At 46.4% G+C, this 288,358-nt stretch overlaps 1 protein-coding gene across 1 annotated transcript; it reads left to right on the top strand.

Annotated features, from left to right (window-relative positions):
* The first annotated feature begins 213,972 nt into the window (after positions 1-213,972).
* LOC125534105 (desmethyl-deoxy-podophyllotoxin synthase-like) lies at positions 213,973-215,790 on the top strand. The gene is made up of 2 exons (XM_048697401.1): positions 213,973-214,892; positions 215,009-215,790. Exons 1-2 carry the CDS (start codon positions 214,002-214,004, stop codon positions 215,627-215,629), a joined length of 1,512 nt encoding a protein of 503 aa, XP_048553358.1. The 5' UTR covers positions 213,973-214,001; the 3' UTR covers positions 215,630-215,790.
* The last annotated feature ends 72,568 nt before the right edge of the window (positions 215,791-288,358 follow it).

Below are 288,358 nucleotides of genomic sequence, written 5' to 3'. Positions count from 1 at the left end.
TGTGATCGATGCCCCCTCCGACGGAGCTCCAGAACAGGCCCCAAGATGGGATCTCGTGGACACAGAAAGTTGCGGCGGTGGAATTAGGTTTTTGGCTCTGTATCTGATCATTTGGGGGTACGTAGGTATATATAGGAGGAAGGAGTACGTCGGTGGAGCAACAGGGGGCCCACGAGGGTGGAGGGCGCGCCTGGGGGGGGGGGGCGGTAGGCGTGCCCCTACCTTGTGGCCTCCTCTTTTCTTTCTTGACGTAGGGTCCAAGTCTCCCTGGTCTTGTTCGTTGAGAAAATCACGTTCCCGAAGGTTTCATTCCGTTTGGACTCCGTTTGATATTCCTTTTCTTCGAAACCCTAAAACAGGCAAAAAACAGCAATTCTGGGGCCTCCGGTTAATAGGTTAGTCCCCCAAATAATATAAAAGTGGATAATAAAGCCCAATAATGTCCAAAACAGTAGATAATATAGCATGGAGCAATCAAAAATTATAGATACGTTGGAGACGTATCACCGTGCAGCGCGGTCTCGTAAATATCGTTGCTACCTCTTGAGCACTGCGTTGGTTTTCCCTTGAAGAGGAAAGCGTAATGTAGCAAAGTAGCGTAAGTATTTCCCTCAGTTTTTGAGAAACAAGGTATCAATCCAGTAGGAGGCCACACGCAAGTCACTTGTACCTACACAAACAAATAAGAACCTCGCAACCAACGCGATAAAGAGGTCGTCAATCCCTTCACGGTCACTTACGAGAGTGAGATCTGATAGAGATGATAAAATAATATTTTTGGTATTTTTATGATAAAGATTTAAAGTAAAGATTGCAAAATAAAAGGTAATAGAAATAGCTTGTTGACGGAAGATTAATATGATGGAGAATAGACCCGGGGGACATAGGTTTCACTAGTGGCTTCTCTCAAGATAGCATAAGTATTACGGTGGGTGAACAAATTATTGTCGAGCAATTGATAGAAAAGCGAATAATTATGAGAATATCTAGGCATGATCATGTATTTAGGCATCACGTCCGTGACAAGTAGACCGACTCCTGCCTGCATCTACTACTATTACTCCACACATCGACCGCTATCCAACATGCATCTAGAGTATTAAGTTCATAAGAACAGAGTAACACATTAGGTAAGATGACATGATGTAGAGGGATAAACTCAAGCAATATGATATAAACCCCATCTTTTTATCCTCGATGGCAACAATACGATACATGTCATTTTCCTTTCTGTCACTGGGATCGAGCACCGCAAGATTGAACCCAAAGCTAAGCATTTCTCCCATTGCAAGAAAGATTAATCTAGTAGGCCAAACCAAACTGATATTCAAAGAGACTTGCAAAGATAAACCAATCAGACATAAAAGATTTCAGAGAAGAATCAAATATTGTTCATAGATAGACTTGATCATAAACCCACAATTCATCGGATCTCGACAAACACACCGCAAAAAGAGTTACATCAAATAGATATCCAAGAAGATCGAGGAGAACTTTGTATTGAGATCCAAAGAGAGAGAAGAAGCCATCTAGCTAATAACTATGGACCCGAAGGTCTGAAGTAAACTACTCACACATCATCGGAGGGGCCATGGAGTTGATGTAGAGGCCCTCCGTGATCGATGCCCCCTCCGGCGGAGCTCCGAAAAAGGCCCCAAGATGGGATCTCTTCGGTACAGAAGGTTGCGGCGGTGGAAATAGGGTTTTGTGGTGCTCCTGGATGTTTTGAGGGTATATGAGTATATATAGGAGGAAGAAGTAGGTCGGTTGAGCCACGAGGGGCCCAGGAGGGGGGAGGGCGCGCCCAGGGGGGGTAGGCGCGCCCCTTGCCTCGTGGAATCCTCGTTTTTTCTTGACGTCCACTCCAAGTCCTCTGGATCACGTTTGTTCCAAAAATCACGTTCCCGAAGGTTTTATTCCGTTTGGATTCCGTTTGATATTCCTTTTCTGCGAAACACTGAAATAGGCAAAACAACAACAATTTGCACTGGGCCTTGGGTTAATAGGTTAGTCCCAAAAATAATATAAAAGTGTAAAATAAAGCCCATTAACATCCAAAATAGATAATATAATAGCATGGAACAATAAAAAATTATAGATACGTTGGAGACGTATCTGTTGGGGAACGTAGTAATTTCAAAAAATTTCCTACACACGCAAGATCATGGTGATGCATATCAACGAGAGAGGAGAGTGTTGTCCACGTACCCTCGTAGACCGAAAGCGGAAGCGTTAGCACAACACGGTTGATGTAGTCGTACGTCTCCACGATCTGACCGATCAAGTACCGAACGTACGACACCTCCGAGTTCAGCACACGTTCAGCCCGATGACGTCCATCGAACTCCGATCCAGCCGAGTGCTGAGGGAGAGTTTTGTCAGCACGACGGTGTGGTGACGATGATGATGTTCTACCGAAGCAGGGCTTCGCCTAAGCACCGCTACATTATTATCGAGGTGGACTATGGTGGAGGGGGGCACCGCACACGGCTAAAAGATCAAAAGATCAATTATTGTATCTAGGGTGCCCCCTGCCCCCGTATATAAAGGTGCAAGGGGGGAGGTGCGGCCGGCCAGGAGGGGCGCGCCAGGAGGAGTCCTATTCCCACCGTGAGTAGGACTCCCTCCCTTTTCCTTGTTGGATTAGGAGTGGAGGGGGAAAGATGAGGGAGAGAGGAAGGAAAGGGGGGGGGGGCGCCGCCCCCCTCTCCTTGTCCTATTCGGACTAGGGGGGAGGGGCGCGCGGCCCTGCCCTGGCCGCCTCTCCTCTTCTCCACAAAGGCCCACTATGGCCCATTAAGCCCCCGGGGGGTTCGGGTAACCCCTCGATACTCCGGTAAAATCCCGATTTCACTCGGAACACTTCCGATATCCAAATATAGGCTTCCAATATATCAATATTCATGTCTCGACCATTTCAAGACTCCTCGTCATTTCCGTGATCACATCCGGGACTCCAAACAACCTTTGGTACATCAAAAACCATAAACTCATAATATAACCGTCATTGAAACTTTAAGCGTGCGGACCCTATGGGTTCGAGAACTATGTAGACATGACCGAGACACGTCTCATGTCAATAACCAATAGCGGAACCTGGATGCTCATATTGGCTCCCACATATTCTACGAAGATCTTTATCGGTCAGACCGCATAACAACATACGTTGTTCCCTTTGTCATCGGTATGTTACTTGCCCGAGATTCGATCGTCGGTATCTCAATACCTAGTTCAATCTCGTTACCGGCAAGTATCTTTACTCGTTCTGTAATGCATCATCCCGCAACTAACTCATTAGTTGCAATGCTTGCAAGGCTTAGGTGATGTGCATTACCGAGAGGGCCCAGAGATACCTCCCCGACAATCGGAGTGACAAATCCTAATCTCGAAATACGCCAACCCAACAAGTACCTTCGGAGACACCTATAGAGCACCTTTATAATCACCCAGTTACGTTGTGACGTTTGGTAGCACACAAAGCGTTCCTCCGGTAAACGGGAGTTGCATAATCTCATAGTCATAGGAACATGTATAAGTCATGAAGAAAGCAATGTCAACATACTAAACGATCGAGTGCTAAGCTCACGGAATGGGTCAAGTCAATCACATCATTCTCCTAATGATGTGATCCCGTTAATCAAATGACAACTCATGTCAATGGCTAGGAAACATAACCATCTTTGATCAACGAGCTAGTCAAGTAGAGGCATACTAGTGACACTCTGTTTGTCTATGTATTCACACAAGTATTATGTTTCCGGTTAATACAATTCTAGCATGAATAATAAACATTTATCATGATATAAGGAAATAAATAATAACTTTATTATTGCCTCTAGGGCATATTTCCTTCAGTCTCCCACTTGCACTAGAGTCAATAATCTAGATTACACAGTAATGATTCTAACACCCATGGAGCCTTGGTGCTGATCATGTTTTGCTCGTGGAAGAGGCTTAGTCAATGGGTCTGCAACATTCAGATCCGTATGTATCTTGCAAATTTCTATGTCCCCCACCTAGACTAGATCCCGGATGGAATTGAAGCGTCTCTTGATGTGCTTTGTTCTCTTGTGAAATCTAGATTCCTTCGCCAAGGCAATTGCACCAGTATTGTCCCAAAAGATTTTCATTGGACCCGATGCACTAGGTATGACACCTAGATCGGATATGAACTCCTTGATCCAGACTCCTTCATTTGCTGCTTCCGAAGCAGCTATGTACTCCGCTTCACACGTAGATCCCGCCACGAAGCTTTGTTTAGAACTGCACCAACTGACAGCTCCACCGTTCAATGTAAACACGTATCCGGTTTGCGATTTAGAATCGTCCGGATCAGTGTCAAAGCTTGCATCGACGTAACCATTTACGACTAGCTCTTTGTCACCTCCATAAATGAGAAACATATCCTTAGTCCTTTTCAGGTATTTCAGGATGTTCTTGACCGCTGTCCAGTGATCCACTCTTGGATTACTTTGGTACCTCCCTGCTAAACTTATAGCAAGGCACACATCAGGTCTGGTACACAGCATTGCATACATGATAGAGCCTATGGCTGAAGCATAGGGAACATCTTTCATCTTCTCTCTATCTTCTGCAGTGGTCGGGCATTGAGTCTTACTCAACTTCACACCTTGTAACACAGGCAAGAACCCTTTCTTTGCTTGATCCGTTTTGAACTTCTTCAAAACTTTGTCAAGGTATGTGCTTTGTGAAAGTCCAATTAAGCGTCTTGATCTATCTCTATAGATCTTGATGCCCAATATATAAGCAACTTCACCAAGGTCTTTCATTGAAAAACTCTTATTCAAGTACCCTTTATGCTATCCAGAAATTCTACATCATTTCCAATCAACAATATGTCATCCACATATAATATCAGAAATTCTACAGAGCTCCCACTCACTTTTTTTTTGTAAATACAGGCTTCTCCAAAAGTCTGTATAAAACCAAATGCTTTGATCACACTATCAAAGCATTTATTCCAACTCCGAGAGGCTTGCACCAGTCCATAAATGGATCACTGGAGCTTGCACACTTTGTTAGCTCCCTTTGGATCGACAAAACCTTCTGGTTGCATCATATACAACTCTTCTTCCAGAAATCCATTCAGGAATGCAGTTTTGACATCCATTTGCCAAATTTCATAATCATAAAATGCGGCAATTGCTAACATGATTCGGACAGACTTAAGCATCGCTACGGGTGAGAAGGTCTCATCGTAGTCAATCCCTTGAACTTGTTGAAAACCTTTCGCAACAAGTCGAGCTTTATAGACAGTAACATTACCGTCAGCGTCAGTCTTCTTCCATAAGATCCATTTATTCTCAATGGCTTGCCAATCATCGGGCAAGTCAACCAAAGTCCACACTTTGTTCTCATACATGGATCCCATCTCAGATTTCATGGCTTCAAGCCATTTTGCGGAATCTGGGCTCACCATCGCTTCTTCATAGTTCGTAGGTTCATGATGGTCTAGTAACGTGACTTCCAGAACAGGACTACCGTACCACTCTGGTGCGGATCTTACTCTGGTTGATCGACGAGGTTTAGTAATAACTTGATCTGAAGTTTCATGATCATCATCATTAACTTCCTCACTAATTGGTGTAGGCGTCACAGGAACCGGTTTCTGTGATGAACTACTTTCCAATAAGGGAGCAGGTACAGTTACCTCATCAAGTTCTACTTTCCTCCCACTCACTTCTTTCGAGAGAAACTCCTTCTCTAGAAAGGATCCATTCTTAGCAATGAATGTCTTGCCTTCGGATCTGTGATAGAAGGTGTACCCAACAGTCTCCTTTGGGTATCCTATGAAGACACATTTCTCCGATTTGGGTTCGAGCTTATCAGGTTGAAGCTTTTTCACATAAGCATCGCAGCCCCAAACTTTAAGAAACGACAACTTTGATTTCTTGCCAAACCACAGTTCATAAGGCGTCGTCTCAACGGATTTCGATGGTGCCCTATTTAACGTGAATGCAGCCGTCTCTAAAGCATAACCCCAAAATGATAGCGGTAAATCAGTAAGAGATATCATAGATCGCACCATATCTAGTAAAGTACGATTACGACGTTCGGAGACACAATTACGCTGTGGTGTTCCGGGTGGCGTGAGTTGCGAAACTATTCCGCATTGTTTCAAATGTAGACCAAACTCGTAACTCAAATATTCTCCTGCACGATCAGATCGTAGAAACTTTATTTTTTTGTTACGATGATTTTCAACTTCACTCTGAAATTCTTTGAACTTTTCAAATGTTTCAGACTTATGTTTCATTAAGTAGATATACCCATATCTGCTTAAGTCATCTGTGAAGGTGAGAAAATAACGATACCCGCCGCGAGCCTCAACATTCATCGGACCACATACATCTGTATGTATGATTTCTAACAAATCTGTTGCTCTCTCCATAGTACCGGAGAACGACGTTTTAGTCATCTTGCCCATGAGGCATGGTTTGCAAGTACCAAGTGATTCATAATCAAGTGGTTCCAAAAGTCCATCAGTATGGAGTTTCTTCATGCGCTTTACACCGATATGACCTAAACGGCAGTGCCACAAATAAGTTGCACTATCATTATCAACTCTGCATCTTTTGGCTTCAACATTATGAATATGTGCATCACTACTATCGAGATTCATCAAAAATAGACCACTCTTCAAGGGTGCATGACCATAAAAGATATTACTCATATAAATAGAACAACCATTATCCTCTGATTTAAATGAATAACCGTCTCGCATCAAACAAGATCCAGATATAATGTTCATGCTCAACGCTGGCACCCAATAACAATTATTTAGGTCTAATACTAATCCCGAAGGTAGATGTAGAGGTAGCGTGCCGACGGCGATCACAACGACTTTGGAACCGTTTCCCACGCGCATCGTCACCTCGTCCTTGGCCAGTGTTCGCTTAATCCATAGTCCCTATTCGAGTTGCAAATATTAGCATCAGAACCAGTATCAAATACCCAGGTGCTACTGCGAGCTCTGGTAAGGTACACATCAATAACATGTATATCACACATACCTTTGTTCACCTCGCCATCCTTCTTATCCGCCAAATACTTGGGGCAGTTCCGCTTCCAGTGACCAGTCTGCTTGTAGTAGAAGCACTCAGTCTTAGGCTTAGGTCCAGACTTGGGTTTCTTCTCTTGAGCAGCAACTTGTTTGCTGTTCTTCTTGAAGTTCCCCTTCTTCTTCCCTTTGCCCTTTTTCTTGAAACTGGTGGTCTTATTGACCATCAACACTTGATGCTCCTTCTTGATTTCTACCTCCACAGCCTTTAGCATTGCGAAGAGCTTGGGAATCGTCTTTATGCATCCCTTGCATGTTATAGTTCATCATGAAGCTCTTGTATCTTGGTGGCAGTGATTCAAGAATTCTGTCAATGACGCTATCATTCGGAAGATTAACTCCCAGTTGAATCAAGTGATTGTTATACCCAGACATTCTGAGTATATGCTCACTGACAGAACTATTCTCCTCCATCTTGCAGCTGTAGAACTTATTGGTGTTGGAAATATGCCCTAGAGGCAATAATAAAATGGTTACTATTATATTTCCTTGTTCATGATAATTGTCTATTGTTCATGCTATAATTGTGTTATCCGGAAATCGTAATACATGTGTGAATATATAGACCACAAAATGTCCCTAGTAAGCCTCTAGTTGACTAGCTCGTTAATCAACAGATAGTCATGGTTTCCTGACTATGGACATTAGATGTCATTGATAACGGGATCACATCATTAGAAGAATGATGTGATGGACAAGACCCAATCTTAAGCATAGCACAAGATTGTGTAGTTCGTCTGCTAGAGCTTTTCTAATGTCAAGTATCTTTTCCTTAGACCATGAGATTGTGCAACTCCTGGATACTGTAGGAATACTTTGGGTGTGCCAAACATCACAACGTAACTGGGTGACTATAAAGGTGCACTACGGGTATCCCCGAAAGTGTTTGTTGGGTTGGCATGAATCGAGACTGGGATTTGTCACTCCGCATGACGGAGAGGTATCTCTGGGCCCACTCGGTAAAACATCATCGTAATGAGCTCAATGTGACTAAGGGTTGGTCACGGGATGATGTGTTACGGAACGAGTAAAGTGACTTGCCGGTAACGAGATTGAACAAGGTATTGGGATACCGACGATCGAATCTCGGGCAAGTAACGTACCAATTGACAAAGGGAATTGAATACGGGATTGATTGAATCCTCGATATCGTGGTTCATCCGATGAGATCATCGTGGAATATGTGGGAGCCAACATGGGTATCCAGATCCCGCTGTTGGCTATTGGCCGGAGAGTTGTCTCGGTCATGTCTGCATGGTTGCCGAACCCGTAGGGTCTACACACTTAAGGTTCGGTGACGCTAGGGTTGTAGAGATATTAGTATGCAGTAATCCGAAAGTTGTTCGTACTCCCGGATGAGATCCTGGACGTCACGAGGAGTTCCGGAATGGTCCGGAGGTAAAGATTTGTATGTAGGAAGTCCAGTTTCGGCCACCGGGAAGGTTTCGGGGTCATTGGTATTGTACCGGGACCACCGGAAGGATCCCGGGGGTCCACCGGGTAGGGCCACCTATCCCGGAGGTCCCCATGGGCTGAAGTGGGAAGGGAACCAGCCCCTGGTGGGCTGGTGCACCCCCCATGGGCCTCCTCCTGCGCCTAGGGTTAAAAACCCTAGGGGTGGGGGGCGCCTCCACCTGGCTTGGGGGCCAAGCCACACCCTTGGCCGCCGCCCCCCCATCTAGATGGGATCTAGAGGGGCCGGCGCCCCCTGGCCCCTATATATAGTGGTGGGGAGGGAGGGCAGCCGCACCCAAGTCCTTGGCGCCTCCCTCTCCCCCCGTGACACCTCTCCCTCTCGTTGGTGCTTGGCGAAGCTCTGCCGAGATCCCGCAGCTTCCACCACCACGCCGTCGTGCTGCTGGATCTCCATCAACCTCTCCTCTCCCCTTGCTGGATCAAGAAGGAGGAGACGTCTCTCCCAACCATACGTGTGTTGAACGCGGAGGTGCCGTCCGTTCGGCGCTTGGTCATCGGTGATTTGGATCACGACGAGTACGACTCCATCAACCCCGTTCTCTTGAACGCTTCCGCTCGTGATCTACAAGGGTATGTAGATGCACTCGCCTCTCCCTCGTTGCTAGATGACTCTATAGATTGATCTTGGTGATGCGTAGAAAATTTTAAAATTCTGCTACGTTCCCCAACAGTGGTATCAGAGCTAGGTCTATGCGTAGTTTCTATGCACGAGTAGAACACAAGTTGTTGTGGGCATTGATTTTGTCAATTTACTTGCCGTTACTAGTCTTATCTTGATTCGGCGGCATCGTGGGATGAAGCGGCCCGGACCGACCTTACACGTACCCTTACGTGAGACTGGTTCCACCGACTGACATGCACTAGTTGCATAAGGTGGCTAGCGGGTGTCTGTCTCTCCCACTTTAGTCCGATCGGATTCGATGAAAAGGGTCCTTATGAAGGGTAAATAGAAATTAGCATATCACGTTGTGGTTTTGGTGTAATTAAGAAACGTTCTTGCTAGAAGCCTATAGCAACCACGTAAAAACTTGCAACAACAATTAGAGGACGTCTAACTTGTTTTTGCAGCATATGCCGTGTGATGTGATATGGCCAAAAGGATGTGATGAATGATATATGTGATGTATGAGATTGATCATGTTCTTGTAATAGGAATCACGACTTGCATGTCGATGAGTATGACAACCGGCAGGAGCCATAGGAGTTGTCTTAATTTATTTATGACCTGCGTGTCAACATAAACGTCATGTAATTACTTTACTTTATCGCTAACCGTTAGCCATAGTAGTAGAAGTAATAGTTGACGAGACAATTTCATGAAGATACGATGATGGAGATCATGATGATGGAGATCATGGTGTCATGCCGGTGACGACGATGATCATGGCGCCCCGAAGATGGAGATCAAAAGGAGCAAAATGATATTGGCCATATCATGTCACTATTTGATTGCATGTGATGTTTATCATGTTTTACATCTTATTTGCTTAGAACGACGGTAGCATAAATAAGATGATCCCTCGCAATAATTTCAAGAAAGTGTTCCCCCTAACTGTGCACCGTTGCTAAGGTCCGTTGTTCCGAAGCACCACGTGATGATCGGGTGTGATAGGTTCTAACGTTCACATACAACGGGTGTAAGCCAGATTTACACACGCAATACACTTAGGTTGACTTGACGAGCCTAGCATGTACAGACATGGCCTTGGAACACGGGAGACCGAAAGGTCGAACATGAGTCGTATAGAAGATATGATCAACATGAAAATGTTCACCGATGATGACTAGTCCCTCTCACGTGATGATCGGACACGGCCTAGTTGACTCGGATCATGTATCACTTAGATGACTAGAGGGATGTCTATCTGAGTGGGAGTTCATTAATAATTTAATTAGATGAACTTAATTATCATGAACATAGTCTAAAATCTTTGCAATATGTCTTGTAGATCAAATGGCCCACGCTAATGTTGCCCTCAACTTCAACGCGTTCCTAGAGAAAACCAAGCCGAATGACGATGGCAGCAACTACACGGACTGAGTCCGTAACCTGAGGATTATCCTCATAGCTGCCAGGAAAGCATATGTCCTTGATGTACCGCTAGGTGAAGCACCTATTTTCCCTGCAGAACAAGACGTTATGAACACTTGGCAGACATGTAGTGATGATTACTCCCTGGTTCAGTGCGGCATGCTTTACAGCTTAGAACCGGGGCTCCAAAAGCGTTTTGAGTAACACGGAGCATATGAGATGTTCCAAGAGCTGAAAATGGTTTTCCAAGCTCACACCCGGGTCAAGAGATATAAAGTCTCCGACAAGTTCTACAATTGTAAGATGGAGGGGAACAGTTCTGTCAGCGAGCACATACTCAAAATGTCTGGGCTGCATAACCGCTTGTCTCAGCTAGGAGTTAATTTCCCGGATGATGCGGTCGTTGACAGAATCCTTCAGTCGCTCCCACCTAGCTACAAGAGCTTTGTGATGAACTTCAATATGCAGGGGATGGAAAAGACCATTCCCAAGGTATATTCAATGCTGAAATCAGCGGAGGTGGACATCAAAAAGGAACATCAAGTGTTGAGGGTGAATAAAACCACTAAGTTCAAGAAAGGCAAGGGTAAAAAGAACTTCAAGAAGGACGGCAAGGGAGTTGCCGCGCCCGGTAAGCAAGCTGCCGGGAAGAAGTCAAAGAATGGATCCAATCCTGAGACTAAGTGCTTTTATTGCAAGGGAAACAGTCACTGGAAGCGGAACTGCCCCAAGTACTTAGCGTAAAAGAAGGCCGACAATACCAAAGGTATATGTGATATACATGTTATTGATGTGTACCTTACAAGCGCTCGTAGTAGCTCCTGGGTATTTGATACCGGTGCAGTTGCTCATATTTGTAACTCAAAACAGGAACTGCGGAATAAACGGAGAGTGGCGAAGGACGAGGTGACGATGCGCGTCGGGAATGGTTCCAAGGTCGATGTGATCGCCGTCGGCATGCTACCTCTGCATTTACCTACGGGATTAGTTTTAAACCTCAATAATTGTTATTTAGTACTAGCTTTGAGCATGAACATTGTATCTGGATCTCGTTTAATGCGAGATGGCTACTCATTTAAATCTGAGAATAATGGTTGTTCTATTTATATGAGAGACATGTTTTATGGTCATGCCCCGCTGGTCAATGGTTTATTCTTATTTAATCTCGAACGTGATGTTACACACATTCATAGTGTGAATACCAAAAGATGTAAGGTTGATAATGATAGTCCCACATACTTGTGGCACTGCCGCCTTGGTCACATTGGTGTCAAACGCATGAAGAAACTCCATGCAGATGGACTTTTGGAGTCTCTTGATTATGAATCATTTGACACGTGCGAACCATGCCTCATGTGTAAAATGACCAAGACTCCGTTCTCCGGAACAATTGAGCGAGCAACCAACTTATTGGAAATCATACATACTGATGTGTGCGGTCCAATGAGCGTTGAGGCTCGCGGTGGCTATCCTTATGTCCTCACCCTCACTGATGACTTAAGTAGATATGGGTATGTCTACTTAATGAAACACAAGTCTGAGACCTTTGAAAAGTTCAAGGAATTTTGGAGTGAGGTTGAGAATCAATGTGGCAGGAAAATCAAGTTCTTACGATCAGATCATGGGGGAGAATATTTGAGTCACGAATTTGGCACACACTTAAGGAAATGTGGAATAGTTTCACAACTCACGCCGCCTGGAACACCACAGCGTAATGGTGTGTCCGAACGTTGTAATCGCACCCTATTGGATATGGTACGATCTATGATGTCTCTTACCGATCTACCGCTGTCATTTTGGGGTTATGCTATAGAGACTGCCGCATTCACTTTAAATAGGGCTCCGTCGAAATCCGTTGAGACGACACCGTATGAATTGTGGTTTGGCAAGAAACCTAAGCTGTCGTTTCTGAAAGTTTGGGGATGCGATGCTTATGTCAAGAAACTTCAACCTGAAAAGCTCGAACCCAAATCAGAAAAATGCGTCTTCATAGGATACCCTAAAGAAACTATTGGGTATACCTTCTATCTTAGATCCGAAGGCAAGACCTTTATTGCCAAGAATGGATCCTTTCTAGAGAAAGAGTTTCTCTCGAAAGAAGTAAGTGGGAGGAAAGTAGAACTTGATGAAGTATTGCCTCTTGAACCGGAGAGTGGCGCAGCTCAAGAAATTGTTCATGAGGTGTCTGCACCGACTAGGGAGGAAGTTAATGATGATGGTCATGAAACTTCAGATCAAGTTGCTACTGAACTTCGAAGGTCCACAAGGACGCGTTCCGCACCAGAGTGGTACAGCAACCCTGTCCTGGAAATTATGTTGGTAGACAATGGTGAACCTTCGAACTATGAAGAAGCGATGGCGGGCCCAGATTCCGACAAATGGCTGGAAGCCATGAAATCCAAGATAGGATCCATGTATGAAAACGAAGTATGGACAATGACTGACTTGCCCGATGATCAGCGAGCCATAGAAAATAAATGGATCTTTAAGAAGAAGACAGACGCGGATGGTAATGTGACCATCTATAAGGCTTGGCTTGTCGCTAAGGGTTATCGACAAGTTCAAGGGGTTGACTACGATGAGACTTTCTCACCTGTGGCGAAGCTGAAGTCCGTCCGAATCATGTTAGCAATTGCCGCATTCTATGATTATGAGATATGGCAAATGGACGTCAAAACGGCATTCCTTAATGGTTTCCTTAAGGAAGAATTGTATATGATGCAGCCAGAAGGTTTTGTCATTCCTAAGAATGCTGACAAGGTGTACAAGCTCCAACGCTCAATCTATGGGCTGGTGCAAGCATCTCGGAGTTGGAACATTCGTTTTGATGAGATGATCAAAGCGTTTGGGTTTACGCAGACTTGTGGAGAAGCCTGCGTTTACAAGAAAGTGAGTGGGAGCTCTGTAGCATTTCTCATATTGTATGTGGATGACATACTATTGATGGGAAATGATATAGAATTCTTGGAAAGCATAAAGGCCTACTTGAACAAGTGTTTTTAAATGAAGGACCTTGGAGAAGCTGCTTATATATTAGGCATCAAGATCTATAGAGATAGATCGAGATGCCTCATTGGTCTTTCACAAAGTACGTACCTTGACAAGATATTGAAGAACTTCAATATGGATCAGTCCAAGAAGGGGTTCTTGCCTGTACTGCAAGGTATGAGATTGAGCACGGCTCAATGCCCGACCATGGCAGAAGATAGAGAAAAGATGAGTGTCGTCCCCTATGCCTCGGCCATAGGGTCTATCATGTATACCATGCTGTGTACCAGAACTGATGTAAACCTTGCCGTGAGTTTGGTAGGAAGGTACCAAAGTAATCCCGACATGGAACACTGGACAGCTGTAACATCCCAAATTTTCAATTTGGAATGTTATACACTAGATCATCATTGCATATCATATTTATTGCATTTTGGTTGATCCTAGAAATTTCACGCAACTCAAGGACCCTCGGAGAGAGTTGGGGATTTCGTTATTTTCATATTTGAGTTGTCTCGAATTTTGAAAATAGGATCATTTGATTTGATTTATTTTATCTTCAATTATTTCTATTACAAAAATAAGAGAGAGGGAATAAAATGACTTTCCCAAAATAAAGAAATATTGAGGATTTAATAAAAAATCATTTAAGATTTTATTTGGTTTTATTTGCTATTTTATTTGAATTTAGGAAAAATGCGCGTTTTTCAAAATCGCATTTAGGCCCCAAATAAATGTTCATCCAGTGCGGTTTGATTTTAGAAGCCGGGGAAAATTTATTTCGGGATTTTTGGAGTCTGTTTAGTATTTCTTTTGTTTTTTTCCGAGCATAATTATTAAAAAAAAACGTCCGAACCGACCTTGGGCCGTAACCGGCCAGGACTCTCCCGGCCGGGCCTCTTATAAACCGCGCCCAGCCCCGGCCGAAGCCCAAGTCGCCGCCCCGCCCAAAACCCTAACCCTAGCCGCCGCCCCGCCGCCGCCGCCTCGCCGCGCCGCCAACTCGCCGCCGACTCGCCGCCCCGCCGCCGCCGCCTAGCCACCCCGCCACCGCCTCGCCGCCCTGCCGCCGCCGGACCCGCCGGACCGCCGCCGCCGCCGGAGTTGCCGGAGGTAGTTTTTTTTTCGCCTCCGGCTTTTCTCGAAAAAACATTCGGTTTCCGACGGTTTTGCTCGTTTTTTAGTTTCGGTTTTTTTAAATAAATCAGTTTTCCGGTTTATTTAAATAGAGAGCGTTCGTCCCTTCGTTCGTTTTAACGAACGTTTGTCATTTTTCTTTTTCTCGGATTAAATCCGCGATTTTTTTAGATCGCGATCTCTGATCCGATTTTCGTTTTAGTCTAACTTTTTGCTCGTTTATCGGAATCAGGCGATTCAAGCGCCTGGAGTTTCATCTCGAAACCCTCTTTCCGATTTACCAACTTAAACAAGTTTTTGCCACTATAAAAATTGCCTTAGATCCAGAATAGTAAATGAAGCCTGTTTCTTTTGCCGTTTGTCTTTCGTTGCTTCGTTCAATTTGATTCTTTTTGCCAACCGGAGTTCTTAATTTGAACTTTCTGGTTAGATCTCTTATTTGAGTTTTATGTGTGAATTAGATGAGTACTTATTGTATGCTTGTTTGTTTGTGATAGAGTACCCGGAGTGCGCCTCTTGCTACTTCGAATCGCTAGGTTTTTCGGACCATCAGCAAGGCAAGTAACACTTTGATCATGTTTTCCCTCTACCCAGTTTTATTGCATTAGATCAATCCTCACACATTGCATGATTAGGATCTAATTAAATTGTGGGTTTGGGAAGTAGTTGAGGTAGTACCTATTACCTGTTATTATCAAATCTTTGGGAGTTACTTTTACGTTATGCTTATGCCATGCTATGCTCGTAGACGTGGTTGGGTTTGAGAGTATTTCATGACAGATGTGAGATTGTTAATTAATGGGTTACTTAAGGTGGCAACTTAAATACACATTTGGGTGGATTGAGGTACCTGGGTATTCCAGGATTGCCTGTTTTTTTATGGACCGCCACCCAGGCTCAAAGGGATCATGAGATTATTCATACTAGAAACTTCCGTGTGCAGCCACAAGCTATTATGGGCTCTAGCATAGTTGACTAAGTTGTGCGAACTCTTACAGTGGTAGACTAGCAGATGTAGGGGAAAGTAGGTGTAACGGTCTACCCGATCGTAAGGTGCTAGCGCTTCTGAAAGACTATGTCTCGGTCATCCGTTTCTCAAACACCATGTAGTGCGAGAATCCAAACGGAGGCGATCGAGTCTTGTGGGGAAAAGTGTGCAAACCTCTGCAGAGTGTATAAACTAATCATGGTTAGCCGTGTCCCCGGTTATGGACATTTTGAGTATCTAGTACCTGGATTATCATGTGAATCTCAACATGTTACTCTAAAATTAATTTTGCTGGGTTTCTTTAATGATGATGCTTAATTGGGATTGAGAATGCTGTCAAACATTCTCAATGTTTAACAACTACCATGATAGTTAAATAAATTTATTCCTTTGCAGTAGGGAACAATTGGCTTTACGCAAAACCGTAACCATAGAGCTTTCCACCAACCAAATATGCATATAGAATAGCTGTTTCATTCCATTACTCTCTATGTGTTACTTTGCCAACATATTCCATGTGCTGACCCGTTTCGGGCTGCAACGTTAATGTTGCAGACTTTTCAGACGATGATTAAGGAGTTTTAGGTCGTGGTTCTATACTCAGTGATGCCGTTGGAGTTGATGGACTCACTTATCTTCCAAGCCTTCCGCCGTTATCGTTATTAGATGGCCTTAAGCCATATTTATTGTAATAAGTTCTCTTTTGAGACATTCAATGTAATAAGTGTGTGATTGCTACTCTGTTATAAATCCTTCAAGTACTGTGTGGTGTCAGCATTACTGATCCAGGGATGACACCTGAGCACAGATATTGGACCGTTTGAGGTCTGGTCGCTACAAGATGGTATCAGAGGACACGCTGACTGTAGGACACGACCACTAAGCTAAAGACCTAGATCACTACTCACTCTCTTCTCTTTCTGACTTCTCGTATTTTCTACTCTTTTAGGATGGCGGATGCAAGGAACAAGTTCACGCAACCGAATGAAGATACACCCTTTGGATGTCACTTGAAGGAAGTCACTAGATACCTAAACATAGGAGTACCAAGCTTCACCGGAACCTACAACGCCACTTTACCTGAAGAAGAGCGCTGGATGATTCAAGTTCAAGTTCCAGGAAGAACGTTCATGCCAGTCACTGAGCCCATAGAGTTTTCATTTGATGCACCAACTTGGAGTCTAGGAAAGAGCATGGCAGCTCACATCGCCATGGGATGCATTGGAGAAATCTACCGCAATGATCTCAAGGATACGATTTACCATATTTGTGGGCGCCGAGATGAGCACTGGGAGATGATCAACACCAGAAAGGATTGATCAGTCGCAGTGTTTATCCAGGAGTTAAACCAGCACATTCGACGTCAGGAGAACCAGATGTGCGCCGACATGATAGACCCGAAGAAGGCAAAGACAAGAATCAAGGAACTGGAGGAAGAGCTCAAGGCTACGTGTGAAGATTATGAAGAGGAAATTGAAGTACTAGTGGAGAAAAATGACGATCTGATCAAGAAGATTGGAATACTCATGGGAGGCCCTACACCAGTAGAAGAAGACAAAGAACCCAAGGAGATTCGCCCGGAAGACTACATCATCATCGACGACACCGACTCGGATCCAGATGATAGCGATGATGACTATGTTGATGAAGCAGGAGCAGATATCATGGAGTCTGCAACCGAAGAATATTTCTAGTAGACCACCTCATTAGTAGTAGTAGTCCATCATGTAAATATAGTAGTCCTATCACTTTTGCGATAGTTAGATCGTTTGTATGCCCTTGTTTGATTGATTGAATGAAGTGAATTGTTTGCTTTTGCCTCATGTGCATATGGGTAGTGTTTTCTCTCTAGACCCCTCTCTATTCTTAAATCTCATCTTTTCTAAACCCTCAGATGCCTCCGAGACGTGACCCCGGATTTACCTTCCCACCGGAGCTCACCCAGTTGATCCAGCAGCAGAACACGTTGATGCAGTTGCTAGTCTAGAATCAGAATCAGGGGAACAACAACAACAACCCACCACCACATGTTGATCACTTAGCCCATTTTCTTAGGCTGAATCCGCCGGTGTTTTCCAGTAGCACCGAGCCGATAGTAGCAGATGATTGGCTCCGCAAGACAGCTAGAGAGTTGACCACACCAGGATGCACAGATGCGGAAAAGGTGAAGTTTGCCGCACATCAGCTTGAAGGACCCGCAGCATCATGGTGGGAGAACTTCACAGCCACTTTCCCTGTCGACACTGTCACGTGGGACCAGTTTCAGCAGGCTTTTCGAACTGCCCATGTTTCAGCAGGAGCTATGGCCATAAAGAAGCGAGCGTTTCGCAACTTGCGCCAAGGAGGACGGACTGTTGGCCAGTATGTGGAGGACTTTAGTAAATTAGCACATTATGCCCCAGACAACGTTGCTACGGATGTAGCTAAGCAGGAGAAGTTTTTGGAAGGACTGAATGATGAGTTGAGCATGCAGTTGATGGTAGCCACCTTCAACAACTACCAGGAGTTGGTTGATCGTGCTCTCATGATTGAAGGGAAGCAGCAGCAGATTGAGAACCGCAAGAGGAAGTATGGACAAGGAAAGCACAATTCAGGAGCCCAGCAGAAGCCACGTTTTACCCCTAGACCGGGAGGACATTTTCAGCATACCCATGGAGGAGGTAGTTCGCACAATCACAACGGCACCAAGAATGGTAATGGGAATGGAGGAAGCAACGACCAGAACCGCACCAACCCATCGACCCCAGCCAAGAGAGACCTGAGCCAAGTCAATTGTTTTAAGTGCCAGAAGACCGGACATTTTGCCAATGAATGTCCTGAATCCCAGAATGGTAATGACAATGGAAGCTCTGGGAATAAGCCGAACCCTTTCAACAGGGGACAAGTGAACCACGTTAACATGGAGGAGGTTGAAGAGCAGCCGGATGTAGTAATCGGTAAGTTTTTGGTTAAGTCATTTACTGCACTCGTTCTTTTCGATACTGGTGCATCACATTCATACATATCAAGGGGATTTGTGGATAAGTATAACCTGCCCATCAAAGTTCTTAGAACACCTATGTTAGTAAGCTCACCAGGAGCGGAGTATATGGCTAGCCAAGGATGTTTTCAAGTGCCATTAAGTATAGGTAGGCATGTGTTTCCCTCAGATTTGATAATATTGGAATCACAAGGTTTGGATGTAATTCTGGGTATGGATTGGTTGTCGATGTATGGAAGAAACATCGATTGCGCCAGTAAGTCAATCTTGCTTACCACCCCAGAAGGGAGAAGGATCAAGTATGTATCCCGGCATGTGCCGAAGAGGACTCAAGTAAATTGTTTAACAGGAGTTGTGCAGGAGGAAGTACCAGTAGTGAAGGATTTCCCCGATGTATTTCCAGAAGAATTGCTAGGCATGCCACCGGATAGAGATATTGAGTTTCTGATTGAGCTTTTGCCAGGCACAGGGCCAATATCAAAGAGACCATATAGGATGCCTGCAAAGGATTTGGTGGAGATTAAGAAGCAAATTAAGGAGTTACTGGATAAAGGGTACATTCACCCAAGTTCATCGCCTTGGGGATCGCCAGTACTTCTAGTGGAGAAGAAGGATGGATCGTTAAGGATGGTTGTTGATTATCAAGGATTGAATGAAGTAACCATCAAGAACAAGTACCCACTACCTATGATCAATGATCTGTTTGATCGATTGCAAGGAGCTAAGGTGTTTTCCAAGATTGATCTACGATCAGGATACCACCAGTTGAAGATTCGAGAACAGGATATACCCAAGACGGCTTTTACCACCAGGTATGGGCTGTACGAGTATACCGTTATGTCATTTGGTCTGACTAACGCACCTGCATATTTTATGAACATGATGAACACAGTGTTTATGGAGTTCTTGGATAAGTTCGTCGTAGTGTTCATTGATGATATCCTGGTTTACTCGAAGAATGAAGAGGAGCATAAGGAGCATTTGCGTTTGGTCCTTGGAAAGCTCAGAGAACATCAATTATATGCCAAATTTAGCAAATGTGAGTTTTGGTTGAAAGAAGTTGGATTTCTCGGACACGTTATATCCGGAGAAGGTATAGCAGTAGATCCCACTAAAGTTGATACCGTGACCAAGTGGGAAGCACCAACCACAGTCGGAGAGATCCGGAGTTTTCTTGGACTCGCAGGATACTACCGGAGGTTTATTGAGAATTTCTCAAAGATTGCGAAGCCTATAACGGAGTTGTTGAAGAAGGATACCAAATTCATATGGACTGAGGAATGTGAGGCTAGTTTTTAGGAGTTGAAGAAACGTTTGGTTACCTCACCAGTGTTGATTTTACCGGATCAGACCAAGGATTATGAGGTGTATTGTGACGCTTCACGTCGAGGACTTGGAGCAGTGCTTATGCAGGAAGGAAGAGTTGTTTCATATGCCTCACGACAACTTAAGCCTCATGAGTTGAATTATGCTACACATGATTTGGAGTTAGCAGCCGTAGTGCATGCATTGAAGACTTGGAGACATTTTCTGATTGGAAACCATTGTGAGGTGTACACGGATCACAAGAGTTTGAAGTATATTTTCACACAGAAGGAGTTGAACCTCAGACAAAGGAGATGGTTGGAGCTCATCAAGGATTATGATATGAAATTGCATTATCACCCCGGAAAGGCTAACGTAGTAGCTAATGCGTTGAGCCGCAAGAGTCATGTCAACACCCTACTGACGGGAGATTTACCAAGGGAGTTAGCCGAAAATCTTCGAGAGCTATGTTTGGAAATAGTCCCCAAAGGTTATGTAGCAGCATTGGAGAATCAGTCTACGTTGATGGATAAGATCAGAGAAGCTCAAAGGACTGACAAGGAGATTGCCTCTATTAAGGAGAAACTAAGCAAAGGAAAAGCCAAGGGATTTCGTGAGGATGAGAACGATACCTTATGGTTTGAAGACCATGTTTATGTGCCAAATGATCCGGAGATCAGGAAGTTAATTTTACAAGAGGCCCATGATTCACCGTATTCGATTCACCCCGGAAATACCAAGATGTATTTGGATTTGAAGGATATTTTCTGGTGGACTGGAATGAAGAAGGATATTGCGGAATATGTAGCAGTCTATGATGTATGTCAGAGAGTAAAGGCAGAGCATCAGAAGCCAGCCGGATTGCTACAGCCATTGCCGATACCCGAATGGAAGTGGGATAATCTAGGCATGGATTTTATTATAGGATTGCCCAGAACATGTTCAGGCTATGACTCGATATGGGTTGTAGTCGATCGTTTGACAAAGGTAGCTCGTTTCATTCCAGTGAAGACTACCTATACCAGTGCAAAGTTGGCAAAGATATACATGACTAGAGTCGTTTGTCTGCATGGAGTTCCAAGGAGCATAATATCAGACAGAGGAACCCAGTTTACCTCAAAGTTCTGGAATCAATTGCATGAGACTTTGGGAACCAGACTGGACTTTAGCACAACTTTCCACCAGCAGACAGATGGACAGACTGAGAGAGTCAATCAGATTTTGGAGGATATGCTAAGAGCTTGTGCGCTAGATTATGGATCTAGTTGGGATGAGAATTTTCCATATGCAGAGTTCTCTTACAACAACAGCTATCAATCCAGTTTGAAGATGGCCCCTTTCGAAGCCTTGTACGGAAGGAGGTGCAGGACCGCATTATCCTGGGATGAAGTTGGAGACCGCCAGTTGTTTGGACCGGATCTGATAAAGGAGTCTGAACAGAAAGTGAAATTGATTCGCGACAGGCTGAAGGTAGCCCAATCCAGGAAGAAGAGCTACGCAGATTCTAAACGCAAGGAGATAGTTTACGAAGTCGGAGACTGAGTTTATCTTCGAGTATCACCACTTCGAGGAGTTAAGCGCTTTGGAGTTAAGGGAAAGTTAGCGCCATGTTTTGTAGGCCCATACAAAGTTTTAGAGCGTATGGGAGAAGTAGCCTACAAGTTGGAATTACCTGAAGGGTTGTCAGGAGTTCACGACGTGTTCCACGTATCCCAGTTGAAGAAGTGCCACGCAGAGATGGCTGACATACTGCTGAGAGATACAGTACCACTGGAAGCAATTCAGTTGGACAGTGATTTGACCTATGAGGAGAAACCAGTTAAGATTCTAGAGTATGCCAGTCGAGTCACCCGCAGCAAGGTTATCAAGTTTTGCAAGGTTCAGTGGAGCCACCACACGGAGGATGAAGCCACCTGGGAACGAGAGGAAGATTTGCTGAAGGACCACCCTCACCTATTTTCTAGCCAACCCGAATCTCGAGGGCGAGATTCATCTTAAGGGGGGTAGGTTTGTAACATCCCAAATTTTCAATTTGGAATGTTATACACTAGATCATCATTGCATATCATATTTATTGCATTTTGGTTGATCCTAGAAATTTCACGCAACTCAAGGACCCTCGGAGAGAGTTGGGGATTTCGTTATTTTCATATTTGAGTTGTCTCGAATTTTGAAAATAGGATCATTTGATTTTATTTATTTTACCTTCAATTATTTCTATTACAAAAATAAGAGAGAGGGAATAAAATGACTTTCCCAAAATAAAGAAATATTGAGGATTTAATAAAAAATCATTTAAGATTTTATTTGGTTTATTTGCTATTTTATTTGAATTTAGGAAAAATGCGCGTTTTTCAAAATCGCATTTAGGCCCCAAATAAATGTTCATCCCGTGCGGCTTGATTTTAGAAGCCTGGGAAAATTTATTTCGGGATTTTTGAAGTTTGTTTAGTATTTCTTTTGTTTTTTCCGAGCGTAATTATTTAAAAAAAAACGTCTGAACCGACCTTGGGCCATAACCGGCCAGGACTCTCCCGGCCGGGCCTCTTATAAACCGCGCCCCGCCCCGGTCGAAGCCCAAGTCGCCGCCCCACCCAAAACCCTAACCCTAGCCGCCGCCGCGCCGCCGCCTCGCCGCGCCGCCGCCCCGCCGCCGCGCCGCCGCTGCGCCGCCGCCCCGCCGCCTCGCCGCGCCGCCCCCGCCGCGCCGCCGCCACGCCGTCGCCGCCGCCGCGCCGCCGCCGCCTCGCCGCCCCACCGCTGCCCCGCCGCCGCTGCCGCCGCGTCGCCACCCCGCCGCCGTCGCCGGAGTTGCCGGAGGTAGTTTTTTTTCGCCTCCGGTTTTTCTCGAAAAACCGTTCGGTTTCCGACGGTTTTGCTCGTTTTTTTAGTTCCGGTTTTTTTAAATAAATCGGTTTTCTGGTTTATTTGAATAGCGAGCGTTCGTCCATTCGTTCGTTTTAACGAACGTTCATCGTTTTTCTTTTTCTCGGATTAAATCCATGATTTTTTCAGATCGCGATCTCTGATCCGATTTTTGTTTTAGTCTAACTTTTCGCTTGTTTATCGGAATCAGGAGATTCAAGCGCCTGGAGTTTCGTCTCGAAACCCTCTTTCCGATTTACCAACTTAAACAAGTTTTGGCCACTATAAAAATTGCCTTAGATCCAGAATAGTAAACAAAGCCTGTTTCTTTTGCCGTTTGTCTTTCGTTGCTTCGTTCAATTTGATTCTTTTTGCCAACCGGAGTTCTTAAGTTGAAATTTCGGTTAGATCTCTTATTTGAGTTTTACCTGTGCATTAGATGAGTACTTATTGTATGCTTGTTTGTTTGCGATAGAGTACCCGGAGTGCGCCGCTTGCTACTTCGAATCGCTAGGTTTCCCGGACCATCAGCAAGGCAAGTAACACTTTGATCATGTTTTCCCTCTACCCAGTTTTATTGCATTAGATCAATCCTCACACATTGCATGATTAGGATCTAATTAAATTGTGGGTTTGGGAAGTAGTTGAGGTAGTACCTATTACCTGTTACTATCAACCCTTTGGGAGTTAATTTTACGTTATGCTTATGCCATGCTATGCTTGTAGACGTGGTTGGGTTTGAGAGTATTTCATGACAGATGTGAGATTGTTAATTAATGGGTTACTTAAGGTGGCAACTTAAATACACATTTGGGTGGATTGAGGTACCTGGGTATTCCAGGATTGCCTGTTTTTTATGGACCGCCACCCAGGCTCAAAGGGATCATGAGATTATTCATACTAGAAACTTCCGTGTGCAGCCACAAGCTATTATGGGCTCTAGCATAGTTGACTAAGTTGTGCGAACTCTTAAAGTGGTAGACTAGAAGATGTAGGGGAAAGTAGGTGTAACGGTCTACCCGATCGTAAGGTGCTAGCGCTTATGAAAGACTATGTCTCGGTCATCCGTTTCTCAAACACCATGTAGTGCGAGAATCCAAACGGAGGCGATCGAGTCTTGTGGGGAAAAGTGCACAAACCTCTGCAGAGTGTATAAACTAATCATGGTTAGCCGTGTCCCCGGTTATGGACATTTTGAGTATCTAGTACCTGGATTATCATGTGAATCTCAATATGTTACTCTAAAATTAATTTTGCCGGGTTTGTTTAATGATGATGCTTAATTGGGATTGAGAATGTTGTCAACCATTCTCAATGTTTAACAACTACCATGATAGTTAAATAAATTTATTTCTTTGCAGTAGGGAAAAATTGGCTTTACGCAAAACTGTAACCATAGAGCTTTCCACCAGCCAAATATGCATATAGAATAGCTATTTCATTTCATTACTCTCTATGTGTTACTTTGCCAGCATATTCCATGTGCTGACCCATTTCAGGCTGCAATGTTAATGTTACAGACTTTACAGACGATGATTAAGGAGTTTTAGGTCGTGGTTCTATACTCAGTGATGCCGTTGGAGTTGATGGACTCACTTATCTTCCAGGCCTTCTGCTGTTATCGTTATTAGATGGCCTTAAGCCATATTTATTGTAATAAGTTCTCTTTTTAGACATTCGATGTAATAAGTGTGTGATTGCTACTCTGTTATAAATCCTTCAAGTACTGTGTGGTGTGAGCATTACTGATCCAGGGATGACACCTGAGCACAGAGATTGGACCGTTTGAGGTCTGGTCGCTACAACAGCGGTCAAGAATATCCTGAAGTACCTGAAAAGGACTAAGGATATGTTTCTTGTCTATGGAGGTGACGAAGAGCTCGTCGTAAAGGGTTACGTCGATGCTAGCTTCGACACAGATCTGGATGACTCTAAGTCACAAACCGGATATGTGTATATTTTGAATGGTGGGGCAGTCAGCTGGTGCAGTTGCAAGCAAAGCGTTATGGCGGGATCTACATGTGAAGCGGAGTACATGGCAGCCTCGGAGGCAGCATAAGAAGCAATCTGGGTGAAGGAGTTCATTACCGACCTAGGAGTTATTCCCAATGCGTCGGGCCCGATGACTCTCTTCTGTGACAACACTGGAGCTATTGCCCTTGCCAAGGAGCCCAGGTTTCACAGGAAGACCAGGCATATCAAGCGTCGCTTTAACTCCATTCGTGAAAATGTTCAAGATGGAGACATGGATATTTGTAAAGTGCATACGGACCTGAATGTCGCAGATCCATTGACTAAGCTTCTTCCTCGAGCAAAACATGATCAACACCAGAACTCTATGGGTGTTCGATTCATCACAATGTAACTAGATTATTGACTCTAGTGCAAGTGGGAGACTGTTGGAAATATGCCCTAGAGGCAACAATAAAATGGTTATTATTATATTTCCTTGTTCATGCTATAATTGTGTTATCCGGAAATCATAATACATGTGTGAATATATAGACCACAAAATGTCCCTAGTAAGCCTCTAGTTGACTAGCTCGTTAATCAACAGATAGTCATGGTTTCCTGACTATGGACATTAGATGTCATTGATAACGGGATCACATCATTAGAAGAATGATGTGATCGACAAGACCCAATCTTAAGCATAACACAAGATCGTGTAGTTCGTCTGCTAGAGCTTTTCTAATGTCAAGTATCTTTTCCTTAGACCATGAGATTGTGTAACTCCCGGATACTGTAGGAATACTTTGGGTGTGCCAAACGTCACAACGTAAGTGGGTGACTATAAAGGTGCACTACGGGTATCTCCGAAAGTGTTTGTTGGGTTGGCACGAATCGAGACTGGGATTTGTCACTCCGCATGACGGAGAGGTATCTCTGGGCCCACTCGATAAAACATCATCGTAATGAGCTCAATGTGACTAAGGGTTGGTCACGGGATGATGTGTTACGGAACGAGTAAAGTGACTTGCCGGTAACGAGATTGAACGAGGTATTGGGATACCGACGATCGAATCTCGGGCAAGTAACGTACCGATTGACAAAGGGAATTGAATACGGGATTGATTGAATCCTCGATATCGTGGTTCATCCGATGAGATCATCGTGGAATATGTGGGAGCCAACATGGGTATCCAGATGCCGCTGTTGGCTATTGGCCGAAGAGTTGTCTCGGTCATGTCTGCATGGTTCCCGAACCCGTAGGGTCTACACACTTAAGGTTCGGTGACGCTAGGGTTGTAGAGATATTAGTATGCGGTAACCCGAAAGTTGTTCGAAGTCCCGGATGAGATCCTGGACATCACAAGGAGTTCCGGACTGGTCCGGAGGTAAAGATTTGTATATAGGAAGTCCATTTTCGGCCACCGGGAAGGTTTCGGGGTCATCGGTATTATACCGGGACCACCGGAAGGATCCCGGGGGTCCACCGGGTAGGGCCACCTATCCCGGAGGGCCCCATGGGCTGAAGTGGGAAGGGAACCAGCCCCTGGTGGGCTGGTGCGCCCCCCATGGGCCTCCTCCTGTGCCTAGGGTTAGAAACCCTAGGGGTGGGGGGCGCCTCCACCTGGCTTGGGGTCCAAGCCACCCCCTTGGCCGCCCCCCTATCTAGATGGGATGTAGAGGGGCCGGCGCCCCCTAGCCCCTATATATAGTGGAGGGGAGGGAGGGCAGCCGCACCCAAGTCCCTGGCGCCTCCCTCTCCCCCCGTGACACCTCTCCCTCTCGTTGGTGCTTGGCGAAGCCCTGCCGAGATCCCGCAGCTTCCACCACCATGCCGTCGTGCTGCTGGATCTCCATCAACCTCTCCTATCCCCTTGCTGGATCAAGAAGGAGGAAACGTCTCTCCAGCCGTACGTGTGTTGAACGCGGAGGTGTCGCCCGTTCGGCGCTCGGTCATCGGTGATTTGGATCACGACGAGTACGACTCCATCAACCCCGTTCTCTTGAACGCTTCCGCTCGCGATCTACAAGGGTATGTACATGCACTCCCCTCTCCCTCGTTGCTAGATGACTCCATAGATTGATCTTGGTGATGCGTAGAAAATTTTAAAATTCTGCTACGTTCCCCAACAATTGGAGACTTCATATCTCTCAATCCGGGCATTTGCTTGAAATATTAACTTCAACTCCTGGAACATCTCATATGCTCCATGACGTTTAAAACGTCGTTGAAGTCCCGGCTCTAAGCCGTAAAGCATGGCACACTGAACTATCAAGTAGTCATCAGCTTTGCTCTGCCAGACGTTCATAACATCTGGTGTAGCTCCTGCAGCAGGTTTGGCACCTAGCGGTGCTTCCAGGACATAATTCTTCTGTGCAACAATGAGGATAATCCTCAAGTTACGGACCCAGTCCGTGTAATTGCTACCATCATCTTTCAACTTTGCTTTCTCAAGGAACACATTAAAATTCAACGGAACAACAGCACGGGCCATCTATCTACAATAAACATAGACAAGCAAGATAATATCAGGTACTAAGTTCATGAAAAATTTAAGATCAATTAATCATATCACTTAAGAACTCCCACTTAGATAGACATCCCTCTAATCCTCTAAGTGATCACGTGATCCAAATCAACTAAACCATAACCGATCATCACGTGAAATGGAGTAGCTTTCAATGGTGAACATCACTATGTTGATCATATCTACTATATGATTCACGCTCGACCTTTCGGTCTTAGTGTTCCGAGGCCATATCTGCATATGCTAGGCTCGTGAAGTTTAACCTGAGTATTTTGCGTGTGCAAAACTGGCTTGCACCCGTTGTAGATGGACGTAGAGCTTATCACACCCGATCATCACGTGGTGTCTGGGCACACCGAACTTTGGCAACGGTGCATACTCAGGGAGAACACTTTTATCTTGAAATTTAGTGAGAGATCATCTTATAATGCTACCATCAATCAAAGCAAGATAAGATGCATAAAAGATAAACATCACATGCAATCAATATAAGTGATATGATATGGCCATCATCATCTTGTGCTTGTGATCTCCATCTCCGAAGCACCGTCATGATCACCATCGTCACCGGCGCGACACCTTGATCTCCACCGTAGCATCGTTGCCGTCTCGCCAATCTTATGGTTCTACGACTGTCGCTACCGCTTAGTGATAAAGTAAAGCATTACAGGGCGATTGCATTTCATACAATAAAGCGACAACCATATGGCTCCTGCCAGTTGCCGATAACTCAGTTACAAAACATGATCATCTCATACAATAAAATTTAGCATCATGCTTTGACCATATCACATCACAACATGCCCTGCAAAAACTAGTTAGACGTCCTCTACTTTGTTGTTGCAAGTTTTACGTGGCTGCTACGAGCCGAGCAAGAACCATTCTTACCTACGCATCAAAACCGCAACGATAGTTTGTCAAGTTGGTGCTGTTTTAACCTTCACAAGGACCGGGCGTAGCCACACTCGGTTCAACTAAAGTTGGAGAAACTGACACCCGCCAGCCACCTATGTGCAAAGCACGTCGGTAGAACCAGTCTCGCGTAAGCATACGCGTAATGTCGGTCCGGGCCACTTCATCCAACAATACCGCTGAGGGAGTCCTGGATTAGGGGGTCTCCGGATAGCCGGACTATCTCCATTGGCCGGACTGTTAGACTATGAAGATACAAGATTGAAGACTTCGTCTCGTGTCTGGATGGGACTCTACTTGGCGTGGAAGGCAAGCTAGGCAATACGGATATGGATATCTCCTCCATTGTAACCGACCTTGTGTAACCCTAACCCTCTCCGGTGTCTATATAAACCGAAGGGTTTTAGTCCGACGACAATCACAACATACAATCATACCATAGGCTAGCTTCTAGGGTTTAGCCTCTCTGATCTTGTGGTAGATCTACTCTTGTACTACCCATATCACCAATATTAATCAAGCAGGACGTAGGGTTTTACCTCCATCAAGAGGGCCCGAACCTGGGTAAAACATCGTGTCCCCTGCCTCCTGTTACCATCCGGCCTAGACGCACAGTTCGGGACCCCCTACCCGAGATCCGCCGGTTTTGACACCGACATTGGTGCTTTCATTGAGAGTTCCTCTGTGTCGTCGCCGTTATGCTTGATGGCGCCTACTATCATCGATAGCGATGCGGTCCAGGGTGAGACTTTTCTCCCCGGACAGATCTTCGTATTCGACGGCTTTGCTCTGCGGGCTAATTCGCTTGGCCATCTGGAGCAGATTGAAAGCTACGCCCCTGGCCATCAGGTCAAATTTGGAAGTTTGAACTACACGGCCGACATCCACGGAGACTTGATCTTCGACGGATTCGAGCCACAGCCGGGCGCGCCGCACTGTCGCGATGGGTATGACCTAGCTCTGCCGCCGAATAGTACCCCAGAGGCTGCGCCCACATCAGCTCCGACCCTTAGCTTGGAGCCAATTGCGCCAGTCGAGGACGGGTGGTTAGACACCGCCTCAGGGTCTGCAGTCTCAACGGCGATCGAGCCGAACACCAGCCTAACCCTCTGCGCAGCCCGTGACTCCAAGGTGCCGGACTCTTTTCTGGACTCCGAACCATCCGCACCCCTGCCAAACGAATCCGATTGGGCGCCGATCATGGAATTCACCGCCGCGGATATCTTTCAGCACTCGCCCTTCGGCGACATTCTGAATTCACTAAGGTCTCTCTCTTTGTCAGGAGAGCCCTGGCCGGACTATGGCCAACAAGATTGGGATGTGGACGATGAAGAAATTTGACGCCCACCCACCACCCACTTTGTAGCCACTGTCGATGATTTAACCGACATGCTCGACTTCGACTCCGGAGACATCGACGGTATGGACGACGATGTAGGAGACGAACATGAACCAGCACCTATAGGGCACTGGAAAGCCACCTCGTCATATGACATATACATGGTGGATACACCCAACGAAGGCAATGGCGACGAGATAGCGGAGGATGACCCCTCCAGGAAGCAACCCAAGCGCCGATGTTAGCGGCGCCGCTCTAAGTCCCGCCAAAGAAAAAGTGGTGATACCGGCACAGGAGATAATAACACTCCAGATAGCGCCGAAGACAACAACAATCCCCTCCAGCAAGATTTAGAGCAGGAGGATGAAGGAGCCAGCTCTCCTGAGAGAGCGGCAGACGGAGAGGAGGAGGATGAAAACTACATCCCCCCTCCGAAGACGAGGCAAGCCTCGGCGACGATGAATTCGCCGTACCAGAGGATCCCGTCGAACAAGAGCGCTTCAAGCGCCGGCTTATGGCCACGGCAAATAGCCTGAAGAAAAAGCAGCAGCAGCTTCAAGCTGATCAAGATCTGCTAGCTAACAAATGGACTGAAGTCCTCGTGGCCGAGGAATATAAACTCGAGCGCCCCTCCAAGAATTACCCAAAGTACAGGTTACTACCCCGACTGGAGGAAGAAGCGTATGATACGGCTGATCGGCGACCTCGCGGCCGCGATAGAGAGGCATTCCAGTCAAAAGCTCAGCCTGCACCCCGACGCCATTCAAATAAAAAGGCATGGGGAGATACGCCAGACCTGCAAGACATATTGGAGGACAAAGCAAAGCATGCAAGATTGATCTACGGATCACGATGGCGCACCACTCTGCGAGACGATAAACGTCACGCCGGATACAGTAAAAGCAAATCCGACCGGGCCGAACACAGCGGGTAAGACCCATTCGAGCTGCGTCGCGATATAGCCTAATACAGAGGCACCGCACACCCCTTATGCTTCACAGACGAAGTAATGGAACATCAATTCCCAGAAGGTTTCAAACCTGTAAATATTGAATCATACGACGGCACAACAGATCCCGCAGTATGGATTGAGGATTTCCTCCTCCACACCCACATGGCCCGCGGTGATGACTTACACGCCATCAAATACCTCCCACTAAAGCTCAAAGGACCAGCGTGGCATTGGCTTAACAGCTTGCCAGCGGACTCCATTAGCTGTTTGGAAGATCTGGAAGCCACATTCCTCGACAACTTTCAGGGCACTTATGTGCGACCAGCAGAAGCCGATGACTTGAGCCACATAATTCAGCAGCCAGAAGAGTCGGCTAGGCAATTCTAGACTCGGTTCCTTACAAAGAAAAATCAAATCGTCGACTGTCCGGATGCGGAGGCCTTAGCGGCTTTCAAACACAACATCCGAGACGACTGGCTAGCCCGGCACCTTGGTCAGGAAAAGCCGAAATCTATGGCAGCTCTCACGACGCTCATGACCCGCTTTTGTGTGGGAGAAGACAGTTGGCTGGCTCGCAGTAATAACATATCAAAGAACCATGGTACCTCAGATACCAAGGACGGCAATAGCAGGTCACGTCGCAACAAGCATAAGCGCCGCATTAACAGCGAAAATACTGAGGATGCGGCAGTCAATGCCGGATTCAAAGGCTGTAAACCCGGTCAGCGGAAAAAGCCATTCAAACAAAGTACGCCGGGTCCGTCCAGCTTGGACCGTATACTCGATCGCTCGTGTCAAATACACGGCACCCCAGGCAAGCCAACCAATCACACCAACAGGGATTGTTGGGTGTTCAAGCAGGCTGGCAAGTTAATTGCCGAAAACAAGGACAAGGGGCCGCATAGCGATGACGAGGAGGAGCCCCGACAGCCGCACACCGGAGGGCAGAAGAGGTTTCCCCCGCAAGTGCGGACGGCGAACATGATATACGCGACCCACATCCCCAAGAGGGAGCGGAAGCATGCGCTCAAGGACGTATATGCGTTGGAGCCAGTCGCCCCAAACTTCAACCCTTGGTCCTTCTGCCCGATCACCTTCGATCGCAGGGACCACCCCACTAGTATCCGTCATGGCGGATTCGCCGCATTGGTCCTAGACCCAATCATTGACGGATTTCACCTCACTCGAGTCCTTATGGATGGCGGCAGCAGCCTGAATCTGCTTTATCAGGACACGGTGCGCAAAATGGGTATAGACCCCTCAAGGATCAAACCCACAAAACAACCTTTAAGGGCGTCATTCCAGGTGTGGAGGCCCATTGCACAGGCTCAGTTACACTGGAAGTGGTCTTCAGATCCTCGGATAATTTCCGAAGCGAAGAGTTAATCTTCGATATAGTCCCGTTCCGCAGTGGTTATCACGCGCTGCTCGGGCGAACCGCATTCGCTTGATTCAATGCGGTACCGCATTATGCATACCTCAAGCTCAAGATGCCAGGACCTCGCCGAGTTATTACAGTCAAAGGAAACACAGAGTGCTCTCTCCGAACAGAGGAGCACACCGCGTCCCTCGTAGTAGAAGCGCAAAGCAGCCTCTTAAGGCAATCAACTAGTTCGGCACTTCAAAGCCCGGACACCTTCAAGCGCGCTCGGGGCAATCGGCAAATAGACCGCCTGGCGCGATCTGAGCTCGCGTAGCAATACGGCGGCCACCCCAATCCCAGCTCAACGACGAAATTCGTGCCGCGTGTATATAATTACGCATTAAAAATACCTTGGGCACAGGTGGGGAGGGGGGCACAACTGCGGCACGCCCCAAAACGCGGCCTAAACCGCACTAGGGGCTTCCCGTTTGGTTATTTTTCTTTTTTCTTTCAGGACCTTAATCTCTGGAAACACGGTCTGGCAGCACTATTGCCAAACACATGATGCAGCAACCAAGGAGGCAGACAGTTATGTCATACCACGGAATTCCCAGGTTGATTACAGTAACGAGTGAAATATTCAATTTAATATCATTCCTCAGCTTGCCCTTGGAAGGGACATACTCCTACTCTTTGCTTATTGCACTATCTGTATCACTCTGCTTTAACGCAATTTTTTAATAAACAATGCATGGCATTATGACTATTATTGCATTCTTGTTATATATATATATATATATATATATATATATATATGTGTGTGTGTGTGTGTGTTCATTAATGACGCCTTGCAACCATACACTCTGGTACGGCCAATACACCAGGGGCTTACGTACCCCACAATACGGTGTGAAAAGTCCGAACACTTTCACAAGTGCGGCACCCCGAACTTATAGCATTATATACATCAGCTCCGAATCATGTCTTTGGTCAAATGTTGGGTTTGCCCGGCTCCTATGTTTTGGTACCTTACGTTCCGCTCTATCGGCTAAGGTAGCGCTAGGAGAACTACTGCGATCGTGCCCCGGTTCTGCCGGGCTTAGCACCTCAGTAGAGAAAGCTAAAACTGACTGTCATGATAAGGCGAGAGACTGGTCGCTGTTCGGCGAGGTTTTTCGAGTCCCTAAAGACTTATGCCTCTTAGGGCGAGGGGCCGGCCCTGTCCGGCTTACAGGCATGTATCGCGCCCCGAATTCGGCCTTCCAATACCAGGGGCTTCGCCGAAATTTAAAATTATAGAATTCTATGGCTAAGTGAGAGTGATAAAGCATTATTAGTCCGGTTGCCTTGTTTGTTGTGCTGAGCACCTCCCTCGAAGGACCCAAATATGGGAACAAGAGTGCTCAGGTTTATCCCGAACACCCCAGCACTCGTGGCATGGGGGCAGAAGCCGAGGACTAGCCATCTCTCAGATTGGATAAACGGCCAAACAGAAGGTAATATTTTAAATTCACACAAGCGTTGCATAGCGCATATGAAACAAGTTTTCATCATACATGATCACACGAGCAAGTTTACTCAAATATTACATCCTTTGAACATTCGTCCACTACAAGACAGGCACCCTTCAGGACACCCTCATAATAATTTTCGGGGGTGCGATGCTCCTTGCCCTGCGGCGGCCTTTCCTTGATCAGCTTCACAACGTCTAGCTTGGCCCACTGCACCTTCACACGGGCGAAAGCCCGGCGTGCACCTTCGATGCAGACGGACCGCTTGATGACCTCCAGCCGTGGGCAGGCATCCACAAGCCGCCTCACCAGGCCGAAGTAGCTGTTCGGAAGGACGTCGCCAGGCCACGGCCGGACTATAAGGCCCTTCATGGCCTGTTCGGCCGCCTTGTGCAGCTCGACCAGCTACTTTAGCTGGTCGCTCAGAGGCATTGGGTGTTCGGTCCCAGTATACTGAGACCAGAACAGCTTCTCTGTTGAGCTTCCCTCCTCGGCCTGCTAAAACTGCGCGACATCCGACACGCTGCGGGGCAAATCTGTGAATGCTCCTGGAGAGCTCCGAATTCGGGTAAGTAATCGGTAATTTACTTTTACACGCTTGCTCTGCATATAGAATGCCTTACCCGCCGCTATCTTCTTCATTGCGTCGATCTCCTTGAGGGCCTTTTGGGCTTCGGCCTTGGCACTTTTTACACTCTCGAGGGCCGCGGCAAGCTCAGACTCCCGCGTCTTGGAGTCAAGCTCCAACGCCTCGTGCTTCGCCACAAGAGCCTGGAGCTCTTGCTGCACCTCGCCCACCCGAGCCTCGTGCTTCTCTCGCTCGATGCGCTCCTTGGCTGCTTTATCTTCGGCCTTGGTTAGCGCTTGCTTCAGGGTCGCCACCTCGGTCGTGGCCCCTGGCAAACATACAATGATCATGTCATTTTGCAATCGCGCCCTTTTTTATATATACATATCTATAGACAGGGTATTACTTACCCTTGTTCTCCTCGAGCTGCCTCTTGGCAAGGCCAAGCTCTTTCCTGGACCCCTCGAGGTCCTGCTTCAATACAGCGACCTCCGCAGTCAGTGCGGCAGACGCCAGCAGCGAAGCCTGCATATGCATATTGACACACTTATATTAGACTCCTGCGATATTATTTGATCCTCTGTTCGGCTTTTCTTTGTGAACACCGAACAAAGCATCAGGGGCTATTGTCTATGCAGTAATATTTCTACTACATTTTAAAACACTTACCTCAAAGCCTGTTAGAAGGCTGGCACAGGCTTTAGTCAATCTGCTCTTGGCGGACTGAACGTTCTGGATCACCGCACTCATGATAGTGCGGTGCTCCTCATCGATGGAAGCGCTGCTAAGCGCTTCCAGCAGATTGTCCAGTGCCTCTGGATGGACAGAGGTCACCGGCACAGGCGTCTTGCCCCTCTTAGAAGGAGGCCGCCTGCCCGAGCCTGGAACCGCTGGAGGGTCCGGCGCGGTGTTCGGCTGTGGGCCGAACTCGGAGCTCTCGAGGGCCTCGTCCCCTCGGCTCACAGAGTCCAGAAGGTCGCCTTGAGGCGCCTCCGGGACTGTCTCCCCTCGATCCGGTGCCTCTTGAGACAACACCTCGGCGTCGTCGGCAGGATGAGGGGAGGTGGCGGTCGGGACTGGATCGCTATCCATGTCCGACAAGCCCAAGGACCCGTCCAATGATACATCGATACTGGCTCGCGGTGGCCTGCATAATTGCGTTCGACGTTAGGGAAAGCAGTGCGACAAAGGAATCCTATGAGTTACTCTGGTATCCGAATACTTACGATCTCCCCGGGGGCTTGACCCTGGGCAACCACTCGTCTTCGCCTTTGTCGGCGGCGGTGGAACCGTCCGGAAGGAGAGTCCTTCCCTTCTTGGACCCTCCGGCCTCCCCGGTTGGGGCGGACTTCCTTTTCTTGTCTCCCCCAGTCGGTGGGGGATCATCTTCTTCTTCTTCCTCCTCGTCTTCGGGGGAAGAGTGCGCCGCAGAGTCATCGGACGATGAGTCCGACGACGCCTGGCGTCGGGAACTCTTTTGGGTTCCCTTGGCCTTCTTGGTCTTCTCCGGCACCGTATATGGGGCCGGAGAACATCTTCGCTAGAAGAGCGTCTGCGGGGCCTTCGGGCAAAGGAGCCGGACAGTCGATCTGTCCGGCCATCTTCTGCCAGTCCTGTCAAAGGTACGGGAGTTTAGATCCCGCATAGAGTCAATCTATATAAAAAATAAGTATCCTGTGAAAGGTAAAGCAGCTTACCGCACTGGCTTGGCGCTTCGCGCTGAATCCGCGATCCTCAGTAATAGGGGGGGAGGGGACCTCGGCACTTTTGAACAGCACCCTCCAGGCGTCTTCATGAGTCGTGTCGAAGAGCCTGTTCAGAGTTCGGTGTTGCGCCGGATTGAACTCCCACAAGTTGAACTCCCGTTGTTGGCACGGGAGTATCCGGCGGATGAGGATAACTTGGACTATGTTGAAAAGCTTGAGCTTCTTTTCCACCATGTTTTGAATACATGTTTGGAGTCCGGTCAGCTCTTTCGAACTACCCCAGGACAGGCCCTTCCCTTTCCAGGAGGTGAGCTGCGTGGGGATGCCAGATTGGAACTTGGGGGCCGCTGCCCATGCAGGGTCGCGCGGCTCGGTGATATAGAACCACCCCGATTGCCACCCCTTTATGGTTTCCACAAAGGAGCCCTCGAGCCATGTTACGTTGGTCATCTTGCCCACCATGGCGCCTCCGCACTCCGCCTGGCGGCGGCCCACCACCTTTGGCTTGACATTGAAGGTCTTCAGCCATAAGCCGAAGTGGGGCTTGATGCGGAGGAAGGCCTCGCACACGACGATAAACGCCGAGATGTTGAGGATGAAGTTCGGGGCCATATCGTGGAAATCCAGGCCGTAATAAAACATGAGCCCCCGACCAAAGGGATGGAGAGGGAATCCCAGTCCGTGGAGGAATTGGGTGAGGAATACTACCCTCTCATGGGGCCTGAGGGTGGGGATGAGCTGCCCCTCATCTGGGAGTCGGTGCGTGATGTCGTCGGGCAGGTATCCAGCTCTCCTCAGTTTCTTGATGTCTCCCTCCGTGACGGAGGAGACCATCCACCTGCCTCCCGCTCCGGACATGATTGGAGAAGGTCGAGGTGGGAAGTGCGGACTTGGGCGCTAGAGCTCGAGTGTGCGAAAACGGATGGGTAAGGGAGGAAGAAGGCATGGATATAAAGGTGAATCCTTATCCCTTTATATGGGCAGATGAAACTAAGCGTCCCCACTTGCTTGGTAAAACTCGCTTATCCCCCAAGCGCCACAATTGATGGCGCGGTTGGGTTACCCACGCCCGTATTGATGAGAATCCCGTAATAAGGGGACATGATCACTACTTTGACAAGACGTGTCGAAAAACTGCCTCGCGTTATGTGCGGGGCTGGTTAAAAGAAACGGTTCGAATAATCACCGGGCCATGATGTAACGTCATGCTGCCAAAACAAGCCAACAAATTAGATCTGCGAAAATATTATTCTCTCTACGGTGGAATGTGGAACTTATTTTGCAGGGTCGGACACTATCCTCGTATTCAAATTCTTCTGTGATGTATTCGGAGAAGGAACCTGCCTTGCAATGCCGAAGACAATACTGCGCGCCGGACTCATCGTCATTGAAGCCTGGTTCAGGGGCTACTTAGGGAGTCCTGGATTAGGGGGTCTCCGGATAGCCGGACTATCTCCATTGGCCGGACTGTTAGACTATGAAGATACAAGATTGAAGACTTCGTCTCGTGTCCGGATGGGACTCTACTTGGCGTGGAAGGCAAGCTAGGCAACACGGCTATGGATATCTCCTCCATTGTAACCGACCTTGTGTAACCCTAACCCTCTCCAGTGTCTATATAAACCGAAGGGTTTTAGTCCATAGGACGACAATCACAACATACAATCATACCACAGGCTAGCTTCTAGGGTTTAGCCTCTCTGATCTCGTGGTAGATCTACTCTTGTACTACCCATATCATCAATATTAATCAAGTAGGACGTAGGGTTTTACCTCCATCAAGAGGGCCCGAACCTGGGTAAAACATCGTGTCCCCTGCCTCATATTACCATCCGACCTAGACGCACAGTTTGGGACCCCCTACCCGAGATCCGCCGGTTTTGACACCGACAACCGCCGAACCAAAGTATGACATGCTGGTAAGCAGTATGACTTATATCGCCCACTACTCACTTGTGTTCTACTCGTGCATATAACATCAATGCATAAAACCAGGCTCGAATGCCACTGTTGGGGAACATAGTAATTTCAAAAAATTTCCTACGCACACACAAGATCATGGTGATGCATAGCAACGAGAGGGGAGAGTGTTGTCCACGTACCCTCGTAGACCGAAAGCGGAAGCGTTAGCACAACGCGGTTGATGTAGTCGTATGTCTTCACGATCCGACCGATCAAGTACCAAACGTACGGCACCTCCGAGTTCAGCACACGTTGAGCCCGATGATGTCCCTCGAACTCCGATCCAGCCGAGTGTTGAGGGAGAGTTTCGTCAGCACGACGGCATGGTGACGATGATGATGTTCTACCGATGCAGGGCTTCTCCTAAGCACCGCTACAGTATTATCGAGGTGGACTATGGTGGAGGGGGCACCGCACACGGCTAAAAGATCAAACGATCAATTGTTGTATCTAGGGTGCCCCTGCCCCCGTATATAAAGGTGCAAGGGGGGAGGTGCGGCCGACCAGGAGGGGCGCGCCAGGAGGAGTCCTACTCCCACCGTGAGTAGGACTCCCTCCCTTTTCCTTGTTGGATTAGGAGTGGAGGGGGAAAGAGGAGGGAGAGAGGAAGGAAATGGGGGGCGCCGCCCCCTCTCCTTGTCCTATTCGGACTAGTTGGGAGGGGCGCGCGGCCCTGCCCTGGCCGCCTCTCCTCTTCTCCACAAAGGCCCACTATGGCCCATTAAGCCCCCCCCGGGGGGGGGGGGTTCTGGTAACCCCTTGGTACTCCGGTAAAATCCCGATTTCACCCGGAACATTTCCGATATCCAAATATAGGCTTCCAATATATCAATCTTCATGTCTCGACCATTTCGAGACTCCTTGTCATGTACGTGATCACATTCGAGACTCCGAACAACCTTCGGTACATCAAAAACCGTAAACTCATAATATAACCGTCATCGAAACTTTAAGCGAGCGGACCCTACGGGTTCGAGAACTATGTAGACATGACCGAGACACATATCCGGTCAATAACCAATAGCGGAACCTGGATGCTCATATTGGCTCCCACATATTCTACGAAGATCTTTATCGGTCAGACCGCATAACAACATACGTTGTTCCCTTTGTCATCGGTATGTTACTTGCCCGAGATTCGATTGTTGGTATCTCAATACCTAGTTCAATCTCGTTACCGGCAAGTCTCTTTACTCGTTCTGTAATACATCATCCCGCAACTAACTCATTAGTTCCAATGCTTGCAAGGATTAAGTGATGTGCATTACCGAGAGGGCCCAGGGATACCTCTCCGACAATCGGAGTGACAAATCCTAATCTCGAAATACGCCAAACCAACAAGTACCTTCGGAGACACCTTTAGAGCACCTTTATAATCACCCAGTTACGTTGTGACGTTTGGTAGCACACAAAGCGTTCCTCCGATAAAAGGGAGTTGCATAATCTCATAGTCATAGGAACATGTATAAGTCATGAAGAAAGAAATAGCAACATACTAAACGATCGAGTGCTAAGCTCACAGAATGGGTCAAGTCAATCACATCATTCTCCTAATGATGTGATCCCGTTAATCAAATGACAACTCATGTCAATGGCTAGGAAACATAACCATGTTCGATCAACGAGCTAGTCAAGTAGAGGCATACTAGTGACACTCTGTTTGTCTATGTATTCACACAAGTATTATGTTTCCGGTTAATACAATTCTAGCATGAATAATAAACATTTACCATGATATAAGGAAATAAATAATAACTTTATTATTGCCTCTAGGGCATATTTCCTTCAGTATCAAGCATCCTCAAGCTTAATTCCTTCTCGTTCTCGAGTAGGTAAATGATAAAAACAGAATTTTTGATGTGGGATGCTACCTAGCATAATTCTCAATGTAATTCTCTTTATTGTGGCATGAATATTCAGATCCGAAAGATTCAAGACAAAAGTTGAAATTCTTTTATGAAATCATAAATTATTTAACACTAGTCTCAAAATCAGAGGGGATATTATTAAAATTTCCATAAGAGTTGTTGTAGGAATTACCATAATTATTAGAGGAATTACTAGGGAACGACCTAGAATTAAAGTTTCCTCTATATGCGTTGTTACCAAAATTATTTCTACCAACAAAATTCACATCCATAGATTTATTATTATTCTCAATCAAAGTAGACAAACACTTTTATTAGCAAACAATTTCATAAGTTCATCCATCTTTCCACTCAAAACATTAATCTCTTCTATCGCATGAACCTTTTTACTAGTAGATCTTTCGGTGTGCCATTGAGAATAATTAACCATAATATTATCTAGGAGTTTAGTAGCTTATCCTAAAGTGATTTCCATAAAAGCGCCTCCCGCGGCCGAATCTAAAAGATTTCTAGAAGCAAAATTCAATCCGGCTTAATTTTTTTGTATAATCATCCATAAATTCAAACCATGTGTAGGGCAATTACGTATCATTAATTTCATCCTCTCCCAAGATTATGCAACATGCTCATGATCAAGTTGCTTAAAATTCATAATATCGTTTCTAAGAGAGATGATCTTAGCGGGAGGAAAATACTTAGAGATAAAAGCATCTTTGCACTTATTCCAAGAATCAATACTATTTTTAGGCAAAGAGGAAAACCAATTTTTAGCACGATCTCTAAGCTAAAACGGAAATAGCTTCAATTTAATAATATCATTGTCCACATCTTTCTTCTTTTGCATATCACACAAATCAACAAAGTTGTTTAGATGGGTAGTGGCATCTTCACTAGGAAGGCTAGAAAATTGATCTTTCATGACAAGATTCAACAAAGCAGCATTAATTTTGTTGGGGAACGTAGCAGAAATTCAAAATTTTCCTACGTATCACCAAGATCTATCTATGGAGAAATCAGCAACGAGGGGAAGGAGAGTGCATCTACATACCCTTGTAGATCGTTAAGCGGAAGCGTTCAAGTGAACGGGGTTGATGGAGTCGTACTCGTCGTGATTCAAATCACCGATGATCAAGTGCAGAACGGACGGCACCTCCGCGTTCAACACACGTACAGCCCGGTGACGTCTCCCACGCCTTGATCCAGCAAGGAGAGAGGGAGAGGTTGAGGAAGACTCCATCCAACAGAAGCACAACGGCGTGGTGGTGATGGAGGAGCGTGGCAATCCTGCAGGGCTTCGCCAAGCACCACAGAAGAGGAGGGAGAGAGAGATGCAGGGCTGCACCAACGAGAGATCAAATCACGTGTGTTTTGGGGCAGCCCTAGGCCTCTATTTATATGGGGAAGGGGAGGGGCTGCGCCCCCTCTAGGGTTCCCACCCCTTGGGGGGGCGGCAGCCCTAGATGGGGAGCAAAGGGGGCGGCCAAGAGGGGATGGGAGAGGGAGGCGCACCAATATGGGCCCTAAGGCCCATATCCCATTAGGGTTTGCCCCCTCTCTCTCTCTCTTAGGCGCATGGGCCTTAGTGGGGCTGGTGCCCTTGGCCCATGTAGGCCAAGGAACACTCCCTACAGCCCATGTGGCCCCCCGTGGTTGGTGGCCCCACTTGGTGGACCCCCGGGACCCTCCCGGTGGTCCCGGTACGTTACCGATAAACCCCGAAACTCTTCCGGTGACCAAAACAGGACTTCCCATATATAAATCTTCACCTCCGGACCATTCCGGAACTCCTCGTGACGTCCGGGATCTCATCCGGGACTCCGAAAAACATTCGGTAACCACATACTAACTTCCTTTATAACCCTAGCGTCATCGAACCTTAAGTGTGTAGACCCTACGGGTTCGGGAGACATGCAGACATGACCGAGACGTTCTCCGGTCAATAACCAACAGCGGGATCTGGATACCCATGTTGGCTCCCACATGTTCCACGATGATCTCATCGGATGAACCACGATGTCAAGGACTTAATCAATCCCGTATACAATTCCCTTTGTCTAGCGGTATTGTACTTGCCCGAGATTCGATCGTCGGTATCCCTATACCTTGTTCAATCTCGTTACCGGCAAGTCTCTTTACTCGTTCCGTAACACATCATCCCGTGATCAACTCCTTGGTCACTTTGCGCATATGATGATGTCCTACCGAGTGGGCCCAGAGATACCTCTCCGCTTACACGAAGTGACAAATCCCAGTCTCGATTCGTGCCAACCCAACAGACACTTTCGGAGATACCTGTAGTGCACCTTTATAGTCACCCAGTTACGTTGTGACGTTTGATACACCCAAAGCATTCCTACGGTATCCGGGAGTTGCACAATCTCATGGTCTAAGGAAATGATACTTGACATTAGAAAAGCTTTAGCATACGAACTACACGATCTTTGTGCTAGGCTTAGGATTGGGTCTTGTCCATCACATCATTCTCCTAATGATGTGATCCCGTTATCAACGACATCCAATGTCCATGGTTAGGAAACCGTAACCATCTATTGATCAATGAGCTAGTCAACTAGAGGCTTACTAGGGACATATTATGGTCTATGTATTCACACGTGTATTACGATTTCCGGATAATACAGTTATAGCATGAATAAAGACAATTATCATGAACAAGGAAATATAATAATAAATAATTTATTATTGCCTCTAGGGCATATTTCCAACAAATTTCACAAGATTCAGCATCGGTAATAGGAGCAATCGGAGTGCTAATAAAATCATTGTTGTTGGTATTGGAAAAGTCACACAATTTAGTACTTTCTTGAGCCATCGTGACAAACAATCCAACACACAAGCACACAAGAAGCAAGCAAAAAGAGACGAACGGAGAAGAAGGGCGAATAAAATGGCAAGGATGAAGTGGGGGAGAGGAGAACAAGAGGCAAATGGCAAATAATGTAATGCGAGGGATACGAGTTTGTGATGGGTACTTGGTATGTCTTGACTTGTGCGTAGATCTCCTTGGAAACGGCGCCATAAATCCTTCTTGCTACCTCTTGAGCATGCGTTGGTTTTCCCTTGAAGAGGAAAGGGTGATGCAGCAAAGTAGCGTAATTATTTCCGTCAGTTGTTGAGAACCATGGTATTAATCCAGTAGGATACTACACGCAAGTCCCTCGTACCTGCACAAACAATCAAGAAGTTTGCAACCAACGCGATAAAGGGGTTGTCAATCCCTTCACGGCCACTTGCAAAAGTGAGATCTGATAAAGATAATAAGATAAATATTTTTGGTATTTTTATGATAAATATTTAAAGTAAAGATTGCAAAATAAACGACAACAGAAATGTCTAGTTGTCGGGAAATTAATATGGTGAAGAATAGACCCGGGGGCCATAGGTTTCACTAGTGGGTTCTCTCAAGATAGCATAATCTACGATGGGTGAATAAATTACTATCGAGCAATTGATATAAAAGTGCATAGTTATGAGACTATCTAGGCATGATCATGTATATAGGCATCACATCCGTGACAAGTAGACCGAAACGATTCTGCATCTACTACTATTACTCCACACATCGACCGCAATCCAGCATGCATCTAGAGTATTAAGTTCATAAGAACATAGTAACGCGTTAGGCAAGATGACATGATGTAGAGGGATAAACTCAAGCAATATGATATAAACCCCATATTTTTATCCTTGATGGCAACAATACAATACGTGCCTTGCTGCCCCTGCTTTCACTGGGAAAGGACACCACAAGATTGAACCCAAAGCTAAGCACTTCTCCCATTGCAAGAATGATCAATCTTGTAGGACAAACCAAATTGATAATTCGAAGAGACTTGCAAAGATATTTAAATAATGCATAAAAGAATTCAGAGAAGAATCAAATATTGTTCATAGATAATCTTGATCATAAACCCACAATTCATCGGACGTCGACAAACACACCGCAAAAAGAATTACATCAAATAGATCTCCAAGAGAATCGAGGAGAACTTTGTATTGAGATCCAAAGAGAGAGAAGAAGCCATCTAGCCAGCCCCGTTGATGGAGGGGGCCAAGGTGGGCAACCGCACAGGGCCCCCCAAAAATTGGGGCCCAAATTACCAGGTATTAGGTTTAGATGATTTATTTAATCCACCAGCAAAGGCCTAGGAAAAGCGTACAAAGAGCCTACTTAGCAGCAAAGCCAGCCCACGAGTCCTCCTTGTACATCTATCGACTAGGCATGTTTTCATCGTCGATCGCTAACCCAAAACACAACACGCTGATCGGTTTTCTTCCGCCAATCGCCCATGACGCCGTCGTCTGCTGACTGCCTACCACCGATTAGTGATCTTAGATCGTCGGCTCACCCTCCATGGCTGCCCCCAGTCCTCCACTACTAGTAGGTATAAATGTCTCATCTGCTTAAGCCCATCCCTTTCTTTGGTTACTAGGTACTTGATTAAGATTGATCTTCCTGATGCTAAGTTAGGAGTAGATGAGTAGGTTAATATTATTTGTCCATGTGGCTAGATATTGCTACTCCAGGCTGGCACTAAGTTAGGTTGACAGGGACCGAATTAGGATGAAATTGAGTTTGTCCATGGAATTTTCGTCATGAATTTATTTTTCAACAAAGCCAAGTTAGGAGTAGTATGGAATTAAGTTTGTTCCTAATCAGTGGTGATAAAGTGAGAATATGTTTTAGTTATATTAGTTCTTCTATATCATATGAAAATTTTGAAATAATTTTAGGCCCTATTTTGATTTTCGCCCCGGGGCCTTGAATTTCTGGAGACGGCCCTGCATCTAGCTAATAACTATGGACCTGAAGGTCAGTGATAAACTACTCACACACCACCGGAGAAGCTATGGTGTTGATGTAGAAGCCCTCCGTGATCGATTCCCCCTCCGACGGAGCACCGGAAAAGGCCCCAAGATGGGATCTCACGGGTACAGAGGGTTGCGGCGGTGGAAATAGGGTTTCGTGGTGCTCCTGGATGTTTTCAGGGTATGTGAGTATATATAGCCGAAAGAAGTAGGTTGGTGGAGCCACGAGGGGCCCACGAGGGTGGGGGGGCACGCCCACCCCCCTGGGGTGTGCCCTCCTGCCTCGTGGCTTCCTCGCTGCTTCCTTGACGTCCACTCCAAGTCTCCTGGATTGCGTTTGTTCCAAAAACAATCCTCTTGAAGGTTTCATTCCGTTTGGATTCCGTTTGATATTCCTTTTTTGTGAAACACTGAAATAGGCAAAAAAAACAGCAATTTGCACTGGACCTTCTGTTAATAGGTCAGTCCCAAAAATAATATAAAAGTGCATAATAAAGCCCATCAAACATCCAAAACAGATAATATAATAGCATGGAACAATCAAAAATTATAGATACGTTGGAGACGTATCAGCGGTCCATGCCATCGCCACGCTTGTTCGCGGTTGTACCAACCCGTGCGCTGTTGTTGTGTTTCCCCTTCGGGTCATAGCGTCGCAACCCATGGTTCACGCAGCCGCCTCGAGGCCATCCCAGCGGCTGCACCAACCTGCCGCTTCCCGTTGCATCGCTCCTTCGGGCCATAGCGCCGCGGCACACAGTCCACACCGTCGTCCCGAGGTCGTTCCCGCGGTTACACTGACCGTCTCACTACCGCCGCGTCACCCCTTCGAGCCATAGCACCACGGCACTCGGTCCATGCTGGCGCCCTAAGGTCTTCCTCCCATTGCCCCGACCCACCTGCTGCCACTATGTCGCCCTTCGGGCTGTAGTGCCATGGCGCGCGGTTAACTTCACTGTTCTCGCGTCTCGACTTCCATGTGGTATGCGACACGCCGCCGCCTCAGCACGGGAATGCCACCGTGCGTGCCTGGTCTTTGTCAGACTGTCGTGTTCTTCCTCACCTACTTCGAGCACCACTGTCGCGCTCCTAGCCTAGCTGCTGCTAGCGCCGTCTCCGCAAGCCGCTGTCGATCTTCTTCCTCCGTGCCTCTGCCGCTCGCCTACCCGAGCTGCATTGCCCTAGCACTGCTGCCGCTCACTCACCCGAGCGGCGCCGCTCCTCCACCCATTCATCTTCGTACAACACCAGCTCATCGCAGTGTCATCATCATCTTCCCCGACCACTTCATCTACTCCGACAACCGCGGGCGACATCGACCCCATGTCGATTGGCGCTGCAACCATCGTCGATTGCTTCTCTGCTAGCCCCCTCGACATGGCGTATAGCTCGTACTGGTCCCCGTTGATACGTCTCCAGCGTATCTATAATTTTTTATTGCTCCATGCTATATTATCTACTGTTTTTGAACATTGTTGGGCTTTATTATCCACTTCTATATTATTTTTGGGACTAACCTATTAACCGGAGGCCCAGCCCAGAATTGCCGTTTTTTGCCTGTTTTAGGGTTTCAAAGAAAAGGAATATCAAAAGGAGTCCAAACGAAATGAAACCTTCGGGAACGTGATTTTTCACCGAATACAACTCAGGAGACTTGGACCCTACGTCAAGCCAGCTAACAGGAGCCCACGAGGTAGGGGGGCGCGCCTACCCCCCTAGGCGCGCCCTCCACCCTCGTGGGGCCCCTGTTGCTCCACCGACGTATTTCTTCCTCCTATATATACCCACGTACCCCCCAAACGATCAGATACGGAGCCAAAACCCTAATTCCACCGCCGTAACTTTCTGTATCCACGATATCCCATCTTGGGGCCTGTTCCGGAGCTCCGCCGGAGGGGGCATCGATCACGGAGGGCTTCTACATCAACACCATAGCCTCTCCGATGAAGTGTGAGTAGTTTACTTCAGACCTACGGGTCCATAGTTAGTAGCTAGATGGCTTCTTCTCTCTTTTTGGATCTCAATACAATGTTCTCCCCCTCTCTTATGGAGATCTATTCGATGTAATCTCCTTTTTGCAGTGTGTTTGTTGAGACCGATGAATTGTGGGTTTATGATCAAGTCTATCTATGAATAGTATTTGAATCTTCTCCGAATTCTTTTATGTATGATTGGTTATCTTTGCAAGTCTCTTCGAATTATCAGTTTGGTTTGGCCTACTAGATTGATCTTTCTTGCAATGGGAGAAGTGCTTAGCTTTGGGTTCAATCTTGCGGTGTCCTTTCTCGGTGACAGTAAGGGCAGCAAGGCACGTATTGTATTTTTGCCATCAAGGATAACAAGATGGGGTTTTCTTCATATTGCATGAGTCTATCCCTCTACATCATGTCATCTTGCTTAAGGCGTTACTCTGTTTTTTAACTTAATACTCTAGATGCATGCTGGATAGCGGTCGATGAGTGGAGTAATAGTAGTAGATGCAGGCAGAAGTCGGTCTACTTGTCTCGGACGTGATGCCTATATACATGATCATGCCTAGATATTCTCATAACTATGCTCAATTCTATTAATTGCTCAACAGTAATTTGTTCACCCACCATAGAATACTTATGCTCTCGAGAGAAGCCACTAGTGAAACCTATGGCCCCGGGTCTATCTTTATCATATCAGTCTTCTACTACTTATTTATTTACTTTGCTATTTACTTTGCTTTTATTTTACTTTGCATCTTTATCATAAAAATACCAAAAATATTATCTTATCATATCTATCAGATCTCACTCTCGTAAGTGGCCCTATAGGGATTGACAACCCCTATTTGCGTTGGTTGCGAGGATTTATTTGTTTTGTGCAGGTACGAGGGACTCGCGCGTAGCCTCCTACTGGATTGATACCTTGGTTCTCAAAAACTGAGGGAAATACTTACGCTATTTTGCTGCATCATCCCTTCCTCTTCGGGGAAAACCAACGCAATGCTAAAAGAGGTAGCAAGAAGGATTTTTGGCGCCCTTGCCGGGGAGGTTCGCGCAAGTCAAGATTTGGCTCCCGACAACGAGCCATTTCTTGCGCCATTGCCGGGGGAGGGGGGTCTACGCAAAAGTCAACATACCAAGTATCCATCACATACCCTTATCTCCCGCATTACATTATTTGCCATTTGCCTCTCGTTTTCCTCTCCCCCCAATTCACCCTTACCGTTTTATTCGCCCTCTCTCTCTCTCTATCCTCCCTCTCTTTCTCTATTTGCCCTTTTTTTGTCCGCTTGCTTTTTGTTTGCTTGTGTGTTAGTTTGCTTGTTTGTCGCGATGGCTCAAGATAATACTAAATTGTGTGACTTCACCAATACCAACAACAATGCTTTTATTAGCACTCCGATTGCTCCTCTTACCGATGCTGAATCTTGTGAAATTAATACTGCTTTGCTGAATCATGTCATGAAAGATCCGTTCTCCGGCCTTCCTAGTGAAGATGCCGCTACCCATCTTAATAGCTTCGTTGATTTGTGTGACAGGCAAAAGAATAAAGATGAGGATAATGATATTGTTAAATTGAAGCTATTTCCTTTTTCGCTTAGAGATCGTGCTAAAGCTTGGTTTTTGTCTTTGCCTAAAAATAGTATTGATTCATGGAACAAGTGCAAAGATGCTTTTATCTCGAAGTATTTTCCTCCCGCTAAGATCATCTCTCTTAGAAATGATATTATGAACTTTAAGCAACTTGATCATGAACATGTTGCACAAGCTTGGGAGAGAATGGAATTAATGATACGTAATTGCCCTACTCATGGTTTAAACTTGTGGATGATTATACAAAAAATTTATGCCGGATTGAATTTTGCTTCTAGAAATCTTTTAGATTCGGCCGTGGGAGGCACTTTTATGGAAATCACCCTAGGAGAAGCTACTAAACTCCTAGATAATATTATGGTTAATTATTCTCAATGGCATACTGAAAGATCTACTAATAAAAAGGTGCATGCGATAGAAGAAATTAATGTTTTGAGTGGAAAGATGGATGAACTTATGAACTTATTTGCTAATAAGAGTGTTTCTTCTGATCCTAATGATATGCCCTTGTCTACTTTGATTGAGAATAATAATGAATCTATGGATGTGAATTTCGTTGGTAGGAACAATTTTGGTAATAATGCGTATAGAGGAAATTTCAATCCTAGGCCTTATCCTAGTAATCCCTCTAATAATTATGGTAATTCCTACAACAATTCTTATGGAAATTATAATAATATGCCATCTGATTTTGATTCTAATATTAAAGAATTTATTACTTCGCAAAAGAATTTTAATGCTATGATTGAAGAAAAATTGCTTAAGATTGATGATTTGGCTAGGAACGTTGATATAATTGCTCTTGATGTTGATTCTTTGAAACTTAGATTTATTCCACCTAAGCATGATATCAATGAGTCTCTCAAAGCCATGAGAATTTCCATTGATGAGTGCAAAGAAAGAACCGCTAGGATGCGTGCTAAGGAAGATGCCTTTATAAAAGCGTGTTCTTCTAGTTCCTATGAAAATAATGATGAAGATCTAAAAGTTATTGATGTGTCCCCTATTAAATCTTAGTTTTGCAATATGAATCTTGATAATGATGGGACTGAATATGATCCACCTTTACCTAGAAGGCGTTCCAAGAATTCTGAATCTTTTGACCTTGATGCTAAATTTGATAAAAGTGTGATTGAAGAAATTAAAACCCTAGATGTTGCTAAACCCACTATTATGGATTTCAAGGAATTTAACTATGAAAATTTCTCTTTGATTGATTGTATTTCCTTGTTGCAATCCGTGCTAAATTCTCCTCATGCTTATAGTCAAAATAAAGCGTTTACTAAACATATCGTTGATGCCTTGATGCAATCTTATGAAGAAAAACTTGAATTAGAAGTTTCTATCCCTAGAAAACTTTGTGATGAGTGGGAACCAACTATTAAAATTAAAATTAAAGATCATGAATGCTATGCTTTATGTGATTTGGGTGCTAGTGTTTCCACGATTCCAAAGACTTTGTGTGATTTGTTAGGTTTCCGTGATTTTGATGATTGCTCTCTAAACTTGCACCTTGCGGATTCCACTATTAAGAAACCTATGGGAAGAATTAATGATGTTCTTATTGTTGCAAATAGGAATTATGTGCCCGTAGATTTTATTGTTCTTGACATAGATTGCAATCCTTCATGTCCTATTATTCTTGGTAGACATTTCCTTAGAACGATTGGTGCAATTATTGATATGAAGGAAGGAAATATTAGATTCCAATTTCTGTTAAGGAAAGGCATGGAACACTTTCCTAGAAAGAAAATTAAATTACTTTATGAATCTATTATGAGAGCCACTTATGGATTGCCTACCAAAGATGGCAATACCTAGATCTATTCTTGCTTGTTATGCCTAGCTAGGGGCGTTAAACGATAGCGCTTGTTGGGAGGCAACCCAATTTTATTTTTATTCCTTGCTTTTTTGCTCCTTCTTATTAATAAATAAATTATTTAGCCTCTGTTTTGGTTGTGGTTTTTGTGTTTAATTAGTGTTTGTGCCAAGTAGAACCGTTGGGAAGACTTGGGGAAAGTCTTGTTGAACTTGCTGTAAAAAACAGAAACTTTAGCGCTCACGAGAACTGCTACCATTTTTATTTGGAAAGTGCTATTTAGTTAATTATTTTTGAATATGATTAATATATAAATTCCTCAAGTCCAGCAATTTATTATATAATTTTTGGGGTTCCAGATCTTGCGCTAGCTACAGATTACTACAGACTGTTCTGTTTTTGACAGATTCTGTTTTGCGTGTGTTGTTTGCTTATTTTGATGAATCTATGGCTAGTAAAATAGTTTATGAACCATAGAGAAGTTGTAATACAGTAGGTATAACACCCATATAAATAAATAATGTGTTCATTACAGCACCTTGAAGTGGTCTTTTGTTTTCTTTCGCTAACGGAGCTCACGAGTTTTCTACTTTAAGTTTTGTGTTGTGAAGTTTTCAAGTTTTGGGTAAAGATTTGATGGATTATGGAACAAGGAGTGGAAAGAGCCTAAGCTTGGGGATGCCCATGGCACCCCCAATATAATCTAAGGACACCTAAAAGCCAAAGCTTGGGGATGCCCCGGAAGGCATCCCCTCTTTCGTCTACTTCTATCGGTAACTTTACTTGGAGCTATATTTTTATTTACCACATGATATGTGTTTTAATTGGAGCATCTTGTATGATTTGAGTCTTTGCTTATTAGTTTACCACAATCATCCTTGCTGTACACACCTTTTTAGAGAGCCATACACGATTTGGAATTTGTTAGAATACTCTATGTGCTTCGCTTATATCTTTTGAGTTATATAATTTTGCTCTAGTGCTTCACTTATATCTTTTAGAGCACGGTGGTGGATTTGTTTTATAGAAACTATTGATCTCTCATGCTTCACTTAGATTATTTTGAGAGTCTTAATAGCATGGTAATTTGCTTAAAATCCTAATATGCCTGGTATGCAAGATTAATAATAAAACTTTCTTATGAGTGTGTTGAATACTAAGAGAAGTTTGATGCTTGATGATTGTTTTGAGACATGGAGGTAATAATATCAAAGTCGTGCTAGTTGAGTTGTTGTGAAATTGAGAAATACTTGTGTTGAAACTTGCAAGTCCTGTAGCATGCACGTATGGTAAACGTTATGCAACAAATTTGAAACATGAGGTGTTATTTGATTGTCTTCCTTATGAGTGGCGGTCGGGGACGAGCGATGGTATTTTCCTACGAATCTATCTCCCTAGGAGCATGCGCGTAGTACCGAGGTTTTTGATGACTTGTAGATTTTTGCAATAATTATGTGAGTTCTTTATGACTAATGTTGAGTCCATGGATTATATGCACTCTCACCCTTCCATCCTTGCTAGCCTCTTCGGTACCGTGCATTGCCTTTTCTCACATTGAGAGTTGGCGCAAACTTCACCGGTGCATCCAAACCCCGTGATATGATACGCTCTTTCACACATAAACCTCCTTATATCTTCCTCAAAACAGCCACCATACCTACCTATTATGGCATTTCCATAGCCATTCCGAGATATATTGCCATGCAACTTTCCATCATTCCGTTCATCATGACACATTCATCATTGTCATATTGCTTAGCATGATCATGTAGTTGACATAGTATTTTTGGAAAAGCTACCGTTCATAATTCTTTCATACATGTCACTCTTGGTTCATTACATATCCCTGTACACCGCCAGAGGCATTCATATAGAGTCATCTTTGTTCTACTATCGAGTTGTAATCATTGAGTTGTAAATAAATAGAAGTGTGATGATCATCATTTTCTAGAGCATTGTCCGAAGTGAGGAATATAAAAAAGGGGAAAGGCCATAAAAAAAGAAAAGGCCCAAAAAAAGAGAGAAAAAGAGAGAAGGGACAATGTTACTATCCTTTGCCACACTTGTGCTTCAAAGTACCACCATGATCTTCATAGTAGAGAGTCTCTCATGTTATCACTTTCATATACTAGTGGGAATTTTTCATTATAGAACTTGGCTTGTATATTCCAACAATGGGCCTCCTCAAGTGCCCTAGATCTTCGTGAGCAAGCAAGTTGGATGCACACCCACTAGTTTCTTTTGTTGAGCTTTCATACATTTATAGCTCTAGTGCATCCGTTGCATGGCAATCCCTACTACTTGCATTAACATCAATCGGTGGGCATCTCCATAGCCTATTGATTAGCCTCGTTGATGTGAGACTTTCTCCTTTTTTGTCTTCTCCACATAACCCCCCCTCATTATATTCTATTCCACCTATAGTGCTATGTCCATGGCTCGCACTCATATATTGCGTGAAAGTTTATAGGTTTGAGATTACTAAAGTATGAAACAATTGCTTGGCTTGTCATCGGGGTTGTGCATGATGATAGCATTCTTGTGTGACGAAAATGAAACATGACTAAACCATATGATTTTGTAGGGATGAACTTTCTTTGGCCATGTTATTTTGAGAAGACACAATTGCTTAGTTAGTATGCTTGAAGTATTATCATTTTTATGTCAATATGAACTTTTGTCTTGAATCTTTCGGATCTGAATATTCATACCACAATTAAGAAGAATTACATTAAAATTATGCCAAGTAGCACACCGCATAAAAAATTCTGTTTTTATCATTTACCTACTCGAGGACGAGCAGGAATTAAGATTGGGGATGCTTGATACGTCTCCAACGTATCTATAATTTTTGATTGCTCCATGCTATATTATCTACTGTTTTGGACATTATTGGGCTTTATTATCCACTTCTATATTATTTTTGGGACTAACCTATTAACCGGAGGCCTAGCCCAGAATTGCTGTTTTTTGCCTGTTTTAGGGTTTCGAAGAAAAGGAATATCAAACGGAGTCCAAACGGAATGAAACCTTCGGGAACGTGATTTTCTCACCGAATACAACTCATGAGACTTGGACCCTACGTCAAGCCAGCTAACAGGAGCCCACGAGGTAGGGGGGCGCGCCTACCCCACCCCCCAAGCACGCCCTCCACCCTCGTGGGGCCCTTGTTGCTCCACCGACGTACTTCTTCCTCCTATATATACCCACGTACCCCCAAACGATCAGATACGGAGCCAAAACCCTAATTCCATCGCCGTAACTTTCTGTATCCACGAGATACCATCTTGGGGCCTGTTCCGGAGCTCCGCCAGAGGGGGCATCGATCACGGAGGGCTTCTACATCAACACCATAGCCTCTCCGATGAAGTGTGAGTAGTTTACTTCAGACCTACGGGTCCATAGTTAGTAGCTAGATGGCTTCTTCTCTCTTTTTGGATCTCAATACAATGTTCTCCCCCTCTCTTGTGGAGATCTATTCGATGTAATCTTCTTTTTGCGGTGTGTTTGTTGATACCGATGAATTGTCGGTTTATGATCAAGTCTATCTATGAATAATATTTGAATCTTCTCCGAATTCTTTTATGTATGATTGGTTATCTTTGCAAGTCTCTTCGAATTATCAGTTTGGTTTGGACTACTAGATTGATCTTTCTTGCAATGGGAGGTTCAATCTTGCGGTGTCCTTTCCCGATGACAGTAAGGGCAGCAAGGCACGTATTGTATTATTGCCATCGACGATAACAAGATGGGGTTTTCTTCATATTGCATGAGTCTATCCCTCTACATCATGTCATCTTGCTTAAGGCGTTACTCTGTTTTTTAACTTAATACTCTAGATGCATGCTAAATAGCGGTCGATGAGTGGAGTAATAGTAGTAGATGCAGGCAGGAGTCGGTCTACTTGTCTCGGACGTGATGCCTATATACATGATCATGCCTAGATATTCTCATAACTATGCTCAATTCTGTCAATTGCTCAACAGTAATTTGTTCACCCACCGTAGAATACTTATGCTCTCGAGAGAAGCCACTAGTGAAACCTATGGCCCCGGGTCTATCTTTATCATATCAATATCCTACTACTTAGTTATTTACTTTGCTTTTATTTTACTTTGCATCTTTATCATAAAAATACCAAAAATATTATCTTATCATATCTATCAGATCTCACTCTCGTAAGTGGCCCTATAGGGATTGACAACCCCTATTTGCGTTGGTCGTGAGGATTTATTTGTTTTGTGCAGGTACGAGGGACTCGCGCGTAGCCTCCTACTGGATTGATACCTTGGTTCTGAAAAACTGACGGAAATACTTACGCTACTTTGCTGCATCATCTCTTCCTCTTCGGGGAAAACCAACGCAGTGCTAAAAGATGTAGCACCTGTCTACGCATTCCCGGTGCTGGCAACACTAGCGCGTGCCTTCATCCACAATGTTTCCATGGGCCAGCAAGCCTAGGGTGGCTGCTCGTCAACATCGATTCCGTCCGTCTACGCATGCCCGGTGCTGACAACACCGACACATGCTTTCGTCCATGACGTATCCCCGGGCTTGGCAAACCCGATGTGACACCTTGTCAACATTGACTGCTTCCAGGCGCCTCACTGCGCCCATGACTAACTTGGCGCCTCTTTACACCCACAGCTCCATGGCGACTACCTCGACGCCGGCCACCCCGACTCGATATTGATCACGCCGTCTTTTGCACTGCTACCTCGACCACAGATATACCACCCTACGCTAACCTTATCAGTCTCCACTCCAGCCACGACTTCTAGGATGCATCGACCGTTACGATTGTGGGAAGATGTATGTCGGCTTACCTTCGGATTCTTCTTCAATCTCACCGTTTGCATCGCTACCGTTGTGACTGCGGGGGTATGTTGAGTATCGTGATTAGTTAGAAAACATAGGATAACATCGGATTTATTTCTACCTTGTCTTGTACTCCAAGTTGATCATGTACTTCTATATATACGTCCATGAGGCTCAAACAATACAACATCGATTCCACCAATCACCCTCTATTTCTCTTACAGCTACAGAAAACTTCACTCACATTCATCTTCACCGAAGAAGCATGTGTGGAAAATATCGAACATGTCATCAACGCAATGGAAGGAGAGAGTATCCGGTCTTGGCAAACATGTGATACTTTCGGACATGGAGTATGTGAGCTCGAGCTCACAGGCACCCTTTGCTACAGTAAAATTGAATTTTTTTATTATTTTTAGAAAAATCTGAAATTATTTGGCAACAAACATTGATATGTATTTCACATGCATGCCAATTTTCGTGATGAAATAGCATTTTTGGAGGCCTCGGCAAAAAAGACAAAATCATGCTTAAAAAACTGTTTTTGAAAGTATTTTGTAGCATTGATTTTGTTTTTTTACCGAGACCTGCATAAATGTTATTTTTTCATGAAATTTTGCACGCATGTGAAAAAGACATCAATGTTTGTTGTTAAAAAATTCAGTTTTTTTAAACTTTTTTTACTGTAGCAGAGGGTGCATGTGAGCTCGAGCTCACAAGAGTACTTTCGGATACTTTCTGTCTATTTAACTCAGAAACCCTCACGTACGCCACTCGGGTCATCACAGAGATAGTTCACCCAAACCCAGTCGAACTAAGCACAGACGGCCAAACTAAAACCTGCCCAGGAAAGTAATGTTATGGATCTGGTCTACCTGGATTAGGCTTAATTGCGTGGCGTGCTTTGCGTTTGCTAGTACCATACCAGACAATGAGATTTGCCTATGGCACAATTCTACGTATACAGTGTTGGCCTAACTACGAGGCACGTGTTACGTTTGTGAGTATGGTACTCGATAATTAGATTTGCGGCATTAGAAAAAAAATCACAAACATGTTTTTAAAATACAAGTTTTTTAGATACCACAAGCATTTTGTTAAATACCCAATCACTTTTTGAATTACCTAGTATTTTTAAATGCATACAGTCAAACGTTTCTTACAAAAATATTAAGATAAAATTAGAATTTAAATATATTTTTCAGAATACCTCTAACAATAATGCAAAACAAAAAAACTTAAATGCGAAGAAAAAAAGTGTGTGGGTTCACTCCCGCGCGTGGCTGACTGAGGGCATGTACAATGGTTGATAAGACAATCTTATCTTAAGTCTTGCTTGTAATTTAAAGATGACAAAAAAATATGTTTACAATGGGTTATATCTTAGCCTTATCTTCAATAACTAGCAATTCCTTAAAACATGGTGAGATAAATTGTGCTAAGAGATCATCTCTTGTTTTATCTTAAATAAGAGAAGACAAGCCTTTTCTTATGAGTTCTCTCTCTTTCACCTCATCATTTATCCTACGTGACACTCCTAAGATAGCATCATTGTACATGCCCTGATTAAGTGATTAGGAGAGAGCGCACGCCTCCTCCCGTGTCCCGTCACCCTCGTGCGAGCTTAGCCCAGTATGGGGCACTGTAGCAATTTCAATGCCATAGGTCACTATAGGTGCGCTGTAGCAACGGCCCATGATTTGTTCTCCATAGTATTTGCTCTCAATTAGTATGGGCTATAAGAACAACTCCATCCATAAATAGCATGCAAATATTCTAGTATGATAGTTTAAATATTAATATTACATCTGATGTAGCCGGATGTTCAACAGGTTCTTCAAATTCAGCAATCCAAAATCCAACCATACTCGAGTCGGTATCAGCATACACCATTCTTCCATATGCTATGTTTCCTTGAACTTCACCCAACAATGCAAGAACGAAGGGCCTGCCCCCCGTCGTTGGTATAGCGCGGCTACGTGTGTGGCTATACAATGATGTGATCGTCAAGTTGCAATATTGAAGGAATCAATGAATTGACCAACACATAGAGTAATAAGAAGAGTCAAATACACCGCGAGTGTCTTAACTTGTCCAACACGGTCACATTGATACCTAAACTTGTAAAATACACTAAACTGGTGCCGTAACTTGTCCAAACGTTCAAATATGGTGCCTCCTTCCGTATCCGGGCATATGCACTGCCCACATAGCATGCCAACTCAGCGTCGGCCCACATGTCAATGGTCGTGAGAGGAGTGTGCTGGTTGTTTTACAGAAAACTTGTACTTTAAATAATTTTCACAGAAACTTCTGACATTTTATGTGTCAGATCTAAGTCTTGCATGTCAACACGTGGGATAAAACATTAATAACAAGAAAGAGCACCTGACAGGATTCGAACTCAGTACCAAGGCGCACAGCCTACACACATGTGCTAATCACTACGCCAAGAATAGTTGACTGGCAGCATCCTGATATGCTTCTATTTATCAAGAATACCGGGCGAAATAATAAAGTGAAATAAAAGAGAAAGTTGATTTGTGGGAAATTGAATTTTTTAAAGAAATTCTCACAATTGAAAAAAGGAGAACTATTCAACATATTACCTTCCATCAACTTAAAAAAGTGTTAGTGCATTTAGAAAAATTCAACATAATTTTTGGAAAGTTCTCACGTGCATTAAGAAATTGTAAATGTGTTTTTCAAAAATGTCTGTCAGGCATTCAAAAAATTTACAGCATCTATTTGAAAAATGTTCAATATGTATTAAAAAATTAGTGTAAAATTATTCTTACATTTATACAAACACGTTTAACATGTTTTAACACATGTATAGAATGTAATCTTTCTACACAATGATTTTTAATACATGTTGAACAATTTTAAAAATACAATGTTGTTGATTTTTAATAACTATGTATTCTAAAAATACAATTATAAAATAATTATGTGTTTGTGGTCCTGAGTGAAGATACAAAAAATTAGCAATATTTTATAATATATGTTGAACTGTTTAAATCCACATAATTTTAAAAAAGGTTCATGGTAAAATCTTTGAACTCCAAATACAAAATTAAATACACAATAATTGTATATTTATAGTTATTGTATTTTTATATTAGAATATTGGGTATCATAAAAATCAAACAGTAACTTAGAGAAAAAACAGAATAGAAATTGCAGAGCGCCAGAGCGATAGATAGACTTTCCAGCTAACAGTTGTACACAAAGTACTACTCCCTCCATCCTAAATTAAGTGTCTCAATCTTAAAACAACTTTACACTAAATCTAGTCCAAAGTTAAGATACTTATTTTAGGACAGTATTAGTCTGGTGTCAACCGTGCATACTAGCTAGTATTTAAGATGGATGTCCCAGGTTCGAGGCCAATTCAAAGACGTAATTTATTTGTTTCATGTTATTAGCATATACAGAGCAAGGGCTTATTTGCGATTTTAATTAAATCTTAGGGGTTTTCTAAAGAAAAAAATGTGCACGCATTTCACCCGGCGCAGGCATAGCTCACCCCCCCCCCCTACATGTGGGTCAGCCACTAACTGTCAGTCCACGCGGATATCACATACGGTGGCATACGGGCGGAGGCACCGTATATGCACCGTGTGACAAGTTATAGCACTATTTTTATGTATTTTACGAGTTTAGACACTAAACTGACCGCAACGGACAAGTTAAGGCATCCGTGATGTATTTAACTCTAATACAAAGTAGGGTGTGAAGTACTGAAATACTTCATGGCAAATTTTGAGATGGTGTACCACTGATGAGCTTTTCACGAAAACGGGGTGAAACGAGGGAATAGTCCAAGGCGGGAAGAAGCATCGATGGGATGACAGACGTTCAACAAGGCCTGGCGGCAGCCGGGATGGTAGAGCGGTAGCGCCACACAAAGGGTGTAGATACAGAGCAAGGGGAAGGGACAGTGGGAGAAAAGGGGTCCGAGATAGGTTATTTGGTGGGGTAGTTGGTGTCGAAGGCCTACATAGCGGAGGTTCGCACTCCCGCAAACCTCCCACGAGTTTGTGTCCGGTTTGCGGGATTTCCGACGCCCGGATGTGGCCACTAATGTTTGTGTCGGGGAACGCAGTAATTTCAAAAAAATTTCTACGCACCCGAAAGATAATGGTGAAGCATAGCAACGAGAGGGGAGAGTATCGTCTACATACCCTCGTAGACCGTAAGCGGAAGCGTTATGACAACGCGGTTGATGTAGTCGTACATCTTCACGATCGACCAATCTAGTACCGAAGAGACGGCACCTCCGAGATCTGCATACGTTCGGCTTGGTGATGTCTCGCGAACTCACGATCCAGTAGAGCTTCAAGGGAGAGCTTCTCAGCACGATGGCGTGATGACGGTGATGATGTTGCTAGCGGAACAGGGCTTCGCCTAAGCACCGCTACGATATTACCGAGGTGGATTATGGTGGAGGGGGGCACCGCACACGGCTAAAGATCAATGATCAACTTGTGTGTCTATGGGGTGCCCCCTCTCCCGTATATAAAGGAGTGGAGGAGGGGGAGGGGGCCGGCTTCTCTAGGCGCGCCCCAAGGGAGTCCTACTCCCAGCGGGAGTAGGATTCCCCCTTCCGTTTATTGGTTTTAGGAGAGAAGGAAGGAGGAGGAAGAAGGAAGGAAAGGGGGGGGGCTTCCCAATTTGGATTGGGCTTGGGGGGGGCTCCTTTGCTTCTTTCTCCTCTCTTCCACTAAGGCCCAATAAGCCCCATATACCTCCTGGGGGGTTCCGATAACCTCCCGGTACTCCGGTATACTCCCGATTTCACCCGGAATCATTCCGATGTCCAAACGTAAGCTTCCAATATATCGATCTTTACGTCTCGACCATTTCGAGACTGCTCGTCATGTCCGTGATCAAATCTGGGACTCGAACTACCTTCGGTACATCAAAACACATAAACTCGTAATACCGATCGTCACCGAACGTTAAGCGTGCGGACCCTACGGATCCGAGAACTATGTAGACATGACCGAGACATGTCTCCGGTCAATAACCAATAGCGGAACCTGGATGCTCATATTGGTTCCTACATATTCTACGCAGATCTTTATCGGTCAAACCGCACAACGATATACGTTGTTCCCTTTGTCATCGGTATGTTACTTGTGCGAGATTCGATCGCCGGTACTCAATACCTAGTTCAATCTCATTACCGGCAAGTCTCTTTACTCGTTCCGTAATGCTACATCTCGTAACTAACTCATTAGCTACATTTCTTGCAAGGCTTATAGTGATGTACATTACCGAGAGGGCCCAGAGATACCTCTCCCACAATCGGAGTGACAAATCCTAATCTTGATCCATGCCAACTCAACAAACACCATTGGAGACACCTGTAGAGCACCTTTATAATAACCCAGTTACGTTGTGACGTTTGGTAGCACACAAAGTGTTCAAGATATCTTAGCCTTTGTCGCTTACCTTTGTTTGACCGATAAGATAAATCGCCGATAAATTAGCCGATATGGTGATAAATCATCCGATATGCCGATAAACTGGCCGATTTACCCCTTATCTTGGGTCGACCGATAAGTTCCCAATAAGCGATATCCCCAACATTGCCCATATCTGCTCAAATCATCTGTGAAGGTGAGAAAATAATGATATCCGCCGTGAGCTTCAATGTTCATTGGACCACATACATCATTATGTATGATTTCCAATAACTCTGTTGCTCGCTCCATTGTTCCGGAGAACGAAGTTTTACTCATCTTGCCCATGAGGCATGGTTCGCAAGTACCAAGTGATTCATAATCAAGTGATTCCAAAAGTCCATCAGAATGGAGTTCCTTCATGCGCTTTACACCAATATGACCTAAACGGCAGTGCCACAAATAAGTTGCACTATCATTATCAACTCTGCATCTTTTGGCTTCAATACTATGAACATGTGTATCACTACTATCAAGATTTAGTAAAGATAGACCACTCATCAAGGGTGCATGACCATAAAAGATATTACTCATATAAATAGAACAACCATTATTCTCTGATTTAAATGAATAACCGTCTTGCATTAAACAAGATCCAGATATAATGTTCATGCTCAATGCTGGCACCAAATAACAATTATTCAGGTCTAAAACTAATCCCGAAGGTAGATGTAGAGGTAGCGTGCCGACGGCGATCACATCGACTTTGGAACCATTTCCCACGCGCATCGTCACCTCGTCCTTAGCCAATCTTCACTTAATCCGTAGCCCCTGTTTCGAGTTGCAAATGTTAGCAACTGAACCAGTATCAAATACCCAGGCACTACCGCGAGCATTAGTAAGGTACACATCAATAACATGTATATCAAATATACCTTTCACTTTGCCATCCTTCTTCTCCGCAAAATACTTGGGGCAGTTCCGCTTCCAGTGACCAGTTCCTTTGCAGTAGAAGCACTCAGTCTCAGGCTTAGGTCCAGACTTGGGTTTCTTCACTTGAGCAGCAACTGGCTTGCTGTTCTTCTTGAAGTTCCCCTTCTTCCCTTGCCCTATTTCTTGAAACTGGTGGTCTTGATGACCATCAACACTTGATGCTCCTTCTTGATTTCTACCTCCGCAGCCTTTAGCATTGCGAAGAGCTCAGGAATCGTCTTATCCATCCCTTGCATATTATAGTTCATCACGAAGCTCTTGTAGCTTGGTGGCAGTGATTGAAGAACTCTCTCAATGACACTATCATCAGGAAGATTAACTCCCAGTTGAGTCAAGTGGTTGTGGTACCCAGACATTCTGAGTATATGTTCACTGACAGAACTATTCTCCTCCATCTTGCAGCTGTAGAACTTATTGGAGACTTCATATCTCTCAATCCGGGCATTTGCTTGAAATATTATCTTCAACTCCTGGAACATCTCATATGCTCCATGATGTTCAAAACGTCCTTGAAGTCCCGGTTCGAAGCCGTAAAGCATGGCACACTGAACTATCGAGTAGTCATCAACTTTGCTCTGCCAGGTGTTCATAACATCTGGCGTTGCTCCTGCAGCGGGTTTGTCACCTAGCGGTGCTTCCAGGACGTAATTCTTCTGTGCAGCAATGAGGATAATCCTTAAGTTATGGACCCAGTCAGTGTAGTTGCTACCATCATCTTTCAACTTAGCTTTCTCTAGGAACGCATTAAAATTCAACGGAACAACAACACGTGCCATCTATCTACAACAACATAGACATGCAAAATATTATCAGGTACTAAGTTCATGATAAATTAAAGTTCAATTAATCAAATTACTTAAGAACTCCCACTTAGATAGACATCTCTCTAATCATCTAAGTGATCATGTGATCTATATCAACTAAACTATGTCCGATCATCACGTGAGATGGAGTAGTTTTCAATGGTGAACATCACTATGTTGATCATATCTACTATATGATTCACGCTCGACCTTTCGGTCTCTAGTGTTCCGAGGCCATATCTGCATATGCTAGGCTCGTCAAGTTTAACCCGATTATTCCGCGTGTGGAAAACTGGCTTGCACCCGTTGTATGTGAGCGTAGAGCTTATCACACCCGATCATCACATGGTGTCTCGGCATGATGAACTATAGCAACGGTGCATACTCAGGGAGAACACTTATACCTTGAAATTTAGTGAGAGATCATCTTATAATGCTACCGCCGAACTAAGCAAAATAAGATGCATAAAGGATAATCATCACATGCAATCAATATAAGTGATATGATATGGCCATCATCATTTTGTGCCTTTGATCTCCATCTCCAAATCACCGTCATGATCACCATTGTCACCGGCTTGACACCTTGATCTCCATCGAAGCATCGTTGTCGTCTCGCCAACTATTGCTTCTACGACTATCGCTAACGCTTAGTGATAAAGTAAAGCAATTACATGGCAATTGCATTTCATACAATAAAGCAACAACCATATGGCTCCTGCCAGTTGCCGATAACTGTGTTATAAAACATGATCATCTCATACAATAAAATTTAGCATCATGTCTTGACCATATCACATCACAACATGCCCTGCAAAAACAAGTTAGACGCCCTCTACTTTGTTGTTGCAAGTTTTACGTCGCTGCTACGGGCTGAGCAAGAGCCGTTCTTACCTACGCATCAAAAACCACAACGCGGTATAGTGATTGCTTTTTGATCTTTAGAAAGAACCCTGTTCATTGAATACAATTCAACTAAAGCTGGAGAAACAGACACCCACTAGCCACCTGTGTGCGAAGCACGTCGATAGAACCAGTCTCGCATAAGCGTACGCGTAATGTCGGTCTGGGCCGCTTCATCTAACAATGCCGCTGAATCAAGAATCAACTAGTGACGGCAAGCAATATGTATATACCACGCCCACAACTCCTTTGTGTTCTACTTGTGCATATAACATCTATGCATAAATCTGGCTCGGATGCCACTGTTGGGGAACGCACTAATTTCAATTTTTTTCCTACGCACACGCAAGATCATGGTGATGCATAGCAACAAGAGGGGAGAGTATCGTCTACGTACCCTCATAGACCGTAAGTGGAAGCATTATGGCAACGCGGTTGATGTAGTCGTACGTCTTCACGATCGACCGATCTAGTACCGAAGATACGACACCTCCAAAATCTGCACATGTTCGGCTCGGTGACGTCCCGCGAACTCAAGATCCAGTAGAGCTTCGTCAGCACGACGGTGTGATGACGGTGACGGTGATGATGTTGCTACCGGAACAGGGTTTCGCCTAAGCACCGCTGCAATATTACCGAGATGGTTTATGGTGGAGGGGGGCACCGCACACGGCTAAAGATCAATGATCAACTTGTGTGTCTATGGGATGCCCCCTCCCCCATATATAAAGGAGTGGAGGAGGGGGAGGGGGCCGGCCTCTCTATAGGCGTGCCCCAAGGGAGTCCTACTCCCACCGGGAGTAGGATTCCCCCTTCCCTTTGTTGGTTTTAGGAGAGAAGGAAGGAGGAGGAAGAAGGAAGGAAAGGGGGGGGGGCGACCCCCTTCCCAAATTCGGATTGGGCTTGGGGGGGGGGGCGCCCCCCCCTTTGCTTCTTTCCCCTCTCTTCCACTAAGGCCCAATAAGGTCCATATACCTCCCGGGGGGTTCCGGTAACCTCCCGGTACTCCGGTATACTCCCGATTTCACCCGGAACCATTCCGATGTCTAAACATAGGCTTCCAATATATCGATCTTTACGTCTCGACCATTTCGAGACTCCTCGTCATGTCCGTGATCAAATCTGAGACTCCGAACTACCTTCAGTACATCAAAACACATAAACTCGTAATACCGATCCTCACCGAACGTTAAGCGTGCGGACCTTACGGGTTCGAGAACTATGTAGACATGACCGTGACATGTCTCCGGTCAATAACCAATAGCGGAACATGGATGCTCATATTGATTCCTACATATTCTACGAAGATCTTTATCGATCAAACCGCATAATGATATACGTTGTTCCCTTTGTCATCGATATGTTACTTGTCCGAGATTCGATCATCGGTATCTCAATACCTAGTTCAATGTCGTTACCGACAAGTCTCTTTACTCATTCCGTAATGCTACATCCCGTAACTAACTGATTAGCTACATTTCTTGCAAGGCTTATAGTGATGTACATTACCGAGAGGGCCCAGAGATACTTAATCGGAGTGACAAATCCTAATCTTGATCCATGCCAACTCAACAAACACTATCAGAGACACCTGTCGAGCACCTTTATAATCACCCAGTTACATTGTGACGTTTGGTAGCACACAAAGTGTTCCTCTGGTATTCGGGAGTTGCATGATCTCATAGTCATAGGAACATGTATAGTTATGGAGAAAGCAATAGCAACAAACTAAACGATCATCATACTAAGCTAACGGATGTGTCAAGTCAATCACATCATTCTCTAATGATGTGATCCCGTTAATCAAATGACAACTCATGTCTATAGTTAACAAACATAACCATCATTGATTCAACGAGCTAGTCAAGTAGAGGCAAACTAGTGACACTCTGTTTGTCTATGTATTCACACATGTACTAAGTTTCCGGTTAATATAATTCTAGCATGAATAATAAACATTTATCATGATATAAGGAAATATAAATAACAACTTTATTATTGCCTCTAGGGCATATTTCCTTTAGTTTGAGGCACAAAGCTGGATGGCAAAAAGTTACGAACCCCATCGTCATACGTTTAGGATCGGTTTTGTGGACCGTGTTGGATTCAATCCTAAATCGGCTACTGGTGCCCAGACACATGTTTAACATCTATACTGAAAACATGACTTAGAGCATTTCTAACAACGCGTTGGATTCGCCCTAAATCGGCTACTATGCCTGGACACACGTTTAACATCGATACAAAAGCATGACTTAGAGCATTTCTACCAACATCCGCCTAATCTGATCCGCGGATCTGAGCGTGTCCATTTCAAATACTTATTTGTCCATGCATACAATTGTGTTTCTTCCGAGTGGCCGGAAATATATGTACGATTGGTAGGATGCAGAACTAAGAGAAAAGAAAAAAGAAGTGGTTGGCGTGGACCTGGTCCATGTGGCAGGCTGTCCAGATATGTCCAAACACCTCCATTTGCTGCACAAATGTGATGTATTTCGGGGTTTATGGATGTCCAAATAAAATGAAAGATTCGGAAACCTTATTTGGCTATATTTTTTTCCCCTTTATCCTGTTGGACACTGTCCGGACGAAAGACATATGAGAAAGATTTGAGTACTTGGGTCGGAGATGCTCTTAGAATGTGATGAATTAAACTCGTGGAGCGGCAAGCTAGTGCCAACTATTTTCATTTCCGTCTGGTAAAATTAAGCTTGTTTACGGGCAATCCAATTTGTGAACTTGTGCACTAGTGTCAGACTAAATTGCAGCAATCATGCGATGCATATATTAATATAAGTTGTTGCGTGCGTTTGCTCCATCTGCACTAAAGAGACATACTCTAACTAGAGCAGTTGTGCTACATGTGCGCTATAAAATAGCAGCTCAATCATATAGCACACTCGCCGTGTTGTCTATATTTTTTATATCTAAAAAAAAATACTTGGCCCCTACTATTAGATTAATTTATGTGCATATGAATGTTTTCATGTCACCTAAATTATTGATTTCCCTAAGAAAATCTCAACTATTGATAACCGCCCGATTGAAATTGTGTGATATCAAAGCATGCATCATACACTACCTTTTTTTGCATTAATCTATTCATGCAAACAAAATGTCACTCCATCAAGTCATGCATATCTTTATTTTTTTTGCAGAACTCAAGTCATCCATATTATTCACGAACGGTACATGTGTTTGGCAATTGATCAAAAGTATATACTCCATTCGTTCCAAAATAGATGATCCAACTTTTTACTAATTTTAAAGTTAGTACAAAGTTGAGTTATCTATTTTAAAACGAAGGGAGTAGTTCACATTTTTGTCAAATGACGGCGTCGCGTTAAGTGATCCTGTTGGACACGTCGTCCTGCCTAATTGCGAGGCTGTACGTTTGCTAGCACTGTACAAGACGATGGGGTTTGGCAATGGCCCAAATCAACATTTAAAGCTACGTATACAGTGTGGCCCTAACTACAAGGCACGTGGTACGTTTGCGTGTACTGCACTGAACAAATTAGATTTGCGGCATTAGAAAAAAAATCACTAACATATTTTTCAAATACAATTTATTTTTTATTTTTTTGAGTTGTTTGGATTGCTTACCACATATGCCACGTGGTAAATACAAGATTTTTTTAGATGATACAAGCACCTCCTTCTCCGACCCTCCTCGCGCCGCCCCCGTCGGCAGCCGGGGGAGCCCTGAATCTGCTAGAACCAGACCCCCCTCCTCCGTCCCTCCTCACCGTAGCCGGCGTGTGCTGACGGGCAAAGCCTACTCGGCCTGGGCAGCGGCGGGGCCATCTTTCCTCCTGCCCGAGGACGGCGACGCGGGGCGCACCTCTCAGGTGGTGGTGCGGCACGTGCTGCTAGCGGGGGCGGTAGGGCATGCGGTTGCATGGAAGACTGGGTGGGAGGCGTCCCTTCTCCGGCTGGGGGCGCTTCTCGGAGGTCGGCCGGGCTCCTTGGCTGCACATACCGCGAGGCCGGATCGGATCTTGCCCTCATGCAGGATCTGAGGCGGCCCTTGCAATCCCCTCCCTCGGATGCGGCACACGTCGTCCGGCCATTCATGACTCTGGCGTCCGTGCTCGGAGTTGTGGTGGCGGGCTGGGAGGATGTCGGATTGGGACCTCATCCGGGGGAAACCCTTGGCCGGCGGCAGCGGCCATGACGTCGATGGTGCTCCGGGCACCATTTCCTCCTTGGTTACGACGTTAAGGATAGTTCCCATCGCTCCCCCATGTCCTCTGTGCTCGGGTGAAAACACTACAAAAAACACTTCGTGATAATACACGTTTTTCACAGTAGGTCACGTTTTCAGTCACGCATGTATATCCGTGACGATTTTATGATAGCATCCCCGTGTTGTCGCAGAAGTGTTCCATGACAATAATCCATTTATAATCATGGAAGTGTTCACTTCCATGATGATAAATGACGCGTCACAAAAGTGATTTTCTCAAGAGTAACCGACACGTGACAGCTACTATAGTGGGTCGTTATTAAGCTATCGAGTGCCGATTTTGCATCAGATACCTGTTAACAGCCCAGACCAATGTGGATTTTTCACGTGTCAATTACTCATTCATCATCTGAACCACGTGTTAGCTCTACGTCGTGATAGGTGTCACACATCCAACGAACTATACATGCCAATGAAAAGGTGATACGTGGTAGGGCCCAAAAAGGACGTCCCAATCAGAGGCCCATAAGAATTAGGCAAAAGTTAGCAAGCCAGCCCACTAACGACTTATTTGCATATGGCCTATCGGTAGTTCCGGCCCATAAACGGTCCGCAATGTATATGGGCCAAACTATGACCCGGTGTGTTTTGGGCCTGTTAACGGTTCGTTCTAGAGTTGGGCCAATTCCAGCATGTTGTGTCTTTCAGCTTTTAGCGACCAACGCTACACTTGGGCCATTTGTGGCCCGATGTAAATTCAGCCTCTTAATAGCCTATGCTCACCATGGAATGATTCTGGCATGTTCTCACTTTTGGCCTGTTGAAGGCCCATGTACTACATCGGCCCATTTATGTCATGAGTTAGATTTCAGCTTGTTAACGGCCCGCCTAGTAATTGGGCCCTCTAACCTGAGATATATTTCGTCCATCTAATGGCCCATGGCCTCTTTGGCACATTTCGGGCCCAATCTTCCTTTCGACATTTTAAGGGCCCTATTATGTTGTGGCCCAACTAAGGCCGTAGTTATTTTTTGGCCTATTAACGACATGTAGTCTACATGGGCCATATAAGGCCCGCGGTTTATTTCGGCATGTTAACTGTCCGCGCCCACATTTCATTTTTTCCACCTAATGGCCCATGATTGTAATGGGCCTTCTTAAGAAGAGTGGGCCTAACTGATCCATTAAGGGCCTAGGTGGATTAGGACCCACATATTATTAGTGGTCCAACCTAAGAAGGACCCACTATGACGAGATGGGTGTTTTGGCGGGCTCAGATGAGCCCGGGAGTGAACAAAAAAATAGTTAAAAATACTAAATAAATTCAAAAAATCCAAACAATTTTATGGAGAAAGATGACTGGGTGCGTGATGTTCATGTCAAATTTTGGAGCATTTGAGTATCTGAGTAGCTCTCAGCAAAAATGACAAATTTGGGGTCTATGAAAAAGTTTACTGTTTGTGCACTATTTGGACCCAATTTTTTTGCTGAGAGCTATTCTGATGTCCAAATGCTATGAAATTTGGCACGCATCTCACTCACTAAAATATCTTCAACACGAAAAACATTTGGTACTTTTTTGAATTTTTATAGTATTTGTTTCAAATTTACTGTTCATTAGGTGAGATGAGCCCGAGTTCAAAATTGGATATTCGCCACTATGACTACCTATATTGGTTCTGTTCTGTTTGCGTCCCGGTAACATTTTGGCCCGTTGGGCCCCGTTGATGCTTTCGGCCTTTTCATCGATAGCAGATGTTACCATGTTTATTTTCTATAGTCTTGTCATATGCACTCCTGCATAGCACAGAGCTAATGACTATCATCATTAACTCGGGACTACCGCATGTCTACACTTAATCCATGATCTATTCCTTGGCTCAAGTATACATAGTTGGCCTACTTTCAGTGCAAACGTTGTTATGTATTTTGATCCTTTTTTGTGAAATATCAAACAGTCTCTTGTCACTACAAGAAATATGTCAACTTATGACCTTCTGTCAGTGACCCTCAAAGAATTGATCATAAATTTATGACCATTTTAGACCAATTGGTCAAAAGCTGTCTGGGGGGCTCTAAACCCTAAACCATAACGACCATTTTGGTCAGAAAGGTCATAATTTCATTAGAGGAAATGGTCAAAAAGCAAACAGCGCTAGTCCGCTGCCTTATTTCTAGTTGTTAACGACCAATATAGATGGTCATAGCCTTGTAAATTATGGTGGGTTGCTATGACTAGGCGCCACCTCATCAGTTTTGCCTATGTGTCATGTCCATGTGGCAGTTTTTGCCCTAGGTTGGGAAGCAACCTATATTTCTGTCATTCCCAAAATTCCCAAAAAAATCTCATAAATTCTTTGGGTCATATCTTCGTCAAATATGTAAAAACCTTCCTTGCCTAATTCAAAAATAATTCAAAAATATTCATTTTCCTATTCTGTTCAGAACAACAGTTTGTGAAGGAAGTACCACTTTGGCATGTCCAAATAGTATCCATTTTCTACAGTGCTTTCCTATGCCCAAATAACCATCCTCCACCAAATGCCAGCTCAATCCATTCATTATTTTGAGCCGAGCTTCAACATTCGTATTTATGTCTAGTGTGGTAGTTTGCAAAGCAAGTACCACCTAGGCTTCTCCTTTTGAGTTGAAAATTTGTGAAGACGGTATTCTTAGTAACTGTTCATCCTCAGCCAAAACTCACGCCCATTAGTCATGTACATTTCCCGTATCGCTAATCAAACACTAGGCTGTTAATTCATGTCTGAGCATCGATCGGTCTCCTCGTGAGAATCTTATGTTGTAATTTTCTTCCTAGCACCTACCTGGGGAGTGCCCAACCCACTAGACATGCCTAGGCTTCCCAGAACACAAGGCAACGCCTCGGTCACGCGGTGACCACGCGGCGGACATGCGAGTTTACACGCTCTAGAGTTGGGGGCCTCGGCCACCGAGCAAACCTCGACGTATCGCCACCAAACCATGTATTTATGATTAAATAGGTACTTATGTAACTATAAATGATTTTTGGAAAAAATAAATAGTAAACTATGAGGCAGCTGCAGTTCAAATTTGACCCGCTTCTTGCTGAATCGGCGGGAATTTGTCTTTTTCACCAGAGGTGGATAAAAACTTTTTACACCCAACCATTTTGTCAATTGTGCATTAAATATGGCCTAGTATTTTAGAAAAATGATTTGGTCCAATTTTGCAACAATTATTTGGGAGGTCCTTCGCAAAAAAACCTCCTTTTGGGCACTCGAAAAATGGAAAATGGTTCTTTCGTCCAAAGAAAAAAAAACTTTCTTAGGCAACATTGTCTGCCATTCCAAGATGCACCCTTGTGCACAATATGAGATCATTTGAACAAACTATGCCATGAATGTGGCCATAAGATTGATTATTTGGCTTGAAAGCCATGAATCTTCACGCATGATAGCTCGTTTCTGAGAACACTTTTTTAAAATAATTACCGTATTACAAGTTTATTATTTTTCATGGTAACTTGGTCACATATAATGACACAATGCGAAGGTTTTCCAATTTTTTGATTTTTTTTGAATTTTTTATGCCCGTTTCAAAATGCGGTCAAAACGTCGGGCTTGACCGTTCCTAGCTAGTGGTTGAATCTTGGAAAACTTTTGGTGTTTCTACGATAAAATAGATACTTATGTACCTAGAAATGATTTTTGTAAAAAATAAATAGCAAACTATGAGGCAACTGCAGTTCAAATTTGACCCGCTTCCAACTGAATCGGTGACAATTTGTCTTTTTCACCAGAGGTGGATCAAAACTTTTTACACCCAAACATTTTGTCAATTGTGCATTAAACATGGCCTAGTATTTTATAAAATTGATTTGGTCCATTTTTGCAATAATTATTTGGTAGTTCCTTCACAAAAAAACCTCATTTTGGGCACTCGGAAAATGGAAAATGAATTTTCCGTGCAAAGAAAATGGAAACTCCCTTAGGCAACATTGTTTGCCATTCCAATATGCACCCTTGTGCACAATATGAGATCATTTGAACAAACTATTCCATGAATGTGGCCATAAGATTGATCATTTGGCTTGAAAGCCATTGATCTCCACAGGTGATAGCTCGTTTCTGAGAACACTTTTTTAAAATAATTGCCGTATTACAAGTTTGTTATTTTTTCTGGGAACTTGGCTACATATAATGACACAATGTGAAGGTTTCCCAATTTTTTGATTTTTTTTGAATTTTTTATGCTTGTTTCAAAATGCGGTCAAAAAGGCGGGAAAGACCGTTCCTAGCTAGTGGTTGAATCTTGGAATTTTTTTTGTGTTTCTCTGATTAAATAGATACTTATGTACCTAGAAATGATTTTTGGAAAAAATAAATAGCAAACTATGAGGCAGCTGCAGTTCAAATTTGACCCGCTTCCAACTGAATCGGCGGGAATTTGTCTTTTTACACCCAACCATTTGGTCAATTGTGCATTAAATATGGCCTAGTATTTAATAAAAATGATTTGGTCCAATTTTGCAACAATTATTTGGGAGGTCCTTCACAGAAAAACCTCCTTTTGGGCACTCGAAAAATGGAAAATGGTTCTTTCGTCCAAAGAAAAAGAAAACTTCCTTAGGCAACATTGTTTGCCATTCCAATATGCACCCTTGTGCACAATATGAGATCATTTGAACAAACTATTCCATGAATGTGGCAATAAGATTGATCATTTGGCTTGAAAGCCATTGATCTCCACACGTGATAGCTCGTTTCTGAGAACACTTTTTTAAAAATAATTGCCGTATTACAAGTTTGTTATTTTTCCTGGGAACTTGGCCACATATAATGACACAATGCGAAGGTTTCCCAATTTTTTGTTTTTTTGAATATTTTATGCTTGTTTCAAAATGCGGTCAAAAAGGCGGGAAAGACCGTTCCTAGCTAGTGGTTGAATCTTGGAATTTTTTTTGTTTTTCTCTGATGAAATAGATACTTATGTACCTAGAAATGATTTTTGGAAAAAATAAATAGCAAACTATGAGGCAGCTGCAGTTCAAATTTGACCCGCTTCCAGCTGAATTAGTGGAAATTTATCTTTTTCACGAGAGGTGGATCAAAACTTTTTACACCCAACCATTTGGTCAATTGTGCATTAAATATGTCCTAGTATTTTAGAAAATTGATTTGGTCCAATTTTGCAACAAATATATGGTAGGTCCTTCACAAAAAAAGTCATTTTGGGCACTCGGAAAATGATTAAAAATAGCTAGAAAGATCATAAATGCATAGAAATTAGTCCTTATCCATAAAATGTGGTCTAACTCTAGTGAAAATTTGTGTGGTGCCATTTTACAAAATATTTTTGATAGCTACTTCACAAAATCCCTCTATTTTTAGTACTTAGATAATTTTTTAAATCACTGGTTTTTGAACCAATCAGGACTCTTCCCACGGATCGATGACATGGCGCCCATCCATCCATCCATCCATATCTCCATCCCACATCCATCCATCCATCTATCTACAGAAAAAAAGAAAATAAAATGAAAAAGAGATACCCTCCACCCGCAGCCCAAACCCTAGGTCAGATCCCATCGACTCCCTCCTCTCCTCGCAGCCGCCGCCACCTCCTCCCTCGATCCAGTCCTCTCCCCGGCCTCCTTTCCCCAATCCAGTCCTCCCCCGCCGCTCCCACCCATCGCCGACCTCGTAGCCCTCCTCACCACCGCCGCCGACCTCGTCCCTCCCTTCCCTCACCATCTCTCCCTACCCTATGCCCAGATCGACTCAAGCAGGTCGGCCGACGCGCTAGGGTTCCGTTTGGTCAGCTCCGCGTAGGCTCTCCGGTTAGCTGCCAGGGCGGCGCGGGCGGCTACATCCTCGACAGGGACGACTACATCCTTGACAGGGGCGACTACATCCACCAGGTCGCTCGCCAGGGCGGCGCGGCGGCGGTGTTGGCCAAGACGGGGGCGGCGCCGGTGGAGCGCGTCAAGCTGCTACTGCAGAACCAGGCCGAGATGCTGTGCTGGGGTGCCCTCACGCGGCCCTACCGCGGGATCACCGACGCCTTCGCCCGCGTCCTCCCGCTCGCTCGTCGTGGGTACTGGCGGAGGAGAAGAAGGCCCACCGGGAGGCCCTCACCGACTCCCTCACGCGCGCCATGGTCAAGTGGGCTTAGCTGATGTCCGGCTCCACGAGCATGCGTCAGGAGATGAGGTGCTCCTCCTCCTCAACCACACCGAGGCAACATGGGCGTGCTTCTCCTCCCCCATGGACTTGGTGAAGGCACGCATCATCCTTCCCCTCTCTGCCCTCATCTGCTCGCTCTTATCTCCTCTGACCCTTATCTCATCTCTGTCCTAGGTGAGGGTACGCCGGACTTCTTCTCCAACCGCAAGGATCTTCTCCTCCATCGGAAAAAGGACGACCCTGGCGGCCTTCCCCCGACGGATCTGCATCGCCTCGCCGGTGGATCAACCCGAAAGTGCCCTTCTGCGGCCTCCAGCGCATCTTGCCGCGTAGGAAACCACATCCCCTTTTTGCTTCGCTTTGCTTGCTGCTGCGGTTAAGTTGCGCGCTGCTTGTTATGTTGGGCCACACTTATTATGTTCCACTACAAGGAAGGGTCCGGCACCGTGATCTCCATCTAGGATATCTATTGGAGTCGGGCCAGATCAGGAGAATCACCTGATTGGTAGTCATAGAGTGTGTACCGAGTTAGGAGTGGCACATAGGTGGTAGCATTGGTAGCTATCACTTTTTATCAGTTTAGGTTATAATCTAGTGTCATATCCAGTTTGTGTTCAGCAAAGAATCCCTAGTACATAAAGGAATTTAAGCTATTGGTTGCAACTTATGGAATCAAGCAAGAAGAGATAGTTAGTCCACTTAGTCTTACCTACACAGTGAATTCTAGTTCACTTGTCATATGGCATAGCTTATTAGCAGCTGCTGCTCTTTATTTCAAGTAGTAATGTGGTAGCCTACTTTGTAAACTAATGATTTGTATGTGTTAAGTTTTCAACCCCGGAAACCCCACTATGGTCACTTGCTTCCTAATCCAACACATCAAATCTCTGAAAGGCTCTTATGTTTTCTGCATTACAAAAGATTGCAAGGCTAACTTCACAAATACTTCCCTTGACTGACATGTGATGTGGTTTCCTGCCATGGATGAGCAGCTACAGCCGGATGGATGTAGGACGCCCAGCCATGGACGAGCAGCAGCAACCGGATGGATGTGGTTTCCCTTGCTGCAGGACGTGGGTGTTGGAGAACCAAGTGGCCTTGCACGAGCTCAACCCTGGCGCTCTTCATAAGGTCCATCTTCCAGTTCCCCTCCCGATGTGATTTTTTTGGACAGATTGTTGTTCCTAAGGTTCATATTATTTGGACTGTTACTGTTGTCGAATGCACACATTATTATGTTACTGGGTATGTGAAAGATTATTAGCTAGGGTCAATTTCTGCTGCTGCTAATGCATATTGATCCATATGTTCTTGTTTCTGTACACATGGGCAGATTACACCTAACTGACTGACGGTTGATTTGCTTGGAGGGAAGAGTTCATTTTTGCTACCGTACTAACCTTTGGAACATTTTTGACACGCCATGTAGTTTACTGACAACCGCCTTTCCTCTAGCGCTGCTACACAACGCTAGTTAGGATGAGTACAACTACATTTTTATCTATCTAAAAAATGATGCAAAGATTTACTAGTACTTGCCTTGGTGATATGACACGTCCATGGTGCGATTTAATTAGATTCAGACTTTGATAGGCCAGGGCGTGTGCTTGTATTAGCATGGAACAATTACTACTACTAATTAATGAAGGAAGCACACTTGTTCACATAAAGGAAGATATGTCTTTGTTAATATTAGTGTTCTTGATCTTACCTGATAGAGTTAATGGCCATGCTGCTGTTTTGCCCTGCTTGATAATTCTTTCACTGTCTGGCGCTAAATTACTGTACATTACTAGTAGAAGCCTGTAACACTTGACAAGCATAATATACTAATATACTATACATTACTAGTAGAATACTTTGGCTCTCATCACAGTGCAAGAAATTCAATAGCAGGGAACGCAATTACTAAACCATCTCTGACTAATCAGCCATTTAAAAAGCATTACTTATTAGGGGAGGGGTGGGTCTATTACTGTGCAACACTTGAATTCTTAGCACTAGCTAAGCATAATATATTTGTACTAATTTGTGAGCTTTCTTCTGTCTTTGAGAATATAAAAGAGCTCAAGTGCTTCAGTTGTCATTGCTGTCTGTTGTTTGATTTGTCAAACCCCAAGTTCAATTTTCACTAGGAATACAGTTGCTCTTGTCAGCGTGCAAGCAGTCCACTAATATGAAATCTGCAAATATTTTGTTAACTATTGTTTCTTACTTTGTTAGCTACGACATATATTTCCCCCAGTTATTCTAATTCTTCTCTGATTCATGTAACAGGATGACAGTGGAAGCCATGTTGTTGTTTTGTTTGTTCCCATCCCTGAGTATGGTCGTCGAGCGAGTCCGGCATGTTGTTCATCTAGTAGAGCTTGTTAGGAGTCTGAATCCAAGAACTTGTAGAGCTTGTTAGTATTACAATTGTAGAGCTTGTTACACTTGTAGAGCTTGTAAAGCAGTATGGTCTTCTGTATTGGAATGGATAGAGCTTGTATTATTTGATCTGGTTGCTCTTATTTAAGTATCATGTGTGTTTTTGTCTCCGAAAATCTAAATAATGCTTGAAATATGAAGAATATGAGTCTGAATTCATGGGACCCACTTACCACAACATGACAAATGGGAACCTGTTACTAGAACCTGACAACTGGGACCCATCTAACTAGTGGACCCTTCTTTTGGAAAAAAAGAAAAACTAAATTCGTTTAGACAAAAAGGCCACAACCCAACAATAAAAAGGCTGCAATATTGGGCTTGGCCCATGAACCCAACCAAAAATTGACACACAGAAAAAACACAAATAGGCCGAATTGTTGGGCTAGGCCCATGTAGAAAATCGAATTGGACCGGGCTGAATCTTGTGCCACGTCAGATTGCCACGCTGGATGCCTACGTGGCCTGGGGAGGTTGCTAGTGACCAAAACGCCACAGTAGACGTATTTTGGTCACAAACGTCTTCGACCATTCCAGAAGAAAGGTCGCTATAGTCAGTTTATGACCGCCAGCTTTTGACCTTCTGTTTTTGGTCACAAAAAGGTTGCGAATGAAAAACCATGACCTTTCAGTGACCAATAGTGGTGGTCACAAGTTGACATATTTCTTGTAGTGTGTGCTTGGGAATGGTGAAGAGAGGCTGTGAAAGGAAGAAAGTAAATTGCAAGACACTCAGAGGAAATGGGGTGCGTCTAACCGATGAGTTGTTCCTGCCCAGCTTGCGCTTGCTGCTAGCCTCGCGTCATCCCACAACGACCTTCTCTCATTGGAGGTTGCTGAGGGAAACAACATCCTCATGAAAACAAAGGACGCAGTAATCACCCTGCAAAGCATCCTTGAAGGGAAGCACAACACCGAAATCGAGGAGTAACTCACCGAGTATCAGGCTCCACCTGATAGGTGGCGGTCGTCACATTACAAAGTCATCGAATGCTTGAAGGGAAGCACACCACCAAAATCGAGGAGTCACTCACTGAGTATCAGGCTCCACTTGAGAGCAAGTACAATAAGGTGACATAAGCAGGCTATAAGGACTAGAATATTATATTTTTTGCTTAGTTGGAGGAGAGAGCACTGGTGCAGCGATGTGCTACACAAACGGTTTTTAACCCCTTGCCGCGACGACATTTGAAACTATCCCCAAGTGAGTGTGGGAGATAGGGGGGTCCTTCCCACACGACCTAGAAACCGTCGCGGATAGGCCCTCCTGGCACACAGGCTGGGGCAAAATGAGCTCGTGTGTGATCTGACAAGGCATCGAAACCCAATCATTTCCGTTCGTATGTACATCCCACACGGCGAATCCCAGAAAAACATTTCCGTTCGTATGTATATCACACAAATTTTTTTGTGTGGAAACGTTTGTGCAAGGTGGCCTAACACAAACAGTGCTCTGCCGGAAGCCGTGTGTGATTGTTAGTTGATCAAACACACCTACTTTCTAGAAATCGTGTGAGTTATTTGAGTTCATCGCCCACACTGCTGTCTGAGTAACCGTCTGCAATAGAAAACCTCAATAAGAAGGGTAATTAGCCTATTATTGATAATCCATTTAGTAATCAAATTGATATTTCTTATAAAACACACCAGATATTTCATATCCGTATAACGGCAACTAGGATTTCATAATCTAATTACATCAGATAGCTTCGGCACTCAGTTACGCCATTACACAATAGCACCAAGTTTCACATGCAACATCAAAAAACTTTGGAAAGTAGCATCATACACGGTAAATAGATAGATGAATCTCATCTGGGAAACTGTAGAAGCGGAAGGCAAATATTGAGCCTTCAGTGATGTTGAATGTCCTTGCAACTTCAGGCCAGTGGCTATGGATAATTGCCCGTTTAACCTTCATCCTCTTCAGGAAGACTTCAATATTGTACCGTGGGTGTTGAATGAATACCTTCCTCACCTCTTGACCATACATGTGGTTTGTGTTGGGTAACGTAGCAGAAATTCAAAATTTTCCTACGTGTCACCAAGATCTATCTATGGAGAGACCAGCAACGAGGGGAAGGAGAGTGCATCTACATACCCTTGTAGATCTCTAAGCGGAAGCGTTCAAGAGAACGGGGTTGATGGAGTCGTACTCGTCGTGATCCAAATCACCGGAGATCCTAGTGCCGAACGGACGGCACCTCCGCGTTCAACACATGTACAGCCCGACGATGTCTCCCACGCCTTGATCCAGCAAGGAGAGAGGGAGAGGTTGAGGAAGACTCCATCCAGCAGCAGCACAACGACGTGGTGGTGGTGGAGGAGCGTGGCGATCTTGCAGGGCTTCGCCAAGCACCACGGGAGAGGAGAAGTACTTGGGAGAAGGGGAGGGCTGCACCAGAACATTGGTATGGCTGCCCTCCCACCACCCACATATATATAGGGGCAAGGGAGAGAGGGGGGGCGCAGCCTTGGCCCTTCCTCCAAGGAAGGGTGTGGCCAGGGAGGAGTCCCTCCTCCCCAAGGCACCTAGGAGGTGCCTTTCCCCTTTAGGACTCTTCCTTTCCTTATCTCTTGGCGCATGGGCCTCTTGGGGCTGGTGCCCTTGGCCCATATAGGCCAAGGCGCACACCCCTACAGCCCATGTGGCCCCCCGGGGCAGGTGGCCCCACCCGTTGGACCCCCGGGACCCTTCCGGTGGTCCCGGTACAATACCGGTGACCCCGAAACTTGTCCGGTGACCAAAACAGGACTTCCCATATATAAATCTTTACCTCCGGACCATTCCGGAACTCCTCGTGACATCCGGGATCTCATCCGGGACTCCGAACAACTTTCGGGTTACCGCATACTAATATCTCTATAACCCTAGCGTCACCGAACCTTAAGTGTGTAGACCCTACGGGTTCGGGAGACATGTAGACATGACCGAGATGACTCTCCGGTCAATAACCAACAGCAGGATCTGGATACCCATGTTGGCTCCCACATGTTCCACGATGATCTCATCGGATGAACCACGATGTCAAGGACTTAATCAATCCCGTATACAATTCCCTGTGTCTAGCGGTACGATACTTGCCCGAGATTTGATCGTCAGTATCCCGATACCTTGTTCAATCTCGTGACCGGCAAGTCTCTTTACTCGTTCTTTAACACATCATCCCGTGATCAACTCCTTGATCACATTGTGCACATGATGATGTCCTACCGAGTGGGCCCAGAGATACCTCTCCGTCACACGGAGTGACAAATCCCAGTCTCGATTCGTGCCAACCCAACAGACACTTTCGGAGATACCCGTAGTGCACCTTTATAGTCACCCAGTTACGTTGTGACGTTTGGCACACCCGAAGTATTCCTACGGTATCCGGGAGTTGCACAATCTCATGGTCTAAGGAAATGATACTTGACATTAGAAAAGCTTTAGCATACGAACTACATGATCTTGTGCTAGGCTTAGAATTGGGTCTTGTCCATCACATCATTCTCCTAATGATGTGATCCCGTTATCAACGACATCCAATGTCCATGGTCAGGAAACCGTAACCATCTATTGATCAACGAGCTAGTCAACTAGAGGCTTACTAGGGACATGGTGTTGTCTATGTATCCACACATGTATCTGAGTTTCCTATCAATACAATTCTAGCATGGATAATAAACGATTATCACGAACAAGGAAATATAATAATAATCAATTTATTATTGCCTCTAGGGCATATTTCCAATAGTCTCCCACTTGCACTAGAGTCAATAATCCAGTTCACATCGCTATGTGATTAACACTCAAGGTCACATCCCCATGTGACTAACACCCAAAGAGTTTACTAGAGTCAATAATCTAGTTCACATTACCATGTGATCAACACTCGATGAGTTCTGGGTTTGATCATGTTATGCTTGTGAGAGATGTTATAGTCAACTAGCCGAGCCTAATCCAGAGGTGGATGTATTGTACAGGAGCCATTGGCCCAAGCAGGCTCAGGATGTCGTGGATCCAAGCGCGGGAGGCAGGGAGGCGCCTGAGGTGCGGGGTGTGGGGTCGCCGTAGGAGCGCGGCGAGGGAGGGCCGGAGGAACACGGCGGGGAGGGGGTTGACAGAGGCACCGAGGTGGTGGTGGTGACGTCCCTGGACGAGGACGGGGCTACAGGAGAAGCCGGGCGCGCACCGCCGAGGCCGCTCACGCTGGAGGACACAGGGGAGGCGGACCACGGCGCGGCGGGTGGGCGAGCAGGCGCACGGCGGCGCTTGGCCGGGGGGGGGGGGGGGGGGGGGGGGGGGGGGGGGGGGGGGGGGGGGGGGGGGGGGGGGGGGGGGGGGGGGGCTCCGCGGACCTGCGCATCCAAGTGCAGTACTTGGCGACGTGTCCGTAGAAGCGGCAGCGGCGACAACAGACGTCTCGGCGGCACTCGTTGAGGGGGTGGCCTGAACGGAGGCAGCGAGGGCAGGCGTCGGCGGGGACGGGGGGGGGGGGGGGGGGGCCCGGGGGGGGGGGGGGGGGGGGGGGGGGGGGGGGGGGGGGGGGGGGGGGGGGGGGGAGGCACCGCGAGGAGCCGGCCGGAGGCCGGCGCAGGCGAGGTCTGCGAGGACGCGTGTGGCGGCGGACCGGCAACCAGGGCCCTGAGCCGTCGTCGTCACGCGCAGGCGCGGCGTCGTCGATCCGGTGGATCTCGGACCGGGGGCGGCGCGGGGAGCGGAGGCCGCCGCCGAGGGGGAGCGGGGCGAGGGCCGGCCAGCCTCGGGGGACGCGAGGAGGCCGCCGTAGAGCGCCTGCCGGTAGGAGCCGACAGGGGAGGGGCGACGGGACGAATCCGTAGAGGATGGGCTCTCGTCGAGCCAGCGCCTCTCGCGGTCGCGTCCGCCGGTGGCAGGGGGTGGAGTCCACGGGGTGGGCAGCGGGGCCGGAGTGGCCGTCGCCGGGGAGGGAAGGGGTGGGCACCGGGGCCGGAGTGGCCGTCGGCGCGGGAGCGGGAGCTAGGCGGGGGAGCCATGTAGCACAGCTGGTCTATTTAATTAGATTTAGTATATTTGATACTGCACGCAAGCGTATGTAGCAGACTTTTTTTTGAACTTGCGTATGTAGCAGACTTAGATAGGTACGTGCATCGCATCATTGAATCAAATCAGTCTAAGAGATCACACCAACCGGTCACAAATAAATGACATTTTCAATATATCATCCATCAAACTTTCAAACTTTTGATAGCATTACAAATTAAATAAGCACAATGCCAGGCGTCAGCCGACTGATCCTACGAGGACCAGCCGCCTCGGCAGCCATTGAATTGCTGTGATCCAATGGATTGCAACCAATCAAGTATTTACAGAAAGATTGCCACCACGCCAGCAAACCACGGTTCGCACAACATCGTGTCATCTACGCTCATAGCATCGACTCGCAACATCTGACGGCGGCCACGCAGCGGCACTTCGTCTTGCTCGCAGGTCGCAGCCAGCCAACCCTCGTAGCACCGCCGGTGCACCACAGTTGCCACGCTCACAGCAGCCCGTGCGGTGGTCACGGCAACACTTGCGGCTTGCTGTGTAACATGAGTGTCGCACCCCGATGGCTTGCAGCACCAGATTGTTAGATTGTATGGGCCTGAGCCTACTAAATTTTGTAGCTCAACCCGGTTAAAATTCTGAAACCTCAAAGGCTCATTTGGCTTGCATGGCAAGTATGTAAGTGTAGTATCATACTCCTACTGTAAAACCTCAAAGGCTCATTTGGCTTGCATGGCAAGTATGTAAGTGTAGTATCATACTCCTGTAGTAGAAGAATCACAGACATAAGATGCAAGTTGTTCTACTACTTCTTGTACTAGGAGAAAAGAGAGTAATAGTGCGCGCTCACTCACTCACACCACCCCATGGTACACAACAAGCGGGTATTGCGTTTCATAAACCGAGTTCGACTTCGGGCTAATGTCATGTGCCTTGCTGGAAGAACTAAATTTTCGCATGACAGTGCACTACATAATTCTAGACACAATTTTGTAATTCAGTAGAGTTGTTACACCACGTCTCAGTTGCATTTCTTTACTCTCCCATGTGTACCCTCTACGAAGAGATACAGAGAAGAGCGGCTACACAGAACAGAACGCACAACAGGACAGACATACACACGCGCTTGCCAAGTTACGTATTGAGCTGCTTCTTTGACGATCACATACCGGCGACTGCGTGCCCATCCATTAAGGAGATCTGACATCCCAAACCATGTCCCTTGAGAACCTACACCGGTGAGGAGCGATAAGGTTTTTGGAGAGCTTCTTTCTCAGCGCTGTGTGCTTTCACTACTTCCTCTACGATGGACAACCACCTTGTCTTCAGCACCATGGTTGAAGACGGTGTTGTACCAGAGTTTTCAGTGTCCTCGTATATATGTCCCAACCCTCTCTCTTTTAACAAAGCATTGGTTCATATGCATATGTGGTAGATGTTCCTAGTCTGTTCTATGTGATTTTTCATGTCAGTAATATTGAAATCATGCTAATCTGGTTCAAGCTTAAACGAAAATTGCCCCAATTTCATAACACGGATTCTACTCCCTAGTAACATCTGAGCACCCTCCACCTAGATCGAAGCGGCGCTGGCCATTGGCTTGCAAAAGCAGAAGCACGGTGCCACACTCGCAGCAGGAGCTGGCCCTGCAACAGCCTGCTCCAGCTCGCCAGTAGTTGTCGTCAGCTCACACAGCGGTGCCCCTACAACATCGTACGTGTAAGGGCATCTCCAATGTACTTCCAAACTGGACACCGCATCCGTCCGCAGACCGGTGGGGGCCAGTCCATGGACACTGATATGAGAGTCGGCCATCTAACTGTAGTCATATACATTTCAAAGCGGATTTCAACCAACCGAACAAAATTCATCAAACACGACGGATTTCATTAAAATTTGGATAGAAAATAACACAATTCATTCATAAATAGCATGTAAATATTTCTAGTACACTAATAGTTCAAATTAAACTAGATAACCACATGTCCGACGAGTTTTTTATGGATAGATCAAATTCGACGATACTAAAATAATCAGAGCCAGCACAGCCTGTCCCACATATACTGTCCCTTGACCTTCATCCAACAATATATGTGTGTGAATGGTTTGTCCTCTGACCTGTAGTATATCATGATAGCACGTGCAGGCTACACAACGTGTAGGGAAAAATTGAGTGAATGAATAAATTAATCAATATGTAGAGCAAGAGGAAGCAAAATTTACGATCTCCATGGTTGTCGTACACAATGGCCACATTGCCTCCAGCCATTCAACCATGCCACAAAACTTCACGGCGGAGTCCTGGAGGGTGTATCATCGATTCCCTAACAACTTCACATTGTGTTAATGAATGATGAGCATATCGTAGGGCACAATGTGCTTTCGTGCATGAAACGAACCATGCACGCACTGCCAAAAGACCCCACACCTTACACTCCCGCCTACAAAGACTGTAGATACGACCAACTACGCATCACACAACTCATGCTCCTATACCGAGTACCTCGCCATTTTAAGAACAACATGAAGTTCGAAAATAAGCTCAATGGCGTCTGACCGAACACTTGTTGGGCATGTGTCTGCCATGAATGACGTAGACAAACAAAGGGTACCTGGCTGCGGACAAATCCTGGGTGGACGACGACATAGTACAAGGTGAGCGGGCGCGTGGGTGGGGGCTGTGGACCAATCCTGGGTGGACAACGGTGTAGTACAAGGCAAGCGAGCGCGTGGGTGGGGGTTGCAAACCAATCTTGGGTGGACAGCGCCGTAGTACAAGGCGAGGAGGCGTGTGGGTGTGGGCTGCGGACGAATCCTAGGTGGGCGGCGGCATAGTACAAGGCGAGCAGGTGCGTGGGTGGGGGTTGCAAACGTCAGACAATGCCTAGGCTGCAACGGACGAGGAAGGTGCGGATGTAAAGCATGGGGGAGCAGGGGCACAGTGGAAGAGAATGCAGCCTGTAGGGAGATTTGAGTGGGCCGGGGTGTTGGAGTCCTACGTGGCGGCGGTCCGGACTCCCTCAAAGCCCCCCCTCCCGCAAGTTGGGAAAACGGACTTCCAGACCGTTCTGCGAACCGATAGGGTACCATGTTGGATGGGAAAATGGGCCCGAAAGATTCGGTCCAGATAGATGCGGGCGGTTTGAGGGTCTGCGTTGGAGATGCCCTAACACTTGAAGCACCGGTGCCGGTAGTGGGTTTGTAACAATGTATTGTCGCGCGTGCATTGGCGGCAGCTAGCTTTGCAACATCGGGCTCCATCGCACCCAACAGTCACCGTCTGTCTTACTTTGTGCTGCTCCCCCTTGCAACATCAGATCCACGACCTTTGAGGCACCAACAATGTTGTGGGCCAAGCGGCGTGGATGTGCACAGGGGAGCAAGCCGAGGAGGCATCGAAGGCTGTGCCACCGTTGGGAGCTTGTGTGACTATGCGCGATTGAGCAAGGCCGAGGAGGTGCGGCGGAGATGTATGGAGAGAGAGCATGTGGCACAGGGAGTTGGGATGGGAAGCGGAGTTGTGGCGTGCAAACAAGGATGAGTTGATCCATGACGATCTTTCTAGAGAGAGGTGGGACCAAACACATGTTGCGTGCAGCATATGGTCAACGGATCCGGCTTGTCTGTTCCCTCTCCATGCTCCCATCCGTGCTCCCACTTCATCCTACGGCTGTTCTTTTTTCCTTTTTCTTTTCTAATCTAATCATTTCCCCCCTGATTTTCAGAGGTTGGGGCCGGGCCTTATTTTCTTCCAATCAAATCAAGCCACGTATACGGGAGCACGGATGGGAGCATAGGAAGGGAGCAGGCAAGTCTCGTCCATGGTCAACATTTGATCTGACAGTAGCGTGCCAGTCTGATTTCTTGTGTTGATCAGCCGGCTGAACTCTATCTTTTCCCCTTAAATTATTGTATCAATTTTTGAAAAAAATAGTTGTATTAGAAGTTTAAAATCATATGCATATATTTATCGCAAAAATTGTTCATAATATTACACTTTCTTGAGTTTTATACATATATTCAAGGAAACCAATGGTTAAGGTTACATTTCCACATTGTGTTAATGTCCATAATGTCACTTATTTGTGGACCGGAGTGAGCAGCAAGTTAAGGCACATTTACACTTGAGGTTGACGAAAAATACCTTGGACACAAAGTTGCAGGAAGCATTGGAGCATAAAACAAACAAGCAACAATGTCGCATGTAAAAAAATTGTGATCAATCCTTGAGAATCACAATCAGAGGGAGTACTATGCTAGCTATTTGCGGTGGCGGCTTTGCATGAGGTGGCCAGGACCGGGGCCAGGTTTACTTGGACTAACAAGCAGACGCAGCCGGTGCGGAGCGTGTTGGACCGGGTTTTTCACACCCAAATGGGAGGTGCTCTTCCCCCTGTGCACGCTTGTCGCTGAAACGCGTATTGGTTTGGATCATGTGCCGCTGATTTTCTCCTCAGGGGAGGATTACATCAGACGTAGCCCTAGATTCTACTTCGAAATGGCGTGGTTCGAATCAGAGGGGTTTGCGCAAATGGTCGTTGACCGCTGGCTGACGATCCGCGCCCAACTTGGGCCGCAACGCGAACTGGCAGAATGCTGGAACACGGCAGCGGGCAAGCTTCGGGCATTTCTTCGCGGGTGGGGCGCTAACCACGGCGGCGAATCCAAACGGGAACGCGCTAGGCTAGTTGACGAGATCGCCTCGCTGGATACGGAGGCTGATCGCCGTCCCTTCTCATAGGGTGAATGGGCGCATAGATATTCCCTAGAAAATCAAGTCATCGCAATTTTGTGAGCAGAGGAAGAATACTGGCGATGTAGGGGCGGAGTCAAGTGGGTTACTAAAGGAGACGCAAACACTAGCTACTTCCATGCTTACGCTAACGGAAGGAAATGAAAGTGTACTATTTTACACCTCCAATCAGATAGCGGGCTGCTTTTAACCCAAGCGCAAATTGTGGCTCACATTTACGAGTTTTTCATTGGCATTTTGGGGACGGCTGAGGAAAAATCTCTTTGCATGCGGGAGGATCTGTGGGAACCAACGGAATGGGTGTCGCAGGAAGAGAACGTAGGGCTCGCTCTCTCGTTCCTGCCGGAAGAGATCGACAAAGCCCTACACAACATGAAAATAGACACGGCACCCGGGCCGGACGGGTGGCCGGTCGAGTTTTTCAAGAAGTTTTGGCCAAGCCTTAAGCATCTTTTCTATGAGATTGCGAATGGTTTCACTTTGGGTACGGTAGACTTGTCACGACTGAACTACGGGGCCGTTGAAGAAAATATGCCCTAGAGGCAATAATAAAGTTGTTATTTATATTCTCTTATATCATGATAAATGTTTATTATAAATGCTAGAATTGTATTAACCGGAAACTTAGTACATGTGTGAATACATAGACAAACAAAGTGTCACTAGTATGCCTCTACTTGACTAGCTCGTTAATCAAAGATGGTTAAGTTTCCTAGCCATAGGCATGACTTGGCATTTGATGAACGTGATCACATCATTAGAGAATGATGTGATTGACTTGACCCATCCGTTAGCTTAGCACTATGATCGTTTAGTTTATTGCTATTGCTTTCTCCATAACTTATACATGTTCCTATGACCATGAGATTATGCAACTCCCGAATACCGGAGGAACACTTAGTGTGCTATCAAACGTCACAATGTAACTGGGTGATTATAAAGATGCTCTACAGGTGTCTCCGATAGTGTTTCTTGAGTTGGCATAGATCGAGATTAGGATTTGTCACTCCGATTGTCGGAGAGGTATCTCTGGGCCCTCTCAGTAATGCACATCACTATAAGCCTTGCAAGCAATGTGACTAATGAGTCAGTTACGGGATGTTGCATTACGGGACGAGTAAAGAGACGTATGTTGTTATGCGGTTTGACTGTAGCGACCAGACCTCAAACAGTCTGATCTCTGTGCTCCGGTGTCATCCCTGGATCAGTAATGCTGACACCACACAGTACTCGGAGGATTTATAGCAGAGTAGCAATCACACACTTATTACATCCAGTGTCTCAAAAGAGAACTTATTACAATAAATATGGCTTAAGGCCATCTAATAACGATAACAGCGGAAGGCTTGGAAGATAAGTGAGTCCATCAACTCCAACGGCATCACTGAGTATAGAACCACGACCTAAAACTCCTTAATCGTTGTCTGAAAAGTCTGCAACATTAACGTTGCAGCCCGAAAACGGGTCAGCACATGGAATATGCTGGCAATGTAACACATAGAGAGTAATGGAATGAAACATCTATACTATATGCATCTTTGGCTGGTGGAAAGCTCTATGGTTACAGTTTTGCGTAAAGCCAATTTTTCCCTACTTCAAAGGAATAAATTTAATTACTATCATGGTGGTTGTTAAACATTGAGAATGGTTGACAACATTCTCAATCCCAATTAAAAATAACATCATTACCCATCAAAATTAATTTTAGAGTAACATGTTGAGATTCACATGATAATCCAGGTACTAGATACTCAAGATGTCCATAACCGGGGACACGGCTAACCATGATTAGTTTATTACACTCTGCAGAGGTTTGCGCACTTTTCCCCACAAGACTCGATCGCCTCTGTTGGATTTCTCGCACTACATGGTGTTTGAGAAACGGATGACCGAGACATAGTCTTTCAGAAGCGCTAGCACCTTACGATCGGGTAGACCGTACCACCTACAACCCCTACATCTGCTAGTCTACCACTTTAAGAGTTCGCACAGCTTAATCAACTATGCCAGAGCCCATAATGGCTTGTGGCTGCACACGGAAGTTTCTAGTATGAATAATCTCATGATCCCTTTGAGCCTGGGTGGCGGTCCAAAATAAAAACAGGCAAGTCCTGATAGAAACCAGGTGCCTCAATCCACCCAGATGTGTATTTAAGTTGCCACCTTAAGTAAACCATTAAAATTAACAAACTCACATCTGTCATGGATATCACTCACCCAATCCACGTCTACTAGCATAGCATGACATAATAAGCAAACGTAGAAGTAACTCCCAAAGGTTTCATAATAACAGGTAATAGGTACTACCTCATCTACTTCCCATCCCACAATTTAATTAGATCCTAATCATGCAATGTGTGAAGATTGATCTAATGCAATAAAACTGGGTTGTATAAAAGGTATGATCAAAGTGTTACTTGCCTTGCTAATGATCCGCGAAACCTAGAGATTCGAAGTAACAGGCGGCGCACTCCGGGTATTCTATCGCAGACAAACAAACAAGCATACAATAAGTACTCATCTAATGCATAGGTAAAACTCAAATAGAAGATCTAACCAGAAAGTTCAACTTAAGAACCCTGGTTTGCAAAAAGAATCAAATCGAACAAAGCAAAAGAAATCAAACGACGAAAGAAAACAACTTCGTTCTAGTAATCTGGATCTAGGTCAAATCTTACTGTAGCAAAAACTTGTTTAAGTTGATTATTTGGAAAGAGGGTTTCGAGACGAAACTCCAGGCGCTTGAATCGCCTGATTCCGATAAACGAGCGAAAAGTTATACTAAAACGAAAATCGGATCAGAAATCGCGATCAGAAAATAACCGCGGAAAATCCGACGAAAAAGACAAGCGACAAACAGAAAAGAAAAGAAAGAAATTTTTTTCCTCTTTTTTTTCTGCACGGAAATCGAGACGCGTCGGCAAACCTCGAAAGGCGCGCTGCTCCGGCGAGACGGCGGCGGCTGGCGGCGGCGGCGGCTGGCGGCGGCTAGGGTTTTGGGCGGCGGGGTGGGCTGGCTTCTCGGGCCCCGGGGTGGCGGCTTATAAAGGCGCCCCGGGCGGTGTCCCGCTCGGGTACGGCCCGGAGTCGGGTTCCGTTTTTTTTAAATAATTCCGCTCGGAAGAAAAATAAAAAGAAATACTAAACGGACTCCAAAAATCTCGAAATAAATTTTGCCGGGTTCCTAAAATCAAGCCCGATAAAGTGAACATTTATCTGGGCCCAATCTACAACTTTGAAAAACGCGCATTTTTCCTAAATTCAAATAAAATACGAAAAAACTCCGAAATAAAACTTATTTGATTTTTTTTATTAAATCCTCAATATTTCTATATTTTGGGAAAGTCATTTTATTCCCTCTCTCATATTTTTGTAATAGAAATAATTGATGATAAAATAAATAAAATCAAATGATCATATTTACATAATTTGAGAAAACTCAAATACGTAAATAACGAAATCCCCAACTCTCTCCGTGGGTCCTTGAGTTGCTTAGGATTTTCTAGGATCAAAACCAAAAGCAAAATAAAATATGATATGCATGATGATCTAAATTTGGAATATTGACCGATAAAGATCTTCGCAGAATATGTAGGAACCAACATGAGCATCCAGGTTCCGCTATTGGTTATTGACCGGAGATGAGTCTCGGTCATGTCTACATAGTTCACGAACCCGTAGGGTCCGCATGCTTAACGTTCGATGATGATCGGTATTATGAGTTTATGTGTTTTGATGTACCGAAGGTAGTTCGGAGTCCCGGATGTGATCATGGACATGACGAGGAATCTCGAAATGGTCGAGACATGAAGATTAATATATTGGAAGGTTATGGTTGGACACCGGAATGGTTTCAGATGAGTTCGGGCATATAACGGAGTACCGGGGGGTTACCGGAACCCCCCGGGGGCTTAATGGGCCTACATGGGCTTTAGTGGAAGAGAGAGGAGGCGGGCAAGAGGTGGGGGCGCGCCCCCCCAAGCCCAGTTCGAATTGGGAGGGGGGCCGGCCCCCTTTCCTTCTTCTCCTCTTCCCCTTCCTTCCCCCTCCTATTAGGACTAGTAAAGGGGGGAAACCTACTCCTAGTAGGAGTAGGAATCCCCCCTTGGGGGCGCACCATGAGGCCAGCCGGGCTCCTCCTCCCCTCCTTTATATACGGGGAGGGGGCACCCCATAGACACACAAGTTGACAAATTGTTTTAGCCGTGTGCGGTGCCCCCTCCACAGATACACACCTCGGTCATATCGTCGTAGTGCTTAGGCGAAGCCCTACGTCGGTAACTTCATCATCATCATCAACACACCGTCGTGCTGACGAAACTCTCCCTCGGCCTCAACTGGATCAAGAGTACGAGGGACATCACCGAGCTGAACGTGTGCAGATCGCGGAGGTGTCGTGCGTTCGGTACTTGATCGCTTGGGTCGCGAAGACGTTCGACTACATTGACCGCATTTCTTAACGCTTCCATTTTCGGTCTATGAGGGTACGTAGACATAATCTCCCCTCTCGTTGCTATGCATCCCTAGATAGATCTTGCGTGATCGTAGGAATTTTTTTGAAATACTGCGTTCCCCAACAGTGGCATCCGAGCCAGGTCTATGCGTAGATGTTATATGCATGAGTAGAACAGAAAGGAGTTGTGGGCGTGGGTATATACATATTGTTTGCTGTCACTAGTTGTTTCTTGATTCGGCGGTATTGTAGGATGAAGCAGCCCGGACCGACATTACATGACCGCGTTCATGAGACTGGTTCTACCGACGTGCTTTGCACACAGGTGGCTGGCGGGTGTCAGTTTCTCCAACTTTAATTGAATCGGATTCAATGAATAGGGTTCTTTCTGAAGATCAAAAAGCAATCACTATACCGCGTTGTGGTTTGTGACGCGTGGGTAAGAACGGTTCTTGCTAAGCCCGTAGCAGCCACGTAAAACTTGCAGCAACAAAGTAGAGGACGTCTAACTTATTTTTGCAGGACATGTTGTGATGTGATATGGTCGAGACGTGATTATATGAATTGTTGTGTGAGATGATCATGTTTTGTAACACAGTTATCGGCAACTAGCAGGATCCATATGGTTGTCGCTTTATTGTATGAAATTCAATCGCCATGTAATTGCTTTACTTTATCACTAAGCGGTAGCGATAGTCGTAGAAGCAATAGTTGGCGAGATGACAACGATGCTACGATGGAGATCAAGGTGTCAAGTTGGTGATGATGGTGATCATGACAGTGCTTTGGAGATGGAGATCAAAGGCACAAGATGATGATGGCCACATGATGACCCACAAGTATAGGGGATCGATCGTAGTCCTTTCGATAAGTAAGAGTGTCGAACCCAACGAGGAGCAGAAGAACTGAAATTATCGGCAAGGTGTTCTCTGCAAGCACTGAAATTATCGGTAAGGTGTTCTCTGCAAGCACTGAAATTATCGGTAACAGATAGTTTTGTGATAAGGTAATTTGTAAAGGGTAACAAGTAATAAAAGTAAATAAGGTGCAACAAGATGTCCCAATCCTTTTTGTAGCAAAGGACAAGCCTGGACAAACTCTTATATAAAGGAAAGCTCTCCCGAGGACACATGGGAATTATCGTCAATCTAGTTTTCATCACGCTCATATGATCCGCATTTGTTACTTTAATAATTTGATATGTGGGTGGACCGGTGCTTGGGTACTGCCCTTCCTTGGATTAGCATCCCACTTATGATTAACCCCTCTTGCAAGCATCCGCAACTACAAAAGAAGTATTAAGGTAAACCTAACCACAACATAAAACATATGGGTCCAAATCAGCCCCTTACGAAGCAACGCATAAACTAAGGTTTAAGCTTCTGTCACTCTAGCAACCCATTATCTACTTATTACTTCCCAATGCCTTCCTCTAGGCCCAAACAATGGTGAAGTGTCATGTAGTCGACATTCACATGACACCACTAGAGGAGAGACAACATACATCTCATCAAAATATCGAACGAATACCAAACTCACATGACTACTTATAGCAAGACTTCTCCCATGTCCTCAGGAACAAACGTAACTACTCACAAATCATATTCATGTTCATAATCAAAGGGGTATGAATATGCATAAAGGATCTGAACCGATGATATTCCACCAAATAAACCAACTAGCATCAATTACAAGGAGTAATCAACACTACTAGCAACCCACATGTACCAATCTAAGGTTTTGGGACAAAGATTGGATACAAGAGATGAACTAGGGTTTGAGATGAGATGGTGCTGGTGAAGATGTTGATGGGGATTCACTACAAGAAATATGTCAACTTATGACCTTCTGTCAGTGACCCTCGAAGAATTGGTCATAAATTTATGACCATTTTAGACCAATTGGTCAAAAGCTATCTGGGGGGCTCCAAACCCTAAACCATTGCGACCATTTTGGTCAGAAAGGTCATAATTTCCTTACACGAAATGGTCATAAAGCAAACAGCGCTAGTCCGCTGCCTTATTTCTTGTTGTTAACAACCAATATAGATGGTCATAGCCTTGTAAATTGTGGTGGGTTGCGATGACTAGGCGCCATCTCATCAGTTTTGCTTATGTGTCATGTCCATGTGGTAGTTTTTGCCCTAGGTTGTGAAGCAACCTATATTTCTGTCATTCCCAAAATTCCCAAAAAAATCTCATAAATTCTTTGGGTCATATCTTCGTTAAATATGTAAAAACCTTCCTTTCCTAGTTCAAAAATATTCATTTTCCTATTCTATTCAGAACAACAGTTTGTGAAGGAAGTACCACTTTGGCATGTCCAAATGGTATCCATTTTCGACAGTGCTTTCCTATGCCCAAATAACCATCCTCCACCAAATGCCAACTCAATCCATTCATTATTTTGAGCCCAACTTCAACATTCGTATTTATGTCCAATGTGGTACTTTGTAAAGCAAGTACCACCTAGGCTCCTCCTTTTGAGGTGAAAATTTGTGAAGACGATATTCTTAGTAACTGATTGTCCTCAGCCAAAACTCACGCCCATTTGCCATGTGCATTTCCCGTACCGCAAATCAAACACTTGGCTGCTTATTCATGTTTGAGCATCGATCGGTCTCCTCGTGAGAATCTTATGTTGTGATTTTCTTCCTAGCACCTACCTGGGGAGTGCCCAACCCACTAGACATGCCTAGGCTGCCCAGAACACATGGCAACGTCACGGTCACGCGGCGACCACGCGGTGACCACGCGGTGACCACACGGCGGGCATGCGAGCTTACGCGCTCTAGAGTTGGGGCCCTCGGCCACCGTCCAAACCTCGATGTCTCGCCATCAAACCATGTATTTCTGATTAAATAGATACTTATTTACCTAGAAATGATTTTTGGAAAAAATAAATAGCAAATATGAGGCAACTGTAGTTCAAATTTGACCCGCTTCCAGCTGAATCGGCGGGAATTTGTCTTTTTCACCAGAGGTGGATCAAAACTTTTGGCACCCAACCATTTTGTCAATTGTGCATTAAATATCTCCTAATATTTTATAAAAATGATTTGGTACAATTTTGCAACAAATATATGGTAGGTCCTTCACAAAAAAAACTCATTTCAGGCACTCAGAAAATGGAAAATGGTTTTTTCGTCCAAAGAAAATGAAAACTTCCTTAGGAAACATTGTTTGCCATTCCAATATGCACCCTTGTGCATAATATGAGATCATTTGAACAAACTATGCCATGAATGTGGCCATAAGATTGATCATTTGGCTTGAAAGCCATGAATCTTCACACTTGATAGCTCATTTCTGAGAACACTTTTTTAAAATAATTACCGTATTACAAGTTTATTATTTTTCCTGGAAACTTGGTCACATATAATGACACAATGTGAAGGTTTTCCAATTTTTTGATTTTTTTGAATTTTTTATGCCCGTTTCAAAATGCGGTCAAAACGGCGGGCTTGACCGTTCCTAGCTAGTGGTTGAATCTTGGAAAAATTTTGACGTTTCTCTGATTAAATGGATACTTATGTACCTAGAAATGATTTTTGGAAAAAATAAATAGCAAACTATGAGGCAGCTGCAGTTCAAATTTGACCCTCTTCCAGCTGAATCGGCGGGAAATTTGTCTTTTTCACCAGAGGTGGATCTAAACTTTTGGCACCCAACCATTTTGTCAATTGTGCATTAAATATGGTCTAGTATTTTATAAAAATGATTTGGTACAATTTTGCAACAAATATATGGTAGGTCCTTCACAAAAAAACCTCATTTCGGGCACTCGAAAAATGGAAAATGAATTTTCCGTGCAAAGAAAATGAAAACTCCCTTTGGCAACATTGTTTGGAATTTCAAGATGCACCCTTGTGCACAATATGAGATCATTTGAACAAACTATGCCATGAATGTGACCATGAGATTGAGCGTTTGGGTTGAAATCCATGAATCTTCACACATGATAGCTCATTTCTGAGAACACTTTTTTAAAATAATTACCGTATTACAAGTTTATTATTTTTCCTGGAAACTTGGTCACATATAATGACACAATGCGAAGGTTTTCCAATTTTTTGATGTTTTGAATTTTTTATGCCCGTTTCAAAATGCGGTCAAAACGGCGGGCTTGACCGTTCCTAGCTAGTGGTTGAATCTTTGAAAACTTTTGATGTTTCTCTGATTAAATAGATACTTATGTACCTAGAAATGATTTTTGGAAAAAATAAATAGCAAACTATGAGGCAACTGTAGTTCAAATTTGACCCGCTTCCAGCTGAATCGGCGGAAATTTGTCTTTTTCACGAGAGGTGGATTAAAAGTTTTGACACCCAACCATTTGGTTATTTGTACATTAAATATGGTCTAGTATTTTAGAAAAATGATTTGATACAATTTTGTAACAAATATTTGGTATGTTCTTCACAAAAAAACTCATTTTGAGCACTCGAGAAATGGAAAATGAATATTTCATGCAACGAAAATGAAAAATTTCTTAGGCAACATTGTTTTTCATTCAAGATACAAACTTGTGCATAATGTGAGACCATTTTTTGATTTTTTTTCATGTGTAAAAGTAGAAGAAAAACAAAAGGAAAAACACAATTATATGTGCTCTATTCTCATTGGTGGGTTTAGTTGTCACACGGATCGATGACATGGCGCCCATCCATCCGTCCAACTCTCCACCTCTCCATCCAGCCATCCATCCGCAGCCCAAACCCTAACCCGCACCCACACTCCTCCTTCCTCAGCTCCTCACCGCCGCCACCTCCTCCCAGACCCCCTGTCCCCGACCCAGACCTCCCTCTCTCTGCCATCCCAACCCCGCCGCCGGCCTCCCCCACCCCCCCCGCCGCTGACCTCCTCATCACCCCCAGCACCGGCCATCCTTCCTTCCACCACCCCTCCTGTCCGAGTCGCCCCCTCGCGAACAAATCTCGCGAGCCAATTCCCCTCCCCTCCCCATACCCCATGCGCGTGATCCAGGCGGAGATGGATGCCGCCGCCGCCGTCGCCCCCCATCCCCACCGTCGATGGCCACCACCTCCTCTCCTCGAGGCTCAGTTCGAGCAAGCGAGGCGGATTGGCAGCCTTGGCCACACCGATCTGGCGGACACAACCTCGATCCGGAGGGAGGGATTTGGCTGCCATGGTGATGGGGGTCCCCTCCCTCCCCCCTCCCCTCGTCGGAGCTCACCGGCGGGGCCCTGGGCTGGCGCGGCTCCCGCGAACAGAAGCCCGTCGCAGCATCGCACAACAGCAATCACATCGCCCCAGACCGACGCACGACGACCTCAGCAACTCCGGCCAGGATGGTCACGGTCAGGGTGAGCCCCTCTTACTCGTACGCACCATTATCATGGGGATTAGTTCTTGTCGTGTGATCTGAACTGACCATTTGGCGCTCGCGCTCGTGCAGTTCCACCAGTACGAGGTTGTCGGGAGGGGCCTGCCGACGCCGACCGAGGAGCATCCCAGGATCTACCGCATGAAGCTCTGGGCCACCAGCGAGATCCACGCCAAGTCCAAGTTCTGGTGAGGACATGATTCAAATTCGGAAGCCTCTTGAGAATGCGTGAAGAAGAGCTACGGCCAGATCCTCGCCTTCAACGAGGTGAGCTCTTCGTCCATGCTCATTTGAGTTTACTCCGTGGTTGAATCGTAGCATTGAACAGTCCCTCGTTACTGCAGTCGATATTAACAAATGCAGTGCTCGTGTCGTGGATAGCATAACCCACCTGTGTCACACCAGATTGATTTCGATGGTTTAACATAACAAGTACAACAAGTAGATAGTTTTGTTTTCACTGTGCTAGTCCTAAACCTGACTGCAAAGCACTGTACGTAGGCACTGAAAGGCAGCTGGAAGTCTTTTATGGGAGTATATACTTCTTTTATCTATTATGGGAGTATATACTTAATAGATGGAATAAAGAGAAGAGAGTGTACTTAAACAACACTTCTTTTATGGGAGTATATAACTGTATCATACAATAGCATCAGCTCATGCATTTTCAATTCCTCGTCTAGGCGATACCGAATTGTTCTGTTCATATTTGGGGTGATTCTCGTACAGAGTTGTATTTCTCTAGGATTTATGTCTACAGAAGCTACATGTAGAATTCTGGTCTCTTTACATTTTTCATAGAAAGTAAAAGGGAAAAGGTTTATTTTATGTATTAACATGGCCATACTAGAAGGTTAATTTTTTTTAAACAGATATCAAGGGTAATTTGAGTTATTCGTCATCTCCAAAAGCTAAACTGTTGTAGTTCTGCTGACCAACCTGCGTGTTTCACTTCAGGTGTGAGGAGGAGCCTGTGGCTGAGACTGCATCAGCATAGATGCTGCAACCCACCACAGCGAGTTCCTCGGTCTCTGTTACGGACGATGCAGCAGTAACTCAAGACACCATTCATGACTCGTGCCACTTCTACATTTTCTTTCTTTGTTCTAGTTACTTACGTGATTTATTCCTGGTACTTGTTGCTGCTGTATTCTGATTACTTGTTGTGACCGGTATTGAGAGATTTTGGTGGTTTCTTTGAGTACATTTAACTTGTAGTTCTCCAGTATTCCTGGTTATGGTTGGTGTTTGCACCCACTCGCCTGAAATTAAATACTGCACGGGGCATGCATCTGGTTCTCTTGTTTCGAAGCTAAAGCCATTTTCTACTTACTTTTGAATGTACACATATAAGTGTCGTCCGGCAGTTGCTTCTTCTGCATATGCTTGCAACCACAGGCGCAAAAAGGACCATATACATACCTGTCTCTCTAAAAAGAGTAACAAGCGTACTAATGCTTTAAAGGCCAAACAGAAATCAGTTAGCATGTATGTATCAGTATATATAGCTTTTGTACACTTGTCGTTTGCATATTTAGTTCTGTTTGATTTAGTTGTGTTCTATACTATTGATAACTATCCTGTCAATACATGCTTGTTCTGTAACTTGTTGTCTCGATTGTTCAAATGATAATTACGTTGTGTTCGATTGATGTCCTGCTAGCTGCTACTACTAATTTTTACTGCCATGATGTTGATACTTCTTAGAATATGTTCAGTGCCTTAATTCTAGTAGTGTTTGTTATCGAAAACATGATTGTATTGTGAGCCATCAAGCTCTTGGAGTCTTCTTAGAGCTTGCTGGTATTTACCTTTTTCCACCAATATAATATTTGCTACTATTTACTCCTCATGGTTGCTACTGTTATCCATGCCCTCATGCTTCAGGATCGACTCCTAGCTGCTTGTGTATCTATTTATTATTCTGTTAATTATTCTTTTCCTAGCTGTTCTCTGTTGGAAGGTATTGCTTTCATTTTGAATTGGCGGCCATGATAACGATCATTTTCATTCTTCTACAGGAGCTCTAGGTTGAAGAAGTTAAAAGAAGGGAACGCTTCATCTTTGATATGGAAGGTAAATGCCATTTCAGAATCACTGCTGTAATTTTCATTTTTCAAGAAGAATTGGTTGATCTGCATGGCAAATGCATGATGATTAGGAATATGATCATGTCTCCTATAGAATTGGATTTCTCTGGCCGTTCCATAAACTAAATTTGGTTCATTTAAAAAACTGCACTACCTGACAGTTTTGGGCAGCGAGCTTCTAACTGAAAAACGAGTTTGTTATGCTCATAATTTCAAGTTGGCCTCTACATATGAGTTGTAAAGCATGCTCTAAGGTTTCCGTAGAGTACTCGTTTGCTTCGTTTGGATGTATGGTTTGAGAGCAGCCGTCTATTTAGTTTGCTGTCCAGAAATATAGTACAGTTTAATGTCGGTGGTGGTCTTGTCTTAGATAGATTCTGTAGTGTATTAATCTCACTGGGTAGAGTGGCCTACTTGCACACTTTTATTGACTCGTTGGTTACTGATTACTTTGGAGCGAGTAGGACATGTCTCAAGCAACTGTAGTATTCCTTTCCCTGAATTGCTCCCTTATTTTGCTGTGGCTGTATGCTCCTTGGTCAATGATGCGTGCTGTATACGTATTAAAACCAAAATTGGAGTTGTTTTAGTTGTGCATATTAGAACTGAATTATGCTCTGTTTTGCTGTAGTTGTATGCTCTTATTGCTAAATTGTTTAGTGGGTTGTTCAAACTAAACTCGTCTAGTCAGCTTGCTATGATGTATTGTATATTACTGTACTTCAGACGTCTTGTAGAATTTGGTGTGGCAATACATCTGAAGTACAGTAATATACAATATATCATAGTACAGTAATATACAATATCTTGCTATGAAAGATTGTAGAATTCTTTTAGTTGCTGCTTCTCATGTATACATCAGTTGTTGTGATTACATCTTCATTACATTATAGACATCTGCATTTCTATGAAATTTTGTTAAATATATATTTTCTAGATTGTCTATACACTAAACCTGGAGGTTTGAATATCTACTCCAGGAATGAAGATGGTACTCTAATGCCTTTGTGTTCACCCTTTTACAGGAGCTCCAGGCCTAGGAAATTTCAAGTTTGAAGCGGCGTGTAGCCCTAGCAGCAAAGATTTGTTCTGTTTGACTGTAATAAACTGTAAATATTATAGTACTGTAATAGTAGGCATATCTGGGTTGTAATAGACTATGCACAGATTGTAATAGACTATGTACAGTAGCTCCAGGCCTAAGAAATTCTACATTTTTTCTGTTCTATTTAAAATATGGATTATTTATGTGATTTGAAGACGTGTGAAATGGAAACCTGATTAGTGGGCCCATTTGTGAAAATAATCTAAACAATGCTCACATTTTTGACATGTGGGACCAATATAGGAGATTATGACAAGTGGGACCCATCTGACTTGTGGGACCAGATTGAAAAATATATATTGAAAAACTAAAAAGGCCATGGCCCAAAATATAAAAAAGGCCAAATTGTTGGGCCAGGCCCATGTAGCTAGACAAAATTCATAGAAAAAATATACAGTAAAAAGGCTGAATTGTTGGGCTAAGCCCATGTAGAAAACCGAATTGGACCGTGCTGAATCTTGTGCCACATCAGCTTGCCACGCTGGATGCCTACGTGGCCTGGGGAGGTTGCTAGTGACCAAAACGCCACAGTAGACATATTTTGGTCATAAACGTCTACGACCTTCTCATAGAGAAGGTCGCTATAGTCAGTTTACGACCGCCAGCTTTTGACCTTTTGTTTTTGGTCACAAAAAGGTCGTAAATGGAAATTTGTGACCTTTCAGTGACCAATAGTCAAGGTCATAAGTTGACATATTTCTTGTAGTGATGTGAACCCCTCCCGATGAGAGGATCGATGGTGATGATTTCCCCCTCCCGGAGGGATGTTTCCTTGGCAGAACAGCTCCGCCGGAGCCCTAGATTGGTTCCGCCAAGGTTCCGCCTCATGGCGGCGGAGTTTCGTCCCGAGACCTTGCTTATGATTTTTTCCAGGGCGAAAGATTTCATATAGCCAAAGATGGGCACCGGAGGCCTGCCAGGGGGCCCACGAGATAGGGGGCGCGCCCAGGGGGTAGGGCGCGCCCCCACCCTCGTGGATGGTGGGTAGCCTCCCTCTGGTGCTTCCTTTGCCCAATATTTTTATATATTCTAAAAATGACTTCCGTGGAGTTTCAGGACTTTTGGAGTTGTGCAGAATAGGTCTCTAATATTTGCTCCTTTTCCAGCCCAGAATTCCAGCTGCTGGCATTCTCCCTCTTATGTAAACCTTGTAAAATAAGAGAGAATAAGCATAAGTATTGTGACATAATGTGTAGTAACAACCCATAATGCAATAAATATCGATATAAAATCATGATGCAAAATGGACGTATCAACTCCCCCAAGCTTAGACCTCACTTGTCATCAAGCGAAAGCCGATATCGAAAAATATGTCCACATGTTTAGAGATTGAGGTGTCGATAAAATAGAATACAGACATGAGGGCATCATGATCATTCTTATAACAACATATATATATATATATATATAAACTCTATTAATAACCCAGGGTGAAGAATATGTTATTCTTCACCCTAGTCCATCAACCGAGCCACGGTCTGGCTTAAGCAAATTTCAACCAATATAAAAAATTTCCCCTATTGTAATCTTACGTTGATGGAAGCGGTTGGCTGATTGGAGGTATCCCACCCACGTACCATTATCTCTAATCTCTCCAAAATATATATTTTTCTAATCAGTTGCGAGCGGCGGGTGGGCTCGTCACCGTTTCTCTCTCTTCGGTCCCTCCTCCCTGACGACTGCGGAGGCCGAGGCAGCGACGGCGACGGCAACGTTGCCGGTGGGACAACCTGGAGGCAAGGGACACTCCCCTCTCTCGTGCGTGGAGTACTCCCCCGTTTCTCTCTTTATGCCGTGGCGACTAGGAGGCGAATTGGGCAGTGGAACGATATGGTGTGAGCTCCGCGGTGGCAACGACCTTCTCCGACGTACCTCTCCACCTCCGATGGTCTACTCTCTGGTAAGATCTCCCACCTTGTATTCCTTTCCCTTTCCTCCTCCATGAAATTCTGAATTTTTAGGGTTAGGGTTCTTGATTTTTTGGAAACAAGGCAAAGAAAAAGGAATAAGACCAGAAAAGGAGATGAAAGAAAAGAGGGGAGCTTGCATACTGAAGGAGGTGATGGAGTAGACCTTCTCTTGGGTACAACTTATTTTTTGTTTACATTTTCTTGTGCTTTACCCTTTCTGGTTTCCTTCTGTTCCATCTTCTGCAACAGAGCAGATTCACAATGATGGGATGACCATCCTAATACAGTAGCAGCATCCCTACTCCAGTCTAAGTGAAAACGGCTGGACATAGTTCATTTTGTTTGTAGCAGTGGAGCTCCTAAGAAGAAAGAAGGAACAGTTCATCGAACAGACAAGAAAGTCAAGAAATAGAGCTCTTTATCTGGATCTAAGAAGGTACTCTAGTGTTATTCCTCTGCAGGGTCTATTGATTCAATGACTTGCTAAAGGACACAAATGTGTCTCTTTTTTAAATGTTAACTCGTTCTGAAAACTGCTAGTGAGGCTTCAGAACTCTCCAGGTGCAGGCCTGAACACTAGTAAGGCTTCAGAACTCTCTAGGTGCAGACCTGAACACTAGTGAGGTTTCAAAACTCTCTAGGTAGCAATTAGCGAAATGAAAGATGTAGAATCTAGTTTTCCTTTACCAATACATGGAAGCACTAAGCTTCTGTGAAAGCAGTGCATACACCTGGAGTACACTAACCTTTCTCAGGTTTGCTTCTTGGATTTTTAGACTGAGCTGAAGGCAAATAATGAATGGTCAAGCAACTTTTTATTTCTAGTTTTGATCTATTGATGCACGCTGACAGAAGGATATAGCTGGACGTGCTCTTATTTTACGTCCATGTAAACAAGCGATGCAATCTACATCACAAGCAAGTTTGCAATATTTATTAGTTGGATATGCTCCTATTTTTTGTTGGCTCCGTGTATATTAACTTGTCTCTAAGAATTCTTACAATAGCTGGCGAACTTGGGTTGAATCCATACGATGCGTTTGATTTACAATGTGGCTCTTTGGAAACATTACGTTGGTGCACACTGACCATCTCCCAGTTTGTCAATATTCAGGAAAGCTGAGTTAGATTTATTTTACGTACCATGAGGTGGACCCTGACCCTCATCCATCCTGTCAAACATTGCTGATTTTTTTTTGTTTAACCTACCCTCAGTCCAGAAGTAATCTTCTATAACATGAAATGTTGATTTTGCATTCAGGCTGTTGCTTGTTTGTTTTCTGTAGAATAAACCAGATAGGAATGTACTTTTTTGGCGAGTAATCATGTGATTCTAGCCAGGTTCCTTGAATTTAATTTATTGTTTAGCCATGGATACTGTAAAGAAGATCCACACAATCATTTTTGCATTAGATTCTTATATACTTTGAAATTTTGAATATATTCACATTTAACCTATTTTCCTGTCTTACAGAGCAATCCATTCATATATGGTTAATTTCTTCTTCCTCATATTTTTACCACTTACCACTAGAATAGATTTGTGTTTCTTTAGTTCCATGCTTCCATTTAATGTTGATCCATCTATATCCTTGGCGGTTTTGGCATTTTGCTCTATGATTATGTGTCTGACCAACTATTTGTTTTATTTTGATGACTATGTTGGTTACAACCCATGGATAACAATGTTTCAGTCGCTAGAGAGATTGCTGAACATATGAAGTTGATGTAAAATATCTGGTCACCTACAAATTAAGCTACTTGAAGAACAAGTTTAAGAGTAGTTAGTTTTCAAATTTGGTACTATTCTGTTTTGTAATAGTGTTTTCTGAAATTTCCATGTTGCTGGTTACTTAGTGCTATATGGCATTCAATTGTGTCCAAACAAATTTTATTTGTAATTGCTAGGATGATTTTTATTACGTGAGGTATTTCTTGGAACAACTACATGGAATCTATGTACCAGACCACTTTGTTATTTTGTTGTTACTAAAAATTCCTTGTGTATAGAGTGAATTATTCCCTGTGTTTCTTACCGTTACCACAGTGCCTCCTACAGAATTGTGATAGTGCCTATATTACTTAAATCATTTACCATATTTCATTTTTGCTAGAGACACGGTGTACTCAGTATACCATGGAAAGAGTAGTAGAACTAACGAAATATACACAAGGAAACACCTTGCGAGAAACACCATATTTCATTTAGATATAAGTCTACGTTCTTTTTTTTGCGAGAAACACCTTGCTACTGTAATATTACCTAAGTAGCCTTATATAAAAAAACAAAAACAAAAAAAAGATAAGAACGCCTTGCTACTATAAGATTACCTGAGTAGCCATAAAATTACAGCAAGATGCGCCAGATTGGTTCCGCACCTACGGGACATAATTGACTTACATGCAAACAGTAAGATTACCTTGCACTTTTTCTGTTTCACGGTGGTTTTAGTGCGGGAACTCGTTCCTTCTTCCACATTGTAATATTACCTCACAAACCTGTTTTTTCTTACAAATTGTCTTTTCAAGCGTGGGCACACAATCTGGCTGGGGTGAGGAATAAGAATTCCTCACCCAGGGTGACGAATAGCGCGACCCTATCATGTGGTACTATATATACTATTTTATTATTTCAAATATATTCATATACTATATCTAAGATATTTCAAAGCAAGTTCCATGAAAAAATTGCATATGAGTCCATACTTTTTGTTATATTTGTGAAATACGTACATATTTGTACGTAAAAAAGAGCATACTCAAAAAAGGTATATACTACCTTAAAATTAGTATATAAACTACCTAATCATTGTTATATACTATATACTACACGTACATAATCTCGGTTTCGACAGATACTCAATACAACATACACAACGCAAGTGGTGGTAACTATCACTGCTTGTAGGAAACATTTGTCCTATATATATATTGTCATATGATTTCTTATGCTAAAGTAACAATTCATTCACAATTTCAAGTATGAATCAGAAACTTCATTGAAAACTAACAAACTATAATCTCAGTCATTGAAGCAATTGCAATTTATCATAACATCAGACAGATTCAATATAAGAGCTTTTCAGCAAGTCCACATACTCAACTATCATTTAGTCTTTCACAATTGCTAACACTCACGAATACTTATTGGTATGAAGCTTTAATCGGACACAGATAAAGATAGGAGCTTATAGTTTTGCCTCCCAACCTTTTACCTCAAGGGTAATGTCAACAGTAACAGTTCATGATAACTTACATCCAATTGGCTATATATATTAGGATCTTTCCAACACACAGTGCTTGCCAAAGGATAAAATGTAAAAAGGAAAGGTGAAGATCACCATGACTCTTGTATAAGGTATAAGACAAGAATAAAAGATAGGCCCTTCGTAGAGGGAAGCAAAGGTTGTCATGTGTTTTTATGGTTGGATGCACGAAATCTTAATTCAAAAGAACGTCACTTTATATTGCCACATGTGATATGGACCTTTATTATGCAGTCCATCGCTTTTATTTCTTCCACATCACAAGATCGTATAAAGCTTATTTTCTCCACAGTAATAAATCGTAAATATTTAGAGAGCAATTTTTATTGCTTTCAACAATGACAACTTACTTGAAGGATCTTACTCAATCCATAGGTAGATATGGTGGACTCTCATGGCAAATCTGGGTTTAAGGATATTTGGAAGCACAAGTAGTATCTCTACTTGGTGCAAGGAATTTGGCTAACATGAGAGGGAAAGGCAAGCTCAACATGTTGGATGATCCATGACAATATAATTTATTTCGGATGTAAGAAAACATAACCCATTACGTTGTCTTCCTTGTCCAACATCAAATTTTTAGCATGTCATATTTTAATGAGTGCTCACAATCATAAAAGATGTCCAAGATAGTATATGTATATGTGAAAACCTCTCTTTCTTTATTACTTCCTATTAATTGCAACGATGACCAAAACTATGTTTGTCAACTCTCAACATCTTTTATTCATCATACTCTTTATATGTGAAGTCATTACTCTCCATAAGATCAATACGATCTCTTTATTTCTTTTTATTCTTTCTCTTTTTCTCAAGATCATAGCTAGATAACCAAGCCCTTGACTCAAAACTAATCTTTATTATATATAGCTCACGGACTCGATTACATAGAAAGATCATAAAGCAAACTCAAAACTAAATCATACTGAAACTTTATTCTACTAAATCAAGATATTACTAAAAGGATCGAACAAAGAAAAATGGTAAAGATAAAGGTGTGATGGTGATAGGATACCGGGGCACTCCCCCAAGCTTCGCAGTTGCCAAGGGGAGTGCCCATACGCAATACTCAATTCTCCTTTGGTGGTAGTGATGATGGAGTTGTTGATGATGTAGGCTTGTCGTCCAACATCGAGCTCAAGAGGTGCTCCAACTTACGAATAATGCCCTTGAGTGCGGTGATATGCTCTTGCAACCGAATATTTTCCTGAGTTAGATACTTGTTCTTCACCCAAACTATTTCAATCATCTTGAAAGCTTCAATTTCAGTAGGGGTAAGAAGATTGTAATGAGGTTGAAGGATGTCTTCTTCTTCCGCTGCCAGAGCATGATCCTCCATGGCCTTCTTGATACCATCATCCTTGTGGATCTCCCCGGGTTCTTCTCTCTTTAGCTCTATCTTCATTAGCCAAGCATCGTCGCCCTCATTGTTGGAAGAGGGGGACGACATGATGCCCGGCCTTGACAACTCAGGCAGGAAACAGCTTGAAACAAAAAAAGAGGATATTTGCATGGTACGGTGGTCAAAAGCTTCGGGAGATCATATAATGAATTTTTACCGACCAACAGAAGTATCGTGCAAGAAATTGGAGTCCGGAGGGCACATGAGGTGCCCACGAGGTAGGGGGGCGCGCCCAAGAGGGTAGGGCGCGCCCTCCACCCTCGTGGACGCCTCGTGTCCTTTTCGGACTGCTTCTTATTTTCCTATTTTCTTAAATATTCCAAAATAGAGAAAAAATTCTATTAGAACTGTTTTGGAGTCGGTATACTTACCGTACCACATACCTCTTACTTTCCGGAGGCGGAAACGTTCTGGAAGGTGTCCCATATATACTCCTCTGGGGTTACGGTTTCAATAACATTAGTTTCAACATTTATAGGATTACCTGAGATATAATGTTTGATTCTTTGACCGTTCACTACCCTCGGATTTGTGCCTTCGAAGTTGTTGATTTCTATGGCACCAGAACGATAGACCTCCTCGATAACGTAAGGACCTTCCCATTTAGAGAGGAGTTTTCCTGCAAAAAAATCTTAAACGAGAGTTGTATAACAATACATAATCAACTACATTAAACTCACATTTTTGTATCCTTTTGTCATGCATCTTTTAACCTTTTCTTTAAATATCTTGGCATTCTCATAAGCCTAGGTTCTCCATTGATCAAGTGAGCTAATGTCAAATAGTCTCTTCTCATCGGTAAGTTTGAAATATAATTGAGCTCTTTAATGGCCCAATATGCCTTATGTTCTAGTTCGAGAGGTAAGTGACATGCTTTTCCATAAACCATTTTATACGGAGACATACCCATAGGATTTTTATATACAGTTCTATATGCCCATAATGCATCATCAAGTTTCCTGGACCAATTCTTTCTAGATCTATTAACAGTCTTTTGCAGAGTTAATTTAAGCTCTCTATTGCTCAGTTCTACTTGACCACTAGACTGTGGATGATATGGAGATGCAATTCTATGATTAACATCATACTTAGCAAGCATCTTACGAAAGGCACCATGAATAAAATGTGAACGACCATGAGTCATGAAATATCTAGGGACTCCAAACCTCAGAAAAATTAACTTCTTTAAGCATCTTAATAGAGGTGTTATGATCAGCACTACTAGTTGGAATAGCTTCTACCCACTTAGTAACGTAATCAATAGCAACTAAAATATGTGTATACCCATTAGAGGAAGGAAACGGTCCCATATAATCAAAAGCCCAAACATCAAATGGTTCTATAACAAGTGAATAATTCATAGGCATTTCTTGACGTTTACTAATATTACCAATTCTTTGACATTCATCACAAGGCAAGACAAACTTACGGGCATCCTTGAAGAGAGTAGGCCAATAAAAACCGGATTGCAATACCTTATGCGCAGTTCTATCTCTAGCATGGTGTCCTCCATAAGCCTCAGAGTGACACTTGCATAGCATCTATTCCTGTTCATGCTAAGGTACACAACGTCTAATAACCCCATCTACTCCTTCTTTATAAAGGTGTGGGTCATCCCATAAGTAATGTCTTAAATCATAGAAAAACTTTTTCTTTTGTTGGTATGTGAAACTAGGTGGTATAAATTTAGCAACAATGTAATTAGCATAATCAGCATACCATGGAGCAGTACAAGAAGCATTTATGACAGCTAATTGTTCATCAGGAAAGCTATCATCAATAGGTAGTGGGTCATCAAGAATATTCTCTAACCTAGACAAGTTGTCTACAACGGGGTTCTCAGCTCCCTTTTTATTGATAATATGCAAATCAAATTCTTGTAGTAGGAGAACCCATCTAATAAGTCTAGGTTTAGCGTCTTTCTTGTCCATAAGGTATTTAATAGCAGCATGATCAGTGTGAACAGTTACTTTAGAATCAACAATATAAGGTCTGAACTTATCACAAGCAAATACAACTGCTCAAAATTCCTTTTCAGTAGTAGCATAATTTCTCTGGGCACTGTCTAGAGTTTTACTAGCATATTGGATACCATTTAATTTCTTATCAACTCTTTGTCCTAGAAAAGCCCCTATAACATAATCACTAGCATCACACATAATTTCAAAGAGTAAATTCCAATCAGGAGGCTGAACAATAGGTGCAGAAATCAAAGCTGTCTTAAGTATTTCAAATGCTTCTACACAATCATCATCAAAGACAAAAGGACCATCTTTTTGTAATATATTAGTCAGAGGCCTGGAAATTTTTGAGAAGTCTTTAATGAACCTCCTATAAAAACCGGCATGACCAAGGAAACTTCTTATACCTTTAATGTCCTTAGGACACGACATCTTTTCAATAGCATCAACTTTAGCTTTATCAACTTCAATACCTCTTTCAGAAAATTTATGCCCCAAGACAATCCCTTCATTAACCATAAAGTGGCACTTCTCCCAATTCAATACAAGATTAGTTTCTTCACATCTCTGCAAAACTCGATCAAGGTTGCTTAAGCAATCATCAAAAGAAGTTCCATATACAGAAAAATCATCCATGAAAACCTCAACAATATTTTCACAAAAGTCAGAGAATATAGCAGTCATGCATCTTTGAAAGGTAGCAGGTGCATTATATAAACCAAAAGGGCATACGTCTATAAGCAAAAGTACCAAAAGGACAAGTAAAAGTGGTCTTTTCCTGATCCACTTTTGATACAGGTATTTGGTCAATAAAAGGTAAAGGGTAATGATCCTTTTTAGTAGCTTTATTTAGTTTGCGGAAATCAATTACCATTCTATAACCTGTAACAATTCTTTGTGGGATCAATTCGTCTTTATCATTAGGAACAACAGTAATACCTCCCTTCTTAGGGATACAATGGACATGATTACCCACTGACTATCAGCAATGGGATAAATTATACATGCCTCCAGAAGCTTTAGTATTTCTTTTCTTACCACTTCTTTCATCTTGGGATTTAACCGTGGTTGGTGATCAACAACCGGTTTAGCGTCTTTCTCCAATTTTATTTTGTGCTGGCATAGAGTGGGACTAATTTCTTTAAGATCATCAAGAGTATATCCAATAGCAGCACGGTGCTTCTTCAGAGTTTTAAATAATTTCTCTTCTTCCTGCTCTGAAAGGTTAGCACTAATAATAACAGGATATATCTTCTTTTCATCAAGATAAGCATATTTAAGAGTATCAGGTAATGGTTTAAGCTCAAACACAGGATCACCCTTGGGTGGAGGAGGATCCCCTAGAATTTCGACAGGCAAGTTGTGTTTCAAAATAGGTCCCTGTTTAAAGAATACTTCATCTATTTCCCTTCTTTCATTCATAAACATATCATTTTCATGGTCTAGCAAATATTGTTCTAAAGGATCATTAGGAGGCACGACAATAGAAGCAAGACCAATAATTTCATCTTTACTAGGCAATTCTTTATCATGAGGTTGTCTAAGAAATTTAGCAAAATTAAAATCATGAGACATATCCCCTAAACCAACAGAAACAATGTCCTTTTTGCAGTCTATCTTAGCATTAACAGTATTCAAGAAGGGTCTACCAAATATAATGGGACAAAATTCATCTTGTGGGGAACCAAGAACAAGAAAATTAGTAGGATATTTAACTTTCCCACACAATACTTCAACATCTCTAATAGTCCCAACCCGTGAAATAGTATCTCTATTGGCAAGCTTAATTGTAACATCAATACCTTCTATCTCAGCAGGTGCAATATCGTGCATAATTTCTTCATATAAAGAATGAGGTATTGCACTCGCACTAGCACCCATATCACATAAGCCATGATAGCAATGATCTCCTATTTTAACAGAAATAATAGGCATGCCTACAACAGGTCTATGTTTATTTTTAGTATCGGGTCTAGCAATTCTAGCAGCTTCATCACAAAAGTAAATAACATGCCCATCAATATTATCGGCCAAGAGATCTTTAACCATAGCAATACTAGGTTCAACTTTAATTTGCTCAGAGGGTGTAGGTGTTCTAGTATTACTCTTATGAACCATAGTTGAAGCTTTAGCATGATCCTTCATTCTAACAGGGAAAGGTGGTTTCTCAATATAACGGTAGGAACAATAGGATCAACATTGTAAGTGATAGTATTTTCTTCAACTTTAATAGGTTCAACTAATTTTACTTCAATGGGAGGATGATATTTAAGCCACTCTCCTTAGGGAGATCAACATGAGTAGCAAAGGATTCACAAAAAGAAGCTACTATCTCAGAGTCAAGTCCATATTTAGTGCTAAATTCACGAAAAGCATCGGTATCCATAAAAGAATTAACACAATCAAATTTAAGTGTCATACCTGACTCCTTACCTTTGTCGAGTTCCCAATCTTCATAGTTGCGTTTAATTCTTTCCAATAAATCCCATTTGAATTCAATAGTCTTCATCATAAAAGATCCAGTACAAGAAGTATCGAGCATGGAGCGATTATTGAGAGAAAGTCGGGCATAAATTTTTTGAATAGTAATTTCTTTTGAGAGCTCATGATTGGGGCATGAATATAACATTGACTTAAGACTCCCCCAAGCTTGAGCGATGCTTTCCCTTCGCAAGGCCAAAAATTATATATATAATTACGATCATGATGACCCAGATGCATAGGATAAAACTTCTGATGAAATTCCAATTTCAATCGGTTGTAGTTCCATGATCCAATATCATCACATAGCCTAAACCATGTTAATGCCTTTCTCTTCAAAGATAAAGGGAAGACCTTCTTCTTGATAACATCCTTGGGCATACCTGCAAGCTTAAATAATCCACAAACTTCATCCACATAGATTAAGTGCAAATCGAGATGCAATGTTCCATCTCTTGTAAAAGGATTAGCTAGCAGTTTCTCTATCATACCCGAAGGAATTTCAAAGTAAACATTTTCAGTAGGTTCAGTAGGTTGAGGAGAAACTCTTTGCTCTACTTGTCGGGGTGAAGATACCCCGAACAAGCCCCTCAAAGGATTATGTTCCATAGTAACAAGTGACAGTAAATTTCAGCACACTATATAAATTTTTCCTTACCAAATTACACCTACCAAAGGGGCTTCACTCCCCGGAAACGGTGCCAGAAAAGAGTCTTGATGACCCACAAGTATATGGGATCGATCGTAGTCCTTTCGATAAGTAAGGGTGTCGAACCCAACGAGGAGCAGAAGGAAATGATAAGCAGTTTTCAGTAAGGTGTTCTCTGCAAGCACTGAAATTATCGGTAACATATACTTTTGTGATAAGGTAATTTGTAATGGGTAACAAGTAATAAAAGTAAATAAGGTGCAGCTAGATGGCCCAATCCTTTTTTTAGCAAAGGACAAGCCTGGGCAAACTCTTATATAAAGGAAAGCGCTCCCGAGGAAACATGGGAATTACCGTCAAGCTAGTTTTCATCATGCTCATATGATTCACGCTCGTTACTTTGATAATTTGATATGTGGGTGGACCGGTGCTTGGGTACTGCCCTTCCTTGGACAAGCATCACACTTATCATTAACCCCTCTTGCAAGCATCCGCAACTACAAAAGGAGTATTAAGGTAAACCTAACCACAACATGAAACATATGGGTCCAAATCAGCCCCTTATGAAGCAACGCATAAACTAGGGTTTAAGCTTACGTCACTCTAGCAACCCATTATCTACTTATTAATTCCCAATGCCTTCCTATAGGACCAAACAATGGTGAAGTGTCATGTAGTCGACGTTCACATGACACCACTAGAGGAGAGAAAACATACATCTCATCAAAATATCGAACGAATACCAAACTCACATGACTACTTATAGAAAGACTTCTCCCATGTCCTCAGGAACACACGTAACTACTCACAAATCGTATTCATGTTCATAATCAGAGGGGTATTAATATGCATAGAGGATCTGAACATACGATCTTCCACCAAATAAACCAACTAGCATCACTACAAGGAGTAATCAACACTACTAGCAACCCATAGGTACCAATCTAAGGTTTTGGGACAAATATTAGATACAAGAGATGAACTAGGGTTTGAGATGAGATGGTGTTGGTGAAGATGTTGATGGAGATTGATCCCCTCCCGATGAGAGGATCGATGGTGATGATTTCCCCCTCCCGGAGGGATGTTTCCCCGCCAGAATAGCTCCGCCGGAGCCCTAGATTGGTTCCGCCTCGTGGCGGTGGAGTTTCGTCCTGAGAGCTTGCTTATGATTTTTTCCAGGGCGAAAGACTTCATATAGCAAAAGATGGGCACCGGAGGCCAGCCAGGGGGCCCACGAGAAAGGGGGCGCACCCAAGGGGGTAGGGCGTGCCCCCACCCTCATGGATGGTGGGTAGCCCCCCTCTGGTGCTTTCTTCGCCCAATATTTTTTATATATTCTAAAAATGACTCTCGTGGAGTTTCAAGACTTTTGGAGTTGTGCAGAATAGGTCTCGAATATTTGCTCCTTTTCCAGCCCAGAATTCCAGCTGTCGGCATTCTCCCTCTTCATATAAACCTTGTAAAATAAGAGAGAATAGGCATAAGTATTTGTAACACCCCGGATATGACTTTCCCAATATGTATTCCAACTCTTGCCGTTTCCGGCCTTAAGTTATTATATTTTCTCGGGTTCGGGTTTTTGTCTCCGTGTGTTGTTATCGTTATCATGCATCTCATATCATGTCATCATGTGCATTGCATTTGCATACGTGTTTATCTCATGCATTCGAGCTTTTTCCCCGTTGTCCGTTTTGCATTCCGGCACTTCGTTCTCCTCCGGTGGTCATTTCTACCTTTCTTTCGTGTGTGGGGATTAAACATTTCCGGATTGGACCAAGACTTGCCAAGCGGCCTTGGTTTACTACCGGTAGACCGCCTGTCAAGTTTCGTATCATTTGGACTTCGTTTGATAGTCCAACGGTTAACCGAGGGACCGTAAAGGCCTCGTGTGTGTTGCAGCCCAACACCCCTCCAATTTGGCCCAAAACCCACCAAAACCCTCGCCATCATCTAGAGTGTTCGATCACGATCATGTGGCCGAAAACCGCACCTCATTTGGACTCTCCTAGCTCCCTCTATGCCTATTTAAAGACACCCCTGAATTTCTCCTTCCCCTTCCTCGCGAACCCTAGATCCACTTCGTCCGCCGCCGCCGGACATTTTCGCCACCGACGGACGTGTCCGTCTCCACCCCTCCGCCACAAGTCGCCACGCCATTGGTCCACGCCGCCGTGCCCACATCGCCGTCCTGCCCGCGCGCCGGCCCGCCGGGGCCCAGGCGGGGCCCTCCCGGCCCGCGCGCCTCGCGCCCGGCTGCTTCTTCCCCGCCGCCCGCGCCTCCTCGCCCGCGCCGGCCACCACCTCGCTGCGCCGCCGCGCCGGCCGGTGCGCCGACCCCGCCGCCCTGCCGCCCCTGGCCGGCGACCACCGCCCCGCCGCCTCGTCCTAACGCCGCCCCGGCCCCGGATCCGGCGAGCTCCGGCCGGCCACCAACTCCGGCAAGCCCCACGCCGCCTCCCCAACAAACTCCGGCAGCCTACTTCAAACTCCGGCGAGCTCACTCTGGCCAACCTCGGGAAACGAGCCAGATCCAGATCTGGATCTCGTCTGGGTTGACTTTTACCCCCGAAACCCTAGTTCATATGCTCCTGTTCATCGCATCGTAACTTTGCATCCGTAGCTCCATTTTGGGCATATAGCATATCAAAATGTTCATCTTAGAGAGCATATCATTTCATTCCATTGTATGATTTTCATTTGAGTTCATATTAATGCCCGAAATTCTGTTAGAAGAGTGCTACTTGAGATAATTGTCAGATCTGCTGCTCCGTTTAGATATTTGTCATTTTTGCCATGATTATTGTGTGCATGATATGCCCATGAGTTCTACATATGTTTTGTTAAGGGTTTTGACATCTTTCCAGAGGTGCAACCCATGTATTTTTGTGATGTGTGTGGTGACTAGCACAAGCTTGCAAAGTGAGGCACTTGGTATGCTGATTTCAGGGACTTAGCATTTCCACCAAGTCCTTAATCTGTTTTTCTCATGATGCCATATGTTCATGTTGTTTCCTAGTGATCCGTTCCTCTTTTGAGGATGATCAGTAAGGATGTTTTGTTAATTTTGTAGTGCTCTATCCATCCATGTCTTTGTTTGCAATTATGGAGCACCCTAGCTTGAGTCAATCGAGCTCTACTTTTACTATTTCGTGAATCTGGGGAGATTGTCTACTTGTTAGCGATTTTGCCGGTGATGTTGTAGTTGATCCGTGCATGCTATGCTATTGTTCTTGCCATGTCTAGCTTGCATTTTATGTATTTTTGATGGGTGTATGCTTAGCTTGTCATGACTTGCTCTGTAGTGAGTGCATCAAGCTCGTAAACATGCCTACTTGATATCTGTTTCAGCATGTGCCAGTTTTCACTAAGTCTGAAAACTGATTATGTTTTTGCCATGTTCACATGCTTGCAAATGTGTTTTCTGATCCCTTTTGGCTCAAGGTCACTAAGGGACCTTTGTTAAGGTTTTTGAGTAGCTCCATGCCATGCTTTACTTTGCCATGTTCAGGTCCTGTAGCATATAGTTTTGTTGCTCCGAAGAGTGCTATCTGATCTGAAATTCCAGACAAGTGTTAATTTCACTAAGTCTGAAATCTATTTTCCATATGCATTTTTGCCATGCTTGTTTGAACCTGTTAATGGATGATTTGGCCGTAGATCAGTGCTAGAATTTTGTTAAGCATCTTGAATGCATCCCTACCATGTATTTTGTTGTCATGTTTGGATGCTGTGGCATGTTCATCTTGTTGCATTTAGATGACTACTTGCTGTAAATCGCAGAACGTGGCCATATTTGAATTGCCTGCCTTTTCCAAACCGTAACTCCGATTCCGGCGTTCTTTATATCGTTTTCAAGCGATTTCATCTCATCTTTCCAGTGGAACACTTGGTTTTCCAAGTTGAGGCCAGGTTCAAGCATCCCTTGTCAAATCTTGCATATGCATCCCGCATCGCATCCCGCATAGCATACCATGTTTGCATCATATTGTTTGATCCTTGCACATGGTTGATTGTGTTCCATTTGCTTGTTTGTCTTGTTTGGGTAGAGCCGGGAGACGAGTTCGCTAACGAGGAGCCCGTTGAGTTTGCTTTCGAGGATCCAGTCAACTCTGACAACTTTGCAGGCAAGATGATCATACCCTCGAAATCACTACTATCTTTGCTTTGCTAGATGCTCGCTCTTTTGCTATGCCAATGCTACGATGCCTACCACTTGCTTTCAAGCCTCCCAAATTTCCATGTCAAACCTCTAACCCACCATGTCCTAGCAAACCATTGATTGGCTATGTTACCGCTTTGCTCAGCCCCTCTTATAACGTTGCTAGTTGCAGGTGAAGATTGGAGACCGTTCCTTGTTGGATTATTTATTTACTTATTGGGATATCATTATATTGCCATGTTATCTTAATGCATCTATATACTTGGTAAAGGGTGGAAGGCTCAGCCTCTCGCCTAGTGTTTTGTTCCACTCTTGCCGCCCTAGTTTCCGTCATATCGGTGTTATGTTCCCGGATTTTGCGTTCCTTATGCGGTTGGGTTATAATGGGAACCCCTTGATAGTTCGTCTTGATTAAAGCTTTTCCAGCAATGCCCAACCTTGGTTTTACCATTTGCCACCTAGCCTGTTTTTGGGTTTCCAGAGCCCGAGGGTCATCTTATTTTAGCCCCCCCGGGCCAGTGCTCCTCTGAGTGTTGGTCCGAACTAGAGTCCTGTGCAGCGCCCCCTCGGGGAAACTCGAGTTTGGTTTTAGTTGTATTGAGCGCTCATCTGAGTGTGCCCTGAGAACGAGATATGTGCAGCTCCTATCGGGATTTGTCGGCACATTCGGGCGGTGTTGCTGGTCTTGTTTTAACCTGTCGAAGTGTCTTGAAGAACCGAGATACCGAGTCTGATCGGAACGTCTTGGGAGGAGGTCTATTCCTTCGTTGACAGTGAGAGCTTGTCATGGGCTAAGTTGGGACTCCCGTGCAGGGATTTGAACTTTCGAAAGCCGTGCCCGCGATTATGGGAAGATGGGAATTTGTTAATGTACGGTTGTAGATAACTTGAACCTTAACTTAATTAAAATGAATCAACTGAGTGTGTTACCGTGATGGCCTCTTCTCGGCGGAGTCCCGGAAGTGGACACGGTGTTGGAGTAATGCTTGCGCAGGTTGCTCTCTAGTTTCTCGCTCGCGCTTTGCCTCCTCTTCTCGCTCTCTTTTGCGAACAGGATAGCCACCATATATGCTAGTCGCTTGCTGCAGCTCCACATATATTTTTACCTTGCCTTACCTATAAGCTTAAATAGTCTTGATCGCGAGGGTGCGAGATTGCCGAGTCCCTGTGGCTCACAGATTACTATTACACCAGATGCAGGGCCTGATGATTCCGCTCCAGGTGACGCGCTCGATCTCAAGTGGGAGTTCGACGAGGACTCTCAATGTTACTATGTTTCCTTTCCTGATGATCAGTAGTGGTGCCAGTTGGGGGTGATCGGGACCGTGTCACATGTTGGGTTATCTTTTATTTTGGCACCGTAGTCGGGCCATGAGTGTTTGGATGATGTAATGTTATTTTTTTACCTTTATTGACGTGACGAGTGTAAGCCAACTATGTTATCTCCCCTTTATTATTTATATTACATGGGATGTTGTGAAGATTGCCTAACTTGCGACATATGCCTTCAATGCGATTATGCCTCTAAGTCGTGCCTCGACACGTGGGAGATATAGTCGCATCGAGGGTGTTATAAGTTGGTATCAGAGCCTTCCCCGACCTTAGGAGTCCCATTGCTTGATCGTTTTTAGCAGCCGAGTTGTGTCTAGAAAAATGTTTTGAGTCATTTAGGAATTATATATCGGAGAGTTTAGGAATTATTTTACTTCCTAGTCTCCTCATCGCTCTGGTAAGGCATCCTGACGTAGAGTTTTGACTCTTCTCTTCTCAAATTTCACTAAATTTTTTTTAGGATCACGCGGGTATCTTGGAATCATTCTGATGGTTTTATGACGAGAACATTGTCTTGGTGCCTCCTGTCAGGGGTTTTGTGGAAGTGTCCCAGGGAGTTGAGCTCTGAGGTGTTGTCGTCATAATTTTATCGTTGCAGTTCTGGATTACCTGAGTTTAGTACGCCGACATCGAAAATCTCTTTTATGCAGTTCGTTGGTGAGATAACCTCGACGCCACCCAGTACTGGGGCGGGAGTTCGGGAGTATCGTCATAACTTGTATAACGGATGCTTTTCGAAGGTTGAGGTAGATGGTTTCCGAAGTTTTTCTTGGTTATGTGTTGAAGGATGGATACAGCTGGATGTAGGATTTGCTAGATTTGGGTGAGATATTATGCTTCCCTTGTATCCCCAACACCTGATTGCATAACCGGAAAGGTTCGGAAGTTTCATAGGTGGGAATTCTTGTAGCTCTAGTTCTTCTTCCACAGATATTTGGTTTGAGATTGGGATTTCTTACCGAGTATTCGTTCTTGATCCGTACCTTGTTGATTTATTTCTCTACCTAAATTCTACGTGGCTTCTCAATTTATGGATATGTGACCATTTCAAGAGGAATGCATTCGTTCATTTTGTTTGGATGTGAAGACTATATGTTGCAATTTTCATTCCGATGGATTCAGCTTCAATATTTTTCTATCAATGTGCTAATGGATGTCAACCTCTTCAGGATGGCTCCTCCAACACGCACGACTCCGAATCCTGATCCGCCACCACCTCCACCTCCTCCGGAGGCATGGCAAGCTGTGACGGCCTCAACCAATGGAAACACACAGTTGATCATGCAAATTCTTCAAGAGCGTAATCAAGGCAACCAAGGGAACCAAGGCAACAATCAGAATCACTTTGCTACACTCAACTAGTTCCTTGCTAACGGGCCAAAGACTTTCAGCAATTGTGTTGAGGCAACCGATGCTGTCGATTGGCTCGTGGATCTGTGCAAGCATTTCGAGTGCAGTAACGTCAGGCCTGAGGACTTTGTCAAGTTCGCTTCCTTCCAACTCAAAGACCAAGCTGCAGAATGGTTCTAGCAGTACAAGGATTCCATAGGTGGACGTGCTATTACCTGGGATGAATTCCGTCAAGATTTCAGAGCTCACCATATCCCTCAGAGCATGGTTGAAAGCAAGCGTGAGGAATTCCGCAACCTGAAGCAAGGCTCTTTGTCTGTCTATGAGTACAACAAGTTGTTTCAGAAGCTCGCCCGCTTTGCCAAGCAGGACGTCCCTGATGAGAAGAGCATGATATACCAGTTCAGGGGTGGTCTCAGAGAAGAAATTTAGCTAGCTCTTGTTCTCTTTGAGCCTTTGAGGTACGATGAGTTCTACAACATGGCATTGAAGCAAGAGTCCGCTCAATTGAGGTGTGATGCTTCCAAGAAGCGAGTCAGAGATGCTACTCCTTCCTATACTCGAGTGGCCAAGCAGCAGAAGTACTGGCTTACTCCTCCTCCGTTCCTTCAGCCGTATCAGCAGAAGAGCAGAGGTGGCAGTGCATCTTCCCACCCACCCAACCCTGGCTTTCAGAACAAGACTTCGTCTCAACCTCCAAGATCGAGTGCTCCATATCACCGTCCGCTTTCAGAGGTCACGTGCAACAAGTGCCAACAGAATGGTCACTATGCCAACAAGTGTCTCAATCAGAGGCGCCTCCCTCCTCCTCCTCCTATGAGATCGGCAAGTACAGCTGTGGTCAAGCTTAACCCCAAGTACGCCAAAGTCAATATGGTGAATGCAGCTCAGGCAGAGGATTCATCAGATGTCATCATGGGTAACCTTCCTGTTAATGATATTCCAGCTAAAGTTCTTTTTAACACTGGTGCATCGCATTGTTTCATGTCAAAGCCATTTTTTTACCAAGCATGAGTTCGTTTCGTCTCATTTGGGTAAACATATGGATATCGTTTCTCCTGGCAAACGTTTGACTGCAAGTCTGGAGGTGCCAAATGTTACTATCACGTTGAGCGACTACAAGTTCCTTTCTTCCCCAATGGTTCTTGGTAACTCGGATATTGATCTTATTCTCGGGATGGATTGGCTTTCTAAGCACAAGGCTCAGCTTGATTGTGCTGCAAGGCAGATTCAATTGACTCATTCGTCTGAGGATGTAATTGTCTTTGCCGCTCGTGATGATACCATCCGTCTGTTTTCTCTGAATGAGAAGGGTGAACTCGATGCCATCTCGCAAATTCCAGTCGTTTGCGAATATCAAGACATCTTTCCAGAAGAGCTTCCAGGAATGCCTCCGCACCGTCCAGTTGAATTCGTTATTGATCTTGAGCCTGGCACTGAACCTGTGTGCAAGCGTCCTTACAAGCTCGGACCTGAAGAGTTGAAGGAGCTGAAGAAGCAACTCGATATTCAAGAAAGAATGGGTCTCATCCGGCCTAGTTCTTCTCCGTGGAGTTGTGGTGTTCTTTTTGTGAATAAGAAGGATGGAACGGACCGACTTTGTGTTGATTACCGTCCATTGAACAAGAAGACCATCAAGAACAAATACCCACTTCCCAACATCAATGAGCTGTTCGAACAACTCAAAGGTGCCCAAGTATTCTCCAAGCTTGATCTCCGTATGGGTTATCATCAAATTCGAATCCGTGAGCAAGATATTCCCATGACGGCTTTCAGAACAAGCTATGGTTCATATGAATACACTGTCATGTCTTTTGGCCTCGTCAACGCTCCTCCGACTTTCTCTCGCATGATGAACTTCATCTTCAACGCCTACACCAATGCCTTCGTTTTGGTATATCTCAACGACATTCTGGTTTTCTCGAAGAACAAGGAAGATCATGCCAAGCACTTGCGTTTGGTACTCGATAAGTTGAGGGAACACAAGTTCTATGCCAAGTTCTCCAAGTGTGAATTTTGGCTCGATGAGGTTCTTTATCTTGGTCATATCATCTCTGCCAAGGGCATTGCGGTGAATCCTGAGAAGGTGTCTGCAATTGTGAATTGGGAACCTCCTCAGAACATGAAGCAACTCCGCAGCTTCCTCGGTCTCGCAAGCTATTGTCGAAGATTCGTTGAAAACTTTTCTAAGATCGCGAAGCCTCTCTCAAATCTTCTTCAGAAGCACGTCAAGTACGTTTGGTCTCCGGAGTGTGACATTGCTTTCAACACTTTGAAAGAGAAATTGATCACTGCTCCAGTTCTGACTCCGCCTGATGAATCCAAGCCGTACGAGGTCTTTTGTGATGCCTCTCTCCAAGGTCTTGGCACAGTGTTGATGCAAGAGAAGAAAGTTGTTGCTTATACCTCTCGCCAGTTGAAGCCTAATGAGAAGAACTACCCCACTCATGATCTCGAGTTGGCGGCAGTTGTGCATGCTCTTTTGACTTGGAGACATCTCTTATTGGGAAGAAAAGTGGACATCTTCACTGACCACAAGAGTCTCAAGTACATGTTCACTCAGCCTAATCTCAACCTCAGGCAAACTCGATGGGTCGAAATGATTCAAGAGTATAATCTGAGTATCGAGTATACTCCAGGCAAGGCCAATGTGATTGCTGACGCATTGAGCAGGAAGGCTTATTGCAACAGTTTGATTCTCAAGCCTTATCAACCCGAGCTTTGTGAAGCTTTCCGCAAACTTAATCTGCAAGTTGTTCCTCAAGGTTTCCTCGCCAACCTTCAAGTCTCTCCTACCTTGGAAGACCAGATTCGCCAAGCTCAGCTTCTTGATGCTATGGTGAAAAAGGTGAAGATTGGTATTGCCAAGGGTCAACCCAAGTACAAGTGCTACCGCCTTGATGATAAGGATACTCTCTTCTTCGAGGATCGTATTGTTGTACCCAAAGGTGACCTCCATAAAGTGATCATGAACGAGGCTCACAATTCTCTCCTCTCCATCCACCCTGGGAGCACGAAGATGTATCAAGACCTCAAGCAGGCTTATTGGTGGACTCGAATGAAGCGCGAGATTGCTCAGTTCGTGAATGAGTGTGATGTCTGCAGAAGAGTGAAGGCAGAACACCAAAGGCCAGCTGGTCTCCTCCAACCTATTTCTATTCCAGAATGGAAGTTTGACCACATTGAAATGGACTTTGTGACTGGGTTTCCAAAGTCCAAGCGTGGCAATGATGCTATATTCGTTGTCATCGACAAACTCACCAAAGTGGCGCACTTTCTGCCTATCAAAGAGTCGATCACTACAGCTCAATTGGCGGAACTCTATACCTCTCGGATTGTCTCTCTGCACGGTATTCCACAGGTGATCTCTTCAGACCGTGGCAGCATCTTTACCTCCAAGTTTTGGGATTCTTTTTAGAAGGCCATGGGCACCAACATCCGCTTCAGCACAGCTTTCCATCCTCAAACTAGCGGTCAAGTCGAGCATGTCAATCAGATTCTTGAAGATATGCTTAGGGCTTGTGTGATCTCCTTCGGCATGAAGTGGGAGGACTGTCTTCATTATGCTGAATTCTCCTACAACAAAAGTTTTCAAGCAAGTTCGGACAAGGCCCCATTTGAAATTCTGTATGGCAGGAAGTGCCGTACCCCTCTCAACTGGTCCGAAACCTATGAACGTCAGCTTTTGGGTAATGACTTAATCACAGAGGCAGAGGAAATGTGCAAAGTCATTCGAGATAACCTCAAAGCAGCCCAATCCCGTCAGAAGAGCTACTATGATAGCAAGCACCGTGATTTGGCTTTCGAGATCGGAGATCATGTTTACCTCCGCGTCTCTCCAATGAAAGGTACTCGTCACTTCGGTATCAAAGGGAAGCTTCCCCCAGATACGTGGGACCTTTCAAGATTGTCAGCAAGAGAGGCGATCTCGCCTATCAACTCGAGCTTCCTTCAAACTTTGCAAATGTTCATGATGTGTTCCATGTCTCTCAGCTCCGAAAGTGCTTCAAGACTCCTGACCGCACCATCAACTTCGAGGAGATTGAGCTCCAAGAAGATCTCTCCTATCGTGAGCACCCCATGGCTATTCTTGAAGAGACCGAACGCAAGACTCGCAACAAGTCAATCAAATTCCTCAAAGTCAAGTGGTCACACCATTCCGACCATGAAGCTACCTGGGAACGCGAGGATCACCTCCGTTCTGAGTACCCGGCGTTCTTTCAGTCCTAGATCTCGGTACGAGATCCTTTCGTAGTGGTGGAGTGTTGTAACACCCCGGGTATGACTTTCCCAATATGTATTCCAACTCTTGTCGTTTTTGTCTCTGTGTGTTGTTATCGTTGTCATGCATCTCATATCATGTCATCATGTGCATTGCATTTGCATATGTGTTTATCTCATGCATTCGAGCTTTTTCCCCATTGTCCGTTTTGCATTCCGGCGCTTCGTTCTCCTCCGGTGTTCATTTATACCTTTCTTTCGTGTGTGGGGATTAAACATTTCCGGATTGGACCGAGACTTGCCAAGCGGCCTTTGTTTACTACCGGTAGACCGCCTGTCAAGTTTCGTATCGTTTGGACTTCATTTGATACTCCAACGGTTAACCGAGGGACCGTAAAGGCCTCGTGTGTGTTGCAGCCCAACACCCCTCCAATTTGGCCCAAAACACACCAAAACCCTCTCCATCATCTAGAGCGTTTGATCACGATCGTGTGGCCAAAAACCGCACCTCATTTGGACTCTCCTAGCTCCCTCTATGCCTATTTAAAGACACCCCTGAATTTCTCCTTCCCCTTCCTCCCGAACCCTAGATCCACTTCGTCCGCCGCCGCCGGACATTTTCGCCACCGACGGACGTGTCTGTCTCCACCCCTCCGCCACGTGTCGCCATGCCATTGGTCCGCGCCGACACGCCCACATTGCCATCCTGCCCGCGCGCCGGCCCGCCGGGGCCCAGGCGGGGCCCTCCCGGCCCGCGCGCCTCGCGCCCGGCTGCTTCTTCCCCACCGCCCGCGTCTCCTCGCCCGCGCCGGCCACCACCTCGCCGCGCTGCCGTGCCGGCCGGTGCGCCGACCCCGCCGCCCGGCGCCCTGCCACCCCTGGCCGGCGACCACCGCCCCACCGCCTCGTCCTAACGCCGCCCCGGCCCCGGATCCGGCGAGCTCCGGCCGGCCACCAACTCCGGCAAGCCCCACGCCGCCTCCCCAACAAACTCCGGTGGCCTACTTCAAACTCCGGCGAGCTCACTCCGGCCAACCTCGGGAAACGAGCCAGATCCAGATCTGGATCTCGTCTGGGTTGACTTTTACCCCCGAAACCCTAGTTCATATGCTCCTGTTCATCGCAACGTAACTTTGCATCCGTAGCTCCATTTTGGGCATATAGCATATCAAAATGTTCATATTAGAGAGCACATCATTTCATTCCATTGTATCATTTTCATTTGAGTTCATCTTGATGCCCGAAATTCTGTTAGAAGAGTGCTACTTGAGATAATTGTCAGATCTGCTGCTCCGTTTAGATATTTGTCATTTTTGCCATGATTATTGTGTGCATGATATGCCCATGAGTTCTACATATGTTTTGTTAAGGGTTTTGACATCTTTCCAGAGGTGAAACCCATGTATTTTTGTGATGTGTGTGGTGACTAGCACAAGCTTGCAAAGTGAGGCACTTGGTATGCTGATTTCAGGGACTTAGCATTTCCACTAAGTCCTTAATCTGTTTTTCTCATGATGCCATATGTTCATGTTGTTTCCTAGTGATCCGTGCCACTTTTGAGGATGATCAGTAAGGGTGTTTGGTTAATATTGTAGTGCTCTATCCATCCATGTCTTTGTTTGCAATTATGGAGCACCCTAGCTTGAGTCAATCGAGCTCTACTTTTGCTATTTCGTGAATCTGGGCAGATTGTCTACTTGTTAGCGATTTTGCCGGTGATGTTGTAGTTGATCCGTGCATGCTATGCTATTGTTCTTGCCATGTCTAGCTTGCATTTTATGTATTCTTGATGGGTGTATGCTTAGCTTGTCATGACTTGCTCTGTAGTGAGTGCATCGAGCTCGTAAACATGCCTACTTGATATCTGTTTCAGCATGTGCCAGTTTTCACTAAGTCTGAAAACTGATTATGTTTTTGCCATGTTCACATGCTTGCAAATGTGTTTTCTGATCCCTTTTGGCTCAAGGTCACTAAGGGACCTTTGTTAAGATTTTTGAGTAGCTCCATGCCATGTTTTACTTTGCCATGTTCAGGTCCTGTAGCATATAGTTTTGTTGCTCCGAAGAGTGCTATCTGATCTAAAATTCCAGACAAGTGTTAATTTCACTAAGTCTGAAATCTGTTTTCCATATGCATTTTTGCCATGCTTGTTTGAACCTGTTAATGGATGATTTGGCCGTAGCTTAGTGCTAGACTTTTGTTAAGCATCTTGAATGCATCCCTGCCATGTATTTTTTTGTCATGTTTGGATGCTGTGGCATGTTCATCTTGTTGCATTTAGATGACTACTTGCTGTAAATCGCAGAACGTGGCCATATTTGAATTGCTTGCCTTTTCCAAACCGTAACTCCGATTCCGGCGTTATTTATATCGTTTTCAAGCGATTTCATCTCATCTTTCCAGTGGAACACTTGGTTTTCCAAGTTGAGGCCAGGTTCATGCATCCCTTGTCAAATCTTGCATATGCATCCCGCATCGCATCCCGCATAGCATACCATGTTTGCATCATATTGTTTGATCCTTGCACGTGGTTGATTGTGTTCCGTTTGCTTGTTTGTCTTGTTTGGGTAGAGCCGGGAGACGAGTTCGCTAACGAGGAGCCCGTTGAGTTTGCTTTCGAGGATCCAGTCAACTCTGACAACTTTGCAGGCAAGATGATCATACCCTCGAAATCACTACTATCTTTGCTTTGCTAGATGCTCGCTCTTTTGCTATGCCAATGCTACGTTGCCTACTACTTGCTTTCAAGCCTCCCAAATTGCCATGTCAAACCTCTAACCCACCATGTCCTAGCAAACCATTGATTGGCTATGTTACCACTTTGCTCAGCCCCTCTTATAACGTTGCTAGTTGCAGGTGAAGATTGGAGACCGTTCCTTGTTGGAATATTTATTTACTTATTGGGATATCATTATATTGCCATGTTATCTTAATGCATCTATATACTTGGTAAAGGGAGGAAGGCTCGGCCTCTCGCCTAGTGTTTTGTTCCACTCTTGCCGCCCTAGTTTCCGTCATATCGGTGTTATGTTCCCGGATTTTGCGTTCCTTACGCGGTTGGGTTATAATGGGAACCCCTTGATAGTTCGTCTTGATTAAAGCTTTTCCAGCAATGCCCAACCTTGGTTTTACCATTTGCCACCTAGCCTCTTTTTCCCTTGGGTTTCCGGAGTCCGAGGGTCATCTTATTTTAGCCCCCCGGGCCAGTGCTCCTCTGAGTGTTGGTCCGAACTAGAGTCCTGTGCAGCGCCCCCTCGGGGAAACTCGAGTTTGGTTTTAGTTGTATGGAGCGCTCATCTGAGTGTGCCCTGAGAACGAGATATGTGCAGCTCCTATCGGGATTTGTCGGCACATTCGGGCGGTGTTGCTGGTCTTGTTTTAACCTGTCGAAGTGTCTTGAAGAACCGAGATACCGAGTCTGATCGGAACGTCTTGGGAGGAGGTCTATTCCTTCGTTGACAGTGAGAGCTTGTCATGGGCTAAGTTGGGACTCCCGTGCAGGGATTTGAACTTTCGAAAGCTGTGCCCGCGATTATGGGAAGATGGGAATTTGTTAATGTACGGTTGTAGATAACTTGAACCTTAACTTAATTAAAATGAATCAACTGAGTGTGTTACCGTGATGGCCTCTTCTCGGCGGAGTCCCGGAAGTGGACACGGTGTTGGAGTAATGCTTGCGCAGGTTGCTCTCTAGTTTCTCGCTCGCGCTTTGCCTCCTCTTCTCGCTCTCTTTTGCGAACAGGATAGCCACCATATATGCTAGTCGCTTGCTGCAGCTCCACATATATTTTTACCTTGCCTTACCTATAAGCTTAAATAGTCTTGATCGCGAGGGTGCGAGATTGCCGAGTCCCTGTGGCTCACAGATTACTATTACACCAGATGCAGGGCCTGATGATTCCGCTCCAGGTGACGCGCTCGAGCTCAAGTGGGAGTTCGACGAGGACTCTCAATGATACTATGTTTCCTTTCCTGATGATCAGTAGTGGTGCCCAGTTGGGGGTGATCGGGACCGTGTCGCATGTTGGGTTATCTTTTATTTTGGCGCCGTAGTCGGGCCATGAGTGTTTGGATGATGTAATGTTATTTTTGTACCTTGATTGACATGGCGAGTGTAAGCCAACTATGTTATCTCCCCTTTATTATTTATATTACATGGGATGTTGTGAAGATTGCCTAACTTGCGACATATGCCTTCAATGCGATTATGCCTCTAAGTCGTGCCTCGACACGTGGGAGATATAGTCGCATCGAGGGTGTTATAGTATTATGGCATAATGTGTAGTAACAGCCCATAATGCAATAAATATCAATATAAAAGCATGATGCAAAATGGACGTATCACCATATCATATCACTTATATTTATTGCATGTGTTGTCTATCCTTTATGCATCTTATTTTGCTTAGTACGGCAGTAGCACTGTGAGATGGTCTCTAACTAAATTTCAAGGTATAAGTGTTCTCCCTGAGTATGCACCGTTGCTACAGTTTGTCGTGCCAAGACACCACGTGATGATCAGGTGTTATAAGCTCTACGTTCACATACAACGGATGCAAGCCAGTTTTGCACAAGCAGAATACTCGGGTTAAACTTGACGAGCCTAGCATATGTAGATATGGCCTCAGAACACTGAGACTGAAAGGTCAAGCATGAATCATATAGTAGATATGATCAACATAGTGATGTTCACCATTCAAAACTACTCCATCTCACGTGATGATAGGACATGGTTTAGTTGATATGGATCACGTGATCACTTAGATGATTAGAGGGATGTTTATCTAAGTGTGAGTTCTTAAGTAATATGATTAATTGAACTTTAATGTATCATGAACTTAATACCTGATAGTATTTTGCATGTCTATGTTGTTCTAGATAAATGGCCCGTGTTGTTGTTCCGTTGAATTTTAATGCGTTCCTAGAGAAAGCTAAGTTGAAAGATGATGGTAGCAACTACACGGACTAGATCCGTAACTTGAGGATTATCCTCATTGCTGCACAGAAGAATTACGTCCTGGAAGCTCCACTAGGTGCCAAACCCGCTGCAGGAGCAACTCCATATGTTATGAACACCTGGCAGAGCAAAGCTGACGACTACTCGATAGTTCAGTGTGCCATGCTTTACGGCTTAGAACCGGGACTTCAACGACGTTTTGAACGTCATGGAGCATATGAGATGTTCCAGGAGTTGAAGTTAATATTTTAATCAAATGCTCGAATTGAGAGATATGAAGTCTCCAATAATTTCTACAGCTGCGAAATGGAGGAGAATAGTTCTGTCAGTGAACACATACTTAGAATGTCTGGCTACCACAATCACTTGACTCAGCTGGGAGTTAATCTTCCGGTTGATAGTGTTATTGACAGAGTTCTTCAATCACTGCCACCAAGCTACAAAAGCTTCGTGATGAACTATAATATGAAAGGGATGGATAAGACAATTCCCGAGCTCTTCGCAATGCTAAAGGCTGCGAAGGTAGAAATCAAGAAGGAGCATCAAGTGTTGATGGTCAACAAGACCACCAGTTTCAAGAAGGACAAACGGAAGAAGGGGAACTTCAATAAGAACGGCATGCAAGTTGCTGCTCAAGTGAAGAAACCCAAGTCTGGACCTAAGCCTGAGACTGAGTGCTTCTACTGCAAAGGGACTGGTCACTGGAAGCGGAACTGCCCCAAGTATTTGGCGGATAAGAAGGATGTCAAAGTGAAAGGTATATTTGATATACATGTTATTGATGTGTACCTTACTAATGCTCGCAGTAGCGCCTGGGTATTTGATACTGGTTGTGTTGCTAATATTTACAACTCGAAACAGGAGTTACAGATTAAGCGAAGATTGGCTAAGGACGAGGTGACGATGCGCGTGGGAAATGGTTCCAAAGTCGATGTGATCGCCGTCGGCACGCTACCTCTACATCTACCTTCGGGATTAGTTTTAGACCTAAATAATTGTTATTTGGTGCCAGCATTAAGCATGAACATTATATTTGAATCTTGTTTGATGCGAGACGGTTATTCATTTGAATCAGAGAATAATGGTTGTTCTATTTATATGAATAATATCTTTTATGGTCATGCACCCTTGATAAGTCATCTATTTTTACTAAATCTTGATAGTAGGATACACATATTCATAGTATTGAAGCCAAAAGATATAAGTTTAATAATGAGAGTGCAACTTATTTGTGGCACTGCCGTTTAGGTCATATTGGTGTAAAGCGCATGAAGAAAGTCCATGCAGATGGACTTTTGGAATCACTTGATTATGAATCACTTGATGCTTGTGAACCATGCCTCATGGGCAAGATGATTAAGACTCCGTTCTCCGGAACAATGGAACGAGCAACAGACTTATTGGAAATAATACATACAGATGTATGCGGTCTGATGAGCGTTGATGCTCGTGGCGGGTATCATTATTTTCTGACCTTCATAGATGATTTGAGCAGATATAGGTATATCTACTTGATGAAACACAAGTCTGAAACATTTGAAAAGTTCCCAGAATTTGAGAGTGAAGTGGAAAATCATCATAACAAGAAAATTAAGTTTCTACGATCTGATCGTGGAGGTGAATATTTGTGTTATGAGTTTGGTCTTCATTTGAAACAATTGGGAATAGTTTCGCAACTCACGCCACCTCGAACACCACATCGTAATGGTGTGTCCGAACGTCGTAACCGCACTTTATTAGATATGGTGCGATCTATGATGCCTCTTACTGATTTACCGCTATCGTTTTGGGGTTATGCTTTAGAGATGGCTGCATTCAGGTTAATTAAGGCACCATTGAAATCCGTTGATATGACACCTTATGAACTGTGGTTTGGCAAGAAACCCAAGTTGTCATTTCTTAAAGTTTGGGGCTGCGATGCTTATGTGAAAAAGCTGCAACCTGATAAGGTCGAACCTAAATCGGAGAAATGTGTCTTCATAGGATACCCAAAGGAGACTATTGCATACACCTTCTATCATAGATCCGAAGGCAAGATATTCGTTGCTAAGAATGGATCCTTTCTAGAGAAGGATTTTCTCTCGAAAGAAGTGAGTGGGAGGAAAGTAGAACTTGATGAGGTAACTGTACCTGCTCCCTGAATGGAAAGTAGTCCATCACAGAAATTAGTTCCAGTGATTCCTACAACAATTAGTGAGGAAGCTAATAATGATTATCATGAAACTTCTGATCAAGTTACTACAGAACCTCGTAGGCCAACCAGAGTAAGATCCGCACCAGACTGGTACGGTAATCCTGTTTTGGAGGTCATGTTACTTGACCATGACGAACCTATGAACTATGAGGAAGCAATGATGAGCCCAGATTCCGCAAATGTCTTGAGGCCATGAAATCAGAGATGGGATCCGTGTATGAGAATAAAGTGTGGACTTTGGTTGACTTCCTGATGATCGGCAAGCCATAGGGAAGAAATGGATCTTCAAGAAGAAGACTGACGCCGACTGTAATGTTATTGTCTAGAAATCTTGACTTGTTGCGAAAGGTTTTCGACAAGTTCAAGGAGTTGATTACAATGAGACTTTATCACCCGTAGCGATGCTTAAGTTCGTCCGAACCATGTTAGCAATTGCCCCATTTTATAATTATGAAATTTGTCAAATGGATGTCAAAACTGCATTCCTTAATGGATACCTTAAAGAAGAGTTGTACATGATGCAACCAGACGGTTTTGTCGATCAAAAAGGTGCTAACAAAGTATGTAAGCTCAAGTGATGCATTTATGGATTGGTGCAAGCATCTCGGAGTTGGAATATATGCTTTGATAGTGTGATCATCATATGGTTTTATATAGACTTTTGGAGAAGCCAATATTTACAAGAAAGTGAGTGGGAGCTTTGTATCATTTCTGATATTATATGTGAAGAAATATGCCCTAGAGGCAATAATAAAGTTGTTTATTATATTTCCTTATATCATGACAAATGTTTATTATTCATGGTAGAATAGTATTAATCGGAAACTTAGTACATGTGTGAATACATAGACAAACTGAGTGTCACCAGTATGCCTTTACTTGACTAGCTCATTAATCAAAGATGGTTAAGTTTCCTAACCATTGACATGAGTTTTCATTTGATTAACGGGATGACATCATTAGAGAATGATGTGATTGACTTGACTCATCCATTAGCTTAGCACGATGATCATTTAGTTTGTTGCTATTGCTTTGTTCATAACTTATACATGTTCCTATGACTATGGGATTATGCAACTCCCGAATACCGAAGGAACATTTAGTGTGCTATCACACGTCACAACATAGCTGAGTGACTATAAAGATGCTCTACAGGTGTATCCGATGGTGTTTGTTGAGTTGGCATAGAACGAGATTAGGATTTGTCACTCCGTGTATTGGAGAGGTATCTCTGGGCCCTCCCGGTAGTGCACATCACTATAAGCCTTGCTAGCAATGTGACTAATGAGTTAGTTACGGGATGTTGCATTACAGAGCGAGTAAAGAGACTTGCCGGTAACGAGATTGTACTAGGTATTGAGATACCGATGATCGAATCTCGGGCAAGTAGCATACCGATGACAAAGGGAACAACGTATGTTGTTTTACAGTTTGACCGATAAAGATCTTCGTAGAATATGTAGGAACCAATATGAGAATCAAGGTTCCGCTATTGGTTATTGACCAGAGGTGAGTCTCAGTCATGTCTACATGGTTCTCGAACCCGTAGGCTCTGCACACTTAACGTTCGATGACGATCAGTATTATGAGTTTATGTGTTTTGATGTACCGAAGGTAGTTCAGAGTCCCGGATGTGATCACGGACATGACGAGGAGTCTCAAAATGTTCGAGACACAAAGATCGATATATTGGAATGCTATGTTTGTACATCAGAGTGGATCCGAATGAGTTCTGGCATTTACCGGAGTACCGGGGGGTTACCGGAACCTCCCGGGGAGTCAGTGGGCCTTATTGGGCCTTAGTGGGCGAGAGGAGGAGGTGGTCCAAGGTGGAGGGCGCACCCCCAAGCCCAATCCGAATTGGGTGGGGGGCCCTTTCCTTCCCTCTCTCTTCCCCTTCCTTCCTTTCCTACTCCAACTAGGGAAGGGGGAATCCTACTCCCACCGGGAGTAGGACTCCCCCCTTGGGCGCGCCATGAGAGGGACGACCCTTCCCTCCTCCACTCCTTTATATACGGGGGAGGGGGGCACCCCATAGACACACAAGTTGATTTTTAGCCATGTGCGGTTCCCCCCTCCCCAGATTTCCACCTCGGTCATATCGTTGTAGAGCTTAGGCAAAGCCCTACACCGGTAACTTCATCATCACCGTCATCACACCGTCGTGCTGATGAAACTCTCCCTCGACCTCAGCTGGATCTAGAGTTCGTGGGACGTCACCGATCTGAACGTGTGCAGATCGGGAGGTGCCGTACCTTCGATGGTAGGATCGGCCGGATCATGAAGACGTACGACTACATCAACCGTGTTGTCATAACGCTTCCGCTTACGGTCTACAAGGGTACATAGACAACACTCTCCCCACTCATTGCTATGCATCACCTAGATGGATCTTGCGTGTGCGTAGAATTTTTTTTGAAATTACTGCGTTCCCCAACAATGTCATCCGAGCCAGGTCTATGTGTAGATGTTATATGCACAAGTAGAACATAAAGGAGCTGTGGGCGTGAGTATATACTGTTGGGGATCGTTGCAGAAATTAATTTTTTTATACGCATCACCAAGATCAATCTATGGAGGTTACTAGCAACGATAGGGGAGTGCATATTCCTACCTTTTAAGATCGCGATGCGGAAGCATTACAAGAACGCGGATGAAGGAGTCGTACTCGTAGCGATTCAGATCGCGGTTGATTCCGATCTAAGCGCCGAACGACGGCGCCTCCGCGTTCAACACACGTACAGCCCGGGGAGGTCTCGTCCTTCTTGATCCAGCAAGGGGGAAGGAGAAGTTGAGGGAGAGCTCCAGCAGCACGACGGCATGGTGGCGGTGGAGCTCATGGTTCTCCGGCAGAGCTTCGCTAAGCGCTACGGAGGAGGAGAAGGTGTAGGAAGTGGGGAGGGCTGCGCCAGGAGAAGGGGTGCGATTGCCCTCCCACCACCACTATTTATAGGGGGAAGGGGAGAGGGGGCCAGCCCCCTAGATCCATCTAGAGGGGGGCGGCCCCTCGGGGGGGGGGGCAGCGCCCCACTTAGGGTTTCCAACTAGGGGTGCGCCCGCCCCCCCCCCCCCCCCCCCCCGGGGGGGGGGGGCAGCGCCCCCCTAGGGTTTCGAACCCTAGGCACCTTGGGCCCTTGGGGGGGCGCACCAGCCCACTAAGGTGCTGGTTCCCACCCAACTACAGCCCATTAGGTCCTTCGGGGCAGGTGGACCATCCCGGTGGACCCCTGGAACCCCTTCGGTGGTCCCGGTACAATACTGATAAACCTCGAAACCTTTCCGGTGACTGAAACTAGACTTCCCATATATAAATCTTTACCTTCGGACCATTCTGGAACTCCTCGTGATGTCCAGGATCTCATCTGGGACTCCGAACAACATTCGGTAACCACGTACATCTATTACCTATAACCCTAGCGTCATCGAACCTTAAGTGTGCAGACCCTACGAGTTCGGGAGGCATGCAGACATGACTGAGACATCTCTCTGGTCAATAGCCAACAGCGGGATCTGGATACCCATGTTGGCTCCCACATGCTCCACGATGATCTCATCGGATGAACCATGATGTCAATGATTCAACCAATCGCGTATACGATTCCCTTTGTCTACTGGTATAGCACTTGCCCGAGATTCGGTCGTCAGTATACCGATACCTTGTTCAATCTCTTTACGGCAAATCTCTTTACTCGTTCTGTAACACATCATACCGTGATCAACTCCTTGATCACACTGAGCTCATTATGATGATGTCCTACTGAGTGGGCCCAGAGATACCTCTCCGTCATATGGAGTGACAAATCCCAGTCTCGATTCGTGCCAACCCAACAGATACTTTCGGGGATACCCGCAGTGTACATTTATAGACACCCAGTTACGTTGTGACGTTTGGCACACCCAAAGTACTCCTACGGTATCCGGGAGTTGCACATTCCCATGGTCTAAGGAAAAATATACTTGACATTAGAAAACCTTTAGAAGACGAACTATACGATCTTGTGCTATGCTTAGGATTGGGTCTTGTCCATCACATCATTCTTCTAATGATGTGATCCCGTTATTAATGACATCCAATGTCCATGGTTAGGAAACCATAACCATCTATTGATCAACAAGCTAGTCAACTAGAGGCTCACTAGGGACATGTTGTGGTCTATGTATTCACACATGTATTACGATTTCCGGATAACACAATTATAGCATGAACAATAGACAATTATTATGAACAAGGAAATGTAATAATAACCATTTTATTATTGCCTCTAGGGCATATTTCCAACAGTCTCCCACTTGCACTAGAGTCAATAACCTAGTTACATTGTGATGAACCGAACACCCATAGAGTTCTGGTGTTGATCATGTTTTGCACGTGGAAGAGGTTTAGTCAACGGATCTGCGACATTCAGGTACGCATGCACTTTACAAATCTCTATGTCTCCATCTTGAACATTTTCACGAATGGAGTTGAAGCAACACTTGATATACCTAGTCTTCTTGTGAAACCTGGGCTCCTTGGCGAGGGCAATAGCTCCAGTGTTGTCACAGAAGAGAGTCATCGGGCCCGACGCATTGGGAATAACTCCTAGGTCGGTAATGAACTCCTTCATCCAGATTGCTTCACGTGCCGCCTCCGAGGCTGCCATGTACTCCGCTTCACATGTAGATCCCGCCATGACGCTTTGCTTGGAACTGCACCAGCTGACTGCCCCACCATTCAAAATATACACGTATCCGGTTTGTGACTTGGAGTCATCCAGATCTGTGTCGAAGCTAGCATCAACGTAACCCTTTACGACGAGCTCTTCGTCACCTCCATAAACAAGAAACATATACTTTGTCCTTTTCAGGTACTTCAGGATATTCTTGACCGCTGTCCAGTGTTCCATGCCGGGATTACTTTGGTACCTTCCTACCAAACATACGGCAAGGTTTACATCAGGTCTAGTACATAGCATGGACTACATAATAGACCCTATGGCCGAGGCATAGGGGATGACACTCATCTTTTCTCTATCTTCTGCCGTGGTCGGGCATTGAGCCATGCTCAATCTCACACCTTGAAATACAAGCAAGAACCCCTTCTTGGACTGATCCATATTGAACTTCTTCAATATCTTGTCAAGGTACGTGCTTTGTGAAAGACCAATGAGGCGTCTCGATCTATCTCTATAGATCTTGATGCCTAATATATAAGCAGCTTCTCCAAGGTCCTTCATTAAAAACACTTATTCAAGCAGGCCTTTATGATTTCCAAGAATTCTATATCATTTCCCATCAATAGGATGCCATCCACATATAATATGAGAAATGCTACAGAGCTCCCACTCACTTTCTTGTAAACACAGGCTTCTACATAAGTCTACGTAAACCCAAATGCTTTGATCATCTCATCAAATTGAATGTTCCAACTCCGAGATGCTTACACTAGCCCATAGATTGAGCGTTGGAGCTTGCACACCTTGTCAGCATTCTTAGGATCGACAAAACCTTCTGGCTGCATCATATACAGTTCTTCCTTAAGGAAACCATTTAGGAATGCCGTTTTGACGTCCATTTGCCATATCTCATAATAATAGAATGCGGCAATTGCTAACATGATTCGGACGGACTTCAGCTTCGCTATGGGTGAGAAAGTCTCATCGTAGTCAACCCCTTGAACTTGTTGATAACCCATAGCGACAAGCCGAACCTTATAGATGGTCACATTACCATCCGCGTCTGTCTTCTTCTTAAAGATCCATTTATTTTCTATGGCTCGCCGATCATCGGGCAAGTCAGTCAAAGTCCATACTTCGTTTTCATACATGGATCCTATCTCGGATTTCATGGCTTCCAGCCATTTGTCGGAATCCGGGCCCACCATCGCTTCTTCATAGAAGGTTCACCGTTGTCTAACAACATGATTTCTAGGACAGGGTTGCCGTACCACTCTGGTGCGGAACGTGTCCTTGTGGACCTATGAAGTTCAGTAGCAACTTGATCCGAAGTCCCTTGATCATCATCATTAACTCCCTCTCTAGTCAGTGCAGGCACCACAGAAACATTTTCTTGAGCTGCGCTACTTTTCGGTTCAGGAGGCAGTACTTCATCAAGTTCTACTTTCCTCCCACTTACTTCTTTCGAGAGAAACTCTTTCTCCAGAAAGGTTCCATTCTTGACAACAAAGATCTTGCCTTTGGATATGAGGTAGAAGGTATACCCAATAGTTTCCTTAGGGTATCCTATGAAGACACATTTTTCTGACTTGGGTTCGAGCTTTTCAGGTTGAAGTTTCTTGACATAAGCATCGCATCCCCAAACTTTTAGAAACGACAGCTTAGGTTTCTTCCCAAACCATAATTCATACAGTGTCGTCTCAACGGATTTCGACGGAGCCCTATTTAATGTGAATGTGGCAGTCTCTAAAGCATATCCCAAAAATGATAGCGGTTGGTCGGTAAGAGACATCATAGATCGCACCATGTCCAACAGAGTGTGATTACGACGTTTGGACACTCCATTACGCTAAGGTGTTCCAGGCGGCGTGAGTTGTGAAACAATTCCACATTTCCTTAAGTGCGCGCCAAATCCGTGACTCAAATATTCTCCCCCACGATCTGATCGCAAGAACTTTATTTTCCTGTCACGTTGATTCTCGACCTCATTCTGAAATTCCTTGAACTTTTCAAAGGTCTCAGACTTGTGTTTCATTAAGTAGACATATCCATATCTACTCAAGTCATCTGTGAGGGTGAGAACATAACGATAGCCACCGCGAGCCTCAACGCTCATTGGACCGCACACATCAGTATGTATGATTTCCAATAAGTTGGTTGCTCGCTCCATTGTTCCAGAGAACGGAGTCTTGGTCATTTTCCCACGAGGCATGGTTCGCACGTGTTAAATGATTCATAATCAAGATGCTCCAAAAGTCCATCTGCATGGAGTTTCTTCATGCGCTTGACACCAATGTGACCAAGGCGGCAGTGCCACAAGTATGTGGGACTATAATTATCAACCTTACACTTCTTGGCTGTAACACCCTCGATGCGGCTATAGCTCCCACGTGTCGAGGCACGACTTAGAGACATAACCGCATTGAAAGCAATGTCGCAAGTCAGGCAATCATTACAACAACCCATGTAATATATAATAAAAGGGGGAAGAACATAGTTGGCTTACACTCGCCACGTCACATCAGAGTACATAAATAACATCCATCATACAAGCACTCATGGCCCGACTACGGTGCCAAAATAGAAGAAAACCCAACATGCGACAAGGCCCTGAATCGAACCCCAACTAGGCACCACTACTGATCATCGGGAAAGGAAACATAATAACGCTGAGAGTCCTCGTCGAACTCCCACTTGAGCTCGTAATCGTCACCTGGAGCGGAAACACCTGGACCTGCATCTGGAGTTATAGTATCTGTGAGCCACAGGGACTCAGCAGTCTCGCACCCTCGCGATCAAGACTATTTAAGCTTATAGGAAGGGTAAGCCAATTATAAGTGGAGCTGCAGCAAGCGACTAGCATATATGGTGGCTAACTTATTCGCAAAGGAGAGCGAGAAGAGGAGGCAAAGCGCGAGCGAGAAGCTAGAAGGAACAACCTGCGCAAACATAACTCCAACACCGTGTCCACTTCCCGGACTCCGCCGAGAAGAGACCATCACGGCAACACACACGGTTGATTCATTTTAATTAATTAAGGTTCAAGGTTATCTACAACCGGACATTAACAAATTCCCATCTGCCCATAACCGCTGGGCACGGCTTTCAAAAGTTCAATCCCTGCAGGGGAGTCCCAACTTAGCCCATGACAAGCTCTCACGGTCAACGAAGGAATAGACCTCCACGAGACACACCAACTCAGACTCGGTAACCCGGTACAACAGACACTTCGACAGGTTAAAACACAGACCAGCAACACCGCCCGAATGTGCCGACAAATCCCGATAGGAGCTGCACATATCTCTTTCTCAGGGCACACTCAGATGAGCTAGACGATGGGTAAGCCAGCCAGATTTGCCCCTGGTAGCCTGGCATCGCTCAGTGGACCAACACTCAGAGGAGCACTGGCCCGGGGGGGGGGGTTAAAATAAGATGACCCTGGAGTCTGCAGACCAGGAAGAAAAGGCTAGGTGGAAAATGGTAAGACCAATGTTGGGCATTGCTGGAAAAGCTTTAATCAAGGCGAACTATCAAGGGGTTCCCATTATAACCCAACCGCGTAAGGAACGCAAAATCCGGGAACATAACACCGATATGACGGAAACTAGGGCGGCAAGAGTGGAACAAAACACTAGGCGAGAGGCCGAGCCTTCCACCCTTTACCAAGTATATAGATGCATTAAGATAACATGGCAATATAATGATATCCCAACAAGTAAATAAATGTGTTCCAACAAGGAACGGCCTCCAAACTTTCACCTGCAACTAGCAACGCTATAAGAGGGGCTGAGCAAAGCGGTAACATAGCCAATCAACGGTTTGCTAGGACAAGGTGGGTTAGAGGTTTGACATGGCAATTGGGAGGCTGACAAGCAAAGGTAGGCATCGTAGCATTGGCATAGCAAGAGCGAGCAAACTAGCATAGCAAAGATAGTAGTGATTTCGAGGGTATGATCATCTTGCCTGCACAGTTGTCAGAGTTGACTGGATCCTCACAAGCAAACTCAACGGGCTCCTCGGTAGCGAACTCGTCTCCCGGCTCTACCCAAACAAGACAAACAAGCAACAAGGATACAATCAACCACGTGCAAGACCAAGCAATATGATGAAATGATGATATGCTATGCGGGATGCGATGCGGGATGCAAAATGCAAGATATGACAGGAAATGCATGAACCTGGCCTCAACTTGGAATTCCAAGGGTGCCACTGGATAGAGGGGATGAAATCTTGAAAACGATATAAAGATCATTGGAATCGGAGTTACGGTTTGGAAATGGCAAGCGTTTTAAGATATGACACCGGTCTGCGATTTACAGCAAGTAGGCATCTAAATGCAACGAAAAACATGCTACAGCCACCAAACATGACAAAAAAATACATGGCAGGGATGCACACAAGATTCTTAACAAAAGACTAGCACTGAGACACGGCCAATTCATCCATTATGAGGTTCAAACAAGCATGGAAAAAACGCAAATGCAAAACAGATTCCAGACTTAGTGAAATTAACACTAGTCTGAATTTCAGATCACGAAGCCCTCTTCAGAGCAGCAAAACAACATTATACATGACCTGATTAAGACAAGTAAGAACATGGCATGGAGCTACTCAACAAGCTTAACAAAAGACCCAAAGTGTCCTGGGGCCAAAAGGGTTCACAAAATATATTAACGGGCACACGAACATAGCTAAAACACAATCAGTTTTCAGACTTCGTGAAAACTGAGACATGCTGAAATATAACTCACGAAGGCATGTAAACGAGCTCGATCCACTCACCACGGTGCAAGTCATAGAAAAGCAAGCATACATTCATTAAGAAGGCACAAAATTCTAGCTAGACATGGCAAGAACAATGGCATAGCATGCACGGATCAACTACAACAACGCCGGCAAAATCGCAAACGAGTTGATGATCTGCCCAGATTCACCACGAAGCAAAAGTCGAGCTCGATCGACTCAAGCTATGATGCTCCATAATTGCAAACAAAGACATGGATGGATATAACATAACATGATTAACAAAAATCCTTTACTGATCATCCTCAAAAGAGGCACGGATCACTAGGAAACAAGCTGAACATATGGCATCATGAACTAAAAATTCCAGACTGTGAAAATCACTAAGTCCCTGAAAACAGATTTCCCGGGTGCCTTACTTTGCAAGCATGCACAAGTCACCACACACATCCTAAAAATGCATGGGTTGCACCTCTGGAAAGAAGACAAAATGATTAACAAAACACATGAAGGACTCACAGGCATAGCATGCACACATTAATCATGGCAAAAATGACAAAAGTCTAAGATGAACTAGCAGATCTGACAATTAACTCACGAAGCCTCCTTCTAACAGCATTTTGGCATCAAGATGAACTCAAATGAAAATGATGCAATGGAATGAAATGATGTACTCGTCGAGACGAACATTTTGATATGCTATATGTCCAAATCGGAGCTACGGATGCAAAGTTACGGCAGGTCAAAGAATGCATAAAAAACTAGGGTTAGGGACGAAAAAGTCAACCGAGAAGTCTCCAGATCTGGATCTGGCACGGATTACGAGGATCGCCGGTTTTACTGTAGCTCGCCGGAGACCTTCGTGGCCGGAGAGGAAGGAGAGGGCCGGGGCCGGTGAGGGGGCGGCCGGATCCGGCCGGTCGCCGGAGGTGGAGCGGCGGCCATGGGCGGGGCGAGGCGCGGCCGGCCGGCGCGCGGCGGGCGACGATGGCGGTGTGGAGGCGCGGGCGGCAGCTGCCGGAGTCGGTGAAGAGGCGGGCGGCGGCGGCGGCGAGCGGCTTGAGGCGGCGGCGGCGAGCGGCCCGCTCGGGCGGCGCGAGGGCCGGGCGCGGGCTCCCGTGGGCCGCCGGCGGCGGCGGCTGGTTGGCGCCACGTGGCGATGCCCGGTTGGGTGCGGGCGGTGGCGGACGCTTTCCGGCCGGGGGCGGACACGTCCGTCGGTGCGGGGATTGTTTTTTTTTAAAAAAAACTAGGGTTTCGAGGGGGAGGAGAGATCCGAAAATGGAGGGGGCTATATATAGGCATAAGTGGAGCTAGGAGAGTCCAAATGAGGTGCGGTTTTCGGCCACGCGATCGTCATCGAACGCTCTAGGACATGGAGCAGAGTTTGGTGGGTTTTGGGCCAAAATGGAGGGGTGTTGGGCTGCAACACACATGAGGCCTTTTCGGTCCCTCGGTTAACCGTTGGAGTGTCAAACGAAGTCCGAATGATACGAAACTTGACAGGCGGTATACCGGTAGTAAACCAAGGCCGCATGACAAGTCTCGGTCCAATCCGGAAATGTTTAATCCTCACACACGAAAGAAAGGTAGAAATGACCACCGGAGGAGAACGAAGCGCCGGAATGCAAAACGGACAACGGGGAAAATGCTCGCATGCATGAGATGAACACGTATGCAAATGCGATGCACATGATGACATGATATGAGATGCATGAAAACGAAAACAACACACGGAGACCAAAGCCCGAACCCGAGGAAATAAATATAACTTAATGCCGGAAACGGCAAGAGTTGGAGTACAAATAGGGAAAGTTACATCCGGGGTGTTACAACACACCACCACTACGAAAAGATCTCGTCCCGAGATCTAGGACTGAAAGAACTCTGGGTACTCAGAACGGAGGTGATCCTCGCGTTCCCAGGTAGCTTCACGGTCGGAATGGTGTGACCACTTGACTTTGAGAAATTTGATTGACTTGTTGCGAGTCTTGCGTTCAGTCTCTTCAACAATAGCAATTGGGTGCTCACGATAAGAGAGATCTTCTTGGAGCTCAATGTCCACGAAGTTGACGGTGCGGTCAGGCGTCTTGAAGCACTTTCGAAGCTGAGAGACATGGAACACATCATGAACATTTGCAAAGTTTGAAGGAAGCTCAAGTTGATAGGCGAGGTCGCCTCTCTTGCTGACAATCTTGAAAGGTCCCACGTATCTAGGGGCAAGCTTCCCTTTGATACCGAAGCGACGCGTACCTTTCATGGGAGAGACGCGGAGGTAAACATGATCTCCGATCTCGAAAGCCAAATCACGGTGCTTACTATCATAGTAGCTCTTCTGGCGGGATTGGGCTGCTTTGAGGTTATCACGAATGACTTTGCACATTTCTTCTGCTTCTGTGATTAAGTCATTACCCAGCAGCTGACGTTCACCGATTTCAGACCGGTTGAGAGGGGTACGGCACTTCCTGCCATACAGAATTTCAAAAGGGGCCTTGCCCGAACTTACTTGAAAACTGTTGTTGTATGAGAATTCAGCATAAGGAAGACAATCCTCCCACTTCATGCCGAAGGAGATCACACAAGCCCTGAGCATATCTTCAAGAATCTGGTTGACACGCTCGACTTGACCACTTGTTTGAGGATGGAAAGCTGTGCTGAAGCGGATGTTAGTGCCCATGGCCTTCTGAAAAGAATCCCAAAACTTCGAGGTAAAGATGCTGCCACGGTCTGAAGAGATCACTTGAGGAATACCGTGCAGAGAGACAATGCGAGAGGTATAGAGTTCCACCAATTGAGCTGCAGTGATCGACTCTTTGATAGGCAGAAAGTGAGCCACTTTGGTGAGTTTGTCGATGACAACGAATATAGCATCATTTCCACGCTTGGACTTTGGAAACCCAGTCACGAAGTCCATTTCAATGTGGTCAAACTTCCATTCTGGAATGGCAAGAGGTTGGAGGATACGAGCTGGCCTTTGGTGTTCTGCCTTCACTCTTCTGCAGACATCACATTCATTCACGAATTGAGCGATCTCGCGCTTCATTCGAGTCCACCAATAAGCTTGCTTGAGGTCCTGATACATCTTCGTGCTCCCAGGGTGGATGGAGAGGAGAGAATTGTGAGCCTCATTCATTATCACTTTACGAAGTTCACCTTTGGGCACAACAATTCGATCCTCGAAGAAGAGAGTGTCCTTGTCATCAAGGCGGTAGCACTTATACTTGGACTGACTCTTGGCAATCCCAATCTTCACCTTTTTCACCATAGCATCAAGAAGCTGGGCTTGGCGAATCTGGTCTTCTAAGGTAGGAGAGACTAGAAGGTTGACAAGGAAACCTTGAGGAACAACTTGCAGATTAAGTTTGCGGAAAGCTTCACAAATCTCGGGTTGATAAGGCTTGAGAATAAGACTGTTGCAGTAGGCCTTTCTGCTCAAAGCGTCAGCAATCACATTGGCCTTGCCTGGAGTATACTCAATACTCGGATTTTATTCCTGAATCATTTCGACCCATCGAGTTTGCCTTAGGTTGAGATTAGGCTGAGTGAAGATGTACTTGAGACTCTTGTGATCAGTGAAAATGTCCACTTTTCTTCCCAGTAGAAGATGTCTCCAAGTCAACAGAGCATGCACAACTGCCGCCAACTCAAGATCATGAGTGGGGTAGTTCTTCTCATTAGGCTTCAACTGGCGAGATGTATAAGTAACAACTTTCTTCTCTTGCATCAGAACTACGCCAAGACCTTGGAGAGAGGCATCACGAAAGACCTCGTACGGCTTGGATTCATCAGGCGGAGTCAGAACTGGAGCAGTGATCAACTTCTCTTTCAAAGTGTTGAAAGCAATATCACACTCCGGAGACCAAATGTACTTGACGTGCTTCTGAAGAAGATTTGAGAGAGGCTTCGCAATCTTGGAAAAGTTTTCCACGAATCTTCGGCAGTAGCTTGCGAGATCGAGAAAACTGCGGAGTTGCTTCACATTCTGAGGAGGTTCCCAATTCACAATTGCAGACACCTTCTCAGGATTCACGGAAATGCCCTTGGCAGAGATGATATGACCAAGATAAAGGACCTCATCGAGCCAAAATTCACACTTGGAGAACTTGGCATAGAATTGATGTTCCCTGAGCTTATCGAGAACCAAACGCAAGTGCTTGGCATGATCTTCCTTGTTCTTGGAGAAAACCAGGATGTCATCGAGATAGACCAAAACGAAGTCATTGGTGTAGGCGTTGAAGATGAAATTCATCATGCGAGAGAACGTCGGAGGAGCGTTGGCGAGGCCAAAAGACATGACAGTGTATTCATATGAACCAAAGCTTGTTCTGAATGCTGTCTTGGGAATATCTTCTTCACGAATGCGAATCTGGTGATAACCCACACGGAGATCGAGCTTGGAGAATACTTGAGCACCTTTGAGTTGTTCGAACAGCTCATTGATGTTGGGAAGTGGGTATTTGTTCTTGATGGTCTTCTTGTTCACTGGACGGTAATCAACACAAAGTCGGTCCGTTCCATCCTTCTTCTTCACAAAAAGAACCCCACAACCCCACGGAGAAGTACTAGGCCGGATGAGACCCATTCTTTCTTGCTCATCGAGTTGCTTCTTCAGCTCCTTCAACTCTTCAGGTCCGAGCTTGTAAGGACGTTTGCACACAGGTTCCGTGCCAGGCTCAAGTTCAATAACGAATTCAACTGGCCGGTGCGGAGGCATTCCTGGGAGCTCTTCTGGAAAGACGTCTTGATATTCACAAACGATTGGAATTTGCGAGATGGCATCCAATTCACCCTTCTCATTGAGAGAAAACAGACGGATAGTATTATCCCGAGCGGCAAAGACAATTACATCCTCAGACGAATGAGCCAATTGAATCTGCCTGGCTGCACAATCAAGCTGAGCCTTGTGCTTAGAAAGCCAATCCATCCCGAGAATAAGATCAATATCCGAGTTACCAAGCACCATAGGAGAAGAAAGAAACTTGTAGTCACCCAATGTGATAGAAACATTCGGAGCCATCATTCTGGTGTTCATGAACAAACCCGGAGAAGAAACTGCTATCGGCTTAGGCAAATCAATAGTATGAACATCATGCATGGATGCAAAAGGCTTCGACAAAAATGATAAAGATGCACCAGTGTCAAAAAGAACTTTTGCAGGAATATCATTAACAGGAAGGTTACCCATGATCACATCTGGTGATTCCTCTGCCTGAGCTGCATTCAGCAAGTTGACCTTGGCGGACTTGGGGTTATGCTTGACCACAGCTGTACTTGCCGATCTCACAGGAGGAGGAGGAGGAAGACGCCTCTGGTTGAAACACTTGTTGGCATAGTGACCCTTCTGTTGGCACTTGTTGCACGTGACCTCTGAAAGCAGACGGTGATACGGAGCACTCGATCTTGGAGCTTGAGACGAAGTCTTGTTCTGAAAGCCTGGGTTGGGTGGGTGGGAAGAACCACTTCCACCTCTGCTCTTCTGCTGATACGGCTGACGGAAGGGAGGAGGAGGAAGCCAAAACTTCTGCTGCTTGGACACTTGGGTAGAGGAAGAAGGAGTAACATCTCTGACTCCCTTCCTGGAAGCATCACACCTCAACTGAGCAACCTCTTGCTTCAGTGACATGTTGTAGAACTCATCGTATCTCAAGGGCTCAAAGAGAACAAGAGCGAGCTGAATATCTTCTCTGAGACCACCCCTGAACTGGTATATCATGCTCTTCTCATCAGGCACGTCCTGCTTGGCAAAGCGGGCAAGCTTCTGGAACAATTTGTTGTAGTCATAGACAGACAAAGAGCCTTGCTTCATATTGCGGAATTCCTCACGCTTGCTTTCAACCACGCTCTGCGGAATATGGTGAGCTCAGAAATCTTGACGGAAATCATCCCAAGTGATAACACGTCCACCTCTGGAATCCTTGTACTACTGGAACCATTCTGCAGCTTGATCTTTGAGTTGGAAGGAAGCGAACTTCACAATGTCCTCATGCCTGACGTTGCTGCACTCAAAATGCTTACATAGATCCACAAGCCAATCGTCAGCATTGGTTGCCTCAACACAATTGCTGAAAGTCTTTGGCCCGTTAGCAAGGAACTGGTTGAGTGTAGCAAAGTGACTCTGATTGCTGCCTTGATTCCCTTGACTGCCTTGATTGCGCTCTTGGAGAATTTGCATGATCAGCTGAGTGTTTGCATTGGTTGCGGCCATCACAGCTTGCCATGCCTCTGGAGGAGGTGGAGGTTGTGGCGGATCTTGATTCTCGTTCTGACTGGTGCTCTTAGCGGGAGCCATCCTGAAGAGGTTGACCACCGTTAGCACATTGACAGATAAATATTGAAGCTGAATCCAATGGAATGAAAATTGCAACATATAGTCTTCACATCCGAACAAAATGAACGAATGCATTCCTCTTCAAATGGTCACATATCCATAAATTGAGAATCCACGTAGAATTAAGGTAGAAAAAATAAATCAACAAGGTACGGATCAAGAACGAATAATCGGTAAGAAATCCCAATCTCAAACCAATATCCGTGGAAGAAGAACTAGAGCTACAAGAATTCCCACCTATGAAACTCCCGAACCTTTCCGGTTATGCAATCAGGTGTTGGGGATACAGGGGAAGCATAATATCTCACCCAAACTAGCAAATCCTACATCCAGCTGTATCCATCCTTCAACACATAACCAAGAAAACTTCGGAAACCATCTACCTCAACCTTCGAAAAGCATCCGTTATACAAGTTATGGCGATACTCCCGAACTCCCGCCCCAGTACTGGGTGGCGTCGAGGTTATCTCACCAACGAACTGCATAAAAGAGATTTTCGATGTCGGCGAACATATCTCAAGTATTCCAGAATTGCAATGATAAAATTATGATGACAACACCTCAGAGCTCAACTCCCCGGGACACTTCCACTAAACCCCTGACAGGAGGCACCAAGACAATATTCTCATCATAAGCCATCGGAACAAATCCAAGAGAAGAGAAGAGTCAAAACTCTACGTCAGGATGCCTTACCAGAGCGATGAGGAGACTAGGAAGTAAAAAGAATTCCTAAACTCTCCGATATATAAATCCTAAATGACTCAAAACATTTTTCTAGACACAACTCGGCTGCTAAAAACGATCAAGCAATGGGGCTCCTAAGGTCGGGGAAGGCTCTGATACCAACTTGTAACACCCTCGATGCGGCTATAGCTCCCACGTGTCGAGGCATGACTTAGAGACATAACCGCATTGAAAGCAATGTCGCAAGTCAGGCAATCATTACAACAACCCATGTAATATATAATAAAAGGGGGAAGAACATAGTTGGCTTACACTCGCCATGTCACATCAGAGTACATAAATAACATCCATCATACAAGCACTCATGGCCCGACTACGGTGCCAAAATAGAAGAAAACCCAACATGCGACAAGGCCCTGAATCGAACCCCAACTAGGCACCACTACTGATCATCGGGAAAGGAAACATAATAACGCTGAGAGTCCTCATCGAACTCCCACTTGAGCTCGTAATCGTCACCTGGAGCGGAAACACCTGGACCTGCATCTGGAGTTATAGTATCTGTGAGCCACAGGGACTCAGCAGTCTCGCACCCTCGCGATCAAGACTATTTAAGCTTATAGGAAGGGTAAGCCAATTATAAGTGGAGCTGCAGCAAGCGACTAGCATATATGGTGGTTATCTTATACGCAAAAGAGAGCGAGAAGAGGGGGCAAGGCACGAGCGATAATCTAGAGGAACAACCTGGGCAAGCATAACTCCAACACCGTGTCCACTTCCCGGACTCCGCCGAGAAGAGGCCATCACGGTAACACACTCAGTTGATTCATTTTAATTAATTAAGGTTCAAGTTATCTACAACCGGACATTAACAAATTCCCATCTGCCCATAACCGCGGGCACGACTTTCAAAAGTTCAATCCCTGCAGGGGAGTCCCAACTTAGCCCATGACAAGCTCGCACGGTCAACGACGGAATAGACCTCCACCCGAGACACACCGATCAGACTCGGTAACCCGGTACAACAAGACAATTCGACAGGTTAAAACAAGACCAGCAACACCGCCCGAATGTGCCGACAAATCCCGATAGGAGCTGCACATATCTCTTTCTCAGGGCACACTCAGATGAGCAAGACGACGGGTAAGCCAGCCCCGAGTTGCCCCTGGTAGCCTCGGACATCGCTCAGTGGGACCAACACTCAGAGGAGCACTGGCCCGGGGGGGTTTAAATAAGATGACCCTCGGGCTCCGGAAACCCAAGGGAAAAAGAGGCTAGGTGGCAAATGGTAAAACCAAGGTTGGGCATTGCTGTGAAAGCTTTAATCAAGGCGAACTATCAAGGGGTTCCCATTATAACCCAACCGCGTAAGGAACGCAAAATCCGGGAACATAACACCGATATGACGGAAACTAGGGCGGCAAGAGTGGAACAAAACACTAGGCGAGAGGCCGAGCCTTCCACCCTTTAACAAGTATATAGATGCATTAAGATAACATGGCAATATAATGATATCCCCAACAAGTAAATAAATGATGTTCCAACAAGGAACGGCCTCCAAACTTCACCTGCAACTAGCAACGCTATAAGAGGGGCTGAGCAAAGCGGTAACATAGCCAATCAATGGTTTGCTAGGACAAGGTGGGTTAGAGGTTTGACATGGCAATTGGGAGGCTGACAAGCAAAAGGTAGGCATCATAGCATTGGCATAGCAAGAGCGAGCAAACTAGCATAGCAAAGATAGTAGTGATATCGAGGGTATGATCATCTTGCCTGCACAGTTGTCAGAGTTGACTGGATCCTCACAAGCAAACTCAACGGGCTCCTCGGTAGCGAACCCGTCTCCCGGCTCTACCCAACAAGACAAACAAGCAACAAGGATACAATCAACCACGTGCAAGACCAAGCAATATGATGAGATGAAGATATGCTATGCGGGATGCGATGCAGGATGCAAAATGCAAGATATGACAGGAAATGCATGAACCTGGCCTAAACTTTGAATTCCAAGGGTGCCACTGGAAAGAGGGGATGAAATCGCTTGAAAACAATATAAAGATCATTGGAATCGGAGTTACGGTTTGGAAATGGCAAGCGTTTTAAGATATGACACCGGTCTGCGATTTACAGCAAGTAGGCATCTAAATGCAATGCAACGAACATGCTACAGCCACCAAACATGACAAAAAAATACATGGCAGGGATGCACACAAGATTCTTAACAAAAGACTAGCACTGAGACACGGCCAATTCATCCATTATGAGGTTCAAACAAGCATGGAAAAAACGCAAATGCAAAACAGATTCCAGACTTAGTGAAATTAACACTAGTCTGAATTTCAGATCACGAAGCCCTCTTCAGAGCAGCAAAACAACATTATACATGACCTGATTAAGACAAGTAAGAACATGGCATGGAGCTACTCAACAAGCTTAACAAAAGACCCAAAGTGTCCTGGGGCCAAAAGGGTTCACAAAATATATTAACGGGCACACGAACATAGCTAAAACACAATCAGTTTTCAGACTTCGTGAAAACTGAGACATGCTGAAATATAACTCACGAAGGCATGTAAACGAGCTCGATCCACTCACCACGGTGCAAGTCATAGAAAAGCAAGCATACATTCATTAAGAAGGCACAAAATTCTAGCTAGACATGGCAAGAACAATGGCATAGCATGCACGGATCAACTACAACAACGCCGGCAAAATCGCAAACGAGTTGATGATCTGCCCAGATTCACCACGAAGCAAAAGTCGAGCTCGATCGACTCAAGCTATGATGCTCCATAATTGCAAACAAAGACATGGATGGATATAACATAACATGATTAACAAAAATCCTTTACTGATCATCCTCAAAAGAGGCACGGATCACTAGGAAACAAGCTGAACATATGGCATCATGAACTAAAAATTCCAGACTGTGAAAATCACTAAGTCCCTGAAAACAGATTTCCCGGGTGCCTTACTTTGCAAGCATGCACAAGTCACCACACACATCCTAAAAATGCATGGGTTGCACCTCTGGAAAGAAGACAAAATGATTAACAAAACACATGAAGGACTCACAGGCATAGCATGCACACATTAATCATGGCAAAAATGACAAAAGTCTAAGATGAACTAGCAGATCTGACAATTAACTCACGAAGCCTCCTTCTAACAGCATTTTGGCATCAAGATGAACTCAAATGAAAATGATGCAATGGAATGAAATGATGTACTCGTCGAGACGAACATTTTGATATGCTATATGTCCAAATCGGAGCTACGGATGCAAAGTTACGGCAGGTCAAAGAATGCATAAAAAACTAGGGTTAGGGACGAAAAAGTCAACCGAGAAGTCTCCAGATCTGGATCTGGCACGGATTACGAGGATCGCCGGTTTTACTGTAGCTCGCCGGAGACCTTCGTGGCCGGAGAGGAAGGAGAGGGCCGGGGCCGGTGAGGGGGCGGCCGGATCCGGCCGGTCGCCGGAGGTGGAGCGGCGGCCGCGGGCGGGGCGAGGCGCGGCCGGCCGGCGCGCGGCGGGCGGCGATGGCGGCATGGAGGCGCGGGCGGCGGCTGCCGGAGTCGGTGAAGAGGCGGGCGGCGGCGGCGCGGCTTGAGGCGGCGGCGGCGAGCGGCCCGCTCGGGCGGCGCGGGGGCCTGGCGCGGGCTCCCGCGGGCCGGCGGCGGCGGCTGGTTGGCGCCACGTGGCGATGCCCGGTTGGGCGCGGGCGGCGGCGGACGCTTTCCGGCCGGGGGCGGACACGTCCGTCGGTGCGGGGATTGTTTTTTATTTTAAAAAAAACTAGGGTTTCGAGGGGGAGGAGAGATCCGAAAATGGAGGGGGCTATATATAGGCATAAGTGGAGCTAGGAGAGTCCAAATGAGGTGCGGTTTTCGGCCACGCGATCGTGATCGAACGCTCTAGGAAATGGAGCAGAGTTTGGTGGGTTTTGGGCCAAAATGGAGGGGTGTTGGGCTGCAACACACACGAGGACTTTTCGGTCCCTCGGTTAACCGTTGGAGTGTCAAACGAAGTCCAAATGATACGAAACTTGACAGGCGGTCTACCGGTAGTAAACCAAGGCCGCATGACAAGTCTCGGTCCAATCCGGAAATGTTTAATCCCCACACACGAAAGAAAGGTAGAAATGACCACCGGAGGAGAACGAAGCGCCGGAATGCAAAACGGACAACGGGGAAAATGCTCGCATGCATGAGATGAACACATATGCAAATGCGATGCACATGATGACATGATATGAGATGCATGAAAACGAAAACAACACACGGAGACCAAAGCCCGAACATGAGGAAATAAATATAATTAACGCCGGAAACGGCAAGAGTTGGAGTACAAATAGGGAAAGTTACATCCGGGGTGTTACATTGGCATTCACACTATGAATATGTGTAACATCACGTTCGAGATTAAATAAGAATAAACCATTGACCAGCGGGGCATGACCATAAAACATGTCTCTCATATAAATAGAACAACCATTATTCTCAGATTTAAATGAGTAGCCATCTCACATTAAACGAGATCCAGATACAATGTTCATGCTCAAAGCTGGTACTAAATAACAATTATTGAGGTTTAAAACTAACCCCGTAGGTAAATGTATAGGTAGCATGCCGACGGCGATCACATCGACCTTGGAACCATTCCCGACACGCATCATCACCTCGTCCTTCGCCAGTCTCCGCTTATTCCACAGCTCCTGTTTTGAGTTACAAATATGAGCAACCGCACCGGTATCAAATACCCAGGAGCTACTACGAGCGCTGGTTAGGTACACATCAATAACATGTATATCACATATACCTTTGGTATTGCCGGCCTTCTTATCCGCTAAGTACTTGGGGCAGTTCTGCTTCTAGTGACCGTTTCCCTTGTAATAAAAGCACTCAGTCTCAGGCTTGGGTCCATGCTTTGGCTTCTTCCCAACAACTGGCTTACCGGGTGCGGCAACTCCCTTGCAATCCTTATTGAAGTTCTTCTTACCCTTGCCTTTCTTGAACTTAGTGGTTTTATTCACCATCAACACTTGATGTTCCTTTTCGATCTCCACCTCCGCTGATTTCAGCATTGAATATACCTCAGGAATGGTCTTTTCCATCCCCTGCATATTGAAGTTCATCACAAAGCTCTTGTAGCTAGGTGGGAGCGACTGAAGGATTCTGTCAATGACCGCATCATCCGGGAGATTAACTCCCAACTGAGATAAGCGGTTGTGCAACCCAGACATTTTGAGTATGTGCTCGCTGACACAACTATTCTCCTCCATCTTACAACTGTAGAACTTGTCGGAGACTTCATATCTCTCGACCCTGGCATGAGCTTGGAAAACCATTTTTAGCTCTTGGAACATCTCATATGCTGCGTGCTGCTCAAAACGCTTTTGGAGCCCCGGTTCTAAGCTGTAAAGCATGCCACACTGAACCAGGGAGTAATCATCACTACGTGACTGCCAGGCGTTCATAACGTCTTGAGTTGCTGGGAAAACAGGTGCATCACCTAGCGGTGCTTCAAGGACATATGCTTTCTTGGCAGCTATGAGGATAATCCTCAAGTTATGGACCCAGTCCGTGTAGTTGCTACCATCGTCTTTCAGCTTGGTTTTCTCTAGAAACGCATTGAAGTTGAGGGTGACATTAGCGTGGGCCATTTGATCTACAAGACATATTGCAAAGTTTTTAGACTATGTTCATGATAATTAAGTTCATCTAATCAAATTATTTAATGAACTCCCACTCAGATAGACATCCCTCTAGTCATCTAAGTGATATATGATCCGAGTCAACTAGGCCGTGTCTGATCATCATGTGAGACGGACTAGTCATCATCGGTGAACATCTTCATGTTGATCATATCTTCTATACGACTCGTGTTTGAACTTTCGGTCTTCCGTGTTCCGAGGCCATGTCTGTACATGCTAGGCTCGTCAAGTCAACCTAAGTGTATTGCGTGTGTAAATCTAGCTTAACTCCGTTGTATTCGAACGTTAGAATCTATCACACCCGATGATCACGTGGTGCTTCGAAACAACGAACCTTCGCAACGGTGCACAGTTAGGGGGAACACTTTCTTGAAATTTTTGCGAGGGATCATCTTATTTAAGCTACCGTCGTTCTAAGCAAATAAGATGTAAAACGTGATAAACATCACATGCAATCAAATAGTGACATGATATGGCCAATGTCATTCTGCTCCTTTTGATCTCCATCTTCGGGGCACCATGATCATCATCATCACCGGCATGACACCATGATCTCCATCATCATGATCTCCATCACCGTGTCTTCATGAAGTTGTCTCACCAACTATTACTTCTACTACTATGGCTAACGGTTAGCAATAAAGTAAAGTAATTACATGGCGTTTTCATTGACATGCAGATCATACAATAAATTAAGACAACTCCTATGGCTCCTGCCGGTTGTCATGCTCATCGACATGCAAGTCGTGATTCCTATTACAAGAACATGATCAATCTCATACATCACATATATCATTCATCACATCCTTTTGGCCATATCACATCACACGTCATATGCTGCAAGAACAAGTTAGGCGTCCTCTAATTGTTGTTGCAAATTTTACATGGCTGCTATAGGTTTCTAGCAATAATGTTTCTTACCTATGCCAAAACCACAACGTGATATGCCAATTTCTATTTACCCTTCATAAGGACCCTTTTCATCGAATCCGATTCGACTAAAGTGGGAGAGACAGACACCCGCTAGCCACCTTATGCAACTAGTGCATGTCAGTCGGTGGAACCTGTCACATGTAAGTGTACGTGTAAGGTCAGTCCGGGCCGCTTCATCCCACGGTGCCGCCGAATCAAGATAAGACTAGTAACGGCAAGTAAATTGACAAAATTGATGCCCACAAGAACTTGTGTTCTACTCGTGCATAGATACTACGCATAGACCTAGCTCATGATGCCACTGTTGGGGATCGTTGCAGAAATTAAAAAAAATTCTACGTATCACCAAGATCAATCTATGGAGTTTACTAGCAATGAGAGAGGAGTGCATCTTCATACCTTTGATGATCGCGATGCGGAAGCGTTACAAGAACACGGATGAAGGAGTCGTAGTCATAGCGATTCAGATCACGGTTGATTCCGATCTAAGCGCTGAATGACGACGCCTCCGCGTTCAACACACATACAGCCTGGGGACGTCTCCTCCTTGATCCAGCAAGGGGGAAGGAGAAGTTGAGGGAGAGCTCCGGCAGCACGACGGCATGGTGGCAGTGGAGCTCGTGGTTCTCCGGCAGAGCTTTGCTAAGCGCTACGGAGGAGGAGAAGAAGGTGTAGGAAGGGGGGAGGGCTGCGCCAGGAGAAGGGGTGCGGTTGTCCTCCCACCCCTACTATTTATAGGGGGAAGGGGAGAGGGGGCCGGCCCCTAGATCCATCTAGAGGGGGGGGCAGCGGCCCGCTAGGGTTTCCAACCCTAGGCGCCTTGGGCCCTTGGGGGGGGGGGGCGCACCAGCCCACTAAGGGGCTGGTTCCCACCCAACTACAGCCCATTAGGTCCTTCGGGGCAGGTGGACCCCCGGAACCCCTTCGGTGGTCCCGGTACAATACCGATAAACCCCGAAACCTTTCCGGTGACTGAAACTGGACTTCCCATATATAAATCCTTACTTCCGGACCATTCCGGAACTCCTCGTGACGTCCGAGATCTCATCCGAGACTCCGAACAACATTCGGTAACCACGTACATCTATTCCCTATAACCCTAGCGTCATCGAACCTTAAGTGTGCAGACCCTACGGGTTCGGGAGGCATGCAGACATGACTGAGACATCTCTCCGGTCAATAGCTAATAGCGGGATCTGGATACCCATGTTGGCTCCCACATGCTCCACGATGATCTCATCGGATGAACCACGATGTCAAGGATTCAATCAATCTCGTATACGATTCCCTTTGTCTACCGGTATAGCACTTGCCCGAGATTCGATCGTCGGTATAGCGATACCTTGTTCAATCTCGTTACGGCAAATCTCTTCACTCGTTCCGTAACATATCATCCCATGATCAACTCCTTGATCACACTGAGCTCATTATGATGATGTCCTATCGAGTGGTCCCAGAGATACCTCTCCATCATACGGAGTGACAAATCCCAGTCTCGATTCGTGCCAACGCAACAGATACTTTCGGGGATACCCGCAGTGTACCTTTATAGCCACCCAGTTATGTTGTGACGTTTGGAACACCCAAAGTACTCCTACGGTATCCGGGTCTACGGAAAAATATACTTGACATTAGAAAAGCTTTAGCAGACGAACTACACGATCTTGTGCTATGCTTAGGACTGGGTCTTATCCATCACATCATTCTCCTAATGATGTGATCCCGTTATCAATGACATCCAATGTCCATGGTTAGGAAACCGTAACCATCTATTGATCAACGAGCTAGTCAACTAGAGGCTCACTAGGGACATGTTGTGGTCTATGTATTCACACATGTATTACAATTTCCGGATAACACAAATATAGCATGAACAATAGACAATTATCATGAACAAGTAAATATAATAATAACCATTTTATTATTGCCTCTAGGGCATATTTCTAACATATACATATTGCTTGCTATCACTAGTTGATTCTTGATTCAGCGGTATTGTTGGATGAAGCAGCTCAGACCGACATTACACGTACGCTTATGCGAGACTGGTTCTACTGACGTGCTTCGCACACAGGTGGCTAGTGGGTGTCCGTTTCTCCAACTTTAGTTGAATCTGTATCAGTGAACAGGGTTCTTTCTGAAGATCAAAAAGCAATCACTATACTACGTTGTGGTTTTTTATGCATAGGTAAGAATGGTTCTTGCTAGAAGCCCATAGCAGCCACGTAAAACTTGCAATAACAAACTAGATGACGTCTAACTTGTTTTTGCGGGGCATGTTGTGATGTGATATGGTCAAGACATGATTATACAAATTGTTGTATGCGATGATCATGTTTTGTAACACATTTATCGGCAACTGGCAGGAGCCATATGGTTGTTGCTTTATTGTATGAAATGCAATCGCCATTTAATTGCTTTACCTTATCACTAAGTGGTAGCGATAGTCATAGAAGCAATAGTTGGCGAGCCAACAACGATGCTTCGATGGAGATCAAGGTGTCAAGCCGGTGACAATGGTGATCATGACTCTACTTTGGAGATGGAGATCAAAGGCACAACATGATGATGGCCATATCATATGACTTATATTTGATTGCATGTGATGTTTATCCTTTATGCATCTTATTTTGCTTAGTACGGCGGTAGAATTATAAGATGATCTCTCACTAAATTTCAAGGTACAAGTGTTCTCCCCGAGTATGCACCATTGCTACAGTTCGTTGTGCCGAGACACCACGTGATGATCGGGTGTGATAAGCTCTACGTTCACATACAACGGGTGCAAGCCAGTTTTGCACACGCAGAATACTTGGATTAAACTTGACGATCCTAGCATATGCAGATATGGCCTCGGAACACTGAGACCGACAGGTCGAGCGTGAATCATATAGTAGATATGATCAACATAGTGATGTTCACCATTGAAAACTACTCCATCTCACGTGATGATCAGACATGGTTTAGTTGATATGGATCACGTGATCACTAAGATGATTAGAGGGATGTCTATCTAAGTGGGAGTTCTTAAGTAATATGATTAATTGGACTTTAATTTATCATGAACTTAGTACCTGATAGTATTTTGCATGTCTATGTTGTTGTAGATAGATGGCTCATGCTGTTGTTTCGTTGAATTTTAATGCGTTCCTAGAGAAAGTTGAGTTGAAAGATGATGGTAGCAACTACACAGACTGGGTCCATAACTTGAGGATTATCGTCATTGCTGCATAGAAGTATTACCTCCTGGAAGCATTGCTGGGAGACAAGCCTACCGCAGATGCTGCTGGAACGTTAAGAACGTCTGGAAGAGCAAAGCTGATGACTACTCGATAGTTTTGTGTGCAATGCTTTACGGCTTAGAACCAGACTTCAACGACGTTTTGAACGTCATGGAGCATATGAGATGTTCTAGGAGTTGAAGTTAATATTTCAAGCAAATGCCCGGATTGAGAGATATGAAGTCTCCAATAAGTTCTATAGCTGCAAAATGGTGGAGAATAATTCTGTCAGTGAATATATACTTAGAATGTCTGGGTACCACAACCACTTGACTCAGCTGGGAGTTAATCTTCCTGGTGATAGTGTCATTGACAGAGTTCTTCAATCACTGCCACCAACCTACAAGAGCTTCATGATGAACTATAATATGCAAGGGATGGATAAGATAATTCTCGAGCTCTTCGCAATGCTAAAGGCTGCGGAGGTAGAAATCAAGAAGGAGCATCAAGTGTTGATGGTCAAAAAGACCACCTATTTCAAGAAGAAGGGCAAAGGGAAGAAGGGTAACTTCGAGAAGAACAGCAAGCAAGTTGCTGCTCAAGTGAAGAAGCCCAAGTCTAGACCTAAGCCTGAGACTGAGTGCTTCTACTGCAAAGGGACTGGTAACTGGAAGCGGAACTGCCCCAAGTATTTGGCAGATAAGAAGGATGGCAAAGTGACAGGTATATTAAATATACATGTTATTGATGTGTACCTTACTAATGTTCACAGTAGCTCCTGGTTATTTGATACTGGTTCGGTTGCCATTATTTGCAACTCGAAACATGGGCTACAGATTAAGCGAAGATTGGCTAAGGATGAGGTGACGATGCACGTGGGAAATGGTTCCAAAGTCGATGTGATTATTGTCGGCACACTACCTCTACATCTACCTTCGGGGTTAGTATTAGACCTGAATAATTGTTATTTGGTGCCAGCATTAAGCATGAACATTATATGTGAATCTTGTTTGATGCGAGATGGTTATTCATTTGAATCAGAGAATAATGGTTGTTCTATTTATATGAATAATATCTTTTATGGTCATGCACCCTTGATAAGTCGTCTATTTTTACTAAATCTTGATAGTAGGATACACATATTCATAGTATTGAAGCCAAAAGATATAAGTTTAATAATGAGAGTGCAACTTATTTGTGGCACTGTCATTTAGGTCATATTGGTGTAAAGCGCATGAATAAAGTCCATGCAGATGGACTTTTGGAATCACTTGATGCTTGCGAACCATGCCTCATGGGCAAGATGACTAAGACTCCGTTCTCCGAAATAATGGAACGAGCAACAGACTTATTGGAAATAAAACATACTGATGTATGCGGTCCGGTTAGTGTTGATGCTCATGGTGGGTATCATTATTTTCTGACCTTCAGTGATGATTCGAGCATATATGGGTATATCTACTTGATGAAACATAAGTCTGAAACATTTGAAAAGTTCAAAGAATTTCAGAGGGAAGTAGAAAATCATCGTAACAAGAAAATGAAATTTCTACGATCTGATCATGGTGGTGAATATTTGAGTTACGAGTTTGGTCTTAATTTGAAACAATGCGGAATAGTTTCGCAACTCACGCCACCTAGAACACCACAACATAATGGTGTGTCCGAATGTCGTAACCGCACTTTATTAGATATGGTGTGACCTATGATGTCTCTTACTGATTTACCGCTATCGTTTTGGGGTTATGCTTTAGAGACGGCTGCATTCATGTTAAATAGGGCACCATCGAAATCCGTTGAGATGAAAACCTTATGAATTGTGGTTTGGCAAGAAACCCAAGTTGTCATTTCTTAAAGTTTGGGGCTGCGATGCTTATATGAAAAAGCTTCAACCTGATAAGCTCGAACCTAAATCGGAGAAATGTGTCTTCATAGGATACCCAAAGGAGACTGTTGCGTACACCTTCTATCACAGATCCGAAGGCAAGATATTCGTTGCTAAGAATCGATCCTTTTTAGAGAAGGATTTTCTCTCAAAATAAGTGAGTGGGAGGAAAGTAGAACTTGATGAGGTAACTGTACCTGCTCCCTGAATGGAAAGTAGTTCATCATAGAAATTAGTTCCAGTGATTCCTACACTAGTAAGTGAGGAAGCTAATGATGATGATCATGAAACTTTTGATCAAGTTACTACCGAACCTCATAGGTCAACCAGAGTAAGATCTGCACCAGAGTGGTATGGTAGTCCTGTTATGGAAGTCATGTTACTTGACCATGACGAACCTACGAACTATGAGGAAGCGATGATGAGCCCAGATTTCGCAAAATGGCTTGATGCCATGAAATCTAAGATGGGATCCATGTATGAGAACAAAGTGTGGACTTTTGGTTGACTTGCCCGATGATCGGCAATCCATAGAGAATAAATGGATCTTCAAGAAGAAGACTGACATTGACGGTAATTTTACTGTCTACAAAGCTCGACTTGTTGCAAAAGGTTTTCGACAAGTTCAAGGAGTTGACTACGATGAGACCTTCTCACCCGTAGCGATGCTTAAGTCCGTTAGAATCATGTTAGCAATTGCCGCATTTTATGATTATCAAATTTGGCAAATGGATGTCAAAATTGCATTCCTTAATGGATATTTTAAAGCAAAGTTGTATATGATGCAACCAGAAGGTTTTGTCGATCCAAAAGGTGCTAACAAAGTGTGCAAGCTCCAGCGATCCATTTATGGACTAGTGCAAGTCTCTCGGAGTTGGAATATACGTTTTGATAGTGTGATCAAAGCATATGATTTTATACAGACTTTTGGAGAAGCCTGTATTAACAAGAAAGTGAGTGGGAGCTCTCTAGCATTTCTGTTATTATATGTAGATGACATATTGTTGATCGGAAATGATACTGAATTTCTGAATAGCATAAAAGGATAGTTGAATAAGAATTTTTCAATGAAAGACCTCGGTGAAGCTGCTTATATATTAGGCATCAAAATCTATAGAGATAGATCAAGACGCTTAATTCGACTTTCACAAAGCACATCCCTTGATAAAGTTTTGAAGAAGTTTAAAATGGATCAAGCAAAGAAAGGGTTCTTGCCTGTGTTACAAGGTGTGAAGTTGAGTCAGACTCAATGCCCGATCATTGCAGAAGATAGAGAGAAAATGGAAGTCATTCCCTATGCTTCGGCCATAGGTTCTATCATGTATGCAATGCTGTGTACCAGACCTGATGTGTGCCTTGCTATTAGTTTAGCAGGGAGGTACCAAAGTAATCCAGGAGTGGATCACTGGACAGCGGTCAAGAATATCTTGAAATACGTGAAAAGGACTAAGGATATGTTTCTTGTTTATGGAGGTGACAAAGAGCTCGTCATAAATGGTTACGTCGATGCAAGCTTTGAAACTGATCCGGATGACTCTAAGTCACAAACCGGATACATATTTTTATTGAATGGTGGAGCTGTCAGTTGGTGCAGTTCCAAGCAGAGTGTTATGGCGGGATCTACATGTGAAGCAGAGTACATAGCTGCTTCGGAAGCAACAAATGAAGGAGTGTGGATGAAGGAGTTCGTTTCCGATCTAGGTGTCATACCTAGTGGATCGGGTCCAATGAAAATCTTTTGTGACAATACTGGTGCAATTGCCTTGGCAAAAGAATCCAGATTTCACTAGAGAACCAAGCACATCAAGAGATGCTTCAATTCCATCCGCGATCAAGTCAAGGAGGGAGACATAGAGATTTTCAAGATACATATGAATCTGAATGTTGCAGACCCGTTGACTAAGCCTCTCTCACGAGCAAAAAATGATCAGCACCAAGACTCCATGGGTGTTAGAATCATTACTGTGTAATCTAGATTATTGACTCTAGTGCAAGTGGGAGACTGAAGGAAATATGGCCTAGAGGCAATAATAGTTGTTATTTATATTTCCTTATATCATGATAAATGTTTATTATTCATGCTATAATTGTATTAACCGGAAACTTAGTACATGTGTGAATACATAGAAAAACTGAGTGTCACTAGTATGCCTCTACTTGACTAGCTCGTTAATCAAAGATGGTTAAGTTTCCTAACCATTGACATGAGTTGTCATTTGATTAACGGGATCACATCATTAGAGAATGATGTGATTGACTTGACCGATCCGTTAGCTTAGCACGATGACCGTTTAGTTTGTTGCTATTGCTTTGTTCATAACTTATACATGTTCCTATGACTATGAGATTATGCAACTCCCGTATATTGAAGGAACACTTAGTGTGCTATCAAACGTCACAACGTAACTGAGTGACTATAAAGATGCTCTACAGGTGTCTTCGATGGTGTTTGTTGAGTTGGCATAGATCAAGATTAGGATTTGTCACTCCGCGTATCGGAGAGGTATCTCTGGGCCCTCTTGGTAATGCACATCACTATAATCCTTGCAAGCAATGTGACTAATGAGTTAGTTATGGGATGTTGCATTATGTAACGAGTAAAGAGACTTGCCGGTAACGAGATTGAACTAGGTATTGAGATACCGATGAGCGAATCTTGGGCAAGTAACATACCGATGACAAAGAGAACAACGTATGTTGTTATGCGGTTTGACCGATAAAGATCTTCATAGAATATGTAGGAACCAATATGAGCATCCAAGTTCCGCTATTGGTTATTGACCGGAGATGAGTCTCGGTCATGTCTACATAGTTCTCGAACCCGTAGGGTCCGCACGCTTAACGTTCAATGACGATCAGTATTATGAGTTTATGTGTTTTGATGTACCCACTGGTGCGCATCGGTCCTAAAGAAACGGTTTTACCCCTTTCCGCAAAGACATTTGGAACCGTCGCCAAGTGAGTGTGTGCGATAGGTTGTCCTTCCCACACGACCTAGAAATCTTCAGGGATAGGCCCTCCTGGGACCCAGGCTGGGGCCGTGTGTGATCGGGCGAGGCATCTAAACCCAATCATTTCCGTAGGTATGTACATCCCACACGGTGAATCCCAAAAATTATTTCCGTAGGTATGTACATCCCGCACGGTAAATCCCAAAAATCATTTCCGTAGGTATGTACCCATGCGGTGAATCCCAGAAAATCATTTACGTGCATATGTATATCACACACAGTCAATCCAAGGAATACATTTCCATTCTTATGTACATCCCACACAGTCAATCCAGGGAAAACGTTTCCGTTCAGGTGTACATCCCACACGGTTTTATGTATACGCTCGTGTGTGAAAGGTGTAATTATGACACACACTGTGCCTTGGTTAATTGTTTGCTTTCATTAACTACATCACACACGATTTGATGTAGAAAACTGCGTGGCACTGGGCTGTCCATCGCAAGCGCTTTTACTTCTAGAACTATTTGCAAAGGTCCATGACCGTTTGTTCTATTTTTATTTTTTCCTGTAATTTATTATTCTAATTGGAAATTTTGAAATACGAAACATGCAATTCAAATTCTCAGCACAATGGTTCAACAATGAATCCATAAAAAATTGCCAGTACAATATTTTCAGTAATTACAGGATTAGGCAACAATTAACTATGATGAACCACAGTATTTAAAGGCGGTAAAGGTGAAGAGACAAGTGTAAATCATTTTGACTGCCGACGGTGTTGAAGAAGCGGAATGCCCATAATGTGCCTTCCTGCATGCCATAGGCACGAACCACTTTTGTCCAACCCCTTGTGACGATCGTCCGCCCATCCTTCACCTCCTTCAGGAAGACTTCTAGAGCATTATCATGGTACCATGAATTATATACTTTAACCTTAGTTGCCTCCACTCTGGTCATGTAGTTTGCAAGATAATCATCAGTAAATAGCTTGGGAAATCACTAAAAAGAGAAAAATATCAGATACTGAGGTCTAATAGAGTAACTTGTTGTGGGCAGGGGGAAAAGGAAACACATTACTTACCATCCTAAAGTTCACTGTTGTCTTTGACAAAGTTTAAATAAAGAGCTTAATTCCAATCACCCGTTTCTTTCGCCTAACAATCTTTCTTAGTTTCCTCACTTGACGCTTGTTCATGAATATCTCATTGCCCCATACACAAAAGGGATCAAAGCGTGGATCAGTACCCCTCAGATATGTACCTACAAGCAACCAGTAAATGTTAGAAGCTAAACTGAGATTGCACAAATGATGTAAAATACAACTACCTACATTCCTAAGTACAAGTATTTTTTCGAGATTTCAATATGAACTACATACGGATGTATATAGAATTATAGATATAGTTTATATTTAAATCTAGAGTCACTCATTTTGCTCCTTATGTAGTCTATATTGGAATCTCTAAAAATACTTATATTTAGGAATAGATGGTGTATAAGGCATGGGATGCAGCTAACCTCGACGGCAAACAACAACATCGCCCATTGGAGCCCTGTGTAAGTACATGGAAAGCCAATGTTAACTATAACACGGTTAACATCCACCAAAAATAGCAAATGATAATAAAACGACATCATCTGTAGTGATATCTTCATTTCGAAAGAGTAGCACACAGTAGCAAAGGGACGGATTAAAAATGGATACAACTGTTAATTGCAACAGGCTTAACAACATCCTAATTCATGTTTTGTAAGTTTGTAGCCATTGAAATATAACTCTTTAAAAATGGATACAACTGTTAATTGCAACAGGCTTAATGGCCATTGAAACCGGTACTGATAAAAATGCAATTGGCAGAGTTAAACATCACAGAGAAGGTGCTACCAAAGCAGATAATGGCCCAGTTGTCTACAAAAAGGTAGGGAAAATAGCTCAAACGTGTTAGGCATGTTTACTACAACATGCTTAATACATCGACAGTACAAAACATAGCCATTAATTGCAACTGGTATTTGTAAGATTGAACAAGTGGGTACATACTTGGTAAGTCCTGAGAGGTAGTTGCTAGGGCACTTCATCTTGGCCAGAGCCTGCCCAAAGTCTGCGGCGGTGGAGGCGAGCTGTTCCTCTAGGTCGAAGCGTGGATCAGTGCCACTGACATGTGTACCTACAGGCAACCAGTAAATGGTAGAAGTTAAACTGCAATTGCACAAATGATGTGAAATACTGTAAGACATGGGATGCAACTAACCTTGACGGCAAACAACAGCATCGGCCGTTATGACCCTGCGTAAGTACATGGACAAGCATGTTAAGTACACCAGGGTTAGCATCCACCAAAAAAAGCAAATGGGGCAGCATCTCTAGTATATCTTCATTGCGGAGAGTAGCTTGGTAGCAAATGGACAGATTAAAAAATGGATACAACTGTTAATTGCAACAGGCTTAACAACATCCTAAGTCATGTTTTTTAAGTTTGTAGCCATTGAAATGCAACTATTTAAAAATGGATTCAACTATTAATTGCAACAGGCTTAATAGACATTGAAACTGGTACTGATAAAAAGGCAATTGGCATAGTTAAACATCACAAGGCATGTGTTACCAGAGCAGAGAATGGCCCAGATGTCTATACAAAGGTAGGGAAAGTAGCAAAAACGTGTTAGACATGTTTACTAGAACATGCTTAATACATCGACCGTATAGAACATAGCCATTCATTGCAACTAGTATTGGTAAGATTGAACTGGTGAATACATACTTGGTAAGTCCTGAGAGGTAGTTGCTGGGGCACTTCATCTTGGCCAGAGCTCGCCCAAAGTCAGCGACGGTGGAGGCGAGATGTTCCTACGGGTTGAAGCGTGGATCGGTGCCACTAACATGTGTACCTACAGGCAACCAGTAAATGGGTAGAAGTTAAACTGCAATTGCACAAATTATGTGAAATACTGTAAGACATGGGATGCAACTCACCTTGACGGAAAACAAAAGCATCGGCTGTTATGACCCTGCATAAGTACATGGAAAGGCATGTTAAGTGCAACAGGGTTAGCATCCACTAAAAATAGCAAATGGGCAGCATCTCTAGTGATATCCTGAGTCATGTATTGTAAGTTTGTTGCTGGTATTGGTGAAATTGAGCTGGACATGGTAATATTTGAACATCACACAATGTGTAGTACTCAAATAAACAAGGCACGAACATGCTTAATACATCAACCGTACAAATCATAGCCGTTGCAAGTGGTATTGGTAAGATTTAGCTGGTCAGATCTTACCTGTTAAGTCCTGGGGGTAGTCGCTGGGGGACTTCATCTGGGCCAGAGCCTGCACCATGTCGGTGACGGCAGAGGCGAGGTGTTCCTCTGGGTCAACACGCAGAGCGGCCATCGCGCCATGGACCGCCATCAGCTCCGGGGGGGGGGGGGGGGATTTGGAGGCATGAGGATGTTTTGCCGGCGCCATTTACACAATCAGGCCGGGGACTTGATAGATATTGGTGGGTTACCTGTCTGGATCCGAGCAGAACATAGATGTGGTTGAAACTATGTTTGCGGCAGCGGCGGCTTGAGATGCCGGTAGGGGGAGGCGCGAGGGAGGGTGGATACTGAGGGGAAGGGGATGTGGTTGGAGGAATAAATTCTGAAATCGCGCGCCTAATGAAAATTTCGGTGCAAAATTTGAAACTTCGGCGGGGGAAACACACAACACAAACGAAGTGCGTAAAATACTCGTGTGCGAGAAAAAAGAAAGTTTGCAGATCCTGTCTCCAAAAAATGTACACATGTACTTGATTTTTTCGGTCAATGGTACGCCTGGTTTATTAGGAAATATCGCACAAGTAACTGACTTATGGGTCATTAACGCAAAAAACGCAGACGGGTACGGCATAGAAACCATGTGTTTTATGATCTTCTAATGATTAACGGAAAAAAACGCACACGGGCACACATGCTAATCAACGCTCAAAGCCCTCAAAGGATACTCTTACCGACATTGTACATTAATACTACAAACTTAAAGTACTACTGGTAATTTGCTCTAATACTACAAACTTAAACTACTTCTCACATGCTACCATCAGGGCATGCTGGCCAGACGCCGGCGTTCTCCTTCCCGGCCTTGTAGGCAGCAACCCACCATGCTTTGATCTCTGCAAGAAATCCTCACCACGGTGTGCGGCCTCTTTTTTCTTACGACAGAGGGACTCTCTTTTCTTGACTGCTTTCTGCCTTTTCCACTCATTCTGTGCGGCTTTGGCCGCCTCTAGATCCACCACCCATTCGGCCATGGCAGCCTCAAAGTCCTCCCATGTAACTGTCTGGCCACCGGCGGCGATGAACTCGGCGCGGCGAGGTGCCATCGCTTCCTTACCATGTGTGCGGTCGCGGGCGGCGACGAACGCGGCGCGACGGGATGCTATTGCTTCCTTACCAGTTACTGTGCGCCGCGGTGCCATGGACGATGCCTAAAGAGAGCTCTGGGACGGAGGGTCTGGGTAACCGTACAGTGCGGTGGTATTCAAGAGCTCAACAATAAACGACAACAGAAATTTGGCTTCCCTTACAATTTTGCTCATTCATTATCGCACACGGTTCATCTCCGTTGCTTCCGGAAACAGTGTGCACTGAGCCTATTGTGTGTTGCGGTATGGTTGGCTGGAACCCCAGCCATGCGGATCACGCGTGTGAATCGTTGGATGCGCCATGATCGAATGGCAATCCACGTCCCTCACATCACACCCGTGCATCTGTAGCTGGATTGGATTTATATGTGCTAAATGCCTAGAAAATGCACATAATCCCCTAAATATGGTAAATGAGCCCGGAAAAATGCCAAATTTGAACACGGTGATTTGCAGGGTGTATGTTCGTCGTAGAAAAAACTCTAGGGCAAAGAACAAAGAAAATTTGGATTCCCCTTTCGAAAGCATGGAACTTCCTCGGTCATGGTTCGATTTATGAAGGGCGTGCATGACAACATAAGCCAAAACTTCTCAAATTTTTACCTAGGCATGGTGAGGTCATACCATGGCACCATGTCAGGCGTCATGTTTTTTAAGCATTTATTTCATTTTTTCAATAGTTTAAAACCCAACAAACAGACATTTGTGGTTGACTATTGCCACACATTTCATCGAAATATCTGTCCATTCCTTGAAAAAGGCATGAGAATTTACTAAATGGCACAATCATGATTGTTTGAACTTGAATTATACGCATTAATGCCTAGGAAATGCACATAATCCCCTAAATATGGCAAATGAACCCGGAAAAGTGCCAAATTTCAACACGGTGATTTGCAAGTTGTATGCTCATAATAGAAAAAAAACTCGTGGACACAGGACAAAGGACAAAGGAAATTTGGACCCCCCTTCAATCTTGGCGATTTCCCCCTCGAAACCATGAAACTTCCTCGGTGATGGTTCGATTTATGTAATGCACGCATCACGACATAAGGAAAACATTCTCCAATCTTTACCAGGGCATGGTGAGGCCATACCATGGCACCATGCCAGGCGTCATGTTTTCCAACCATGTGTTTCATTTTTTGTATAGTTGTTAACCGAGCAAATGACGCATTTATGGTTGACTATTGCCACACATTTCGTTCAAATATCTGCCCATTCCTTGTAAAAGGCATGAGAATGTGCTAAATAACACGAGCATGGTTTTCCAGACCGTTCTTAGGCACCTTTTCATGCACCCATTGTTCGAATTTGAATTATGTCCATTAATGCCTTGAAATGCACATAATCCCCTAAATATGGTAAATGAGCTCAGGAAAATGTCAAATTTGAACATGTTGCATTTGAGGCGGTATGTTGATCATTGGAAAAAAACTGAATGACAAACTAGGACGGAAATTAGGATTCCCCTTCAATCTTGGGGATTTTCCCTCTCGAAAGCATGGAACTTCCTCGGTGATGGTTCAATTTATGAAGGGCGTGCATGACAACGTAAGCCAAACCTTCTCAAAGTTTTACCAGGGCATGGTGAGGTCATACCATGGCACCATGCCAGGCGTCATATTTTTTAAGCATTTATTTCATTTTTTCTATAGTTGAAAACCCAACAAACAAACATTTGTGGTTGACTATTGCCACACATTTCATCGAAATATCTGTCCTTTTCTTGTAAAAGGCATGAGAATTTACTAAATAGCACGAGCATAGTTTTCTAGGCCATTCTTGTGGACCCTTTCATGCATCGGTTGTTTGAACTTGAATTATGCGCATTAATGCCTAGGAAATGCACATAATCCCCTAAATATGGCAAATGAACCCGGAGAAGTGCCAAATTTCAACACGGTGATTTGCAGGTTGTATGCTCATCATAGAAAAAAAACTCGTGGACAAAGGACAAAGGAAATTTGGATCCCCCTTCAATCTTGGTGATTTCCCCCTCGAAACCATGAAACTTCCTCGGATGATGGTTTGTTTTATGAAAGGCGTGCATCACGACATAAGGAAAACATTCTCCAATTTTTACCAGGGCATGGTGAGGCCATACCATGGCATCACACAAGGCATCATGTTTTCCAACCATGTGTTTCATTTTTTGTATAGCACGAGCATGGTTTTCCAGACCGTTCTTGTGCACCTTTTCACGCACCGATTGTTCGAATTTGAATTATGTGCATAATTAATGCCTAGAAAATGCACACAATCCCCTAAATATGGTAAATGAGTTTGGAAAAATGTCAAATTTGAACACGTTTCATTTGAGGCGGTATGTTGATCGTTGGAAAAAAACTGAATGACAAACTAGGACGGAAATTTGGATCCCCCTTCAATCTTGGTGATTTCCCTCTCGAAAGCATTGAACTTCCTCGGTGATGGTTCGATTTATGAAAGGGCTGCATGAAGACATAAATCAAACCTTCTCAGCTTTTAACCAAGGCACGGTGAGGCCATACCATGGCACCATGCCAGTTGTCATGTTTTTCAAGCACATATTTCATTGTTCTATAGTTGATAACCCAGTAAATGACGCATTTGCGGTTGACTATTGCCACGCATTCCATTGAAATCTCTGCCCATTCCTTGTAAAAGGCTTGGGAAATTACTAAATACCACGAGTATGGTTTTTCCGGACCGTTCTTGTGCACCCTTTCATGCAGCAATTGTCTGAATTTGAATTGCATGCATTAATGCCTACAAATGCACATAATCCCCTAAATATTGTAAATGAACCCAGAAAAGTGTCAATTTTCAACACGGTGATTAGCAGGGTTTGTGCTCATCGTAGAAAAAAACTCATGGATGAAGGATAAAGGAAATTTGGATTTCCATTCAATCTCGAGGATTTACTATCGCACACGATTCATCTCCGTCGCCTCTGCGAACCGTGTGTATTCACTGACACATGCAAAAGGAAGAGAAAACCCTCGCCCACTTCATCTCCACTCACTCACCGCGGACTCCTCCGCAACTCTGCGCCCTAAGCTCGACGACCGTTGGCGGCGGGCGTAGGTCGCGCTCCAAACGACACCAGATTTCGCCTCCACCACTTTCCGCCGCCTATCTGCACCGACATTCTAGACTCTGGTCGACTAGGGTTTTCTGCGGGATTGGGCCGGGGATTTTTCTCATGGAGAAGGTAATCAACTTAATTAGCGAAATATTCACTCATCTCTTATCGCAGTCCATCCGTCGCTGTTAATCAACCAGCGGAAATTGCCATGGAATCATTTTTGTTCTAGCTGATTTGTGGGTGTTCATTCATGTGTGCACAGTGCGAGCACAAATAAGGCAACTGTTGTTGTGGCCAGTCAGAAATGAAGTGCTATTTCACCATTCCGGATGACTTCAGGGAGCACTCGGTATGTTCAATCTGAACCTACCACGGTCGGCATGGCCTAAATTTGTGAACATATGCTGTCTGTTGCTACATTATCTATATATTTGCATCAAATCTTTGTTCCATTATCTATTTTTAATTCTATATTTGTGTACTTTGCTTGCATCTATATATGGATATGTTCTATCAATTACTCCCATATTTGCATCTTGCTCGGTTATTTCAATATATCTAATTTACGATCTTAATTTTCATTTCATGCAGTATATCCCTTGCTTTGCAAGAACAGGAGTAGAAGGAAATCTTCGGCTTTACTTTGCTGATGACTCCCAGGATGTCATATTGACAACGCGACATGGATTTCAATGCCGGTTAGCGTAAAACTCGATAAAGATGGTCACTCCTATTTTAATGCGGACGTTTGGAGAAAAATGTCTAAGTGTTATGAACTGAAAGCTGGCAATAAAATTCTAGTGCGTGCACCACAACCTGGTCTAATTAACATGGATGTTTACTTCCCCAACGTCATCAGCCGATCAAAGCCTGATCGAGGTTAGTGTCCTTTCAACTTTCTCCATGCTGTCATATTACTATTTAAGCAACCAATTGATCACTACTTAAGCAACCAATTGTGATATCATATTCCGACTCTGTTCCTAGGCAGAAACAAATTCTGTTTACCAATTTATGCGCACTATATATTCTTCTGTCATGTTCTGAATAAATACTATCTTTCCACCTTTTAAGCAGGATATGTTGGATGCATAGTGAACGATCTGTATGTTGCTAAGCGTACCAAATTTCACAGGAAGGACTTGAAGCATGTCATAAACTTTATTGATAATCTGACAGAGATAGCACAGTGTATGAACACTGGATTTTGGATGGGATTAATTAGACCTATGGTGCACACACTTAACAAGACCAATTGTGTGCACAAAGCGCTGGTAAAAAGTCTTATTTTAATGGCAACAGAAATTGCCCCCTGTAGCCGTTCCTGGATTGATTTCCCGACGTGGTCGAATTACACTTGTGCCTGCTAATAACGCCAAAGTGATTGCAAGGTACTGCATTTCCCGCAAAAATGGAACCATTCAAATTAACAAGTTCTCGCTTCTCGTGGCAATGCATCCGTATTGGAAAATTGGAGACACTGTTCTACTCCTGCTTTACCAAGGCATAGGAGGGCTCTTCCTTTTCATTGACGAGATGTCGAGTCGCCGGGATCAAGCTGCTTCCAGTGGATAGTTGTGGTTGTTGGCCCTCAGCCTCTTAAAATGTGCTAGCTGTTACTATATATGTTAAGTATGTAGATATGGACCATATGATTGTTGGCCCTTAGCCTCTTAAAATGTGATAGTTGTTACTATGTTAAGTATGTAGATATGGACCAAATGTTGTCAAAACCGTGTTACGAACATCCTCCTTTTGTTAAATAGTGTAACCACTATATATATGCTACTCAAATGTTGTTAGCCAAGTTCATAAATTTTCATGGAAAGTATTAGTATCGTACACAGTTCATTGAGTTTAAGCGTGTGCCCGATGTCCAGAAGGCATTTGCATATTAACTGTCCATATTGCAAATTCACACACATGTTCACATAAGGAAACGTATGTGTAACACACTAATCATCGCACACGAGTACTCGTAGACGCATCGTGTGCGATACTCCTAGCCACCATAAGTAACTAGTTTGCATTTTCCAAAGTTTTTTGTACACACAGAATCACACACGAAGTAATTGTATAGACCATCTGTGTTGTAATTTCTCATCGCAAATAGTTCATCCGAGTCGGCTGTTTGGCACATATCACACACATCTTGTTTACATGACTTGTTTGTGTTCTTTTGGCTCATCGCAAATATTTCATCCATGTGAACTGTATGCTGCATATCACACACATCTTGTTAAGTTGAACCATTTCTGTTGTGTTCCTTAATCGAAAACAGTTCGTCCGAGTTAACCGTATGTCATATATCGCACACACATTGATATGGCTGCCCGTTTCTATTGTTCTACCTCATCGCAAACAGTTCGAATGAATTAACCGTGTGTCCTGCATCACACACACATTGTTATGGCTGCCCGTTTCTGTTGTTCTGCCACATCGCATACAATTTGAATGGATTAATTGTATGCCCTGCATTGCACACACAACTAAAATCTTAACCGTGTTTGATGCAGCCATCGTCACAAATGTTTTGCACCTTTTTGACGGTTTTTACACCACCGTTTGTGATTATGGCATCGCACACAGTTTCGGCAAAGGGTCTCTAATCATAGTGTCGCATTAGCAATCTCCTGCAGTAGTGACCGAAGGTAGGTCCGAGTCCCGGATGTGATCACACACATGACAAGGAGTCTCACTATGGTCGAGACATAAAGATTGATATATTGGAAGGCTATGTTTGGACATGGGAATGCTTCCGGATGAGTTCGGGCATCTATCGGAGTACCGGGGGGTTACCGGAAACCCCCGAGGAGTCAATGGGCCTTATTGGGCCTTAGTGGGAGAGAGGAGGAGGCGGCCAAGGTGGAGGGCGCCCCCCAAGCCCAATCCGAATTGGGTGGGGGGGGGCAGCCCCCCTTTCCTTCCCTCTCTCTCCCCCTTCCTTCCTCTCCTACTCCAACTAGGGAAGGGGGAATCCTACTACCACCGGGAGTAGGACTCCCCCTTGGGCGCGCCATGAGAGGGCCGGCCCTCCCCTCCACCCCTTTATATACGGGGGAGGCAGGCACCCCATAGAGACACAAGTTGATTGTTTAGCCGTGTGCATGCCCCCTCCACAGATTTCCACCTCGGTCATATCATTGTAGAGCTTAGGCGAAGCCCTGCGTCAGTAACTTCATCATCACTATCATCACATCGTCGTGCTGACGAAACTCTCCCTCGACCTCAGCTGGATCTAGAGTTCGTGGGACGTCACTCAGCTGAACGTGTACAGATCGCGGAGGTGCCGTACCTTTGGTGCTAGGATCGGTCGGATCGTGAAGACGTACGACTACATCAACCATGTTGTCATAACGCTTCGGCTTACGGTCTACGCGGGTACATAGACAACACTCTCCCCTCTCATTGCAATGAATCACCTAGATGGATCTTGCGTGTGCGTAGGATTTTTTTGAAATTACTGCGTTCCCCAACAATATGTCGATGACATATTGTTGATCGGAAATTATACTGAATTTCAGAATAGCATAAAAGGATACTTGAATAAGAAGTTTTCAATGAAAGACCTCGGTGAAGCTGCTTATATATTGGGCATCAAGATCTATAGAGATAGATCAAGACGCTTAATTGGACTTTCACAAAGCACATACCTTGATAAAGTTTTGAAGAAGTTCAAAATGAATCAAGCAAAGAAAGAGCTCTTGCCTCTGTTACAAGGTGTGAAGTTGAGTCAGACTCAATGCCCGATCATTGTAGAAGATAGAGAGAAAATGAAAGTCATTTCCTATGCTTCAGCCATAGGTTCTATCATGTATGCAATGCTGTGTACCAGACCTGATGTGTGCCTTGCTATTAGTTTAGCAGGGAGGTACGAAAGTAATCCAGGAGTGGATCATTGGACAGCGGTCAAGAACATCCTGAAATACCTGAAAAGGACTAAGGATATGTTTCTCGTTTATGGAGGTGACAAAGAGCTCATCGTAAATGGTTACGTCGATGCAAGCTTTGACACTGATCCGGATGACTCTAAGTCACAAGCGGGATACATATTTTTATTGAATGGTGGAGCTGTCAGTTGGTGCAGTTCTAAGCAAAGCGTCGTGGTGGGATCTACATGTGAAGCGGAATACATAGCTGCTTCGGAAGCAGCAAATGAAGGATTCTGGATGAAGGAGTTCATATCTGATCTAGGTGCCATACCTAGTGCATCGGGTCCAATAAAAATCTTTTGTGACAATAATGGTGCAATTGCCTTGGCAAAGGAATGTAGATTTCACAAGAGAACCAAGCACATCAAGAGACGCTTCAATTCCATCTGCGATCAAGTCAAGGAGGGAGACATAGAGATTTGCAAGATACATACGGATCTTAATGTTGCAGGCCCGTTGACTAAGCCTATCTCACGAGCAAAGCATGATCAGCACCAAGACTCCATGGGTGTTAGAATCATTACAATGTAATCTAGATTATTGACTCTACCACAAGTGGGAGACTGAAGGAAATATGCCCTAGAGGTAATAATAAAGTTGTTATTTATATTTCCTTATATCATGATAAATGTTTATTATTCATGCTAGAATTTTATTAACTGGAAACTTAATACATGTGTGAATACATAGACAAACAGAGTGTCACTAGTACACCTCTACTTGACTAGCTCGTTAATAAAAGATGGTTAAGTTTCCTAGCCATAGACATGAGTTGTCATTTGATGAACGTGATCACATCATTAGAGAATGATGTGATTGACCTGACCCATCCGTTATCTTAGCACTATGATCGTTTAGTTTATTGCTATTGCTTTCTCCATAACTTATACATGTTCCTATGACTATGAGATTATGCAACTCCCGAATACCAGAGGAACACTTAGTGCGCTATCAAATGTCACAACGTAACTGGGTGATTATAAAGATGCTCTACAGGTGTCTCCGATTTGTCATTCCGATTGTCAGAGAGGTATCTTTGGGCCCTCTCGGTAATGCACATCACTATAAGCTTTGCAAGAAATATGACTAATGAGTTAGTTACGGGATGTTGCATCATGGAACGAGTAAACAGACTTGCCGGTAACGAGATTGAACTAGGTATGATGATACCAACGACCGAATCTCGGGCAAGTAACATACCGATGACAAAGGGAACAAAGTATGTTGTTATGTGGTTTGACCGATAAAGATCTTCGTAGAATATGTAGGAACCAATATGAGCATCCATGTTCCGTTATTGGTTATTGACCGGAGATGAGTCTCGGTCATATCTACATAGTTCTCGAACCTGTAGGGTCCACACACTTAACGTTCGATGACGATCGGTATTATGAGTTTATGTGTTTTGATGTACCAAAGGTAGTTCGGAGTCCCGGATGTGATCACGGACATGATGAGGAGTCTCTAAATGGTCGAGACATGAAGATTGATATATTGGAAGGTTATGTTTGGACACCGGAATGGTTTCGGATGAGTTCGGGCATATACCGGAGTACCTGGGGGTTACTGGAATCCCCCGGGGGCTTAAAGGGCCTACATGGGCTTTAGTGGAAGAGAGAGGAGGCAGCCAAGAGGTGGGGTGCGCCCCCCAACCCCAATCCGAATTGGGAGGGGCCCGGCCCCCTTTCCTTCTTCTCCTCTTCCCCTTCCTTCCCCTCCTATTAGGACTAGGAAAGGGGGGAAACCTACTCCTAGTAGGAGTAGGAATCCCCCCTTGGGGGCGCACCATGAGGCCGGCCGGCCCCCTCCTCCCCTCCTTTATATACGGGGGAGGGGGGCACCCCATAGACACACAAGTTGACAATTGTTTTAGCCGTGTGCCGTGCCCCCTCCATAGATACACACCTCGGTCATATCGTCGTAGTGCTTAGACAAAGCCCTGCATCGATAACTTCATCATCACAGTCAACACGCCGTCGTGCTGACGAAACTCTCCCTCGGCCTCAACTAGATCAAGAGTACGAGGGACGTCACCGAGCTGAATGTGTGCAGATCACGGAGGTGCCATGTGTTTGGTACTTGATCGGTTGGATCGCGAAGACGTTCGACTACATCAACCGCATTTCTTAATGCTTCCATTTTCGGGCTACGAGGGTACATAGACATACTCTCCCCTCTCGTTGCTATTCATCCCTAGATAGATCTTGCGTGATCATAGGAGAATTTTTGAAATACTGTGTTCGCCAACAACTATTAGTTTGATCCCTAAAGTGAAAGGGGCCGACAACATCAATCTCTTTAGACCGATCATGTTGATCAACGTCCCTTTCAAAATCTACGCTAAAGCCTATGCCTCGCGCTTGACACCGGTGGCTCAACACGTGATTAGTGCTAGTCAGATCGGCTTTCTTATAAACCGTAACATCCTAGAAGGGCCCATCGCATTACAAGAAATTGTTCACGAGCTAAAACACACCAAGCCTCAAGGCATGCTCCTCAAGTTAGATTTCGAGAAAATCTACGCCCGCGTGAACTGGGAGTTCGTGTGAGAGGTCCTCCTCAAAAAGGGCTTTGAGGGGGCATTCGTGCACCGCATCATGCTGTTGGGGAACGTAGCATGCAATTTCAAAAATTTCCTATGCTCACGCAAGATCTATCTAGGAGATGCATAGCAACGAGACGGGAGAGTGTGTCCATGTACCCTAGTAGACCGAAAGCGGAAGTGTGGGTGTCAAAACCGGCGGATCACGGGTAGGGGGTCTCGAACTGTGCGTCTAGGCCGGATGGTAACAGGAGGCAGGGGACACGACGTTTTACCTAGGTTCGGGCCCTCTTGATGGAGGTAAAACCCTACGTCCTGCTTGATTAATATTGATAATATGGGTAGTACAAGAGTAGATCTACCACGAGATCAGAGAGGCTAAACCCTAGAAGATAGGCTATGGTATGATTGTATGTTGTGATTGTTGTTCTACGGACTAAAACCCTTCGGTTTATATAGACACCGGAGAGGGTTATGTTTACACAAGGTCGGTTACAAAGGATGAGATATCCATATCCGTATTGCCTAGCTTGCCTTCCACGCCAAGTAGAGTCCCACCCGGACACGAGACGAAGTCTTCAATCTTGTCTCTTCATAGTCTAACAGTCCGGCCAATGGATATAGTCCGGCTATCCGAAGACCCCCTAATCCAGGACTCCCTCAGTAGCCCCCGAACCAGGCTTTAATGATGATGAGTCTGGCGCGCAGTATTGTCTTCGACATTGCAAGGCGGGTTCCTCTCCAAATTCTGTGTACCTGTCGAAATAGTGTCTGGTTTCTTGTGAATGTTGCACTCCTTGGCTTCCACGCCCAATAATGGCCACTTTCCACGTGTCGAGCAAATGTTTAGAGCCAGGGTGTTTTCACATTTACCCCCCTAGCTATATGAATGAGCCGCCTATTAAAAAGACGAGTATTCAGATCCAAATCACACCATCCTCCCTTGGCGAGCCTTCATCGGAGCGCACCCGACCGAGATCCATTCCATCATGGCCGGTTGACGCAGCTCCTCCTCTCGCTGCCCTAGCTCCAAGCCTGGAGATTGGGAGAGATGTTCCGTCCCGCACAGCAAATTAGTGATGCTTCAGACCAAGGGATTTCTTCCCCCAGCGTATATGGTCCCGGTTCGAGCCGGGCTCGCCACCTATAATGGCGGAGAGCAAGCGGAGAGCCTTCCCAATCCCTCCAAGGGAGAGTGGGTATGCCTTGTCCCTTATTTGGTAAGAGGGCTCGGATTCCCAATTCATCCGTTTCTCCGGGGGCTCCTGGAGTTCTACGGCCTCCAGTTGCACAACCTTACGCCTGCCTCCATGCTACATATCGCGGGATTCGTAGCCCTTTGCGAGTTGTTTTTGGGCTGTGAGGCTTATTTCGCTCTGTGGAAGAAGTTGTTCTGCCTCGTGCCCCGTTCTCAGAAGGGGTCAATATATCAAGTGGGCAGAGCCGAAGTGTGGCGTGTTGCCGGGACCGGATACCTGTCCGGAACCCCAAAGAAGACATCCAAAGACTGGCCTTCAGAATAGTTTTATATAGAAGACGTCCCCCTCCCGGATCCTATTCGGATCGGCCTTCTTGAGTTCGACAACGCCCCTTTGAAGAAGCGCCGGAGCTGGCGTCCACGGAGGTCCCTGGAGGAAGATAATAGGGACATTCTTTACCTGATGAGCCGGATAAGTTTTTTAGCTCGATCCGGATTGACCATGATCGAGGTCATAGCCATATGTATCATGCGGGGGGTGCAGCCGCTTCAGTATAGAGGCCACCCCATGTGGGATTTCAATGGGGAGGATGACGCCACCCGCTACGGCCGTAAAGGGCCGGGATCGGTTGCTGATCTAATAAAGATCTTATGCACTTTGTACAAGGGTGAAGAGGAGGAATTCCTTCGTGTCAACCCATAGGGCGGATTTTCTATGTACAATCCTCCGAGATGGGTAAGCGGAGACTTTTTCTCGCCCATCCGTTTCATATTTCCGTAGTTTAAGTATTCAGTCTAGTGATTTCTATGCAGGAACTGCGCCAGGCTGTAAGGGAGATAAACAACCCCCCTCCACAACCCGAGGACCCTGGACGGTCCCTCGACCCGGCCTCCCAGGAGGATTCGGACATATCTGTGGAGCTGATCGATGGGGTGTTTTTCCAATTGAGCAATGATAATGCTTTGGTGGCCATTACGGCCGATTACCCTGGGCTACTTCCAGCCTCATAGGTGACTGAGACCGAAGTCCCAGCACTTCAAAAAGGGATCCGTCCTTGCGTGTTTTTGATTGCCATATAACAGCCGTGTTTTGCAGGGGAGGTCCTCGAGGCCGAAGGCCGAGCCTGCGGCTACTGGCCAACAAGGGGCCGTGAGGCCAGGCAGGCTGAAAAGACCCGCAGTCCGGATTGCAAGACATTATTCTCACAGGCATATTAACGCCCATGCCTTCTTTTGAGGAAAAAGAGCGCTCGCCGGACTATACCCGGAGAGTTTACCAATCGCGCCTCCACAAGCGAGGCTCCAAGGCCGGATTCGGAGGTGGGAACGAATACGAGGCGTGCGCCGGGTGCTCCTCCGACAGAGGATGCGGATAAACTGTCCGCCACCAATTCCGAGGTGGAAAGTGTCATGAACCACAGGCGTCGCCGGACTGTTCTTCGTGACGCTTGTTTCTCGCAAGAGGCATTGGATGCCTTCAACTCAGGAGACGCGCACCTCCGTGCCGCTGAAAATGGTCTAGCCAGAGCCATGGAGCAGTATGTAAAAGACATACGGGTGAGAAATTTTGGTGATTATATATATCAGTAGCCCCTGAGACTTGAAACAGTTAGGATAACTGATTTAAGGATCATTTGTTATGCAGGTTCTTACAGAAAAGAATACTCAACTGTCCCAGGAGCTGGAAGAGTGCAAAGCCCAATCGCACTGGCCGCAGCAGGGGAGCCCAAAAGACCCCCTCTAGTAACATATCCTTTGAATGATAAGTAAAATGCGGCGTATATGCACATCTGACGATAAAATTGCAGATGGCGCTGGAGTAAATTCGGATAAGCAACAGCTCCTACGCCAGCTGAAGGCCGGTGAGAGCGTGCTTACGAGGGTGAGGTAGGAGAAAAATGATCTCCTAGATGCGAACACCAAGCTGGCGTGGAACTACAAGATGTTCGTGCCCAACTGTCGGACTCTGTTAAGGAAAACCGGCGGCTTCGACACAGCATATTTAGTAAGTGCTTGAACGAACTTTGAAAAGGAGTTCGGCGAGGAAGCTGGCTGATAGAGTTATGTCTGTAGGTATGCTAACAGGTCATCCGGCCAAGGAGATGCCCGGTTCAACGGGTGACCTTCTTCCCGAGCTCTCAAAGCTGCACGAACGAGTTCGGCAGGTGATGCAAGGCGTCGCCCAGGCCTTGTGGCCATCCGTCTCCATACCCGAAGGCCTTGGAGAGCTTGCAGAAAAGCTAAAGGAGCGCAGCGGCGCTTCCGATTATGGAAGATATCGGCCTGCCGTCAGGGCGCCAGGGAAGCCTGGGCAATGGTGAAGACACGGTACACGAAGGCTGACCCGAACCATATGGCCGAATTTGGACCTGTGGGGCCCGATGGGAAGGAGATCCCTGTGAGCTTAGTGTACGGCCAAGTAGAATTGGCCGCAAAGTATTCCCAACAGGACTGTAGACTAGACAGCCTATTGGATGGTATTGAAGAAGAATTCAACCAGTCAAATTGACTATGTAATTTTAAAGTGACATGTATAATGCCTTCTAGCCGGATTGTAGATCGTTTGTCGTGGCGGACCTTTTCGCTTCGACCTCGGGACCCGACGGTCCGGAGTGTATCCGAATACCCTCTCGGTTATGTAAGAACCGGGGCATGCGTGGAGACCAGGCGTAGGGGTCATTAGTGCTTTATCAGACAAGTGCCCAACTAGTTATGTTATATTACATGGGTAGTAAGAAACATCTTCCAGGGAGAATAGTTCCGTTAAGGGTTCTGAGGGAGTCCTGGATTAGGGGGTGTTCGGATAGCCGAACTATACCTTCAGCCGGACTCCTGGACTATGAAGATGCAAGATTGAAGACTCCGTCCCGTGTCCGGAAGGGACTTTCCTTGGCGTGGAAGGCAAGATTGGCGATACAGATGTTCAGATCTCCTACCATTGTAACCGATTCTATGTAACCCTAACCCTCTTCGGTGTCTATATAAACCGGGGGGTTTTAGTCCGTAGGACAACATACACATCAATAATCATACCATAGGCTAGTTCTAGGGTTTAGCCTCTCTGATCTCGCGGTAGATCTACTCTTGTACTACCCATATGATCAATATTAATCAAGCAGGACGTAGGGTTTTACCTCCATCGAGAGGGCCCGAACCTGGGTAAAACTTCGTGTCCCTTGCCTCCTGTTACCATCCGGCCTAGACGCACAGTTCGGGACCCCCTACCCGAGATCCGCCGGTTTTGACACTGACATTGGTGCTTTCATTGAGAGTTCCTCTGTGCCGTCGCCGTCAGGCCCGATGGCTCCTACTATCATCAATGGCGATGCAGTCCAGGGTGAGACCTTCCTCCCCGGACAGATCATCGTCTTTGGCGGCTTCGCACTGCGGGCCAATTCACTTGGCCATCTAGAGCAGATTGAAAGCTACGCCCCTGGCCGTCAGGTCAGATTCGGAAATTTAAACTACACGGCTGACATCCGCGGGGACTTAATCTTCGACGGACTCAAACCACCGCCGAGCGCGCCGCACTGTCACGACGAGCATGATCTAGCTCTGCCGCCGAACAGTGCCCTGGCGACCGCACCCGCGTCGGCACCGACCCTTAGTTCGGAGCCAGCCACGCCAATCGAGGATGGGCGGTTGGACACCACCTCGGGGGCTGTGATCCCAACGGCGGTTGAGCCGAACACCAGCCATGTACTCTGCGAGACTCGTGACTCCACGGAGCCGGATTCTTCTCCGGACTCCGAACCCTCCGCACCCCTGCCGATCGAATCCAATTGGGCGCCGATCATGGAGTTCACTACCGCAGACATCTTTCAGCACTCGCCTTTCGGCGATATCCTGGAGTCACTGAAGTCTCTCTCTCTATGAGGAGAGCCCTGGCCGGACTACGGTCAGCAAGGTTGGAGTACGGACGATGAAGAAATTCAAAGCCCACCCACCACGCACTTTGTAGCCACTGTCGACGAGTTAACCGACATGCTCGACTTTGACTCCGAAGACATCGACGGTATGGACGCCGATGAAGGAGACAATGAAGAACCAGCGCCTATTGGGCCCTGGAACGCCACCTCGTCATATGACGTATACACGGTGGACGCACCAAAAGATGACGACGAGGAGCGGAAGGACGCACCGAAGGCATGTTCCCTCGAAAAGCAGTCAAAACGGCGACGCAAGCGCCGCCCCAAATCCAGCCTCAACAGAAATAGCGATCACACAGACCCAGCGCTGGAGCAGGGCGAACCGCTGCCGGACAATGGCAATCTAGATATTCAAACCAAACAAACAAATCCTATCAGGGATAATGGTCCGGACGACATACCGCTGGACAGGCACCCGGAGCATCAGAATGCCCGCGAAAGGCTCGTTGCCACCGCAAAGAGCCTTAAAAAGCAGAAGCGAAGGCTCAAGGCCACGCAAAACAAACTCCAATTCAGATGGAGTAAAATACTTAATACAGCAGCAATGTACGGCAACGATCGCCCCTCAAAGAGCTACCCAAAGCGGAAGCTGCTACCCGAATTCGATGAAGAGGCCTCCAGCCCCCCCACAACCAAATATCAAAGCAACCACTTGGTCGAATAGACGACACCTCTATCAACACAGAACGGCATACAATGCCTCTCACAATACAACATGCGACCCATGCGAGGGCTCGCACCCAAAGGACGGCACAACAAGATCCATCTATGGACAACGCAAGCGCGCCCCAGCATACAATGCAACACAACAAGCATCAGAACAACGCGGTACACCCAGTTACAGGGGTGCCACACACCCCCTATGTTTCACCGATGAGGTGCTGGACCATGAATTTCCAAAGGGATTCAAGCCCGTAAACATAGAGGCATACGATGGGACAATAGACCCTGGGGTTTGGATCGAGGACTATATCCTTCATATCCATATAGCTCGAGGAGATGATCTCCACACCATCAAATACTTACCCCTCAAGCTCAAAGGGCCAGCTTGTCACTGGCTCAAAGGCCTCCCCGAAAGCTCCATTAGAAGTTGGGAAGAGCTCGAAGACGCCTTTCGGGCAAATTTTCAAGGAACTTATGTCCGACCTCCGGACGCGGACAATTTGAGTCATATAACCCAACAGCCCGGAGAGTCAGCCCGAAAGCTTTGGAACATGTTTCTCACTAAAAAGAACCAGATTGTCGACTGTCCGGACACCGAAGCCTTGGCAGCTTTCAAGCATAGCATCCGTGACGAATGGCTCGCCAGACACCTCGGCCAAAATAAGCCGAGAACGATGGCCGCATTGACAAACTGCATGACCCGCTTTTGTGCGGGTGAGGAAAGCTGGCTAGCCAGATGCAGCACCAGCGACTCCAGTACATCTGAAGTTAGAGATGGAAACGGGAAATCATGGCGCAACAGCAATAGCAAACTCCGGAATAAAGGAGACATCACGAAGGGCACGGCAGTAAATGCCAGATTCAAAAGCTCCCGGCCAGGCCAAAAGCCGCCCACTAAAGGCACCAGGGATGAACCGTCCAGCCTCAACAGAATTCTGGACCAGGTATGTCAGATACATAGTACCCCTAGCAAGCCCGCTAATCATACCCACAGAGAATGTTGCGTCTTCAAGCAGTCTGGCAAGCTCAACGCCATACACAAGGGGAGGATACACCAAGTGAAGACGAGGACGAGCCTCCCAAGCAAGACACTAGGGAACAAAAGAAATTCCCACCAGAAGTCAAAACAGTAAACGTACTACACATGATCAAGGGAAAAAGCAATGCGGCACCCCCAGGAAAATATACCCAAGTTCCTGTCACCGCGAAGTCCTGCCAATGGTCTTCTCAACCAATCATTTTCGACCATCGCGATTACTGAGCAAGTATCCGACACGCAGGATGGGTTGCCTTGGTATTAGACCCAGTAATTGGCGGATATCACTTCACACGAGTCTTGATGGAGGGCGGCAGCAGCCTAAACCTAATATACTAGGATACAATCCACGGGATGGGGTTAGACCCAACACAAATTCGTCATAGCAATACTACCTTCAAAGGAGTAACGCCAGGCCCAGGGGCTCGTTGTACGGGCTCCCTCCTACTACAAGTTATATTCGGCTCCCCCGATAACTTCCGTAGCGAGCATTTAACCTTCACATCGCTCCGTTTCAAAGTGGCTATCAAGCACTGCTCGGGCGCGAAGCTTTCGCTCGCTTTAATGCAATACCACACTACGCCTCCCTCACACTCAAGATGCCCGGTCATGCGGCATCATCTCGGTGCACGGAAATATCAAGCGATCTCTGCGCGCCGAAGAGAGTGAGGCTGCCTTGGCAGCCACACACTAAAGGCGCCCGGACTAGCCAAAGCGCCCTATAGGTCGTCAAGACCTCAGACACAACTAATCGAGTCCGGCGCTGCTACTTATACCGAATAAATGGTCACACCCCTATTACAAGGGGCTCAACGCGCGCAGACATGTGTCCATTCCTCCTCATTTCAAATTATAAATAGTTCTTTAATTATCTTTTTGCACGACAACCTTTTTCACCTAAATTCCTCTCTTTTGCAAACGATCATCGTGCCACACCCGTCCAGGATACGGCACAACGGAGACACAGGCGCAGATGTGCAGCAGGGACCCGCTCCAAGGATTCTTTTTAGATTAAGACCCTGCATAAACCTTTTTTACTGTCACTTGTTGATACATATCCATCGTTGAGAATGATGCTGACATCTTGGCATGTGGCCATGCCAGACCAATGCACGTACCTAGACATAAGGGGCTTCTTACGAAGGCCATTATTTAGGCCCGGTTTATACCACAAAGACCGAATACCTTAGGGAGTGTTCGGCGTCGCGAGTTTGGCCCTATATGCATCAGCTCTGAATCATTGTCTTTGGTCAAATGTTGGGTTTGCCCGGCTCCTGTGTTTTGTGCCTTACGTTCCGCTTTACCGGCTAAGGTAGCACCAGGAGAACTACTGCGATTGTGCCCTGGTTCATCCGGACGAGCACCTCAGTAGAGAAAGCCGAAAACTGACTGTCATGATCTAGCGCGAGACTGGTCAACCACTCGATGACCCATGGGAATGTTAGAATTCCTCCGCCTTAACGAAGGGCCGCTTTCCGGCCAGGCATATACGCACCCCGGGATCAGGAGAGTGCGGAGCCACCAGGGGCTATCTAGTCCCCACTGTCAAACTCCTATGGCTAAGTGAAAGTGTTAAAGCATTATAGTCCGGTTGCCTCGCTCGCTCTGCTATCACCTCCTTAATAGGACCAAGACGTTGGGTTAAGTGTGAATGCGTGTTTCTGCGAATGACTGCAATCTTTCAGGTTATACACATGTATACATAAACGGCCGCCCAGGAGGCATCACATTACTTTCAGGCAAAAGTATAAAAGTAGCCTTATGAAAATTTATAAAAGCATTTCGCTTACAATGAGATTACATGTCACTCAAACATAATATTTTTTAAGCGTTGGGTCGACCTCAAGAACTTCCTCAATGTAGTGCTCAGCAGCCCTTCGACCTATGGCCGAATCCTGCGCTGCAACCGTGGTAGCATCCATCTCTGCCCAGTATGCTTTAGCACGGGCAAAGACCACTCGTGCGCCTTCTATGGACGCCGACCTCTACATCGCATTTATGCGCGGCACCATGTCAAGGAACTGCTGCACCAAGCCGAAATAGCTGCTCGGTTTCGACCTTCCCGGCCATAGCTGATCCACAACAGACCTCATGGAGAGTCCGGACAACCTATTTAGTTCGGCCCATTCGGCTAATTGGTCCATCAATGAAAGCGGACGCTCGGAGAAAGGAATTGCTTCCAAAACAGCTGGTCGACTTCACGGTCCGTCTGACTCTGGAAGTACTTGGCCGCATCGGCAGCGCTCGCCGCCAAATCCATATACGCATCCTCCGAACTCCACAGTCGATCCAGAGGGGCATACCGTGGATCTCCGTACTTCCTCTGCAGCATAAAGGACTTCCCGTCTACAATATCCCCGGCTTTCTGCAGCTCCTCCTTCTTTGGCCTCATAGCAGAGCAGAGGTCTTTTCCCGTTACAGCAGCCTTCTCAAGGTCCAATGCCTTCGCCTAGTTTTCCTTTTCAAGAGCCCGGCAATGGTCTACGGCGGCTTTTAATTCTACGGCCATATTGGCCATCTTCTTCCGGCTCTCGCCATGTGCGGCCTTCGCGGCTCGCAACTCTTCGGCCACCTTCAAAGCAGCCGCGTTACCCAATCTTGCTTGTTCCTTGGCTCGGGCAAGTTCCGCCCGCAAGGCTTCAACAGTGGCAGCTCCATCTGCAGTCATAACATGTTAAAAACACCGGCATCATACTCTTCCTATGTGGCGTTTACCAGACAAGGATACTTACCCTACGCCTCGTCAAGCCTTCTATTAACAAGCTCAATGTTGGCATCTGCCGCATCCAACTGCCGTTCTAAACGGGTAAACTGGCTAGTCCGGCTGGCCACCGGAGCTTCCATCTCCTGCACATAAAGGCAGTATGGTTATTACATGGGAGTATGATCCTCCGTTCGTCATCGTTTCCGACGACAACCAGAGTCTCAGGGGCTACTATCTACACAGGGCACACCTAACATGTGCAGGACTATTACACATTCCTTTTTACGTACCTCAAAGCCTGTCAGTAGACTCATAAAAGCTTCATGCAATCCGCTTTCGGCGGACGATCTCCTCTCCATCACCATATTCATCAGCACACGGTGATCATCTGAGATGGCCGCTCGCCCCACCAACTCCCTCAGAACGTCCGATCGCACACTAGACGGCGTCGGACTCTTTTGTCTACTCTATTCGGGAGCCGGACACTGGGAGCCTCGGGGATCAATTGGATCACCTTCTGGCCTCTCCACACTCGAAGAGGCCCTCCGCGACGACACTTCAGGGTCGCCCGCTTCCGGAGTGGAGGAGTCCGGAGGAGGCGTCTCGCTCTCCATCATCTCTAGAAGAAGAACCCCCAAAGACGAGCTCATTTGAGAGGGGCTAAGGCCCGAACTGCACAAATATATGCGGTGGTTATTTTCTCAGAAGAAAAGGATGGCATATCTGTACTATTAAAGTTTTCGGGTCACTTACGACTCCCGGGAGAATTGATCGCCCCGCGGAGTTTGTGCGGCAGCAGCGCCCCCCAAGGCAGGGCCCCCGGTGGAAGATTTCTTCTCCTTTTTGGAAGCTTCGGCTTCCGAATTCCCGGGCGCAGTCCTTTTCCTCTTCCTGTCGTCTTCCTTCATGGAGACGCTCGCTCCCTCAGTTAGAATAGGCAGCATTGGGGGCCCGCATCCGCCCGCATTACCCTCCACAGTATCTTCCTGTTGGGGAACGTAGAAGAAATTCAAAATTTTCTACGCATCACCAAGATCAATCTATGGAGTAATATAGCAACGAGGGAAGGAGAGTGCATCTACATACCCTTGTAGATCGCTAAGCGGAAGCGTTCAAGTGAACGGGGTTGATGGAGTCGTACTCGTCGTGATCCAAATCACCGATGATCCTAGAGCCGAACGGACGGCACCTCCGCGTTCAACACACGTATAGCCCGGTGACGTCTCCTACGCCTTGATCGAGCAAGGGGAGAAGGAGAGGTTGGGGAAGACTCCGTCCAGCAGCAGCACGATGGCGTGGTGGTGGTGGAGGAGCGTGGTACTCCAGCAGGGCTTCGCCAAGCACCGCAAGAGACGAGGAGGGAGAGAGGTAGGGCTACGCCAGGGAGAGGTCAAAACTCATGTGTTGGCAGCCCCAAAGACCTCAACTATATATAGGGGAGAGGCAAGGGGCTGCGCCCCCTCTAGGGTTCCCACCCCAAGGGGTGCGGCAGCCCCAAAACCCATCTGGGCGGCGACCAAGGGGAGGAGAGGGGGAAACTTGCCCCCAAGTAAGGTGGAGGCGCCCCCTCCCTAAACCCTAGGCGCCTTGGGCCCTGGTGGGGGGGCGCACCAGCCCACCTGGGGCTGGTCCCCTCCCACACTTGGCCCATGCTGCCCTCTGGGCCGGTGGCCCCACTTGGTCGACCCCCGGGACCCTCCCGGTGGTCCCGGTACATTACCGATAACAACCAAAACCTTTCCGGTGACCAAAATAGGACTTCCATATATAAATCTTTACCTCCGGACCATTCCGGAACTCCTCGTGATGTCCGGGATCTCATCCGGGACTCCGAACAACATTCGGTAACCACGTATATCTATTCTCTATAACCCTAGTGTCATCGAACCTTAAGTGTGTAGACCCTACGGGTTCGGGAACCATGCAGACATGACCGAGACACTTCTTCGGTCAATAACCAACAGCGGAATCTGGATACCCATGTTGGATCCCACATGTTCCACGATGATCTCATCGGATGAACCACGATGTCGAGGATTCAATCAATCCCGTATACAATTCCCTTTGTCTAGCGGTACGATACTTGCCCGAGATTCGATCGTCGGTATCCCGATACCTTGTTCAATCTCGTTACCGGCAAGTCTCTTTACTCGTTCCGTAACACATCATCCCGTGATCAACTCCTTGATCACATTGTGCACATTATGATGATGTCCTACCGAGTGGGCCCAGAGATACCTCTCCGTTTACACGGAGTGACAAATCCCAGTCTCGATTCGTGCCAACCCAACAGACACTTTCGGAGATACCTGTAGTGTACCTTTATAGCCACCCAGTTACGTTGTGACGTTTGGCACACCCAAAGCACTCCTACGGTATCCGGGAGTTGCACAATCTCATGGTCTAAGGAAATGATACTTGACATTAGAAAAGCTTTAGCATACGAACTACATGATCTTGTGCTAGGCTTAGGATTGGGTCTTGTCCATCACATCATTCTCCTAATGATGTGATCCCGTTATCAACAACATCCAATGTCCATGTTCAGGAAATCGTAACCATCTATTGATCAACAAGCTAGTCAACTAGAGGCTTACTAGGGACATGGTGTTGTCTATGTATCCACACATGTATCTGAGTTTCCTATCAATACAATTCTAGCATGGATAATAAACGATTATCATGAACAAGGAAATATAATAATAACCAATTTATTATTGCCTCTAGGGCATATTTCCAACACTTCCTTCAAGGGATCCGGGCAAGGTGCGGTCTGGAGCATCTTTTCCAATATCGGATTCTCCAAACCCTCAGGGAGGGGGGCCGAACACCGAATCAACTTCGCCTTTGTTAGCCAGTCCTGGTCGAAAAAGCAAACTCTCAGAAATAACTTCATAACGAAGGAAAGATAATATGTTCGGCCGGAAGATTCCTTACCTGTTCGGCGGCGCGGTTACTGCTCAGGCCCACGTCCTCGGTGATTTCCGGACACTCTACTTGAGGTCTGAAGAATGACTTATACATATCCTCGTGCATCAGGCCGAGAAAATTTTGGATGGCACGCGGACCCTCGGGGTTGAACTCCCACAAGCGAAGGGGCCGCCGTTTGCAAGGCTGGACTTGACGAACCAGCATAACTTGTATTACCGCAACCAAACTGAGATCGTCGTTGAAGAGATCTTGAATGCGGCTCTGCAGTAAAGGCACGTCCTTGGCTGGACCCCAGCTCGGTCCTCTGCTGATCCTTGACATCAGTCATGGTGGAGGGCCCGAGCGAAAAACGGGGGCGGCCGCCCACTTGGCGCTCCTAGGAGTCGTGATGTAGAACCACTCCTGTTGCCACAATGCAGACACCTCCGGGATGGAACCTTTGGGCCAAGGAGCTCCTGTCATCTTGTGTATTGAGGCGCCTCCACACTCTGCATGTTGCCCTTCGATCATCTTCGGCTTTACTTGAAAGGTCTTGAGCCATAAGACAAAGTGGGGGGTAACCCGGAGGAAGGCCTCACATACGACAATAAAAGTCGTGATATGCAGGAAGGAGTTCGGAGCTAGATCATGGAAATCTAGCCCGTAATAAAACATCAATCCCCTGACGAAAGGATCCAGTTCAAAACCTAGACCTCGGAGGAAGTGGGAGATGAACACAACGCTCTCGTTGGGTTTGGGAGGGGGGACGGCCTGCCCCCGGGGAGGCAGCCGATGCGACATTTCGGCGGTCAGATACCTGGCCTCCCTCAACTTTTTGATGTCTTCTTCTGTGACGGAGGAGGGCATCCATCGGCCTTGAAGGCTGGATCCGGACATGACTGAAAGTTCGGAGCACCTGACCTAAGCTTTGGGCGTTTCAGCTTGAGGCGGGGAAGGATTCGATTGAGCACGGGAGGGAAAAGTAAAAGCTTTGTCCCTTTATAAAGAGGGTGGATATCAAGCATCCTTCCCGTGCCCGTTTGGACTTGCCCATGATCTAGGAGTCCTGGAAGCGGTTGGGTTACCCACGCCCGTATTGATAAGAATCCCGTAATAAGGGGACACGATCTCTACTTTAACAAGACGTGCGAAGGAAACCACCTCGCATAACACGCTGAGGTGGGTAATTAAATGACTCGGATAAAGGCTTGGCCGTGGTGTGTCGCACCACGGAATACGTCAGCAGATTAGATTTGTGTAAATATTATTCTCTCTAGGGCAGTATGTGGAAACTTATTTTGGAGAACCGGACACTATCTTCGTGTTTAAGATGTTCTATGAAGTACTTGGAGGAGGAACCCGCCTTGCAATGCCGAAGACGATTTGCGCGCCGGACCCATCGTCATTGAAGCCTGGTTCAGGTGCTACTGAGGGAGTCCTGGGTTAGGGGGTGTTCGGATAGCCGAATTGTACCTTCAGCCGGACTCCTGGACTATGAATATACAAGATTGAAGACTCCGTCCCGTGTCCGGAAGGGATTTTCCTTGGCATGGAAGGCAAGCTTGGCGATACGGATGTTCAGATCTCCTACCATTGTAACCGACTCCGTGTAACCCTAACCCTATCCGGTGTCTATATAAACCGGAGGGTTTTAGTCCGTAGGACAACATACACATCAACAATCATACCATAGGCTAGCTTCTAGGGTTTAGCCTCTCTGATCTCGTGGTAGATCAACTCTTGTAATACCCATATCATCAATATTAATCAAGCAGGACGTAGGGTTTTACCTCCATCGAGAGGGCCCAAACCTGGGTAAAACTTCGTGTCCCCTGCCTCCTGTTACCATCCGGCCTAGATGCATAGTTTGGGACCCCCTACCCGAGATCCGCCGGTTTTGACACTGACAGTGATGGTGAAGTGATCCGCGCAGGGCTTCACCTAAGCACTACGTGAATATGACCAGAGGCGTAAACTGTGAAGGGGGCGCCGCACACGACTAACAATGATTCATGTGTATTCTAGCGGTGCCCCCCATATATATATATATATATATATAGGTTGGAGGGGAGGAGAGGCAGCTAATGGGGCGCCCCAAGTAGGAGGAATCCTATTTGGGGTCCTCCCAATTTGGCCTCCTCCCTTTCCTATTCCTATTCAGAGTAGGAAGGGAAAGGGGGAAGGGGGAATCCTATTCCCTTTTTCCTTTCCTCCTTCCCCTTTTCTACTCCAATTTGGCCAGCCCATATGGAGGGGGCGCACCAGCCCCTTTGTGGCTGGTGTGTTTCCCCTCTTAGCCCATAAGGCCCATATCTTTTGTCGGGGGTGCCCGGAACCCCTTTCAGTGACCCGATAAGTGCCCGGTGCATCCCGAAACACTTACGGTGTCTGAATACATCGTACTATATATCAATCTTTACCTCTCGACCATTTCGAGACTCCTCGTCATGTCCATGATCTCATCCAGGACTCCGAACAACATTCTGTCACGAAATCACATAACTCATATAATACAAAATCGTCATCGAATGTTAAGCGTGCGGACCCTACGGGTTCGAGAACTATGTAGACATGACCGAGACACCTATCCGGTCAATAACCAACAGTGGAACCTGGATGCTCATATTGGTTCCCACATATTCCATGAAGATTTTTATCGGTCGTACCGCAATGGCAACATACGTTATTCCCTTTGTCATCGGTATGTTACTTTCCCGAGATTCTGTCATTGGTATCTTCATTCCTAGTTCAATCTCATTACCGGAAAGTCTCTTTACTCGTTCAATAATGCATCATCCTGCAACTAACTCATTAGTCACATTGCTTGCAAGGCTTATTGTGATGTGCATTACCGAGAGGGCCAGAGATACCTCTCCGATACTCGGAGTGACAAATCCTAATATTGATCTATGCCAACCCAACAAACACCTTCGGAGATACCTGTAGAGCATCTTTATAATCACCCAGTTACGTTGTGACGTTTGATAGCACACAAGGTATTCCTCCGGTATCCGGGAGTTGCATAATCTCATAGTCAAAGGAATATGTATATGACATGAAGAAAGCAATAGCAATAAAACTTAACAATCATTATGTTAAGCTAACGGATGGGTCTTTTCCATCACATCATTCTCCTAATGATGTGACCCTGTTCATCAAATGACAACACATGTCTATTGTTAGGAAACTTAACCATCTTTGATTAATGAGCTAGTCTAGTAGAGGCTTACTAGGGACATGGTGTTTTGTCTATGTATCCACACATGTATCAAGTTTTCGGTTAATACAATTATATCATGAATAATAAAAATTTATCATGATATAAGGAAATATGAAATAAAAGCTTTATTATTGCCTCTAGGGCATATTTCCTTCAGTCTCCCACTTGAACTAGAGTCAATAATCTAGTTCACATCGCCATGTGATTTAACACCAATTGTTCACATCACCATGTGATTAACACCCAAAGGGTTTACTAGAGTCAGCAATCTAGCTCACATCGCCATGTGATTAACACCCAAAGAGTACTAAGGTGTGATCATGTTTTGCTTGTGAGAGAAGTTTAGTCAACGGGTCGGCCACATCCTAACCCGTATGTATTTTGCAAATTTTCTATGTCTACAATTCTCTGCATGGAGCTACTCTAGCTAATTGCTCCCACTTTCAATATTTATCGAGATTGAGACTCAGAGTCATCTGGATCGGTGTAAAAGCTTGCTGATACGTCTCCGACGTATCTACTTTGCCAAACACTTTTGCCCTTGTTTTGGACTCTAACTTGCATGATTTGAATGGAACTAACTCGGACTGACGTTGTTTTCAGCAGAATTGCCATGGTGTTATTTTTATGCAGAAATAAAATTTCTCATAACGACCTGAAAATCCATGGAGACGCGTTTTGGAATTAATAAAAAATACTGGCGAAAGAATCAGCATCAGGGGGCCCACACCCTATCCACGAGGGTGCAGGGCGGCCCCCTGCATCGTGGGCCCCCTAAGACTCCACCGACCTCAACTCCAACTCTATATATTCACGTTCAGGGAGAAAAAAATACGGGAGAAGGATTCAACGCATTTTATGATACGGAGCCACTGCCAAGCCCTAATCTTCCTTGGGAGGACTGATTTGGAGTCCGTTCGGGGCTCCGGAGAGGGGAATCCGTCGCCATCGGCATCATCAACCTTCCTCCATCACCAATTTCATGATGCTCACCACCGTGCATGAGTAATTTCATCGTAGGATTGCCAGACGATGATGGGTTGGATGAGATTTACCATGTAATCGAGTTAGTTTTGTCAGGGTTTGATCCCTAGTATCCATTATGTTCTAAGATTGATGTTGCTATGACTTTGCTATGCGTAATGCTTGTCACTAGGGCCCGAGTGCCATAATTTCAGATCTGAACCTATTATGTTTTCATGAATATATGTGAGTTGATCCTATCTTGCAAGTCAATAGTCACCTACTATGTGTTATGATCCGGTAACCCCGAAGTGACAATAATCGGGACCACTCCCGGTTATGACCGTAGTTGGAGGAGTTTGTGTATTCACTGAGTGTTAATGCTTTGGTCCGGTACTCTATTAAAAGGAGGCCTTAATATCCCTTAGTTTCGAATAGGACCCCGCTGCCACGGGAGGGTAGGACAAAATATGTCATGCAAGTTCTTTTCCATAAGCACGTATGACTATATTCGGAATACATGCCTACATTGCATTGCTGAACTTGAGCTCGTTCTGTGTCACCCTATGTTGTAACTGTTGCATGAGGAATCGCATCCGACATAATTATCCATCATTGATCCATTGCCTACGAGATTTTCACATATTGATCTTTGCTTAGTTACTTTTCCATTGCCACTGTTACGATTGCTACAAAAACTACTAATGTTACTTTTGCCACCATTACCGTTACTTCCATACTACTTTGCTACTGAATACTTTGCTACAGATATTAAGTTTTTCAGGTGTGGTTGAATTGACAACTCAACTGCTAATACTTGAGAATATTCTTTGGCTCCTCTTGTGTCGAATCAATAAATTTGGGTTGAATACTTTACCCTCGAAAACTGTTGCGATCCCCTATACTTATGGGTTATCACTTGCATCAACGTAACTCTTTACGACAAACTCTTTATCAACTCCATAACCGAGAAATATTTCCTTAGTCCTCTTAGGTAACTAAGGATAACTTTGACCCCTGTCCAGTGATCCACTCCTGGATTACTATCGTACCCCCTTGCCAAACTCATGTCAAGGTACACAATAGGTCTGGTACACATCATAGCATACTTTATAGAACCTATGACTAAGGCATAGGGAATGACATTCATTCTCTTTCTATTTTCTGCCATGATCGAGTTTTGAGTCTTACTCAACTTCACACCTTGCAACACATGCAAGAACTTCTTCTTTGACTGTTCCATTTTGAATTACTTCAAAATCTTGTCAAGGTATGTACTCATTGAAAAATCTTATCAAGGGTCTTGATGTATATCTATAGATCTTGATGCTCAATATGTAAGCAACTTCACCAAGGTCTTTCTTTCAAAAAACTCCTTTCAAACACTCCTTTATGCTTGCCAGAAAATTCTACATCATTTCCGATCAACAATATGACATCCACATATACTTATCAGAACGGCTATAGTGCTCCCACTCACTTTCTTGTAAATACAGGCTTCACCGCAAGTCTGTATAAAACTATATGCTTTGATCAACTCATCAAAGCGTATATTCCAACTCCGAGATGCTTGCACCAGTCGATAGATGGATCGCTGGAGCTTGCACATTTTGTTAGCACCTTTAGGATTGACAAAACCTTCTAGTTGCATTATATACAACTCTTCTTTAATAAATCCATTAAGGAATTCAGTTTTGACATCCATTTGCCAGATTTCGTAAAATGTGGCAATTGCTAACATGATTCGGACAGACTTTAAGCATCGATAAGAGTGAAAAAGTCACATCGTAGTCAACACCTTGAACTTGCCGAAAACCCTTTTTGCAACAATTTGAGCTTTGTAGATAGTAACACTACCATCCGTGTCTGTCCTCCTCATGAAGATCCATTTATTCTCTATGGCTTGCCGATCGTCGGGAAAGTGCACCAAAGTCCACACTTTGTTCTTATATATGGATCCTATCTCAGATTTCATGGCCTCAAGCCATTTATAGGAATCTGAGCTCATCATCGCTTCCTCATAGTTCGTAGGTTCGTCATGGTCTAGTAACATGACTTCCAGAACAGTATTACCGTACCACTCTGGTGCGGATCGTGCTCTGGTTGAACTACGAGGTTCGGTAGTAATTTGATCTGAAGTTTCATGATCATCACCATTAGCTTCCTCTCTAGTTGGTCTAGGCATCATTGGAATTGGCTTATGTGTTGAGCTACTTTCCAATTCGAGAGAAGGTATAATTACCTCATCAAGTTCTACTTCCCTCCCACTCACTTCTTTCAAGAGAAACTCCTTCTCTAGAAAGGATCCATTCTTAGCAACAAAAATCTTGCCTTAGGATCTATGATAGAAGGTGTACCCCACAGTTTTTTTGGGTACCCTATGAAGATGCACTTCTCCAATTTGGGTTCGAGCTTATCAGGCTGAAGCTATTTAACATAAGCATCGCAACCCCAAACTTTAAGAAACGACAACTTAGGTTTCTCGCCAAACCACAGTTCATACGGGGTTGTCTCAACGTATTTAGATGGTGCCCTATGCTACCTCTTAGCACTGCGTTGGTTTTCCCCGAAGAGGACGGGATGATGCAACAAAGTAGCGTAAGTTTTCCCTTAGTTTTTGAGAACCAAGGTATCAATCCAGTAGGAGGCTATGCGCGAGACCCTCATACCTGCACAAAACAAAATAAATCCTCGCAACCAACGCAAATAGGGGTTGTCAATCCCTATAGGGCCACTTACGAGAGTGAGATCTGATAGATATGATAATATAATATTTTTGGTATTTTTATGATAAAGATGCAAAGTAAAATAAAGGCAAAGTAAATAGCAAAGGAAATAACTAAGTAGTAAGAGATTAATATGATAAAGATAGACCCGGGGGCCATAGGTTTCACTAGTGGCTTCTCTCGAGAGCAAAAGTATTCTATGGTGGGTGAACAAATTACTATTGAGCAATTGACAAAATTGAGCATAGTTGTGAGAATATCTAGGTATGATCATGTATATAGGCATCACGCCCGAGACAAGTAGACCGACTCCTGCCTGCATCTACTACTATTACTCCACTCATCGACCGCTATCCAGCATGCATCTAGAGTATTAAGTTAAAAACAGAGCAACGCCTTAAGCAAGATGACATGATGTAGAGGGATAGACTCATGCAATATGAAGAAAACCCCATCTTGTTATCCTCGATGGCAACAATACAATACGTGTCTTGCTGCCCTTACTGTCACCGGGAAAGGACACCGCAAGATTGAACCCAAAGCTAAGCACTTCTCCCATTGCAAGAAAGATCAATCTAGTAGGCCAAACCAAACTGATAATTCGAAGAGACTTGCAAAGATAACCAATCATACATAAAAGAATTCAGAGAAGATTCAAATATTATTCATAGATAGACTTGATCATAAACCCATAATTCATCGGTCTCAACAAACAAACTGCAAAAAGAAGATTACATCGAATAGATCTCCACAAGAGAGGGGGAGAACATTGTATTGAGATCCAAAAAGAGAGAAGAAGCCATCTAGCTACTAACTATGGACCCGTAGGTCTGAGGTAAGCTACTCACACTTCATCGGAGAGGCTATGGTGTTGATGTAGAAGCCCTCCGTGATCGATGCCCCCTCCGGCGGAGCTCCAGAACAGGCCCCAAGACGGGATCTCGTGGATACAGAAAGTTATGGTGGTGGAATTAGGGTTTTGGCTCCGTATCTGATCGTTTGGCGGTACGTAGGTATATATAGGAGGAAGGAGTACGTTGGTGGAGCAATAGGGGGCCCACAAGGGTGGAGGGCGCGCCTGGTGGGGGTGGGCGCGGCCCCCTACCTCGTGCCATCCTGTTTTCTTTCTTGACGTAGGGTCCAAGTCTCCCGGATCATAATCTTCCTAAAAATCACGTTCCCGAAGGTTTCATTCGGTTTGGACTCCGTTTGATATTCCTTTTCTTTGAAATCCTAAAACAGGCAAAAAACAACAATTCTGGGTTGGGCCTCCGGTTAATAGGTTAGTCCCAATAATAATATAAAAGTGGATAATAAAGCCCAATAATGTCCAAAACAGTAGATAATATAGCATGGAGCAATCAAAAATTATAGATACGTTGGAGACGTATCACCCTATTTAACGTGAATGCAGCTGTCTCTAATTCATAACCCCAAAACGATAGTGGTAAACCTGTAAGAGACATCATAGATTGCACCATATCTAATAAAGTATGGTTACGATGTTCGGACACACCATTACGTTGTGGTGTTCCAGGTGGCGTGAGTTGTGAAACTATTCCACATTGTTTTAAATGAAGGCCAAACTCGTTACTCATATATTCGCCTCCACAATCAAATCGTAGAAACTTTATTTTCTTGTTACGATGATTCTCCACTTCACTCTGAAATTCTTTGAACTTTTCAAATGTTTCAGACTTGTGTATCATTAAGTAGATATACCCATGTCTGCTCAAATCATCTATGAAGGTTAGAAAATAATGATACGCGCCGCGAGCCTCAACACTCATCGGACCGCATACATCGGTATGTATTATTTCCAATAAGTCAGTGGCTCGCTCCATTGTTCTGGACCATGGAGTCTTAGTCATCTTGCCCATGAGACATGGTTCGCAAGCATCAAATGATTCATTATTAGGTGATTCCAAAAGTCCATCCGCATGGAGTTTCTTCATGCGCTTTACACCAATATGACCTAAACGGAAGTGCCACAAATATGTTGCACTACCATTATCAACTCTGCATCTTTTGGCATCAATATTATGAATATGTGTATCACTACGATCGAGATATAAATAAACCATTCACATTGGGTGTATGACATAGAAGGTTTTATTCATATAAACAGAACAACAATTATTCTCAGACTTAAATGAATAACCATATTGCAATAAACATGATCTAATCATATTAATGCTCAATGCAAACACCAAATAACATTTATTTAGGTTCAATTCTAATCTCGATGGTAGAGGGAGTGTGCGACGGTGATCGTATCAACCTTGGAATTACTTCCAACACACATCGCCACCTCGTCCTTAACTAGTCTCCGTTTATCTTGCAACTCCTATTTCGAGTTACTACTCTTAGCAACTGAGACAGTATCAAATACCGAGGGGTTGCTTATAAACACTAGTAAAGTACACATGAATAACATGTATATCAAATATACCTCTATTCACTTTGCCATCCTTCTTATCCGCCAAGTATCTAGAGCAGTTCCACTTCCAGTGACCATTTCCTTTGCAGTAGAAGCACATAGTTTCAGGCTTGGGTCTAGCTTTGGGCTTCTTCATGGGAGTGGCAACTTTCTTGCCATTCTTTTGATGTTTTCCCTTTCTTTCGCTTGCCCTTTTCTTGAAACCAGTGGTCTTGCTAACCATCAACACTTGATGCTTTTTCTTGATTTCTACCTTCGCTGATTTCAGCATTGCGAAGACCTTGGGAATCGTTTTCGTCATCCCTTGCATATTATAGTTCATCACGAAGTTCTAGTAACTTGATGATAGCGACTCGAGAACTCTGTCAATCACTATCTTATCTGGAAGATTAACTCCCACTTGATTCAAGCGATTGTAGTACCCAGACATTCTAAGCACATGCTCACTAGCTGAGCTATTCTCCTCCATCTTGTAGGCAAAGTACTTTGTCAGAGGTCTCATATCTCTTAACACGGGCATGAGTCTGAAATAACAATTTCAACTCTTGGAATATCTCATATGCTCCATGTAGTGCAAAACATTTTTTAAGTCCTGGTTCTAAGTCGTAAAGCATGGTGCACTAAACTATCAAGCAGTCATCATACCGAGCTTGTCAAACGTTCATAATGTCTGCATTTGCTCCTGTAATAGTTCTGTCACCTAGCGGTGCATCAATGACATACTTATGTCCAACAATGAGGATAATCCTCAGATCACTGTTGGAAATATGCCCTAGAGGCAATAATAAAATGATTATTATATTTCCTTGTTCATGATAATTGTCTTTTATTCATGCTATAATTGTATTATCCGGAAATCGTAATACATGTGTGAATACATAGACCACAATGTGTCCCTAGTGAGCCTCTAGTTGACTAGCTCGTTGATCAATAGATAGTCATGGTTTCCTGGCTATGGACATGGGGATGTCATTGATAACGGGATCACATCATTAGGAGAATGATGTGATGGACAAGACCCAATCCTAAGCTTAGCTCAAAGATCGTGTAGTTCATTTGCTGTAGCTTTTCTGAATGTCAAGTATCATTTCCTTAGACCATGAGATTGTGGAACTCCCGGATACCGTAGGAGTGCTTTGGGTGTACCAAACGTCACAACGTACCTGGGTGACTATAAAGGTACATTACAGGTGTTTCCGAAAGTGTCTGTTAAGTTGGCTCGAATCGAGACTGGGATTTGTCACTCCATATGACGGAGAGGTATCTTTGGGCCCAGTCGGTAATTCATCATCATAATGAGCTCAATGTGATCAAGTGGTTGATCACGGGATCATGCATTACGATACGAGTAAAGTGACTTGCTAGTAACGAGACTGAACAAGGTATTGGGATACCGACGATCGAGTCTCGGGCAAGTAACATACTGATTGACAAAGGGAATTGTATACGGGGTTGCTTGAATCCTTGACATCGTGGTTCATCCGATGAGATCATCGAGGAGCATGTGGGAGCCAACATGGGTATCCAGATCCCGCTGTTGGTTATTGGCCGGAGAGCCGTCTCGGTCATGTCTACGTGTCTCCCGAACCCGTAGGGTCTACACACTTAAGGTTCGGTGACGCTAGGGTTGTAGAGATATGAGTATGCAGTAATCCGGATGTTGTTCAGAGTCCCGGATGAGATCTTGGACGTCACGAGGAGTTCCGGAATGGTCCGAAGGTGAAGAATTATATATAGGAAGTGTAGTTTCGGCCATCGGGAAAGATACGGGGTCACTGGTATTGTACCGGGACCACCGGGTGGGTCCCGGGGGTCCACCGGGTGGGGCCACCCATCCCGGAGGGCCCCATGGGCTGAAGTGGGGAGGGGAACCAGCCCATAGTGGGCTGGTGCGCCCCCCTGGCCCCCCCCTGCGCCTAGGGTTGGAAACCGTAGGGTGGGGGTGCCTCCACTTGCCTTGGGGGGCACTCCACCCCCTTGGCCGCCGCCCCCCTTGGGAAATCCAATCTCCAGGGCCGGCGCCCCCCAGGGGGCCTATATAAAGGGGGGAGGGAGGGCAGCCGCACCTGAAGTCTTGGCGCCTCCCTCTCCCCTGCTACACCTCTCCCTCTCGCAGAAGCTCGGCGAAGCCCTGCTGCAATCATTGCTGCATCCACCACCACACCGTCGTGCTGCTGGATCTTCATCAACCTCTCCTTCCCCCTTGCTGGATCAAGAAGGAGGAGATGTCATCCGCTCCGTACGTGTGTTGAACGTGGAGGTGCCGTCTGTTCGGCACTTGGTCATCAGTGATTTGGATCACGGCGAGTACGACTCCGTCATCCCCGTTCTCTTGAACGCTTCCGCTCGCGATCTACAAGGGTATGTAAATGCACTCTCCTCTCGTTGCTAGTTTACTCCATAGATTGATCTTGGTGAAACGTAGGAATTTTTTTTGTTTTCTGCAACGTTCCCCAACAGTGGCATCATGAGCTAGGTCTATGCGTAGTTACTATGCAGGAGTAGAACACAAAGTAGTTGTGGGCGTCGATATTGTCAATTTGCTTGCCGTTACTAGTATTATCTTGATTCGGCGGCATCGTGGGATGAAGCGGCCCGGACCAACCTTACACGTACGCTTACATGAGACCGGTTCCACCGACTGACATGCACTAGTTGCATAAGGTGGCTGGCGGGTGTCTGTCTCTCCCGCATTAGTCGGATCGGATTCGATGAACAGGGTCCTTATGAAGGGTAAATAGAAATTGGCAATTCACGTTGTGGTTTCGGCGTAGGTAAGAAACGTTCTTGCTAGAAACCTATAGCAGCCACGTAAAAACTTGCAACAACAATTAGAGGACGTCTAACTTGTTTTTGCAGCAAGTGTCATGTGATGTGATATGGCCAAAGTTGTGATGAATGATGAATGATATATATGTGATGTATGAGATCATGTTCTTGTAATAGGAATCACGACTTGCATGTCGATGAGTATGACAACCGGCAGGAGCCATAGGAGTTGTCTTTATTTTTGTATGACCTGCGTGTCATTGAGAAACGCCATGTAAATTACTTTACTTTATTGCTAAACATGTTAGCCATAGTAGTAGAAGTAATAGTTGGCGAGCAACTTCATGGAGACACGATGATGGAGATCATGATGATGGAGATCATGGTGTCATGCCGGTGACAAGATGATCATGGAGCCCCAAGATGGAGATCAAAGGAGCTATATGATATTGGCCATATCATGTCACTATTATTTGATTGCATGTGATGTTTATCATGTTTTTGCATCTTGTTTACTTAGAATGACGGTAGTAAATAAGATGATCCCTCATAAAAAATTTCAAGAAAGTGTTCCCCCTAACTGTGCGCCGTTGCGACAGTTCGTTGTTTCGAAGCACCACGTGATGATCGGGTGTGATAGATTCCAACATTCACATACAACGGGTGTAAGACAGATTTACACATGCAAACACTTAGGTTGACTTTACGAGCCTAGCATGTACAGACATGGCCTCGGAACACAGAAGACCGAAAGGTCGAGCATGAGTCGTATAGAACATACGATCAACATGAAGATGTTCACCGATGTTGACTAGTCCGTCTCACGTGATGATCGGACACGGCCTAGTTAACTCGGATCATGTTATACTTAGATGACTGGAGGTATGTCTATCTGAGTGGGAGTTCATTGAATAATTTGATTAGATGAACTTAATTATCATGAACTTAGTCTAGAATCTTTACAATATGTCTTGTAGATCAAATGGCCAACGTTGTCCTCAACTTCAACGTGTTGCTAGAGAAAACCAAGCTGAAAGACGATGGCAGCAATTATACGGACTGGGTCCGGAACCTGAGGATCATCCTCATAGCTGCAAAGAAAGATTATGTCCTAGAAGCACCGCTAGGTGACGCACCCGTCCCACAGAACCAAGATGTTATGAACGCTTGGCAGACACGTGCTGATGATTACTCCCTCGTTCAGTGCGGCATGCTTTACAGCTTAGAACCGGGGCTCCAAAAGCGTTTTGAGCGACACGGAGCATATGAGATGTTCGAAGAGCTGAAAATGGTTTTCCAAGCTCATGCCCAGGTCGAGAGATATGAAGTCTCTGACAAGTTCTTCAGCTGTAAGATGGAGGAAAATAGTTCTGTTAGTGAGCACATACTCACAATGTCTGGGTTGCATAACCGCTTGACTCAGCTGGGAGTTAATCTCCCGGATGACGCGATCATTGACAGAATCCTTCAGTCGCTTCCACCAAGCTACAAGAGCTTTGTGATGAACTTCAATATGCAGGGGATGGAAAAGACCATTCCTGAAGTATTTGCAATGCTGAAATCAGCAAAGGTAGAAGTCAAAAAGGAACATCAAGTGTTGATGGTGAATAAAACCACTAAGTTCAAGAAAGGCAAGGGTAAGAAGAACTTCAAGAAGGACGGCAAGGGAGTTGCCGCGCCCGGTAAGCAAGCTGCCGGGAAGAAGCCAAAGAATGGACCCAACACCGAGACTGAGTGCTTTTATTGCAAAGGAAGTGGTCACTGGAAGCGGAACTGCCCCAAATACTTAGCAGACAAGAAGGCCGGCATCATGAAAGGTATATGTGATATACATGTAATTGATGTGTACCTTACCAGTACTCGTAGTAGCTCCTGGGTATTTGATACCGATGCGGTTGCTCACATTTGTAACTCAAAGCAGGAGCTGCGGAATAAGCGGAGACTGGCGAAGGACGAGGTGACGATGCACGTCGGGAATGGTTCCAAGGTCGATGTGATCACCGTCGGCACAATACCTCTACATTTACCTACGGGATTAGTCTTAAACCTCAATAATTGTTATTTAGTGCCAGCTTTGAGCATGAACATTGTATCAGGATCTCGTTTAATTCGAGATGGCTACTCATTTAAATCCGAGAATAATGGTTGTTCTATTTATAAGAGAGATATGTTTTATGGTCATGCTCCGATGGTGAATGGTTTATTCTTAATGAATCTCGAGCGTAATGCTACACATATTCATAGTGCGAATACCAAAAGATGTAAGGTTGATAATGATAGTCCCACATACTTGTGGCACTGCCGCCTTGGTCACATAGGTGTCAAACGCATGAAGAAGCTCCATGCAGATGGACTTTTAGAGTCTCTTGATTATGAATCATTTGACACGTGCGAACCATGCCTCATGGGTAAAATGACCAAGACTCCGTTCTCAGGAACAATGGAGCGAGCAACCAACTTATTGGAAATCATACATACTGATGTGGTCCAATGAGTGTTGAGGCTCATGGTGGCTATCGTTATGTTCTCACCCTCACTGATGACTTGAGTAGATATGGGTATGTCTACTTAATGAAACACAAGTCTGAGACCTTTGAAAAGTTCAAGGAATTTCATAGTGAGGTTGAGAATCAACGTGACAGGAAGATCAAGTTCTTGCGATCAGATCGTGGGGGAGAATACTTGAGTCACGAATTTGGCACACACTTAAGAAAATGTGGAATAGTTTCACAACTCACGCCGCCTGGAACACCTCAGCGTAACGGTGTGTCCGAACGTCGTAATCGCACTCTATTAGATATGGTGCGATCTATGATGTCTCTTACCGATTTACCGCTATCATTTTGGGGCTATGCTTTAGAGACTGCCGCATTCACTTTAAATAGGGCTCCGTCGAAATCCGTTGAGACGACACCGTATGAATTATGGTTTGGGAAGAAACCTAAGCTGTCATTTCTAAAAGTTTGGGGATGCGATGCTTATGTCAAGAAACTTCAACCTGAAAAGCTCGAACCCAAGTCGGAAAAATGTGTCTTCATAGGATACCCTAAGGAAACCATTGGGTATACCTTCTACCTCAGATCCGAAGGCAAGATCTTCGTTGCCAAGAATGGATCCTTTCTAGAGAAGGAGTTTCTCTCAAAAGAAGTAAGTGGGAGGAAAGTAGAGCTTGATGAAGTACTGCCTCTTGAAGCAGAGAGTAGCGCAGCTCAGGAAAATGTTCCTGTGGTGCCTGCACCGATTAGAGAGGAAGTTAATGATGATGATCAAGATACTTCAGATCAAGCTCCTACTGAACTTCGTAGGTCCACAAGGACATGTTCCACACCAGAGTGGTACGGTAACCCTGTCTTGGAAATCATGTTGTTAGACAATGGTGAACCTTCGAACTATGAAGAAGCGATGGCGGGCCCGGATTCCGACAAATGGCTGGAAGCCATGAAATCCGAGATAGGATCCATGTATGAAAACGAAGTATGGACTTTGACTGACTTGGCCATTGATCGGCGAGCCATAGAAAATAAATGGATCTTTAAGAAGAAGACAGACGCGGATGGTAATCTGACCATATATAAAGCTCGGCTTGTCGCTAAGGGTTATCGACAAGTTCAAGAGGTTGACTACGATGAGACTTTCTCACCCGTAGCGAAGCTGAAGTCCGTCCGAATCATGTTAGCAATTGCCGCATTCTATGATTATGAGATATGGCAAATGGACGTCAAAATGGCATTCCTTAATGGTTTCCTTAAGGAAGAATTGTATATGATGCAGCCGGAAGGTTTTGTCGATCCTAAGAATGCTGACAAGGTGTGCAAGCTCCAACGCTCGATTTATGGGCTGGTGCAAGCATCTCGGAGTTGGAACATTCGCTTTGATGAGATGATCAAAGCGTTTGGGTTTATGCAGACTTATGGAGAAGCCTGCGTTTACAAGAAAGTGAGTGAGAGCTCTGTAGCATTTCTCATGTTATATGTAGATGACATACTTTTGATGGGAAATTATATAGAAATTTTGGACAGCATTAAGGCCTACTTGAATAAGAGTTTTTCAATGAAGGACCTTGGAGAAGCTGCTTATATATTGGGCATCAAGATCTATAGAGATAGATCAAGACGCCTCATAGGTATTTCACAAAGCACATACCTTGATAAGATATTGAAGAAGTTCAATATGGATCAGTCTAAGAAGGGGTTCTTGCGTGTGTTGCATGGTGTGAAATTGAGCTCAGCTCAATGTCCGACCACGGCAGAAGATATAGAAGAGATGAGTGTCATCCCCTATGCCTCAGCCATAGGGTCTATTATGTATGCCATGTTGTGTACCAGACCTGATGTAGACCTTGCCATAAGTTTGGTAGGAAGGTACCAAAGCAATCCCAGCAAGGAACACTGGACAGCGGTCAAGAATATCCTGAAGTACCTAAAAAGGACTAAGGACATGTTTCTCGTTTATGGAGGTGACGAAGAGCTCGTCGTAAAGGGTTACGTCGACGCTAGCTTCGACACAGATCTGGATGACTCTAAGTCACAAACCAGATACGTGTATATGTTGAATGGGGGAGTAGTAAGCTGGTGCAGCTGCAAGCAGAGCGTCGTGGCGGGACCTACATGTGAAGCGGAGTACATGGCAGCCTCGGAGGCAGCGCATGAAGCAATTTGGGTGAAGGAGTTCATCACCGACCTAGGAGTCATACCCAATGCGTCGGGGCCGATCAAACTCTTCTGTGACAACACTGGAGCTATTGCACTTGCCAAGGAGCCCAGGTTTCACAAGAAGACCAGGCACATCAAGCGTCGCTTCAACTCCATTCGTGAAAATGTTCAAGATGGAGACATAGATATTTGTAAAGTACATACGGATCTGAATGTCACAGATCCGTTGAATAAACCTCTCCCTAGAGCAAAACATGATCAACACCTGAATTCCATGGGTGTTCGATTCATCACAATGTAACTAGATGATTGACTCTAGTGCAAGTGGGAGACTGTTGGAAATATGCCCTAGAGGCAATAATAAAATGATTATTATATTTCCTTGTTCATGATAATTGTCTTTTATTCATGCTTTAATTGTATTATCCGGAAATCGTAATACATGTGTGAATACATAGACCACAATGTGTCCCTAGTGAGCCTCTAGTTGACTAGCTCGTTGATCAACAGATAGTCATGGTTTCCTGGCTATGGACATGGGGATGTCACTGATAACGGGATCACATCATTAGGAGAATGATGTGATGGACAAGACCCAATCCTAAGCTTAGCTCAAAGATCGTGTAGTTCGTTTGCTGTAGCTTTTCTGAATGTCAAGTATCATGTCCTTAGACCATGAGATTGTGCAACTCCCGGATACCGTAGGAGTGCTTTGGGTGTACCAAACGTCACAACGTAACTGGGTGACTATAAAGGTACATTATAGGTGTTTCCGAAAGTGTCTGTTGGGTTGGCTCGAATCGAGACTGGGATTTGTCACTCCGTATGACGGAGAGGTCTCTCTGGGCCCACTCGGTAATACATCATCATAATGAGCTCAGTGTGATCAAGTGGTTGATCACGGGATCATGCATTACGGTACGAGTAAAGTGACTTGCTGGTAACGAGACTGAACAAGGTATTGGGATACCGACGATCGAGTCTCGGGCAAGTAACGTACCGATTGACAAAGGGAATTGTATACGGGGTTGCTTGAATCCTCGACATCGTGGTTCATCCGATGAGATCATCGAGGAGCATGTGGGAGCCAACATGGGTATCTAGATCCCGCTGTTGGTTATTGGCCGGAGAGCCGTCTCGATCATGTCTACGTGTCTCCCGAACCCGTAGGGTCTACACACTTAAGGTTTGGTGATGCTAGGGTTGTAGAGATATGAGTATGCATCAATCCGAAAGTTGTTCGGAGTCCCGGATGAGATCCTGGACGTCACGAGGAGTTCTGGAATGGTCCGGAGGTGAAGAATTATATATAGGAAGTGTAGTTTCGGCCATCGGGAAAGATACGGGGTCACCGGTATTGTACCGGGACCACCGGATGGGTCCCGGGGGTCCACCGGGTGGGGCCACCCATCCCGGAGGGCCCCATGGGCTGAAGTGGGGAGGGGAACCAGCCCATAGTGGGCTGGTGCCCCCCCCCCCCTTGGGCCCCCCTATGCCTAGGGTTGGAAACCCTAGGGTGGGGGCGCCTCCAGTTGCCTTGGGGGGCACTCCACCCCCCTTGGCCGCCCCCCCCCCTTAGGAGATCCAATCTCCAGGGCCGGCGCCCCCCCAGGGGGCCTATATAAAGGGGGGGGGAGAGAGGGCAGCCGCACCTGAAGTCTTGGCGCCTCCCTCTCCCCTGCTACACCTCTCCCTCTCGCAGAAGCTCGGCGAAGCCCTGCTGCGATCATTGCTGCATCCACCACCACGCTATTGTGCTGCTGGATCTTCATCAACCTCTCCTTCCCCCTTGCTGGATCAAGAAGGAGGAGATGTCATCCGCTCCGTACGTGTGTTGAACACGGAGGTGTCATCCGTTCGGCACTTGGTCATCGGTGATTTGGATCACGTCGAGTACGACTCCATCATCCCCGTTCTCTTGAACGCTTCCGCTCGCGGTCTACAAGGGTATGTAGATGCACTGTCCTCTCGTTGCTTGTTGACTCCATAGATTGATCTTGGTGAAACGTAGGAATTTTTTTGTTTTCTGCAACGTTCCCCAACAATCACGTACCTAGTCCGCATCATTGCTACTATCATCTTTCAACTTAGTTTTCTCTAGGAACATGTCAAAAATAAAACAGGGAAGCTATACGCGAGCTATTGATCTACAACATAGATATGCAAATACTATCAGGACTAAGTTCATGATAAATTTAAGTTCAATTAATCAGATTACTCAAGAACTCCCACTTAGATAGACATTCCTCTAGTCATCTAAATGATTACGTGATCCATATCAACTAAACCATGTCCGATCATCACGTGAGATGGAGTAGTTTTCAATGGTGAACATCTCTATGTTGATCATATCTACTATATGATTCCTGTTCGACCTTTCGGTCTCAGTGTTCCGAGGCCATATCTGCATATGCTAGGCTCGTCAAGTTTAACCCGAGTATTTCGCGTGTGCAAAACTGGTTGCACCCGTTGTATGTGAACGTAGAGCTTATCACACCCGATCATCACGTGGTGTCTTGGCACGGCGAACTGTAGCAACGGTGCATACTCTGGGAGAACACTTATCCATGAAATTTAGTGAGGGATCATCTTATAATGCTACCGTCGTACTAAGCAATATAAGATGCATAAAGGATAAACATCACATGCAATCAAAATATGTGACATGATATGGCCATCATCATCTTGTGCCTTTGATCTCCATCTCCAAAGCACCGTCGTGATCTCCATCATCACCGGCATGACACCATGATCTCCATCATCTTGATCTCTATCAACGTGTCATTTCATGGTCGTCTCGCCAACTATTGCTTTTGCAACTATTGCCATCGCATAGCGATAAAATAAAGCAATTATATGGTGCTTGTATCCTATGAAATAAAGAGACAACCATAAGGCTCCTGCTAGTTGCCGATAACTTTAACAAAACATGATCATCTCATACAACAAATTATATCACATCATGTCTTTACCATATCACATCACAACATGTCCTCCAAAAACAAGTTAGACGTCCTCTACTTTGTTGTTGCAAGTTTTACGTGGCTGCTATGGGCTACAAGCAAGAACCGTTCTTACCTATGCATCAAAACCACAACGATTTTTCGTTAAGTGTGCTGTTTTAAGCTTCAACAAGGACCGGCCATAGTCAAACTCGATTCAACTAAAGTTAGAGAAACAGACACCCACTAGCCACCTGTGTGCGAAGCACGTTGATAGAACCAGTCTCATGAACATGGTCATGTAATGTAGGTCCGGGCCGCTTCATCCAACAATATCGTCGAAACTCTTTGTGTTCTACTCGTGCATATAACATCTACGCATAGACCTAGCTCGGATGCCACTATTGGGGAACGTAGCATGCAATTTCAAAAATTTCCTACACTCACCCAAGATCTATCTACGAGATGCATAGCAACGAGAGGTGAGAGTGTGTCCACGTACCCTCGTAGACCGAAAGCGGAAGCGTTTGACAACACAGTTGATGTAGTCGAACTTCTTCTCGTTCCGACCGATCAAGCACCGAACGTACGGCACCTCCGAGTTCTGCACACGTTCAGCTCGATGACGTCCCTAGAACTATTGATCCAGCAAAGTTTCAAGGGAGAGTTCCGTCAGCACGATGGCGTGGTGACGGTGATGGTGAAGTGATCCGCGTAGGGCTTCGCCTAAGCACTACGTGAATATGACCGGAGGCGCAAACTGTGAAGGGGGGCGCCGCACATGGCTAACAATGATTCATGTGTCTTCTAGTGGTGCCCCCCACATATATATAGGTTGGAGGGGAGGAGAGGCAGCCAAGGGGGCACCCCAAGCAAGAGGAATCCTACTTGGGGTCCTCCCAATTCGGCCTCTCCCCTTCCCTATTCCTATTCGGAGTAGGAAGGGAAAAGGGGGAAGGGGGAATCCTATTCCCTTTTTCCTTTCCTCATTCCGCTTTTCTACTCCAATTTGGCCAGCCCATATGAAGGGGGAGCACCAGCCCCTTTGTGGCTGATGTGTTTCCCCTCTTAGCCCATAAGGCCCATATCTTTTGCCGGGGGTGCCCGGAACCCCTTCCCGTGACCCGATAAGTACTCGGTGCATCCGGAAACACTTACGGTGTGTCCGAATACCATCGTCCTATATATCAATCTTTACCTCATGACCATTTCAAGACTCCTCATCATGTTCGTGATCTCATCCGGGACTCCGAACAACATTCAGTCACCAAATCACATAACTCATATAATACAAAATTGTCATCGAATGTTAAGCGTGCGGACCCTACGAGTTTGAGAACTATGTAGACATGACCGAGACACCTCTCCGGTCAATAACCAACAGCGGTACCTGGATGCTCATATTGTTTCCCACATATTCTACGAAGATCTTTATCGGTCATACCGCAATGACAACATACGTTATTCCCTTTGTCATTGGTATGTTACTTGCCCGAGATTTGATCGTTGGTATATTCATACCTAGTTCAATCTCGTTACCGGAAAGTCTCTTTACTCATTCCGTAATGCATCATTCTGCAACTAACTCATTAGTCACATTGCTTGCAAGGCTTATTATGATGTGCATTGCCGAGAGGGCCTAGAGATACCTCTCCGATACTCGGAGTGACAAATCATAATCTTGATCTATGCCAACCCAACAAAGACCTTCGGAGATACATGTAGAGCATCTTTATAATCACCTAGTTACGTTGTGACGTTTGATAGCACACAAGGTATTCCTCCGATATCTAGGAGCTGCATAATCTCATAGTCAAAGGAATATGTATATGACATGAAGAAAGCAATATCAATAAAACATAGCAATCATTATGCTAGGCTAACGGATGGGTCTTGTCCATCTCATCATTATCCTAATGATGTGATCCCGTTCATCAAATGATAACACATGTCTATGGTTAGGAAACTTAACCATCTTTGATTAACGAGATAGTCTAGTAGAGCTTACTAGGGACACGGTCTTTTGTCTATGTATCCACACATGTATCAAGTTTCCGTTTAATACAATTCTATCATGAATAATAAATATTTATCATGATATAAGGAAATATAAAATAACAACTTTATTATTGCCTCTAGGGCATATTTCCTTCACATTCACCTTGTGTGTAGTGGGCACACGATGGTTACCATCAATGGTGTAATGGGAAAATTCTTCCACAACAAGCGAGGCCTCCGGCAGGGTGACCCGAGCTCGCCACTTATTTTCAATTTTGTTGCAGATGCCCTTGCTGCCATGATCAACAAAGCCCGAGCCGCGGGACACATTAAAGGACTTGACAACCACCTCATCCCCGGCGGCATTACTCACCTTCAATACGCTGACGATACGATGCTTATTTTCAAACCAGACGACCATAGTATCACCTCGGTCAAGTTATTGCTTCTTGATTTTGAGATTTTGTCGGGGCTTAAGATCAATTTCCCAAAAGCGAAGTGATCACCATTGGGATGGTGGATCAAGAAAGCACGCGGGTCGCCAATTTGCTTAATTGCAAGCTTGGGAGCTTCCCGATTAAATACCTTGGTCTTACGATCTCGCACAAGAAACTCACGATTGCCGAATGGGAGCCACTCTATAGAAAAGTGGCCAACCGAGTGAGTCCGTGGAGAGGAAGGTTTATGTCTTCGGCTGCTCGGTTAATTCTGACCAACTCGAGTCTGTCCTCTCTCCCGCTATTCACAATGGGGATGTTTCTCCTCGCAGATGGTGTACACACCAAGCTTGACACTCCATGTTCTCGATTCTTTTGGGAAGGAACCGGGACCAAACGTAAATACCATTTAGTGAAATGGGCTGCGGTATGCAGACCAAAAATGTTTGGTGGCTTGGGAATAACGAATTCTAAGCTTAAGAATGTGGCTTTGCTCACCAAGTGGTGGTGTCGCCTCGCCCAAAACGAGTCGGGACTCTGGGCTGATATCCTCTGGGTGAAATATTTCCCGGACGGAAACCTCTTCAAGGCCAAACCCAACGGCTCGGCGTTTTGGAATGGGATCCAAGTGGTGAGATGTAACACACTCGATGCGGCTATATCTCCTACGTGTCAAGGCACGACTTAGAGGCATAACCGCATTGAAAGCAATGTCGCAAGTTAGGCAATCTTCACAACATCCCATGTAATATAGATAATAAATGGGGAGAAACATAGTTGGCTTACACTCGCCACGTCAATCAAAGTACATAAATAGCATTACAACATTCAAACACTCATGGCCCGACTACGGCGCCAAAATAAAAGAACAACCCAACATGCGACACGGTCCCGATCGCCCCAACTGGGCACCACTACTGATCATCACGAAAAGACACGTAGTATCGGCGTGAGTCCTCGTCGAACTCCCACTTGACCTCAAGCGTGTCATCTGGAACGGAGTCATCAGGCCCTGCATCTGTTTTGGATGTAATCTGTGAGCCACAAGGACTCAGCAATCTCGCACCCTCGCGATCAAGACTATTCAAGCTTACAGGTAAGGCAAGGTAAAGTATGTGGAGCTGCAGCAAGCGACTAGCATATATGGTGGCTATCCTATTCGCAAAAGAGAGCGAGAAGAGGAGGCAAAGCGCGAACGGGTAACTAGAGGGCAACCTGCGACAAGTATTACTCCAACACCGTGCTCACTTCCCGGACTCCACCGAGAAGAGACCATCACGGTAACTCACACAGTTGATTCATTTTAATTAAGTTAAGGTTTAAGTTATCTACAACCAGACATTAACAAATTCCCATCTGCCCATAACCGCGGGCATGACTTTTGAAAGTTCAAATCCCTGCAGGGGAGTCCCAACTTAGCCCATGACAAGCTCTCACGGTCAACGAAGGAATAGACCTTCTCTTGAGACATTCTGATCAGACTCGGTATCCCGGTTCTACAAGACACTTCAACAAGTTAAAACAAATCCAGCAACACCGCCCGAATGTGCCGACAAATCCCGATAGGAGCTGCACAGATCTCGTTCTCAGGGCACACTCAGATAGGTCAAGCTACGAGTAAAACCAACCCTCGAGTTTCCCCGAGGTGGCCCCGCAGGCTACCTGGCTCGGACCAACACTCAGAGGAGCACTGGCCCGGGGGGGTTTAAATAAGATGACCCTCGGGCTCCGGAAACCCAAGGGAAAAAGAGGCTAGGTGGCAAATGGTAAAACCAAGGTTGGGCATTGCTGTGAAAGCTTTAATCAAGGCGAACTATCAAGGGGTTCCCATTATCACCCAACCGCGTAAGGAACGCCAAATCCGGGAACATAACACCGATATGACAGAAACTAGGGCGGCAAGAGTGGAACAAAACACTAGGCGAGAGGCCGAGCCTTCCACCCTTTACCAAGTATATAGATGCATTAAGATAACAAGATAATATAATGATATCCCAACAAGTAAATAATGTTCCAACAAGGAACGGTCTCCAATCTTCACCTTCAACTAGCAACGCTATAAGAGGGGCGGAGCAAAGCGGTAACACAGTCAATCAACGGTTTGCTAGGACATGGTGGGTTAGAGGTTTTTCATGGAAATTTGGGAGGCATGATAAGCAAGTGGTAGGCATCGTAGCATAGGCATAGCAAAAGAGCGAGCATCTAGCAAAGCAAAGATAGTAGTGATTTCGAGGGTTTGATCATCTTGCCTCCAAAGTTGTCAGAGTTGACTGGATCCACGAAACCAAACTCAACGGGCTCCTTGTTAGCGAACTCGTCTCCCGGCTCTACCCAAACAAGACAAACAAGCAACAAGGACACAATCAACCACATGCAAAGCTCAAACAATATGATGCAAAGATGGTATGCTATGCGGGATGCGATATGTGATGCGTATACAAGATTTGAAAAGGAATGAATGAACCTGGCCTCAACTTGGAAATCCAAGTGCGCCACTAGAAAGGTGAGATGAAATCGATTGAAAACGATATAAATATCGCCGGAATCGGAGTTACGGTTTGGAAATGGCAAGCAATTCAAATATGGCACCGGTCTGCGATTTACAGCAAGTAACCATCTAAATGCAACAAGATGAGCATGCTACAACACTCAAACATGATAAAAAAAATACATGGCAGGGATCCATTCATGATGCTTAACAAAAGATGAACACTGAGCTACGGCCAATTCATGCATTAACAGGTTCAAACAGGCATGGCAAAAATGCATTTGGTAAACAGATTTCAGACTTAGTGAAATTAACACTTGTCTGGAATTTCAGATCAGGTAGCACACTTTGGAGCATGAAAACTATATGCTACAGGACCTGAAAATGGCAAAGTAAAGCATGGAATGGAGCTACTCAAAGAGCTTAACAAAAGTCCCTTAGTGACCTTGAGCCAAAAGGGATCAGAAAATACATTTGCAAGCATGTGAACATGGCAAAAACATAATCAGATCACAGACTTAGTGAAAAACTGGAGCATGCAAATCAGAAATCAAGTAGGCATGTTTACGAGCTCGATGCACTCACCACATAGCAAGTCATGGCAATCTAAGCATACACCCGTGAAGAATACACATTATACAATCTAGACATGGCAAGAACAATAACATAGCATGCACGGATCAACTACAACATCCTCGGCAAAATCGCTAACAAGTACACAATCTGCCCAGATTCACGAAATAGCAAAAGTAGAGCTCGATTGACTCAAGCTAGGGTGCTCCATAATTGCAAACAAAGACATGGATGGATAGAGCACTACAGGATTAACAAAACATCCTTACTGATCATCCTCAAAAGAGGCACGGATCACTAGGAAACAACATGAACATATGGCATATTGAGATAAACAGATCAAAGACTTAGTGGAATTGCTAAGTACCTGAAATCAGCATTAACGAATGCACCACTTTGCAAGCTTGTGCTAGTCACCACACACATTACAAAAATACATGGATGGCACCACTGGATAGATGACAAAGCATAAAACAAAACATATGTAGAGCTCCTGGGCATATCATGCACACAATAATCATGGCAAAAATGACAAATATCTAATTGGAGCAGCAGATCTGACAATTATCTCAAATAGCACTCTTCCAACAGCATTTCGGGCATCAAGATGAACTCAAATGGAAATGATGCAATGAGATGAAATGGTGTGCTCTCTGAGAAGAACATTTTGATATGCTATATGCCCAAAACGGATCTACGGATGAGGAGATACAACATGATGAACATAGCAAAAAAAATAAGGGAGAGGGGGAAAGTCAACCGAGATATGTGGATCTGAGATCTAGGGTTCGCTGGGTCCGTGAACTGAGGCGGCGGCGCACGCACTCCGGCGAGGCAGGTGGTGGCCGGGGTCGGCGAGGGATGGCCGGATCGGGCCGGTCCCTGCCCCGGATCCGGTCGGAGGGGCCGCCGGCGACGGCGGGGAGAGGCGGCGGAGGCGCGGCGTCGGCGAGGCAGGGGACGGCGAGGTGGCGATGTGGCAGCGGCGTGCTTGCCGCAGCGGAGCTTCCACTGGCCGGCGACAAGTCGGCGGCGGCGGAGGACGGCGTCAGGCAGCAGAGCCGAAGGCAGGCGCGGGCGGCGCGGCACCGGGCCGGGAGGGCCTCCCGCGGGCCCTGTGGGCCGGCGAAGTGGGCGCAGGCGGCGGACAAACCGGAGAGCGCCACGTGGCGGCGGCGGGGCGAGTCGGACATGTCGGCGGCCGACGGACGTGTCCAGCCGCGCGGAGAGGAGCGGGACTAGGGTTTCGGGGAAGAAGACCCGTGATTTTCGGGGAGAGGCCTATTTATAGGCATAGGGGGAGCTAGGAGAGTCCAAAAGAGGTGCGGTTTTCGGCCACGCGATTGTGATCGAACGCTCTCGATGATGGAGAGGGTTTTGGGCCAAATTGGAGGGGTGTTGGGCTGCAACACACACGAGGCCTTTCGGTCCCTCGGTTAACCGTTGGAGCATCAAACGAAGTCCAAATCGTACGAAACTTGACAGGCGGTCTACCGGTAGTAAACCAAGGTCGCTTGGCAAGTCTCGGTCCAATCCGGAAATGTTTAACCCCCACACACGAAAGAAAGGTAGAAATGACCACCGGAGGAGAACGGAGCGCCGGAATGCAAAACGAACAACGGGGAAAATGCTCGAATGCATGAGACAAACACGTATGCAAATGCAATGCACATGATGACATGATATGAGATGCATGACAACGACAACAACACACGGAGGTAAAAACCCAAACCCGAGAAAATAAATTAACTTAACGCCGGAAACGGCAAGAGTTGGATTACATATTGGGTAAATCATATCCGGGGTGTTACATGAGACCGGCCTTCTTGGTGGGCGCACAATTCTGGGTTAATAATGGCACGTACACGTGGTTTTGGCTGGACTCTTGGTGGGGTCAAGCACCGCCGTGGCAATCCCATCCGGAGTTATACCAGCTGGCCACTGATACTAACATCCTAGTTGCCGACGCCCTGCGTGGTCACCCGTCGGCGATCTCCTTCTATAGGGATCTAGAGGCAGGGGAGGCTACGCGCTGGGCAACGCTGGTGGCCGAACTCGAGGAGAGAAACCTTAACCACGAGAATGACGCAATTACATGGAAGGTTACCTCCTCCCGGAAATTCTCGGTTAAATCTCTCTATGATAAATTGACCGAGGGGAACGCGCTTGACATGGCCAGGGGGCTATGGAAGGACGGCTTACCCCTTAAGATCAAGATGTTTTTGTGGCAAATGTTCCGCAAGAGCCTACCTACCTCGGATAACATGGCCAAAAGAAACGGACTGACGGACAGAACATGTGCCATTTGTGGTCTAGGGGAAAACGCAAACCACGTGTTCTTCGGATGTAGTCTTGCTAGATTTGCGTGGAGTGCGGTTAGGGATGCCTTCAAGCAGAATTGGAACCCGCAGTCTAGCGATAACCTGTTGACCCTGCTGTTGGTACAAAGGGGCACCAATGCAAGGGTTGTTCGGCGATGCATAGGGGCGCTGCTTTGGTCACTTTGGTCGGTTCGGAACAAAATAACTATAGAACACAAGTTCCCTGCCCACCCAGCTGATATTCTCTTCAAATGCCACATTTTCTTACAGGCTTGGGCGCCGCTGGGGAAGACGCGTGATGAGGACCACATGACCGAGGTGATGGAGCAGATCAAGCTGTGCATGGTGAAGTTGCGACAAGTAGGACCGTCAGCTTGAGTCTTTTGCGTTGAGCCTATGTTTCGCTCCGCTTTTGTTTTCCTTAAACTGCATCGTTCTTAGGCTTTGCCGGGACGTCGAGCCTGTGAAACTTATGTGTTTATCAGTTGTAATGTCTTAAACTTGTGTGGATGCTGCCTAGTGGCTTTATTAATTTAAAGCTGGACGCTACGTCGTTCCAAAAAAAAAATGCTAGCTATTTAATTCTGCTCCTGCAGCACACTATAAGTACTCTTTAGATATATGTACCGCATGATCACATGCATCCATCAAATCGGTACGAGATCACATAGTTGACTTTGATTTTTCTTTTTGCCCTGAAAATGCGCGTGGCATAAAAGAAGTACGGGCATCAAGCAACGAACAAGCAACCTGCAGCTGGAACAGAAAACGAACAAGCAGCAATGCTGCCTATATAAACCGTGATTACTTGAGTTCTTCATCCAAAACCCCACTCCTATTACAGTATTGATCACATATCCACCACACTGATACTACCCAATCATGGAGGCATACATCTATCTTTTAGCTCTTCTTCCACTTCTGTACATCCTACGCTCCCTGAGAGCTTTCTTTTGCTCCGGCGACCGCGGTCTACGGCTTCCTCCTGGCCCATGGCAGCTTCCTATCATCGGCAACCTCCACCATCTTTTTGGTGCCCTCCCACACCGTGCCTTACGGGATCTCTCTCGGCGCCATGGGCCCCTTATGCTCCTCAAGCTCGGTAAGGTTCCAGTGATCGTCGCCTCCAGCGCCGAAGCTGCCAAGGAGATCATGAAGACGCACGACCACATCTTCTGCACAAGGCCACTGAGCTCAACGGCCAAGGTGCTGAACGAGCATGGCACGGGGATCACGTTCTCCCCATACGGTGCACACTGGCGGCAGCTCCGCAAGATTTGCGTCCTCGAGCTGCTGAACGCCAAGCGCGTCAAATCTTTCCGGCCCACCCGTGAGGAGGAGGTAATCAGGTTCATTCGATCCATCTCATCTGCATCAGAGACACAGCTAACTGTGAATCTGAGTAACATGCTCACCATTTACGGGTCGGACACGACGGTGCACTCCACCTTGGGTTGCCGGTTCAAGGACCGTGACAGTGACACCTTGCTCGATTATGTCGCCGAGGCGGTGCGGCTGATAGGTGGCTACACCTTATCCGACTTGTTCCCGTCGTCGAGGCTAGCGCGCACTCTGAGCAGCACACTGCGCAGGGCTGCGGTCTTTCGAGACTCTGTGCTATCCTTCCTGGAGCGTATCATAGATGATCATCTCGCGAGGAGATCCTCCAAGGAAGTTCACCAGGAAGACCTGGTCGATGCCCTCTTGAGGATCAAACGAGAAGGCAACCTTGCGTTCCCCCTCACCATGAACCATATCAAAGCAGTGATTTTAGTAAGTTATTTTGCTCATTCTAGTACATGCTATATATACATACACACGTGTGTACATGTGGGGCGCGCTAGTTTTTCTATCAATCCACGGTTTCACCAACAGGGAAAAGAACACAGGATGTTTTTGCAGGGGGGAGCGAGTCACCAATAACAACGCTACAGTGGGCCATGACAGAGTTGATGCAAAACCCTAGTGTGATGTCTAGGGCACAAGCTGAGGTCAGGGGTGCCTTCGCGGGACAAATGAAGGTAACCGAGGAGGGTCTAGCCAATCTAAGCTACTTGCAGTGTATCATCAAGGAGACGTTGAGGTTGCACGCACCTACGCCATTACTACTGCCAAGGGAATGCCAAGAGCAATGTAACATACTCGGCTATGACGTTCCCAAGGGCGCCATTGTTCTTGTGAATGCTTGGGCTATCTCAAGGGACCCTGAGTACTGGGAAGAACCGGAAGCATTCATCCCAGATAGATTTATGGGCAGTAAGGTGAATTACAATGGTAACAACTTTGAGTTCGTACCATTCGGCGCCGGGCGGCGGATTTGCCCCGGGGTGTTGTTTGGGATCGCGAACGTTGAGCTCGCTCTCGCAAGCCTTTTGTTTTATTTCGACTGGGCTCTTCCAGATGGCATTCTCCCCGGTGATCTTGACATGACGGAAACCATGGGAATCAGTGCTAAGAAGAAGTTGGATCTGCGATTGCGTGCAACTCTCCACGTACAGCTGCCGCGCTGAACCGTTGTTTCCCTATCCGGATCTTTGCATGGTCTTGTTTGTTGTCAAAGCCATATGTGTGGCCGTGTGGGTAATCAAATTCATCATCTGCGACGACTTTATTTATGTGTCCTTAAATTCCAATTGTACATGTTATGTTTTAAATTCAAATAAACTAGTACTTCTGATGTGATCTCCATGTGTATTACATACAGATCTGAAAAGTCATGTAGTTATGTGGAACTTTGTGTGTCTGGAGTATGTGCATCTTCATATGTAGCCGGGTGTTGAACTCTTTCGCGGTTGGATCGTTTTTATATGGAAAGATGATATTAATGGCAGTTCATTATTGGAAAAATAAATTAAGCAATGTGCTTCCCACGAACACACTCCTATCCTTGTGCATGTGGGAGCTCTGGAAGGGTAGGAACGCGGTTGTATTTGATGGGGCTTCGCCCTCGGCTACAAAGGTCATTTTTAAAATTGAGAGTGAGAGCAAATCATGGAAGCTAGAGCTAGCAGGGATATTGAAGGGAGAATACTCTAACTTCCCGGCTATGCTGACTAGGTGGGCTAGGGCGAGTAGTTAAGTGTGTCAGCGTGGCCTTTAGGCCGTGTGGTGGTGCCGTGGTGGAGTGGTGCTTGTAACTACTTGTAGAACCTTGGCCGACGGGGCTCTTTTCCTCATCTCCTTTTTAATATATGATACACATGCTTGTGCGTATTTAAAAAAAAAGAATTTTCTTGCATGTGAATGGTCAACACTAATTAAAACATAGACTCGCACACTCACACCACCACAGACATGCACTCACACTGTGTCTAATCAAGATCCGGTCGGAGTTGCAGAACTTCAAGATTAACAAAGTGACTGCGGGCACCTCGCGATCGACGGCAACATCGCCTCCCGCTAAAAGAATAATCTGCATTGCGCAAATTAAGAATCACCATTTTTGGAGAAAACAAGATTGATTATGTACACTATGAATGTGCCAAAGTTTTTGTGGAGTGAAGTGGTTATGACTGCTACCTACTTTGGAGTATCTCATCAGCTATACTGTGCCATCAAAAGTGGGATGAAGACTCCAATATGAAATGGTCTTTGTTTAGGAATGAGTTCATTGTTTATTGTACCTGCTTTCTTAGAGACTACATTCCTTCAGAGTAGGAAAATTCAATTGGTCCCAGTTTTGTTAAGTGTGTATTCAGTAGGTACTCATCTCGACAAAAAGCTAGTGAGCGATGGACTTCCGTTAATATTGTTGACGAGAAATTCATTGATCCTATACACGAAGCTATACATACAATTCAGGTGTTTAATCGAGCGATGAGGAGATCCATTCATAGACTTTAGAGACCATGGAGACAACAATGTACCTAGGTTCAAGCCCTCCTGGCAAGTATAATTAGCAGCCCAGCATCCCGTAAAATGTATATTGATGTGAGTTTACATGCTACAAGAACTAGTTTGTGTGTGCGAAATAGGTCTTGCAGTGTAGTCTTCTTCTTTTAATTTGAGTCTACATGTCTTCTATAGAGGCAGCTTGTCTTGGCAGTCAAAGCTTTGGCTCCTTCTCCAAGTAGTTCTAATGGGGTGTGCCTCCTTAATTTAAAGTAATGTTTCCTTGATTGATTTATGCTACATATACTTATAGGGTATTTACCTTATGTGATTTGAGTTCTTGCCTAGAATATGGCAAATATTATCACTTTTCTGTACTAGCATTTAGTATTTACCAGCAAGCCTGACAACAGTAAGTGGAATTAAGGTTGTAAGAGGAAAACTAAAACCAAGCCAGGGAAGTCTCTAAAAAACTATGTTGGGACCAAGTTTTTAAGACTAGTTAGGTCATTTTTTAAGCCTGGTGAGATTTCCCAACTAAGTTTTTATGCCTTGCCAGGTCCTCTCAATTCGGTGAGACAATTTACTTGGGGCCCATGAGAGGTTTCACGAGTTGCTAAGAGATCTTACTTGAGATCCAAATTTTCCATTGATTTCAATCCCATGAAATGTGTTATTTGTTTCAGTGACAACCATGGCATACATCTAATTCTTCAAGAAAATGCATGTGTTTTTTTACACATTGTTGCGTTTTCAATTCGTGTAGGATTCAACATGCCATGACGTACAATTCCTATTTTTTTCTCATGTTCCCACATTTTAGAAATCTTGTAACCAAAGAGGACCTAACTAATTTTGCTTGACACCGGTTTCCAATACTTGAATCTATGCAATATCAGTTTTTGGATACCCCCCCCCTTGATCCAGTCAAAAGGCACCCGTTGACTGAATTTGTGTCGACTTAGTATCTCAATGGTGCTCATAGGGTAGTGTGTGCATGTGTGCGATTAAAAAGATGGGTATATGTGCGTGTATGTTAGTATTGTACTGTGTAAAAAAAGGCATGATGGAGTGGCATAGGTGGAGGGTTCTCATCTTGATTCACTCCGAGTGTGCATTGCGACTCTTGGATTAACTGTCAGTATACTCCACTCTATAAGCGCCAAGCCACACCTTGCTTCGCTTTCCCATGTACGTACCTCAGAAAATCCCGAGCTCTTCTACTTAATGTGTGGAAATCCAAAAATTATGTTCCTCTTAATGCCCCATTCCCATCGACAAACAGAGGGACCTTTGGGTCGTCTATCTAAGCGACGGCCTAAGGTGCTCGGGAAATGACTTTCTCCAAGGATAGCATAAAAATAATCTCGAGATCCGTATTCCAGTGTGTTCTCCCTCCATAGTCGGGGAGAGTGATTTATCTGCCGTCTAATCCAAGAATATGAGCCTATCCGAACAACTACACAAGCCATCGAGGAAATGCCCGTTCTGTGACTAGGAAAGATCTCAAACTTGATATTCATAACCATCAGGATAAAAAGAATCCATGTACACTCGCATTGCACAATATTATCAAAACTTCAGGTATGTTGATTACCGAGATTTTTTTTTTTGATAAAAGAAGGGCTTCCCCCTTTCGATTTTCATTAATGAAAACCAAAGCATCCAAAGGAAACAGGCTACGATAGGAAGCAAACGCGACAATCTACCATGTTCCTCTCTCTCAACTCCACCCAAACCTCAACAGGAAGGCCTGTCAGAGCTAAGTGACAAGAAACACATCTACATCGATCATGACGTCTCCTTACACATCCACTGTATCCAAGTCCGGACATCAACATTTATCTTATAGACTCCAAAAGACAAACTACTAGAGAAAAATAGCAACAATGAAGAACTTGCAGCTACAACAGGTAGAAGGTTTTCTCTGCTCATCCTTCCAGTCGCGCCACGTTGATCCTCCACCCATGCAATGTTACATATACTTCACTTGCTACTCGTTCTAGCAGTTTTGCTCCCAGATCCAGTGCCCCTTTTTGTTGCTCCTTTGTCTGCAAAATAGACCAGTCCACAATAATCCAGCTACTCACTAGTTTGATCAAAACAACAGGGTCCGTCACCCTTTTATTCTCAAAAATTATCCCATTTCTACATTTCCATATAGCCCATAATAAAGCAGAGATCCCAACCATAACTAGCTTTTTATCATTTTTCTTAAACCTATCTAACCATCCCCCCAAGCATTCCCGAATTTATGAAGGAATTGTCCTCAAACCTACAGAACATTTCGCCAAACTCCAAATCAGAGAAGCCACCGAGCAAGTGAAGAATAAATGGTCCACTGACTCATCTTTTCCACAAAATACACATTTTTTATCCCCTCCCCTCCCTCTTTTGAGTAGTGAGTCTCTGGTCAATATCCTCTTCCTATTTACCAGCCACAGAAAAATCTTTATTTTAGCTGGGACTTTAGTTTTCCACAAGACTTTCTGTGGGAATCTAAGGCCAGAGTATATAGTGATTTGACAGAGAATTTGTGGTCAGCAGTGAGTGTCCAGATTATTTCATCCTTTCCTTCTCTCATTTCAACCTCTTCACATCTACTTTATAGATTATTCCATAAACCTAGAGTTTCACCATACAAAGTCCTTCTAAATCTGAACCCATGCCAACCCCTCAGTTGGGCCTCGGCCACTGTTATGTTCTGATCAAAACAAGTATCATATAGTCTGGGGTAGGCTTCTTTAGGTGGTTTCTCATCCACCCATATATCTTGTACGAACCTAGTGTTTTCACCATTTCCCAGTTTCCTTTTCACAATTCTGTAGAAAACCTCTTTCACCTCCATCAGACTAGCCCAGAACTGAGAATCTCCAGTTTTCCTAGTAGCCCTAGATAGGCATCCATTTCCCCCATATTTCCTAAACATCACATCTTTCCATAGCCCCTCCTCTGTCTCCATTTTTCAAAACCATTTAGCTAGCACTGAAATGTTCATTAACTCCAAATTTCAAATTCCTAGGCCTCCCACCTCCTTGGGTAAGCAACATGTCTTCCAGTTTACTAAATGCCATTTCTTAACATTTTCATCTTCTTGCCATACCAATCTAGCTCTGGAAAAAACAGCTTTCTTAATTACCCCTTTGGGGATAGCATAAAATGACATCGCTGGACCAAAAGCTCGTAGCTCGCGAGCTTAATGAATGCTCGATAGTTCGGCTCATTAAGCTCGTAGCTCGTTTCTTAATGAACAGAGCCAATCATTGATTTCAGCTCGTTAAGCTTAACGAGTTTATCGAGCGAGCTAACGAGTTTCACGAGTAGCTCATTAAGCTCGTTAGTAACAACACAACACATATTTTCATCTTACATGACAAACTTTTTGTAGCACCTCAGCGCATCTATTCAATCTAATCGACATGTGAGGCAACAAACTACTGGAATTTTTTTGTAGTCACCATATTTCATATTGAAAACCACACATACACATTCATCATGTATATTTTAACACATCATAATCTGTTAACGAGCGCTCGCGAGCGCTCACGAGCTTAACAAGCTTCAAACAAGCCGAGCCGAGCAGGGTTTTCTGCTCGTTAATATTAATGAGCTTAACGAGCCGAGCCTTAATAAGAACGAGCTTAATGAGTACGAGCTTAACGAGTCGAGTTGCTCATTAGTCCACGAAGAGTGGGATGTTTGTCAAACAAGCTTGAACCATGCTGCCTGCTATAGAGCCCAACAATTTCCCTTGCCAATAGCTACATCTTTTTCAATTTTTTCAGTCACACACCTTCATTGTGTTTTTCTAATTCCGGAGTCAGCTACACGCATTCCTAAATATTTTATGGGTATAGTGCCCCTTTTGCAAGTCAGGATTCCCTGGCGGACCTGTTGTTTGTGTTGGAAATATGCCCTAGAGGCAATAATAAAATGGTTATTATTGTATTTCCTTGTTCATAATAATCGTTTATTATCCATGCTAGAATTGTATTGATAGGAAACTCAGATACATGTGTGGATACATAGACCACACCATGTCCCTAGTAAGCCTCTAGTTGACTAGCTCATTGATCAATAGATGGTTACGGTTTCCTGACCATGGACATTGGATGTCATTGATAACGGGATCACATCATTAGGAGAATGATGTGATGGACAAGACCCAATCCTAAGCCTAGCACAAGATCGTGTAGTTCGTATGCTAAAGCTTTTCTAATGTCAAGTATCATTTCCTTAGACCATGAGATTGTGCAACTCCCGGGTACCGTAGGAATGCTTTGGGTGTACCAAACATCACAACGTAATTGGGTGGCTATAAAGGTGCACTGCGGGTATCTCCGAAAGTGTCTGTTGGGTTGGCATGAATCGAGACTGGGATTTGTCACTCCGTGTGACGGAGAGGTATCTCTGGGCCCACTCGGTAGGACATCATCATAATGTGCACAATGTGACCAAGGAGTTGATCACGGGGTGATGTGTTACGGAACGAGTAAAGAGACTTGCATGTAACAAGATTGAACAAGGTATCGGGATACCGACGATCGAATCTCGGGCAAGTGCTATATCGATAGACAAAGGGAATCGTATATGGGATTGATCGAATCCTTGACATCGTGGTTCATCCGATGAGATCATCGTGGAACATGTGGGAGCCAACATGGGTATCCAGATCCCGCTGTTGGTTATTGACCAGAGAGATGTCTCGGTCATGTCTGCATGATTCCCGAGCCCGTAGGGTCTACACACTTAAGGTTCGATGACGCTAGGGTTATAGGGAAAGTATGTACGCGGTTACCGAATGTTGTTCGGAGTCCCGGATGAGATCCCGGACATCACGAGGAGTTCCGGAATGGTCCGGAGTTAATGATTTATATATGGAAAGTTGTTGTTCGGGTTCGAGGAAAAGTTCGGTTTTTTCGGTATTGTATCGGGAAGCTTCCGGAAGGTTCCGGAGGATTCCGGAGGGGTCCGGAGGTCCAGAAAATGTTCCACCACGTCCAATACAGCAGCATGGGCTGTAGGGGGGCTCCCTAGCCTTAATGGGCCAGGGGCACCAGCCCCCCCAAGGCCCATGCGCATGGGAGAGGGGAAACCCTAAGGGGGAGGGCCTCCACTTGACATGGGAGGCACTCCTCCCCCCTTGGCCGCCGCCCCAACCCTAGATGGGATCTAGGGGGGCCGGCCCCCCCTCTCCCCCCACCTATAAATAGTGGAGGTGCGGGAGGGAGGCCAGACCCTTGCACTTGGCGCAGCCCCCTTGTCGGTGTCAAAACCGGCGGATCTCGGGTAGGGGGTCCCGAACTGTGCGTCTAGGCCGGATGGTAACAGGAGGCAGGGAACACGATGTTTTACCCAGGTTTGGGCCCTCTTGATGGAGGTAAAACCCTATGTCCTACTTGATTAATATTGATAATATGGGTAGTACAAGAGTAGATCTACCACGAGATCAAGGAGGCTAAACCCTAGAAGCTAGCCTATGGTATGATTGTTGTATATGGAGTTGATTGCCTACGGACTACAACCCTCCGGTTTATATAGACACCGGATAGGGTTAGGGTTACATAGAGTCGGTTACAATGGTAGGAGATCTTGAATATCCGCATCGCCAAGCTTGCCTTCCACGCCAAGGAAAGTCCCATCCGGACACGGGACGAAGTCTTCAATCTTGTATCTTCATAGTCCAGGAGTCCGGCTGAAGGTATAGTCCGGCTATCCGAACACCCCCTAATCCAGGAGTCCCTAAGTAGCCCCCGAACCAGGCTTCAATGACGACGAGTCCGGCGCGCAGATTGTTCGGCATTGCAAGGCGGGTTCTTCTCCAAATCTTGTGTACTTGTAGGAATAATGTCCGATTTTTGTAATGTAGTGCTCCTCGGCTTCCACGCCCAATAATGGCCGTCCTCCACATGTCAAACGAATGCGAAAAGCCGGGGCGTTTTTACACCCACACCCCTAGCCGTATAAACGAGCCGCCTATTTAACGGGATGGGGATTTAGGTCCAAACCACATCTTCTCCTTTCCGCGAGTTATCATCAGAGCGCTTCCAGCAAAGGTCCATTCCAACATGACCAGCCGTCGCAGCTCCTCCCCTCGCCCCTCCGGTCCCAAACCCGGGGACTGGGAGAGTTGCACCATCCCGCATAGCGAGTTAGTGTCGCTTCAGGCCAAGGGATTTCTCCCTCAGGCATACATGGTCCCGGTCCGAGCCGGTCTCGCCACCTACAATGGCGGAAAACAAGCGGAGAGCACCCCCAATCCTTCTAAAGGAGAGCGGGTGTGCCTCGTCCCCTATCTAATAAGGGGACTGGGATTCCCAATTCATCCATTTCTCCGCGGGCTTCTGGAGTTCTACGGCCTCCAGCTGCACAATCTCACGCCCGCCTCCGTATTGCATATTGCGGGTTTCGTCGCCCTTTGCGAGCTCTTTTTAGGTGTTGAGGCTCATTTCGTGCTGTGGAAGAGGTTATTCTGCCTGGTGCCCCGTTCTCAGGAGGGGTCTATATACCAAGTGGGCGGAGCCGAAATATGGCGCATCGCCGGGACCGGATACCTATCCGGAACCCCAAAGAAGGTGTCCGAGGACTGGCCTTCGGAATGGTTTTACATAGATGACGTCCCGCTACCGGACCCTATCCGGGTCGGTCTCCCTGAGTTCAACAGTGCTCCATTGAAGAAACGCTTGAGCTGGCGTTCGCGGAGCTCTCAGAGAGAAAGCGACAGAGACGTCCTTTACCTGATGGGCCGGATAAGACTGTTGGCTCATTCCGGACTAACCATGATTGGAGTCATGGCCGCATGTATTATGCGGGGGGTGCAGCCGCTTCACTATAGAGGCCACCCCATGTGGGATTTCAACGGGGAGGATGACACCACACATTACGGTCGTAAGGGCCGGCCTCAGCCGCCGCCTTAATAAAGATCTTATCCTCTTTGTACAAGGGAGAAAAGGAGGAATTCCTCCGCGTCAACCCGCGGGCCGGATTCAGTATGTACGATCCTCCAAGTTGGGTAAGTGAACAATTGCGCTTGCCCGTTTGTTTTATACTCCCATGGTTAGATAGGTAGTCTAACGACTTCAATGCAGGAACTGCGACAGGAGGTAAAGGATATAAACAGCCGCCCTCCACAGCCCGAGGACCCAGAACGGTCCCTCAATCCGGACTCCAAAGAGGATCCGGACATATCGGTGGAGCTTATTGATGGGGTGTTCCATCAGCTAAGCAAGGACAATACCTTGGTAGTCATTACGGCGGATTACCCAGGGTTAATCCCGGCCTCCCAGGTGACAGAAACCGGGGTCTTATTCCCTTGAAAGAGATTCCACCCTCACGTAGCCCGGTGTTTCTGACGACAGCCGTGTTTTGCAGGGGAGATTTCCGAGGCAGGAGGCCGAACCTGCGGCGGCTAGCCAACGAGGGGCCGCAGGGCCCCGTGGGGCAAAAAGGAATGTAGTCCGGACTGAGATGCCGGCGCAAAGGTATAGTGCACCCTTTGTTTCCCTGGAGTTATTCTGTCAGGGCATATTAACGTTCGTGCTATCTTCAGAACGAAGAGACCTCGCCGGACTACATCCGGAGAGGTTGCCAATCGCGCCTCGACCAGCCAGGCTCCAACGTCTGGCCAGGAAGCGGAGGCGAGCACAAGGCGCGCACCGGACGCTCCTCCGATAGAGGATGCGGACAGGCTGTCTGCGATAAATTCTAAAGAGGAGAGTGCCATGAACCACAGGCATCGCCGGACAATTCTACGCGATGCTTGTTTCTCCCAAGAGGCTTTAGATGCCTTTAATTCGGGAGATGCTTACCTCCGTGCCGCTCAAAATGGTTTAGCCAGAGCCATGGAGCAGTATGTAAAAGACATACGGGTAAGAAAATTTTGGTTAAATATATATATATATATATATATATATATATATATGCCAGTAGCCCCCTAGACTTGAAGCAGTTAGAGCAACTTATTTAAGGATCATGTAATATGTAGCTTCTTACAGAGAAGAATACCGTACTGTCCCAGGAGCTGGAAAAGTGCAAGGCCCAACTAGAGGCCGCACTAGCCGCAGCAGGGGAGCCCAAAGAGACCCCCTCAGGTAAGATACACTTCAAAAGATTAGTATTGTGCGGGGTGGGTGCAAAACTGACAAATCATTTTGCAGATGGCGCCAGGCTCGATCCGGACAAGCAACAACTCTTACGCCGGCTAAAGGCCGGTGAGAGTACGTTGGCAGAGGTGAGGCGAGAGAAGAATGATCTTCAGGATGCCAACACCAAGCTGGACGTCGAACTTAAAGATGTTCGTGGCCAGCTGTCGGACTCCATGAAGGAGAATCAGCGGCTTCGATGGAGCATTTTTAGTAAGTGCTTGAATGAACTTTGAAAAAAGAGTTCGGCGAGGAAGTCGACTAACAGAGTAATGTCTGTAGGTATGCTCACAGGTCGTCCTGCAGAGGAGATGCCCAGTTCTACGGGTGACCTTCTTCCCGAACTCTTGCAACTGCACGAGCGAATTCGGCAGGCGATGCGGGGTATTGCCCAAGCCTTATGGCCTGCCCACTCCGTGCCCGAGGGCCTTGGAGAGCTTGCGGAGAAGCTGAAGGGAGCTCCAAACCACATGGCCGAGGTCGGACCAGTGGGGCCTGACGGGAAGGAGATCCCTGTAAGCTTAGTATACGGCCAAGTAGAGTTGGCCGCGAAGTATTCCTAGCAGGACTGTAAATTAGACAGCCTATTAGATGGTATAGAAGAGGAATACAATCAGTCAGAATGACTGTGTAATTTTGAATTGACACGTGTAATGCCTTCTAGCCGGATTGTAGATCGTTTGTCGTTGCCGACCTTTTCGCTTCAACCTCGGGACCTGACGGTCCGGAGTGTGTCCGAATACCCTAGCGGTTATATAAGAACCGGGGTATGCGTGGAGACCAGGCGTAGGGGTCATCAGTGCTTTATCAGACAAGTGCCCAACTAGTTATGTTATATTACATGGTTAGTAAGAAACATCTTCCAGAGAGAATAGTTCCGTTAAGGGTTCCTTTCGCTGGGAGGCATGCCCTAAGGTGCATGTCCGGACTGCGTGAAGAGACGCAGAAAAAAAAAGCATCTGGGGGCGCATAAAATGAGTAAAAAGATCATCTTTTATTTCACCGACCGAATATTCCCTTAAGAACGCTAGCTTTCGGCTTCACCCAGTCTGAGGTACACATCCGACTGACCCGACAGTAACAATCGCAGAGGTGCTCCCTTTACCGCCTAGCCGAACAATCGGGAACGTAGGGGTAAGCACAGGAGCCAGGCAACCCAGCTTGGCCAAAACTTAAGTCATATCGATGCATATAATGGTGAAGAAAAAAGGTACATGTGGAAGTTTGACGCATGTGTTGGGCGTGAAGCCCGTATAAATAAGCTTCTATTAAAGAAGCCCCCAGGTTTAATGAGCGCGAGTGACGCGTCACTAGATGCGCCTTTAAGGGCTACGAAAGAAAAAAAATGGGAAGGAGAGAAATGTAAGACAGAAAAATACAAAAAGGGATGGACAGAGGAAGGAGACGAACACAGAGTCCGGCGCTAGGCATAGAATCTTCGGAGACGGGTGGCGTTCCACGGGTTCGGCTCGAGTCGGTTGTTCGACGCATCTCGCAGGCGGTACGCCCCACCAGTCAGGACTTGGTCGATTATGAATGGACCTTCCCACTTGGGCTTGAGTTTGTCCTTTTTCTTATCCGGCAGGCGTAGAACTAGTTCGCCAACATTGTAATTTTTGGCCCGTACTTCTCTGCTTTGATATCTTCGGGCCTGCTGTTGATAAAATGCGGAACGGGCTTTTGCCACATCGCGCTCCTCCTCCAAGGCGTCCAAGTTGTCCTGCCGATCGAGCTCGGCTTCTCTTTCTTCGTACACGCACACTCTAGGTGAGTCATGAATTATGTCGCAGGGCAGAACTGCTTCTGCGCCGTACACCATAAAAAATGGTGTGTACCCGGTGGTGCGATTTGGCATGGTTTGCAGCCCCCATAGCACAGAGTCGAGCTCCTCTACCCAGTGCGTGTTAGATTCCTTGAGGGACCGCACCAGTCTGGGTTTAATGCCGCTCATGATAAGACCATTTGCACGTTCGACCTGGCCATTGGTTTGTGGGTGATAGACGGACGCATAATCGAGCTTGATGCCCATGTTTTTGCACCAGAGTTTTACCTCGTCGGCGGTAAAGTTTGTACCGTTGTCGGTTATGATGCTGTGGGGGACGCCATAACGGTGTACAACCCCGGATATGAAGTCTATCACAGGTCCGGATTCGCCCGTTTTAACAGGCTTGGCTTCTATCCATTTGGTAAACTTATCCACCATGACCAGTAAGTATTTTTTCCTATGGGTTCCACCTTTAAGGGGTCCGACCATGTCAAGCCCCCAGACCGCAAAAGGCCAGGTGATGGGTATAGTTTGGAGTGCGGTGGGTGGCATATGGCTTTGGTTGGCAAAAAGTTGGCAACCAGCGCATCGTTGGACTAAGTCCTGAGCGTCTGCTCGGGCCGTCGGCCAGTAAAAGCCTGTACGGAAAGCCTTGCTAACAAGGGACCGAGCAGCGGCGTGGTGACCACCGAGTCCGACATGAATTTCAGCCAAGAGGTTCCGCCCTTCCTCTGCGGAGATGCACCTTTGAAGGACTCCGGTAGTGCTTTTCTTATAAAGTTCTCCCTCATTTTGGTCCTCCGGGAGTTCCTGCCTAGTAAGGTAGGCTAGGAATGGTTCTGTCCACGGGGCGATAACCGCCATTATTACGTGGGCTGAAGGTGTAATTTAGTTGGCAGAGCCTCCGATTGTGTCAGATTGTTCGGCGTCGAGTGGTGCGGCTGGGTTCGGGCTGTTATGTAAGGGTTCCCCCTCCCATGCTACGGATGGCTTGAACAATCTTTCCAAAAAGACGTTGGGGGGGACTGCATCGCGTTTTGCTCCGATGCATGCTAGGACGTCCGCCGCTTGATTGTTTTCTCGGGCTATATGGTGAAACTCCAGCCCTTCGAACCGAGCTAACATTTTTAGGACGGCGTCGCGGTAAGCTGCCATTTTTGGGTCCTTGGCATCGAAGTCTCCATTTATTTGGTATATCGCGAGGTTTGAATCCCCGCGTACCTCTAGGCGCTGGATACCCATGGATACTGCTATCCGGAGGCCATGTAGGAGGGCCTCATATTCGGCTGCATTGTTGGAATCCGTGTACATGATCTGGAGCACATATTGGACTGTGTCTCCTGTGGGGGACGTCAGGACGACGCCACCCCCAGTCCAGCCAACATTTTGGAGCCGTCGAAATGCATAATCCAGTTTGAATATGTGCCGTACTCTTTAGGGAGCTCGGCCTCCGTCCATTCTGCGACGAAGTCGGCCAAAACTTGTGATTTAATAGCTCGCCGTGGCTTATAGGTTATATCGAACAGGAGAAGCTCGATGGCCCATTTTGCAATCCGGCCCATTGCATCGCGGTTGTTGATAATATCGTTTAGTGGCACTTCCGAGGCTACTGTTATGGAACACTCTTGAAAGTAGTGTCGTAGATTCTGGGATGCCATGAATACCGCATATGCAATCTTTTGATAATGTGGGTACCGTGATTTGCATGGAATGAGGACAGTGGACACGTAGTAGACCGGCCTTTGAAGGGGGAATTTGTGTCCGTCCGTTTCCCGCTCGACAACGAGCACTACGCTGACAACTTGGTTTGTTGCTGCAATGTACAATAACATTGGTTCGCCGGAGGTTGGCGCGGCCAGGACTGGGTTTGTTGCCAATATGGATTTTATTTCATCAAGTCCGGCCATGGTGGCATCCGTCCACTCGAAGTGTTCGGTGCGCCGAAGGAGGCGATAAAGGGGTAGTGCCTTTTCTCCCAAGCGGGAGATGAAGCGGCTTAATGCCGCCACGCACCCGGTTAATTTTCGTATTTTCTTAAGGTCCTTTGGGACATCCAATTGTGACAAAGCTCGGATCTTGTCTGGGTTTGCTTCAATTCCTCTACCAGATACAATGAAGCCTAAGAGCTTTCCGGCTGGAACGCCGAAGACGCATTTTTCTGGGTTGAGCTTGATGTCATATTTTCGGAGGTTATCAAATGTAAGCCTCAAGTCGTTTACTAGGCATTCAACATGTCTTGATTTGACGACCACATCGTCTACATACGCCTCCACTGTTTTGCCGATCTGGTTTGCCAGACATGTCTGGATCATGCGCTGATATGTTGCGCCGGCGTTTTTCAGCCCGAAGGGCATTGTTTTGAAGCAGAATGGGCCGTATGGTGTGATGAATGCTGTTGCAGCTTGGTCTGATTCTACCATCTTGATTTGATGGTAACCGGAGTATGCGTCGAGGAAACACAACAAATCGTGTCCTGCGGCGGCATCGATAATTTGATCGATACGGGGGAGGGGGAAGGGATCCTTTGGGCAAGCCTTATTAAGGTCTTTAAAATCGACACACAGGCGCCAGGATTTGTCCTTCTTTGGCACCATCACCAGGTTTGCTAGCCAGTCCGGATGTTTTATGTCTCTGATGAATCCGGCCTCTAATAGCTTGGCTAGCTCCTCTCCCATAGCCTGTCTCTTGGGTTCGGAAAAATGCTGAAGGGCTTGTTTGACAGGTTTACATCCTTTTAGGATGTTTAAGCTGTGTTCGGCCAGCCTGCGTGGGATCCCTGGCATGTCTGAAGGGTGCCAGGCGAAGATGTCCCAGTTCTCTCGTAGGAACTCTCGCAGTGCGGCGTCTGCGTCAGGGTTCAGTCGTGCCCCGATGGAAGCTGCTTTATTGGGGTCCGTTGGATGGACCTGGAATTTGACTATTTCGTCAGCTGGCTTGAAGGGTGTGGATTTGGATCTCTTATCGAGTATCACATCATCCCTGTTAACCGTGGAGCGCAGCGCAGTCAGTTCCTCGGCCGCTAAGGCTTCGGATAGTGCCTCCGTCTTGTGTTCAGCGTGGAGTGCTATGTCTGGATCACTAGCTAGAGTGATAATTCCATTTGGCCCGGGCATCTTAAGCTTCATGTACCCGTAATGGGGTATTGCTTGGAAGATTGTGAATGCTTCCCGCCCTAGTAAAGCGTGATATCCGCTCTTAAACGGGGCCACCTGAAACGTGACTTCTTCGGACCTGTAATTATCCGGCGTGCCGAACACCACATCTAGTGTGATTTTTCCTGTGCAGCGCGCTTCCCGACTGGGGATTATTCCTCTAAAGGTTGTGCTGCTTCGCTCGACGCGGTTCCAGTCTATTTCCATTTTTTTGAAGAGTTTCCTCATAAATGAGGTTCAGTCCGCTGCCTCCATCCATGAGCACCTTGGTGAGGCGAAAGCCGTCCACTATGGGACTGAGGACCAATGCGGCTGGTGCTCGGGCTGTTCGGAATCTAGGTTCATCACTTGCGTTGAAGGTAATGGCAGTGTCGCTCCATGGATTTATTGTTGCAACTTGATAGACTTCGACGAGGCTGCGGAGTGTTCTTTTTCGCACATTGTTTGATGCAAAAGTCTCGAAGACTGTGAGAATGGTACTGGTGTCCTTGGGCTGGCTTTCTGCGGCCTCCGGAATTAAGAGGTCCTCGTCGATTTTGGCCACCTGCCGGAGTATCCAACATGCTCTAAGGCTGTGAGTTGGTGTGGCGTCCTCTGTACTGTGAATTCTACAGGGTCCATCAAGCCATCTTTCTAGTACGGTTCCATGCCCTATAGAGGATTTTGGCTTTTTGGTGTTTATCTCGGGTGTCCTGTAATGATGCACCCTCTTAGTTCGGACGGGATTACTATTCAAGGCCAGATTATCCCAAAAATTTATTTCGGTTTTCCAGGCGCTTTCCATTGCACAGTATTTTTGTACTATGGACGCCAAGTCAGCGAAGCGTGTGATATCACGACGACTTACGGCGTTAAGGATTCCCTTGTCCGTGCAATTACTGCAGAAAATTGAGATTGCGTCTTCCCCGCGGCAATCCTTTATCCTATTCATAACCAGGAGGAATCTGGCCCAGTAATGATGTACTGTTTCCTCGGGCCTCTGCCTGATTTGGGAGAGATCGCTTATGATCGGGTGGGCGGGTGTCGTTGAATCTGAAAGCTCACCCAATCCAAGATTCGGAGGCTGAAGAGTTTCCGAACTCTGAAGTTCGGATTCTTGGATGTTGTCCAGTGAATCTGGCCTGTTGCCTGATCCTAAGCTCAGGTCTTGAGTTACATCTCCCCCTCCGCGGGTATCCGGCTTGGAGGGGTCGGGAATTCGGACGTAGCTAGTCCTTAAAATAGATGAGGGGTCGCCGCACTGCGTCTCTACCATGGCAACGTGGTGGGTGACTTAGGGAGAGTTAATTTCTCTTAGATCGGGTTTAAGCCCAACCTGGTCGTAATCCGTAGCGACACCCAGGGCGGCGATGCGATCCAAGAGCTCGTTTACGGAAGAGAGCTCCATTGGATCTAGCTGCTCGACGAGCTCCGAGCTGACGTGCAGGTTGCTTTTGATGACCCGAGAGGTCACCGTCGGCGCAACAGCCGAACAGGCGGTCATGAGGAAACCACCTAGCCGGAGGGTTTGGCCGACAGCCAAGGCTCCCTTAGCAACGGTGCCGTCTTCAAAGACGGGAGGAGGCATCCTTCCTGATTGTGACGGCACAGAGGAACTCTCAATGAAAGCACCAATGTCGGTGTCAAAACTGGCAGATCTCGGGTAGGGGGTCCCGAACTGTGCGTCTAGGCCGGATGGTAACAGGAGGCAGGGAACACGATGTTTTACCCAGGTTCGAGCCCTCTTGATGGAGGTAAAACCCTATGTCCTGCTTGATTAATATTGATGATATGGGTAGTACAAGAGTAGATCTACCACGAGATCAAGGAGGCTAAACCCTAGAAGCTAGCCTATGGTATGATTGTTGTATATGGAGTTGATTGCCTACGGACTACAACCCTCCGGTTTATATAGACACCGGATAGGGTTAGGGTTACATAGAGTCGGTTACAATGGTAGGAGATCTTGAATATCCGCATCGCCAAGCTTGCCTTCCACGCCAAGGAAAGTCCCATCCGGACACGGGACGAAGTCTTCAATCTTGTATCTTCATAGTCTAGGAGTCCGGCTAAAGGTATAGTCCGGCTATCCGAACACCCCCTAATCCAGGACTCCCTCACCCCTCCCCTCCAATACCTTCTCCTCCTCGTGTCTTGCAGTGCTTGGCGAAGCCCTGCTGGCGTGACACACTCCTCCACCATCACCACGCCGTCGTGCTGCTGCTGGACGGAGTCTTCCTCAACCTCTCCCTCTCTCCTTGCTGGATCAAGGCGCGGAGACGTCACCGTGCTGTACGTGTGTTGAACGCGGAGGCGCCATTGTTCGGTGCTTAGATCGGAATCAACCACGATCTGAATCACCACGAGTACGACTACCTCATCCGCGTTCTTGCAATGCTTCCGCTTAGCAATCTACAAGGGTATGTAGATGCACTCTCCTTCCCCTTGTTGCTAGATTACTCCATAGATTGATCTTGGTGATGTGTAGAAAATTTTGAATTATTGCTACGTTACCCAACAGTTTGTCTCTAGCCTTCCCAAAGAGCATCATCTCACTTAAATGGAAGTATATTTTGAGCCCTGGCATCTGTTCAAAAGCTCCCAAGATAAACTTAAGGTTTTTAACATTGTCCACATCATCCTGCATTAAGAAGATTGTGTCATCTGCATATTGCAACATGTTTATCCCTTTATTATTTTCATACCCCGGGACCTCTTTCACCAATCCATGCTCCAAAGCATTACTCATGAGCACTGCCAACGCATTAGCAGCTAAGTCAACTAGGAGAGGTGACATGGCATCCCCTTGCCTCAGCCCTTTCCGTGTCTTAAAATATGGGCCAATTTGATCATTAACCTTCACCCCTACATGCCCCCCCCCTCATTGTCTCCATTACCCAATCACACCACTTGTCAGGAAAGCCTTTGAGGTTTAACATTTGGATTACAAAGGGCCATTTAATTTTATCATAAGCCTTTTCAAGATACACTTTAAAGATCACTTCATCCTCTTTCTTAGCATGAGAAGTATTCAAACCTCCATGTAAAATCACCACCCCTCCATTTTGTATCTCCCTTTGATAAATGCAGTTTGTGTTTTGGAAATAACAAGGGATACACATTTGGTTAGCATATTCATCAACACCTTGGTGATAATTTTAAAGCTAACATTAAGTAGACAAATAGGTCTAAACTTTTGTACTTGTTTATCCTCGGATGTTTTTGGGACCAAGGTAATAATCCAATAATTCAATATAGAAATGTTTCTATTCCCTTTGGAAAATTCCTCCACCATGGCCTTCAAACCCCACTTGACTAAATCCCAAAACTCCTCATAAAAATGAGCAGGGAATCCATCCGGGCCAAGGCTCTTGTTTTTCTTCATTCTAAACACCACCTCTTGTATCTCTTTTAGAGAAAAGTGTGTCATTAATATCTTCCTCTCTTCACTAATTTGTTTCATCTTTATTTCCTTCATGGAAATCTAGGTTTCTTCTGGATGGCCAAGAAAATCTTTGTAAAAATAGTAATATATTCCATTAATTTCTCCTCACCTTCCACCACCTCTCTTCTTGTTCCAAGGAAATGATTTTGTTTTTTTCTCCTTCTACTATTTACTTTTGCATGGTAGTATCTAGTGTTTGCATCCCCATATGTAATTTCTTTATTTTTGTATCTTTGGAGCCATTTCACTTCCTCCCGTATCATCACTCTTTTTAACAGCTCTTTTTATTCATTTCTATCTGCAGCCTTTTTATCAATCTCATCTAGTTGTTTTGTGATATAAATTTTAATTTTTCTATACCATGCATCAACATTTCTATTCCATCCTTTAGTTTTCTTCCTTAGGTTTCTTAGTCTAAGCTGCCATCTCTCTAGAATATCTCCTATATATCTTTCATTCCAGGTTTTATAGACTAACTCCTTGAAACCATCTCTCATAGCCCAAGCATTCTCATATCTAAAAATATGTTTGATATCTTGCTTACCCCTGTGTCCAAGAACGAAGAAGTGTGATCAGATACCTCTCTAGCAAATGCTTGTAATATTGTCAATGGGTATTTCTCTTCCCGGGCTGGGCACATTAACACCCTATCTAATTTCTCATAGGTGGTGTCATAAAAGTTTTTATCCCATGTAAATTTTCTCCCATTCAAAGGTAGTTCTCTCAGCCTAGCCTCCTGAATAATTGCATTGAACATAAAAGTCCAATGATCATCGTGGACAGGTTTATTTTTCTCTTTTTCGTTCCTGATAATGTTAAAATCTCCCCCTACCAAACAAGGTAAGGGGTTAATATGATATAATCTGGCTAGCTTAGCTAAAAAACCAGATTTCCCTTCTGCTTGAGCATTTCCATACACAGTTACCAAATTCCAATGCATTTTAACATTTTTATCATATACTAACATTCTCAAAAAGTATTCCCCTTTCTCTATGTGTTCTACATCAGATGTATCCTTATTTACACCCATCAATATTCCTCCAGACATCCCTCTAGGTGGGTTCCAACACCACTCATAATTTCTCCCTCCAAACAAATTGTGTAGTTCATTTTTGGAGAAATTATGTTTAATGGTTTCAGAAATCCCTAAAAAATCCAATCTATGATCAATAATCATCTCTCTCACATATCTTTTTTTAATCTTGCCCAATGCCTCTAGCATTCCAGAAATTCCTCTCATTTTTACTACCCCCAATTATTAACTATATTTTATCTAACTCAGCCCTCTTAATTCTATGCTAGTTAGAGGCTAATCATCCTTCTTTTCCTCTTTTTTCCTTCTCAAGACCCCCACCACCCCAACTGAGTGCTTCACATAGCTCAATGCTGGTCAGCATCTTTCCCATTTTTTCTTCCTTAGAAAATGGCTTATAGTTTCTTATATTGTTGTTCCTCCACCTCAGCATCAGAATGTTCCAGATCAGAACATAATTATTCAATATCCACATCTCAAGTATCAATATGCACTGGATTGTCAAGGGATTTGTCCTCCCTCCTATCAGTCTCCTCCCTCCAGCATCCTTTTTTGCTATGTTTTGAATGTATATATCTTTTCTAGCAATCACCATTGTCCTAATAATCTTTAAGTTTTTGTCAATCATTTCCATAGAGCATCCTAAATCAATACCAACTAAAGAACTAACATGAAGTAAAGAAGGATTGTTCATATTTGGATTTAGATTCTTACCATAATTGTCTCTTTCTTCAGCTCTGATTTTGCCATCTCCTCAACTTTTTGGTCCTCTTTTCCTTTATTTCTTAGACTTCTCTTCAACTCCACTTCTTTTTCTTCTTCACTTTTATCCAACATTCCAGCTCCATGAATTTCAGCCATTTTTTCTCCAAAAGTCCCTGTTGATTCCTGACTAGCATTATAATCAGTAGGCTCATTATACTTTATAGATTCATTGCCTTCTTTCCTCTCATGATTCTCTTTCTCAAAATCCTCAAATTCCATATTTGCCAGCTCCATTTCATATTGTTCTCGATTAGCTGCCTCCTGCAAAAGTTTCTAAATCTCTCCCTTGTTGATGTTCAATCATCCCCTCCAACTTTTTCTGTGTAAGCTCTAGCTCATTGATCCTTTTCTCAGTTTTGCTCCACAATGCATTGTGTCTGGCCTTGTCTTCTTCTAGGGTTTTGATCTTATTGAACATGATATCACTTTCTTTCTGCCATTTCCCTTTATCTGCCTTCATTTCTTTCTGCCACTGCCCCATAGTTTTTTCCATTGCAATCCTTATCATTTCATTCTTTATATCTATTTCCTCACTCTATCTTAGTGACAAGATACCCAACATCACCCCTTTTCTGCCTTTGTCATCCAGTTTGGTCTTCTTTCTTTTTTTCTTCCTCCTCCTCATTGTCTTCTAACTCACCAACATCACTTTTCCTCTTTTCTTCTTTGTACCATCCCGATTGAACTACCTTTTCCATTTAAGCTCCAATTCTAAACATCAACAAATCAGGGGATGTAATTTCCACATGTAAGGGCATTTTTCCTAGATAGCTGATGCCACACTTAACCCTCACTTTTTCTTCATTGATAATACGCATATCAACTTCCAAGACAGGCCTACTGCAGCAACCTCACACATACCCAAAAAATGTCTGAAGCAATTAGGCACTTTTTCAAACTTGACCCATGTAGTGTGCATTTTCCCAATTTCTTGATGATCAAGAGACCATGGCTGGACCTTAATCACTATTCTAGTCCCCAGCAGATTGAAGTCGTTGAATTTTCCAAATTTCACTAGTTTTGCTTTGTTAGGAAACCTCATCATGTAGCAATTTTTACCATATTCCTTCACTCTCCACTGCCATCCCTAGTCAAACATCTCCCCAAAGGCCTTCACCAGCTCTGTCTTATTAATCTGTTCATCTTTTATTATGACTACTCCTAAAGGGTTCATATGTTCAGCAATGAGCACATCCTTGTAACTCTGAACTAGCAGGATCCCCAAACCTTTAGCAGCATAGCCAACATATTTTGGCACCAGCTTCATTTGCTTCAACAGATTGCATTCCCCAATAATGTGCCACAAATTAGGTAGTGACTCACCCTACACTCTCTGGTTGAATGTCTGGGATCTTTATATTTGCCACAAACCTGCTTATTGAACCTGTCATTTTGCTTTCTTTCATCACCACCCATTTGTTGCCAAGGCCCTCTGCCAGTTTGCTTTCTGACTCCACTACTCATATCAGATTCAGTCCCTTTCTCTCCTTTTTGAGCATTCCTTTCAATACCAGTAGCCCTTTTTCTAGTTCTCCTCCACCACTTAGCCCTCCTTTCCCAAGAATCACCACTTCTTGTGTTCCACCTCCATTGCTCATCCCCTGAACCAATTGGGATAGCAAAGCAGCAAGCAATTGTTGTTGTTGCCTAGGATATGTACCAGCAGGCCCTTCATTTCCATTCCCACTATCCTTCTCTGTCAACTCCACCTCCTCTCTTTGCTTCTCCTCGCTTCAACCTACAATATCTTTATGCCCCCTTTCGCTTGCTATATCTGTCTTGCTCCAGATGCTTCTCCTGTGAAAACAACCCCATCACCAGCTCCTTCCAACACCATTACCAGCTCCAGCTCGTCCCCCTCCTCTTCCAAAGACATCTCTAGATCCCTCAACGAAGAAGGATATGTTCCTCTCTCCACCAAAGCCCCTGCCAACCTGATTGTTTCTTGCATCAAAATTGTGCACACGAAATGTAACCCATGCGGATGACATTACAAGACTACTACAAAATCCCCTTGCTATTTGCCTTTAGATAGGCGTCAAGACATCGTTTCTACTGAGTAACTCCCGACTTGCACGTCAATGTAATGGCAATAAAATGTACAAAAATGTACTACAATACTATAGAAATTAAACCATGTGTCATTAATGCACTCCTCCAAAATATTCCACGATGTGATTCCAGGGATTCAGTAGTGCTGCAATTTAGTGTTCTAGACCTAAATTTGATCCCAGTCAATAGACACGTGGTTTTCAAACTGTAACTAGGTTGCCTTCGGCGGTTGCGACCCAGTTTGCTCATCGTGGCGAGGCCTGAAAGCAACACATAATAGATTTTTAGCATGGGGTCGGATTGCTAGGGATACAACTGAATATCAAAGGGAAAGTGTGAAGCATGTCAGGGCATCTCCAACGATAACCTGCAAAAATACTCCTGTATCCATTCGCGAATAGTGGGCCAGTCTGTGGACACGAATGTGGGAGGGCACTACCCAACGCTAGCCGGATACATTTTCATAACAACTAAAACTAACCGAACGAAATTTGATCAAACAAAGCCGGATTTCATATAAAAAAGCTAGATTTTCATATAAACCCGACGGATTTCATTACAATTACATCAAACTAAGCAGTGCTAGTCCGGCTTTGGAGGCACAATAATACCTAATCTAAATGGCTGACCACAGATCCCTTTGTCTTCCTCATGTCCGGCAGTCCGATCATCGGACTGGCGGGACCCCCGGTGGTATATGCTTTAGTGCAAAGGACGGCTCACTTCCCTGCCGCTCATCTGAGTGGAACGCCCAGCTGATGCTTCAGCGGGAGGGGAAGGCGGCACCTATGCTTCCATGGAGCCCACGTGGGATCAACGGAGGTCCTCGCAAGAGAAGAACTGGGCAAGACACCGGCTATGTACGCCGGCATCGCCTCGGCGATGGACTTCATGGAACCCAAGCGGCGGTGGCCCCCCATGTTCTACTTATCCTTGATGATGGTGACGGATGCGGAGGTGCTGGCCACCGACTCGTCGTTCTCCATGCACCCGGCTTCTCTCTCTACCTGCATGGCGTGGCCACAAGCACGGGAGGCGTGGTTGCAGTCACGAGAGCTGAAGTCACAGACACGGGAGGCGTGGTACGACATGGCGTCATCTAGACCATAGCGCTCCTCCTCCAGACCATCTAAGTCATCCTGCCGATCGAGCTCGGCTTCTTTCTCCTCATACATGCGGACTCGAGGTGAGTCATGGATAATGTCGCAGGGAAAGATGGCCCCTGCGCCGTACACCATAAAGAATGGTGTGTATCTGGTGGTGCGGTTGGGCATGGTCTGCAACCCCCAGAGTACGGAGTCAAGCTCCTCAACCCAGTGTTTATCCGACTCATGTAAGAATCGCACTAGTCTGGGTTTAATGCTGCTCATTATCAGGCCATTAGCCCGTTCGACTTGACCGTTTGTCTGAGGGTGATAGACGGAGGCGTAATCGATCTTGATGCCCAGATTAGTGCACCAGGTTTTTACTTTGTCGGCTATGAAGTTCGAGTCGTTATCGGTGATGATGCTGTGTGGGACACCATAACAGTGTACGACACCGGATATGAAATCTATCACTGGTCCGGCTTCGGCCGTTTTAACCGGCTTGGCCTCTATTCATTTAGTGAATGTATCCACCATGAACAATATATATTTTTTCTTGTGGCTTCCCCCTTTAAGGGGTCCGACCATGTCAAGCCCCCAGACCGCAAAGGGCTAAGTAATGGGGATTTTTTGTAGGGCGGTAGGCGGCATCTGGCTTTGGTTAGCGAAAAGTTGGCAGCCTACACAATGCTGGACGAGGTCTTGCGCATCTGCTTGGGCCGTAGGCCAGAAAAATCCTGTTCGGAAGGCCTTACTTATGAGGGCCCGAGCTGCGGCATGATGACCGCCAAGACCAGCATGAACTTCGGCCAAGAGCTGCCGCCCCTCTTCTTCGGAGATACACCTTTGAAGGACTCCGGTAGTACCTTTATTATAGAGCTCTCCTTCATGAACCTTGTAGGCTTTAGAGCCTCATTCTGGTCCTTGGGGAGCTCTCGCCTATTGAGGTAGGCCAGGAAGGGTTCGGTCCATGGAGCGATTATTGCCATGATTGCATGGGCCAATGGTGTTGGTTCGGTGGCCGAGTCCCCGATGATGTCGGGATTATGTTCGGCATCTGGGGGTATGATCGGATCCGGACTGGCGTTGCTGCTCTCGTCTTGCCATACCATGAATGGCTTGAAGAACCTTTCCACGAACGTGTTAGGTGGGACGGGGTCACGCTTAGCCCCCATACAAGCGAGGATGTCTGCTGCCTGATTGCTCTCTCGGGCCACATGATGGAACTCAAGCCCCTCAAACCGAGCTGATATTTTGAGTGTAGCGTTGTGATAAGCCGCCATCTTCGGATCTTTGGCATCAAAATCTCCATTTATTTGGGATATTGCGATGTTTGAATACCCGTGCACCTAAGGCGTTGAATGCCCATAGAGACGGCCATCCGAAGACCATGCAATAAGGCCTCGTATTCGGCTGCGTTATTAGAGTCCATACACAGTATTTGGAGCATGTAACGGACTGTGTCTCCTATAGGGGATGTCAGGACGACGCCGGCCCCAAGTCCGGCTAGCATTTTAGAGCCATGGAAGTGCATCACCTAGTTGGAATACGTGACGTACTCTTTAGGGAGTTCGGCGTCTGTCCATTCGACGACGAAGTCAGCCAACACCTGATATTTAATTGCTCGGCGTGGTTTGTACATTATTTCAAATGGTAAGATCTCAATAACCCATTTGGCAATCCGGCTGGTGGCGTCCGGGTTGTTTATAATATCATTGAGTGGTACTTCTGAAGCTACCATGATCGAGCACTCTTGAAAGTAGTGCCGCAGCTTGCGGGATGCCACAAAGACCACATATGCTATCTTATGATAATGCGGATATCGGGATTTGCATGGTGTAAGGACCGTCGATACGTAGTATACTGGCTTTTGGGTTGGGAATTTATGCCCCTCCTCTTTTGGTTCGACGACGAGCACAGCACTCACCACCTGGTGAGTTGCCGATATGTAGAGCAACATTGGTTTGCCGACGTTTGGTGCGGCCATGATGGGGTTGCTTGCTAGCAAAGCTTTTATTTCCTCCAGTCCGGCTGTTGCAGCGTCCGTCCACACGAAGTGGCCGGTGCGTCGGAGCAAGCGATACAATGGCAATGCCTTTTCTCCTAGTCTGGAGATAAAACGACTCAAGGCAAGACCTGCTTGAGGTCAGTTGGTGTGGCCAATTGTGACAGGTCCCGGATTTTGGCTAGGTTTGCTTCAATTCCTCTATTGGAGACAATAAACCCGAGCAGGAATGCCGAAAACACACTTTTTCGGATTGAGCCTTACATATTATGTTCGGAGGTTGTCGAATGTGAGGCGTAAGTCATCCACCAATGATTCAATATGCTTTGTTTTGATGAGTACGCCATCTACATATGCTTCCACAGTCTTGCCGATTTGCTTTTCCAGGCATGTTTGAATCATGCGTTGGTAAGTGGCGTCGGCGTGCTTGAGCCCGAAAGGCATAGTGTTGAAGCAAAAAGGCCCATACGGGGTGATGAATGCCGTGGCGGCTTGGTCGGATTCGTTCATCTTAATTTGATGGTATCCAGAGTATGCGTCAAGAAAACACAGTGAATCGTGGCCCGTGGTTGCATCAATAATTTGGTCGATGCGAGGTATTGGGAAGGGGTGCTTAGGGAAGGCCTTGTTAAGGTCTTTGAAATCGACACACAGGCGCCAGGATTTGTCCTTCTTTGGTACCATGACCTATTTTGCTAGCCAGTCTGGATGTTTGATCCCTCTGATAAACCCGGCTTCGAGTAGCTTGCCTAGCTCCTCCCCCATAGCATGTCGCTTGGGTTCAGAAAATTGTCAGAGCGTTTGCTTGACCGGCTTGTATCCCTTCACTATATTGAGGCTATGTTCAGCCAGCGCGTGTGGGATTCCTGTCATATCCGAGGGGTGCCAGGCGAAGATGTCCCAGTTCTCGCGCAAGAACGCGCGCAATGCGGCGTCGACCGTCGGGTCCAGCTGTGCCCCAATAGAAGCTATTTTCTTTGGATCCGTCGAGTGGACTTGAAATTTGACTATTTCGTCAGCTGGCTTGATAGAGGTGTATTTAGTCCTTTTATTAAGAATTACATCGTCCCTATCCACTGTGGAACGCAGAGCGGTGAGTTCCTTGGCCGCTAGGGCTTCGGACAGTGCCTCGAGGGCCAGGGATACGATTTTATTTTCGCCATGGAGTGCTATGTCCGGATCACTGGAAATAGTGATAACACCATTGGGCTCGGGCATTTTGAGCTTCATATACCCGTAATGAGGTATAGCTTGAAAGCGTGTGAATGCTTCTCGTCCTAACAGGGCATGATATCCGATGTTAAAAGGAGCCACTTGGAAGATTATCTCTTCGGACCTATAGTTTTCTGGTGTGCCGAATACCACATCTAGTTTAATTTTCCTTAAGCATCTTGCTTCCCTGCTGGGGATTATTCCCCTAAAGGATGTGTTGCTCTGCTCAATTTGACTCATGTCCATTTGCATTTTATTGAGCGTGTCCTCATAGATGAGGTTCAGCATGCTGCCACTGTCCATTAGCACTTTAGTGAGCCTAAAGCTGTCCACGATTTGGTTTAGGACCAAAGCGGCTGGTGCCCAGACTGAGCAGGACATTGGTTCGTCCACGGCATTGAAAGTGATCGCAATATTGTTCCCAGGGTTTATTGCTGCTATTTGGCAGCCTTCGGTGAGGTTGCGGAGTGACCTTTTGCGTTGATTATTTGATGAGAAGGTCTCGAAGACCGTGAATACTTTGAGATCGGTGTCCTCTGAAGAGTACTTCTCTGGGGTATTGTTGGTGAGGATACCCTCGCCGCTCTTGGCCACCTGCCGGAGTATCCAACATGCCCGTAGGCTATGTGTTGGCTCGGTATTTGGCGTCATGTGTATTTGATAGGGCCTATTGAGCCATTCCTCGAAGACAGTTCTATGTCCCGTAAAGGGCTTGGTTTTCTTGTCCACGGGATGATGATCAGGTGCCCCGTGAGGGTGCATCCTTTTTGCCCGCCGAGGAGATGGCTTAAAGGCCTGCGGTTCCCAGCGGGTTGTCTGATTGTTCCAGGCGCTTTCCATTGCGTAGTACTTATGTACTATGTGTGCCAAATCTGCAAATTGCAGTACGCGATGATGATTGAGGGCATTAAGGATTCCCTCGTCTGTATAGTTATTGTGAAATGCTGAAATTGCGTCGTCATCGCAGTAGTCTTTTATCTTGTTTTTAACAAGAAGGAATCTGGCCCAAAAGTGATGGACTATCTTCCGAAGCTGCTGCCGCACATACATTAGGTCGCATATGTCCGGAGGGCTGGAATTAATTGGAGAATATTACTTGTGGTGGGTGGGCGGGCTTAAATTCGCACCCTGGCCCATTGTGGGATCCGGAGTTTGAAGAATTTCCGAGGTTACCAGCCCAGGTTCCGGAGTGTCCGGAGAAAACGCAGGCGTAATGTCCGATTTTGTACTCGGAGGGCGGGTATCCGGTTTTCCAGGTTCGTAAATCCGAACGTAGTTTGTTCTCAACGTAGGAGAAGAGTTATTGTCAGCTTGTTCCTCCACAACCGCTACCTGATGGGTGATCGGTGGAGTTTTAATTTCTCTCTGGTCGGGTTTAAGCTTGATCCGATCATAGTCAGTTGAGACCCCCAGGGCAGCGATGCGATCTAGTAGCTCGTTCAAATACGATAGATCTGCCAGATCCATCTTGTCGGAGTATTCGGGGCTGATATGGAGAGGGTTTTCGGTGACTTGGGGGTTTCTTTCGGCTTAACGGCCGAATGGGCATCCATGGTGAAGCCGCCAAGCCGAAGGGTTTGCCCTGAAACTAAGGCTCCTCCGGAAGTGATACCGTCCTTGATGACAAGGCGAGCCATCGAGCCTTTCGATGACGGCACAGTGGAACTCTCAATGAAAGCACTAATGTCGGTGTCAAAACCGGCAGATCTCGGGTAGGGGGTCCCGAATTGTGCGTCTAAGGGTCGAAGGTAACAGGAGACAGGGACACCGTTTTTACCCAGGTTCGGGCCCTCTTGATGGAGGTAATACCCTACGCCCTGCTTGATTGACTTTGATGAGTATAGGGGTTACAAGAGTTGATCCACCACGAGATCGTGTTGGCTAAACCCTAGATGTCTAGCCTGTATGATTATTATTGTTCCTAAGAACTAAACCCTCCGGTTTATATAGACACCGGAGGGGGCTAGGGTTGTACAAGGTCGGTTTACAGAGAAAGGAATCCTCATAGCCGCACACCGAGCTTGCCTCCTACACCAAGGAGAGCCCCATCCGGACATGGGGGAAAGTCTACCGTCTTGTATCTGCATGGCCCATCAGTCCGGCCCATGTCACGTAGCCCGGACGCCCGAGGACCCCGTAATCCAGGACTCCCTCAATGACCACCACCTATCAGATCATGGTTAATAATACAGCAAAGGGTCGGCTATAAGGAGTTTCCACATCATTTAGAGCCAACATCATAGCCGACATGTACAATACTAAGTTTTAAATGTGTACTACTTTATTAGTAGTTGGCCCACCTTACAACCTAACAAAGCATCTTGGGGCTCGTGTTGCAGCTAGCTACTAATCAAGAGCATTCTTCTCTTCTCTCTCCTATTCTCCACTACTGCAGGATGCTGCTAACGCGACACTACGATCAAAGACCCTTTGACGAAACTTTGTGTGATGCATTAATCCCAAACGATGGTGTAAAATAACCGTCAAAAAAGATGCAAAACGTTTGCGATGGCAGAGCCATTAAACACGTTTCCGATTTTAGTGGCATGTGCAATCCTGGGCATACGGTTCAGTTCAATTAACTGTTTGTGATGAGAAAGAAGAACAAAAATGGGCAGCCAAATGAAGGCGTGTGCAATATACGGCATACAGTTCACTGGGATTAACTGTTTGTGATGAGGCGGAACAACAGCAACGGGTAGCCAGATGAAGGTTGATACGTCCATTTTGCATCATGCTTTTATATCGATATTTATTGCATTATGGGCTGTTATTACACATTATGTCACAATACTTATGCCTATTCTCTCTTATTTTACAAGGTTTACATAAAGAGGGAGAATGCCGACAGTTGGGATTCTGGGCTGGAAAAAAGGAGCAAATATTAGAGACCAATTCTGCACAGCTCCAAAAGTCCTGAAACTTCACGGAAGTCATTTTCAGAATATATAAAAAATACTGAGCGCAAGAAGTTCCGGAGGGGGTCCACACCCTGCCCACGAGGGTGGGGCGCGCCCCCCTACCTTGTGGGCCCCCTGGTGGCCCTCCGATGTCCATCCTCTGCTACATGGAGTCTTTTGATGAGGAAAAAATCATAAGCCAGCTTTCGGGACATGACTCCGCCGCCATGAGGCGGAACCTTGGCGGAACCAATCTAGGGCTCTGGCGGAGCTGTTCTGCCGGGGAAACTTCCCTCCGGGAGGGGGAAATCATCACCATCGTCATCACCAATGATCCTCTCATCGGGAGGGGGTCAATCTCCATCAACATCTTCACCAGCACCATCTCCTCTGAAACCCTAGTTCATCTCTTGTATCCAATTCTTGTCTCCAAGTCTGGGATTGGTACCTGTGGGTTGCTAGTAGTGTTGATTACTCCTTGTAGTTGATGCTATTTGGTTTATTTGGTGGAAGATCATATGTTCAGATCCTATATGCATATTAATACCCCTCTGATTATGAATATGAATATGCTTTGTGAGTAGTTACGTTTGTTCCTGAGGACATGGGAGAAGTCTTTCTATTAGTAGTCATGTGAATTTGGTATTCGTTCGATATTTTGATGAGATGTATGTTGTCTCTCCTCTAGTGGTGTTATGTGAACGTCGACTACATGACAGTTCACCATTATTTGGGCCTAGAGGAAGGCATTGGGAAGTAATAAGTAGATGATGGGTTGCTAGAGTGACAAAGCTTAAACCCTAGTTTATGCGTTGCTCCGTAAGGGGCTGATTTGGATCCACATGTTTCATGCTATGGTTAGGTTTACCTTAATACTTTTGTTGTAGCTGCGGATGCTTGCAATAGAGGTTAATCATAAGTGGGATACTTGTCCAAGTAAGGGCAGTACCCAAGCACCGGTCCACCCACATACCAAATTATCAAAGTACCGAACGCGAATCATATGATCGTGATGAAACCTAGCTTGACGATAATTCCCATGTGTCCTCGGGAGCGCTTTTCTCTATATAAGAGTTTGTCCAGGCTTGTCATTTGCTACAAAAAGGATTGGGCCACCTTGCTGCACTTTATTTACTTCTTGTTAATTGTAGCTCGTTACCAATTATCTTATCACAAAACTATCGGTTACCTACAATTTCAGTGCTTGCAGAGAATACTTTGCTGAAAACCGCTTATCATTTCCTTCTGCTCCTCGTTGGGTTCGACACTCTTACTTATCGAAAGGACTATGATAGATCCCCTATACTTGTGGGTCATCAAACTCTTTTCTGGTGCCGTTGCCGGGGAGTGAAGCGCCTTTGGTAGGTGGAATTTGGTAAGGAAAAATTTATATAGTGTGATGAAATTTACTGTCACTTGTTGCTATGGAAAGTAATCCTGTGAGGGGCTTGTTCGGGGTATCTTCACCCCGACCAAAGAGCAAAGAGTTGCTCCTCAACCTATTGAACCTACTGAGAATGAAAATGTCTACTTTGAGATTCCTTCGGGTATGATAGAAAAACTGCTAGCTAAACCTTTTGCAGGAGATGGAACATTACATCCCGATGAGCACCTAATATATGTGGATGAAGTTTGTGGATTATTTAAGCTTGCAGGTATGCCCAATGATGTTACCAAGAAGAAGGTTTTCCCTTTATCTTTGGAGGGAGACGCATTGACATGGTATAGTCTATGTTATGATATGGGATCACGGAACTACAAACGATTGAAATTGGAATTTCATCAGAAGTTTTATCCTATACATCTTGTTCATCGTGATCGTAATTATATATATATATATATTTTGGCCTCGCGAATGAGAAAGAATCGCTCAAGCTTGGGGGAGGCTTAAATCAATGTTATATTCATGCCCCAATCATGAGCTCTCAAGAGAAATGATTATTCAAAATTTATATGCTCGGCTTTCTGATAACAATCGCACCATGCTCGATACTTCTTGTGTTGGCTCTTTTATAATGAAGACTATTGAATTCAAATGGAATTTATTGGAAAGAATTAAACGCAACTCTGAAGATTGGGACCTCGACAAAGGTAAGGAGTCAGGTATGACTCCTAATTTTGATTGTGTTAAATCTTTTATGGATATTGATGTTTTCCGTAAATTTAGCACTAGATATGGACTTGACTCTGAAATAGTAGCTTCTTTCTGTGAATCTTTTGCTACTCATGTTGATCTCCCTAGGGAGAAGTGGTTTAAATATCATCCCCCAATAGAAGTAAAAGTAGTTGCACCTATTAAAGTTGAAGAAAATACTGTAATGATCCTATTGTTCCTACTGCTTATGCCGAGAAACCACCTTTTCCTGTTAGGGTGAAAGATCATGCTAAAGCTTCAACTGTGGTTCGTAAAAGCAATATTAGAACATATACACCTCCTGAGCAAATAAAAGTTGAACCTAATATTGCTATTGTTAAAGATCTCTTGTCTGATAATATTGATGGGCATGTTATTCATTTCTGTGATGAGATTGCTAGAATTGCTAAACCTTGTGCTAAAGATAAACATAGACCCGTTGTAGGCATGCCTGTTATTTCTGTTAAAATAGGAGATCATTGTTATCATGGCTTATGTGATATGGGTGCTAGTGCCAGTGTTATACCTCATGACTTATACAAAGAAATTATGCATGATATTGCACCTGCTGAGATAGAAGATATTGATGTTACAATTAAACTTGCCAATAGAGATACTATTTCACCAATTGGGATTGTTAGAGATGTTGAAGTCTTGTGTGGGAAAACTAAATATCCTATTGATTTTCTTGTCCTTGGTTCCCCACAAGATAGCTTTTGTCCCATAATATTTGGTAGACCCTTCTTGAACACAGTTAATGCTAAGATAGATTGCGAAAAAGATGTTGTTACTATTGGTTTAGGTGATATGTCTCATGAGTTTAATTTATCTAAATTTCGTAGACAACACCGTGAAGAGGAATTGCCTAGTAAAGATGAAATTATTGGTCTTGCTTCTATTGTTGTGCCTCCTAGTGATCCTTTAGAACAGTATTTTCTAGAACATGAAAATGATATGTTTATGAATGAAAGAAGGGAAATAGATGAAGTATTCTTTAAATAGGAACCCATCCTGAAACACAATTTTCCTGTAGAAATCCTAGGGGATCCTCCTCCACCCAAGGGTGATCCCATGTTTGAGCTCAAACCGTTACCTGATACTCTTAAATATGCTTATCTTGATGATGAAAAGATATATCCTGTAATTATTAGTGCTAAACTTTTGGAGCATGAAGAAGAGAGATTATTGAAAACTCTAAAGAAGCACCATGCTGCTATTGGATATACTCTCGATGATCTTAAGGGCATTAGTCCCACACTATGTCAACACAAAATAAATTTGGAGAAAGATGCCAAACCAGTTCGTGGTCACCAATGAGGGCTGAATCCTAAGATGAAAGAAGTGGTAAGAAAGGAAATACTAAAGCTCCTTGAGACAGGTATAATGTATCCCGTTGCTGATAGTTAGTGGGTAAGTCCTGTCCATTGTGTCCCTAAAAAGGGAGGTATTACTATCTTTCCTAATGATAAAAATGAATTGATTCCGCAAAGAATTATTACAGGCTATAGGATGGTAATTGATTTCCGCAAATTAAATAAGGCTACTAAAAAAATATCATTACCCCTTACCTTTTATTGATCAAATTCTAGAAAGATTATCCAAACATACACATTTTTGCTTTCTAGATGGTTGTTCTGGTTTCTCTCAAATACCTGTGTCAGCTGATGATCAATCTAAGACCACTTTTACTTGCGCGTTCGGTACTTTTGCTTATAGACATATGCCTTTTGGTTTATGTAATGCACCTTCTACCTTGCAAAGATGCATGATGACTATATTCTCTGATTTTTGTGAAAAGATTTGTGAGGTTTTCATGGACGGTTTCTCCGTCTATGGATCCTCTTTTGATGATTGCTTAAGCAACCTTGATCGAGTTTTGCAGAGATGTGAAGAAACTAACCTTGTCTTGAATTGGGAGAAGTGCCACTTTATGGTTAATGAAGGTATTGTCTTGGGGCATAAAGTTTCTGAAAGAGGTATTGAAGTTGATAAAGCTAAGGTTGATGCTATTGAAAAGATGCCATGTCCCAAGGACATCAAAGGTATAAGAAGTTTCCTTGGTCACGCCGGCTTTTATAGGAGGTTCATTAAGGACTTCTCAAAAATTTCTCGGCCTCTGACTAATTTATTACAAAAAGATATACCATTTGTTTTTGATGATGATTGCGTAGAAGCATTTGAAATACTTAAGAAAGCATTGATCGCAGCACCTATTGTCCAGCCACATGATTGGAATTTACCTTTTGAAATTATGTGTGATGCTAGTGATTATCTTGTAGGTGCTTTTCTAGGGCAAAGAGTTGATAAGAAATGAAATGTTATTCAATATGCTAGTAAAACTCTAGACAATGCTCAGAGAAATTATGCTACTACTAAAAAGGAATTCTTAGCAGTTGTATTTGCTTGTGATAAGTTCAGACCTTATATTGTTGATTATAAAGTAACTATTCACAGGGATCATGCTGCTATTAAATATCTTATGGAAAATAAAGATGCTAAACCTAGACTTATTAGATGGGTTCTCTTGCTACAAGAATTTGATTTGCATATTATTGATAGAAAGGGAGCTGAAAACCCCGTTGCAGACAATTTGTCTAGGCTAGAGAATGTTCTTGATGACCCACCACCTATTGATGATAGCTTTCCTGATGAACAATTAAATATCATAAATACTTCTCGTACTGCTCCATGCTATGCTGATTATGCTAATTATATTGTTGCTAAATTTATACCACCTAGTTTCACATACCAGCAAAAGAAAAAAATTCTATGATTTGAGACATTACTTTTGGGATGACCCACATCTTTATAAAGAAGTAGTAGGTGGTGTTATTAGACATTGTGTACCTGAGCATGAACAGGAACAGATCCTACACAAGTGTCACTCCGAAGCTTATGGAGGACACCACGCTAGAGATAGAACTGCACATAAGGTATTGGAATCCGGTTTTTATTGGCCTACTCTCTTCAAGGATTCCCGTAAGTTTGTTGTATATTGTGACGAATATCAAAGAATTGGTAATATTAGTTGACGTCAAGAAATGCATATGAATTATTCACTTGTTATTGAACCATATGATGTTTGGGGCTTTGATTATATGGGACCTTTTCCTGCCTCCAATGGATACACACATATTTTAGTTGCTGTTGATTACGTTACTAAGTGGGTAGAAGCTATTCCAACTAGTAGTGCTGATCATAACACCTCTATTAAGATGCTTAAAGAAGTTATTTCTCCAAGGTTTGGAGTCCCTGGATATTTAATGACTGATGGTGGTTCACATTTTATTCATGGTGCTTTCCGTAAAATGCTTGCTAAATATGATGTTAATCATAGAATTGCATCTCCTTATCACCCACAGTCTAGTGGTCAAGTAGAATTGAGCAATAGAGAACTCAAATTAATTTTGCAAAAGACTATTAATAGATCTAGAAAGAATTGGTCCAAGAAACTTGATGATGCATTATGGGCCTATAGAACTGCATATAAAAATCCTATGGGTATGTCTCCGTATAAAATGGTCTATGGAAAAGCATGTCACTTACCTCTCGAACTAGAACATAAGGCTTATTGGGCTATTAAAGAGCTCAATTATGATTTCAAACTTGCCGGTGAGAATAGGTTATTTGACATTAGCTCACTCGATGAATGGATAACCCAAGCCTATGTGAATGCCAAATTATTTAAGGAAAAAGTTAAAAGATGGCATGACAAAAGAATACAAAAGCGGGAGTTTAATGTAGGTGACTATGTATTGCTATACAACCCCCGTTTAAGATTTTTTGCAGGAAAACTTCTCTCTAAATGGGAAGGTCCTTACGTTATCGAGGAGGTCTACCATTCCGGTGCCATAAAAATCAATAACTTCGAAGGCACAAATCCGAAGGTGGTGAACGGTCAAAGAATCAAACATTATATCTCAGATAATCCTATAAATGTTGAAACCAACGCTATTGAAACCGTAACCCCAGAGAAATACATAAGGCACACTTTCCGGAACGTTTCAGACTCCGAAAAGGAATAGGTATGTGGTACAGTAAGTAAACCGACTCCAAAACAGTTCTAATGGCAATTTTCTTCCGTTTTGGAATATTTAGAAAAATAGAAAAATAAGAAGCAGTCCGGGAAGGACACGAGGGCTCCACGAGGGTGGAGGGCGCGCCCTACCCCCCCGGGCATGCCCCCTACCTCGTGGGCACCTCGTGTGCTCTCCGGACTCCATTTTCTTGCACGATACGTATTTTGGTCGGTAAAAATTCATTATATAATCTCCCAGAGGTTTTGACTCCCGTATCACGCAAAAATTTCCTGTTCTTGTTACGAGATGTTTTCTGCCAGGGTTGTCAAAGCCAAGCATCATGGCGTCTCCCTCCTCCTCCAACAATGAGGGAAACGATGCTTGGCTAATGAAGAATGAGCTGAAGAGAGAAGAACCCATGGAGATCAACAAGGATGAAGGGACAAAGAAGGTCACGGAGGACCAAGTTCTGGCAACAGAAGACATCCTTCAACTTGATCAAAATCTTCTTACCCCAACTGATATCGAAGCCTTCAAGATGATTTAGTTAGCTCGTATACAAAACAAGTATCTCACACGTGAAAATATTTTGTTGAAGGAGAATATCATCGCACTCAAGGGCATTATCCGCAAGTTGGAAGATCTCCTACGCTCAATGTGCGACTATCCAGCATCAACAACTCCATCTTCTTCACCAACAAAGGAGACATAATCACATGGGTATGGGCACTCCCATTGGCAACTGTCAAGCTTGGGGGAGTGCCCCGGTATCGTATCACCATCACTTTTATCTTTACCGTTTTTCTTAGTTCGATCCTTTTGATAATATCTTGATCTAGTAGAATAAAGTTTTAGTATGATCTAGTTGTGAGTTTTGCTTTATGATCCTTCTATGTAATCGAGTCCATGATCTATATATAATAAAGATTAGTGTTGAGTCCAGGACTTGATTATCTTGCTATGATCTTGAGGGAATAAAAGAAAAGAGAAAGAATAAAAAGAAATAAAAGAGATCATATGGATCTTATGGAGAGTAATGAGCTCACATATAAAAAGTATGATGAATAAAAGTTGTTGAGAGTTGACAAACATAGTTTTGGTCATTGTTTCAATTAATAAGAAGTAATAAAGAAAGAGAGGTCTTCACATATAAATATACTATCTTGGACATCTTTTATAATTGTGAGCACTCATTAAAATATGACATGCTAAAGAGTTGACGTTGGACAAGGAAGACAGCGTAATGGGTTATGTTTTCTTGCATCTGAGATAAATTATATTATCTTGGATCATCCAACATGATTGAGCTTGCCTTTCCCCTTCATGGTAGCCAAATTCTTTGCACTAAGTAGAGATACTACTTGTGCTTCCAAACACCCTTAAACCAGTTTTGCCATGAGAGTCCACCATACCTACCTATGGATTGAGTAAGATCCTCCAAGTAAGTTGTCATCGGTGCAAGCAATAAAAATTGCTCTCTAAATATGTATGACTTATTAGTGTGGGAGAAAATAAGCTTTATATGATCGTGTGATATGGAAGAAATAAAAGCGACGGACTGCATAATAAAGGTCCATATCACAAGTGGCAATATAAAGTGACGTTCTTTCGCATTAAGATTTTGTACATCCAACCATAAAAGCACATGACAACCTCTGCTTCCCTCTGCGAAGGGCCTATCTTTAACCTTTATCTCCTACCTTACATAAGAGTCATGGTGATCTTCACCCTTCCTTTTTACATTTTATCTTTTGGCAAGCACAATATGTTGGAAAGATCCTGGTATATATGGCTAATTGGATGTGAGTTTTCATGAACCATTATTGTTGACATTACCCTTGAGGTAAAACGTTGGGAGGCAAAATTATAAGCCCCTATCTTTCTCTGTGTCCGATTAAAACTCCATACCCATAAGTATTGCGTGAGTGTCAGCAATTGTGAAAGACTATATGATAGTTGAGTATGTGGACTTGCTAAAAAGCTCTTATATTGACTCTTTCCTATGTTATGATAAATTGCAATTGCTCCAATGACTGAGATTATAGTTTGTTAGTTTTTAATGAAGTTTATGATTCATACTTGAAATTGTGATTGAATTGTTACTCTAGCATAAGATATCATACGACAAGAATTATATAAGTTGTTGTTTTAAGAATGATAATGATGCCCTCATGTCCGTATTTTATTTTTATCAACACTTCTATCTCTAAACATGTGGACATATTTTTCGATTTCGGCTTTCGCTTGAGGACAAGCGAGGTCTAAGCTTGGGGGAGTTGATACGTCCATTTTGCATCATGCTTTTATATCGATATTTATTGTATTATGGGCTGTTATTACACATTGTGTCAGAATACTTATGCCTATTCTCTCTTATTTTACAAGGTTTACATAAAGAGGGAGAATGCCGGTAGCTGGGATTCTGGGCTGGAAAAGGAGCAAATATTAGAGACCTATTCTGCACAGCCCCCAAAGTCCTGAAACTTCACGGAAGTCATTTTCAGAATATTATAAAAAATACTGAGCGCAAGAAGTTCCGGAGGGGGGCCACACCCTGCCCACGAGGGTGGGGGCGCGCCCTACCCCCCTGGGCACGCCCCCTACCTCATGGGCCCCCTGGTGGCCCTCCGATGTCCATCTTCTGCTATATGGAGTCTTTCGATGAGGAAAAAATCATAAGCCAGCTTTCAGGACGAGACTCCGCCGCCACGAGGCGGAACCTTGGCGGAATCAATCTAGGGCTCCGACGAAGCTGTTCTGCGGGGGAAACTTCCCTCCGGGAGGGGGAAATAATCACCATCATCATCACCAATGATCCTATCATCGGGAGGGGGTCAATCTCCATCAACATCTTCACCAGCACCATCTCCTCTCAAACCCTAGTTCATCTCTTGTATCATATTCTTGTCTCCAAGTCTGGGATTGGTACCTGTGGGTTGCTAGTAGTGTTGATTACTCCTTGTAGTTGATGCTAGTTGGTTTATTTGGTGGAAGATCATATGTTCAGATCCTATATGCATATTAATACCCCTCTGATTATGAATATGAATATGCTTTGTGAGTAGTTACGTTTGTTACTGAGGACATGGGAGAAGTCTTGCTATTAGTAGTCATGTGAATTTGGTATTCGTTCGATATTTTGATGAGATGTATGTTGTCTCTCCTCTAGTGGTGTTATGTGAACGTTGACTACATGACAGTTCACCATTATTTTGGCCTAGAGGAAGGCATTGGGAAGTAATAAGTAGATGATGGGTTGCTAGAGTGACATAAGCTTAAACCCTAGTTTATGCGTTGCTTCGTAAGGGGCTGATTTGGATCCACATGTTTCATGCTATGGTTAGGTTTACCTTAATACTTTTGTTGTAGTTGCGGATGCTTGCAATAGAGGTTAATCATAAGTGGGATACTTGTCCAAGTAAGGGAAGTACCCAAGCACCGGTCCACCCACATACCAAATTATCAAAGTACCGAACGTGAATCATATGATCGTGATGAAACCTAGCTTGATGATAATTCCCATGTCTCCTCTCTATATAAGAGTTTGTCCAGGCTTGTCCTTTGCTACAAAAAGGATTGGGCCACCTTGCTGCACTTTATTTACTTTTTGTTACTTGTAGCTTGTTAGCAATTATCTTATCACAAAACTATCTGTTACCTATAATTTCAGTGCTTGCAGAGAATACCTTCCTGAAAACCGCTTATCATTTCCTTCTGCTCCTCGTTGGGTTCGACACTCTTACTTATTGAAAGGACTACGATAGATCCCCTATACTTGTGGGTCATCAAAGGTGTGTGCAATTGAGGGCATACGCTTTAGAAGGATTAACTATTTGCGATTAGGCAACACAACAGAAATGGTCATCCAAATCAAAGTGTCTATGATTGACGACATACACTTCACACAGATGAACTGTTTGCGATTAGCCACAACAAACAGAAAAAGTTACACTACTGCAGGTTGCTGCTAACGCGACACTACGACCAGAGACCCTTTGACGAAACTGTGTGCGATGCCGTAATCGCAAACGGTGGTGTAAAAAGCGTCAAAAAGGTGCAAAACATTTGCGATGGAGGATGCATCAAACACGATTCAGATTTTAGTTGCGTGTGTGATGCAGGGCATACAGTTCAGCTCAATTAACTATTTGCGATGAGGAGGAACAAAAGAAATGGGCAGCCAGATGAAGGTGTGTGCGATGAGCATACAGTTCACTTGGATGAACTGTTTGTGATTAGGCAACACAAAAGAAACGGTCAGCCATATCAAAGGTGTGTGCGATATACGGCATGTGGTTCACTCGAATGAACTATCTGCGTTGAGACATGAGAGCAGAAATGGTTCAAATGAACAAGATGTGTGTGATACGAGGCAAACAGGTCTGTGATCGGAAACGTGTGCGAAGATCGATAACAACATAGATGATTACTGCTAACAAGCCGTGTGTGTTGTGAGAAAACGATTATTGGTATACAATTGTGAGTGATTGATGAAAACATCACCGACGGGTTCCATTGTTTAGTCCGTGTGCGATGTGATTTTCTTTGTCTGCACAACATCTATGCTCTGTCTATAGAGCATCAACATATATACTTAAAAAGACAGCATTGCATAACCAAATTAAGCATACAAATACACAAGTGACTACACGCATAACATTTCCACACACCAAAGTAAGCAATTACATGCGTACTAAAGTAGGAGAAACGAGGATCTAACTATCTACTTATTGTTGCAACGACGCTTTCCATTGCTCTGCTTCCGGCTGGATCCCTGGCCATTTTGGGGAAGGAGGCACTTCCTCGTGTAAACGATCCGCCTGTACATGTCATAGCTCGTGTACGCCTCCTTGGCCGCGTACACGACGTGAGCTTTGTCGAGTTTCTCCATCCAGGCCGAGTGCCAGGCACGCTTGTCCTTGTTGCACGAATCATTCATGTCTCTGTAGTAGGGGTCGATGATGGCCTCGGCGAGGTTAACCCGTGAGTCCTTCTCATGCTCCTTTCTGCCCCAGATCTTGTATTGGCCCTAGATGTCGACAAGATTCTGGCAGACGATGCCCGAATTCTCGAGAGCCTTTACATCATTGGTGATGTCCACCATAGCGAACATGTAGTGGGGGTTGTTGACAAACCTGGCGAAACGCTCTCAAGGCCTTGTGGCCAGGCAGTAGTGGTAGACGAGGACGTGGTGGCGCACGCACATCTGGGCGATGGCGACCTTGGGACGAGACCTGGCACGAGCGCGGGTGTACTCGAGGTCGAACCCGACCACCTTGTACTTCTCCGTGGCAAGCAACAACTCCATGATGTGGATGGAGTGCTCCACCCAGACCGGGTCATTGGTGTACACCACCGAGAGGTCCATGAACCTTTTATGGGTGTCCACCACGGCACGCATGGTGAACTGCTACTCGTCATCGGCAGCCGCTCGGAGCGCCATTTGAGCCGCGCAGGATACCCTCGTCATGTATCGTCGGTGAGCCTGTTCCCGCACTACTGCGCTGTTTACCGTGCAAGCTTCCCGCCCGGCTAGTTTGGCCACGCGTCAGCTAGAAGAGGGACAAATCGTGGGTGTTTATTGGCAAAAAGCTTTGTAAAAACAAAGTGTGTGGAATGACTTTGATCATAAGTTTACCCGTGGGTGATGAGATCAAAGTTACACAGAAGGGTGATGATGGACACTCTAGTGCGATAATTAATTCTATGCTCTACAGTGCACAAAGTGGAAGAAACCAACTGTGTGCAATAATGTCGAAGATTGCAGTCGAGTTAGCTATATAGATCTTGTGCTGTGAGATCGACAAGGCAAACTGATTTGAGAATGGTTAACAAAATCTAAGACCATTGCATATTAAGGTCAAAATAGTGTTAGCAATATACGAGTCTCATACGATGCCATTTCAACGATTGTACCACAAAAGCTGGAAATGTTACAAGGTTCAAATTCCAGAGTTATATGGCTCAAATTCTAAGATTACGAGGTTCAAACTGATATTAGAAATGAAATTCAGCTGATCAGCTGCAAACGCTCGCGCTAATCCGCTGAACATGGATATCAGAGAGGTTCAAACTAATATCACCGCTTCTAAGTCTGGTTTCGAAACCTCACATTTTTGCAAAGGGGTCAGCCACTGAGAAGTCATGTATGGGGTTGACACGATGACTTCCGATTACTTTTTCGTCTGAAGTTCCAACATGAAATTCAGCATTTTTGGAGCCTACTCCATTCTGCCGCATGCGCCAGCGCTGATCAACAAACCATTCATTTTTGCGAAATAAATGTAGGGAAAACCTCATTTCCTTCAGCACCCTTGCTCTGAGAACAAAGAACCTGGCGAATATAATCTCTGGTAAGGTCCCTCGGTAGGAGTTCAAAGTAATTTCTGAGAGATGCAGATCTAGGCACTCGACATAATTGTTATATTGTATCACATTATCCACCACTGGGCCTAATCTTATCTGCAAAAGAAGAAAATGTGTTAGTGCCTACGTGCAGTTTTGAACATTACTATAGGCCTATTTGGTTTGCAGGATTTGTAAAATGCACTAACATGCCATCTTCGATCTGACATGATTAACATGGGCATTTGATTACATTCTAGAAAAATGTAGCCTTCTTCACAAGAGGTTGGAGTGGATGAAAAGTTCCCTAAGAAAACTTGAACTCCCTTATGGTTAACATTTAACAGGAAATGAACATCACCTCGATATATAGCTTCTCCAGGCACGAAAAGCATCTCAGGAAACTGACAACTTGCTCTAGGTTGGGGCCGATAGATTCTTGTGCCAAGACCTTCACTGTGGGCAGTTTCGGGGTCAAGCTTGTCAGGATCATTTTCTGAATGATAGACGAACAAACATCATCAAAATTAGAAATAATGTTAATTTGTAGAAGGAGAGGTAGAAGGCGGCTGTTGTACCTGAACGGGTGTGGATCCAATAACAAGTTCGGAGTATTTGTGAGACGAGTAGCCCACCACTATCAATTTCGGCGCAGAAATGACATTGATTCTTGTTGGACCTTCTTGCTCAACTACAAGTAATCTCTCAAGTGCAGGTGTGTCCTCAATAACCATATCGTGGTACACATGTTGTGATGTCCTCCTGCCACACCAGCAACACACATAAATAGTCTGGAGAGTTATGGAGGTGATGTGGAAGGTACTCAACCCATTGATCACATGAAGACGAAGGTACTCGAGTGCAGTACAGCCACAGAGCAGGCACTTCATGTCACCATTTGAGAGGCAGACGGCGACGAGCTCGAGGTGCTTCAGTCGTGGTAGAATAAGAGCCGGTGCGTCATTAGGGGGGATGGCAGTTCCTGAACTTGGCGAAGCGCAGCATGGGCACGAGGCGGAGTGCGGACGTTGGCAGCGACTGCATGTGCCCATCATCAAAAGTGAGCTCCTCGAGCTAATCTAGGGCGGGGGATCAGAACCAATCGTCAAGCTTGGCTCAGTCCTTGTCGTTGGAATGGAACTTGCCCATTCTAAGGCCTTTGGTTGGGCCAAGGTGACTGCCAAGGATCTTGGAGAACGCATCCAAGCTTTTGCGATAGCCATGGCGGAGCTCGTGGGTGTCGATGAGGTCGAGAGGGCTGGAGTTCCATAGGGGGCGCCACCGCCGGGAAAGGATGGTTGTCCGCGCCCCATATTTGATTAGGAGGGAGATGACGACTCTCAACATATCATCGGGGAGGCTGCTGATGAAGTCTAGGCCTACTGGAGTTGCTTGCGGTTCTAGCTTGCCCCGCCTCCGCTTGTTGGCAGCCTTGTTCTCCACCTCCGGAGTCCTCTTGTCAGCGGCGCTTTCTGATAGAAATGGGAGTACAGGGAATATTTAGTTAAAACAGGGCGATAGAAAAGTGTATTGGTAACTAGAAGTTATTACGTAGGAATATAGTAAGAAAAGGGAATAACAATTGGCTGCTTAAATACTACACAATTCATTTGACATTGCTGGGTAAGTCAACATGCAGATAGTTGAAAAGAAAACTTACTTCAAACAAAGTCTGGACGGATGATTTTTTCAGGGAAGTTAGCATATATCTCATGACCAGGCCCTTTTATATGCAGTGCAATTTTAGTGCCAGCTTTCAGTACATAAAACTTTGCAATTTCTATCCAAAAGCCAGTGCCAAAATAGGAGTCACCACGTTCATCAAGTCTTACAGTAGCAACGATTGTAAATCCATGGTTTGTGTGCAGTATGACATAATCTGTTGCATAGCAAAGGACGTTCTATAGAAAATGGTAGGATTGTTAAAGAAAATATGGTAACATGCAAATATGGGCCCAAATTGAAAGAACTGTACAACAGTTAAAATCGAAGGACAAAAATCTATAATTAAATAGATAGGGTAAACATGATGTCATGGAAATATGAGAGTAATTGAAAGAACAATACATTATTAATTTGCCTAATATAGAAAGAAGAGGGGGGAATCCCCCTTGACGTATATGGTACATGTGGCACCTTTTATCCAAATGTAGCAATATTTAGAATATGTTCAGGAAAGTAGGCCATGCCAACCGATTTAGAGGGAGATTGAACATACCGCGCACGTCCTCAAGTTATCTTGTACCTTGAGATGGAATCTCTGGCGGAGGTCGCAAAGTCCTGAAGTGTCGGTGCACTGTACATTATATGAATGAAAGAAAACCCTCAAATCAGCTCGAATAAAAATGAATTCACAGCGATTTCCGCCGGGTGATTAAAGGAAGCAGATGAACTGGGATAAGAGATGGGATAATATCTCATTAATTAGTTACCTTGTCGTCCATGAGAAAGAACCCTCAGTACGTCAGATTCCCCAACCGAGCGGAGCTGGGTCGACCGCAAGCAGCGTCGACAAAGTCGATGGTGATAGGCGGCGGCAAGCGGAAGTGGCAAAATGTAGTGAGCTTTGACGGCAGCCTGGCGGCGGCGGCAGGCGTCGAGCTAAGGGTTTACCACCGCGATAGGCAGTGCCATGGCATAGACACAGAGGAGCTTGTGCAAGTGTGAACGGGGAACATACCGAAGGAGCCGAGGGGGTGGCGGGCGGGGTGAGGTTTTTTGTGATGTGGGGATGGTGAGGGTTTTCTTTTTTATTTTTTGAATTGGGTGGTGAGGGTTTCCTGTCCCACAAAGGATTTTGGGGCGATGGTTTGCTAGAATGAACCGTGTGTGATTGACGCAACAGGCAAAATGAAAGTCATTGCACATGGTTCCAATTTTGGGAACCGTGTGTGATTGACATACTACCTCCGTCCTGGTTTATTGGTCTCCCTTTGTAATTTCTACCAAATTTTGACCAAATATTTAACATACTCAGACATAGATAATAAGCATACATGTACATAATCCTAGTTCAACCATACTCAAGCGTACATAGTTCGATCCATCCCACATCTCATATCACATGCGGCCGGCACGATCCTGAAGCTTCTCCAGGTACTCGGCATACGCGTCGTGCACCACCCTGTGAGAATACTTCTGCTTGAAGGAGCCAACGGCCCGTCCGCTTGCATGCGCCAGAACACTTAGATACGCGCCATGAAGCTTCTGGTTGCAAAATGGGCATCCATAGCCACCGTTCTAGGTCCTAGTACGCCTGTTATGCATTCCCGCATAAAGCTCCCTCAGGATTTGCCTGTTGTACCTCCTCTGGACATCTTCGTCCTTGTTTTCCACATCGTCGGATAGCACCTATACAAATAGTAAAACAAATTTGGCATCAAATCAATGATTACATGTCGTGAAGTAGGATTAGGAATTTATGGCTATTTATTTATATATATCCAGAGATTACGGTTTGATTTTTAAGCACAGTCGTCTATGTACAGACCAACCTTGAAGAAAATAATGGCACAAACATATGTAGGTTATTCAAAATCAATTGTCAAGCCCTGGCTAGGAATTATTAGCACGAACACTAACCCTAGTCGGATTACTAGCAGAAATCATTTGCATAGATGTCGGAGTAATGGGCCACGGGTAGGCCAACCCGAGCCCCATGACCATTCAAGACATCGGGGCAGGCTACGCCCCTCAAGACCACAGGGCGAAGAGCCGCCTCCTGGGGAGTCTACGGCAAGGCGGCCGACTACCCGCTCACGGCCGAGTCCCAGGGACGACTTCCAGAGAAGCCGGCTTTGGGGAGTCGGCCGGTGACTCCAGCAAACCGTGACCTCATCAAGGAGGACGGGGCAGGGGCATGGCTATAATGAAGCCCACTCCCCGCCCCTTACCAAGGGCAGGCATGGCTACAGCGCGCCATACCTGGGAAGATCTCCCCGCGGCGTGGCACTGTTGCCCAGCCGGCCCTGACATCAGCACCACTGCACCTGGTCCTGCACCCACGACGGCTTGTCTGTACGGCCTGGAGGCAGCAGGGCCCACCAGCCAGCGAGACCTCGGGAGACGGCGGGAGGACCGCCAGTCGGACCCAACGGGAGTCGGCCCAGGGGAGTCGGCCGAGCCCTCCCCCGGGGCCCACGCGCCATTAATCAAGAAGAGATGGGGAGTGGCCACAGTGATCGCCCGCCAGGCGGCGGGGCTGTTGCCATGGCCCCATGACCAAGCTTGCATCATCAGGAGCACGTCTACAGTAATTAGCAGCAGGCAAGACCCGCCCACGGCGGACGCGGCCTGTCGGCTCCGTACCAGACCAGTCGGTGGGGCCCACCAGTCGGCGGGCCCCAGCAGCCGGCGGAGAAGTCGGATGTCGGAGACACTGACGGCTGGGCCCGCGCCTAGTCACATTACCATTGTACCCCTGGGGGTAGGCCTATATAAACCCCCCAGGGCACCCATGCAAAGGGTTGGATCCTAGAAGTTCTATACCTCACCAGATAGAGGGAGAGAGCTAGCCTTGCCCTCTCCTACCACCATACACAGCTCAAGGAGCAACCGTGTAAACCCTTGACTATAGTGATCATGCGGAGACCCCGCAGAGCAGCAGTAGGGGTATTATCTCCCCGGAGAGCCCCGAAGCTGGGTAAGATTCGCCGGCGTGCATGTCTTCGCCTCATACCGTTTCCAGGCACCGGCGACGTTCTACTCACCCCCACCATGATAAGCCATCCGTTGGCATATGTCGCAGCAAACCCCCGACATTTGGCGCCCACCGTGGGGCATGGTGCACCGCCGTTCGGAGATCTGTTCTGGACAGGAACCCTTTTCCTCCCTGGCGAGCGCAGCCAGCCAGGCAGGCCAGACGAAGTTTGCGTCGACGCGCTGCACGGCGTGGAGATCGCCTGCACAGCCAGCTCCTTGGCCGAACATGTCGGCGAGGTCCGCCTCTCCGACGAGCCTGCGTTCGACGCAGGCGTAGGCGGCCCCGAAGACCTCCTCGCGGGCCTCCTCGATCAACTCCACATTTCCGCGCGAGCCTGCCGTAGACTTGGAGTCCGTAGGATCCACCGACCCAATGCCGGTCGACTCCGACACCGCGCCGGTCGACGCGTTCCCCTCCAACGTGGTGGTCTATGACGAACCTCTCCCCTAGGCGGAGAGCGACGGGAGCACCGTCACTGAGGTGCTCGTCATCAGTCATGACGAGTTCCCTGGTGGAAGGGCGCCTGACTCACTCGGCGCGGCGCTGCAAGACCTAGCTGCGCCCATTCGGGAAGATGCTGACGCAGAGACGTTAGAAGCGCGCCGCCTTCAGCTTGTTGAAGGCGCGAAGAAGCTAGCCAGCATGAGACGCTTGTCAGAAGCTTACCAGCGGGAGATGGATCACGCTGTTGGCGGCTCGCCGGCTCCGGCAGGTACCATGCCTTGACAAACTCTAAGGCCCGGCGCGCTCCAGCCCGGGCCGAAGAGCCCTTCCAAGCCTCGAGGCGACCATCCGCGACCTCCCACCAGTTGGCCGTCAGGCTGGGGGTGCGCGGAGCCTGCATATCCGGCCAAAGGGCGGAGATCGCCTGGGCGCCGACGCGCTGAAGCCGGCGCAGCATCCTGTGAGCCGGCCGGAGGCGAGCCTCGATACTCAAGATGTGCTCATCAAGAATTCGGGGGGCATCGGCGGCGATCTCTGCGCCCTCCGCCCTCCGACTTGCACGATCGACCTCGATGGCTTGGATAGCGGCCTGCGACTGCCCAGGGAAGAAGTCTGCAAAAGACACGAAGAAACAAAAAAGCGAGTCAAAAACTAGGAGTCAGCATGAACTAAGTCGGCAGCTCAAAGAAAGAAAACAAAGAGACTCACCATCAACGATGTCTTCGATCTCATGGAAGCCAAAGGATAGCAACGCCTCCTTGTCAGACCAGGAAGAGCGCTCACTCGCGAACTCGGCCAGGAGGGTGGCCTCCGTCTCCTCCGCCTCCCTCCGTGAATTCGCGAGCAGCCCCTTCTCCTCTGCCAACTGAGTGGCCAGCAGATCGCGCTCCGCGGCGAGCTTGCTGCACTCCTCCCCTTTGACGAGCAGGGCGGAGTTGTCTTCGCTCAGCTGCTATTGAAGAGCAGCGTTGGCCCCTGAAGGAAAGAAAGAAAGACAGCAGTCATCAATAAAGTAGGTCACCGGGGAGATCCGGCCCGACTCCTCAGCAGTCGGCCCGAATCTCAGGGACTACAGCCCGCGGGTGCGCTAGCGCGCCCCCACAGAGAAGAGAAAAAGGAGAAGGACTTACTCCGGCTTCCGCCAAGTCGGCGGTCCGCTTGCCCAACTCTTCAACATTACGGTTGAAGGCGGTGACGCGGAGGTTGTGGTAGTCCTGCAACAAGCATTTCAGACAAAGTTAATACCCAGAAGTCCATCAAATTGGAGTTCCGGGCCGCCTGCTCAGCAGCCGACCTGAAACTCGGGGACTACACCCAGTGGGTGCGTTGGCGCGCCCCCACAGAGAGGAACAAGAAAAATAAAGGCCCAAAGAAAAAAACATACCCGGACGGCCGCCCGCGACGCCAGGAACGCCTTGGTGCAGCTCTGGAGGGCGTCGCCCTCAGCGCGGAGCTTCGCCTGGACGTCTAGGAGCGCCCGGTTCAGCGGCCCTGTGCCGCCTCCCCGCACCCACCCAACGGGTGCGGCGCTCGTCGCCTCGCCGTCTGGAGCCGCCGAGCTGGTGGTGCCGGCTTCCAGGGGGCGGGGTGCCGAAGTCGCCTTCTCCCGAGGATGGCGCGCTGGTGAGCCGACCTGGAGGAGTAGCCTTGCCACGGCCTCGTATTCAGTCGGCGGCACCGGAGGGTCCGCTGGCCGCTCGCCTCGCACGTCTTCAGACGGCGGCGGAGGCGGCGGCGGAACGTTTGCGCCCGGAGTAGAGGGCTCGCCGCCTTCCCTCTCCTCGATGAGGTTCTCCCCGCCGGCTCCTCCAGTCTGCCCCGTAAACTCTGGCGGCGGTGGCGCAGAGTTCAGCGGGGTAACAAGCAAGGCCGACTGGCGGCGTACGGCTTCCTCAGCCTGCTGCTTCGCCGCGGCGGCGGCTTCGGCCTCCGCTAGTTTTTTCTTGGCGGAGGCCTCCGCCCTGTCGGCCTCCACCTTCTCCAGGAGGAGGGCTTCTTCTTCATTGCGCTTCTCCTGCGCATTCCGCTCCGTCGCCTCCCGGAGGTCGGCAGCGGGGTCTATCCGCCGAGTGGTGGCGGGCGTCTCCGCTAACCCCATGACGGAGGCGGCGGCAACCCGCTCCAGAGAGAGGGGAGCCCTGAAGAAAGAGGGGCGAGCAGAGACTCAGAGAAAGCACGAAGAAGGAACGAACTTTGAAGACAGAATACTTACGCAGAGACCAACGGCGGCTTCTTCACTTCCTTACGGAAGCGGATGGCCTTCGCGGCCGCCTCGTCCCGCCGGGTCGCCGCAGCAGAGCCCTTGGGCTTCTTTGGCCGGCTGCCGAACAAAGTTGGCGCAACCCGGCGCTTCTTCCCGCCGCCTAGAGCGCCTGACGCGGCAGAAGAGCCCGCGCCCGGCTGGCTGGCTCCTGGCCGATGGCGAGGGGCGACTCCTTCCTCGACGTCGTCTTCAGGCCCATCGGCAAAGGTGGCCGAGGGCCTGAAGTCTCCTGTCGTCCCTCCTCCTCCCTCGGTGTCGTATTCCAGAGCCGCCGCCCCCAGATCGGGGTTGTCGACGTCGCTCTCCGCCCGGTCGGCGGCGAACTCACGGGCCGGCCCCGAGGTGCCGGCTGGTGGGTGAAGAAGGGGATTCTAACCAAAAAGCAAACTGATTAGAACAAGACTCGGCAAGAAGAAGACAATCTAAAGAAAAGAAAGGCGACTCACCACGGGCGGGGGGTTGGCGCGGGAGTATGGCTCCTTGCCGAATCGCCAGTCCTCCGTGAGCCTCCTGTCCGAGAGGTAGTTCACCATCAGGGCCACCTCTTCGTGAGGCATGTCCTTGGTGCACATCCGATTCGGGTCGCGGCCCCCGCTCATCTGGCATATCAGGTGAGGGCGGCATTGGAGTGGGAGAACTCGGCATGAGACGAAGGCGGCCAGTAGGTCCGGTCCAGTCAGACCCTCCGACTGCATCAGCATTCGGAGTCGTGAGATGGCGTCGGCTCCCGCAGGCGTCAGCGACCTGGCCCGGTACGACCAGTTGGGCAGTCTGCCAGCCGGCGGGCCGGCTTCGAAAGCCGGCAGATTGACCCAGTCGCCCCGTGTGGCGACGTTCCTGACGTAGAAATAGGACCGCTGCCACATCTTCACCGACTTCAGCAGCGCGATGGAGGGGAAGTGGTTGTCGGCTCCTGTCCTTCGCACGGTGGTGAAGGCGCCGCACTGAGCCGGCACACCCGCGGCCTGGGTGCCGAGCTCGGAGAAGAAGAACTCCCCCCAGAGCTCGAGGGTGGGGAGGACTCCCAGGAAGCCCTCACATAGAGCCACGAAGGCGGACAGCAGCACCACTGTGTTGGGGGTGAGGTGGTGCGGCTGGAGTCCGTAGAACTCCAGGAAAGACCGGAAGAAGCTGCTCGCCGGCAGCCCCAGCCCGCGCAGGCAGTGCGAGCGGAAGATGACCCGCTCGCCCTCCTATGGGGCGGGGGAAATCTCCCCTCCGACGCAAGGCGCACCTGCACGCGATCCTCGCCGGGAAGACGATGGGTCCGGTGGAGGAACTCGATATGGTCTTCATGGACTTCGGAGCCGTCCCAGGTACTGGAGCGTACCGGGGGAGGCGCGGCAGCAGAGGAAGAGCTCATCGTCGCGAGCTGTCACCGCAGCGTGCGTTGGAGCTTGGGCGTGCAGCGGAGCGAGCGAGAGAGAGAAGAAAGAGGAAGCAGGAGAGCGAAGGAGCTGCGAGGAGGAAGAAAGCAAGGGGCAGCATGAAGGAGGGGCGCGCGTGCTCCCCTCTTCCCCCTACTTATAGCCCTCGGGGCTGCGAAGCCGAGGGGGTGGGCGTGGGGATTTACTGTGCCCACAACCCCATGCCCCCACGATCCCTGCAAAGTTACTACGTGCAGTAACTCCACAGGTATCCTAAGCGTCCACCGGGGCCACAGCGGATCCGCTCGGGCGCCGAGGCGCGGTAGTGGCGGGCCCCACCTACGGGCCTGTCCCATCGCGCGCGTGGGCTGGCAGGACGGCCTAGCCACGTGCCCCCGCGTGGCAGGCCAAGAGCGGGCGGCGGCCTGGAAGCTTAGCTAGCATGCCGCTTGAAATCCCGCCGCAACGTTCGAACTACTGAGCAAGTCGGAATAGAGTGAGCCCGAGTCGGGCGAGTCCAACTCCGTCTAGTCGGCCCGGTGGAAGTCAATCAAGACCATGTGTCGAGCATCCGGAGAAAGAAACTGCTGAGGCTTCTCGGCCGATCGTCCGCAGTGCCTCACCAGCTTCGGGGACTACTGTCACAGTAATGGGCCACGGGTAGGCCAACCCGAGCCCCATGACCTTTCAAGACATCGGGGCAGGCTATGCCCCTCAAGACCACAGGGCGAAGAGCCGCCTCCTGGGGAGTCTACGGCAAGGCGACCGACTGCCCGCTCACGGCTGAGTCCCAGGGACGACTTCCAGAGAAGCCGGCTTTGGGGAGTCGGCCGGCGACTCCAGCAAACCGTGACTTCATCAAGGAGGACGGGGCAGGGGCGTGGCTACAATGAAGCCCACTCCCCGCCCCTTACCAAGGGCAGGCATGGCTACAGCACGCCGTACCTGGGAAGATCTCCCCGCGGCGTGGCACTGTTGCCCAGCCGGCCCTGACAACAACACCACGGCTTGTCTGTACGGCCTGGAGGCAACAAGGCCCACCAGCCAGCGAGTCCTCGGGAGACGGCGGGAGCACCGCCAGTCGGACCCAACGGGAGTCGGCCCGGGGGAGTCGGCCGAGCCCTCCCTCGGGGCCCACGCGCCATTAATCAAGAAGAGATGGGGAGTGGCCACAGTGATCGCCCGCCAGGCGGCGGGGCTGTTGCCATGACCCCATGACCAAGCTTGCATCATCAGGAGCACGGCTACAGTAATCAGCAGTCGGCAAGACCCGCCCGCGGCGGACGCGGCCTGTCGGCTCCGTACCAGACCAGTCGGCGGGCCCCAGCAGCCGGCGGAGTAGTCGGAGGACAGAGACACTGACGGCTGGGCCCGCGCCCAGTCACATTACCATTGTACCCCTGGGGGTAGGCCTATATAAACCCCCAGGGCACCCATGCAAAGGGTTGGATCCCAGAAGTTCTATACCTCACCAGATAGAGGGAGAGAGCTAGCCTTGCCCTCTCCTACCACCATACATAGCTCAAGGAGCAACTGCGTAAACCCTTGACTATAGTGATCATGCGGAGACCCCGCAGAGCAGCAGTAGGGGTATTATCTCCCCGGAGAGCCCCGAAGCTAGGTAAGATTCGCCGGCGTGCATGTCTTCGCCTCATCCCGTTTCCAGGCACCGGCGACGTTCTACTCGCCCCCACCATGATAAGCCATCCATTGGCATATGTCGCACCAAACCCCCGACAATAGATGAAACAACTAATCACTTATCACCTGAGGCATTCAAATAATCAATACACTACACGGATCGAAGGAAACTTACTCAGATTTCATGGATTGGGAGAACATAACCAGAGGATTTCTATTTCAAAAAGGGGGAGGCAGGAGTAACCAGAGAAACCCTATGATCTATTTGACACATAAATGGGTATAGATGACTAACCAGCTGTCCGTCGTCGTCAGAGTCGTCCCCGAAGTGGTCGTCGGAGTCGGTGTGGAACTCCGCCTCCGGCTGTGGAAGCTCGACGCCGTCGACGACGTTAGGGTGCAGCGATAACTCGCCAGCGGTGACGGCAACCTCTGTCTCCATCTCCACGCCGTGCTCTGGTGCTTTAGCATCCCCGGCGTAGCCACTCCCTCCGATGGGGCGCTTCGGCGGCATCCTCATATACTGATGGCTTTGAGCTGAGAGCGACGTCGAGAATGCAAGCGGATCAGAGAGAGAGGATTGTGTGTGTAGCAAGAATGGGGGTGCGGCCGCTCAGGCGCACCATTAATATGGAGTAGTGGGAATTGTGGGATAGAGGCGGGCGGCGGTCAAACCGATGGCTTGCCTCCCAGTGAGCCTGCTCGCTAGACTATTGGCATGCATACCAAAGTTTCACACAGCTACTCGCACGCCTCCCGATGACACTGTGCAGTGAGCATGCCTCCGTCAATTCACACACCTGCACGCACTCCTCACCGTGTGCCTGCGCGGTGGACGCGTCTGATACGTCTCCAACGTATCTATAATTTTTGATTGTTCCATGCTATATTATATTCTGTTTTGGACATTATTGGGCTTTATTATACACTTTTATATTATTTTTGGGACTAACCTATTAATCGGAGGCCTAGCCCATAATTGTTGTTTCTTTGCCTATTTCAGAGTTTCGCAGAAAAAGAATATCAAACAGAGTCCAAAAGGAATGAAACCTTCGGGAACGTGATTTTTGGAACGAACATGATCCAGAGGACTTGGACCCTACGTCAAGACATCAACCAGGAGGCCATGAGGTAGGGGGCACGCCCTCCACCCTTGTGGGCCTCCTGTTGCTCCACCGACGTACTCCTTCCTCCTATATATACCTACGTACCCCGAAACTACCAGATACGGAGCCAAAACCCTAATTCCACCGCTGTAACTTTCTGTATCCACGAGATCCCATCTTGGGGCCTTTTCCGGAGCTCCGCCGGAGGGGGCATCGATCACGGAGGGCTTCTACATCAACACCATAGCCCCTCCGATGAAGTGTGAGTAGTTTACTTCAGACCTTCGGGTCCATAGTTATTAGCTAGATGGCTTCTTCTCTCTTTTTGGATCTCGATACAAAGTTCTCCCCCTCTCTTGTGGAGATCTATTCGATGTAATCTTATTTTGCGGTGTATTTGTTGGGACCGATGAATTGTGGGTTTATGATCAAGTTTATCTATGAAAAATATTTGAATCTTCTCTGAATTCTTTTATGTATGCTTGGTTACCTTTGCAAGTCTCTTCAAATTATTAGTTTGGTTTGGCCTACTAGATTGATCTTTCTTGCAATGGGAGAAGTGCTTAGCTTTGGGTTCAATCTTGCGGTGTCCTTTCCCAGTGATAGTAGGGGCAGCAAGGCACGTATTGTGTTGTTGCCATCGAGGATAAGAAGATGGGGTTTATATCATATTGCACGAGTTTATCCCTCTACATCATGTCATCTTGCTTAAAGTGTTACTCTGTTCTTATGAACTTAATACTCTAGATGCATGTTGGATAGCGGTCGATGTCTGGAGTAATAGTAGTAGATGCAGGCAGGAGTCGGTCAACTTGTCTCGGACGTGATGCCTATATACATGATCATACCTAGATATTCTCATAACTATGCTCAATTCTGTCAATTGCTCAACGGTAATTTGTTTACCCACCATGAATACTTATGATCTTGAGAGAAGCCACTAGTGAAACCTATGGCCCCGGGTCTATTTTCCATCATATTAATCTTCCAACACTTAGTTATTTTTATTGCCTTTTATTTTACTTTGCATCTTTATAATAAAAATACCAAAAATATTATCTTATCATATCTATCAGATCTCACTCTCATAAGTGACCGTGTAGGGATTGAAAACTCCTTATCGTTTTGGTTGCGAGGATTTATTTGTTTGTGTAGGTGCGACGGACTTGTGCGTGGCCTCCTACTAGATTGATACCTTGGTTCTCAAAAACTGAGGGAAACACTTACGCTACTTTGCTGCATTACCCTTTCCTCATCAAGGGAAAACCAACGCAGTGCTCAAGGTAGCAAGAAGGATTTCTGGCACCGTTGCCAGGGAGGCCTACACAAAAGTCAACACACCAAGTACCCATCACAAACCCTTATCTCCTGCATTACATTATTTGTCATTTGCCTCTCATTTTCCTCTCCCCCACTTCACCCTTGCCATTTTATTCGCCCTCTCTTTTCCGTTTGCCTCTTTTTGCCCGTCTCTCGTTTGCTCGTGTGTTGGATTGCTTGCTTGTCACCATGGCTCTACCTAGATTTGGAGATCTTCACCTTAAAAGGTTGGAAGAGATCGAAGGCAACATCAGGAGTTTTATGGTTTTACAATTTGAGCATAATAATTTCTTTAGAAATGAGCTTAAGGAACAAAAAAGTTTTATGAGTTATATGAATAAAGAGCTCGATGATATGTCCAAAGAATTTGATGGTTTGAAATTTCAGATTGCTCGCCTCGAGAAATTGATAGCTGAAATTTCGGATAAGCAGGCCACCTTAGTTAATAGGATGGCCTCTAAACCGGAGAAGTTCCATGAAAATAAAGATGAAGATCGAAAAGTTATAGATGTGTCCCCTATTAAATCTTTGTTTTGCAATATGAATCTTGATAATGATGGGACTAAACGTGATCCACCTTTACCTAGACGGCGTTCCAAAAATTCGGAGTCTTTAGATCTTGATGCTAAAACTGTTAAAAGTGGGATTGAAGAAGTCAAAACTTTAAATATTAATGAACCCACTATTTTGGATTTCAAGGAATATAATTCTGATAATTGCTATTTGATAGATTGTATTTCCTTGTTGCAATCCGTGCTAAATTCTCCTCATGCTTATAGTCAAAATAAAGCTTTTACTAAACATATCATTGATGCTTTGGTGCAATCTTATGAAGGAAAACTTGAGTTGGAAGTTTCTATCCCTAGAAAACTTTATGATGAGTGGGAACCTACTATTAAAATTAAAATTAAAGATCATGAATGCTATGCTTTTTGTTATTTGGGTGCTAGTGTTTCCACGATTCCAAAGACATTGTGTGATTTGCTAGGTTTCCGTGATTTTGATGATTGCTCTTTAAACTTGCACCTTGCGGATTCCACTATTAAGAAACCTATGGGAAGAATTAATGATATTCTTATTGTTGCAAATAGGAATTATCTGCCCATAGATTTTATTGTTCTTGACATAGATTGCAATCCTTCATGTCCTATTATTCTTGGTAGACCTTTCCTTAGAACGATTGGTGCAATTATTGATATGAAGGAAGGAAATATTAGATTCCAATTTCCGTTAAGGAAAGGCATGGAACACTTTCCTAGAAAGGAAATAAAATTACCATATGAATCTATCATGAGAGGCACTTATGGATTGCCTACCAAAGATGGCAATACCTAGATCTATCCTTGCTTTTTATGCCTAGCTAGGGGCGTTAAACGATAGCGCTTGTTGGGAGGCAACCCAATTTTATTTTTATTCCTTGCTTTTTGCTCCTGTTTAGTAATAAATAATTTATCTAGCCTCTGTTTTGTTGTGTTTTTTTGTGTTTAATTAGTATTTTTGCCAAGTAGAACCGTTGGGAAGACTTGGGGAAAGTCTTTTTAATCTTGCTGTAAAAAACAGAAACTTTAGCGCTCACAAGAATTGCTTCCATTTTTTTTGGAAAGTGCTATTTGGTTAATTAGTTTTGAGATGATTAATATATAAATTACTCACGTCCATCAATTTATTTTAGAATTTTTGGGGTTCCAGATCTTGCGTTAGCTACAGATTACTACAGACGTTTTTGTTTTTGACAGATTCTGTTTTTCGTGTGTTGTTTGCTTATTTTAATGAATCTATGGCTAGTAAAATAGTTCATAAACCATAGATAAGTTGGAATACAGTATGTTTAACACAAATATAAATAAATAATGAGTTCATTACAGTACCTTGAAGTGGTGTTTTGTTTTCTTTCGCTAACAGAGCTCACGAGATTTTCTACTTTAAGTTTTGTGTTGTGAAGTTTTCAAGTTTTGGGTGAAAGATTTGATGAATTATGGAACAAGGAGTGGCAAGAGCCTAATCTTGGGGGTGCCCATGGCACCCCAAGATAATCTAAGGACACCTAAAAGCCAAAGCTTGGGGATGCCCCAGAAGGCATCCCCTCTTTCGTCTACTTCCATCGGTAACTTTACTTGGAGCTATATTTTTATTCACCACATGATATGTGTTTTGCTTGGAGCATGAGGGAGTCCTGGATTAGGGGGTGTTCGGATAGCCGGACTATACCTTCAGTCGGACTCCTGGACTATGAAGATACAAGATTAAAGACTCCGTCCCGTGTCCGGAGGGGACTTTCCTTGGCGTGGGAGGCAAGCTTGGCGATACGGATATGAAGATCTCCTACCATTGTAACCGACTTTGTGTAACACTAAACCTCTCCGGTGTCTATATAAACCGGAGGGTTTTAGTCCGTAGGACAACATACACATCAACAATCATACCATAGGCTAGCTTCTAGGGTTTAGCCTCTCCGATCTCGTGGTAGATCTACTCTTGTACTACCCATATCATCAATATTAATCAAGAAGGACATAGGGTTTTACCTCCATCGAGAGGGCCCGAACCTGGGTAAAACTTTGTGTCCCTTGCCTCCTGTTACCATCCAGCCTAGACGCACATTTCGGGACCCCCTACCCGAGATCCGCCGGTTTTGACACCGACATTGGTGCTTTCATTGAGAGTTCCTATGTGTCGTCGCCATCAGGCTCGATGGCTCCTACGATCATCAATAGTGATGCAGTCCAGGGTGAGACCTTCCTCCCTGAACAGATCTTCGTCTTCGGCGGCTTCGCACTGCGGGCCAATTCACTGGGCCGTCTGGAGCAGATCGAAAGTTACGCCCCTGGCCGTCAGGTCAGATTTGGAAGTTTAAACTACACAGCTGACATCCATGGGGACTTGATCTTCGACGGATTCGAGCCACCGTCGAGCGTGCCGCACTGTCCCGAAGAGCATGATCTAGCTCTGCCACCGAACAGTGCCCTGGAGGCCGCACCCGCATCAGCTTCGACCCTTAATTCAGAGCCAACTGCGCCGATCGAGGATGGGCGGTTGGACGCCACCTTGGGGGCTGCGATCCCAACGGTGATTGAGCCGAACACCAGCCCCGTACTCTGCTAGACTCGTGACTCCAAGAAGCCGGACTCCTCTACGGACTCCGAACCCTCCGCGCCCCTGCCGATCGAATCCTATTGGGCGCCGATCATGGAGTTTACTGCCGCGGACATCTTTCAGCACTCACCTTTCGGCGATATCCTGAAGACATTGAAGTCTGTCTCTTTATCAAGAGAGCCCTGGCCGGACTACGGTCAGCAAGGTTGGGGTACAGACAATGAAGAAATTCAAAGCCGACCCACCACCCACTTTGTAGCCACGGTCGACGACTTAACCGACATGCTCGACTTCGACTCCGAAGACATCGACGGTATGGACGCTGATGAAGGATACGATGATGAACCAGCGCCTACCAGGCCCTGGAAAGCCACCTCATCATATGACATTTACATGGTGAACACCACAAAAGAAGGAGATGGCGATGGAACAACAGAGGATGACCCCTCCTAGAAACAGCCTAAGCGCCGGCGTCAGTGGCGCCGCTCAAAATCCCGCCAAAACAAATACGGTGATTCCAGCACGGGAGATAATAATACTCCAGAAAGTGCCGAAGAAAATCCCCTCTAGCAAGATTTAGCACAGGAGGATGGAGAAACCAGCCCTCATGAGAGAGCGGCAGACAGAGAGGTCAAGGAAGACAATTATATGCCTCCCTCCGAAGATGAGGCAAGCCTCGACGACGACGAATTCGTCGTGCCAGAGGATCCCATTGAGCAAGAGCGTTTTCAACGCAAGCTTATGGCCACGGCAAGAAGCCTCAAGAAAAAACAGCAACAGCTTAGAGCTGATCAAGATTCGCTAGTCGACAGATGGACTGAAGTCCTCGCGGCCGAAGAGCATAAACTCGAACGCCCCTCCAAGAGCTACCCAAAACGCAGGTTGCTACCCCGATTAGAGGAGGAAGCACTTGATGCGGCCGACCGGCCACCTCGTGGCCGCGACAGAGAGGCCTCTCGGCCCTCCACTCAAGCCGCACCCCATACCAAGGCACGAGAATATGCGTCGGACTTACGAGATATGTTGGAGGACAAGGCAAGGCAAACAAGATCGATCTACGGACCGTGGGGGCACCCCACGGCTCGAGACGGTAACCGTCACGCCGGCCACAAATTCGGCAGGGCCGAACACAGTAGACAAAGCTCATTAGAGCTACGTCATGATATAGCCCAGTTTAGAGGCGCCGCACACCCACTATGCTTCACAGAAGAAATAATGGATCATCAAATCCCCGAGGGTTTCAAACCCGTAAGCATCGAATCATATGATGACACAACAGATCCGGCGGTATGGATCGAGGATTATCTCCTTCATATCCACATGGCCCACGGCGATGATTTCCACGCCATCAAATACCTCCCACTCAAACTTAAAGGACCAGCTCGGCATTGGCTTAACAGCTTGCCAACAGGATCAATCAGTTGTTGGGAGGACCTAGAAGCCGCATTCCTCGACAATTTCCAGGGCACTTATGTGCGACCCCCAAACGCTGATGACCTAAGTCACGTAACTCAGCAGCCAGAGGAATCGGCCAGGAAATTCTGGACATGGTTCCTAACAAAGAAAAATCAAATAGTCGACTGTCCGGACGCTGAGGCCCTAGTAGCCTTCAAGCACAATATCCGTGACGAGTGGCTTGCTCGGCACCTTGAACAGGAAAAGCCGAAATCTATGGCAGCACTCACGACACTCATGACCCTCTTTTGCGCGGGAGAAGACAGCTGGCTTGCTCGTAGCAACAATATGACCAAGAACCCTGGTAATTCGGACACCAGGGACAGTAGTGGCAAGTCGCGTCGCAACAAGCAGAAGCGCCGCATTAACGGCGACAATGCTGAGGATACGGCAGTTAATGCCAGATTCAGAGGCTCCAAATCCGATCAGCGGAAAAAGCCAATCAAAAGGAATCCTAGGGGCCCGTCCAGTTTGGACCGAATACTCGACCGCTTGTGCCAGATACATGGCACCCCTGAAAAGCCGACCAATCACACCAACAGGGATTGTTGGGTGTTCAAGCAGGCAGGCAAGTTAAACGCCGAAAATGAAGACAAGGGGCTGCATAGCGATGACGATGAGGAGGCCCGGCCGCCGAACAACAGTGGACAGAAGGGTTTCCCCCCACAAGTGTGGATGGTGAACATGATATACGCAACCCACGTCCCCAAAAGGGAGCCGAAGCGCGCGTTAAGGGACGTATACGCGGTAGAGCCAGTCGCCCCAAAGATGAACCTCCTGCCCGATCACCTTTGATCGAAGGGACCATCCCACTCGCATCCGTCATGGCGGATTCACCGCATTGGTTCTAGACCCAATTATTGACGGATTTCATCTCACTAGAGTCCTTATGGACGGCAGCAGTAGCCTGAACCTGCTTTACCAGGATACAGTGAGGAAAATGGGCATAGATCCCTCGAGGATTAAGCCCACCAAAACGACCTTTAAAGGCGTAATACCAGGTGTAGAGGCCAATTGTACAGGCTCAGGCACACTTGAAGTGGTCTTCGGATCTCCGGATAATTTCCGAAGCGAGGAGTTAATCTTCGACATAGTCCCGTTCCGCAGTGGTTATCACGCACTGCTCGGGCGAACCGCATTCGCCAAGTTCAATGCGGTACCGCACTACGCATACCTTAAGCTCAAGATGCCAGGCCCTCGAGGAGTAATTACGGTCAATGGAAACACTGAACGCTCCCTCCGAACGGAGGAGCAAACGGCGGCCCATGCAGCGGAAGTACAAAGCAGCCTCTCCAGGCAGTTCTCCAGTCCGGCCACTAAACGACCGGACACCGTCAAGCGCGCCCGGAGTAACCTACAACAAGACTGCCTGGCACGATCCGAGCAGGCGTAGCAACGCGGCCCCAACCCCAACCCTCGCAAAAAGGCGACGCTAGTACTTCCCGTACATAACTACGCTCTAGAGATACCATGGGTACAGGGGGAGGGGCACCATCACGGCACGCCCGAAACATGGCTTAAACCGTACCAGGGGCTGCTGGTTTTTTTAATTTTTTCTTACTTTCAGGACTCCATCCTTCGGAAGGCCTGTTCGGCAATTCAATTACCGTAGAAACGATGCAAGAACCAGGGAAGCAGACAAGCCACGCCGCATTACGGAACCTCCAGGTGGTCTCTATCACGAGCAGTATACCTGTTCCGCATACTATTCCGCAGCTTGCCCCTGGAACGGACATGTTAACTAGTCCAACCTTTCACTTATCGCATTATTTGTATCGTTCTGCTTTGATCGCAGCCCCTTCTTAATAAACAATGCATAGCTTTCGTCTATTTTTGCATTACCTTTTTTCTTTATATATGTTCCTTAATGACATGTTGCACCCGTACATGTTGGTACGGCCAAAATACGCCACGGGCTTTAGTACCCCTCAATATGGTGTGAGAAGTCCGAACACTTTAACAAGTGCGGCACCCCGAACTTATAGCATTATATGCATCGGCTCCGAATCATGTCTTGGGTCAATAGTTGGGTTCGCCTGGCTCCTATGTTTTGGTGCCTTACATTCCGCTATATCGGCTAAGGTAGCACCAGGAGAACCACTGTGATTGTGCCCCAGTTGAGCTGGGTCGAGCACCTCAGTGGAGAAAGCTAAAACTGACTGTCATGATGAAGCGAGAGCTAGTCGCTGTTCGAGTGGTTTTTCGAGTCCCTAAAGACTTATGCCGCTTAGGGAAAGGAGCCGGCTCTGTCCGGCCAAGGCGTGGATAGCGCCCCGAACTCGGTCTTCCGAACACTAGGGGCTTCGCCGAAATTTAAAATTATAGAATTCTATGGCTAAGTGAGAGTGTTCACGCATTATAGTCCGATTGCCTTGTTCGTTGGGCTGAGCGCCTCCCTCGAAGGACCCAAACATGGGAAAAAGAGCGCTCAGGTTTATCCCCGAACACCCCAGCACTAGCGGCATGGGGGCAGAAGCTGTCGGGTGGTAGGTGCGATATATGCCAACGGGTGACTTATCATTGTGGGAGCCAGTAAGACATCGCCGGTGCCTGGAAAAGGGATGAGGCGAAGACATGCACGCCGGCGAATCTTACCCAGCTTCGGGGCTCTCCGTGGAGATAACACCCCTACTGCTGCTCTGCGGGGTCTCCGCATGATCACTAGATGGACAAGTAGCTACACAATGCTCCTTGAGCTGTTTGGTGGGAGGAGGAAGAAGGGCATGGCTGGCTTGCTTCTTCTCCTTGGGTGGTGTCTAAAACTAGCTGGGGATCGAACCCTTCGCATGGGTGCCCCGGGGGGTTTATATAGGCCTACCCCCCGGGGGTACATGGTAATCCGACTGGGCATGGGGCCCAGCCGTCTATGACTGCGCTCGCCGGCTTCTGCACCGGCTGCTGGGGTCCGCCGACTGGTGGGTCCCGCCGGCTGCCAGCCCCTTGGTCGACAGGCAGGCCCCACTGTCCAGGACCCTGTTGGCGGCTGGTTACTGTTGCTCTATCTTGGTGACGTGGGCTTCGTCGAGGTAGGCGTGGCTACAGTGCCGCCGTCCGGTGGGCGATTGCTGTAGCCTCACCGCGTCTTGTCTCCTTAATGGGGCGTCTCCTTCGAGGGAGGCGGCAAGACGGCTGCAGGGAGCCGGCTCTGTCTTGGGCCGACAAGGGAGGCGTGGCCGCCTTCGGGTGTCTCTCTGCCCGAAGGGGCCCACCGCCCGTGGGCTGTACTGGTAGTCCATCGTGGATGACATCAGGGTCAACATGGCAACAGTTCTGCGCCGGACGGGTCATGGCCACCCGTACGGCGCGTTGTGCCGGTCGTGCTCCGGGATTCGGGGGTGGCAGGCTTCACTGTAGCCACGCCCCGTCACATCGCCGTTAGGTGGATGCAAACTTTGAGGGTACGGTCTCGACCACTTTGTGGGAGCCGGCTTCTTGGAGTCGGCTTTCTCCAAGCCGGCTTCTCGAAGCCGTCCCTCTCGTGGCTTTCTTTGTGAGGGCTAAAGTCGGGCCGCCTTCCGATGGCCGGCCTGGGTGACGGCCAGCAAGGGGAAGGCGGCCCCACGTCTTGGATTCTTGAGAGCCGGATGGGCTTGTAATTTCTTCAGAAGGGCCAGGGGAAGCCGGCTAGGCTACCCATGGCTATTTACTCCGATAGTAGTCCCCGAAGCTGATCGGCTTCGAGGCGGACAGAGGGACGAGAAGCTTGGTCAGCTTCCTATCCTGAGGAGCCGGCTTTGCTGGTGTATGCCGATTTCGGAGAGCTCCGTGTCCTGCAGGTGGGAACGTGGTCGACCCACGAGCTGACCGCGGGCCATCCCGCGGGCCACGTGGCAGTGAAAACCTGCCAGTGCACGCGCGTGACGAGACGCCGCCGCAGGCCCGGGCCCGCCACTCCTAGGCCTCGGCCCGAGCGCTGATCTTCTGCGGCCCATGCGGACCGCTCGCCTTCCCGCGGCGATTTTATTACGCCATTAGGGCGCAATAATCACGGGACGTGGGGGAGTGGGCACAGTCGATCCCCACGTTCCCCCACGCCACGCCTCCTCGGCTCCGCCACGCGAGCCTATAATTAGGGGGAGGAGGGGGAGGGACAGAGGTTCGCACACTCTCCCTCACTCCGCCACTCCTCGTCTTCCTTCTTCTTGCTGCCACCGCAGCCTCCCATCGCAGCGCCGCCGCGCCGCCACATCGTCTTGCTCCCATGGCGCTGTCAAGTTCGTGGGACGGCTCCAACATCCATGAGGACCACGTTGAGTTCCTTCGCCGGACGCGACGCCTGCCCGACGCCAACTTCGTGCGGGTCCGCCTGGCGTCGGAGAGGGAGATTTCGCCGGCACCGGAGGAGGGCGAGCGGGTCGTCTTCCCCTTGCACTTCCTGCGCGGCTTCGGATTTCCAGCGAGCAGGTTCCTCCGCTCCTTCCTCGAATTCTACAATCTTCAGCCGCATCACCTCACGCCCAACGCGGTGATGCTACTGTCGGCCTTCGTCTCTCTCTGCGAAGGTTTCTTGGGGGTGCTCCCCACGCTGGAGCTCTGGGGGGAATACTTGCAGAGCAAACTCGGCACCGTCGTCACAGGCGTGCCCGCCCCCTGCGGGGCCTACATCGCCATGAGGAGGTCGGGTGAGAACAACCCGTTCTCGCCCATCCCGCTGATCCAGTCGGTGAAGATCTGGCAGAAGTCGTACTTCTACGTGAAGAACGTCGCCCAACCAGGCGACCACGTCAACCTGCCGGCTTACGTAGCCGGCCCGCCGGCTGGGAGGCAACCCTCATGGAGCTTCCGGTCCAGGTCACTGTCTCAGGCCGGGAACGCAGCCGTCTCCCGACTTCGGGTGATGATCCAGTCGGAAGGCCTGACCGGAGCCGAGTTGGTGGCTTCCTTCGTGGAGCGCCGGCTACTTCCTCTCCAAAGCCGGCCCCACATGATGTGTCAGATGAGCGGCCGCTTCGACCCAAGCCAGCTAAGCACCAGGGAGATGCCTCATTCAGAGGTGTCGTACATGGTGAATTACATCTCCAACTGCAAGCTCGCCGAGGACTGGCGATACGGCAAGGCGCCGTATTCTCGCGCCAACCCTCCGCCCGTGGTAAGTTTTTCCTCTCTTTTTTATTGGTAGCTGGCCTCATGATAGCCGGCTTCTGATTAGTCGGTTCTCCCTTGGCAGAACCCTCTCCTTCCGCCGACGACCAGGGCCGCAGGGATAGAGCGCCAGTACGTCCCCGACCGCACGGTGGACGATGCCGACGACCCGGACTTGCGAGCGGCCGCCATGGAAGACGCCATCGTGGGGGACAACGATGAGCCCGGAGGCACGGGGCTCACTGCCGGCTTCGAGGACTGGCCGGATGACGCCAAGGTCGAAGTAGCCCCGCGCCACCAGCCGGCGCCTGATCATCAAGGCGCGGGCTCGTCCGCCGTGCCAGCTGTCAGCGGTGGCGCCCAGAAGCGCCGGGCCGCGTCGATCCTCTTCGGAAGCCGGCCGAAGAAGTCCAAGGCTTCCACCACGGCGACCAAGCGAGATGAGGCAGCCGCGAAGGCGGCCCGCTTCCGCAAGGCGGTGAAGCAGCCGCAGGTGATCTCAGCGTAAGTCATCGAATGCTTGGACTCAAAATTTTCATTGTTCTCATCGCTTGAACACTCTTCTAAACCTTTCCTTGCTTGCCGGACAGAGCGCCGCTTTCCCTTGAGCGGGGTCCGGGCGGCTCCGTATTCGGGCCGACTGGACGGTCTTCAAGCTCCCGCCGCGTGGACCCCTGCGCCGACCTCAGGGAGGCCACGGAGCGAAACGCCTGTGAGGCGCGGGAGGAGCGGGAGGCGGCGGAGCAAGCGGCCGCCCAGGCGGCGAAGGAGCAGGCCGACGCGGCGGCCAAGGCCCAGGCAGAGGCGGCGGCCGCGGAGATGGAGGCGGAGGGTTCGCATAACCAGCCTCCGTTGCTCGCCATTCCCCTCCGTGCCGGGGCCCCTGACATCCCATTGCCCCTGGCAGAGGAAATCGGCCAAGACCCGCCACTGATGGAGAGGAGGGAGGACTCCGTGGTCTTCGTGGAGAGGGCGCCGCCGGCATCGCCAACCGGAGCAGGCCAAGGCGGCCAATCGGCAGCGGTGCTAGAGGAGCCGGCCGGGGGCGAGCCGGAGGTCGGAGCCGGCCTCGAGGTGCAGCCGGTAACGCGCCGGCGCGCAGGGGGGAGGCACCGCTGCGCCGGAGCCGCGCCGAGTTGTGGGCGTCGGCCGGACGGCGGAGGCCCTGGAGGTGGCGAGCACAGCCACGTCCGAGTGGACTCCCAGCGGGGGGACGGGCGAGCTGAACGTGGCGGCCCAAGAGGTCCGGAGCCGGCTTCAAGCTCAGGCCGCCTTGCTGCAGTAGTACACCCAGGAGTTCCTTTCGACGCGGGCCGCCATCCGGGTGAGTCTTCTATCCTTAGTTGCTTTGTTCTCTTGATTTCTTCCGTGGGGGCGCGTCAGCGCACCCACTGGGTGTAGTCCCCGAGATTCGGGTCGACTGCTGAGCCGGCGGGTCGGATCTTCCTTGACGATTACCTTATTCTCGCCTCCTGTCTGATCTTCCAGGAGTATCATAACTCTTGTGCTGCCGCCTTCAACTCCCAAGCTCAGGAGTTGGGTCGGAAAACCGAAGACCTGGTCAACAGCCGAAGTACTTGATCTTGTTTATCTCCTGTGGGGGCGCGTCAGCGCACCCACTGGGTGTAGTCCCCGAGATTCGGGCCGACTGCTGAGCAGCCGGGTCGGATCTTCCCTGACGACTTTTTCCTCATTGGTTTTTTTCTTTTGTATTTCGTGCTTGCAGGGGCCAATGCCGACTTGAGGAGGGAGCTCAGCGAGGCGCAGGCCGCCCTTCGCACCAAGGAAACCGAGCACGCCGCCTTGGTCCTGGAGCGTGACCGCCTGGCCAAGAAGTTGGCTGACTAGGAGGAGAGCCACAAGGCGGCCCTGAAGAAAGTGCAGGATAGTGAAACCGCCCTGAAGGCCGAGTTCGAGACTGAGGCGGCGGGCTGGGCTGAGACCCGGCAAGCGCTGGATGAAGGCTTCGGCCGTATCGAGGACTTGGTCGACGGTAAGCCGCCTGATTTTTGTTCTGACTTGTGCTGCTTTCTATTCTCTGTGCAGACTACTTTCCCGGCTACTCCGTCTTCGCCGCCCAAACCATCAAGGCCCATCGTGAAGCGCACCGTCAGGAGGGGGCCAACATCGCGCCGGACACGAATTGGACGCTTGAGGAGCAGCTCTTGGCAGTCCAAGCGCAGCTGCAGCCGGCTCATCGTATGCTTCGCTGCCTCCAACGTGCCGGAGCGTAGGTGTTGGCCGCCCTCTGGCCCGGCGAGACGATTTCCCGCACCCGAGCCGGACTGCCGACTGGCTGGAGGTTGCGGTCGGCCGCTTTGAAGCTTGGAAGGCGTCAGCGGCCCGGCTTGGAGCCGGGTGGGCGTTGGAGTTCGTCCGAGCTTGGTACCCAGGGCTGAACCTGGACTAGCTGCGCACCTGGCGGCTGGAGGCCGACGCAGAGCTAGAGGAGGTGTGGCCGGCTATCACTCAGCGTGCTTCGACGATCGCCGAGTGCATCGACATCAGCATTTTTGCACCTGAAATCAATAATGATGGCGTTGCCCAGCCGGAGGAGTGGTTCGGGCTGAACCCGGCGGTGGGCGAGGACTCGGCAGAGGAGATCGCCTCCAGCGACGAAGGCGAAGACGACGAAGAAGAGGAAGGTGAAGACGTCGAGCTGGCCGGTGGAACAACCGGCCAGCCTCAGGCTGACCGTGCCTCCAGCAACGAGGCGCGCGCAAGTGCGCCCTCTGCGGGGGGCGGTGATCAAGCCGAGGTTCGCCAGCCGGCCACTCCTTCAGCAGGCACAGCCGTCTCCACCGACCAGCCCGGCTCGTCGGTCGCTCCGCCGGCTTAATCTGCCGTCCTTGTTTTTCCTGCTTGTTGCCTTCTGAACAACTTTATTAAGCTTTCGCAGTTCCACCCACTGGGGGTGTATCCAAACTATGTTGAATGCTGGCCTCTTGGAGGTCTTTTATGTAAATATTATTGTGTGCATGTTTGGTTTCCATTCACGTATGCTTTTTATCCTTAGGCTTTTTCCTTTGCCGCCTTCCCTCTTTGGGGAGGCAAGTACTCGAGCTTTCTTGGATTGAAGTGAAGTGAATGGAAACCGGCCGGCCGGCTACTCTGGTAGTCGGTCGGTGGTAGGAGGCAAACCGGCTTTCGATATATTAGTCTGTTAGTCCCTAGCCATTTTTCGTGTGGGCATCCTTTCCTGCTTTTAACACTTGCCAGCCGGAAAGCCGGTTCTTCGAACTGCGACTTTTGGCAAGAGTTAAGCTTGGGTGTCGGCACACTACTTGTCTGACCGCGGGTAGGACTTCTAATATAACTCCAGTCGGCCAGTCCCCGGGCCGACTAGTCGAACCCGGTGCCGGACGGAACAAGTAAATGAAATGATGAGGTCATAAGGATGATACTCTTCATTCATAGATAAAATATGGCAGTCCCCAAGCTCTCCTCAGGGGGCCTATTGTCTCGTACTTAGTACAAAAGTTAGCATGATAAATACTGCATTTCAACTGTAAAATCTTCGGAGGAGGTTGGCGTTCCATGGTCGTACCGAATCCTTGCCGGAGTTGTCTCTCTTGCGTGCCTTGGGCTTCTGTGCGTCGATTAGGTAGTAGGAGTCGTTGCCTAAATCTCTGCTGATGACGAAGGGGCCCTCCCAAGGGGCCGAGAGCTTGTGCTGGCCGGCTGTTTGCTGGATCAGCCGGAGCACAAGGTCGCCCTCTTGGAAGGATCTTGGCCTGACCTTCCAACTATGGTAGCGGCGCAAACCCTGCTGGTAGATGGCAGACCGGCTGAGGGCTAACAGCCGGCCTTCTTCCAGCAGGTCGACGCCGTCTGTCGGGTGGTAGGTGCGACATATGCCAACGGGTGGCTTATCATTGTGGGAGCCAGTAAAACATCGCCGGTGCCTGGAAACGGGATGAGGCGAAGACATGCACGCCGGCGAATCTTACCCAGCTTCGGGGCTCTCCATGGAGATAACACCCCTACTGCTGCTCTGCGGGGTCTCCGCATGGTCACTAGATGGACGAGTAGCTACACAATGCTCCTTGAGCTGTTTGGTGGGAGGAGGAAGAAGGGCACGGCTAGCCTGCTTCTTCTCCTTGTGTGGTGTCTAACTCTAACTGGGGGTCGAACCCGTTGCATGGGTGCCCCGGGGGGTTTATATAGGCCTACCCCCCGGGGGTGCAATGGTAATCCGACTGGGCGCGGGGCCCAGCCGTCTGTGACTGCGCTCGCCAGCTTCTGCGCCGGCTGCTAGGGCCTGCCGACTGGTGGGTCCCGCCGGCTGCCGGCCCCTTGGTCGACAGGCAGGCCCCACCGTCCAGGACCTTGTCGGCGGCTGGTTACTGTCGCTCTATCTTGGTGACGTGGGCTTCGTCGAGGTAGGCGTGGCTACAGTGCCACCGTCCGGCGGGCGGTTGCTGTAGCCTCACCGCGTCTTGTCTCCTTAATGGGGCGTCTCCTTCGAGGGAGGCGGCAAGCCGGCTGCAGGGAGCCGGCTCTGTCTTGGGCCGACTGGGGGAGGCGTGGCCGCCTTCGGGTGTCTCTCTGCTCGAAGGGGCCCACCGCCCGTGGGCCGTACTGGTAGCCCATCGTGGATGGCATCAGGGTCAACATGGCAACAGTGCTGCGCCGGATGGGTCATGGTCACCCGTACGGCGCACTGTGCCATTCGTGCTCCAGCATTCGGGGGTGGCAGGCTTCACTGTAGCCACGCCCCGTCACATCTCCGTTAGGCGGATGCAAACTTTGAGGGTACGGTGTCGACCACTTTGTGGGAGCTGGCTTCTTGGAGTCGGCCTTCTCGCGATCGGCTTCTCGAAGCCGGCCCTCTCGTGGCTTTCTTCGCGAGGGCTAAAGTTGGGCCGCCTTCCGATAACCGGCCTGGGTGACGGCCAGCAAGGGGAAGGCGGCCCGACGTCTTGGATTCTTGAGAGCCGGACGGGCTCGCAATTTTTTCAGAAGGGCCAGGGGAAGCCGGCTAGGCTACCCATGGCTATTTACTCCGACAGTAGTCCCCGAAGCTGATCGAGCTTCGAGGCTGACAGAGGGACGAGAAGCTTGGTCAGCTTCCTACCCTAAGGAGCCGGCTTCGCTGGTGCATGCCGATTTCGGAGAGCTCCGTGTCTTGCTGGTGGGAACGCGGTTGACCCGCGAGCTGACCGCGGACCCTCCCGCGGGCCACGTGGCAGCGAAACCCTGCCAGTGCACGCGTGCGACGAGACGCTGCCGCAGGCCCGGGCCCGCCACTCCTAGGCCTCGGCCCGGGCGCTGATCTTCTGCGGCCCATGCGGACCGCTCGCCTTCCCGTGGCGATTTTATTTCGCCGTTAGGGCGCAATAAACGCGGGACGTGGGGGAGTGGGCACAGTCGATCCCCACGTTTCCCCACGCCATGCCTCCTCAGCTCCGCCACGCGAGCCTATAAGTAGGGGGAGGAGGGGGAGAGACAGAGGTTCGCATGCTCTCTCTCACTCCGGCCCCCCTCGTCTTCCTTCTTCCTCTCGCTGCCGCCGCAGCTTACCGTCGCAGCGCCGCCGCGCCGCCACATCGTCTCGCTCCCATGGCGCTGTCAAGCTCGTGGGACGGCTCCAACGTCCATGAGGACCACGTTGAGTTCCTCCACCTGACGCGGCGCCTGCCCGACGCCAACTTTGTGCGGGTCCGCCTGGCGCCGGAGAGGGAGATTTTGCCGGCACCAGAGGAGGGCGAGCGGGTCGTCTTCCGCTCGCACTTCCTGCGCGGCTTCGGCCTTCCGGCGAGGGGTTCCTCCGCTCCTTCCCCGAATTCTACAATCTTTAGCCGCATCACCTCATGCTCAACGCGGTGATGCTGCTGTCGGCCTTCGTCTCTCTCTGCGAAGGTTTCTTGGGGGTGTTCCCCACGCTGGAGCTCTGGGGGGAATACTTCTAGAGCAAACTCGGCACCGTCGTCGCAGGCGTGCCCGCCCCCTGCGGGGCCTACATCGCCATGAGGAGGTCGGGTGAGAACAACCCGTTCCCGCCCATCCCGCTGATCCAGTCGGTGAAGATCTGGCAGAAGTCGTACTTCTACGTGAAGAACGTCGCCCAGCAAGGCGACCACGTCAACCTGCCGGCTTACGTAGCCGGCCCGCCAGCTGGGAGGCAACCCTCATGGAGCTTCCGGTCCAGGTCACTGTCTTAGGCCGGGAACGCAGCCGTCTCCCGGCTTCGGGTGATGATCCAGTCGGAAGGCCTGACCGGAGCCGACTTGGTGGCCGCCTTCGTGGAGCGCCGGCTACTTCCTCTCCAAAGCCGGCCCCAAAGGATGTGTCAGATGAGCGGCCGCTTCGACCCAAGCCGGCTAAGCACCAGGGAGATGCCTCATTCGGAGGTGTCATACATGGTGAATTATATCTCCAATTGCAAGCTCGCCGAGGACTGGCGATACGGCAAGGCACCGTATTCTCGCGCCAACCCTCCGCCCGTGGTAAGTTTTCCTCTCTTTATTCTTTTTTTTGGTAGCCGGCCTCATGATGGCCGGCTTCTTATTAGTCGGTTCTCCCTTAGCAGTACCCTCTCCTTCTGCCGACGACCGGAGCCGCGGGGATAGAGCGCCAGTACGTCCCCGACCGCACGGTGGACGACGCCGACGACCCGGACTTGGGAGCGGCCACCATGGAAGACTCCGTCATGGGGGACAACGACGAGCCCGGAGGCACGGGGCTCACTACTAGCTTCGAGGACTGGCCGGATGATGCCGAGGTCGAAATCACCCCGCGTCGCCAGCCGGCGCCTGATCATCAAGGCGCGGGCTCGTCCGTCGCGCTGGCTGTCAGCGGTGGCGCCCAGAAGCGCCGGGCCGCGTCAATCCTCTTCGGCAGCCAGCCGAAGAAGTCCAAGGCTTCCACCGCGGCGACAAAGCGAGATGAGGTGGCCACGAAGGCGGCCCGCTTCCGCAAGGCGGTGAAGCAGCCACAGGCGGTCTCAGCGTAGATCATCGAATGCTTGGACGCATGCTTTTCATTGTTCTCTTCTATTGAACACTCTTCCTAACCTTTCCTCGCTCGCTGGATAGGGCGTCGCTTTCCCTTGAGCGGGGTCCGGGCGGCTCCGTAGTCAGGCCGACTGGAGGGTCTTCAGGCTCCCGCCGCGTGGACCCCCGCGCCGACCTCAGGGAGGCCATGGAGCGGAACGCCCGTGAGGCGCGGGAGGAGCGGGAGGCGGTGGAACAAGCGGCCGCCCAGGTGGCGAAGGAGCAGGCCGATGCGGCAGCCAAGGCCCAGGCAGAGGCGGCGGCCGCGGAGACGTAAGCGGAGGGTTCGCATAACCAGCCTCCGCTGCTCGCCATTCCCCTCCGTGTCGTGGCCCCTGACACCCCATTGCCCCTGGCGGAGGAAATCGGCCAAGACCCGCCGCTGATGGAGAGGAGGGAGGACTCCGTGGTCTTCATGGAGAGGGCGCCGCCGGCAGCGCCAACCGGAGCGGGTCAGGGCGGCCAATCGTCAGCGGTGCCAGAGGAGCCGGCCAGGGGCGAGCCGGAGGTCGGAGCCGGCCTCGAGGTGCAGCCGGTAACGCGCCGGCGCGCAGGGGGAGGCGCCGCTGCACCGGAGCCGCACCGAGTCGCGGGCGCTGGCCAGTCGGCGGAGGCCCTGGAGGCGGCCAGCACCGTCACGTCCGAGTGGACTCCCAGCGGGGGGACGGGCAAGCTGAACGTGGCGGCCCAAGAGGTCCAGAGCCGGCTTCAAGCTCAGGCCGCCTTGCTGCAGCAGTACACCCAGGAGTTCCTTTCGACGCGGGCCGCCATCCGGGTGAGTCTTCTATCCTTAGTTGCTTTGTTCTCTTGATTTCTTCCATGGGGGCGCGTCAGCGCACCCACTGGGTGTAGTCCCCGAGATTCGGGCCGACTGCTGAGCAGTCAGGTCGGATCTTCCTTGACGATTACCTTATTCTCGCCTCCTGTCTGATCTTCCAGGAGTATCATAACTCCCGTGCTGCCGCCTTCAACTCCCAGGCTCAGGAGTTGGGTCGGAAGACCGAAGACCTGGTCAATAGCCGAAGTGAGTACTTGATCTTGTTTATCTCCTGTGGGGGCGCGTCAGCGCACCCACCGGGTGTAGTCCCCGAGATTCGGGCCGACTGCTAAGCAGCCGGGTCGGATCTTCCCTGACGAATTTTTCCTCATTGGTTTTTTCTTTGGTCTTTCGTGCTTGCAGGGGCCAATGCCGACTCGAGGAGGGAGCTCAGCGAAGCGCAGGCCGCGCTTCGCACCAAGGATACTGAGTACGCCGCCTTGGTCCAGGAGCGTGACCGCCTGGCCAAGAAGCTGGCTGACCAGGAGGAGAGCCACAAGGCGGCCCTGAAGAAAGCGTAGGATAGCGAAGCCGCCCTGAAGGTCGAGTTCGAGACTGAGGCGGCGGGCTGGGCTGAGACCCGGCAAGCGCTGGATGAAGGCTTCGGCCGCATCGAGGACTTTGTCGACGGTAAGCCGCCTTCCTCGCTCCTTTCCTGCCCCTGGCCGCCTGGTTTTTGTTCTGACTTGTGCTGCTTTTTGTTCTCTGTGCAGACTACTTTCCCGGCTACTCCGTCTTTGCTGCCCAAACCATCGAGGCCCATCGCGAAGCGCGCCGTCAGGCGGAGGTCAACATCGCGCCGGGCGCGAATCGGACGCTTGAGGAGCAGGTCTTGGCGGTCCAAGCGCGGCTGCAGCTGGCTCGTCGTATGCTTCGCCGCCTCCAACGTGCTGGAGCGCAGGTGTTGGCCGCCCTCTGGCCCGGCGAGACGATTCCCTGCACCCCGAGCGGGACTGCCGACTGGCTGGAGGTTGCAGTCGGTCGCTTTGAAGCTTTGAAGGCATCGGCAGCCCGGCTTGGAGCCGGGCGGGCGTTGGAGTTCGTCCGAGCTTGGTACCCTGGGCTGAACCTGGTCCAGCTGCGCACCTGGC

The sequence above is a fragment of the Triticum urartu genome, chromosome 2 (assembly GCF_003073215.2).
Source record: "Triticum urartu cultivar G1812 chromosome 2, Tu2.1, whole genome shotgun sequence".
NCBI lineage: Eukaryota > Viridiplantae > Streptophyta > Magnoliopsida > Poales > Poaceae > Triticum > Triticum urartu.
The sequence above is the reverse complement of the archived record's forward strand: the minus strand, read 5'-3'. Positions and strand labels throughout refer to the sequence as shown.

What these genes read in the sequence shown, in the direction of transcription:
- LOC125534105 (XM_048697401.1), top strand. Translation starts at nt 214,002, where the DNA reads ATGGAGGCATACATCTATCTTTTAGCTCTTCTTCCACTTCTGTACATC. An exon ending in ATATCAAAGCAGTGATTTTA is followed by an intron (nt 214,893 to 215,008) that starts GTAAGTTATTTT and finishes AAAAGAACACAG; the next exon opens with GATGTTTTTGCAGGGGGGAG.